This window comes from Melanerpes formicivorus, unplaced genomic scaffold, assembly GCF_026170545.1.
Source record: "Melanerpes formicivorus ecotype bairdi unplaced genomic scaffold, bMelFor1.0.p_v2 SCAF_7, whole genome shotgun sequence".
Classification (NCBI taxonomy): domain Eukaryota; kingdom Metazoa; phylum Chordata; class Aves; order Piciformes; family Picidae; genus Melanerpes; species Melanerpes formicivorus.
Genome location: NW_027142359.1, coordinates 17,964,140 through 18,215,781, shown reverse-complemented (window position 1 = coordinate 18,215,781; position 251,642 = coordinate 17,964,140). Strand labels below are relative to the sequence as shown.

Sequence of the window (251,642 nt, the reverse complement as noted above, 5' to 3'; positions counted from 1 at the left end):
TTTGTCCTATATTCAAATGGCATGTTTGTCACTGTGAACCTTTTACACTAAGATAACTTCTGGGAAAACAACCCTGGGCCTCCTTCCCAGTCTGGGGCAGCCCACCATGCCACAGGCCAGAGCCCTGGCTCTTTTCATGTAGGTTTGCATTTTGCTCTTCTAAAACCATGCCTGGCTGCCCAGCTGGGCAGGCCTCTCGTAGGGTAAGGGTCAGCTGGTGCAGCTGGGGACACTGAAGCTCCCAGGCAAGAGCGTGAGGCAGTCCAGAGTGCTGGGAGAGCTGGATTCCACAAAACCCTTATGCCAGATGGTTCCCAGTGTAGGCTTTAACTGGCCCTCTTAAAAACCTGGTAATACAATGAAATGAAGTTCCCGTGGCCTCACGGGGCAGTGAGGGATCTGGTGGTGGGCAAGGACCAACTACTCCACTCTTCCCGCCTTCTGGGTAGCCCTGACTGCCGTCCTGCCTCAGCGTCTCAGCCTTGCAGGTGGGCACAGAGGCCTCCAGCATCAAGTGGCACCGCAAGGCATGGGGCAGGCCTGTCCTCAGCAGGGCCAGTGGCTGAGCCTCTGTGGGGGTCTGTTCCCTTCCTGCAGCCATCAGGGCAACTGCAGTTCCTCCTTATCTGGGATGAGTGGCAGCTGAAACCAACCATGCCCCGCGGAGATGAGGAATTAAGACATGGCAAATTAGCAACAACCAAATGAAGTGCACATAACGCACTGCTAAGAAAGTATCTCAGGCCTGTGTGAGGAAGTAGGGAAGCTAGTTACCTTTCCTCCACTTGACCCTTATCTGCTGCTCTGCATTGCCTTGCAGAGCACAGCTCACTGGCTTCTACTGCTGAAAACCCTGCTATCTTCTAAGTGTCCCATAAAAGTCTTCCAGAAAATTGGCTGTTGGCCTGAGAAGTCGTTGCCATACAAGTGTAGATTGTGAGACATTTTTAGATGATAAAAAGGACTGGAAAGACAAAAATGTGCCAGGACATCAAGCAGAACAAGTGGGTGTTCTAAACAGCAATGGTAGTCTACTTGTGCATAGAAAACAATCTTGAGGGCACATTTCTAATGGACAGCTAATTCTGCAGCTGTTTCTAGAGAAGAATATTCTGAATTATTTTCTATGATACTCCAAATATAGAAGTAACACAGTACAAAAATGTGAAAGCACTGAACAGCATCATTTTCCGTTAAAGAGAAGTACTGAGATCATTTGAGCTTTTTTTTTTCCATCATGGAAAAGGAAACAGTACTTCTTTTACAGGGCAAAGAAGAGCTTGAGTGCAGTTATTGAATGTACTGAAAAAGAACAGATATCCATCTCTGCTCTTCCCCCAGTATGTGAATCCACACTTATGCTTATCTAGGGAAAATGGGAAAGCGTAGTAAAAGCTTTTCCATTTTAAACCCTTTTTAGCATTTAAAAATACAATGAAGTGACTTTATATATTAAAGTTGATACATTTTAATAGCAAATTGTTTGGCTTGCTTAGAAGGAATTAGACATCTTAGTGATTTAAAAATAGCCCTTCTTTCTGTTTCAGACAAGAAGTGGATTCACATCTGATTTCCTATTTTGCTACTCCACCACCTCATTGGACAGGCTGTTCCAATGCCCAACCACTCTTTCAGTAAATAATTTTCTCCCCAGTATCCAATCTAAACCTCCTTTGGTGCAATTAGAGGCCATTTCCTCTTATTATATCACCTGATGCTAGGGAGAAGAGACTGACACTCCCACCTCACTACAACCTCCTTACAGGTAGCTGGAGAGAGCAATGAGGTCTCCCCTCAGTCTCCTCCAGGCTACACAACTCCAGTTCCCTCAGCCATTTGTTGTAAGGCTTGTTCTATAGACCCTTCACCAACTTTGTTGCCCTTCTCCAGACATGCTCCAGCACCTCAATGTTGGTTTTGTAGCGAGGGGCCCAAAACTGAACATAGTATTCACGGTGCAGCCACATCACCTACCTGTCTTGTTCTCTGATGACGTGATCCAAAATAAAGTATGTTTTTCCTTTCAGAGTAGAAAAAGGAGTGAAAGTCTACTAAACAGAAGAGGAAAGAAACACGTTTGGGTTTTTTGCAATTCAGAGAACACAAATAAGAATTGATTGTAGCAGCCCACATGTTCAATGAAGTACAATGACTCAACATTTAAGTTACAGATAAGGTTTATTATTTTCTGTCATACAGAAGTCAACTAAGAACCTTCAGTATGGAGCATGGGGAAGAAAGCTTGTGGGACTATGCAATTGTACAGAGACTCTGGAAACAGAAGACTGTGTTCACAGGGATTCATTTAGAAATATGGCTAATCAGCCCCCAGCTAATTATCCAGGTTTGAAAAGCAAGCAGGTGGAAAACATGCAAGAATTCAGTTTGAGAGCTTAACACCTTCACCGCCCAAAGACTCAGTGGCTAAAATATTCTAGGATGATAAATCCATGGAGTACCGGTAGTCACTCAAACTATTCCCCAAATATGTCCCATTCTGGATAGATAGGATTAATCCTTGTGACCATGACAGTCCACCAAATAAAAGGAAGAAAGAAAAAAAAGAGACTGATGCTTCATTTTCTACCACAGAAATATGGAAGAACATAAGAATCACCAGATTCTATGAAGGTAACAAAAAGTTTTTATACTACCTATACTGAATTTGGCATGTCCATATGGCTTGTCCTATTTATTCTGATCTTAAGCACACTGATGTAATTCTACTGAGAGGCAGATGACTCAAAAGTGGATTATAAAAAGAAGTGAAAAACTAAACCAATTCCGTTAAACACAAGTATAAGAGTCACACAAATGAATAAATAAGGATTGCTTGAGCAAGGATGCTGTAGATTTAAGTAGTAACCTGGAGAGATGAGTCTCAAAACTGGCCTATACAGCTAAAAAAATAATATGCCAAAATTTTTATGTGTTTCTAGTCTTTTATAAACGTGGCTCTGATACCACTCACACTAATTTCAGTGGGAGCTGAGAAAAAGTCAGAGTCAATTCTACACATGTGCGTAAGTACAAAACCTGGTGGACTACCTGGGTAATTGAGCTCAAGTCCACATATTTGTATACTTGAGCTTCTTGTCAGGTTCCTCAGAATATCCACTCACTCTAATCCAGTTAAGAGTAATTTTCCATTAACACACAAAAACTCTTTTGATCATCAGTGTCCTTGTTAAATATAACTAGTTATGGAGTTGTAGTCAACTCCCCTCCAACTATTCAGTTATTGAAGATCTGATCAGTATTTTACTGTGCAATAGGGAAAGGTCTTTTGTTGCACTTAGTGTAAAAAGTTTAGGTTTTTATGACTTCGATTTCTCTATTGGAACAGTCTTCCAACCTGGGAACTTCAGCAATAAATTAAGGAGAACAGGGAAGCAACTTAATGACATTCCATTATTAATTCATACTTTGTGTCCAGAAGGTTCATCAGGATTAGAACCCCACTGAGTACTACATGAAAGTACACATATACACAGTGGCTGGCCCCAGTGCCAGTTCCATTTTCATTACCCTTTCTAAAAAGTGAATGTTAACCTGAAAGCCAAACTGCAAATGTTCTAAGTCAATTTGCTCCCAGGTGTGCAGAACTGTGGCCTAATTGACTAGACAGTGGTGACTGTAAAGCTAAGTAGAAAAGGAAGGCAGAATGCGAAAAATAAACAGGTGTGCATGCACCCATGTGCTGTATAGATTCTTATTAGTTACCAGAGGTAAAAAAAACCCAAAACAACCCCCAAACAACAACTCAAACCTAATCAAACTTGGTATCCCCCCCCCCAATTGATATCCACTTTTTGTATAAATCACTTTTCCCTGCTCAAGGTTTAGTTTCCTTAAACACATGTAGTAGTTTGTCAATAGTATTAAATTGGTAAAAGTATGAAATTGGCCAAGAATAGATTTAAACCTTGTTTTTCAAAACCAGCACATATAGATTGTGTTCAAGGGATAGAGCTAAAAAACAGTATGGATTTTGTGAAAGAGATGAAAGCTTCTAACTGTACTGGATTTAAACTCCAAAAGCCCATTTCCATGGAATCATCCATTGTAACAAAGCTGCTACTTTTCATTCTGTCTTTTGTCCTAAGTTCCTGTGTAGTCCTGGCAAGAATGCAATCTATCAATGTACAAATGTTAAATCACTTCAGTCATGAAACATTAACGGAATGCATACAATTATGACTCCTAAATTGAAGTCTTTCTAGCTGCAATTTGTCACATCTACAATCGTACAATGTTAACAGTAGAGTAAAACTAGAAAACTATGAACTAGATATATTGGAAAAATAGCAGTTTTAGTACATGCATTTAATATAGGCATGCCCTGAACCTGCTTCAGCTGAGGTCAACCAAATTTTCTGCTTTGACATTCATGAAAGCAAAATAATGACTTCTTAAACGTCTCAGTTCTGAGCAGCTGATGAACAACATAATAGCAGTTCTTAACTACTTCATGCAAAGGTTTAGAATTTCTGAAGCAAAGTAGAATAAGCATGCTACTAATTATTTTCCTGATGGCAGTAATGTCTATGCAAAGTTTTAAACTAGTCTCCTACAATCCGTATCTGTAACAGGTGCATTTTTTGTTGCTGTTAATTTCCTTGAAAGAAACCGAGAGGCAATGTTAGGGGAACAAATGCTATGGACAGTCTTTGTGATCAGCATGAGAAATTCTGTTGCCCACTAGTTCTTCCAAAATAATAACAAAATTTGCAAACTCTAAAGGTCTGTGTGATTTTGAAATAATTTAAAAATCTCAGAAAGTGTGGACTACAACTATTAAATGTTTACAGCTCAGTCACATATCTTTCAGAACTTAGAAATATTGGAAGCAAGCTGTAGTTCTTATACTTTATTACTAAGATTTTCCAACAATAACAAAAGTAATTTTATTGTAAAGAGAATACTTATACCTCACATAAATATTTCCTGTGAGCACCATGTTTGTGCTTGTTGATTTTATTACCATTTCACATGCTATGGACCTTGATAAGGCCATAGCAATTTAACCTGTAACTTACCCCTGCTTTTAGTGTATGGTTGGACTAAAGACCCTTTGAGATCCCTTCCGTCTTGCATTTTTCTGTAGTTCTATGATTTTTTCTGTAGTTCTATGATTCTACAGCATGTTTTTCTAATAGAAAGAAAAGAAGAATATAGGGACTGTCCTTTCCACTACCCCTACCACAAAGCAGATGTTGGTCTTATCTTATGCTCTTATCTGATCATTTGAAGTAGCAGTCCAGGCTGCCTGCTGATCTCATTTCAAGCACATTTATCTGCCCTCTTCCCTTTGGCTCAGTCTCCTAATTTTTCCCCCCTGATACACTCTATAAATATGGTATAATCTCATGTCTTTAAAAACACAAGCATATTAATAACCGATGTGCTTTTCCAACTCTTGCCTCTCTTTTAATTGTTAACCTCAGTTTCTTTCCTGTAGTTCTATCACACTCTACCAAACTGGCATCTGCCTTCCTTTCATTTTGAGGAAGCCAGTATTTAATTTTGATCACAGTCCTTAGTAACATGTTCTTAAATGGCCTCAAAACTGCTGTTTTATACTCATCTTGCGGGCCATCTTCAATGAAGCCAGCGGTGCACTATTCATTAGATCCCGTTATCCTCATTTCACTCCTATCACTGCCTTTTTAATTTCCTTTGCTTCCCCAATTGTTTTTTGCGTAGGCCATTTGGAAGAACGATCCACTTTCCTCAGTTTCCCATACTGTTCCAAGTGTTTGGCTCTCTAACACTTGGAGGCCAGGCCAAATATTCCATATTTCCTTTCCTTTTCCCTCCAGGATATGTCCGTTGGGGATTTATTCCACAAATAATATTTCAGCTAGCATCTATGTGTTGAAAGACTCACAGAGCTGCTTCTGCAGTCCAGTCTAGACACTAATGTTTCAAACAAAAAAGTAATTTTGGCTATTGACATCACCTTCCAGAGGTCTAGCCTATTTTAAATTTAATACACCCATACACATAAAACATCCTTCCCTATTTCCACTTTCATAATGTCATTTAAGCTAGGCAAAACCAGAGTCATCTTAAAATCTGATTTCTGAATTCTCTAAATTTCACTGATACTTCACTGAATTTCTTGTTACCAGCTGTAGGATGCAGACTTCTTTGTTCATTCACTTAATCTCTCATGAGCTGTCAGCATCACCTCAGGCTCTGACAATGCAATTTCACTGTCGATATTCATTCAAAATATTGCTGCAAAGGTAAATTCTTATATTTTGATTCTACCATCTCTGTTGTTAGTTTCTTCACTGGTGTCCCCTCAGTCTTTCATCAGCTGTACATACCTTGTCTTTGCTTTAGAGGTCACTCAGGACCCTTTAATCACTATTCAGTTGGAGCCCATAACACCAGCTTTGGTTCTCTGTGATGTTTTGAAACAAACTTTTGTCCATTTTCTCATTTGAGAGAGGAGATCAGTACAGTGGCAAAACCACTATCAGGAGGCATGAGCAGGACTCCAGAGAACTCAGGTGACTGATACTGTTAAACAGTTGGCCACCTACACCTGCTTAAAGCTTGAACATCTGACTGAGTGAGAAAAGACTACTAAGCAAGATCAAGGAACAGAGTTTAGATGGCACACAGAGCTGGTCAGGAATATAGATTCTTACAAGCTCCCTCATTAACAAGTCTCCAAATCTCACTCTCCATTCTCCCTTTCTCATAATGCATACAGAACAAAAAAATGGCAATATTTGAACTGATGGTGTGCTGAAACCATTGCTAATCAGCTAGACAAATATTGACACTCTCATTTTACTTTTCCATCCATGTTCTTTTTGTCTTTTGTCATAACTTGGATTATAACCACCCTGTGGGGAGTCTTTGTTTTTGTTCTGTGTTTGCACAGTGTCTAGCCAGTGGGATGCTGGTCTGATTAAGTCTCACAGGCACTCTGGTAACGCAAATTTAAAACAATACCACTTTCTGTTCCTGCTGCTTCTACAGCGTCTGTTTGGCTGTGGGAAGCTGAATTCTATGGCTGCATATGTACCAGCTGAACAATACACAAAATTCTAATCACTACTCTACTGCAAAACTGTTAAAGTAATTGCAACAACATTGTCAGGGACTTGAAGAGAGAAGTTAATTTAATTTTCATAGAACTGTAAAAGAAATAATAATAATAACCCCCCCCAACAATTAAAAAACTTCTATACATCATTGTATTTCCTGTAACATACATGGAACTTCATATGCCACTCCCCAGTGTTACTTTTTCAATTCAGAAGGATGTTCAAAATACGGCTGAAGCACTGCTGGAATTGTGTAAAAGCTTGCAAAACCGACTATATTATCAGTGGTTACAGTCGCTTTAAGTTGTGCACTTATCTTAAATAACTTTAATAAAAAGATGTTAGTAGCCTTTTACTGCCACAGGGTACCAAATTCTGAAGGCACTTCTGTTAATGATCAAGAGGAGGTAGAATGCTTCCTGTTCAGATTTTAAGCTGTGTGAAATACAAGCCCTGCTCTTTCCAAAATGCAGATATCTTAGAAGGCCTAACCTTTGCAGGGAAAAAACACTGTATATTTCAGAAGGAGTTCAGACTTGGTAAGAATTAAGAAATTAATTTTTTCCCTGTTAAATCAGAGAAGAAAACAACCAGTCCTATCCACACCAATATTAATACCCAAAACCAGCAGAACGAGCAGTACTGAGAAATATATTCTATTTCGTTCTTAGTCAGAATAATGGTTATGCTCACATTTAGTCTCAATATGAAAGCTACACTAGAGGTATTAATGAAGATGCAAAAATGATGTTATCCCTCTCTCTAAAAAACACAGCATCCACGAGAATAAACAAAACCAAATTTCTGAAAATCTTTCAATGCCTCGGAGTCAGAAGGGTGCAAGTGTAATAAACTGAAGGCTGAAGTAGTTCTAATCAATGTTAAACTTCTGATGTAACAACTTCAGACTTGAGATACACATTTGGAGATTCCAGATCTCCTGTTTTTTAGAACAGGAGCAGCATTCTACCAACTCCTCTGAATTCCATGCACTATGCTATTAAACATGTTTAAATATGTGCATTTCCAAGAAAGAAACAGTGCTCTTCCTATAGCACCGACCCTCATGAAGTCTTCTCTTTAAAGGAAAGACAATGTAAAACATTTATTGGAAACTTCTACACAAAATAAACCAAAAATACAGAAATCAAATCTGAAAGAAACAAATGAAGCAAACTCCTCATATTAATAAAGCCCAAGGCAGATTTGTGTTGAAACATTTTCAAGCAGTGCTGGCACACATCGCTTTTTGACATGACCACTCTGAATCTTTATTGTTGGAAAACAAAGTCACCATAAGTTGGGGGGGGGAGGGAAGGGGATAGGGGTAGCTCGACTAACTGTGCCATCATCTCTAAATTCTTGCTTGATATGGATAGCAAATGTCAGAAAGGAAGATGGAAGGGTGGGAACCAAGATTTCTTTTTCCTCTTATGTAATCTAATTTTTCTAACAATTCTAGAAAACACATGCTCAAATTTCATTTTTAGAAAAGACATACATTTAAGTCTTGAAAAAATTACTGTACCTGTGATTAACTCTAGATTATAAATTAACATAGTTACCTCATTGTATCAGAAAGATTGCCTCAGTACCAAGAATTGCTCGTTCTCGACTGACGCAGTATTTCATTATCGTACGGGGGGAAAAAAAAAATCATCAAAAATAGATTTGGGGAACAGGTTGGAGTTCAGTTGGAAACAATTTATCACCTTAATGATGGGTTTCAAGTTCAAGAATTGTCCATTCCCCTTGAGGGGACGAACAATCTTCAGATGAAAAGCTTGCCACTGTAATGCTTGCTGAAGAATCGTCAAGTGGAGATATTAGTTCAGTCCACCTACTGAATGTGTCAACTTGTGATGTACCCTGAGGATTTGAACCATCGCGTGCCAGAAACAGTGTCTGATTGATAAGACATTGTGCTAAGTTAAGGTCTTCAGGAACAGAGTTTTTGAAACCTATATTTGAGTCCTGCTCAGATAGTAATTGCCTGAGAAGTGTCCAGTCCTGTTCTGCAAACTGCTGATCTTCAAAATCCACATCTAGAACTGCTGTTTCTGAATCCATCCTCTGCTCAATTGCTTCTCCAACATCCATTTCATATATTGGAGAAAGGGTTTTTGAAGGCCGATGTTCATACATGCAGGTTTGTGCCATTGAGTCATAATCATCTATGTCTCCTGAAATAATTCACAATACTGTACAATGTAAAAATTGCACATGATCCTCCCCTCAGGGCTGTGTAGAGCAAAACTTAACTCATTCAGGACAGACAATCCAACCAGGTTAAAAAAAGGGGTAATGGAGTGTTATACAAAATTGACAAAATTTGAGGCATTTATTTCCTATATAAAAACCAAAGTATAATTTATAAATTAAGTTAAAGTAGCAATCACCACTGGTAATTAACAATAACCTCCATAATTAGGTTTCTGATACAGAAAATGACAATGTAAATATACACTTAATGCACATGAAAATTTTCATTTACTACAGGAATTAAAATTTAGACCGGGAGGTGCATGGAGGGAATGAATAGAGAACGATTACGGAATGGTGACTTAAGCTATGTCAGCTTAGGAGAGAATTAAAAACAAAATTGTTTATCCACAGGCTTATTTCTACACTGCACATGCAAGGGCAGCTGCAGGCAAGGGCAAGCAAACTTAAAAAGAAAAATAGTACAAATCTTAATGTCTTCTTGTTCTGTGATCTGGCAAACAGATATCATCATCAGCATTTCATTACTCTTGAATACACAATAGTTGTAATCAACACTATTGTATATTTTTGATGGGATAAACAGACTGAGTTATTGGTATAAAGAAGACAAAACACAAAACCAGACAAGTACTCATCTAGCTACGTGAAACAAGTAAGAACCTTTCTGCATATAAGCATTAGTTCTAAGTATAATATCTCTATTTTAGGAAATAGGCTTTTACTGGTAAAATTTAGGATTTTAAACATCTCATAAGCTCTAAATCAGAATTCAAACCTGCTCCCACTGATCTGTATGGCAAATATTCAGTTATATTCAGTGGGAGAAAGGTCCCAATTTGTGTATATTATATAAATAAATAAATTACAACAATAATTCATATAGCTGTTCGGGTAAACAGTTAAGTGCGCTTTAGTTAAGGTTATTACTATATTTATTGCACATCCCATTCAGACATACTATAGGTTGTTAAGCAGACAAAACAAATATTAAAATTCCATCAAATGCTGATGCTGTCAATGTTAGATTGGATTAAAAATAACTGAAATACAGACAACTGCATCCAATCTTTCTTTTAGCATTTCATAAAATCTCTTTTCTTGTAGTCAAGTTTCTCATTGAACAGCAGGGTACTGACGGGCATTTCAAACAGACAAGCAATCTCTACCTAAGTAAAATACTTTAAAATATTTAAACTTAGTATTGTTTCAGCCAAAATTACTTCAGTTCAGGATTCAATCCCAGAAAATTGCCACAGCTTTCCCTATTAATTTGTTTTTGAATGACTGAATGTTTCTATTTCTGTACATTACCTGGAAGTAAATCAGTATTAGCGCATTCAGTAGATGCTGGTTGACTGTCTCTCTCTTGACCTTCCTGAGTCAGTATCTGATTCTTACTGGCTTCTACAGGTTTTGCAGAGCTGCTCTTTTGCACATCAGAATTAGTTTCTCTCTGATGAAGATCCAAATGGCTTGGTCTCTCTTGAGATTTTGCATCATTGTCTAAGTATTTATTGCACTGGTGAAATTCGCTAGCCACCTCATTCTTCATATTTACTTTTTGGTTCTCTCCTGGACATGGACTGGTTGCTGAATCTACTTTCTCTGAGGTATGCTGTTTAGTCATTGAAGCACCTTGATTCTCCTTCCCTGGGATTTCAGTGCCATGGAGATGTAGGACAGAACTTCCACTTTTATCCGATATATTATCTCTGTCCTTATGCTGCTTGCAATCCAGGAATCCATCTTCACTTTCCACTGTGCACCTTGAATAAAATGTCTTTCTGTGGTTCTCTTGAGAAATACTGTCAAATACTTCTGAAGGAGTAAGAGACTCTATTGAATGCTGACGTGAAGTGTGAGTTTCCACTCTATCATCAGATCCCAGTTCTTCGCATTCATCTACTGAAAGTAAAACAGATCGTTTGAAACTTTTGGTTTTGGGAAACTCTTGACTTGCAGTATCATTTTCTGTTGCATCTTCAAAAGCTAAATTATCAATCCCTTGGAATTGCTGCGGAGGAACATTTGATGGAGGGGTGTTTTCTGCAACATTCTCTGCTTCAGATCTGTCATCTTCTGTTTCATCAGCAGAAGAAGAAACTTGGTCTGCTTCCTGACTAAACTGTGTATTACCAAAAGTAGAACTTTTGCTTTCTCTGCTATTGGTCCTTGTACTTCCTGGGTGGGACCAAATTTCAGGTCTTTTTCGTGGTATTTCATCATCACTTGTCGAATTAACACGGAAGAGATCAGAACTTTCTTTTTTCATTTTCACTTCTATTCGTAGGCTGCTGTCATAAATTTTTAATTCCTCAGGTGTACTTGTGTCACTGCTGCTTCTTCCAAGAAAATCGTGGCACAACATAGTGCTGCATTTAGAAATGCCTCTTTCATTAGATCCTTCATCATCCTGAGAGCCTCCAGCATCATAATCTTCTGATCTTGGTTTTATATCATCAGAGGATGTGGTTGCACTACCAGTATCTGATTCAGGACTCTCTTTTGGATCGAGTGCACCAGTACTCCAGTGGTCCATGAAGGGAATCTCTGCATTTTCATGGTTTTCTGGCATGTCTGTAGGATCTATAGGCTCTGTGTAACTAGGTGAACATTTTTCTGTTATTTGTTCTGTGGAACATTCTGAAGCATCATCTAAATCTGCAGTAACTGATTTATATTCAGAGAAGACTGATGTATCACACAGCTCATCAGCTGTAAGAAGCCCCTCCCTATGAATCTGAGGAGATGATGTCTCAGCCTCTTCACTGGTTATTGTACTGGAAGAGCTTGGTAAAGCATTTTCACCATTGTTAACACCTGTTTCAGAATTTAATTTATTGCTTTGTTCACTACAGAATTCTGTTGCTGTTGCCTGTTTTACCAGTTGTCCGGAAGCAGTAGTTTTTTGATTGGTTTCCATGGAAAAGTCTACGTATCCATTACTGGAAGACTGTGCATGACAGTTGAATTCATCATCTTTCTCTGTGTCTTCAATGCGTTTAGTTCCAGTCCGATCTCCACAGATTTGTCTTGCTTCTGTCTCATCTTGCAGAGAAATGGGCAGTTTAGAAACAGTTTCTTCTGTAACTAGAGAAGATGATTCCAACTGTATTTTGTATTCCACATTTTCAGAAGAATCTGGTAATTTTTGTTGACTGGGTTTACAGGACACCTGCATTTTCTCTTCACTGCTACCTTCCATCACAGGTTTTAAAGATTCACTTTGCTTTGCAGAACAGCATTCATTATTGTCATTGAGCTGACCTGCCACAGCATCAGCCATGGTTTTTTCAGGTTTCTGACCTGAACCTCTGTGCTCCGAGGTGTGTGCATTCTTCTGGACAACACGGGCTTCACTCTTTGAATGTTTTTGGGCAGAGGACTGAGATTTTAATACAGATTGCCCAACTGTTTTCACTTTTGTGTCTTTATTATTCATGATCTCAGCATGCTTTGATGGAGTCAAAGGTTTAGATGTTGTTTTTGTAGTGGCTTTTGCAGCAGGTGTTTGTGACTGCTTAACACTCTTCTTCTTGGCTGAAGGTTGTTTTTCTGGGAGTGTTGTCTGAACCAGATGTTGTACAACATTTTTTTCTTCATTATGTTTTGGAGACACTCCTGATTTCAGTGAATTTGGTGACTCCCCCTGAGGTCCTAACAAACAGTAGAAAAAGACTATGAAGATTGTATGTTAGTCAAAGTATATTCACCAAATTTATAGATTCATAGAATACCAAGTTGGAAGGGACCTCAAGGATCATCTAATCCAACCTTTCAGGGTAAGAATATAGTTGAAATGATATGGCCCAGCACCCTGTCAAGCTGAGCCTTGAAACTGTCTAATGCAGGGGAATCTACCACCTCCCCTGGGAGTTTATTCCCATGTCTAATAGTTTGAATGGTGAAAAAAATTTTTAAAAAATTTCTGGTATCCAGTCTGAATCTCCCCAGTAGCAACTTGTCCCCATTATCCTTGCCCTTTCCATGTGACTCTGTAAAAAGGGAGTCTCCCTCCTCATGATAGCCTCCCTTTATGTATGTGGTCATGAGATTTCCACTAAGCCTTCTCAAGGCCAAACAAACCCATTTCTCTCAGCCTTCCTTCATGAAAGGCTGCCAGTCCTCTGATCATTCTTGTGGCCCTTTCCTAGATCTTTACCAGCCTGTCCATAATCTTCTTGTATAGAATCTTATATTAGTGTTTATGTTGAGAAGCAAGTTACTTAACTTTTTATGTAACTAAGGGATTTAAGGCTTGTTAAAGAATTAAGAATTGAGATCGTAAGCAGTAGACAATGCCAGCAAAAATACTATCTTGCATTTACATGCCATCTTTAAAACTAAAGCACTTGTTAGAATATAAATATACAGGAATTACGTTCACTTGTAACAGAAGTAGTCATTTCTGGAGCAGAAGTGACCAGCTATCAGTGCACAGAAACACTGCACAGCAGCTCAGCATGGGAAGTGATGAGTACTCTATTCAATTTACATTGTAGAGGAAATGAAAACAGGCAGAAAATAATTACATTAGTTATAATGCGATTAGAATACCAGAATTAATGCCCCTGCTCAGTTAGAAAATACTGCAAGAGCTTTACTGACCACAAATTGACAGGAGCTACGTTTTCTATATCACAATGCATTTAAAATAAACTATCTTAATATATTAATTCCCCCACTCCAGTAAGAACTCCATCCTTAACACTTTGTATATTTATAAACTTGGGTTTTCTCTCTGGTCTACAATGCCATTTCCCACCCTTGATAAGAATAGCTGTTGATATCAAGTATTTGTTTGCGAGCTAAGCCAACAGCAGTAGTGCTACTGCTAGTGGGGAATCACTGGAAAAAAAGAAGGCATAAACTAACAGTTCATAGAAGAGTGTGCAGTCCAGATACTTGATGCATATTAAAAATGCTTGACCTACAGAATTTCTGTTGAACTCACTCATGGTTCCAAGTGCAGAAGTGCAAGGGATCAGCAAAAAAGACTCTGAAAAGCAGATTAAACAAGCAGAAGAAAACACCAATTGGCAGTGAATATTATCTTTTAAATATTTTGACATTGACGCATATTCGTTTGCATTTTACAATTCAGGGTTGCCATCAAAAGCAAGATGTGGAGAACAGAATTGTTTAGAAGATTCTGCCAAATTCTTGCACAGAAAAAACCAAAAAAAAACTATGCAGCAAAACTTTTCATAATAATGGCAGACAATTTAATTGCTGTACAAAACTTTACCTTGGGTCTTGGGAGAATTGATAGGTGTGTTTTGAGTCTTTTGGTGTGCTGCAGAATTGCTACTCACATTCCCTTTTTTCTTTATACCAGCTTGTACATTTTGTTCATTACACCCTTTTCCAGATGATTTTTTTGTCAGACTGCAAATAAATTATTATATCTGTTATTTCCATGTTTAAGATCTAGCAATGTTTACATTTAAGCAAGCAATAGATGTGTTTTAATATGCTCACATATATAAACATTTAAAATGCAACCTAAAAGGTACACTTCTTAAAAGTATTTATTTGTATATATATATGTAAAACCTATATGTGTATATATTTTATAGACAAATACATATATAATGACCCATTCCACAGTTTCACAGTGATTCAGTCTCCTTCCTGTTTACTTTAACCTAAGCTATCCCACAAATGGTAAGTTTACAACACCTTGTGTAGTCATTAATTGTTCCAGTATGCAGAATTCTGAATGACCTATAACAATTTAAAAATTATTAGCATGAAACAATCCAACAGAAAAGCCAAATCAATTTTATCTTCACAGCAATATCTCCAAGAACTAACTCAATTCTGCTAATAACATGCAAAGGGCAACCATTTCCAAATTAAAAAGCACATGCTGACTTATCAGCAAATGTAATAGTTCATCTATAACTTTTTTTCACTAACATACACAAAGACATGCATATGTATGTAGAGCAGCATAATGATTTGTACCATACCTGTTTGTTGTGACATTAGCCTCAAGCTCAGTCTTTTTTTTCGTGGTGACTCCATTTGATGTTTTCACAGATGGTTTAATTTTCACTACAGTAAAGTAAATTCAAAGTTAATTAGAGGGGGAAAGTCATTGCATATAAGTACTGAAAAAAAATCTAATGCATGAAGATCAGCTATTAAAAAAAAATACAGATGCTGAACTTGTAAAACTTTTACCATTTTATATGGCTACCAGTTGGTCATTAAATAAAGTCAGTTAATAAAGAAGAAACATAATATTCTTATCTCAAGTTAATACTCATTTACAGAGCAAGAAGTTGACTCTTATCAATCTATAGCAGTTTTTTTAAAGCTTCCTAGGCTAATTTTCAGCGTTTGACCAGTCTGGAACAAATCAGAAAGGGCCTTAAAAAATAACAACAACAACAAAAAATTACCAGTCTGTTTTGCCCCTTCCTCTACTAACTTATCCTCTTTGGGTTCTTCTGTTTGTTCACTGGCAGTCTGGGTAACTATGTTTGAGTTTGCTGACTTGGTGGAAGTTCCTGCCACAGTCACTAAGGAGGGAGAGTCCTTCTCTGTCGTTTTTTTCAATGGCTTTGTTTTGATCTGCACACTTGAAGTTACTGTCAGCACTTTAGGTCTGGCACCTGCAGTTTTTCCTTCATGGTTCTTTAGTCCTTTACCACTTCCTGAATTTTTTTGTCCACTTGCAGATGATGTCTTTTCTGTATCTTGCTTGGTAAGCATGCCTTCTGCCTTTGCATTTCCATTGTTTTCTAGTTTTGTCTTTATAACAGCTCTAGCCTTTGGTGAAGCAGCTTTTTCTCCAGGTTTTGAATCTTTAGTAATCTTGGAGACTATTTTTTTGCCATCTTTCCCTTTTACATCCTCATGTTTTGAAGCCTTATTAACAGTGTTTCTGTTGTTGCTGGATGAATGTCCAGATGCTCCTAATCCATCAGATTTCATTTTATCCTGATTAGTGGAAGAACCTCCCCAGCAATCTTTCTTGCCGTGTTCTTTCCAGGAAGTATTCTTTATGCCAGCAGATTCAGTAATAGATTTGTTTAGCTGGGGAAAAAAAAGAAAAAAAGGGCATCAAGAACAAAATCCAAACAACAGAAGACACATTATAACACCCAACTATTCACAATCTTTCATTTCTGAAACATAGCTACTTTTTAATTAGTACATAAACCCTAAAGCAACAAGATTCAGCATATTTTAAAACAAATTTCTATTTTTGCTCATATTGCTGACTTTCAAAGATATAAAAGTTAAAAAAACCCAAACCAACAACAGTACCTAGTAATTCTCAGGTGAAACACTGCTCTATATAGAGGACATAGAAATACCTAAGTGGAGTTGTTACTTTTACTTTGGACAAATTACTCTGTAATATATGTTTCTAGGTATTGGTGTCTGCTGAAGTAAAAAGAAAAGGCAACTTTTCTGAATTACATGTGCCTGTTTTCCAAAGAGTTATGAAGATCCAATTATTACAAACCTAAACCCAAAAATTAATTTATAATATATGTGGTTTATCAACAGTTTTTAACCATTACCAACAGTGTACCCATTAGATAAGTGACAATATTCATTCTCTCTCAGGTAAAAATAGAGACTGAAACATGGAGAATTAAATGCATGAAATGGCATTTTTGTGATACCAATGTCATTGCGATGTATCTGAGACCATCAAATCCCATATTGTTTTTCTAACAAATAGTAAAGTAGCTTTGAGTGGAAGACTCAAAGAAGAGTTGTTGAGGACACTACATCATTATTTTCTTTTTCTTTCAGGGCAGGGAGTGTAACAGACTCAGTGCAGTGATGACTTGTGGTAATAGCAGAGATTCATTAGCTCAGTAGCAAACCATTTGCTCTGGGAGACAGATCTGTTTCATTACATAGCAACGGGGGAATGTGAGATTCTGAACACAAATTCCTGTCTTTTATTTGAGCTTATCTGTTTGTAAGTGTAGCAGAGCATAGGCTGAGTCCTAACACGTTCCCAGTAATGGGCATTACTGATTCTGCAGAAATAACAGTTCACATAGAAAAAAAGTTTTCAAGAGCAAGTTATATTAAATAATACTACAAATTTTCTGGCTGAACTGAAAACACAAGATGAAAATAGTTCTCTTTGCAGGCTTGGATAGCATGTTTACCTGAGAACTAGTGAATATAGGTTTTTTGCCAAGTCTCCGGTCATCACCCTTGTCAAATGCAGCTGCAAAAGGAACAAGCAGTTTCTTTAGCAGGGAAGAAGGGAGACAGAAAATAAGCCAGCCTACCCAATTAACATCATCTGAAATCAGAAAGGAGTTCTTTGGGTCTTTCAATTATTCTAGGAAAGCTATTTTTGGTGACATGGCAAATGTTAAGTGGAAATTCATGGTTTCATGTTCAGAACAAAAAGTGTGGTGTCTGTAATGAGGTCACATGGCCATAAGCAAGTTGCTTAACTCTTCTGTTTCCCCACATCCATAGTGAGACACACTTTTGTTTATCAAAGTTCAGCTCACTTTAAGCTTGCAGTGCACTGAGACCTCTGAAAGGGTACACCAGCAAAAAAAGGAAGACAGCTTCAAATTTAGAGGACTAACGAGTCCTAAGTGATATACTGTAATTTACAGGGTATTTATTTATTCTGTTAAAAGAAGAGATTGGTTACATTAATTCTAAAAATGGAAAAGCCAAAATATCTAATTGTACACAGTAAGATTATAGGGCCTCTTTAAACAGCATGCAGCATAGTGTCATAATGTCATGAGAGTTATCCCTGTGATTGTCATGTGGAATTTTCAGGCAGTGGATGCCCTTTTTTTCTTTTTGTTGACTGGTCTACTCTGGGAGGGAAGCAGCTTTCAATAAAGCCTTTAAATCAATTGGACTTGTAGAATACAAAAAGGTTATTTATAGACACTGTACAGACCCAGAATCAATAAGGTTTCATTTTGTTTGTATTAATAGTTCAGCTGAAAATTGTATTTGGGAAAAAAAAAAGTAAGCATTCAGTGTCTCATGTTCTGACAGTCATTATACAGGAATACATTTTTAATGCACAATAAGAAAATTTTGCTGAATTCTTATTGAAGATACTAAAAATACTTTTTACATAAGTCTGTAAAAATCACACAAAAGGTACTCTGAAAATGGCACCCCAGGGACTAATCCTTTTTCTAGCAATGACTCTGCACATTAATGCATACCAATATATTAAGACAAAATACATATAAACTTGTGCCTGAGAAAACACATGACATGTTGTGAATGAATAACCCCACAATATCTTCTATCATCTTTTGGCATTTTTCCTTCTCTATTATAGCCTTCCAGTTCTATATAGGTTACATCTCTAGGAGATTAAACCACTACCAGAAGTCTTTAAGATAAAAGTTAAGTTATCCTAGATGTATTTTACCTGGACATTAAAATTCTCTCTACCAGTATTGTGTGATCTCTTTGCCTGTAATTAAACCCAGATAATTTATGCAAACATATCAGGCTGTTTATGCATAAAATACATGCTAGCTGTGAATTATAATCTAAAAGAGAACAAAACAGTTTCTGGCAAGATGGAGTTTGGACGACTAAGGAACACCCTGGTCCAAAATATTTTTTTTGATATTGAAAGCACCAGTGCAAAGCAGTCTAAACATTATTTATAATAAGGATACTATAAGCCTAAAAATAAAACAGCCCAAAACAAACAAAGAAAGAAAAAGAAATCCACCCTTATTTCTAAAGCCAGCTCTGCAGCTGCTGGATTTTATAAACCAGAAAGAAATCACTAACCTGTTTTATACAGTAGCAGTGAGACGTTATTTGACTACACCCCCTAAATCATGCTTAGAAAGACTGTAATTGCATTTTTCTCTCAGCATGTAATTTAGAATAAAATTTTCACCTACCTACAGGCATAAACAGTGTCATAACCAGCAAATACTATCAACTAATGTCTTTGACATAAGGGACACCAAAAATATGTAATTTTTCCTTTGAATCAAAGTGATTTAATTTTAGAGAAGTCTTCAACACAATTTTGGTCTTTTATAACACTGCACTGTCAAAGCTAATATTCAACTATAACCCAAACTCCATCAGCAGTTCTGCACCTTCAGAATACTTCTGTACTTCGAAACAAAGAAACGTTTGGAACAAAAACTCCTTTCCCTTGGAGCCTGTTAAAATTTGAGAACACTATGCAGCTCCTTCTCTGCAGTAGCACACACAATATCACAATACCAATCAACTGTGAAGTCAAGCTATCTGCATTTACTCACAGTGCACAAGATAAGCATTATGCAAGAGACAAGCAATATTTATACATTATGGAGGAAACTATAAAGGACAGAAGCTGAATTCATTGAACAGATAATCTGCTTTGTGCAAATTTAATTCATCCAGAGTGCTTATCTCCTTAAAAATGAGGCAGATAAGGTTTTTAATCCTACTGCAGTATTTTCAATAATTCAGAGTAGCTGTAAATAAGAACAGAATCAATCTACATGGGTTTGGCTCCTATTATATACACTCCCCAAAAGAAAAGCAAGGGAGGTTTTTCCACAGAAAATGACTTACTGATTTCCATGTTAGAAACTAGCAAAGCATGCTACCGTGCTCCTATTCTAAAACAGCACTTCAAAAACACAAGGCATCACAAATTTTTGCCCCCCCAATACCACCTATATTTAATGTACTAAACAGATTGCTAAAAATCCTAGCACCATTTGATGCCAGACATACCTGCTTGTATTTTATGTTGATGGTCTGGCCTCATCAGCTTCCAGCTTTCTGTGTGACGAACAGCATAAAAAGACTGAACCAGGAAGACCCACAGCTTATCACGCAGAGCCTGGATCTTGCACGTAAAACCCTGTGTTCAAGTAACAAATCAGCAGCTGGCGAGGGGCATATTGTCATAGCAACCAGTCATTATTCCTTTCAGAATCTACTTACTCCCTAAGCTAGATCAATGATGTCATCACTTATATTTTATAATGGTCTGGTAGATGGAGATGCTGTTTTTGAAGGATTATTGCCCATCACAGTAATTTTTACAATACTTCAAAAACCAAGGCATACTACAGCACTAGAAAACACCACATTGCTCTTTTCTCTTCCTTTTTTTTTTTCCTCCTTTCTTTTTAAATTAACCCCATAATAGCTCTTTACTGTCAGCTGTGTCACAACAAGGTCAAATACTCTAGGGAAAATTAATGTATCTGATTGAATTTTTATTGCTTTTACTAAGAAGATCTACAATAGCACCAGATTGCAGTAATTCATTTTGCATTTATTTTTCATTCTTTGCTCGTAGCTTCGTTCTGTATTTTAATCAGTATGTCATACTACTAATGAACTATCCCCAGCATTTCATTCAGCCACAGGTTAAATACCATTTATTTAGATTGTGTGGGTATACACAGCATTTTTACACACATGGAGACTGACACCTCCTTCCAGTCCAAAACACACACACACGCGCAATTAAGAGGCTGTCTTTCCTTCAGAGGACAGTTTTAAACAAAACCCAGCACAGATGAGATATTTACAAAAATGTGGGCAAAGATGCATAGAGAAAAAAGAATAAGCATCCTTCCACTGCAAGTTTAAGGTAATGCAAAATTTTGCTAAGTTTTTATTCTCATGACAAATTTAAAGTGACAGAATCACAGAATCATTGCATGCACTGGGTTGGAAGGGAGATAGTGATGATCAGCGAAACCCTGGTGCCCATGGGACTTACATTCTCAGTAATACACAAGGTCTTATCTTTTTTTTATTGCAGTGTATAGAGTTTCTCTTTGTAGGAAAAAAACCCACAACAACCCAGTGTTAATATCCAGTAAATAAATACCAACATTTCCTACACTTCCAACAGGACCTTGGATTCATGTAGATGTTCTTTTGTGCAACCCCCATTTCAAGACTCAGCCACCGGAGCTCAAACCACATCGTCTGATTTGAACCATGAGACAACACCAGAAGTTTTTCCCTACAAACACTGCACACTTAGAAACCTACCATGTCCTTCACATTTGTAGAGTCCAACAATGTATCCACAGCTACAAGAAGAAAGCAGCTATTCTCATTATTAATACTTTTTTCAATTGCATTAAGAATTAGTTCTAGAAGATCCGGTTTGCTGCTCATTGCCTGTGCCTAAGGAAGCAACAAAAGGCAGCCGTTGAACACAAACGAGTGAACTTTGTACGCAAAAGCATTACTGAGCAGAGGGGACCTGCTGTCACACTGTGCAGAAGGTATTCCAAAGCTAAGCATCTTCCTTGCATCTGTTCCATAACCCCACCCCTCTCCAGGACTCTAGCAAATCATTGTGAGGCCCTTTGCTAACCCAAATTTTAGGAACACGCACACCACAATGAATTTATAGCTGCATGCAACTCTAGATTCAAAGACAAAATGCTTTAACAGCTCCATTTTTTTTTACCTAGTCATCCAGCTGGGTTATGTTCTCACCAGTACCTGCAGCATTCCCACATTCTTGCAACTTTTTCAACAAAAATCAGAAGTTTGGGTATATTCATAATCACTGCAGTAAGTACATGCTGTTATTTAATGGGTCCAAAAGGTTTCTTGAAGGTTATATATATGCTCATCTCTTTCCAACACTGAAACTATCCCACTAAATCAACTGGAACTTTTGCTTAACTGAGGCAAGTAATCTGAATGCAGTATCAATCCTGCATATCAAAGTGCTAATGTGCTTTGAAAAAAACCAAAACCCTTAGTACTATTTAATTTCAGGTTTTTTGTAATTTTCCATAGAATTGTACCTTAAAGCAAAAGTTTAAACTGTTTTGATTGTTTAGCAGCCTGAGCTATCCAAAGGGTGGTATAACTCAATTCAAAAGTGTGAAATAATTCAACAACTTGAGGGCTTTTTTACCTGCAACAAAATAGAGAAGCCTTCACTTTGTACTACATGTAGGAAGTTTGTCACAATAAATGTTACACATTCTTCTTGTAGCTTAGATGCCAAGGCCACAGCTGCCTCTGTCCATTTCACTTGGGGAAGACTATTCATCAGCCGGTCACTCTCCATCAAAAGGAAAGCAGCATTCTTGTGGTTCTTAAAACATAAACAGAAATTAGCCTGCTGCCAAGAATTGATGCTTATAAATAGCTTCTGTTTGGTTATGTTTACAAAAGGATCCAATGATGTATTCATTTCCCTTCTTTAAATAAAGATGGATTTTGGTAACTCTGAACATTATTCCTACCTTTGAAACTAAAGCAGAAAAAAAGAAAAAAATCTACCCCTTCTGTTTTGCCTGCTTAAGTCAGGCACTAAAGTTTAAAGTGGCTTTTAATGCATTTTTGAACTGTGTATCATTACATACTGAAGTTCTAAACACAATAAGGCAAATGGTAACTGGAGAAAATGAGTACAGGAAAATGTTTGGGTCACTGAATGATATAATAAAATTCTCATATAAAATGGGTAAATAAAATTGTTAGGTGAGTGATAATGGCCTAGCATTCAGGATACATAATTCACAAGCATTTTCACAGCTATGATTACTTCTGCTTTATTTAGAGGAGTCAATCAAAAATTGAAAGGAAACATCAAATATTTGTCTTCTCAGGTGGAGTTTTAACTGAATTTACCCTCACTGTTGTCTAACTTCTCTCCTAAGAAACATAACTGTTATATTTATAGTTACATTTAAAACAAATAGATTTGCTAATATTTATTCCCCTAGTCTGTGTCTTTGGTTCTTTCATGCATTCCGTCAGCACGGTACCTGAGGGCAACTTCTACTGGCTAACATGTCATGTAAAATGAACTTGCAAGTTATTGTTACCCACATTAGAATGGATTGAAAGCACTGCTCAACATGACATAGCAGGTCACTGATAAATTATGCAGTAAGATCAGTAACACTGGAGAAAGCAACAATTCAGATAAATATTTGACCCAAACTTCCCTACCGTAAATTCATATTACAACCATGTTTATCCCATACAAAGTATAATGCAGGGAGGATTTTCTTTATACATATTATAGTTACAACATAAAATCTGTCCAGCCAATGTTCACACATTTTTAAATCATTTTACTCATCTGTGGGTGAAACCAGTTTGCTTCCATGCATATAAGGTGAATTAAGTATATGCCTATGGCTTGATCTTGCTCCCACTGGACTCAATTACGAGCTTTTTGAATTGTCCAGAATTCAGCCCCTGTTCACAAAGCAATAAGCATTTACTCCCACTAGACACTTCCAGTGAAATATAAAATGCCTTCATTGACTTTTAATTAAATAAGCACTTTGTAGGAGTGGCTGTGAGTTTTAGTTGTTTTATTTTTCTCCCCCTGACCATTCTATTTCAAAAAACAGTAGTTTTCTTGCATAGAGTAGAGACACCAGGGATAAGTACCTGAACAGTGTTCTAAACTGCACTCCCATTTCAGTGTACTTGTGTTCATCATTACAGCTTCCCAGAGACTTTCCAGTGAACAATCTCTTTTCCTTCCTCTCAAGGACCGTCCCACATTAACTAGGTTTTGCATTTCCAAAATTGGCAAATGCAAGTATCAGTGGAGTCATGCTGTTAACTGGGTGTAACTGTTAAAAGGTTTTACAGCACAGAAAAGAATCACACAGAATTACAGAATGTTAGGGGTTGGAAGGAAACTTGTATGATTGTAAAACACACAGTAGCCCTGGCAAAAATAATGTCAGACCTTTTCTTCTTTTGCCCCCAAGCAGCTTTAAGCATTTTTGCATATTGCGGAAAACTCCACTGGGAATTCCTCAAGTTTTCAGACTCAGAATTAAATGACTGCTCACCAGAAATGTTCTGTGGGCAGAAGAGGCTTATGCTTCTAAAAGCTTTCCAAGTTTCATGCCATAAAATACCAGTGAATCTTGCAAAGACACACCAACACAAATTTTAAAATGGGAACCAAAACACCCTTAGTCCAGAGTGCAAAAATCTTCTAGAGAAGCTGGGTGCACAGCTGGAGCAGTACCAAGTACTACAGTGCCATGACAGCTCTGCAAAAGACAGCTTAAAGATAGCTCATGTATTTCAACACAAACTGTAGCCACAGCATCTTGCTCTGGTTTAATAGGCACAGAGGGGAAGAAGGCCTGAAGTGGCTTAGGTTTGCCTGTTCGCTGTCCTTACAAAGTTGCACAAGGGTTCCTGGAGAGGAGCCCGTGTCAACATACATTCTTGGTACACACCTGAGCAACTTTGGAGATGGGTGGTGGTGTAACTATGAACACCTGTAGATCGGAATTAACTGATCTATAATCCTGAAAATACTGCTTAAAAATTTCTGAAATATTTATACCACACATGACACACAAAGGGGTGTGTGAGTGTGTGTATATATATATACGCACACACATATGCGTGTTCTAGGAATGACTGAGTATACCGATCTAACATAATGGCAGAACACCTAGAATATTAAGAGCTATAATTGCTGCCTTTATTCTGTCAGAAATTATGCATTCTGGTACAAGGAATGTTCAGATTTTATAACTGCGGGTACTCTCAAACTTCCTTTGAACAACTACACAGCTCTGTAATCTCTTGGTTTTCAGGTTTTCACCAGACTATGCAGTAGTAACTGCCACTAACTGCTGATCTGCTGGACCTAGCACTTCATACATTAAGTAAATTAAGGGGGGGGGAATAGTCCCAAGGCGACTTCACAGCCCTGTCAGCAAGAGGCAGTTCTTGGCCATATTGTCACTCTCAGTAGTCATATCTGAGTTCTTCAGCTTGGACAACAACAGTAACAGACACAAAGGGACAAAGACTTCAGCATGAGAAATACAAGAAATCACACACTTAGCTGTCTCCTGTGCTAGAACCAAAATCATCCTGTTAATGTCACCTGAGCTACCTAGATAAAGCTTTGTGTATGCCACACACATATACAGCCATGCTTGGCAGCAGCTGTCCTGAATACCTTCAGCTCCTCTGCTTATTCTTCCCATCTCTGTTCCAATTCAGTGCATTTACAAGCCAATTGCTGGACCAAATGCCTATTAACATATCCAGTTCAAATAATTACTTTTAAGTCAGCTCTGGGCCTAGTTTTACAAAGAAGCACAATTAGAAAGTACTTAAGGCAGATCTAAATTGAAGCAGTGAAAATATGTGCCACAAAACAAACGCTGAGCTTGGAGAAGGCCAAACTTCAGTATTGTTCTGTGAGAAGCACAGGATATGTATACTGTTTACTTTTGAAAAGTCAGCTTGCCTGTTAACAGAAGGCTTGTGATCACCTGCAGTCTGGGGAAAAAAAAGTACATTTCACTCAAATTCATACATGGGCAAAGGGAAAATGGCAAATGCAAACAACTTATGCTGCTGCCGATCACAGACATCAATACTGCAATTTGCTGCTCCTCAAGACCCAAACACATGCAGTGCTATGATGTCACAGCTGTGTTTCATAAACTTGTTTTGTATTATGCTGGACTTAGATGTGATTATCACTAGACTGTGCACCATGAATCATAATGATGACAGCTGCACATCAAAACCTGGTTTAAAAGCTTTTACACAGGTAGTGGAGTGAGTGCAGAGGAGGGAAACAAAGGTGGCGAAGGGCCTGGGGAATAAATCTTATGATGAGCAATTGAAGGAGCTGGGGCTGTTTAGTCTGAAAAAAAGGAGGCTGTTGGAGACCTCATCACTCTCTACCACTACCTGGTAGTGGTGCTGGTCTCTTCTCACAGATAATTAGTGATAGAACAAGAGGGAATGGCCTCAAGCTGTGACTGGGTGGGTTTATACTGGACATTAGGAAAAATTTTTTCAGGCTGGTCAGGCATTGGATGTGCTGCCCAGAGAGATGGTTGAGTCACCAGCCCTGGATGTGTTAAAAGGTCATTTGGGTGTGGTGTTTGAGGATATGATTTAAGGGTGAACCTTGCAGAGTAGGGTTATCAGTTGTACTTGGTGGTCCCAAGGGTCTTTTCCAACCTGAATGTCTCTGTGATAGTATAGGTCCACTACAGATTTAAAATATGGTATTTACCTCATACAGCTAATTAAGAAAAAAAAAAAAAGTTATTTTGCTTAATTTTAATATAAAGTACACTCTAGACTACTTACCAAGGAGTTAATCAACATAACAAGACAGTTGTTCTGAAGTTCAGTAGGTAAACTGGCAAAGCTTCTCTCTGACAAACACTTTGCAAAATGTTTTCCTACCCATCTGTTGAAAAGAGAGCCTCTCTTAGGTATGGAATATGGAAAACGTTCTAGCGTCAGTTGTTAGCATCAGTGCTACCACGACGTATTGTGAAGGAAAAAAACCCCAACGTGTTAAGTGTGATGATTTTATATGCCAAAACAAACCACATCTAGCAAAATAAAAGAATTTCAACAAAAAGCAGAGAACTGAAAAAGCACACACCATAATTTGTTTTATTTTACTTACTTCATGCAAGCAGCATATAAGTTTTCCACTCCCAGTGAATGAGCAATAGCCATGCATTCTAGTACAGGTTGCTGCTTTCCAGGAACAGGCTAGAGTTGTTAGCAAATTGTCACAATTATTGTACATTCTGACTTATAGAAATTGTACATTAGTACAAAACCTTCATTTCAAATAGAAATACTGTTAGCTACCATGGTATTTAAATTTGTTTGCTTTTACGTAGAATAGGGAAGTCATTTGCTTCCACAATCAGTAAGACAGTGTTCAGGCTTGTAAGAGTAATGTGTGAAGATACTCAACTCTAAGCAGTCCCATCTTTTTGAACTAATTTTAATTGAGCAGAAGTATTTTCTAAATATATGCTCTTGAAACCTGATATGCAAATACATATTACTTCCTTATTCCTATTAAGAGAAAGGGTATGTAACATGGAATCACATGGAATAGTTTTTCATCAGTTGTAGTTTTCAAGTTTCTCTAAGTAGGTGGCTGACACCACAGGTCTTACTCCCATCATCAATCACAGTGAATTCAGCAGATTTACAGGTAAGAATCTGTCAACTTAAGCTAACACCTTGACCATACAGTTACGACCATAAGTATGATGTGTAAATAATAGAATCAAAATTCTTCTTAGGCATTATGGCTCACAAAGTAGCATGAGAACTGACATACCTTTTGGAAAAAATTGCAGTAATCTCTTTTCAAAATGTAGATAGCTACTTCTTTCAGCCCATCTAGACCATACATATCTGCAATGGCCAACATGCGGCTAAAGAGAAAGCAGTAGCAACAGGAAGCAGAAATCATTTTGATGTATGCATTTTGCTTACAGGAAAACATACATGCTAATTTCACCTCTTTGTTCCACTTGAACTAGATTGATAACCAAGTGTGAAACTTGCAAAGAATAATCTTTATTGCTAAGTCAATACATGCTTCTGTTCAATCTCCCAACTACTGAGTCCAGTCTGTAATATAAAGTAAACTGTAGCCACTGCCCGAGAAACTGTTCAGAAGACTATTTCTCTGTTTTAAGGGTAGAAAGGGAAGATATTTGTGCTAGCAAAGTCTTGGCAATTTGTAGGTGTTTCCCAAGGATTACATAAAACGTTATTGGTGACACAGTATCTGAGATTTATGGCCCATCCAAATACTAAAAAGCACAGTGAGTAAGCTATTAATTTATACAGTAATAAATACCATAGTTTTATTGTCTGTACCAATTCATTACCTAAACATTGACACTGGGATGTATTATAAACAATTCCATGTTGTTACTTTAGATGGATAAGCTTTGAATGACAATTCTGCCAGGGGAGGTTTAGGTTGGGTGTTAGGAAGAAGTTCTATACAGAAAGAGTGATTGCCCATTGGAATGGGCTGCCCGGGGAGGTGGTGGAGTCACCATCATAGGAGGTGTTCAGGAGGAGACTTGATGGGGTGCTTGGTGCCATGGGTTAGTTGTTTAGGTGGGTTGGATTGGTTGATGGGTTGGACGCAATGATCTTGAAGGTCTCTTCCAACCTGGTTTATTATTCTGTTCTATTAAATTGTCATGCTTTAATGTTTAGTGGCAGAGTTCAATGGCTTATATAAAAAGAGTTTCAGGGAATAATTCACATTTCAGCATACACTTTGCTACTACCAGATGATGTATAAAACAGTAATTAGAAACCATCCTAGAAGAAAATGCAAGATTTACATTGGTTGCTATGTGTCATCTTTTATTGAGCTAATGCTACCTACTTAGACTTCCCATCACCTCAAATGATTGTTGAAACATAAATTGTGAGTATTAACTGTTAGAATAAACCTTTATTAGAATAAACCAAACCAGGTTGGAAGAGACCTTCAAGATCATCGTGTCCAACCCATCAACCAATCCAACCCACCCAAACAGCTAACCCATGGCACCAAGCACCCCATCAAGTCTCCTTCTGAACACCTTCAATGACGGCGACTCCACCACCTCCCCGGGCAACCCATTCCATAGCGCAATCACTCTTTCTGTATAGAACTTCTTCCTAACATCCAACCTGAACCTCCCCGGCGCAGCCTGAGACTGTGTCCTCTTGTTCTGGTACTGGCTGCCTGGGAGAAGAGACCATCATCCGCCTGTCTACAACCTCCCTTCAGGTAGTTGTAGAGAGTGATAAGGTCACCCCTGAGTCTCCTCTTCCCCAGGCTGAGCAACCCCAGCTCCCTCAGCCTCTCCTCATAGGGCTTGTGCACACTAAAAGGAAGATAGATGCAAACTGGGTGCTATTTTTCTATGCAACACCCTTCTGTTTTCACTCTCCCCATAACTTTCAAAAAATGGCTGGCACACCTTTTCCAGTAGCTGTCAAACAGACAAGATTTCTTTAGCAGCCTTACTTTTGGAATTTCCTGAGCTATGTTTAGGTGTAATGGTCATTATATGTGATATCTTTATCTTATTTGTATTACATGAAGAATTTTCCTTATGACTTTTAAATGAGAAGACACAAAACAAGCACAGCCTACAATTAAAAAAAGTAGCAAAAGATGACATATACCCAACATCAACTTGGTCTGGGAAGTCCAGAATACCTCCGTATATAAAATGCAAGATGACACTTATTTCTACATGGCTTATGCTGGAGAAAAAAAAGAAAAGAAAAAAAGAAAAAGATAAAGACATGTCTAGAATAAAACACACCACATTTCTTAGGCAAAGGAAGCTAAAGCATCCAGCTGGTTCTGTGAATGGAAGGTAGATGATCTGATCAAGTTCAAGCTATTTTCAAGATTAAGGCAATGTAAGAGCATCTTTATGTAAGAGCATCTTTATGCCTAGATTCACATTTAGAAATATGCAATTCCTGCCCAGAACAGTGTTTGCATCCTTGCATTGTCCCAGCACCATAATGCACAGATGTCTGTTATAAATGGTGGATGTGGTCTCCTGAATAAGACATTATTGTGTTTACATATGTGCATCCCTATGTGCAATCTGCAGAGCTTGAAAGCAGGCATTAGTATAAATGAAGTATCGTCACAAAGACTGAACTCAGACCCCTTCAAACATCAGGCATGTTTAAACAACAGACATAGATGACTAAAAACAAAAGGAAAAAAAAAAATTGCAACACGTTGAGAAGCAGAATCAGCACAGCTGTCTCTCTCTGTATTAGTACACATGACAGCCATGACATCAGCAAGACAGTTTCCCCACAGTCTTGACAGCTGTTATGCAGAATTTTCACTCTTTCATTATTTCAAACTAAGTCCTAAGTGTTTGAAAAGATAGCATGGAAGTCTGCATCAAGTAGAAAATTGAACTAGAAAAAGTAAAATTATGGATATGATTCTTAATAGCAGAAATTATGAGACCTTGGAATGAGAAGATACTCATACAAAAATGAAGTACTTCTCAGGGCAAGGCCACTACTGAAAAATAGGAAGGAAAATTTCTTAGCCATGCAGAAATCAATTACAGGAAGAGAAAGTATTTACTTTATAAATACCAGAGTAATGGTTGACTACCAGCCTCTAAAACATACTATGTATAGCATTAAAGCTAAGGAATCGATTAAAAGTGTATTGTTTCATGAACATCATCAGATATATGATCAACAAATCAAGAGAGAATATTCCTGATTTTGCAGCAGTATTACATTGACAGAAAACTACAATTACTACCTTTCTTCTGATAAAAATGATTTTTTTCCCCTGAACCATCTGACAATGTTAACAAATACACTACAGAGACAGTTTCATACTGAAGTCAAAACAGTACTCAGGAAATACATCAGGTTGAAAAAAAGTGTCAAGGCAGATTAATCTTCAGTGCTCTACACACAGCACAGTTGTTAGATATTTGCAGTGATTTTAAATTGCCTACCTTTGCTCCCACACGACTTGCAAAGACAACACTTACCCTTGAAGAGTGATGTGCTCTTGGGAGCTTTCAGCCCAACTTCCACTCAACATAGCAGCAAAGTAACTAGATCTGGCACATAAAATGGCCCTGAGAGAGAAAAAGTAAATGCTATTTCACTAGATACAAATATTTATTATGAGACTCTTTGACAACATTGACTTAAATCTTTGCCCTTTATGCATTAAGGTGTCATCTGTATACTGCATGCCTTTTCTTTCAGTCTGTTTGTAATTTCAGAATATGCTTGAGAAAAAAAAACAACAAACCACAAACAGTACTGTAAATTTCAGCTAAAGCTTGTTTCTAGTATGACTTTGACATTCACACAGAGGAAATCTATTATCCCAGCATTTTCCTTTTACATAACATAAAACTGGAAATTTATTTCTCCTGTTCTGTTAACTAAATAACAGTAACCCCCCTTGATTATACAGCCTAATTCCAGCCTGAATCCCTTAGATTCTTTTTATACCACAAAATGCATATTTATTAAAATGAAAAGACAAGTAAAAAAAAACATCTTTTATTTGAAATTGCCTGGTCATCTACAAGTGTATCCTAAAATTCAAGCAAACTTGGTATCAACAGATGGCACAACAATATGATGTGTGTTTCCAGCACTACTTAAAAAGATCTATCCATTATTTCTGTTTATATTTATTACTCCTGTATATTTAAAAGCCACATCTGGCCATAAAGGAGCTAATACAATTTAATGCTACTTTCATCAAAGACCAGTATCACCCTTCAAAAAAAACAAGATAAGAGGACCTTTGCAACTGGAGCTTCTTAAGGTGAAAGTGGAAGGTCAGAGAGGTAGAGAAAATAGTGGATAAAAACTGTTTCATAATTTCAGCCTTCCAGATTTTCACCAGTTATAGTGTTAGCCTTTATATACCTTGTCCGGGCCGCTGCAGCTGTGGATAACAGTCATACACCCAACTTTCCCCTGACACTTACTAAGCTTCCTATTATCTATAAAATTACTTTATATTCCGTATTTCCTGTGTCAGAAGCAGCAAAGTGTTCTGTTAGGCATAGGAATCCTTTCTTTTGGTGACTCTTAAGATGCTTCAGAGTGCTCTCATTTTGTATGGGAAGAAGCAAGAGGAACGCTCTATATGTTTTTCTAGTCATAATACACTCTGGAATCTCTCATCTCTCTTCCCTCCTGCCTCAGAAGTCTCAATATTTTAAATTAGGAACTTGCACATTCTTCCTGTGATTCACCCAGCAATAATAATGAAGTTTTTACAGAATGTTTCATATCTCAGTCAATTATGTCCACATCTAAATGTGTGAATGCAAATCACAACTCTGAGCATGTGAGACTTTCAATACATACACAATCTTTGTTTTTATAAGATCCAATAAACACAATATCATGGAGATATGAAATAGACTAGCTCAAATTTGGTCATCCTCTTCCAAATAATGTTTAGTAATGAATAGGGCTAGGCTAACTTCAAGGGCATGGTGGAAGTGGATATTTCACTTCACCCTAGCAGAATAGCAAGTGGTCTCTTCTTCCTAGTATCCAGTGATAGAACAAGAAGAAATGGCCTCGAACTGCACCATGGGAGGTTTAGATTGGATATTAGGAAAAATTTATTTACTGCAAGAGAGGTCAGGCATTGGAATAGGCTGCCCAGGGGTGTGGGTGGAGTCACCGTCCCTAGAGGTGTTCAAAAATCAGATGAACACGGCAGTTTGGAACAGGGTTTAACTTATTAAGTCTCCCTTCTCCTCTGGTCTGAGACATATGTTGGACTCAATGATCTCAGAGCTCTTTTCCAACTGAAGCAATTCTTTGGTTCTATGATTCACTCATTTTAAATAAGACAGCTACTCAGTAGAATATGGACAAATACATATCACCTAAACACACACTGGTGAATTTTAAACACAGAATACATGAAGGTACCAAATGAACTAAAAGTAAATTTATCTGTGCTTTCCTACAGCCATAATTTTTACCACAAGCTTGTTACTGAATAAGTTTTACTTGCCCACACATAGTTCTGCAAGAATGTAACACAGCCCTAGGTAGACATAACTTGGCAGCTCTCTTAGAACTCTGCTGCACACACTGTAAAGTCTGTTGGAAGTTCATAGGATTTCATGACAAAGTAAGGAGTCCTGAGACATAATTCAGTGGGAGAAAGTGGGGGATTAAATTGTCTCCTGTTTGAGAACTTAAAAAAACCCTTTGTAAGTAAATCACACTGGTGCTGTCACCACAATTATGCCCAAAGTTAGATTTCCCTTATGACTCCAGCTATTCACATGATGCAGTACTAAAGCAAGCGAGTTTTGTGCCTGTTTCAGAACACCCTTATTTTCCCTGTGATTTACTGCAATATTTTGTGATGCTGGTTAGACCAGATATGTTGCTGCAGGCAGTAAGGGGCCTACATTAAAGAAACCCTGCTGATGGAATCTCTTAAAATGTCTTTTTGCATTAAGGGATTTTTTTTCCTCAAAGTTATGGACCTAAGAACATGTTGTCTTATAGTGCTGATTAGAAGAAACAAACATGTCTAAAGACACATTATGGAAATTCAGTATTTATCCTAATTATGGTATTAAAAAAATAAATAACCCCCAACACACTACTGTGACAACTCTTCTGTAAATATATTTGTGATGTCAGTGATACAATCCCACACACCGGCTTTGTGTTCAGAGACTACTAAAAGTAATGGAGGTTTTTTATAATCTCTGTTATTTTTACACTCAAAGGGAACAAAATGCAGGCTGTCTAGTTTGCTATCTCAAAGGCAAACAGACTCATAACAAAGGAGTGGTACTGACACTGAAATTTTCTTTCCCAAGCTACAGAAGTCCAGTAAGTCCAAGTTCTTAAATGGTTTTGGACTTTAGACCTAATAAAGGCTGCTGACAATCTCTACACCTACATGACTGAAGTAATTTTAAGTAAAATCAGATTCTGTCTGCACATTCTGAAGAGTAGGGGGAAAAAAAATTACTACTCCAGAACTTTTCTACCTGTATGGTAATTTTGTTCAGCATTAGTAGCTGAAGAGGTTATTAATAGAGATTCCATTTTCTTCAAGAGAGCACAGATTATTTAAATAGAAGTTAGCAAAGAAAACCTATTAAGTATTTATACATGAGCAGATATTCATTTGACTTGACAACAGCAATTTTAAAAGTGCTAAAAACGCAACTGTTTTGACAATAATTGCTGTTAATGAGATAATATTCATTAGTATTAAATATGGCCACTTCTCACATTAAGGCTTAAAACTGTAATGGTTCACAGCTACATAACAGCATCAGCAATAACATACTACAGAGTACCAGCAGCATTTTATAATGGAAGGATTTTGGCTGAAAAACTTTACACTAGATACTTACAGAATCATAGAATTGTAGGATCATTTCAGTTTGAAAAGACCTTCGAGATCACTGAGTCTACCATTACCTCACTCTACCAGGTTTAGTGCTAAAATATGTCCCTTAGCAACCTATCTCATCTTTTAAACACCTCTAGCAATGGGAATTCAACCACCTCACCAGGGAGCCTCTTCCAGTGTTTGGTAGCCCTTTCAGTGAAGAATTTTCTTCTAATATCTCATCTAAACCTCCCATGGTGCAACTTGAGGCCATTTCCTCTTGCCTTTTCCCTTGTTACTAAGGAGAAGAAACTGACAACCACCACCTCATTACAATTTCCTTTCATCTAGTTGTAGAGACCAAGAAGGTCTCTTCTCAGCCTCCTTTTCTCCAGACTAAACCTCAGTTCCCTCAGCTACTCCTCATAAGACCTGTTCTCCAGACCTTTCACCCTTCCCTGGACCCACTCCAGCCCCTCAGTGTCTCTCTTGCAGAGAGGGCCCCCAAACTGACCACAGCACTCAAGGTGTGGCTTCACTAGTGGTGGCTACAAGGAGACAATCACTTCCCTGGTCCTGCTTGTCACACTACTCCTTATACAGACCAGCACGCTTTTGGCCTTCTTGGTCACCTGGGCACACTGCTGGCTCACGTCTACCAGCACCCCCAGGTCTTTCTCTACTGGGCAGCTTTCCAGGCACTCTTCCCCAAGCCTGTAGTGTTGCCCAGGCATGTTGTGACCCAAGTGCAGGACATAGCACTTTGCCTTGTTGAATCTCATATAATTAGCCTCAGCCTGTCCAGGTCCCTCTATAAACCATTCTTACTCTCAAGTAGAGAGTAAGAACCTAGTGTCATCTGGAAACTCACTGAGGGTACACTCAATCATCAATCAAGATATTAGAAAGAGCTGGCCCCAGAATTGAGTCCTGGAGAACACCACTTGTGACCAGCTGTCAAATAGATTGAATTTCATTCACCACCATTCTTCAGTCCCAGGCATCCAGCCAGTTTTTTACCCAGCAAAGCATCCATCCATCCAAACCTGCGAGTACCTGTGAGCTTGGAAAACTTTGCCTTCTATGCATATATTAATATCTGGACAACAGCACTTCTTGTAGAGCATCATTAAGTCTTCACCCAACGCAGATGCAGTTTCTAGCTTGGAATTACCTATAGCTGGAAAGAAACAGTTATTTTCACTGTCTGGTGTACACTATACTATTGACTGTACACAGGCAACTTACAATATTTTAAATTAAGAATCTGACACTATAAAGTATGTTAATATTGTATATTCAAGCTAGAATTTTCCTTGAAGAGTTTCCAGACCTTCCATTTTTCTTGCTTTGACTTACCAGAATATGACAAACACTTCATATTTGAGATCTACAGAAGTTATTTTTTCATAAGATCATGTAGCCAATTCATTTTTTTCCTACAGAAATCTGGTGTTTATGCATTAAAGTAGATTGAATTAATTCAGGGTCATAGTGTTGTGAGCTTCTTCCTGAACAGATTTATTGCTTGATCCTATCTTAGTTGACACAGCTGTAGCAGTCAACAACTCTGGTGTATATGCAGTTACACATTTCCTCATCTTACTTCATTCACAGGGGTAGTAAGGAAGATTGTGAAAGATTCCAAAAGCTTCATAGAACCGTAGAACTAGTGTAACTTGCTAGAAAAGGAAATGAGAGTTTCTACTCTATGAAGTCCCATGTGTTGAGGACTTGAGTTTGCAGCATTACAGAGAGAAGTTGGGACACAATGCTGATGAATGTGCCCAAAGCCTGGCAAATCATATCAGATATATTATGCTACATGCTGGCTGGGAACTATTCCTGCCATGTTTCTGCTGCAATTGATTTTTTTCCAGTGTGAGAGAATAGGTAGACCATAGCAAAGAATATCCACATGTTAAAACAACAGATGTAATCTTTGCCTGCATTTTTACATAAGTCTTTGGATAATTATTTAAAAGGAAAAAAAAAATACACAACAACACAAAAATAAGAGTGTAAGTCCAAACCTACCTGTGGTGGCTGTGTTGCTTTCTGCATCAATAGCTATCTCTGGGATTTCCTCTTCAATACAAGATGCACAAGTAACTTCCTGCACAGCTTCACTTACTGTATTCTGATCAATAGGTGTTCTTTTACCATCTCCAACACAATTTACGTTTGTTTGAGTGTTCTGAAGAGGAGCAGTGTTGTTTTCTTGTATTAATTTGGGCTCCAATACTTTTTTCATCATAGCCAGCTCCTCATCTTCTTTAAGATTTTTGTCAGATGCATATACAAGCCTAGAAGACGACACTACATTTAGTCCTGTAATTTTTCAGCTAATCAAAACAAAAACCAGTGTGGTTTTTTTTCTCCAACAAAGTTGAGGACTAGAAAAGAAAAGCTGGACTCTGCAGTGCTTAACAATACTCTCCTCCCCACCACAGCCTCTTTTAAAAACTCTCCCTAGAAAACTTATTTCTTGAATTAATGAAAAACTATAAATCATAGAACAGTTTGGGTTAGAAAAGACCTGAAAGATCATCTAGTTCCAACTCTCCTACTACAGGGAAGGAACATCTTTCTCTAGATGAGGTTGCTCAAAGCCCCATCCAACCTGTTCTTGAACACTTCCAGGTAAGGAGCACTCACAACCTTTCCGGGCAGCCTGTTCCAGTGCCTCACCACTCTCCGAATGAAGAATTTCTTTGTCTACCCTCTTTCACTTTAAAGCTGTTGCCCCTAGTTCTGTTACTACATGCCTTTGTAAAAAGTGCCTCTCTAGCTTTCCTGCAGGCTTCCCCTTTAGATACTGGGAGGCTGATATAAATCTCCCCAAAGACTTCTCTTTTCCAGTCCAAATAATCCCACAGAAGAAGTGCTCCAGCTCTCTGGTGATTTTCATGGTCCTCCTCTGGACCTCCTCTAACAGATCCACGTCCCTCTTATGTTGGAGGCCCCAGAGCTGAATGCAGTACTCCATGTGGGGTCTCACGAGAATGCAGTGGGGGAATCACCTTCCTTGACCTGCCAGGTGCACTTTTGATGCAACCCAGGGCATGATTGGCTTTCTGGGTTGCAAGTGCCCATTGCCAGGACGTGCTGAGTTTCTTGTCAACCAACAGCCCCATGTCCTCCTTTGTCCGTAGAAAACATTACAAATAGAATAAAATTTAATGTTAAAAGGAAAAAGATTTCTCTCCCTCTGTTTTTTTTTTTTTTTTTTTTTTTTTTTAATTACAGAAAGTTTTATGTGCTCTTTGTAGCTCATCTACTGGCAAAGGCAGAAGCAAGCTGTGTCAGCAATGACAGATTGATATACAAATTTGAGTAGAATCCAAATTTACAAACCCAGAAACATAAACAACCTTCCAATATTGAAGTTACAAGTGCAAGAGTCATAAAAACGGTATAGGGTTATAAACAAATGGTATAGGGTTATAGGAGAGATGTAAATTTTAACTTCAAAGGAAGCACTTGAAAACATAAAAATCTGCAGTTAAGATTACCCAGGAACTTTCACTTTGCCCATATAGTAATTCCAACTTCCCACTTCCCCATCTGTTTCACCACCTTATTTTTGGCTCAAGATCTGGAAAGGCTAACAAAGCCCACATTCTGTGACTGCAAAGATCTCTTATTTATAGAACGATACTGCACATCAACAACTTCATGGAGCCTTAAAAAGTCAATGCGAACAGATAGCATGATTTATCAGTAGTTTCATACCATAGAGATGAAGTTAGCAGCATTTACCAGAAGAGCTAAAGTTACTTTGATTTAGTAGACATGTACTTGCAGATCTTCCTTTATTCACTCATTCGAGGCCAGAGGCTTTATTGTTAATACTGGGAACACTGTAATTTAATTATGCTATTTAAGCACTATCCTTTAAAGAGGTAGAGAAAACATACAAAGAAGTCACCTTCCTTCTTAAATTCTGTATTTAAAGGATTGAGTTGGGCATAATTTTTTTTGGTCTTGGTTATTACCAAGAGAGAAAGAAAAAACATGAATGTAGAGAATGAGGATTTTAATATTTTCTTGGATTTTGAAAGCAAGGGTCAGGAAAAGGTGACAGGAATAATAAAATTTCACACTGAAACACCGAGACTGGTGGAGTGTCTTTACACAGATTCTGAGGTCATTCATCGTACCTGTATGTGCTTTCAGAACTTCTGAGGTGGGCACAAGCCAACCTCATGAAGTTCAATAAGAGCAAGTGCAGGGTCCTGCATCTGGGTCGAGGCAACCCCAGGCACAAATACAGGCTGGGCAGTGACTGGCTGGAAAGCAGCACTCAGAGAGACCTGGGGGTGCTGGTGGACAAGAAGCTCAACATGAGCTCTCAGTGTGCACCTGCAGCCCAGAAAGCCAATCAGATCCTGGGCTGCATCAGGAGAAGTGTGGCTAGCAGGTCGAGGGAGGTGATCCTCCCCTTCTACTCAGCCCTGGTGAGACCCCACCTGGAGTACTGTGTCCAGTTCTGGAGCCCCTATTACAAGAGGGATGTGGAGGTGCTGGAACGTGTCCAGAGAAGGGCCACAAGGATGATCAGAGGGCTGGAGCACCTCTCCTATGAGGACAGACTGAAGGAGTTGGGGCTGTTCAGTCTGGAGAAGAGAAGGCTCCGAGGTGACCTAATTGTGGCCTTCCAGTATCTGAAGGGGGCCTACAGGAAGGCTGGGGAAGGACATCTCAGGTAGTGATAGGACTAGGGGGAATGGAATGAAGCTGGAGGTGGGGAGATTCAGGCTAGATGTGAGGAGGAGGTTCTTCACCATGAGAGTGGTGAAACCCTGGAATGGGTTGTCCAGGGAGGTGGTCGAGGCCCCGTCCCTGGGGGTGTTTAAGACCAGGCTGGATGAGGCTCTGGCCAGCCTGATCTAGTGTGGGGTGTCCCTGCCCATGGCAGGGGGGTTGGAACTAGATGATCCTTGTGGTCCCTTCCAACCCTGAATGATACTATGATACTATGAACCTGTTAACTTGGCCTGATCACCAATTGCTTGTCATATTTACAGTACTTTTCAATCCAGCATAACAATAGCATGAGGGAAAGACAAGTAATATTATGCCATATTACCAAGAACAGGAATACTGGGAGCTGGGAGACTTTGCAATTATTCAGAAAATTTAAAACCATGACTTCCACACATTTTCCCTGTTCACTGTGTTTCTCAGTACTTAACATCCGTGTTTCACAGCTCTGCAGCAGTATGATCCAAGACCAGAATTCAAGAGTAGAAGCCCAGTTAAACTAGAGATTTCAAAATTCCACCAAGGTATTTTTAAGTTCTGCCTTCAAGTTATTTTTCCACATTAGATCCTCCAATACCACTTGAAGTCACATAGACAATGTGACTGCTAGACAAAATCCAATCATTTGTAATTTTATTTGCTTACAGCTGGTGAAAAAGCAAGGATAAAGCAGGAAAGTAAACCGGTAACACACCGAATATGGAAAAAATAAAGACCTCTAGTAAGGTTTTGCTGAAAGAAAATTCCCATTCATAACATGTTAGTTTAAATTTCCACTGGAACTATATTTATTCACCTTTCTGTTGCTGTGGAGCTATTACATGTTCAGCATGCAAAGGCAGTACAATTGACTTTGAGGAGGAAAGAAAATTAGCAGCAACAGATATACTGCTTTGATATAAATTCATTATTTTAATCCTCCTGCTTACTTTCTGCCAGTAACTGAAAAACATATCCATAGAGAATCTGAAAATCTAGGCAATGAGGCAACAATCTCCTGGGCATCCTCGGGGTATTTTCAGATAATCCATCAGAAACCTCAGGAATGCAATTCTGCTATCACTAAGCTTAAGCCAATACAAATGGCACTCCTACCGCAAGTAGGAACTCAGTAAATAGAACAAGTAGCATGTCGTTACACCAGAACTATCTGGTTTCTGGGTCTGAAAAAGTTATTCCTTTTGAAACAGTTTTGTTTTTTTCCCTCTAAAAAGTCAAGAATCAATGGATTGTTTCAGTTAGCATTTAAAATCCAGCCACAATCCTGGATTTATTACTTCCAGAAATTTAGAATATCTGCATATTAGAGACCTGCTTAATCCAGACTGTAAATGTACTACCTTGAAAGGCTCGTGGAGGCATCCATTACTCTGCTTGCTAGACAGCAACAAAGAATTTTCAAAATTTTTCTTTATCTTAATTAAATCCTGTTAGATGTTCTCTCCAGAATGGAAGACTATGCTGCTTTCTACAACCTGCTGCAGAGGACTGTGCTTGGCCACCCCCCGTATTTCATAGGCTCATTTCTAAAGGCAGAGTGAAGTTTTCCAGCCAACTTTCATAGTCATCTGAAGAATCAAAGAGAGCATAAAAATGTTTCAGTTCTTTCAGCATTCCTAATGTGATCTAGGAAGTACTAGATGTGTGTTACAGTAACAAAATGTCTCCCTAGAACATACAAGGAGTTACTTTAACACCACACAGAGGTCTCAAAGTGCATGTTGAAGAACGTATTTTGTGGGTAGATTACAGAGTACTACAAAAATACTAAGTAGCCCATTCAAACTCCCTTCTGTGCATCTAGAAAAGCCAATACTGACTAGAATCATCAAGATATTTCTATACTTACTAAAATTATCTTCAAAAAAATAAATCACACACAAAAATTTCCTAAGATAGTGCTTGGGTCAAAAAAATGATTCTTTGGTCCTTTGAATCAAGCAGTACATTTGCATACTGCAGGTCAGGCACACTGTCTACCAGACAGACAAAATCCCGAACTGAAATGCTGAATGCCACTAATGACCACAAAGACAACACAATTAAGAAGGAAAGGCAAGTTTTATTTTCCTAAAATACCATACTTAAAAGCATGAGGAACCGATTTTTGTTATTCTTCCCAACAGCACCGGAAGTCACTGGAATGAACACCATTATCATAATCATACTTCACTGAAAGCTGTTAGGACAGCCTCCCCTATTGTCCTAAAGTAGTTGTTAAGCAAGTAAATAAATGAAAAAAAATCTAAACTAATTAGACATTCACCTTCAAATGCTTCCACTTGTTCAATGAGAGACCGTCTGGAGAAGAGTGTTTACCTGCCACTCCTTAAACATACATGTCATTGATGTCACTAGTTAAGTGCTTTTTGTGTGCTTAGACACTAGCTGTTGAAACAGGATCTTGTACATATTGTTATGGATATGTTACACATACGCCCAGATTTGCAGAGCATTAGTAAAGAGATTACAAAGCAGGCTTGAACAACAGCCATTAAAGCCAGTAGAGAGGATTTTTTTTTCCTTATCCCAATGTATTGTTCTATTGGCTAGCAAGACAGAGTGGTTGTTAATGTTGGTATACACAGAAAATGATGAACTTCCACATAAATACTACAGATGGCAAGAACCTCTCAGCACAGAAGTCCAACATGCATGAAAAGGGGAAAAATCTGTTTCACAGATTATCACTTTAATTGTCCTGAAAAAAAGATACTATGGTAACTTTAGAATAGAGAGACAAGCACAGAAGCCCCAAACCGGATATTCATATGGTAGCATAGAGGAAAATACAATTCATGAAAACAGACCCAAAATATTGTTTTCCTTTTATTGACAAGTTGTACAGATGTTGAGTGTTGTTTCCAACAAGTTTTTGACACAACATACACATAACATCACATTGTAACTAGATTATATCTGAAACACCTTCTGTATCCATGTAAAATAGCACATTATACAGTTTCACTTAAAGCTATGTTTTATCATTACTAAATGCCAAAATAAAACCAAGATACATTAACTTTTGTTGATAAAACCCCCCACTGTGAATGTACAATGTCTCTGAACCACTCTCTGCCCACGATTTTAATGCACTGATGTCTTTAACAAAACCCAAATGCAGCCAATATTCTTATACATTGCATTTAATCTTAGTGGACTTTCAGCAAAACTATGTCAGCAGTACACTTATGGCAGTGAATCTTTGTTAGTGCAAGTCAGGGATGTCATATGCACAACTTCAACCTACCTTAATCACTGAAGTCTTCCATCTCCCTTTAGATTTGCTATAAGAACCATCTGCTTGATTTTTGCAGCTAAGATGATTATTTTAAACTTAATTGATTTCTTGAGATAATTATTTCAGTGAATTTCTTCTCATGAGATGCAACATCATCTGCCTTGCTGCCTCACACAGATGCTAATTAAATTCTGCATTTTCTTGTGAAAGCTGAGCATAGCAGGAGAATCTGACCCCTGAAGTAGTCATAGTCCCAGTGAAAGATTTCTACCCAATTCTCTCAAATGGACTGTTTTTGTTTGGTTTTTTGTTTGTTTTTTTTTTTCCCCTAAGGCCATAAATCCATGGCATTAAGATACTACGTTTTCCAAAGTAAGAGGTTAATATCAAATACACACTGAATATACTGTGACTTGACAGTTTGGCTTCTCAACTTCCTCTGGGAAACAGAAATTAAGTATAAACACAGATCAAAAAGCTTCAATCCCATCAGAAAAAAAAAGAGGCAAACTCATTGTTTCTATGTATGTGGAAAGGGGATAAGGTTGTCATTGTTTGGCATATGTTTAAAGCCTGCTTTCATCAAAAAACCCTAAATGATCATGGTTAAGGCTTTCTTCCCCCAACAGGACATAGTATAAAATCAAACTTACTAGCTTCATGCAGTACTTCATTTCCTTCCATCTCTTCTTCCTTGCTTAGTAAAGTCTGATTATTCTCAATGACTAGCTTAGCTCATATTTATAACCACGACAAAACAACTTGGTGCTGTAGTAACAAACTCAGAACAGAGAACACAGTTGTATGAATGAAAGCCATTAAGTTACAACTGTTTAGCTATTCAGATGAGCAAATTCCTTAATCCCTTACCTTGGGAAATAAACAGTTCACAATAATTTGTGTTCAACTTTCTCAGCTTTCACTGTTCACTGCAGGTATGTCTTTACAGAGCACTTAAGCCTCCACAATTCAGTATTTACCATTTCATGAAGTTTAAGACAGTAACAGTCAAATGAAATTTCCCCACACTGTCTGTCCCTGTTTGTAGGGCAGGGTCTGTTAATTCAATTCCTTTTCAGATGAATGATTTTTTTTTCAGCTGTATTGCTGATTCCTTTATGTCATAATGCAAGGAACTGGTTTTGAGCCAAAAAAAAAAGAACCTGCAAGCGCTACAGAAAGGCATTTTTGCAGTTAGCTTGTTTTGAAGCCTCATGAATAAGTCATCCAGAGACTACACTGCTTGCATGGTGGGGCACACCGCATCAACACACACAACTGATAACAGAAGAAAAGGGACCATATCAGAATAAATTGTATAACCTCAAAGATGGGAAGCAGAGAATAATATCTCTGTTTGCTTTTGCTTCCACACACAGCCTCTGCATTTCATTAAATTGCTTCTATCTTGACTCCTGTGCTATCTTCCCCTTTCCCGTGTCCATTTAAGAAAGGGAATGACAGAGCAAATTTGGTGGATATCTAGCCCATAGCTGGGAACAAACCACCACAGTAATGAGATTGCAAGAGGTGTGACTAAGTGACAGATGCTATAGGGTCTGTGTCATATTAATAGCACTTGCTACAGCCTACAATTTTTCTTTCCTACTAGGAAAGGTGTGCACAGAGTCCACAAAAAAAGTTATAGTCATCAGGCTGTCCAGAAGTTTACCTTCAAGAGTATTTTTGCTGGTGCTTAACCTACGTATAGCATCCTTCTAGTGTCTGATATGGAACTACACAAATATAATACAGCCACAGCCTTGGCTGCCTATTTTGCATCAACTGCTGGTACTGCAAGTTAACCCCCATGGCAATAAATGTCACAAGGACAATTGTATTCCTTTGTATTTGATCCATATTTATTGCTTTTTAACTGTATCTGACTGTCATGAGGTCTTTCTGTCCTTCCTTAAATTAGATCCACTTAATAAAAATATCAGGGAACAGCAAAAAATGTAATTTTATTTCCAAAGCTGAAAACACAAAAAGCAGTGGGCACGATATTCATGACTTAATTATCTGGGAGAGACTATTATCTTTCAGGGATGCTAAGTTTCTCTGTTATTGAGGCATACTACAGAACCTTCCTCAAGTAGACATCTGCCAGTGACGTATTTGCAATTGTTGACCCTTTTATGGTTGTGTTATGTAAAGTGACAGAAGGCTGTTGAAGGGCAGAGTCAATATGACATTTGCTTCATCGCAGGAGTTTCTTGCTGATGTCTCTCAGACAGTGCAAGTATAGGAAGGGGAAACAAAGCAATGTTCAGTTGCTCATCTGTTTCATACTAAGGTTATGCAGAAAGATCAGCATAAAATTCACCATATCCTCCATCCGGCTCAAAAATGCTCAGAAGTTTGGCAGGAGGAGCTGCACAGCCTTCAGCACACAAGTGATACATAGCCCACATCTCTCCTGATTAAGCTAGACAGAGGCACAAAGGAAGTAGGTCTCACTGAAAGGCATGCCGGATATATCTTATGAGAAAAAGTAATCCAAATCCCCAAGGGAAAACAATTTTTACTTGGAAAGAGAGAAAAGCTGAACACAAACAGGAAAAGTATTCTATTATACCAGTATTCCACTGAGCCTAGTCTATATGGAAATAGCATTTATAACCAGAAAACCTAGAACTTTTGCAGTAAACTACAACTTTCTCTCATAAGCAAAGCTGCAACTACAGGTCTTCGTTACAACTCATCACGGCGATTCATGTTCTCCAAGAACTATGCTAGCTTCCAGTAAACCTCAAGCTGCAGTGTGAGGCACCGTTTTGGATTTGTGAAGATCTAATTAACTGAGATTTCAACATTAAGAAACCACTGAGATTTAACAGCCACTGACACTAGCAGAATTCACCAGTGGAATAATGAAATTAGGCTCTTTTCAACCAAAGCTGCATCCTTTCCTCAGTTGAAAGCAGTTTACTGTGCTGGAACTCCAGTGCATTCAGTGACATCAATTTTCAGAAAGTGCCAGGTCAGAGGATTCAAAAGCTGCAGTACCAAACAACACTGAGAACTAACTTAAGGGGAAAAAAAAAACCACAACAAAAACGTCTGGCAAAACAAGCTTCATACAGAGCTTAGAACAGATGAAAATGTTCCTTTAAGAGTCCAAGCTCACAATGAAAAAAAGGTTTAGAGTTAGGTGAGCAGGTTGGAGTTTAAAGGTGGTTTTCAGTGCCATGCTTTATGGAAAATATGCAGGGCTCTAGAGACCATAACTTGGTTTCCAGCAAACACAGACTAAACTGAAAGCAAGTATCAGTGAACTGTAGACATATTAAAGTGCTTACCATTTAGGTAATAAAAAGGAAGGATGTAACAGTACACAGGTACTAAAAATAATTGTTTCCCAATTCCCAAATTAATTTGGATTGTTAAAGTGTTTGCATTATCACGCTCCTGCATTAAAGTCTTCTGCGCCACCACTTACTGAAGTGTCAAGCAAATTAATGAAACTGATGTAATAATGGAATTAAGAAAAACAGGAGAAAAAACTTCTGTGATTTTGGTTCTTGCTGCTCGTTTTGCAAACGCTCGAGCCAGACTTAGACATTAATCTAACAAATGCCAGTTCATCACCCTGTTCCACAACAGCAATTCTTTGGCTTTGAAATTACTATCAATTCAAAAAGTCCCTCTTCATACTTATTGTAACTTTAGTATTCCAAATATTTATCTTAAGCCATCTGCTGCTTTATCTACAAATTTAAGGAAAGAATGAGTGAAACCAATGGGGAGAAGTCAGCCTAGGTTTTATTTTAGGCATTAAACTTCAAATCTGCAATACCTTCCCCCTCCTGTTGGCAATTAAGTGCATACATTTTACAAGCACATCCTGAATTAATCTGAAATCCCAGAGTACCCACCTTTCTGCTTCTGTACATGGCCCAAACTGCTGATCAGTTCTAACATCAACAGTTTTATATAGAAGGTTAGTGGCACCATCACAGCTTTGTTAGAGAAAAGCAAACTCTGCTCAGTGCCTTGGAAAAAGGAGCATTGCAAAGACTGGTAGTAGCAACAGCCAACAACCCTGATGTACACACCTAAGATCTGGAGCGAGACGTCAGGTATGTGCCAATAGCTGGCAGTGGGAAAACACACTGGCCCTTGCACCAGTCCTTGGGGAGCAGCCAGCCCATATGGTGCTCTGACGGTGCAGCACAGTTTGCTGCAGGATACCAATTCACTGTTGAGCTGCGCTGTGTTGAGCCTAGACCATGAATGACTAGGACTTAAGTGGTGATCATGTAGTCACTTGATGCGTCCTCTCAATGCATCTTCATATAACTTGATGAAGTCTTGCTAGGTTTAAAGCTGTAACTTTTCATACTCTTTTTTATTTATTTATTTTAACCCCCCCCAACATGTTACTGAAGTGGCTTTTCTGTGGTGCTTTCATGAGATCATCTTGCTAACACGGGTATTAGTAGGCACAGACAATTTTAAAGGATACATTTCGGATTTTGGGGGCTCTTTCTCTTGCTGTGTTACAATTTTGCATATGGTAGACTACATGCTACAGTGGAGAGTATATACTGTCAGCAGAGAGGCGACGGCGGAGAAAAACAAGTAAATTACAGGAAAGTAATCTGTCAACGGTGCAGGAAGGCTGTGAAGATATTTCTTTGATTGGAAAAGCTTTCAAACAGGTGTTAACACTAGAGATAAGAGGAAGGGCATCACAGAGGCAGTGCCGAGGCCAGCTCACCGGCGCACTCACCGCAAGAAGCGCCGGGTCTCCGCGGGCTCCACGCCGTCCAGCCGCAGCACGTCCCGGGGCGATTGCCTCCCGCCCAGCGTGGCGAAGAGCCGCGGCGCCCGCGCCAGCAGCACCGCACGGTGCGCCCGCAGCTCCGAGTCGCCCGCACAGATGGTCACGTCGGAGCACGTCCCCTCTGCCAGCAACCTGCGGGAGCGCACCGTTACTGCCGTCTCCCTACCCGGCCAGGCCAGCTGCCTAGCCCGGAGCCGCCCCACAGCTCGGCTGCCGCCTCGCGTTTACCTGCTGAGGTCCTGCCGGAGCTGCTCGGCCAGCGCCTCCTTTAGCCGGTGCCGCTCCAGTGCCGCTGGACCGGGACCCTTCGGCGCCGCGCCCCCTCCGCACCGCGCCATGTGTAGGCGCCGCTCAGCGCCCAGCACGGCTGCAGGCACGCGGGGCGGGGACTGACGAACGGTCCCTTAGCGAGGCCGCCACCGCGGCGGCCCGCCGTATTCACGAAAACAACGGGAACAACGCTCGTCGCTGCGGGTGCCGCCTTGCCTACCTTCCCGCCAATGCCGACCCCGACCGAGAGAAGACACACCTCCAGAATAACTCGCAGCAGCCCCACGCTAGGGGCCGCACCGCCTTCCCCGCTCCCTCTCAGCGGGCGTAGCCAGCAGCCACCTCCCCCAATGAGGGCCAGAGGCGTCCCGCCTGACCCCGCCCTTCTCCGCGGGTCCCCTGGCAGCGGGAGGGAAGGCCGGGCCCGCCTCCCTTTCCCCCGGCCGGGGCGGGGCCTTCCTGCTGGGGCGGGGCCGGCAGGAGGGACCTTCGGGCTGCCGGGAGAGGGAGCCCTCTGCTGGCCGCGCGCCGCCTCGGCTTTCAGGGAGGGCCGTCTCTCTCGCCGCTCGTATACGGTCGGCACGGTCCGCGGCCGAACTCTTCTTTGAAACCAGAGTGTGGCTTTTAATTATTGTCTGTTACCTGATCACCTGCTCCACTTCGCAGAGAGCAGGAGCATCCTCCGCCTACAAAGCGGAGCTCCGGTGAGCAGCAGCTACTCGTGAGGAAAAGCCGTGCCCCTCAGCGCCGACTGAGGCTTGGCGAGAAATTAACCTGCTGCGTAGGAGATTAAAGTTGCTCTGAGACAAGGAAGAACCTTCCAACTTTGAGTAAAGCATGTAACCATTTAAGCTGATACATGTTGGAAACATTCAGGGGAAAATTATCCTTGAAAGGCAGGCACCAGCTGTGGATGGAACAAGCGAGATCAATAATCTTGCCGGTGATTATTGCAGTACTTCCTCAGATTTGGTGAGGTGCATGAAAGGAAGCAAATTGCCAGCCCGGAGCTAATACTTAGCTGACAGCACCCCTTGGTCCACCTTCTTGCAAGGATTATGCTGAACAAGGTGTCAGCAGGGGTTGTGCCAAGTACCAGTGTGGACACTGACTTGAAAGACATGACACATGATGGTGTGAAACTTGTGACACCTCAGTAACTATCATCTGGTTTATGGCCTAGTGTGGAGAATTGTTTCAGGCTCTGCTGGCTCTGCTGCCTTCCCTTATGAGTCCTTCATCTTTGTCTGCTTGGCTCTGCAGGTGGAGAGGCAGAAACTCTAGAATGACTTGCCTCTTCTGGGGAAATCGTTTTGTGCTTCTTGGAGAGAAGAACACTAGTTGTTAACATAGGATGGGTAATGCTAACAATGAGGGTTTTCTTCCAAAGGAACTACAACAATCATAGCAAGAGGAAGGCTGCACAGTGGACAATTCGGCTATTCAAACCTGGTTCTTAGCTTCAGTAAGAAATCTCTCCGTAAGAAGTCAGCAAAAGGGAGTATTGTAAGTTGCATTTTATTAGACAGAGGTGGATTTGATACATGTTATATCTTAATTTTCCATTCTTCTTGTTCAGATGTGTTGAGTGTACAGGTTTCCCATTTTTTAGTCAAGAAAGAACACATTGCACAAAGCAGCTGCATTCAACAATACAACAAGATAAGTATCATTATTCACTTGAGGACTAGAAATGTACCCATAAATTATTCAATCATTCAGAATGCTAAAATACAGATAATAAAAAGAGTTAGTTACTGTTTAATGGTAAAACACCTTAAAAATATTCAGGCGAGTCTAGGATGAAAACTCATTACTTCCTCCAGTATGGCACCACTCTATTGTTTCATTAAAATTTGTAAAAGGCACCACACATTAAAACTGTAAAGCAAGGGAGAAAACAAAACCAAGCAACTTTCCATGCTTTTCTTTCTGTACAAATACATGTATATCTTAAGGCAGGTGTTCTTATGTGCAAAATACAAGTATACGGGTAAAACCAATGTTGGTACCATATATTCCATACTTCTTTTTGTAGCAGTAACATTGGTGTCCAAAGGTACAGTACATTGAAAACACTTTTCTCTAACAGAACTCAGAATAGAAGGCAGGCTGGAAATATGGCCCTGATAACAAATAATTTTTTAAAATTGAAGAGCTTTTATGTAGACCCATTAAAACATACACAAGCAGTCATTCTCTTTTTCTTGTTGTCTCTTCCTTTAGAAAGGTCCATATCAACTTGTTCACTATGTCAGGTTGATCCTGCTGGAGCCAATGACTGGCTTCAGATAAAATAGTTAATCTGAAGTGATTTTTAACATAAATCCGTGTATTTTCTGCCATCTCAACTTCCATAAATGCATCTCTTTCTCCCCATAACAGCAGAGTTGGCATGACAACTTCATGGTGCTGCAGAGGTAGGCAGCTTTAAAAATAAACCACAGTTAGTTAGGTCTTATTTAATAAAAAAAAAAAAAATCACTAAGACACATTTCAGTCAACTTAGCTTTTGAAATCAACTGTGATTCTCACTGCAAGTTTCCAAGGTTACCAGATATTTTTTTAATGATACTCAGAAAACACTCCTGTGACCCAGAGTCCTTTACCTGTTAAGGATGGTGAAATTCTTACAAGATACCTTTCCTGTAACATGTTTGTAATCAGCAGTGAATTGCAACAGAGGTCTTATTTTTGGAACATGCTTCATCATGATACACAGCTCAGGAGCCACTTGATCTCTGCCAGAGGGAATGTGGAACAACACAGCTAGAATTTTGTAGGTCAGTGGCTTTCCCTTGGTTGTTGAATGCTATGGTAAATTTCTGAATCTGCATTATTTACTGTGAGTAGGTTTTAATGAAACACAATGCAGTTAACAGTATGGTGTTAAAGACGTGAGTAGCCAAACTGCCTTACCAATAAAGGGTTGTCCAGGAAATACCAAACTGCCATTTTTATACACTATGGAAGATACTAGCCAATGTGTTTCAGATCTACTGAAAATTAAATAAAATGTAATACACCTAAAAATATGTGTAGAAAAAGACCTTAGGTATAACACTGATGTCTGAAATGAAGAGAATTCAGTTACATTTAGACATCTACAAAATTCATGCTACCATTCAAAGTGCATCAGAGTTTCCTTTACAGAGAGCTACAGCATGTCTCTGAAGGCTTTAGACTTGCATACCTACATACAGTAAAAGAAAACTGTTCTTTAAAAAGTTGCCTTTCATGGGGGTCATAATCTCTTTAAGACTGCAACATCACAACCCAGAGCTTTACTAGACTAGAAAGCATTCAAAGATACTGTGATGGACTAGCTGTGAAAATCCAGAAGAGATTCTGTCCCATTGGATGCAAGTCTCCAATATTTTTTTCAATATTATGCTCAAATATTACTCTTTTAGACCAATAATATATAAAAAATAATTCCTGAACAAACTCTTATGACATACTTAAGTACTAGTTTGAAACTTTGGAGTTAGTTAAGAGACTGTGCTCCATAAAAAGGGAATGACAAACAGGATCACACATGTTAGTTTAAAATAAGACGAAAAAATGGATGCTTGGAAGACACTCTTCCTCTCCACTTATACAAAATTTCCAGAAATGTGCTAACAAAAGGTCACTTTAAAGAATAATTTCACTTCATTTTGATTGATGAATTAGAAGAGTTCTTAAAATGGCTTTGGTAGCAGTGGTTTTAAAGTCTCATTTTGCAAACAACCCAATGCTGCTTAATGGCTTATATGAGAGGTGAAAATTTAAATCCAGTTTTAGTATTTAATGATTCACATCTGACAAAGTGCAACCATCAGAATGGGTGGCAAGAACTGAATGAGGTGAAGACTAATCCTTTCATTCCAGTCCACAGCCTGTTGCATTGTGGCAGACAGCACTTAAAAAATAGCCGCTGAATTCAGTACAGAAAAATAAAGCAAACAATGCACAAACAGACACACGAATTAATAGCTGTGAAGATTCTTTCTGATTAATAACTAATACTAAAGTTTTTTTCTTTTTCTTTTTTCCTGAGCCTGAAAAGGCCTGAAACAATAATTTAATCATATGCAACTCTTACATTTCTCTTATATGAATCCCACAGCAATTTAGCTATCACAGATATTTCGGTGTTGCTGTCAGAGAAGCATCTGGTTAATGTGCACACTCACTGATGCGAGGTGCTGTGGAAAATTTAACAAACAAGGCTCAGGGTGCTCATGCCTCTCCAGATCCCCATTAGCCCTACCCTGGGGGTTTCTGCTATGCAGCTGCAGGGCTGGAAAGCTGCTGTGAAGCCACACAGCTCCCCATTGCCCTTGGACATCCTAGCTGATAGTGCAGAGGTTTGAATAAGTATACTGTCACCAAGCACAGCCATCTCATTTTTTCCCCATTGTTGTCTGTGCTTGGGGTTATATTGTTTAGAAGGAAATAAACCATCTCTCTATTTTCCCATTCCAGTTTTGCCTCTTACCCTGAAGAGGACAGCACTTAGCTCAGATCTCTGTTTTCCTCCCAGTATTTCCCTGCTCCCGGTATTTCCCTGCAGTATTTGACTGCTCTCCTGACAGTGATAGCATGGTAGGCACAGAAGGAACACTGAATTTGGACCAGGGAAAATGAAAAATTAATCTACTGTCTGATCTTAAACAAGGAATAAGATTGTAATTTAAACAGAATATTGGGAAGTTGATCTTGTGTTAGAGAGGCATGCAGGACATACAGCACTGTTGAAGACTGGAGGCAGTAAAGGAAAGGGTATAGTGTTAGGGATATAAATTGCAAGTAGAGTAAGTGTAGAGATAAAGACTTTCTGGCCCTGTTGAGTTTTTGGTAGATAAAAATGGGGTCTCAATCTCTAAAGCTGAACCAAGTCCTCCCAGGAAAGTTAAAACCATTAGAAAATGGATTGAAAAAATAAAACATATTTCTATTATGATACTATCTCTATGGTTTAGTCTGTGAATGCTTCCTGCTGTATGTGCTTACTGCTGCCAGTGAGTCTGATGAGACCAATGCAGGAACACAGAAATAAGAGAGTTAGGGTTAGTTTTAGACTTGATTAAAAACCCTACCCCACCTTTTAAAAACATCCAACCAAAACACAGTAAGATGGGAGTCAGACTTGGTTTTCTAAAGTTACAAGTGCAAATAACATACTTGGATGCCATATTACCCAGAATTATTATCTAATAATAAGCTCTTAATATATTTTATTATTAGCTAATATGACTGTAATGTTAACAAATAATTGATGGTATTTTTAAAAGTAGCATTGAGGGATGGATTTTTGTGATTTTCTTGGATTCTGTGAAGGATCTCTAGAAAATTTTGAAACAAAGACTTGCCTTGTCTGCACTCTGGTGGTTTTGTGGTGTTGTGTGGACACCTTATACAATTCAGTTTGTAGCACCCTGCTTGACACTGAATGCCTTTGTTACCCGATGAGACTTTAGAAACAGATTTGTGGCTTTTCCCTCTACTTTAGCAGCAGAAGATAACAATGACATTTGTGGCCTCCAGGGTCTCTAGATTATTTTACCTTGTTACACTGACCTGAAAATATTTCTGTAATGGTTAATGGGTCCAGTTAATGCTCCAGGTTGTGAAAAGACATAGAGATAAGCTTCAATATCCTCTGCTGTTAATCTGCAGCCTTTCCTTCCAATTCCAGTGGCCTGGCTGGTAAATAAACTTCTCAGAACCTGCAAAAGGAAGCATAAAAATCCACTACATAAGATAGCTAGAAAATGTGATTCCTCTCCTTCAACAGGACACAGTTTTATAATTTTTTTTTTTTTTTGAGAGCTATGTGTAAAACACATGGTAAACTTATTTCTGCTACAACTTACTGCAGAGTAATTAAGTTCAGGCACAAATCAGTATTACCAAGTTATGCAGTCCTGCACCCTGACCTGCCCCCTGTGACAGGCAGAGGCAAGTGCTGGCACATACTTTGGGATGGACCCCAGCATCTGACAAGGTGGGAGGGAGAATGATCCCCAGCTTGCTCTGCTCTGAGCATGTGCAGCACTGGGAGCTCTGCACTGGGCTGTATGCGTGGAGAAGGATGCATGCCTACAGCAGATTTTTCCCTTTCTATATGCTTGTACTTGTTTTTTAAGGTTATACAAACTGTTGGCCTTGTTGGTTCCTCAAGCAGAAGTAATCACCTGGATGAATTTGGTGCCCAGACTCCTAGGCTGCCTGCCTTGTAGCAGGCTCTGGGGGTTAAGAGGATGTTTCACTGCACACAACAGCTTCATATAAGTTAGCAGGAGTTCCCCAGGCACCAAATATATTCTAGTGGCACATGCACAAGTAAAACCAGCTGTCTAGGTGGAGTAATGCACTTAGTGCCAGAGGTTAAAATTATGTACCTGAATGCCTCTCAGAAATGCAAAAAGACTTAATCTCAGGGACTTATATATACTTATATCCTTATATGTACTTATATCCTACTTTACATAAATATATAAAGCTTAAGAAGAAAAATCAGAAAGTGCTGTGTTTTTTTTTCCCAATAATTCTAACTACATCAGAAAGGATCAACATAGGTGGCAATTCTTCCATCACTCACAGTTAAATATATAAACAAGAGCACTTATTTTGCTCACCTTGAAATCATTTACTGTAAACATGAATTCAGGAAACCATGGCATTTGGAAAAAGAAGTAGTAACCAGATTTAATCAATTGTGATGGATGTCGTAGAATGTATTCTGAAACAAAAATGCCCATGAATTAAAAATGAAAACTGATGACTCAAATAAAATTACTGTTAGTATTACTTTTTGGGTTTTTTTTAAACTTAAAGGAATGTTTTAAAAATATTACATTAGAGCATGCTGTGTGACAGAAGATGATTATTGTTTCAGGAGTAAGTGTGTGATGTGGCCATTATAACATACTTGTTTTATATGTGTTAATAGAACCAGCAAACCAGAAACCTGCCAAAGATTAGATGAGGGTAGGGACACTCAAGGGTTTAACCACATGATAGTTTTTCACTTAGAGATCTATTAATGCAGCACAACCAGATAATGTTTGGTTGGTTGTGTTGGGGTTTTTTGTTATTGTTGTTGTTCCCCCCCCCCCCCCCCCCCCCCCCAGCTGTGGAATAAGAGAATAGAACAGAATAAACCAGGTTGGAAGAGACCTTCAAGATCATCGCATCCAACCTATCATCCAACACCACCTAATCAACTAAACCATGCAACCAAGCACCCTATCAAGTCTCCTCCTGAACACCTCCAATGATGGTGACTCCACCACCTCCCCAGGCAGCCCATTCCAATGGGCAATCACTCTCTCGGTGTAGAACTTCTTCCTAACCTCCAGCCTAAACCTCCCCTGGCATGCGTAAATACTAGTCTTTAAGTATTCTCTCATCAATGATGTACAATGTGTAGATGTACATTCTAAAGGCATCATCAATTATGTTTACAAAAGTATAGAATTTCTCTAACAGCTGTCTTCTTGGCAATATTATGAACCAGAATCAAGGTTACATAGTGTCACTTTTTAAAGGTGTTTGTGCATACATTGCGAAAGAAAATCATATAGCCAAATTTGCAGTGTATCTCCTTTTTTCCCCAATTGTAATTTTGTTTCTCCAATGAGTTGCAAGAGACAACACTGACATTCAAATATCTAACTTCCTCGAAGCAAGCACAGACTGTATGAAGGTACTAGGGCATCTAGAACTTATTTTTTAAAGATGCAAATTCAGGAACACAAAATTGCACTCCCAAGATAGGAGATGCCTCTGAAAGACTGACAGTGAATTAAAATGGGTAAAACAAAGTAAATTGAACTGTCAGCTGTCTTCTAAGATTTCCTATCTTATACACTCTTAAACTGCATCACCTATTATATTTTTTCTTGATGAACCATCATCAGTACTGCTCACTTTATTTTTCTGCAGTGTTTATGAACTATGAATTTTCATTTAATCCACAGTAGAACAGATTTGACTCAAGGATGCTATATCGAGCTACAAAACTGGTTTTGCACTTCAATAAATATGGAAAGAGATACTATAATAAAATGTATTTGTCTTCTATACAGCCTGGCTCCTGCTGTCAGTGAAAAAAAAATCCAAAAAGGTCCTGTTTACTCTGGTGGTGGTGAACAGACATTTCCTTGGGTAAGTGTGTTGGGTGCCTAAGTGTGCCTAAAACTACCAAGTAAGTGAAGCTTAATTACTCAGTAAAATTTTCTTAAGTATCTTAGAAAGGTGCCCAAGAAGTCTGTGAGAACATGTGTGAATGGCTGTGATTCATCATGGTGTAGGGTCAGATTTACAATCAACTGAAATAAATATTAAAGCTACATTAAATATACTTAACTATTTCTGGGGAAATGGGGAGACTTTTTAATGGAACTAAGTAAGATCAGAAATTGAAGAAATTAAAATTAGTGAGACACTACTTTGATTTTAATTAATGAATGTTGATCTAATCCTTATGAAATGTTTCATAGCTCTGAGTAGTAGACAAGCTGAAAACCTATCATATAACAAATTCTTGAATCCTTGTTTCAGCTCAGTACTAGTACATTTCCAGGCCTCTAGTAAGTAGCTTGGAAAGGCTGTCTTGTTTCAGTGAGTATTGTACTAGACATAAATTGTCACTTATTACCTAAATGAGAATTAAATTCTAATGTCTGATTCACATCTATACAAATGCTGGTTTATGCAGATTTAAGGATGCATGAGGCCTTAACCTGGTGTAATGCAATATACACCCCTCTTCAGGGAATTCTGTCCTGCCAAAGTGGTACAAACTAGATTCATGCATATGAAAATTATATTTGTGGACCTTTGAGGATTAGGAAAAACACCAGTAAATTTGGTTACAAGCACTCCCACTTCCTAGAATACATTATTTAAAAAAAAAAAAATCAAATACTTGATACCTTTCTGCTTCATAAAATACAGTCCAGATTGAGAAGCAGTGAATACTGGCAACTAATCTACTGAACACCTAAAGGGGCAACTAGTTGATTCTTCTTTAGCACCCCAAAGCAAACACAAGCATGGTGACAACGTGAATACTCTGGATAAAAAAAGACTACTATAAAACTCACCTGTGAACACAGAAGGATGAGGGAAATTAACCACAATCAGCTTGGTCACCATTTCAGGGTAACATATTGCCACTAACCAAGCGATCATTCCTCCCCAGTCATGGCCAATCAACACACACTTGTTGTATCCTACCACACAAACACAGATTTGTGCTTTTATTTAGGTGAAATTTATATACATACAAATTACCATACACAATAAAATAATTATTGGGCAAAATATGTGGTCCAGCACATTGATTAATGTAACTATTTAATACTGCACTACTTCCATTACTAATGGTCAGAAAAAATGGTGCAAATAATTAAAATTGTTTACTTGGACTTCCATTGCACTTTAACTACACTACCTCAATGTCAAAATGAAGTCAGCCAGCATCAAAGTGACCACCCTGTTCACATCTTAGCCAATATAAGGTCAGATAAACAATTCAACTTGCATTTATAATGCACGTGTATTTGTTATGCTTGGAGTTTGGGGTTTGAAACTGCAGACAGAAAGACTGAGCAATCTCCAGAGACCCTCCTTATGAATCCTTATCCATTTCTTTGAATGTAGAAGGTTATCTAAACACTGAACATCACCATTATGAAAAAATTGGGCAGTATACTTAATAGCCATATATATATAGCATATATATATATACACATACAAATACACACATTTCCATATTTAGTAGGTCTGTAGCTTTTCTCCATATGCTGTTTTGATGACAATTTTTACAGTTCTCAGCAATCATGTACTTATTCTCCATCAATAAAAATGGTTATTTAACAGCAATAAAGTGGGGGAGAAAAATCATGATTGAATTTTTGAAAGCCCAACCATTCTCCCTTTACCACTGCTGGAGATACATACTATAGTGTGAGATACCATTGCCTTTTTCATTGAGAATGGTAATGCTGAGAACATACATTAGAAATGAAATGTATAAAAGCCAAAGTGTTTAGAATTCTGGCATAAATTTAGACATAGTTGTCAAAGCACCTTATAAACTCTCTTGAATAGAAATCTTCTAAAGCACCTTTGATATAGTCACGTTCTCCAAAATAATTTAACTTGTGGTAAAGATAACAAGCCTCAGATATGTTTCAAAAAATTTTTAATTCCCTGTGAAATTGAATTATGATGAGAGCACTTCTTAAGCATAACCATGGCATTACCATGGAGATAACACAACCAAAAAAGGTTGGAAAATGTAAACACAGTGTGGGGACTGCCTGCGCATCTTTTGACAGTCCTCGATCATCACAAGCAAAGTAAATCCTAAATTCAAGCCTTACAACTGAAATGACCACTTCACTATTTCTTGGTGGGAAACAAATCAAGTTGTTTCATTACCCCTAGAGCATCCAGGGAATTAAAAACATTGTAAAATATCAGTCTTATCCCTTGCCTGGCTGTTGATATAGAAAGGAAATACCCTTCACTAGGTGATACAATTTATCACCTTAACAGCTCTGCTTCAAAGTGAACTGGACAGGCAAATTCTGCAGACTTACTTCAGCTGTAGACCATTACATTGTGTATTTACCACAGGGAGCAACGTGTTGTCCCTTCTGTTCTTCTCGCTGTTGTGTAAGACACAGTGATTCAGCTCTTGAGAACTGACTACTGTGCAGGAGTGGTATTTTGGGATTTTTTTTTAATACAGCAGATGTACTGTCATCATCTTTATAAAGCCCACAATATTTATTCTGTCTTGTTTGAGCAAGAAAAATGTCACCTGATTTAAATTCTTTGGTCTTCAAGTGCTAGACTAATTCAGAACATTATCAGCTAAGTGCAATGGTTAGGAGTAAGTGCAGACATTCTTAGGGAGAAAGATCATAAGTTTGCACTGTTGAGTTTCACAGCACACAGGGATTATTTTTTAAACCCATGACAGAAAATAATTACATGCTGTTCATACTGACATACATACAATAATTAGAAAACAACTATTCTCATTGATAATCATAAAATATGAGCATCTTTAGAGCTATATCTATACATATCTGTAATGTGTATATATTAAAGAGAATGCAGGTTTGGGTTTTTTTTTAATCAAGTTATCTATGAGCAGAGCAGTTTGTCTTCTAACGTACCTAGAGATTCCAAAATGTCCTTGATATCCGTTATCAGGCAATCTAACTTGTAGTTTTCTTTGTGAAAAGGAGCATCTGTCTCTCCATAACCTCTCAAATCCAGGGCCACCACTCGATATTCACTTTTAAATTCCCGCAACTGATGGCGCCAAGAGTACCTGACAAAGGGGGGAAAAAATTGGAGTTACAAGGTCAAGCAGTATGATACCAAAATGCACTCAATGCTTTTGCTCCCAAGTAGCTGAGGGTTATTTAGTATGCCTTCATTTGCAATAAGATTCTTTTTCTTTCTGTGGTACGCTGATGGTCCTTTGTGGCTATAGTAGTTTTATGTTCCCTTCTTGAATTCTCCAGTAAGGAAGTGCAACTATCAGAAATGGGGCATGTCCAGAACTTGGATGTTTCAACAGTTCCTGGAGTCTGGTGTGGCCCCTTTGCTGTAAAGAAAGCAGGCATAAATCAAAGCACACAAGAGGACTATTCCGTTTTATCCTTGGAGCCATACTATTATCAAATTAAGGTCTGCAAATCTTTCTTTTCTCTTTGGCTAGCACACACACATATTTTGATAGAGTAGGGAAACATGCCTTAAGGCATGGTGGTTCGTTTTTTTTTGTCTTTTCAGAAAAGAGTAAATCATACACCAAATAAGCCAGAAAAAGGAAATAAAATTAATAAGAAATGACCTTGGTGAAGTTTCTATGATTTATGTTATGTATACTTTTGTCTGTGTCTCTGTGCCACCAGAACTGTTTCACTGCAATCTCTCAATGTGTAACTACACAAAGTGTAGTTTCTATGGCAACATTAGAGACATTAAAAGATACAAAATTAAGAACTCAAGCAAAGGGTGATTCCTCATTCTCTAATAGTATGTAGTGACTCCATGTGTGTTATGAAGCAAAATAATGAGAAAATGGTGGGTCTCATCCTGCAAGAACTACCTGCCCTTCAACTGCTAATGAAACCAAATATATTTCAGGGTAGCCAGTACCAAGATAGAGGTTGCTTAAAATCTAATAGAAATGCTGATGAAAAATATGATCCTTCTATGTATGTATAATAATGGCAGCATCCCTCTGTGTCAGGATCTAGCTTTTACTTCTGCGCTTGTTTCAATGGTCTCAGAGAAACAATATATAACATTTGGATCATCAGTGATCATAAGTGATGCAGAGAATTCTGCCCTAATTCAAACTGTCTATATCAGACCATTGGCTCTTCCACTTCAGCTTTGCCTGCAGCCTATTACTTTGAACATAAGTAATGTTACAGTAACACTCATTAATTACAGACATTTGTATTCATATAAACAGAACAATCAGGACATTTCCATTTCAGTGCCATATAATGCAAACAGAAGATCTAGTTGAGATCTCCAGGAATTAAATTTTTAAAAGCATTATACAATGACTTAGAAGCTGAATTTGCCATGGTAACCGTTGTAGCTATGCTATATACTTCAGCAAGAAGAAACAATGAGGCCCATAAATAAATAAATGAACTATTTCTATTTTCAGAAAATGTCTACTTGCTATCCTCATCTTCTGTTATCACAACAGTCCATCAGCCACTGAATCTCTGACTTGCCAAACAGGGAGGTTTTGTATTTAAAGAAGTCCTTTTACCACATATGAAATGTAACTATTGGACAACTGCTTTGCAAGCAGAATTTGGAAATGTTGGTAAATATTTCATGTTCAGAAGGTTGAGTCATGGAAACAATGTTGTGACTTTCTGATCACCTTGTTTCTGAAAGGCAGCTTGTAAAAAATGTAGCAGTAAGTCTTAAAGCTACCCAGCTGTCCCTCATTATGCCCAATTTAAAATGTTTTATTATTTTCATTCCATAACATTGGAATTGATTTTCAAGTTCATATGCATCTAAAGCACTTCATGGGTCTGGTGTTTTATATTCTTAAGTGGCCTTTCATCTTCAGACATGTACAATCACTCACTCACTCTTGTCTGGTTATAGCTGTCCTATTTAGAACCTTAAGACACTTGAAGGCAGAGGATTTGTTACAATTATAAACTGTAACTGTGAATCAGACCAGTTTGTCTAGTGTGGGGTTTGGTCTTATTTTAGTTGTTTGGTTTTGTGTTGGGTTTGTTTGTTTGTTTGTTTTGCTAGCCAAGCAACGCAAATTTGATACTTTATCTTGTGCTCTCAAAACAGTCTCTGTTCTTGAGTAAAAATTTGCTCACTGATTGAATTGGCAAAGCACCACCAGTACTGGTACAGTGACTATTATATAAACTATTAGCATGTAGTCTTCTTTTTGAAAACAGCTATATGAACTACGCTATTGGTGGTCCCAGTGACCTATATTCTTACTCCATTCAACTGGTCAGATAATGCAAAATATTAATTGTCATTTAAAGGCCAACTTTTTGAAAATAATATGCTGGATCTCAGTGGAATATGTATGTAAAATGATACATTTTCCATTATTCCCACTGTAGGGGAATTCAGCTGCAGTCTCAACTGCCTTACTGTGCTAGAATATATGTTATGGAAGGTATGCATAATGTTTGCATAGAATATGCACCTCCCATCTAGCTGTCTTTTTAATCAACATTTACAAATATAATCCTTTTAGATAGTAATTTATTGTAAGAACAATCTATTTTGAAAATTGATCTTAAAATAAATGTAACTTTCTACCATCATCCTCAAGGCCATTAATATCTATAGGAAATTGCTGAGGGAAGAGAACTGACCTCTGTTTTACCTGGGTCAATTTATCATGGTATGACCTGAGTCCAGCTTGAAAGATCACAGTTCCAACAGTGGACCCTAGCTCCATATCTGAGTTTAGAAAGGAAAAGGATCATTTAACTTACTGAATTACTGGCATTACCATTTCCCTATTCTCTCATTGTTTTTTTCAGTGCAAGTTCTGTAAGCCATGCTTCACTAGTTAAACCTGGCAATGACAGCCTGAGTAATTTGGTTAAATCATTAGACACATGACTGCTTTTCATTGTTATAAACAAACATTTAGGATTGGGTTAGATTCATCATTCATCTTGTGATGAACTATTAATAGAACCTTTTTCCCTAAGTAGTATTCTGAAATTAGGCTGCACAACAGCCTATAGGACTTGTAGTTCTTCTTTCCCTCCCCAGATAAAAATTAATGTATAGTATTTTTAATGCAGCAATCCATATTTCACTTCACATATAATGGGTCCTTATTGTAATGACCCCATAAGTTTAGTGATACAGTACAAACATTATCCAAACAGGAAATTCATTAAAAATGAGCAGTTCCTCTCCAAATTTTGAAAAAGAGAACTGTGTCAACTCAGTGAAAAATGGATTGACAATGCAAAGAAGATGCTTGGTTTGCATCAACCTGCAGGCATTTTCTGTGGATGCTGCAGTTAAAAAAAATATTTCAGTGGTTTGTTCCCTACTAAAACTTCATGCCAGTAGTTAGTACTGCTAGATACATAACATGGATCACACTGGGGATACTTAAGCTGAGATGATCACTCTTGGGTATCCTAAGCTGCTTCTTTTATGGAAGAAAAGCATATAGAGAGTTTTACCAGAATTCTGGAAAGCCATGAAGCAGCAGCATAAGTGGTTTACCCCTTTCTCCAGCAGCCACATAGTGGAATCTTAACCCAGAATCCTAAAACAAGAGAAAAAGAAGTGTGTTTTTATTGCTGTATAGAACTTCTATACTGGCATTTGAGAATTAATATGGTTTCAGACAATATTCTAAAACCCAATACATTACCCTGAAAAACAAAACAAAACAGAACCCAAACCAAAACCCAAATTGTCAAATTTTGAAGCTGCAGTCTTCTGCAGTTCTGAGATCAGAATTATCTGCTATACCTTGGCAATACTGTGTATCCCACACCCAGCTGCCACAGCTTCTTCCAGGGAGGACTATCTTTAATACATGCCAGACAACAGACAATGCTGACTATGTGCCAGTTCAGCCATGATCATGCTAACATTTCTGAAAGAGCACTGGCTGGCATGGTGACTAGGAAATGCAGATTACTATGGAAGGTAGTGCCTTGCTTTCACATAGACACTAGTCATGTGCTTTATGGAAAAAACTTTAAGACACAGTAGACTTTAAATGCACTTTAAATCTTCAGTTAGTTTGTAAGATTACACAACTATTTAAAACCATCAGATTGCACTTTGGCACAATAAAGGACTGCATGGATGCTTAAGAATCAACAGCAGCCAAAACTGAGTAACTAGAACAAAAGTGGGGTTTACTAATTTTCACTGTTCAAAGTTCCAGACTTGCTTCAGAAATTACAGCCTTAATGTTATAATCTTCTTTCTGCCCTGTCTATAGTCACTACTTCTGATGCACTTTTTAAGAAAATGAGTCCTACCAGAATAACCAGCAGGCAAGTTATTGTTTGCAGTGCAGAGACCGAACACTGAAATGCCATTGAAATGAATGGATGTATGCAAGCTTAAACTAACTCAAGGTCAAACCCAGCAGAATTTCAATAAGCTGAAGTTATGACCTAGAGGGTTTACTGAATTCCGGCACAGAAGCAGATACAGAAGCGGGGACAGTGTTAATTTACAAAATACAGCATGCTGTTTAGGAGTCATGTGAAGGAAACTGCAGAAAGAAAGATTGTACAACTCCTGAGCAAATGTCAGACCCTAGACTGTCTGCTATTTCAAAAAGGGAGGAAAAAAACCTCATGCATTTGCTGTACACTGCGAGCTTTTATCAGACTAAGGACCACAAATACACACAGGAAGTTTTTCTTGCCAGAGATCCTTCAAATTCTCTGAGCTACCTTGGCACTACTAAATCACTAATCATCTACAAAACCATTAGCTTATATTTTGATTCCTGAAAGGGCTCTGAAGAGGGAACATCTGGGGGTTCATCATCTTCACTATTCTCCATACCACTCTTGTCTTGGATCCTTTTGTATTTAGAAAACTAGAAGTTTCTCAGTTTCCTTACACAATTTCTCTTTTCAGTTTAGTGAGTAGTGGGTAAGCCCTTCTCCATCCTGCTTCTTTCAGTTAATGTCCTCTAGGGATTTAACCTCAATGTTTTTATTTCCATCTATCTGTTGCTTTTAAGCCATCCCCTTTACACATACAAATTCAGTTGCCACTTTTTACAGCAGCAGTTTAAATGTCACATGTCCCAAACTAAGCCCTCCCTTTTCAGTTGCTCCTTTCTGTTTCCTTTCTTTCTGCTCCCTAAAACAAACATAGGATGTTGCCATCTTTTCCAAAATATGTTTTGTTGAAATCTGTACAGCTCTCTGGGATACATGTGTTTGGGAAGTAACACATTAGCCTGCTGTTATCCAGCAGCAAGTGTCATATTGACAGCAATTCAATTTGCCCCCAAATGCCCTTTTATTACTCTCCTACCCCTCACTTCTACAGCAACCAATAATTTACTGCGTGATGCCACACAAAACAAAGACTGTGGCATATACATTAAAAACAATGTGGCATATGCATTAAAAAGCACACATGTTGGAACAAGGAAACAAGCAAATCATGAGAAACTGAGAAGCTCGCTTTATATTGGTAGTGCCCAGCACAAACCCACCTGCACAAGATCCCTGAGATATGTGTGCTTATCTTATTCAAAATAACACCTGACAAAATTTGCTATGCATTCTCTGCTTGCCTATATCTACAAAAGAAAACAAACTAATACAACTTCATGGAGAGCATTTGGCAGAGGATCAAATCATAGGTAGAGATCTGAAACAAATATAGAAAATGACTATTTGCTTTAGCTGAACAACCTTTAGGGACGGGGTTTATCTCTTTTAACGTTTTTCCTGTGAACCTGGTGCACGAAAGGGACTCTCAGGTGTAACGGGGCAAACCGTAAATAACAGGACAGAGTGGAGCAGAGGAGGGTGTGGGGAGCGGAGGGACACGTACCTGCCAGTGGGCTGCAGCGACCCGGGGCCAGGGAGAGCCTCTGCTGCCCCGCGTGTACCCGCCGAGGGCCTTGCATCCCGACCGGCCAGGTACAGCTTCCTCCCAGACAAACCGGGCCGGACCCGGCCTGCGGCCCCTCCCGACTTATCCCCCTGTCCCCGGCAAGCCCGGCCGGGCACGGCACCGCTTCCCAGGAGCAGCGGCAGCGGGCGCATGCAGGCGCACGTATGCGCGCAGGTGTGCAAGCGGCAGCGGAGAGCGAGCCGCGGCCGGAGCCCGCGCACACGCCCGCACGGGCGGGCAGGGGCCATGCAAGGGGAGGGATGCGCGCAGGGGTGTGAGAGCGCACGACGGGGTCCTTTCCCCCCGGCCTCGCCGTCTCCTACCGCCCTCACCTTGATCCGGACGTAGCAGTGGGTACCCAAAGAGGGGTCGTTGAGGCAGGCGGGGGGGTTCTCCCGCACAACCCAGCGGAACGTCTCGCCCGGCCGCCGGCCGATGCTCCAGAGCAGCCGCAGCCCGGCGATGCAGACGCACACCCCGCAATAGCTGTACACCAGCGCCCAAAAGAGCAGCGTCCGGGCAACCACCATCACCCGGCGACCGGGCGGCGGGCACGCAGCGCCGGGTCTCGCCATCGGGCCTCGTCGCCGCCGTCCCCGCCGGCCGGGAGAGGCTGGCAGCGCCGCCGCCGCCAGGAGCCGCCCGAGCGGAGGCACCGGTAGCGGCGGCGCGCCCGCCACGCGGCTCCCCGCGGCCCTCGCCCCGCGGAGCCGCCGGGCACGGCGCCGAGCCGGGTGCGCTAGGCCCCGGGCAGCACTTGGGCGCTGTGGCCGTGGGTGCGCCCCCCCGTTCGGCCACGGAAGTCTTCGACCCCCAGTATTTCGTAGTGAAATAAGGAGGAACCGTCCCTGCAGTGAAGGAGCGTGGCTCTCAGTTGCGCGTTCCCACAGAAGTGCCAAACGCAGCCAAACTCACTCGAAATGTCACTGCCAAGAGTGCGCCCGCTGCGCGGGACAGCCTCACCTCTGGTCCCTGCGGAGGTCCTGGCAGGCGACTGCCCTGCTTACTGCGATCACGTACTTTATGGCACTTGCCTTATTTACGCGTGAAAGGAGGTGTTGACCTACGTGGCTGTGCGGTTGCAATTTACTGTTTTTCAATGTTACATTCTTTTGCTGCTGCTTCACTATTACCCATTTAAAGATGAATTTGTAAATATATTAGAACTGTAGTCATTATGTGCAAAGTAATTTCTTTAAAAGATACGAATTTTGAGCTCCGGCACTAAAACATGTAATTTTTTGAACATAATATACTGTAAGAGAAGAATTTGCTACTAGCGCATGTTGGATCATCATTCCAACAGAGCTAATTTCTGAGATCTCAGCCACCCAAGGCTGAGGTTAGAAGCTGAACAATCTTGTCTCTGTCCTCTATTTGTAAATTGCTACATGCACAAGCCAAAGAGTCACAGTCACATAGGAGACCACAGATGCTGGCATAAAAAGAAAGGCTCCAGTAAGCACTTGTCTGGTATTAACCTACTGATATGCAGGGTAAAGGCTGATTTGGAATTGGAATGGTTCATGTAATCCAAAATGTCAAGAAAAAGCATAACTATATTAAGAAACTGATTTTACAGATTATAAAAATGGAGGTTATGAAAAATTATCATTTATTAGTTCCGGGAGACAGCAAAATATGGACATAGTAGTTACTGACTTGAAGAAAAGTAGAACTGAGCTTGCGTATCACATCCTGATAACTTTTACTCCTTGATCTAAACCCCTTGCTTCTCTGACTAGAGGGGAGAGGCAGTTTCAAGACTTGCAGAGGCCACATGGAAGTCACAGCTAACGATGTGGGCATATGTGTAACTGCTAGGCTTTGGGAGGGGGTGGGAGGGCAGTTTGCCAAATTTTACTTGAATTTGACAAATGCCAAAATTTGTGCTTGGTCTAGGTGAGTGTGTAGGTTAGAACTTCCAAGAAATTGTTTGCTCTGTTCAGCAGGACAAGTAGAAGCTAATACAAAAGACATCTGTTAGCTCTAAAAGATGTCATTTAATAAGCTGTTTCAAAAAACCAAACTGGATAAGCACGTATGCAGACAGAATATATTTCATTTTTCACTATGCTTGGAACACAGCTTGTAGACAATTTTTTGTCTGTAACATACCAAATGCTTTCTCCTACTTGTTCTAAATTCAGACCTACAAATATAGACACTGATGCTGAATCCTAGACCTGTTGAAGGCAGTGACAGAATTAACGCTGGTTTCAACGAGTTCAAATTTTTCCTCTTTTTTTGATCAAATAAAAAGCCAGCAGGAAGGAATGCTATAAAGAATTGCTCATTACTGCATTTTCACGCATTTAAACAAGATACAAAACCATTAACTGAATTTATGTTTTACTACTAAATGTAACGTCTTCAAGTAGCTGTAAAGAGCTGCCCAGCTTCTTCTTATCAATAACACAAATGAACTATCAGCAATCCACGTCAGCCAACAATGCTGTTTGTGATCTCTGCTCAGTCTCTGAATGGGAGCCCTATAAACTTATGGTCAGGAGCTTTACCAGGCTGCTCAGGGAAAAGGTGGTCTGTTGAAGACTCCTTCCTTCACTTGGGCAAGAAGTGAAGTGACAAACCTGATAGCCTTTTATGAGGATGTAACCAGGTGGATAGATGATGGTAGAGCAGAGGCTGTGGTTTATCTTGATTTCAGTAAAGTGTTTGACACCATCTGCCATCGCATTCTCACAGCTAAACTGAGGAAGTGTGATCTGGATTATAAGTAGTGAGGTGGATTGTGAACTGGTTAAAGGAAAGAAGTCAGAGAGTTGTGGTCAATGGGACGGAGTCTAGTTGGAGGCCTAGATCTCGTGGGGTCCCTCAGGGTTCAGTACCGGGACCAGTACTATTCAATGTATGCATCAACAACCGGGGTGAGGGAACAGAGTGCATTGTCAGTGAGTTTGCTGATGACACAAAACTGGGTGGAGTGGCTGACACGTTGGAGGCTTGTGCTGCCATTCAGCAAGACTTAGGCTGGAGAGTTGGGCCGGGAGAAATTGAAAGAAATTCAACAAGGGCAAGTGTGGAGTCTTGCACCTGGGAAAGAACACCACCATGTATCAGTATAGGTTGGGGACTGACCTGTGTGAAGAGCAGTGAAGGGGAAAAGGACCTGGGCCTTATAGTAGGTGGAAGGTTGATCATGAGCCAGCAATGTGCTCTTGTGGGCAGGAAGGCCAATACTATTCTTGGGTGTATTAGGAAGGGTGTGGTTAGAAGGTTGAGAGAGGTTCTTTTCCCCCTGGTGAAGCTGCATCTGGGATATTGTGTCCAATTCTGGGTGCCTCAGTTCAAGGAGGACAGCACAGAGCCACAAAAATGATTGAGTGGAGGGGGAGAGTAAGGGGTGACTTCATTAATGTTTATAAATACATAAAGGGTGAGTGCCAAGAGGCTTGAGTCAGGCTCTTGATGATGCTCAGTGACAGGACAAGGGGCAACAGGTGGAAGTTGAGGCATAGGAAGTTTCATAGAAACGTGAAGAAAAATCTTCCGCTGTGAGGGTGATGGAACACTGGAACAGGCTGCCCAGAGGGGTTGTGGAGTCCCCCTCTCTGGAGATATTCAAAACCTGCCTGGATGTGTTCCTGTGTGATCTGGTATAGGTGATCCTGCTCTGGCAGGGGGGTTGGATCTTTTGAGGTCCTTTCCAGCTCCTAACATTCTGTGATTCTGTGAAAAGAAGGGAGAACATCAGAAGCTGATGGCTGAACTAAGACTCTAACATCTGCAGACTCCAGTAGCATTATATGAATCATGCCTATCAAACCCTGAGGCTTCCGTTCATGCTCAGATTACTCACACTGCCAACCCTAGGATTAGCATATAGCTTTTTTTTTGGCACCAGATTGTGTGCTAATAACCTTTCTTGTAGAGAAGAAGCTTTTGCAGCTTCTAATTATCAGACTGGCTACAGTGGAATTTTCCCTGAAGTACACCTCAGTAAACCAGTGACCAAGTTAGAGAAATCAGAATGTTTGGCAAGCACAAAGCAATGAGTGGTGGTGTTTATATTGTAGTAGTCATCACATTTCTTAATAAGCCATTAATCAGAATGAACTAGTAGAAAACATGCCTTAAGAAAAAACCAACATTGGCAATTCTGGAGTTGATCACAAGCTTCAATTTACCTCTAAAGAAATGTTGATAAAACCTCGTGACAAGTTTGACACAGCATTCACAAAATGGCAGTAGCCAACTAGGATTAAAGATGGATCCATGATGTGCCTTATTATAAGCACATATTTGGCCAAGCTATGCTGTATTTCTTGTACAAACAGCAGGGATTTTTTTTTTCGTCAAGGATAGAACTAAGTAATTTTTTACAGAGTCACAGAATGGTCTGGGTTGGAAGGGCCCTCCAAAGGTCACCTGGTCCAACCCCCTCTGCAGTAAGCATCCTCAACAGGATCAGGTTGCCTGGAGCCCTGTCACTACCTGCCTAGGTAATTTTACATCAAACTTTGTAAATATTCAAACATTTTGCCTGTGAAGTTTATCTATGTCATCTTCAGATATTAGACACAGATTTGTTATCAGGGCTGGGAAGAAGATAGTGGTGGGGACCTAGCAGTTTTGAGTGGCTTTTACACAATGAAATTGCTGCACACCCTAGCTGAGCGTTTCTGGCCATCTCCAGCTGTGCTACCTCAGCTGTGCTGTTTGACAAAGCAGCAGCAGAATTCTTTTTATTGAGTAATGCTTTCTTTGTGCTTTAGGACCACGCTGCCTACATATGTGTGGCAAATTTGCTTGTACAAGGCTAATACCTTCCGTGCGTTTTCCAGCCTTTTACACAGGGGTAAGAGTTTTCTGTGTATCTCATGTGAATAATAAAAATGGGGAACCTCAATAATTATTTTTCTCTCTACATTATCTTTTGATTTTCTCATCCTCTACTCTGAACTGTTGTTCTAATGGGTGCCAAGCCAAAGCAACTCCAGGGCAGACTGTCAGTGTGCTTTGCCCTCCATAATGTGCCATCTGTCTGCTTATCTTTTGTCAGTTCAACTAATCCCATTTCTCAGAGATAAAAAGGATGACTTTGCACATCACTGACTGCCTCCAACCTGAACAACTCATAATCAATAGTTTAAAAAAAAACCACAACCAAACACTAAAAAATTCTGTTGATTTGTTGCAGAGGGACTTTTGAAAACTTAACAATTTCACTCTTCATTTGCATGTCAATACAATCTGCTAGCGTAGAAAAAAAGTACAAAACCGACACATTAGTGCAGCTGTTTTCACAAATCATCAAGGTAAATTAACAGCATAACAGAACTTAGTACCCCTGTTAACTGTTAGGTAGCTGACAATACTTACTCTGTTTAAGCAGCTTGCTGTTTGCAGGAGGTATCTAGAAAAGTGGAATTCATGCTTCCCTAACTGTGGTGACAGCTTTGGGCAAAACCAATCATTTTAGGCTTTCTACTCAGGTTTGGAGGCCATCTCCCTTTCCACCCAACTGAACTTTCTGTCTGGAGACAGGAACTGCCTATCTACTTGTCCTGGTTTGGGCTGCACTAAAGTTAAACCGCTTCTTTGTAGCTGCTATAGTGTTGGTAAAGAAGTTCCTCTGTCCTAGGTTTCCCATAGCAGAATCTCAGGCATCAAATCTTACAGTTTATTCAGAATATACAGTGGAAAACCAGCTCCAGATGGATATCTGCCGAGAGGGACCTCAAATGGAGAAATCTTTGGGCAATTATACCCTGACAATGTAAGTTCCTCACCTCTCATGTGACAGTTTGGTCCAATAATAATACTTCGGTCTGAGGTCTTCTTATTCCTCATTTGAGGAAAAAGATACAGCAGGGACTGGTCATTGCTCAGGGTCTAGTGGAGCTTTGATCAGCAGGTGACTGACAATTGCATAATATTTTATTGCAGGACAAATGACTATTAATGATGTATAAACTGCCAATGAAGGCAGGCCTAAATCACTTTTGGTGAGGATGTGAAACAAGACATCCTAATGGCACCACTTCACAATACAACCCATCTTTCACTCCAAATCCTCTTCCAGCCCAGTGCTCAACTCTCCCAAGCAGCATGTACTTGGGCAGGCATCCAGGCAAAGCTCTTGTAAGAAGACTTCCCTAGCTATTTCAAGGGCTGATACCCCAAATCTGAACATTTGTCAATACACATTTTCTGCTATTGAATGATATACTCTCAACCATTCCAGCAATAGCAGAAATAGAATCACAGAATGTTAGGGATTGGAAGGGATGTCCAGAGATCAGAGTCCACCCCCCGTGCCAAAGCAGGATCACTTAGGGCAGGCAGTGCAGGAACACATCCAGGTAGAGGAATGCATCCAAGAAGGTTTTGAAATTCTCCAGAGAAAGAGACTCCATAACCTGTCTGGGCAGCCTGTTTCAGTGCTCTGTCACCCTCACCATAAAGTGTCTGCTTGTGTTGTGCTGGAACCTTCATCTTGACACCCACCCCTCAGATATTTGTAGACATTGATAAGATCTTCTCTCAGCTTTCTCCTTTCAAGACTTCATAGGAGAGAAGTTCAAGTCCCATAATCATCCTCATAGCTCTTTGTTGGACTCTCTCCAGCAGATCCCTGTCTCTCTTCAACTGGGAAGCCCAAAATTTGACACAGCATTCCAGATGTAGAGATACAGAACAGTGTGCTATTGTAGAATAAGTATTCTGGAGCTAGTACTAACTCATCTGCCTCTACCTGAGAGATCAGACTACCATTTTCAGGTGTTCTTTAGCTGGCATTTATTAATGTCCATGTAATTTATTTCCTTCTTCTGGAAACTCAGTTACTTGTAGAAACTCTTGTCCATTTCACAGTATCAGTATCACAGTATCACTTAGGTTGGAAAGGACCTCGAGGATCATCGAGTCCAACCTGACACCGCAGACCCCATGACTAGACCATGGCACCAAGTGCCACGTCCAATCTCCCCTTGAACGCCTCCAGGGTCGATGACTCAACCACCTCCCTGGGCAACCCATTCCAATGCCGAATGACTCGCTCGGTGAAGAACTTCCTCCTCACCGCGAGTCTGAACCTCCCCTGGCGCAGCTTGAGACTGTGTCCTCTTGTTCTGGTGCTGGTTGCCTGGGAGAAGAGGCCAACTCCCTCCTGGCTACAACCACCCCTCAGGTAGTTGTAGAGGGCAATGAGGTCACCCCTGAGCCTCCTCTTCTCCAGGCTAAACAATCCCAGCTCCCTCAGCCTCTCCTCATAGGGCTTGTGTTCAAGGCCTCTCACCAGCCTTGTTGCCCTTCTCTGGACACGCTCAAGTGTCTCAATGTCCTTCTTAAACTGAGGAGCCCAGAACTGGACACAGTACTCAAGGTGCGGCCTAACCAGAGCAGAGTACAGGGGCACTATGACCTCCCTGCTCCTGCTGGCCACACTATTCCTAATGCAGGCCAGAATGCTATTGGCCCTCCTGGCCACCTGAGCACACTGCTGGCTCATATTCAGGTGGCTGTCGATCAGCACACCCAGGTCCCTCTCTGTCTGGGAGCTCTCCAGCCACTCCGACCCCAGCCTATAGCTCTGCATGGGATTGCCATAGCCAAAGTGCAGCACTCGGCACTTGGACTTGTTGAAAGCCATCCCATTGGACTCTGCCCATCTTTCCAGTCGGTCGAGGTCCCTCTGCAGAGCCTTTCTACCCTCTAATTGACTAACATCTGCCCCTAACTTTGTGTCATCTGCAAACTTGCTGATGACTGACTCTACCCCTTCATCCAGATCATCAACGAATATGTTGAAGAGGACAGGGCCCAGCACTGATCCCTGGGGGACACCACTGGTGACTGGCCTCCAGCTGGATGTGGCACCGTTCACGACCACTCTCTGGGCCCGGCCCTCCAGCCAGTTCCTAACCCAGCACAGAGTGTAGTGGTCCAATCCACAGGCTGACAGCTTAGTCAGCAGTTTGCTGTGGGGGACGGTGTCAAAGGCCTTGCTGAAGTCTAGGTAGACCACATCCACAGGCCTCCCCACATCCACCAGGCAGGTCACCTGATCATAGAAAGAGATCAGGTTGGAGAGGCAGGATCTGCCCTTCCTGAATCCATGTTGGCTGGACCTGAGCCCTTGGCCATCCTTCAGGTGCGCAGTTATTGCTGCCAGGATAATCTGCTCCATCATTTAGTTTACTTAGTTGGGTGGTCTGTAACAAACCCTCACCACAACACTGGCAGCATTACCTTCAATTCCAGTTTTGATCCAGGAACTCAACAGACCAGAGGTCTCCATAGGGAGAGAGAGTTTTGAGGTCTTTTGTCACAGCCTAGCTTCTGTGCAGGTGTGGCAGAGTAAAGTGACTGTTTTAATAGCAATCACAAAACTGACCAGGCCTTAGTTTAAAGTCATTTCTATAGGTGCATATTTAATATGCTATGAATTAATACATTCAAAGGAGAATTTGGCTATGCTCAGTATAACAGATTCTCAAATTTATCTGAAAAGAATTGATTTTAAAACAAATTAGAAAAATAGAAATCAAGAGACAGGTATTTTCTCACATATACATACAATATATGAAACTAATCAAAAGATAGCTATGTTCCAATGTGTAGGAGGCTAGATTACACATTATAAACAAGCAGCAAAAAGATCTTGTGAAGCTTCAGGTGCCAGTGGATAAACTTTTAATAATAAGCCTTTTGGAGGCACTTAGATGCTCTTTAAAGTGGTCATAACATTTCAGTTTGTAACTAGTACATTTTCAAAGTTGAACAGATAGTAGTAGTGTTGAAATTAATTTCTGTATTAACTACAGCTTTCATTCAATATATTCTTCGAATGATGTCATAATATCTCTCTGCAGATTTATATCAATTGTACAAGCCATCTACAAGAAAGCAAATTAGTGTATTTTCATGTAAGTTAGTAGTAAACACTAGGCATGTCAAATATTTAATAAAAATTAAGGAAAGAATCTATGAAGCTTCTTCCCCCAAGGTGTATACTTTCTCTGTCATTATAAGTTTGAATGTTCATGCTCTTGAAGCCTGCTCTGTAAAGAGCTGAACAGGACAAATGCTTCAGTAGGCCTGATCTGAGTCTAGCATGGCACCACACTGCAGTTCTTACATCATATTCTGCAACAGTATGGACTTTTTAAAAATTCATCTAAATCCCATAGCAATGGGACCAATAAAACCTTTTTGTTTTAGAAATGCTCCATTTGGGTATTTCAGACAAGAACAATATGATCAGTACTTCAGTTGACATGGAATAAGAAGATAGATGACTTGCAAGACTTGAGGTTTGAAATTATTCAAAGGGTAGAGTGTCCTCTTTAAAATTGTATTTTACCACACAGTTATTCCAAACTAATGGGATTAATAGGACCAAGCAGATTGTTTTTCATATTATGTCAGTCAAAACTGAGTTTCCTATTTCATTTTATGGACTAACACTTCAGGTTGTGCAATTCTGTTGTTTTAAACCATTCAGGTCCTTTAAGATAAGGATCTGGGGTAACATTTTCTATTCTGTACTAAAGCTGAAAACAAAATCAGCTAGCAAGAGTCAGGAACTTACTGCTTCTCTTCTCCTTCGTTCTTGTTCCATTTTTCTAGCTATGTTACGGGCTTGAACAAGATAATGGTGTTGAGGTTCAGACAGTTGTTTGTTCCTACACTCTTCTTTTTGGGGCTCACAGTCTGTCATCACCGTGGCATCCAGTCCTGTACCTTCATGGCCCCTTTAATGACAAAAGAGATCACTATAGTATAAAACTTGTTTCTTCTTTTTTCCATTGCAAGGCTTACTGCCTAAACAGAACTCTGCAAATAATTTGAATCAGTGCATACCACTGAAGCTGTGGTTCTGTTTTACATGTTGATTTGTAGTAATTTTCCTTCACAAGAGGTTTGTGCCTACAGTTGGCAGGATGTAGCAGGCTAAGGTTTACTGTGTTCCATTACCAATCTAACATGCACACAGGATTTAGATACATGCTACACAAAACTTAAATGTGTAGTCTTTTGAAAAAAAGTGCATGTAAGTTTCTGTTGCTGTCTTGGCCTATGATACTTTGTTTATGCCTTCTTCCCCTTCATCTAGTTACATGAGGTATATCTCACTAACTTCAAGCAAGTATCTGTATTGTCTTATTCCACACTTCTCTGGTTTTCTTTTCATGAAAACCTGTAGTAGCTAAAGATCTTTTTACTGTTTGCTGTATTTTCTGCAATCTCTCAAGTGTTCTGTTTATTAAAATAACACACTCCAAACAAGTCAAAAAGGGACAAACACAGGAAAAAAACCCAACCCAACCAACACAAAACAACAACAAAACCCCCTGAAACCAACCAACCAACAACAACAATCCCCCCCCCCAAACAACCAACCAAAAAAACCCAACTAACCAACCCACCCCCAAAAAATTCAACCAAAACCACCACCAAGAAAACAATGTATCAATGCAACTGAAGAGGGAAACGTTACAGAAAGTGGAGTTTCAAAAAGGTGACAAACATCAGCATAATTATAGATCTCAAACAGGGATAGATATACACTCATTAAAATGGTGGTAAACAACACGGGAAGAACACTACAGCAGTAGTTTACTGAATATAGCTCTCCACAGCAATGCAGAGAATTCTGCTGTCTGAAGTGGTGCATACTGAAACTCCTTTAGCTATGTGAACTCTTAAGTCCTTGAAGACTAAATTATCCTGCTTCCCTTTGTATAACAGTAAGATGAGGATTTTCCTGGCTATAGATATAGTAAAGTAAGATACCCAGGACTGGTGTGAATTCTGGTCATGAGCATAGAAACTGAATGGGGGGGGGGGGGGAGGGGGGGGGGAAGTACCTGAGCAGTTTCTTTAACTGCTGATTTGATACTGAGTTGCAAGAGAAAAAAGCCACTTTGCACATCTTGGTTATGCACTCCTGCTTAGGTTTGTTCTGCTCCCTCCCTTCATCTGACATGTAGCAATTACCTTATCCAAACCACCTGAATAAGTAAACCACCCAGTACTACACAAAGTGAAACGCAGAATAAGACTTCAACATATACAGTTACAAACCTCTCCTTTTTTTGAGAAGGGCTTTGCAGTTCCTTCTCAGCTTGCACCAGAGGCTTTTTTAACTCCTGCAGTTGGTTGCTCCTCTTCTTTAATGCTGCTTCCCTGAACTGTTTGAAGGTCTCAGCAGATGCTTTTATTGGAGGCGGAAGTGTCATTGTTTTACACAAGCTTACCCAGGAATCTGTATTCTTAAATCTTGTGTCCTGAAGTTATTAGAAAACAGAAAACATGGAAGAGGCAAAAATACTCTTCAATTACTAATTGACTTTCTGCTTAGTTTTTACATTTTTATTTTACATTACATTGTCATTTTGACTGGACCTGTTTGTGAATATCTACAAGAAAATACCCTTACTTTGGCAGAAGATTAGTGCAAATACAGTGGTCTAAGCAGACTTCAATATGTCTTCTTATCAACTTTGAGATTCTTTAGCAACATACTAAAATTATTAGCATTTGTAATTAGTTTGCCCAAACCTTTCCATCCACTTCTCCATTTTTTTAATTCCAGAAAACATGAATTCACAAGACTGAGCATATTCAAGGTCCTTTAACAATATTTTAGTACAAACCCCATCCATTTAATTTCTGTACATGACTCTTGCATAAAAATATTTTTGTGTTAGGCTTACAGATATTTGTTTTAAATACCTATGCTTTCAAAACACATTCCCCAGTGGCATTTTCCTCACAGCATAAACCAGCATAACCCCACTATTCTTATGTACTGCTTCTAGTGGAAGATCATGTGTTTTTGAAGGAAATACATGGTTTTGGAACTGAATTCAGTAACTTCATTAACAGGTTTCAGAAAGCTAAGTCTCCTCAGAAAAATCCTAGGAATATTTTAATTCAACAGACTACACAAACCTTTTGGGTCCAGAGTCTGACAGAATCAGTTATTTAGACTAGCAATTTTGATGCTTTCAAATACCTAATCACCACAGAAGAATTTAAGTAACAGCTAAGAAAATTCCTGTTACTCCATTTAAGATCATCTATTATAGAGTAGGAAATATTTTACTTAGCTTTCATAAAAACCTTCAGATTATTTCCTAGTTGTAATAATGTCCTCAAAAGCATAGTGTCCTGGTTCAGGATAGGTTTTTCAATAGCATCTAAGGTTTCCCCACCACTCTTATTTCTGTGACTGCACTGGCAAGGGAATCACAGCAAGAAGCACTAGTTTCTTGTTTAAATATTAAAACCAGATGAGGGAATTTCGTTCTTGTTTTGCCTTCTGTGGCAAGGTTCTTGTAGCACAAGGCTACAAGGGTGGCTTCTGTAAGAAGCTGCTAGACTCTATGTCCAGCAGAACCAATTCCAGCCAGCTCCAAGATGGACCTGCTGCTGGCCAAGGCTGAGCCCATCAGGTACCACCTCACAATAACATATTTAAAGAAGGGAAAAAACATCATGGTGCGACAGCAATGGCAGCTGGAAAAAGGAGTGAGAATATGGGAGAGAAACAGCCCTGCAAGCACTAAGGTCAGTGAATAAGGAAGTTGAGGTGCTCCAGATGCCAAAGCAGAGATTCCCCTGGAGCCTGTGGCAAAGACCATATGAGGCAGGCTGTCCCCCTGCAGCCTATGGAAGCTATCAGGGGAGCAGATATCCACCTGCAGCACATGGACCCTACACCAGAGCAGGGGGATTCCAAAAGGACCTATGACCCTGTGGGAAGTCTGTGCTGGAGCAGGCTTCCTGGCAGGGTTTGTGGACTCTAGAGTGAAAGGAGCTCACACTGGAGGTGGTTTGCTAGGAGGACTTTTAATGCAAGGGTGCACGTGCTGATCCTGGAGCAGCCTGAAATCCCTGAAGGACTACATGCCATGAAAGGACCCACACTAGAGCAGTTTGTGAAGAATTGTGTCCTGTAGGAAGGACTCCTTGAAAAAAGCTTGTAGAAAACTCTCTTCCCTGGAAGGGACCCCATGCTAGAGTAGGGGAAATGTGAGGAGTCCTCCCTTTCAGGAAGGAGGTGTGGCAGAAACAATGTGTGATCAACTAGCTGCAACCCCTGCTCTTTGTTGCCTTGCACTGCTGTGGACAGAGAGGGTAGAAAAACAGTAGTTGAAGTTAAGCCTAGGAAGAAGAAAGGAATAAGGGGAAGATGTTTTTAAAATTTGGCTTTATTTCTCTTTATCCTTCTTCTAATTTGACTGGTCATAAGTTACATTTCCCCCAGTCAGGTCCTCTTTGCCCATGATATAATTGGTGAATGACCTTGGCCCATGAGACTTCCATTGGATTTCCTCTTCCCTGTCCAGCTGAGGAGGAGGGAGTGATAGAGCAGCTGTGATGGGCAGGTAGCATCCAGCTGGAGTCAACCCACAACAATGAAATACAGGTTATTTTAAATGTCAATATGAATAGTTTTATCTTAATCTTGTATCCTTTATTTTCTGAAGTAATCAGAGACTGTCAATTTGTTGTTGAGTTCTTTAGCACTAGAAATAAATTTAGACTGGTTACAACAATGTCCATGACCTAACAGATACTAAATATTTGAATCATAACACCACCACCCCCCCCACCCCCCCCGGATTTTCAGAGATGATCTTAGGACAAGGAATTATTGATCCTTGTAAATATAATAAAGGCTCTTCACCTCAAAAAGGACTTCAGCATCACTTACCTTTACTGGTTTATCATTAGGTGTACAATGACCTGATGAAAAAATAAAAAAGATTTTTCACTAATGTTGATTTTCTGTATAGTGTTTCCTCAAATGTAAGTGCTAAGAGCTAGCTGGTAGGTAACAAAAGTGATAGAAAATGACTTACATATTTACACTGCTGATTTTTATTTTTAAGTTCAGAATAACAGAAATGCTCACAAATATTTTCTAAGCTTATGTAGGACTAGACCTCTTGGTCTCTCAGCTTGGGACAAGGACAGGAATGGTTAAACTGGTTAATTCTAGGAATGGTCCAAACACAATGCCCAAAAATTTGGTTGGAAAATCTCAACACAGCAGCTTGTCAGTTGCTCACCTCCTACCCCTCCCCATCCACTCCTCTTCCATTGTAGTTATATCACCATTTAGGAATATATTAATCATCCTGTAAGTTCCTTTTCCTTAAGGCTTTGCACCTTTTCTTAAAATTATTTTATTAAAAAACCCCAATAGGTCAGCCAGTAAAGGCTAGTCATTGTATTTCCAGTAGCCTACATGAAATATAAATACTCAATTCTGTTACCTCTTCAGTACTTGTGAGGGGGAAGAAAGCCACACACAGGCAAAGCAGAAGTGCTATTTTGAATACTAACTTCAGATAACAGCTCTGATATGTTGTGTTACTGTAGAAGAAAAACACCTCCCCTAAACCTTAAGACTTAAACTTTCCAAATGCAGGAACAGATACAATTTCCTATAGTTATTGTGGTAATCCTGAAATAAACTTCTGCAACACTATGGACTGGCCTGAATACCACATAGTTAACAAAAGCCATATACTGCAGGCTGGAGGCATTTTATCTTATGTATTACATTGTTATTTTCCCTTCTAAAGAGCTTCTGGAATTAAAATCCAGGTGTGCTCTGAAAAACCCCACTATTTTAGAACCAGATATGAACCACACAGGCCTCACAGCTTGAGAGATTGCATGATTGCAGGTGAGCAGGAGAACTTTTACTTATACAATGGAATAGAATATGATGAAAGACCTTGATGTCTCAAGTACTATTGAAAAGCATCCCAAATCCTGAGATCTTCATTCTCGTGGTTTCCAGTTAAGCAGTCCACCTAGATGAAATGCTGTCATTGCTCTCCTCCAGAGCAGAGAATTAGTGTATTAAAGTGTCCTTAATACAATAAGGGATCTTTCTTTCATCAATTACTTATCCTCATAGAAGCAGCCTGATTTTTTATCTAAAAAAAATGGACAGCCTTGAGCACTGAATACTTCAAAATAAAGCAAGAGCCTTGCAGACCAAACAATACCTAACTCCATTGTTAAGATGAACCTGTCGTACCCACACAGCAGATCTGCTTTGAGACAAACATAAGATGTATTTGAATTTATGGTCATGTCTGTCTTCAAGATCTTGATAAAACACAGACATATGAGGCTGTGACAAAATTTGCAGCCGTGGACTTTGAAACATGCATTTTTAGAGCTGCTTACAGCAATTCCAGCCTTCACAGAACCTCTCCCCAAAGCACTACTTATTAATCTGAAGGGAAGCTATTGGTTACTGCTTTTAAAAATTAAGCGTCCTAAACTACTGCTAAATTCAGTGTTACACCAAGCCTGCATCCTTACCACCAGAGATGTGACAAGTCTGAAGTCTAGTATTTGTTTCAGAGATGCAGGTAACTTCAGAGAAATACTCAAGAGTGGAATGCTCTACAGAACTCAACAAGTTGCTCTAAGCATCCAGTTCTAACATTACTTTCCCTTGCTTTAAGTAGAGGCATATATCCCTGAGCATGCTCTGCACTATCACTAGACAAGTCCTACAAGGGTTCCAGATTGGCAAAGCTTGTTGCTGCTGTTTAACCCCCCAAAAAGCTACAATCCTGTATTCCCCCCAACCCCTTTCCAGTTTTCTCCAGCAGTTTAGTGGAAAGGCTGAAGTAACACTGCGCACAGCTGGTGCACGTATCATTATGGGAACAAACATCACTGTATTTTGGATGAAGGCACATAACTACTTTCACACAATGTTAAAAGCTCTCCTACGCAACATAATGCTGAAGTTCAAGTGTACTCAGAGGCAGAGTCTATTATAGGAGCTATCCAGTAATGAAACACTGGGGTTCCTCTATGACTGTCCACACAACTGTCCCTTGAAAAAAGAGGAAAAGATAGAAAAGTAGAGGTTAAATACAGATCAAGAAATGTTAAGATGAGTAGAGATATACCAGTAAACAATTATATATGGAAGTGAGCAAGCATTCACAATATTTTGGGCTTTGTTTTTTTCCTATGGATTTTAAAAACAGAGAGCTTGATTTATTGCTGTATGTCTTCCCCAACCTTTAACATACTAAGATAACACCAGGATTTTGATTGTTATAGCTATGCAGTATACATGACAGGAGTTCAAAAGGGAGCTCAAATATCTGGAAGTGAAGAGCATTAGTTGAACCCATGTACCAGCCACAACCACTACAGCTCTAAACAGAGCAAGTCAAGTGTATGTATGGATAGGTATGTCAAGACCATGAAAACACTGACTAGATAACATCTTGGAGAATTAAGTGTCCATTTTAAAGGTTCCTTTAATACAACACAACATACCCATCATTATGCTTTGGCTACATGTCAGGAGTTGATCAGTGAGGGGGCTGTAACTTTTAATTTCATCAAGTTCTGAGAAGCTTGCTCCTTCCTCTGTTCAAGTGGGCTGAGGAAGCAGCAGGAACCAACAGAGTCATGCCTACTAACAGAAGGCTCTCTGCATGGATGTTCAGTGTAGAGCTCAGAAGCTGTTATTACCAAAAACTTATGAAGTCTGATGCATCTGTATATGGAATGCAGCTTTCAGGGAACTTGTGTCCTTGAAATAATTGCAAGTTTGTGCTGCAGTGAAAACTTGTTTGACATTGCTCTGCTATCAAATCCTTGTCAGCAGGAGGTGGAGACAGTAACTCAAAATACCCACAAAATATTGTGGGAAAACTGCTCCATGAAGCTTCAGCAGGAGACAGTTTAAAAGCTAGTGAAGTTTGTGTCTCTCAGACTTCATGGAAGACTGGGTTAGTTACTACATTCAGAAGAAGTTCTTAAAATGAATTTGCTTTATGTATTTTAAGCACAGAGCAAGAACCAAGCATCTGTTAAAAAAAAGGTCAAATTTTTTTTAAACAAAACCAAAACAAAGGAACAGAAAACAAGACCAAGGGCAAACTGCACCACTGCCCTTTTTCTGCAAACCACTTAATGTACAAGTTTTCAGCATTTTATTTCTTTAAACCAGGTTCACGTACATTTTTAACTCTGCACCCCTAGTATCAGTTATAGCTTTTATTATAACAATACATACTTTGTTCTTGACTTATGGGTATTGAATCAGCAGTTCTCTCACTGGCCTTGCTTTGAGGTTCATTTGATTTGTCTAGCTGCATTGTTTTCTCAGCTTGCTTCCTCCAATCAGCACCATCAACCTGGGAAGCTTTTTTGGATACCTAGAAGAGAAGTCAGACTTCAGAATAGGTTCCAGAGTGCTAAATATGGATTCCTACTATACAGCAGCAGCATTTAAATGCTTAGAGCAGTAAATTGTTGCAGCTCTGGCTTCTGTAAACACAGAGAAGAATTGATTTCATTCATATTACAGTAGTCTAAGCAAGTTCTTACATTAGCATTTTTAATTTAGAACATGAACTGTGCAGAGACCCCAAGTGATGGAGCAAGTAGAATATGGGAAAATGGTAGAAGTTCCTCCCTCCTTAACATTGTACAATTTAATAGAAGTAAGTTTTTACTGTTGTAAAGCCAGTCGCTAGACTCTGGTTCATGGGTTAGGGTGAGAGTAGTTGTATTACTTCAGTGGTAGTTTTTCTCTGTGCAAGATTGTATAGTAATCCTCTTGAACTAGGGAAGGTATTCCAAAACCCCAAGCCTCATAATACATACTTGCTGCCTTGGACAATGGATACAAATGGAAAAGGGCAAGTCACTTCCACTCTGTTCTTGCAGCACATGTTCTTGTGCTCATGGACTCATTTTCCGTTTTGGAAAGTAAAAGCTATTAAATCCTGTCTACAGCAGGTGTGTGTCTGAGACCATGTTGAGGAAGAAAGCTAAACACCTTCAAATAGAAGAGATCATGCTGCTGCAGTAGCATCAATAATTTCATTTGTAATATGGAGTGTCTTCTAACAAGGATACTACCCAAGAACATATTAAAGACAGAAACCAACTATGACTAAGTATTTCACAACCTCAACTATGAGCCTGAAAGCCACAGTTTCCATGGCCTTCGGAGCAGGAAAAGAGCAACATCTGTTTCTAGGAGAGCTCCTACAGTTTTCAGAGTACTACTGAGTTAGAAATTATATTTTATATTCCTGCTTTCTAGAAATATTAAGATGCACATCTCTTCTGTGGAAGTGTAGCTGTACTGGGTGGGCTCTTAAATGATGCCCAGAATACTTAAGTTTAAGCTCTAGCACTAAAAAAATAAGTTTTCTAACACATTATAGGCTTAATATGTTGATCAGCCAAACTCTTTACTGTTGTGATGCAGTCAACAGGAAATTAATTGGTGTCCTACTAACAGATAAGAACCATTTTGTTAGCGTAGTTTTAGATAACTGTTGCAAACCTTAATTCATCTTTATTGCATCATATTTGAGCCTAGAATACTTTATAAGGCCTTATTTAAAAGAGTAAAAATGTACTTTAAAGAAGTAATTTGAAATTAATGCATTGAAGAGAGAATGTGTATTCACCTCTGGAGGAGTATGTGTGCCCCAAGTGACAGAAGACTGATCTCTCCATGGAATACTCTGAGAGGTTGGCTGGGCTGGAACATCATGCAGAGAAGATTCAGCTGAGATTATACCTGAGAAAGAAGTAGTGTATGATTTCCCCTAACATACAATGTACAGTACAACATGTCAAAACTAGGTTACTTTTAAATGTGTGAATTAAATGGATATGAATGTATGTATGCCAGTTAAATTATTTGACACAGTTTTTAATCTATTTCTCAGCCAACTACCAGCTCAAACTGTCTTTTACTAATGATTCAGGTGTCTAAAGCTATTAGACCTTCTTAAGTGAGGGGAAAAAAATACTAACTCCCTGAAGTTTCTAAGCAACTTCATATTTGATATATCTAGACAATATCAATCAATTCATAAGGCTTTTAATACCAAGCCTTAAATTCAGATGTGAACCTGAGTGATGGTCATAGGTTTGATTAAGCATGGGTCCTTCTGAGGAAGGCATGAGCAACTCCACTTCTTAACACTATTCTGCCTCACTGAAACCCTATCCAATCCTCAGTGCTGCCGTATTTTAATTACACCATAATTTTTATAATCCATACCTCACAAGAACTTTTGTATTATCCACTTGATAACCTCCAAAACCCTCAAGATAAGCCTATTTGAGACTGCAAACATTAGTCCTGCCATCCCTTCTTTCATCAGCAGTCAAATATAGCTATGATTCTTACTGTAAGTATACTACCTGATAGAGACCGGGCATTTAGTTCTGATGGTTTAACTGATTTATTCTGCAAAGACTGAAGCATCTGTAGTGCACTGACAGGTGGCTGCTGCAATTCAGATGATCCATGATTTTGCAAGCTACTAGCTGATAAGGGCTGTACTTGCAGAACAGCATTGCAGGAAGTCCTCTGTAAAGAGAGTGGTGTTCTCTAGAACAAGATTGCAGTAGTTAATACAGCCATATCTTAAGTTTTTATAGCTGTTTGACCCTCTTCTCCCCCACTGCCCCTGCTTCCACTGTTTATAGCATTATGTAGTGCTCATATTGCAATAGTAGTATACCAATTTCAAGAAGAGTTTAGATTACATGAAGTAAAAATGAACTGTCTTGGTCCCACAGGTACAGAAAACCCATGAGAAGTATGGTGCTTGTGATTACTCAAAATGTTAGTTTGGGGCTGCTATAACTGAAGATGAAGTATAGTTCTGGAGTTCTGTTTTCTCAAGTTTATTGCTGTTACTCTATCACAGCAGAGGCTGCACTTTTTAAACAAACAACAAAATCAAACAGAACAGTGCTAACAGTTCTTCCCATCAGTCTTTGCTTATGAAGATGCAGAAGCAGCTACTAAACAATAGATTTGCAGCCTGGTTTCCTGTATCCAACTAAGCAGCTTAAATGAAAGCAAGCCTGTTGTAAGAAGAGTGAAGGTTTTGCTATAATCTTGCTTTGAAATCTAAGCTTTTCATTTCTCTTTGCTTCAAGGAAAATTGTGAAAGCAGCTATGGCCTAGGGGTCATGTAGGTGTTGGGTAGAGGTTGGACTTGATATTAGAGGTCTTTTCCAACCTTAATGATTCTGTGACATCTTCTGTAAGCCTGACAAGTATTAACACCCATGGTATATACAGGAACAGAGTGATTCAAACTGCTGTTGCTCATAATGATAACATAGCAGTAAGTAATAAAATGTATCCCAAAAATTACTAGTGTATTGTATTTCTCTTCAGTGTAGTATAGCATATTTCTTTCCAGGTGTAGAAGTGATGTTACACATTGATCAAGTACTTAAGTGGAGCCTGCACTGTTTATTAGGTACATGCTATACAGAAAGATCAAGTTGGAGAGGACTTCTGCTTTTAGGGAGTGGGTGAGGTGGAGGGGTGGCACATGTGGTACATTCTCCTCCTCTTCTTTTCCCTTCTCCTTTACGCAATATGGAATTATCACAATGATTGTAAGAGGGAAAAGCCTCAGTAGCTCTCCCAGTACATCAGCTTCTATAAAGCTAAATAAGCTACTTGTAAAATTTACAGTTTGTTAAATCTCTATGGAGGTCAGTCCTACAGAACAAATAGCATCCAGTCAGTTTACCTTAGGCTTTTTCACAGAAGTTGGATAATTCTGCTTGGCTCCAGTCTGTGTTGAGCAGGTCTCTGTAACTGTAAATACAGTGAGGTGGGCAGAGACAGGAGGATGGAACAGAATATAATCAGCCATTCACATATGTTTCATTATTCACACTTCCAAGATGCAAGTTGCAGCTGTACCTAGAGAGCCAAACCTCACAGTGAAAAGGAACACTCTTGTCTTGAGTACTTAGATTTTAGCTTGACATATTTAGAAAACTTCTCCCAGAAAAAAAGCCACAAAGATTATTGCATGATCAAGGTCTGTAGTGTTATCACAGTGACTTGACTGTTTGCTTCCCCATACTGCAAATGGTTGAGCATTCAGCTCAGTTTACACTGTTATCTCATACAGATACCTACATTGTAGACCTCCAGTTTGACCAGTCTACTCTGTCCTCAAAAACCCAAGAGAACTCTGTGTACAGAGAAACATTGTTCTGATACCTTGATGTTACCATTATAATGTCCCTTGATCAAGCTGAAGATAGCTTAAGAACCAGGATATCACCAACTTGGCTCTACAGTCACTGTTGGTACTTTTGTCCCTCAACTTAGAGGCTAAGCTTTACTCCAAGTAAAGCTTCAGACCAGAAGGTGAAAATAAAGTAAAAGGAATAATAATAGAAAGAATAATCACAAGAGTAAACTATGGCCTAATAATCAAATCTCCAGGTAAGATACACAGATCTCTTACTAGCTGATTTTGGTCTCTACTTTTTCACTGCTAAGTAGACTGGATAGCGTAGAAGGTTTTTTGTTTCTTTGTTTTAACCTACAAGTTTAATATTAAGACAGTCATTTAATAGCACTGCAATTGAACCTTCGACATGGTACAGGCCTACAAAAGTAACTGAAATTTTTGGCAAGCCTATGGAAGAGTAGGTGCTGAGTGAGAAGGCAGATGATTTTTGCCAACGTAAAAAAAGGAACCTTTCCGACCCAATTCATTGTCGCTGCTGTCTGAGGAGTTAGAACCACTGCTAGCACTGCTGACAGAGCCCAAGGAACCACTGCTGCTGTCGCTCAGTCTGCTCGGTCCAGTACTGGACTCAGTGTTGTTTTCAACTGCAGAAGAAAAAGAGTTCAGATTGACCTGCAGTGGAGCAGTCTTCATATACAAGACTAAAATCAATCTTGTTAGGTATATTCTCCCAAATAACAGTTAATCTGCTGCTGTTTCCTCATACACTGTCCCTTTAGCAGTAGACTGAAGACATTGTATAGGGAAGGAAGATTTACCAGCAGTAGACTAAATTAATCAAGTAATCAGAGGAGCTGTAATCACACATTTTACGATCCTAAAGTACATTCATACTGTACTGTCTTAAATAATTTTTCAAGTGATTTTCCCCTATAGGTTTTTCTGCTACTAAGAGCCTGTTTCTGTGCTTCTTGCTGCTGCTACACATGAATGCTGAGGTCTTTATAGCCAACTCCTCTCTTTCCTAAGCAATAAGTACTTGAGAATTGTCATCTTTTGCCACCTCCCCACCATCTGACTATTTTGCATCTGCAGGGCTGATTTAACTCAGTTCATAGTGATTTTGCAGTCAAAAAGCTCTTCCAAAGTGTGTTGCTTTAAAGGAAGCTTTGAAAGTGAGAAGTTATGGATACCTGTTTCCCTGGACACAAGTCTAACTGCCATCTTAAGCTTGTAAATAAGCCAGATGCAAATTGTAAAGATTTTACGGCTTCCCTCCTCTATCTCCCCACACCATATTCTCCATAATTGACTTCAGCTTCTTCTTCAAGCTTTTCTTTCTAGGATGTTTTCAATCATTTATACCTGATACTAGGTGCAAGTTTATGTCTTGCAGGGCTGTTTTCATCATTTCAGCTAACTGGGTTTATGAAAAACCTTAATGGATATCCAACAAATGCAACACACTCACTAATTTATTAAGGAACAACATCACCTGTAATAGTAGCATCAGTCTCATTTATGTCTTCTCAGTCCCTGATGAGAACCACCAGTAAGCATAGATATGCTTGAGTACATACTAAATGCCTGGATTTGATGTTGAAATGCATTATTGCCTGAAAAGCTGAGTTGTTTCTCCTAGGGTACTTCTTTAAGGCAACAGCACACCTGTCAGCCACAGACGTTTTGCTGGCATGACAGCATTAGCGAAGCTGCAATCTAACAAGTATGACTAGAGTTTGAATCTCTAAGCCCAGGAAAGTGAACTGTAAACAAAAACATGGACTGTGGGACATTGCCCCTTGAAGCGTTAAGTTTTCACATGTTAGCATAAGGAAGGTGGTGTTCAACATTCTATAAACTCTGAAGCTGTTATCTTTGTCAGTAATAAAGAATTGGGTGCAAGAATAAGATGTGGAGACAGGACAAATAACTGACCAAATTTGCTGCTGTGACTCTAGCTTATTCAAAATACTAGAAGTGGTAAATTTCAGATCTCAGTTCTGAGGAGAAAGTCCCCAGCTACACAACAATACATAAGCCCTAGGAGAGAATCCTATTTAATCTGTATCAGTGGCAAATAAATAAAGGTTGTGTTACACTTGAAATTCTCCTTTTTTGGGTTTAGTTGATCATTGACATCCAGTAGTCTCTTCTCTAGCTCTTGTTTCTTCTCAGAATTAAGTTGTTCTTTTGTCTTCATCATTTTTTTAGCTGCACATGAAACAAGAATTAATATTGCAGTGAAGCACAAACACTTCTTTTGTCTTTTAAAGCATTGTTTATGCTACATACCCTGTTGCTTTCTTGGCCTTTTCCTCAAACAGGTTGCCACATATTTCTGTAGTTCTCTAAGTGTTGAAGACTTCAAAGTTTCAAAGTCTATTTCCATCTCATCAGGGTCAGAGTTCCTCAGTGAAGGTTCTCCCGACCGTATTATATGGACTACTTTTCCAAGCTTATCTCCAGGGAGTTTATTTATGTCCAAACTCAACTGTCGTTTTTCATCATAATTCATAGGCTTGGCACCATCTTCATCATCTGACATATGTGGCAACAAGTCTTGCTGCATGGTTTTCTTTGACTGGCTGCAAAAAAAAAATAAATAAATATATTGCAGTAACAGCAGTTTAAAATGATCTGACAACCACACAAGTCCTCCAACACTTACATGTTTAAAGACAGCTCTGTCTTACATTTCTTCTTCTGCTTTAAATTTTTGTTCTTCTGAACCATGCTTTTTATTTGGGCTTTTTCCTTGCCCTTATTTTTCTCTTTTTTAGCCTTCCCTTTTTGCTTTTTCAGTCTAGGTAGGAATGTTCTGGTCAGAGCCCGCAACTGCTGGTGAACAGCTTTAAGCTATTAAAAACAAAAAATTAATACTTAATCTTAGACAATGCAGAAGGATCAATTAATTGGTCCTAAATATCACAGGACTTGTGAGGTGACTGGATGGCTGTTATTAGGATGTTTGCTTTCCAAATGAGGTTTATTAACCAAGTATCTTACTGTATTATAGTCAAGCTGCCAATATAGATGATGTAAAGGTACTTATTTCATGCAGATGTTTCTAACAGCATGTCTTCTAGCATCTTGTGAATAATTTTAAGAGGGCAGAAACAACTGTAGGACTATCAAAAGCAGCCTGTCTTCAATTTTGAGCATTTGGGAAGCATGCAAGTGCCTTATTAGGTTAGAACTCTACAGCATTACTGAATTAGGCTAGTGCAACTTCAGCCTATAAATATCTCAGGTATTTTGTGATATAGAATGACTAGTTGGAATACAGCTTCAGAGAAAAAACCCAAACAAACCCCCACAAGTTTATTTAAACCTCACTGGAATTAGAAGGAAGATGGACTGAGTATGAGAATCAGAATCTGAACACTAAATTTACTGTTTCAAAGGCCATATTGTAGTCTTTTGGTTGTCCTTATGCCCATATTAATAAATTGATGATGGTACTCGACAAATACTGAAAACTTCATTGCCTCTTGTTTGACTAGCAGAACAAATGCTAGTTTTCTGTATGGTTTATAAATACAGAAACAGGGTAAAGCATTATGATTGGACAAGAAAAAGCAAGACCCATTTCACTGTTAGTGAAGCAAAGCCATGCTTCACAGTAGCATGAACATAAGATTGTTTCTATTTAACTTCATACATAGCTTTTTGTAGTAGATTTTAATTACTTGCTTTTGTATGGCTGAAAAGAGACAACATAAGAACAGAACTCTTCAACCAAATGAAGGAAATGCCACTCTTAGAAGAAGAATACACTTCACACAGTTCAGTGGTATCTAGATGCTCTTATACAGAGCAACACAGTTTTTACTGTTTGAGAATAATCATAAGTGGCAAGCAAGAACACTAGAGCCATAATTCACTAAAACCAGTTTGTGTTTGCGGGGGCACCATTTGCTTAATACTTGGAGGTGCTTCTGAAGAGGCTTAAAGTTTGTGTTAAGGAAAATAAATGACTACAGAATTTTTTTAACACAGATTCTTGGTGCTAAGCCTAAGAACAGACAATTTCAAGTGCCACTGTCAGAGATGATAATCATTCACATCGAGTGCTAGTGCTTACTTGCTCCTGAAGCTTTGTAAGGTGCACTATTTTCTCCTGTTCAGACTCTTCTGATGCCTTTTCTTCTGAAGAGTCATCATCACTGATCTCACTGGAATAAGCTTCTGCAATTTCTCTGGTAGGTTGAGGCAGAAGAACACTCGCAACAGGTTCACGAAGAATTTTGGCAAAGCGCATCTCAAAAAAGTCCTAAAGAGTTATGTTTGGGAACAGCAGAGAGGTCAGCATGTTTTTCAGAATCCTAAATCCATTATGAAGCTGCTGCTTATTTGCTGGAACTACACAGCAACATGGTAACTGATAATATCAGTAGGTGCTACATCAGGGCATGAGATGACCACAAAGAAATTTTATATAGTCCTACTGTTTTTCAAGCCTGACTGAAGTGACAACTCACCTGAAGTTTTCTTGCCTTGGCAACTATATCATGATCTGGAGAATGATGTTTGTAGCAGGTCATGAACATTAGTCTAACATCTGTAGCAAATTCTTGTATATCACTATATTCAAAATTATCCATTTTCTTCTAGAGAAAGAAAAAATTAATATACATTTAGAGCTCAAAACCAGAGAGCATCTCCAAAAAGTGGCAGAAAGATAAAAAAATTGGCCACATATCTCAACCTAGCAAGGTTCCTTTTCACAGGAAAAGGGAAAAGTGTCACATGAATATCCAGTGTTCATGTTTCAGGGTACTTCACCAAGGATAATGAGATTCAGAGAGAAGCAGTTACAGAACTGAATTTTGGTTTATGGATCATTAGCAACAGTGTTGCAATATGCAGCCTACTTCGAAGTGCTGATAATTCTCTCAGTATTCGCTTGTTCAACAGATAGGGAGATTAGCCCCTGTGCAGAGGTGACAATAAGACTTTCTTGAGCAAGCTGTGGCTTAGTTTGTCAAGAGACATAAGTGTATATATTTTCTATGCCCATGATTTCTTTCAAAGCAGCAGCTTTCATGACACCTTTTTAGCTAACATTGTTAAACCCCAGTCATTAACACGAGTTACTCAAGCAAGCACACACCAATAGTCCAGTTCCCTCTGGAACATACTTACTTTGATAGCTCCCAAGTCTGTAGGATATTTGGTGATCCTTTGGTTCTCACCAGGCGAGAAAGACACATCTACAGATTTTAAGAAAGGCCACACATATGCTGCATGTTTCTTTGACAACATTTCTTTAAGTATTTCATTACAATGTTTGAGTTGTTCTAACAACTGAAACTTTTTCAGATTTTCAGGTGACTGTTGAGAATCTGGCAAGTGTGTCTTCAGAAGCTTATTTGGTATCATACATTCATCTTCACCTCTGCATGAATTAGGTTTTGTTTCATTAAATGTTTCAGAAGATTCACTGCTTGCTGGGAATGTTGAAGTACTAGGAGTTGTAGTGTCAGCCTTCCTTCTCACACCTTTTTTTGCCTAGGTAAAGAAAATTAGAGTAAGAATGGTCAGCTTTCAAAATACACTAGAAAAAAATTGCATTAGAAAGTCTGAACTCTTACAGCTATTGAGGTCAGAATGTGACACTTGCACAAGTTTAGACTGAATACCTACAAGATGAGCATGCCAAGGTCAACGTCAGATGTAAATGAGAACAAGACCTACTACAGATCATGTTGTGATCAGTTTTTAGCTATTTAAGAAGGCTTCAATAAATTTGTGGGTTATGAAATTATCACAAGATGAGCACCATGAGAATAGGAAAAATTACAGCAATTCATTTTAAGCCTTGTTTATGGCTTTATGTATAAAGTTTCTCTCTTGTACATGGGTGGTACTCTGGAAGGAATAAAATATGTGCTTTGTCATCATTGTTCAGACACTTGGAGAGTGTGGCACATGTGCCTGTTTCTCCTTAGAAGAGCAAAACCAAAACTAATGTAAGAGGAATGATGGAAATTTCCAGTGTTCACATACAATTCAGACTGCAGTTCAGAATTGGGTTTTGTGAGCTGCAAACACCAACCAGGCTATTTAGCATGTTTAAGCAGACATTGTTTTGGGGGAATCAAGCATTTGATTTACATTTAAAAAAATGTGAAGCTATTAAATAGAACTTAGAGCTTTATTTTAATACTAACTCCATTATCTGCACTCCAAGAATGACCATCTTAAAGTTTCTTTGAGAACAACATTTAAAACCCACATTTGTTAAAGATGTGCTAAGCAGCCATCCTAATTTCTGAATAGTTTCTAGAATTAGTACTGGCTCAGTTTTTAGCAGTGATCTAGAGGATTTTATAGAGATCTCTTACTATCTTCTACCACGATAGAAGCTGAGAAGATGCTGCAGTAAACATGGCACCTATGGTTTTGCTGTAAGTGACTAACGGAGCAATTTCAATATCTTTCTTTCTGAAAGTGACGTGAGGAAACTTACTTTTGTTATAGGGACTGCAGCTGGCATTAATGCAGTCACCTGAGCTGCAGACAAAGGGGCTAGTGTAACTTGCTGTAGCTCTTGAGTCGTTGCTGAAGACTGCTCACTACTTTTAGCTTGTTCCTGCATCGTGCTTTGTTCATTTGAAGTTCCAGAGCTGGGCTGCTGTGGTTCTGGCAATTGTAAAACAAAGTTTTAAAGTTAGGTCTTAAACGTTGCAGATAATTTCTTTCATGAGTTGTGACAGACAACAGACTAGATAGGATTTCCTGTTTCCAGCATTTGCATGTTTAATAGGTTAGGAATTACACATATAATAAGGGCCTTACCTTCCAACTTCTTTCCTTTTCTCTTTGCCTGGTTGAGAATCACTAGTCTTTCCTCTGTTGGCATTTGGGCTATTTTCTGCATAAACATTTTTTCCAGTTCTTGAGCCATCAACACAATGTCATGACCTGGCTGTAAAGAGTCAGTAACATTCAAAGTAAAGAAGGGGCTGCAGTAATGGAAGGCTACCTTGAAAAATAAACAGTCCACAGAATCCTACTCCAACAAACTGTAACAAGCTACCAGTACCAGAGAGGTCTATAAATCATTGGCATTCTTGCCCAACCACCCCCAGATACCTCTGCTACAAGTTGCTCCACCATTGAAACTCTCTCTCCCACTGCCCCACTACATAGACCTATACTTGCTTTTCCTCAAACTCCCCACTGCAAAGGGTAAAGGGGGGCAGATCTGTACCTCTTACTCCCATGTTATGAAGAAAGTTGTAACCTTAAAGATATAAGACAGTCAACAAACTTTGAAGTGCAGGGAGATGCTCACATACCAGGTTAGGTCAGTAAAAACTGAAAGGAGTGGAACACAGCTCATGATTGCTTTAAGCTTGTATGGCAATTACACAGTACAGAGATTTTGCAGGAAGAATCCTGGTGTAGGAAAGACTCATGCTCAGTTGTTTTAACAGCAGGCTAGACTTTTCTTACATGCCCTCAGTCAATCCTAGAGATAAAGTTTCCTTACTTTTCTGAGAAAATAGTTTGAAGAAATCATGAAGACATTGATGGATTTAGTGCAGCCTCTAAACCATTTGCTTGTTTTAGATTTGTATTGTTCAACAGAGTTGGTTGCTGGTAAGGCACTGTGTTTCACATACCTTGTTATATATATAGCAATTTGAGAACATAGTTTTAAAGTCTTCAATGCATTCCGCAGCTTTTGTGTAGTAATTATGTTCCAGACGCTTTTTAATGGTGCTCAAGTCCATCGGGTTTTTAATAATACTGTAATAATCCTGTGGATTTGAAAGTCACACAACAGATATCTTTAATATTAGGACATGAAGAGTCTTACATATTTAGTTATTAAATTGCAAGAGAGTAGTAGAGCAATGGAACAGGCTGCCTGGAGAGGTGATAGAATCTCCATTTCTAGAGTCATTCAAAACCTGCCTGGAAGCCATGCTGTGCAATCTGCCAAAGCCATTTACTTGAAGCAGAACTCTAGTTTGCAAAACAGGAGGAAAAGCCAAAAACAGACTGACAAAAACTGACAGAAAGCCATCACCAGGCTTTTGCAGTTGAAGTTAGTGAAGATGTGGCAATGACTGAAAGGCTGCCAGAATTTGAGCTATTGTGATTATTTTAGTAGCATGCCTAAAAGCTATTCAGAGCATGGAACTAATTCCCTGCTAGTGCATTCAAGAAATCAGAACAGGAGTATCGCCATTAAGTTCACATATACATCGTGATCGTGTGAAGCCACTGCTATTATATTTTCTAAAGGTGTCCTAGAAATCTATTTTGGTGAAATAAGACAAAACAAAAAATCACCCCAAACTTAAATACATCATAGTGCAGACCATTACAATTTCCCAAAACAAACCCAAGAAAAGTTCATGCAGTTAAGTATTGTCCATTCTTTTTCTACTAACACCTGGAAAGGAGAGGCAAAGGAGGCAAATATCTTCATTGTCCTTGCCATGGAGTCAGAGATTTGCTTGTTACTATTCAGTGGTTGAACTAACACATACTTTTAGAAGTCAACTGGCTGCCTTCGAAATCCAGAGAGGCAGAACTGCCCTGAGGCCAGCTGTAAATGTTGCTGCAACTCTGATTGAATGACCCTTCATATTAACCTTAAGTGACAGTTCCTTCCAAGGAGGAAAAAGGGTAAGAAAAGACACAGAAAGATAGTTACTTTGACTGTGCTTTTGGACAAATTGACTGAAAGAATTTGTCATGAGAAACAGCTGCAGATGAAGGCACAAAGGCTTTTGTCTGCACTAAACAGAACCAATGACTTTGTAGAATTAGTTCTGGAAATCTGGAAGAACTGAATATGATTGCTTAAGCCTGGGATTGGGGGTAAGGTGGGGGTGGAGTTGTGAAGAACACATACCATAATTTTATTTAACACCATTCTACTTATTTACCAAAAGCATTATCTTCCAGCTCATTAGAAATACCGTTGTGTGACTAAGTGTTTTCATCTGAGTGACAAAGCTGATGGGTGTGGTACAATGGGCAAAGGAAAGAGGCCTGCAGGATCATCTGGCCTTTTGATAAGATAAGGGATACCTGCAGGACTGCCTGGTGCCCTGCCAAGATAAGGAATGCCACAGAACATGATGGATGTAGCTGAATTATCACGAAGTGTCATAAGGGCACTGTAGTCATGTAATCGTGAGGGTCGTAAAACAAGTAGGGGGCTTACCCAAACAAGATGTGTGTGGCCTGCTGAAGTAGGATGTTAAAACTGCAAGAGGTGGGGTTGACATGTAATCTGTAACCAATAGTATGTTACCAAGTAGGCATAGTTATACTAAACTGTATATAAGATGTGTCTGATGCTCAATAAAGTTGGATTCCGCTGATCACATTGGTCGTTGTAGCGGCCCCTTCTTGCAACAAATGGTGGAGAAATGCGGGCAAGCTAATGAAGACAAAGGCTAGGATCTAAGAAGTTCTTTGGGACTTGGGAGATTCGGAGTAAGCCGGAGGCAAGAAGAAGGCCGGCCCGGGATAGCAGTACCGGAGGCTGCAAGAAAAGGGAAGACAGCCTTGAAGCCGAAGACGCTGTAGAGCCGGGAACTGCTTAAACGAGGACTGTGCGCACAGGTATTAACGTTTAAATACGGATATGGATAGGCAGGCAGCGTATGATTTATTTAAATGCTTTTTAGAAAAGCGACAGTGTAAGTTAAATTTTTTAAAGAAAAGGGAGTTAGTACCCATGTTAGAATATGCAGAGGAGGAATTTCCTCCATCGCCTCACTCTTCTGAATTGCCGAAGGGTGAAGAAGTTGTGGAGACAAAGGAAGTGAAAAGGGAAGAGGTTAACGATGATTTAGGACAAAGAAACAGAGATTATTGGAGAAGGGTTGCAGAGCATTTACACGAGGAGGGAGATGAAGAAGGAGAATGGCGTAAGTTAGGAGATAAGCTTTTTGACAAACTGTGGGACTGGGTTACCATCAAGCTGCAAAAGCCGTGGCGAGAATGCATGAACTGTGTTAAAACCTATGAACTGGAACAGCGAATGGCTGCTGCAGTTAGAGCAACTTTGTCAGGACGAGATGCAGCGCCAGGTGTATCTGAGTTGCAGCTGAAAGATGTGTTTGAGAACTATCGACCGATCGACCGGGGCCGCCCCCGATACATCTTGCGGCGACCACACCGTTTACCAGTCGTCACCACTGCCGTTTGCACACAGCGGGGAAAAAGCCGAAAAAAGGCAGCTCAGTGTGTTCGACCCCTTTTATCAACACCTTCCTCTGACATCGCCAGCGGGTGCTCGGATTCGGAAGACAACAACGGCAGCGAGGAATTCAAACAGCGCCGACTTTGCTTTACGGCCCCTCTTAGAAAAAATGGAGCGCTTGGAGGCTCGCAATTACGGCTTTCTTATGGCCGCACTCCTCCCGCAAGCCCTGACGACCCCCGCGGATACCGACGGCTCCGACCAAGGCCGTACCGGCTGACGCACCACCGACACCGACAGCACCGACAGGAGCAGCGACCCAGCCGCGGCCACGGCAGCAGCCCCCGCCCCTTTCCCCCGCAGCGGCTTTAGCCGCACTACTCTGCTCTGATTTAAAGCAACAGTACTCATTTTGTCATTTCTGATTGTAATGTCTTTCAGAGATTTGTTATTTACGAGTTTTGTTAGGTTTTTCTAATAAGCATAATGAATAAGTAAGCATTTGGTATTTACAGGTACTTGGTACATAGTAATTGCAGTAAGGTGTAAGTACTTTGTAATGAGTTTATATTGTATGATTTTCTTTTGGTTCGAACCTTTTTTCTAATTGTGTGCCTATAGGCTTTTCAAAGGAGCTCCATGTAATATAGTTAAGGACTGTGTAAACAGGTTTTAATTTTTGGAAAGTGTTTTTTAGTTAATGTAACAATTTCATTTCTTTTTAGACACTGATTTGATGGATTAATTTTAACATAGTTTTTTAAGGTTTTAAGGATTTTTGGTATTAGCATAAGTTAAGGGTTTGTTATAGGTATATTATGGAATGAGATTTTTGGTCTTATTTTGTATTTGTAATAGTTTTTTTTTTTTTTTAAGGATTATATATATATAATGGTATCAATAAGAGATTAGCATTATTAGGATGAGCAAAAAGGCTATTAGGCAAAGCAATGAAGCTCTTTTGCTCTTGCTGTTTGCCTGCAAGTTTTCTGTCTGTGAAGCTAGAGCCTGGCCAGATCTACCTTTACAGATTAAAGAAATCTTGCTACTATTAAACAATTTATGATTTTTGACTATCCTAGAGAAAATAAAAATGCAACATACCCCTAAAGCAGATTGTAAAACAGTGTTAAGGATTGCATTTACGTTTTAATCTTTGCAATGTGTTCAGGCATAATCAAGTATTTTTTGTTAATAAGAGGAGTGAAATGCAAAGATCGAAACTATTAAGATCTAAATTTCTTTTTTACAATGTCTGTTATCTTTGACCAGGTATTATGCCAGCTTTGTTATAACATTGTTATTAGTTCAACTTAAGCCTTGTACCTTGTTGGACAATAGACCACAAAAGATTTTAACTGATGTAAAAGGTCCCATTAAGATTAATGGACAACCGGTTGGAGCATGCTGTGACGCATGTTGAAATCAAGGCCATAGCTAGCAAAAGGGTTTATGTCCTATATTATTGTTTTAATTGTGTTGTATGAATCTGTTAGATCACTTAGTCTCAATGCATAAGCATGTTCAAGAACTGGAATAGAGAGTAACACATTTGCAGATTGATAATAATGATTAGTTTAAAGAATTGTTTAACACTTAGGGCTGTATATCATAATTGTTCAATGATTGTATGATTAGAGAATATGTTTATATGGATTTAAATGTTAACTCATCAGTTTGTTGTAATTTTAAATAGTTATAGGAAAAGTCAAAATCAATTATAGCACAAAATACATTTTAATGTTAGGTTATAAAAACAAAAGAGGGGAATTCAGGTATTATGTTATAAGAAAGAATAGTTAAAGCATACTATGTTCTCAAATTTTCATTTATATGTGATTTTAAATATGATTTAACAAAACTTAGAGAGGATGTAAGAATTATGGAAGTTTTAGCTAGGAGAAATTTGAAATAAAAAGAAACAGCATTAGGCCAACGGTGAGCATTAATAGGACCCAGTACCTTTCCTTAGCAGAAACAAAACACCTTACGGGGTCCTTGACTCAAGCTTTAAAGAAAACGGGGGAAAAGAGGTCAGGAGAGTGTACAGACCTGAGTATTGGAATGGGTCTTTCCATCCTTACAACCACAACATACCATTTTTCAAACAATTTTTGAAGGTGCTCTCATTAAGACTGCACCTTTGCAAGATAAGATTTTAGGCTGGATGTCGCAGCAATCGTGGATTGGTATACCAAAATATAAGGAGTAACCAATTGTGGGTGCTCTGACAGTATTTACAGATGCAGGGAAGCGTTCCCGAAAAGCTGCAGTGACTTGGCAAGACAAGAATATTAACCAGAGGAGACATGTGATGTTAGAGGCAGAAACACAGGACTCACTTCAAACTTTGGAATTGTTGGCAGTGTTGTGGGAATTACAGCATTGGATGAGCCAACCTCTTAATAATAGTGTCAGATTCCATGTATGTTACAGGGGTTGTACAACGGATAGAGGATGCCCTGATTAAAGATGTAACAAATAAGATTATATGAGTTGATGTTGAGGTTACAACAAGCCATAAGATGTGGGTCAGCATCATATTGTATTTTGCATATAGAAGTCATAAGTTTGATGTTGGCCTGGGAGAAGGAAACGTTCGAGCAGATAAATCGGTATCCTTATCTGTACCAGTCTCAGCCTCAGTAAAGGCCCGAGAAGCACATATGACCTTTCATCAAAATACGAAAGGGTTGGCCAAGGAAGCATTGCGCTTTTTGTTTATTATTATTATTATAGCTGCACGAATAATATTTAGATGTGTAATGAAACAGTTTGATCATTTTACTGAATCTTTTCTAGTTGTTAAAGAAAACAGGGGAATTGTGGTACAATGGGCAAAGGAAAGAGGCCTGCAGGATCATCTGGCCTTTTGATAAGATAAGGGATACCTGCAGGACTGCCTGGTGCCCTGCCAAGATAAGGAATGCCACAGAACATGATGGATGTAGCTGAATTATCACGAAGTGTCATAAGGGCACTGTAGTCATGTAATCGTGAGGGTCGTAAAACAAGTAGGGGGCTTACCCAAACAAGATGTGTGTGGCCTGCTGAAGTAGGATGTTAAAACTGCAAGAGGTGGGGTTGACATGTAATCTGTAACCAATAGTATGTTACCAAGTAGGCATAGTTATACTAAACTGTATATAAGATGTGTCTGATGCTCAATAAAGTTGGATTCCGCTGATCACATTGGTCGTTGTAGCGGCCCCTTCTTGCAACAGATGGGATCCAAAACTGGAGTCTAAAGATACCTGAATTAAGACGTTTTGCCACAAGGCATTATAGTCATTCACTTTGTTGCAATTAAATTGTAATATAAATAAACCCCACATGGCAATACAGAACAAGAATTTAAACATCAGACCTTGTGTTTCCTAAAATAATGTTCTACCACTCTGGCATGAGATTTCCACCCCCCAGCAACATTTAATTCCTCTAGAAACTTCAGAGTAAGATCCCAAAATGGATTTAAAATTAAGAGGTACTATAAGTGTTATCACTTCTACATATCAAACTAGACTCAGATTTTCCTATATGGGTCAGTCAGATCTGGTTTTCCTTGTAAAGTATTAGGCATTAAAAGAGGTTGGCTGCTTCCTCTCAAAAAGAAAAAGCTCAAAGACAAAAGAGAATACTCATAATATGCAGCATTAAGAGAATGGCTAAACCAGCAGGGAGATGGAAAGACAACATGACAGAATACCAACATCCAGAAACTCCAGGAGGCCTAAGCATTCTTATTATCCCTTAGAAATAATGATTTACTACAGTCTCAGACAGGAAAGCTAATGAGTAAAGACACAGTATGAACCAGAGAGAAGACAGTTTTCTTGCAGACTTGGACTAATGAAAGCAGTTTGTTTGCAAAAGTAGTCTTCCATGACCTGTTGCATCAGAAAAAGCTTTTAAACTAATATTCACAGGTCTTGTAAATACTCCAATTCCAAAACAGTTGTTACCGGAAGATTCAGTGCTGCTGCATCTACAGGCTGGTGAAACGGCCAGGAGAATTTGTGTCTCCATATGGCTTTCATGACCACCCTCTGTATGTATTGAAGTTGGTTGGTTTGACAACCAGTATTTTTCTTATTTATGTATTCTGGTGGAGAAGGGTTAATAATCATTGAATTGTGTTGGTTTGGAACAGACATCTCTAGCATGTTTGTATATCAGCTTGTTCCAAGATCTTCATTATACCTCTAACCTGGAGAGGGAAAAGAAAAAAAAGAAAAAGGCAGTATTGAGTGAAGGTACCAAGATTTAATGCTGTTTAGATGTTCACTTCTGTTTATAGAATGTCAATACAGTAGTCACAGGCATGACTTCATGTTTGGTTTACAGTGCATAGCTGGATGTGCTGGACCACTGTAATCTCCCCCTCCTGCCCCTCCACAGATGGATCCCAATAGAAGGAGTTTAACCTCAGAACTAGTTCTGCAGTACACCCTGCAGGTCTCACTTTGCACACAGCAATAGCTAGGTATTACCTTCCTCATACTTCTCAGCCAAGTCAGCACACAAGTCCTACAATGGCCAGTGAAATATTTTAGCACAAGTGTATTTCAAAGCAATACTTTTCAAGTTTGTGTATATTTACAACAGTATTTTCTTTTCTCTGTAGCAGAAGACTAGAAAAGGTTTGTTCCCCTCCTTAAACCCTGTAGGATTGTTTTAAGAATACTGCAAGGAGCAACCACGGTAGTTTGCATATAGCTGATGCAGCAGTGCTGTGCTGGATCAGAGCATGTCCAATACTTGGGCAGGACAGAGGCTGTATTTTGGGGTCCATAATACCAGCACTAAGCTGAACAAGATCTTTGTCACGCACAACTACAGAAGCTCCAGTCCTTGCCCTCCTTCTTAGCTTCTCACTGTCATGAGCACTCAGTCAAGAGTCTCACTTCCTTCCCTCTTTTTGTCCATTAAGGCAGAAAAGCACCATATTTTCTAATGCTAGTTCTTTGATTCAGCAGTGTAACAGGTACTTTGTGTGCATTCCTTTGGAATAAGTGAGGCTTGATCATTCTCAATTTGTCCTCCTTTCAGCTGAAAAAAATAAAATAAATCCAAGCTTGCATTTAATAATCAAACTTCATGGGTTTCAGAAAATGTCATAATACACTAGACAGCTACTGTTATCAGCACACTACTAAAATATCTATGCCCCATTCTTACAGCACCTAAAACACTCAGACATTACATATCACACATATTTTAATCTTTGTTCCTTAGTTCAGCATTCAAAAGCGTGCCTCATCTCAAACAGCTCTTGAAGCTAAAGAACTGTTGTGATTTCTCCCCCATGTGTTCAGTCTAGTCACTTACACAATGCAGAGGTCTTTCATGGCAGAGTTCTACCATCAGTGTAAAAAATTCTTCTTTTGTTATTTAAGAAAAACATCAAATCAGAATTGTTAACAGCAGGAGCAGTTCTGGGCTATGTGCCAGCATACCTATGAATACACTACATTAGTAATAAACATAGTTCAAAGGCAGATTGTTTTGAGTACCACAGTAAAGCAGGTGTGAAAACTACTGTTATTCTTCATAATGCTGATTTCACTTCAGGGCAAATGAAATAGTTTAGGCATGACTTTCTAGTTTTACATCATATAAATAATAAACAGGGTAATTTTGAATTGGAGAATAATCATCCTCTGTTATCTGTATCTTCTGATGAGACCAAATGAACTTACTCTAAAGCAAATTTCAAGAAAGCCAAAAGGAACCCAGTTTTCCTGGAATAAGATATTTAACTGCCAGAGTACAGTATGTGCAAAACAGCTTGCATTTTACAGAGAAGATAGTCTGCCTTGTGCTAATGCTAAAGTTAGGCATATCCCTGCTGCCTGCTTTTGCAAAGCTAGTTGGATACAGTGCTAGGTACTGGAATCTGCTTCAGGGAACATAGTCTTTAATTCAGAAGTGATTCCATGATTTCCACTCTCTTCCCCCCTGCCTCTGTTCTTGTTCTTTCCTTCCAGATGGGTCATAACTCATAATACCTCCCCTTAAAATACTTAAGTCCCAGTTGCCTCCTTACAGAAATATTAGCAGTTTTAACCTGTTACCTGTATATCATTTTGTCACAGGTGCTAATGGACTAACAAAATACGTTGCATTTTTGTGGTTGTCAGTCTTGAAGCAACTCCTTTTCTCCTAGGAAGAGGCTGGTATCAGATTAACATGCTCTTTTCGCCCACCTAGTGTGTAGTTTCAATTGGAGACATCCATAGGGATGTCCAGAGGGAACTGAAGCAGCTGAGCTATTGAGAACAACCTGAATGGTATTGTCCTTCCAGTCAGTGCATTCTGCCTACCTTCTGGCACAAGCTCACATCTTCTGCAAATGCTGTATCACAGTTAAGGCATCCATATTGCTTATTGCTCTCCTTCTATGTGAGCAACACCCATTTGTTTTCCAGAATTTGCTGCACACATTTAGACTTTACATGCCTTGGAAAAATAGCAAAAAGCGAGTGCAAACCTAGTTTTTATTACCAAGTACACCACTCTCAGGCTTTGCAGGTTTTTTTACTCAGACGGAGACACACCAGCAGGCAGTAGTATCCAAAACAAGACACTATCAGAACTTTAAATTTTATGCTGAACAGTGTACAAGGCCAAGTAAATGCCAAATATTGAGTTGTCTTGTGTGCTCTGATAAAAGAGTGGGGGAAAAGTAGCGAGCTGTTATTGTAGCTTCAGAAGCTGCTATTTCCTCGTCCTTTCCAGAATCACAAAGATGTTGTTACAAGAAGCACAAACAACTGTTAGCCTCAGTGCTCTCCATCCCAATATTTTTTTCCCCCTATTTAAAGGAATATGCACTCCCAAACAATGTATATCTGCATCCCATCCCAAGAACAACTCCTTCCAATATAAGTAATTTCTACTACTTTATGGCATTTCTTGCACTGGCAAGAACTTACAGGAGAAATTAAAACAAGCCAAGAAAAGCTGAAAATTTTAAGCTGCACTCCTTATATATTACACCTTAGATAGTAAGGGTGCACATGGTTTGCACCACCACACATCATGTTAAATGCTAACTTTTTCATCAATATATATATTTCAGAATGGAAAAATCCAAACACACATAGTGGGTACTGATCAATACTAGGAGAACCGAAACAGTTCAGCAATTTTGAGAACCTTATAACCCAGACAAGACTGTCATGTTCTGTGTGTTAGGCCACACTATCATTTCCCCCTAATTCTTTCTGCCAAAATCACATTGTGTGTTATAAAATGCAAATAAGTCACCTTCCCCAGCTGAAGAACAGAGCTAGAAACTGAAGACAGGAAGGGAAAGACTACAGTTTGAACTTAAAAAAATCCCATGATAAAAAGCAGATAAACATTTAATACTAAAATAAGAACATAAAATAGTATCTTGTTTTTTGAATATTTTCTAAATTAGCAGACTTTGAAGAAAGCTAAAACTTCACATCAAGAGTGCACAAGAGAGCCAGGAGACTGAAATTTTGTGCGTGTAACACAACATCTTGGGACTAGATGCCCAGCTTTTAAAAACTCAATTCATGATGCAGAAACTAACTTCCATCCTAAGAAGAGAGCTAAGATTGCATCTTCTTAAGAAGAGACAAGGGTTTATGTTTTGGTTAATCCCTGCTTTACTACCTCCTCCTTCCCTTCACCCTAGTCACATAGCACTCTTCTGTAGCTTAAAATAAAAACCAAATTTCTATACTAAAGCAAAAGCGATTCCAGCCAGCTAGATGGTTTGATATGTTTCAAAGTGCCCCTTCCCAGCCCCATGTGCCCCTGAGCTGCTGAGGCAGGTCCCAAAGTTCAAGCAGTCTCAAAAGAAAAGCCTTGAATGTTTCCTTAAAGCTCAGTTTAAAGTTTTTAGCTAATCTTATAAAGGCATAATTTTTTGTTCAAGAGTTAAAAACAAACAGCTTTGATGACTTATACTGCTGGAAGTCAAAGTTTTTGGCAAAATATGGTACCTTGAGAGAACTTTTATTTCTTTTTAAAGGATAGGTTATTTGCTATCACCAATAGCTCTGTAAAAACATACACAGCTTAGCCTACTGAAAAGGCGGCTATTTCCCCTTAGTTTTACTCAACATTATAGCTGGCAGCATAGTACCTGTGTCCATCCTACTAGCCAGGAACAACAACTCAGAGAAACACAACACATAATACAACCGAAGCATGCAGTCTACCAGACTTTACACACAAAGAACCTTTCACTCCTCAAGGCTTTTTAAACAAATTTAGGTTAGCTGATAGTTAATTATCATACTGAAATTTTATAAAGAATACTGAAATTCCCCTTAGGTTTGTGTATTGAGGCCACCCAGAACAGAGCACACCCTTCTTACTCCAAGTAGCGTAACATCTTCCTTCAGAAGGACAGCTATCCCCTTACAGAAAACCATAAAACAGCATCACATTATTTTTAGGACCTCTCCTGGGATACATCAAACAAATAAACATTGGCTGTAGAGACAAGCCATATAAATATTACATTTTGAGAATCCACTGCCTTACAGCAACTACCATAACCAACAATCCTTACTAGCCTTGAGCAATTCAAAACTGAACTACCACCCTCAGAGCAGATCAGACATCATTTTTACCTTAGTTTTAGGGAAAGCCACAACTCGCTTCCTCCCCTCCTGAGAGGTGAAGAAAAAACAGAGCTCTAAAAGAAAGCCAGAAGAGTCTTTATAATTTACTCACTCACTTGTTTTGTGTTCTAGAACTAGCTCAGTCACATGCCTGCAGCCCTAACTAAAACCTGCCCTATCAGTGGTTCTCATTGGGAAGTTATCAGTATGAAATAGGAACAGCTGCTAAGGGCTAAGACACACCAGATAGTTATTTATGCCACTACACACTGGCTAATCAATAAAACAAGGTGGAGGAGTGCAAATACATGAGTGATTCTGCTTAGGTAATTTTTAGTTTGATTTTCTTATCTTAGCTTTGAAGTATTAAGTTTAAAACAATGGAAATGCTTATGTTTTAGTGATCCTGGATCATGCTGTGTTTTGGTATTAGGAGGACGCATGTATCTGGTTAAGGGCTGTACAATATTCATACCTTCATTTGTTCTACCTATTACTTGAATTAAAAATCAAATATGGTTTAGTAAATGCATGGAAGCATAAAAAGGAGAACCAGGGTGTTTCCTGATAAATCTTGGTCATTATCACTAAAACTACAAAGACTTGGAATTTAGCTACTTTGTTTTGAGTTTTGGCTATTGACAAAGCTTTTGGTTCTCTCAGTACAGTTAAAAACTCCATCCCTAGCATACTGCAGTACAAGGTAGCTCTGCAAAATCAGACTTGTATTTAATATGCTGTTCCATTCAGATGAATGTGTCAACCTGAGACCCAAACCTGCTTAGATTCTTATCATGCAAGTGATCAATCCACATACTTTTTTTGCTCTCTGCCCCACTCCCTCTTCCCCCACCCCCCTATTTTTTTTTCCCCAGCAAGATGTCCTGGTGATTGCACCAGCTTCAATTCAATGACTGTTTCTCTGAGGAAAAACAAAACAAAACCCCCAAACGAATACTCTGTCCTTGTTTCAGCTGGGATAGAGATATTTTTTTCTTCTTAGTAGCTAGGATTGTGCTGTGTTTTGAAGTCAGTGTGGGATTTGGTATGAGAAAGATTCTGATAATACACAGATGTTTTCAGTTGTGGTTAAGAAATCAAGGATTTTTCAACTTCCCATGTCTTACTGTGCAGGTGACCCAGAAGTTAGAGGGGTGCACAGCCAGAGTAATGCACCCAAACTGGCCAGTGGAATATCCTGTATCATATAAAGTCTTGCCCAGTATATAGACGAATGTTAGATGAGAGGCAGGGTCTCTCTCTTCCAGTTTTGGGATTTTCTTTTCTAGGTTTGCTAGCCAGAAATGGTCTGGGCCTCAGTTGTTTCCCCAGGGTGAGGAAGGGGGAGTGAATGCCTGTGAAGCATTTGGCTGCTGGCCAGGTTCAAACCACTACAGATATTTTGGCACTCAACACGATGTTTGAAGGGTTGAGATAACAACAGACCTGACCAGACCATGCTAAAACAAATCTGTTATAAGCATTTTTTTGTCTTACTTTAACGGTTGCTGGTACTGATGTTGATTTATTTGTTCTTAAGTCTCGTGGTGCTCATCCTTAGAGTTGTGCTATGTAGCCTCTCATTTGCTGTGTATAGTCTCTGTGCTGCTGCTTATCATCCCTGCGAGAGGGACTAAGGTTTTCACTTTGGTGTGCCATATAACACTAGTTTATGATATGACCTATAGGTCACAGGACTAATAAGGTATTCTTACTCAGTGTTGTCTTCACCCATGTACATTTGAATCTATCTATTGGAGACTGTTACTAATTACATCCTTTCCCTTTTCTCCTTAGAGAGCAAATCTATGGGGGAGACACCTTCCCCTTCTCCTCCAGTCTAACTACAGTACTGCGTGAGAATTCTGAAAATGTAAAAGTTGTTTAATATCCTTGAGATGTTGAAACAAGCACAATCCTATTGCTAGCAACCCTGAATGTGATTCAGCCTTTTCAAGGGTTGAACAACTCTTTCAGTGTGCCATTCAGAGATCTGCCCTGAGGCTGGATTATCATGGGTGGGTGGCACAGCATATGGAAGAATACGAGCAGGTATCTAGAGGAACTCTCACTTCCAATAGGACTTCATTCCCAAACAACTGCAGGACACTGATAAAGTGGTAGAATCGTAGAATTGTTAGAGTTGGAAGGGACCTCAAGGATTATCTAGTTTCAACCTGCCTGCCATAGGCAAGGACCCCTCACACTAGATTAGGTTGCTCAGAGACAGACCCAGCCTGGCCTTAAACACTTCCAGGGATGGGGCTTCCACCACCTCCCTGGGCAACCTGTTCTAGTGTCTCACCACCCTCATGGTGAAGAACTTCTTCCTAACATCCAACCTGTATCTACCCATTTCTAGGTTTTTTTCCATTCCCCCTAGTCCTATAATTACCTAACACCCTAAAAAGCCCCTCACCAGCTTTCTTGTAGGCCCCCTTCAGATACTGGAAGACCACAATTAGGTCTCCTTGGAGCCTTCTCTTCTCCAAACTGAATAGCCCCAACTCCCTCAGGCTGTCCTCATAGGAGAGGTGCTCCAGCCCTCTGATCATCCTTGTGGCCCTTCTCTGGACATGTTCCAGCACCTCCAGATCCTTCCTGTAATAGGGGCTTTTAGAACTGCACACAGTACTCCAGGTGGGGTCTCACCAGTGTGGAGTAGAGGGGGAGAATCACCTCCCTTGACCTGCTGGCTATGCTTCTCTTGATGCAGCCCAGGATGTGATCGGCTTTCTGGGCTGCGAGTGCACACTGGTGGCTCATGTTGAGCTTCTCGTCCACCAGCACCCCCAAGTCCTTTTCTTCAGGGCTGCTTTCAAGCCAGTCCCTGCCCAGCCTATATTGGTGCCTGGGATTGCCTCAACCCAGATGCAGAACCTTGCACTTAGTCTTACTGAACCTCATGAGGTTGTCATGGGCCCACCTCTCCAGCCTGTCAACGTCCCTCTGGATGTCATCCCTTCCCTCCAGCGTGTCTGCTGCACCACACAGCTTGGTGTCATCAGCAAACTTGCTGAGGGTGCACTCAATGCCACTGTCCATGTCACCAACAAAGATGTTAAACAAGACCAGCCCCAGTACTGATTCCTGAGGGACTCCACTTGTCACTGGCCTCCACTTGGACATGGACCCGTTGACAGCCACTCTTTGGGTGCAGCTGTCAAGCCAGTTCTGTATCCATCAAACCCACACTGCACCAGCCTGGGCACCAGGATGTTGTGCAGGACAGTGTCGAAGGCTTTGCTCAGGTCCAGGTAAATTAAGTCAGTTACTTGTCCTTCATCTATTAATGTTGTGACCTTGTCATAGAAGGCCACCAGGTTTGTCAAGCAGGATTTGCCCTTGGTGAAGCTGAGTTGATTGTGCCCAATCACCTCTTCATTATTCTTTTGCCTCAGCAGTGTCTCCAGGAGGATCTGCTCCATTATCTTACCAGGCACAGAGGTGAGACTGACTGGCCATTCCTGGGTCATCCCTCTCTCCCTTCTTGAAAATGGGAGTTGTTTCCCCTTTCCCAGTCAGTGTGGACCTCACCAGACTGCCATGACTTTTGGAATATGATGGAGATTGGCCTAGCAACCTCATCTGCCAGTTCCCTCAGCACCTCTGGGTGTATCCCATCGGGTCCCATGGACTTGAACATTTTCAGTTTCTTCAGAATACTTGAAAACAAAATGTTGTGGCTGTTTCAAAGAAGCATGATTTACTGCACTGTGCTGGGTCCTAAGCCAGTATCTCCAAACACTGCTTGATGTTATGCAGTACCCTCAGGAGAAAAGGTGGGAAAACATTTACAGATACTGCAGCCACTCCAATTTCCTCAACAGACAATGCAGTTAATCAGACTCCAGCAACAGCTTCTGCAGCCATTCCAAACCTAGTGACAGGAGCTGTGGTTACTCCAACACCCATGACAGGCACTGCATCTGAACCAGAGAAAATAATCTAAATCCTTGTAACAATGGACACTTGTAACAATATCACACAGCTTGTTCATGAATGTGAAATGTGCTGCAAGCCAAAAAACCAAGCGGTTAAAACTTACTCTTTGGTATGCCAGGGCTGGATCACCTAGAGTAGGTGGCACAGAAAGGCATCTAGTCTCCAGAGGAGACCTCACAACCTCTCTGGGCAACCTGTTCCAGTGTTTTGTCACCCTCACAGTGAAAAGGTTTTTCCTTATTTTTCCTTATGTTCACGTGGAACCTCCTCTGCTCCAGCTTGCACCCATTGCCCTTTGTCCTATCATTGGACATCCCCTTATTAATTTAAGAACAACTCTTGAGGTGCTGCAGCACATATTACTGCATTTCGGCAACATTATCTCTGTGTCTGGAACAGAATGTTCAACAAAGGAAAACATTTTGCAGAATTGTGTTCTGCAAATACCATCTTAGGGAGACATGGGGATAAGTGAGGCAAGACCATTTATAAATCTGATTCTTGATACTTTTTTTCCTTCTCCCTCACCCTGCATTAACCTTTTAGCACTTTCTAGGTGTAATTATGCATGGAGAGAATTACCTTAGATAGTGGAATTCATTTGATGCATATGTGAATAATTCACAGTGATATATGCTTACTTTGTGACTTTGGCTGTTGCTTCAAGACTGCTGAATCAAGCTGGCAACATGTGAAATGTGAACAAGTGAAACCTTGTAAATGATGACTTTGGGGTTTAATTTTATTTATATTTTTTAAAATTTGAATTATTGAATGGTATTTCCCCAAATTATTTCTCCCACTGAGCATTTAAAATAATGCTTCACACCATGAATACTGCGTGACAACACACAGAACTATACAAATAAATATTTCAAACCCCATGAGAAACAGAGAAACACAAACAAAATGGGATTGCAGGAGTCAGGTCTGCATCACAGCAAGATGTAGAACTTTTAAGTTCATGACTACTGCTTTAAATTAGAGGCCAAATTGGGCTCTCAGATAGCACTGTGATTTTGAAATAACTCTACTTACTTCATCAGAGTTGATTCGGGTTTCCATCAGGGTAAATGATAAGAAGGTGTCATTGTCCTGTGCTATTCATTCAACTCATTGTATCATTTTCCCAGTTACTTATAACTATGTTAATCTAAGGCTTTATGGTAAAGTACTCATTAAAGTTTAACAGGCAAGTCTTTGGCACATACAGGAAACAACAGTGAAAAAATTCATCCATCCCAGAAAGTTGTGCTGCTCCTGCTTACTGCTGCCTTTCTCACCCATTAGAGTAGTCTGAGTTACTAGAGAAATCCCACACTCCATTAACTTGGCCTTTAGCTAATGTCCAACCAAGGGACTATTGCAGAATGATCCTGAATTTGGGCCATATGACATCATTAGCTGATGCAGCTGGCAACTACCTATTTCTCCCCCTGAAAATAAATTTCTAGACTCTTTCAATAAAATTGAGTCAATTATTGCTGACATTCAGACAGTGAGATGGTCCCTGTATCCTTGCTGCTGCTCTTCTGGTTCATGCCAGCCTGTGGACAATCAGTGTCCTCTGTCATGCTTTCACTTCTAGTGCTTCATCTCACCTTAAACATGTCTCTCTAGCTGCTTGCTTCTGCCTGACCATATTGCCCATTGGATTGGTAAGGGATGTCTGCTTACTCTTTGGATCTTCTACATTCTTTCTGTACTCATGTTCCCCCCTCAAAATGATTTCTGTTTGTTCAGGCCTCCAGTCATGTTGGCCAGCTTGCTTCTGCACTTCCAGAGATCACACCTGAATGTGGTTGTGGTGGGTGTTCTGCTTTGAAAGGGAGGGGTGTCCTGTGAATATTCCCCATTTCTCTGTACACTGAACATGAAAAGAACCCTTCAGTTACTGCAAGATTGGTTTGTGGTCTTCCCCATATAGAACTTTAATGCATTATTCTGAAGAGGTCAAATACTCATAATTTCTTTGTCCCCTTCCATGACTTTTAGACATACATAGAGAATGAAAAAAAAAAAAAAATTTTTGCTCTCTCCTCTGCCATGGAAAGGAGGCTTTTTCATGGTGTGTAAAGCCAGCAGAACCAAATTCTCAGCATGCTTTTCAGAACCAAAGACTTAAATAGGTTGCCAAGAGAAAACGTCTGGGTTGTTCAATATATCTTTGTATTCCCCAGGATGTTGATGCCAGCACTAAATATGTATAAAATTTGTGGTTACTAGAACCAACCAGAGTGCAAAGAACAGGAAAACCAAAACACTGTGTTGAATGTGATTTTCATGATTTTTCTTTTCCTTCATGGGATACCCTCTCTGAATATGTCAGGAAGAGACTTGATCTTTTCTAGCAGGTCCACTGATACACGTCTAAAGCAACTGTTCATTTTAAAGTCCTGTATGTTAAGTCATAAATTAGGGATCTCATTTCTGTTACATAAAATATGTTAAATAATATAATTTATAGCATTTTTGACAGAATTTGTGGCAGTAATTTTTGAGTACAGCTACAGTATGGCAGTGCTGCCATACTCCAGAGAATCTGGGTGCCACTTTCATGTATGTTGAAAGGCTTGGATGCTCCCTATGCTGACAATCTCTTCATTATGGTATGTGAGAAACTGAGGGTGGTAGATATGCATCCACAGACTTGCATGCATACTGAATTGATTTAGTTAAAGTTGTGTTCTTACTCTAGTTCAACTCCCTGAGAAAACAATATTTTTCTGATTTAGGGATGGTTTATGCCAGCATAATTTGAATTTCAAAATCCCCTTCAATGGTGATTTTGTGCAAGATGGATTGACTCTCCATTGCAGCTGGGTAAGAAGATGTGTATGCTATTAATTACTGTAACTCAGCTGAGACTTAAGAACTTTTTGAACTTCTCTAACACAGTTGCAAACTATTATGTGTTCATACCCTTCACGATCTAAGCTGACTTAAAGTAGATCTGACTGAAATGAATTTCAGCATTAATAAAATTGTCTTAAAGTTACGCTTGAAATGCCAGGCTTGAGGTGATGATTGAGGAATTCTATCCCTCAGCTATATGACTGATCCCTCTGAAAGAGATTATTACCCTCGCAGCAGAACTGCGTGAAATTCATACTTTTATGAGCTTTGAGCCTTTGCAATCCCAGATCATTCACCGATCATTCACCAGGTACCCTTCGGAGATTCTTACTATGTTTATCCTGATCGTGTTCAGTGTTTTACACTGTTGCAATCTTCTGCCACTAGATGTCAGCATAGAACTGATGAAAGCTCGCTGTGTTTGTTTCAAGGTAATTGAAAATACATCCGTTCTGTGGCTCTGGCCTTGACTTTGAGGATCAGATTGCTTGTTCAGAACATCAGAAAGCATGATGCCACTATTCAGACGTTCAGTGTATGACCAGTGTGACATTTTCACACTCTGTGACATTTATACGGACAGAGAATTCAAACTGACTAAAAATGTGTGATAGAACAAACCAGGCCAGTTCTGTTAGTTATTAAATTTTAAGGAAAGATTTTTAAAGATCAGATTGTAGTTCCAAATCAACATACTTCTAGGTTAAGCTAGTAAGCTAGGGCTAAGGAACCACTGTAGTGTGAGGGCAGTAGTAAATTGTGGCAGCTTCTGTGCTGCCATAAACAGAATTATTGGAGCATTCAGAGGAGCCTCAGCCCCAGTGAACCCCTGCCAGACAATATGAGAGGGGATACATTTGTTCTGTACTGCTTTGCTGGGATTTTGATGTTTATTTTGATTTTTTTTTTTTTTTTTTTTTATAATTATAGTTATTTGTAGGTTGTGTATGTTGCTGAGACACCTGAGAAGCAAAAATTTGACCCATGGTCTTTAGAGTAGTGTGGCAATGTACATTACAACCACAGGCTAGATTAGGAGGAAGCATATTTCTCTATATATTGTGGAGACCCCATAGTGCTGTATCTGCTTGCTTTATGGCATCTGCTCTCCAGGCAGATATAAAGGGGCACCAACATGTTCTTGCTTCAGTGTGTTCCCGTGTTTTGTGATGCAAGCCTGTATGGAACAGTCAGTCCGATGTTCAGAAATTCCTCCTTTGAGGATAGAAGCATTCTATTAGCATATTCCCACACTTTCCATACTGTTGTAGCTATTTCTCTTGAGAACTTCTGCAGGCTTAGCTCAGAGATCTTAATGCCTCATCCATGGAGCTATTCTGAGAGTCTGGGAGAGTTTGCTGTGCCCTGTGAGGCAGTGACTTTAGCCTGCTGTCACATCTAACCAAGGTTTTTCCTGCTTTATGTGTTCCTGAGCTTTACTTGCTCAAATCTGCATTTCAGAACTGGATTGGTTGCTTGGGTTTGGAGGTGAGTCGTTTATGTTGTGGAATAGATGTTTAGTGAAATCAGTGGCATTCAGAAGAGTGTTTTTTCCTTGAAATGCAGAAGGCATAGGGCATGGAAGTTAAGGGCAGGTGTATGAATGCTGCAGTCACTGTGCAATTCTGTGGAGAGACGGGAGCTTCAGTATGGACTAAAGCCACATTGTTCTACACATATGGGAGAGCAAAGAGTGGGGCATTCAGGAGATAGACCATGGAGCTTAATAATCATAGAACTGTTTCTGTCCTGAAAGACCTCTAAGATCATCAAGCCCAACATCCTTACTGCCAGGACCCTGAGTGCACCATATGCTGGGCAGCCACTTCTTCCCTGGAACTGGGTTTGGCTGCCTGTGTTCGAGGCCAGCCCTGACACAGTGCAGCTGTGTAGCCTTGGATAAGGCTGCTGTGGAAAGAGCAGTGTGAGAAGGGACTGTGAGGGGCCACCTCAGGATCTCTTCCTTTTGGCTAAGGTCTGGGTCCTTGCCTGAGCTTTGTGGTACTTGTGCCCATGCCTGGTCATATCCCTGCTAGTCCTGACTCCCAACTGGCTTCCTGACTAGGCCTAGGACCTGTCTCATCACCATGAACTTGTCTGATGATTACTGTACTATTGGCTGATGTTAGTTACTCTTTTCAGACCTGCTCTGCTCTGGGGTCCTTGCTGGCAAGGCCACTGTCCTGTTGGCTCCATGCTTACATTCCCTGGAGGATCAGCCAACTCCCACTGCTCCATGCTGCTAACCTGCTGCTATCACAGGCTTATTTGTGTTAGGGATGTTACAAATGATAATTTATAAATACATGTATAAATTTAAACTAGTGTTGGCAGTTGAGTTCTCTTTGCTAATACCATGGAGTCTGTAAAGTGATTAATGATGTGTTTCCTCAAAATCCATGAAGATAAGAAATAATAGGATAATTTTCAGAGATTAGGACTTTTGAACTGTAAATTGGCATACCTGCTCCCACTTGGTCCTCTAAACAGAAAAAACCCTGATACATCAGCTCCAAGGGAACGTTATTCCTTATTTTTTGCAGACTGTGGCCTAGCTCAATTCACAGTTATGAATGCCAGTATATTAAATCCAGGAAAGATGAGTTCCAGTGCCTTTAGAAGATTAGCTGCCTGTTTGCTTAAAAACTTGCCTCTGGTGTTACTGCTGATAACCATGTGTCACTATATGGATTTTGAGAGAGTCTTTCTTGCTGTTGCCATTGCTCAGCAAGTGGTACTTCTTTAACATCAGAGGGCCAGGCTGTAAATGTTTGACAATGCTGAGAGGGTGATTTTTCTTAGCTGAGTGAATGCTGGTGCAGGTGACAAAAATCCATTGGGATAACTGTGTGGTCAGGGCCATTAATTAGACTGAGCCAACAAAGCCAGCACCTGTAGACTCAGAGTTCTTTTCATATGGGATATTTCTGTGAGCCTGCTTGTTTACAGCACTAGTGTGGGCAGCCAGAGAGTCCCTTTGTTCCTGGACCTGGATCAAGGCAAGTGGGCAATTAAGAGACACTCTGCATACCCACATCCAAGTAACATAGAATGTGAGTTTCTGAGAGGGGAGTATAATGGACTGAACAATTTAAGTCAATTTGTAATTAGATTTTAATATACAACCATGAGTTAAGCTGTCACAGGCTTTACTGGATTCTAGGTTTAGTGAGACTTTAAAATGTTAACTGACCAGGTTAAGTTAGGTGGTTTTTACATTTTGCAACTTTTGTAAAGCTTAGTAATCTGTTCCTTGGCACTTTGGTGTGTGCAGAATTCATGTCACAACCTATTTTAAAACCAACCCAAGTCATTAACTATTCAAAGTCAAGCCATTTAAAGCCTACAAAGCTGCCTGCTCATATACAAAGAAAATAACTCACTTGTAGTGTAAATTGATCTGTATGTTTGTGTGCACAAAAATCTAAAATATACAGAATTATGAGAGTCACAAATAAGATTATTGAAGGTCAGTCTATTGGTAATGGCTATTGTGAAGAACCTTTCCACTTCTTGACCATTCCCAGACTTAAGCAGTTCCTATAACTGCTTGCATTAAGTGGCTGAGCATTTTAATGCTGGTGCTTCAAAGCAGTGGCACTGGTAGAGAAAGTGCTATGAAAGTGCGTGCAGACTCTTGGTTCCAGGCTACCGACTGATTTCATGAGCATGAGGTCTTGATTCTTAGTTTTGGTTCTTCTGCAAGGAGGCTGCCCTGCCATTTCTGCCTGTCTATTCTGCTTTTACTTCTGTGGAAAACTCATTCAAGGCCTGCTTGACTTTCCTCCATCACTGAACACTCCTCCCTACATGCGTGTCAGTAGCAGCTCTTGCTATTAGTATCTGCAGGCACACTATATTAAGAACAGTTTAATTATGTTAGAATTTAGCCTGCAAGAATCTCTGTTACCAGAGCTGGTTCTTAGTTTGTTGCAGGCCAGAGAAGTCCTGGAGAGTGTAGCAGTTGCTAAAGTATCATAATGGAAAACAGAGCTAACATTTGAGGCCAGTGGGAATATTCTACCTTTCTGTGCCGAGAAGCCAGTGAAGCAGTGTATCAGCAAATGGAGAGGCTTAGTAAGTGACCAGCACAATCCTTGGGAGTTTGCCCTGCCCAGAAATCTGATAGACTGTTACTACTCTTGCTGTAACAAAAATTGCTGGCCAGCATTATTTATTAGGGAGGAGAAATAAGAATGCTCTACTGGGAGGTAGATGCTTGCTATTGGAAGAATGGCTTCTCTCACTTTATCATCTTACACCAGCTATGTTTTGCAAATAAGGAAGGGTAAGTACTGTGGATGTACAGCTCTATACAGCTCTGTTCTTGCAGTAGAAGCAGTTCTTCACTAAGCTGGAAACATTTGTCACCGTATCAGTTGATGCTACGTGACTTTTGCACGGGGTGAGGTGTTGTGTTAACTAAAACTACAGCCCATAGTGTGGGAACGAGGAACCTCACATGGGAGATGAGAGGTCCTTGCTAATTCCCACTCTTGCAAATAAGACTGTCCCAGCTTCTGCATGTCTTTGGCCACTGCCTGGGGCTCAGCAATTGATACAGGGGCATCTTTGAAGGTGGCAAAGGAGCACAAACTACTCGAGTTGAAACTGCAGCCTGTGTGCTGATACTTCTGACCCAGCTCTGAGAGCTGCAATGTCTTTAGCTGGAATGGGCAGGTGAATCAATGGAGAGGGATGTCTCTGAGTGTGAGAGAGATATGGCTAAATTCCAAATTCTGGTACTCATGTACAATGAATAATGACCAGAGAGAAGGTAAAGGGTACACCTTTCTTTTAACTGATGTTAAATTGAATATCTGTTCAGTAAGATGATCTAATAATATTTAAATAAAACCAGAGCACTAATTTCTCCACAGGGTGTGTGCAGAATATTCTATGTCTGATTCTCTGAATCCTGCACTTGTTTCTCCATCAGTGAACTGCACTGTGCATATTTGGTGGGGTGGGTTTTTTTTGGTTGGTTGGTTTTGGTGAGGTTTGTTTGTTTGTTTGTTTTGGCTTAATAGAAGGCCTGAAATACAGTAAAATAATCTTTTAAAACAAAAAAAAAATAAAATGTTGAGGCTTTAAAGAGGAGAAAGAAGCTGAAGGCAAGTTGCAGATAGAAAACCTGTCTTTTGGTGGTGGGTTTTTTTGTTTGTTTGTTTTGAGATGGCTGGAGTCTGTGTTTTAGCTTAATCAAGGGTAATACAATTTCTGTAAGACTGCAACAGCAGAACATATTTATCTAACTTTTGTTTATTATTATCTTGTTTTCTGAATTTCTAACCCTCTGTTTCAACATACTTAGGATTCCTGTTTTATTTTCACAAGGCACTGCATTTTGTGTTATGCATTTGTCCATATTGTATGTGCAAGGGTTACAAAAAAGGCACTACATGTGCATTACTGCTGTACCTTTATATTTATCTACATGCCAAGATTAATCCAAGATGCAGTAATGTTTTGCCTTAGAGCAACTGTACCAATGAACCTTAACCCTGATCTTAAGAGACTTACTCTCTGTTCCTGTGACAGTTTGTTTATTCTTCACTTCAGGGCTTCTTTTGAGCTAAAACAGCCATTAAGAGCAAATTGTTCTGGACAGCTTTTCTGCCTCTGAGTAACAAAAACCGTGCAAGTTGTTTTCACTTCTTCCTATACCTTTTCCAGGTGATTCCTGCAGACATAAAGCCACTGTAATATTGGAACAGGAATATTCCAAACACGGAGAAATGATGCTACTGATTCACAGTGTGACCTTTCAGCATTCACTATTTGTAAAACTTCCTGCTTGCAGGGGACCAAATCCCACTGTAATTTGCATTCTTACCATTGTGAATACAATGTGTAAAATGTGTAAAAAAAGAGGTATGTTGCATGATTTTTAGTTATTTGTGTAGGTTCTTGTGCTGTGTGAGTGGTAGATAAAATTATGGCTGTATTGTAAAACTTACGTGTTGAAGGTTTAGACCTAAAATAGGAAATATAGCTCTGTAATTCAGTGGAAGGGTTCAATTATCTGTGTTTCTTGAAGTATTTGCTTAGTCCAATTAATAAATGTAAGTATCATTAAAAAAATCAATAATATCAAAAACTATATCCCTATGTGAAGCAGGAATTTATTTTTTCTTAACTTCATTATAAAAATATCTTTGAAAGGATAAAAGAACACCAAGAGGATTGTTTGCAGTACAGTAGGGATGTCAAGGGGAAAATGCAGTCCACTTCAGCTGCTGGTAAAGTTAAAAAGAGCTGGACCAAACCTAGGATTTCTTACAGCTCTCATGAGGCACCACAGCTCCTGGCTTCACTAATCAAGAATTAAAACTGAATAATTAAAAAGTATATATTTGTATCCACTAAAGAAGAAATAACTCCTGGGTAGATTTAACACAAGAAAACCTACATTATTAAACCTTTTTTAATTAACCAAACATCTTGCTTTATCTCAGATCCTGCTATATTGTTTCCTCTTCTAGGAGAACTACTGAAACAGAGAGAAATGTCAGTTTAGGAATATGAAACTATTTATTTTAGAATTATATCTAAAATGAAATTGTTAATCAGAGATGAAGGTATCAGTCTTCATCAAGCTAAAATCTTGGGCTGGCAGTTCAAATAGTTTTGTAGTAGAATAATACATAATTTACTGGCCTTTAAGAAATACATTTTGTTGAATTGCAGTTGCAACCTAATTTACAGATTGCTGGAAGGGAGGTAGATTTTTTTTTTGTTTGTTTGCATTTTTGCAAAGATTATTTTCTCTTCATGGCAGCCACAGAACAGAGACAGCTGTTATTTCTGTAGTATGGCAAGCATTCTTCCTTTCATTCTGTGTAACCCTAACATAACTGCTTAGATATAAATATTATACATGTGTAGATCCATACATATAATGTTTACACAATTACTGATTTTTTATTAGAACTATTGGTATTGTTAACTGTAGTGGAGGTTTCTATCTTGTTCCATCTATATTTATTAGAAATTATGGCCTAGGAAAATACAAACAAATCAAAATGTGATTTAGTGTTTCATATTGCATGTCATTAATTTTAAAGCTGTGTAAAATTCTACAGTAACAGCTCTGAACCTCTTTATTTATAGGCAATTGAATACTTAGATTGAGGAGCTGAAGAGGAGTCTCCCAGGATATTTAAGATATTCTGTGAACACTTCGTAGTACATGCATTAATGGTTACAAAACATAAGGATTAAGATATTCACAAACCTGAAATTCTTACACCACTGACTTACGGGGTCTGGAAGAATCTTTACCTGAGGCTGATGTGACCTAACTACCTTTTGCAAAACTCTTGAAGTTTTATGACACAGCTGTGGCCAAGGACAAAACTCTGCACCAGCTGAACCACAGGCCTGATCCAGCATGATTGTTATCTCTCCATCCTGATGGCAGTACTTTCCCCATGATGTCACAGTCCTCACAGTGCCCTGACATCTACTCGTCTTAGGGGGAATAGGTGTGTATGCAAAGAGAGTAGCTTCCTAGGTTGTACAAGATGGAAGAAGTCCAGCTCAACCTCTTACATTGCACAAGCTTAGAGAAGCACTGGTTGTTAAGATGTGCTGCTGCAGTTTTGGAGACATTCATGTAGCTTGCCCTGATGACTCCTGTATAGCTGCTGAGGAGCAGGAACTTCCACTCCTCCTGCCAGGATGCCCTCCACAGTGGCAGGGCACTGCCAGGTATATCTTGCCATAGTGACTGCTTAGGACTGTGATAAGGGAGCATCGGGCCACCTTCTACTAACCTCCACTATGGGGAGATGTGCCTTTTATTTCCTTGTGCATTCCCTTCTGACAGTCACAGTTGATGCTTCCAGGTAAACTCTAGGTAAAGAAAGCTGATTGACATCCTAACAAAAATCTGGCTGATGTGATCAAATTGTCTCTTGTTCATCCTGAAGTGCACGTGGTGATAAATCTCTCCTATGGTGACACACGCTGTATAACATTTTCTTGCATAAAAGACATATGTCATCTCCAATGTGCCCCTGCTTTATACCAAAGATATGTTAAGATCAAATGTTGATTTTAATTTATAGAAATAATTTCTATTAAACAGCATTTCTGAAATTGAAACCTCGAAAGTGCTTTACAGTAAGATACTTTACAGCATCTTAGTATTTACGGCTGCAAAATGATTAATCATGTGTTATGCTATTTACTGTGGAATCTGGATGCACTTCAACTCTCCTCTCTGTATATGAGCTGCCCAGCACGGATGCTTTTTTGTTCTCATTTTGGCAGTACTTTTCATACATTTAAAGTGAAAACTCCCATCTTTTCTCATTACTGTTGCATGTCTGAATTCAAATATCTCTCATATAATGCTGGGTTTACTTGCCTTATCACTGCCATTGTCCATAGTTTGTGGCAGTGATTTGGAATCTACAACAGCAGAGACATCCCATCTGTAAAGTAATGGCAAAATCATAATAAAACCTGGACATGATACTACAAAAATCCAGAGTGTGTTGCTACAAAATTAGGCCCCTTTTACCCCCTTTGCCCCTCCCTGCCCTCAGGGCTGAAGTTGGCAGAGCCACAACCAGTTCAGTCTAGAAGTTTGTTTGCAGTCTTATGCAAGGGGCTTTTATTCTGCATGTATTACAAATAATAGCTTTGGACTAATAGGAAGATCCTAGAACATTACTCTTGACATCTGTAAGGCATTATTGGAAGTTACATTCTTGGCTGAAGGATCTCTGTAATCCTTCCCTCCTCCCCTTCTCCCAGATCTCTGCTGGAAAAAAAAAGCCAGTCTCCATATGCTTAAAGAAACTGGTTCTGGTATCTCTTATAGTAGCTATGTGGATAATCCTTACAGCAGAAGTCCAGACTCTCTCCTCTGTACCAACAATGGCTTAACTACATGACAAGTACTGTGATAACAGAAATACCCCTAACTTTTGGGAGAGCAAATTATCTGGTGAACATATGTCTAAATGCTAAAGTTCAGAAGCTCTTTAATCTGAAGTGCCCTGACTCTGTCACTCTTACTTGTGTCAAATAATACATGAATTTTCTCAATAAGCAGACCATATAGAATGGGGCCCTGGCTAGGTAATGCAGTATTCTACAAGGAAAAAAATACAGCATCCTACAAAATCACATGTACTTTTTTCTTTATTTATTTTGGCCTGAGTCTCATCTTTGTCTGAATCTTGGTCTTTGGCTACTATTTGTTTACTAGCACCACTAGGAGATCTCAGCTCATCTAAACTGAAATAGTGAGGGGTTCCAACTTGCATCTCTCCAGGCAGATGACCTCATTGCAGCTTTAGTCATCACAACTTAGATACTCAAGCAATTTCATTAACTCTGAGAGAAACAACTTACAAACTTATTGGTAAACATATCAGTAAATGATTGAACTGGGGTTTGATGAAAATGTGCACTATGGATAAAGCTTCCTAAAAATTTCACTGGCAAAGATGAGAAGGGCAACAAGGCTGGTGGGAGGCCTTGAGCATAAGCCCTATGAGGAGAGGCTGAGGGTGCTGGGATTGTTTAGCCTGCAGAAGAGGAGGCTCAGGGTAGACGTCATTGCTCTTTACAACTACCTGAAGGGTGGTTGTAGCCAGGAAGGGGTTGGTCTCCTCTCTAGCAACCAGCACCAGAACAAGAGGACACAGTCTCCAGCTGCGCCAGGGGAAGTTTAGGCTCAAGGTGAGGAGAAAGTTCTTCACTGAGAGAGTCATTCGCCATTGGAATGTGCTGCCCAGGGAGGGGTGGAGTCGCTGTCCCTGGAGGTGTTCAAGAGGGCATTGGACATGGCAATTGGTGCCATGGTCTAGTCATGAGGTCTTGGGTGACAGGTTGGACTTGATGATCTTTGAGGTCTCTTCCAACCTTGGTGATACTGTGATACTATGAAACCATAAATTAAAGTACCACAATAATCTGTACACTCTTCTGGCACGAAGAACAAGCATAAGCTAATACTAAAAGTAGTAAAGTATAACCACTTTGTTTTTCATGTGTGTTTTTTTTTGTTTGTTTCTTTTTTTTAAATTTATTTTTAACATGGATCATACAGAAAAGGGAGAGAGCAATATAACTAGATACAGAGGAAGTGTTTTGTAACATTTCTCAAATTAGCTGACAATTTTTTAAGCTAGATCCATAAATTGGATTAAATTACTTTTAGCATTAAAAAAAAACCAAAATGAAAGGAAAAATACTTCAGTCTAGCCTGACCAGTTTTAGTGCATGCAGAAAACACACAGGGTAGGTAAGCCTGGAAGACCTGCAGCATACCTGCATGTGCGATTCATTGCTACTCTTTTCACACGTGCTACTCAAAGTGATACAGTTTAGAGTTGGCCAAAACATAATTAATGTATTACAAATAATTCTGAAAGTTATCAAAAGAATGATTATTCTTTTGAACATATTACAAGGACTATGAGAAAGCAGAAAAGGGGGTAAACTGAAGAAGGATTGGTCACATTTACATAGGCCAAGCTTGTATAATGCTTTCCTTTCTAGTGTGTGATATCTGTATTTGTTAGCTGATGGAAGAGCAGAGAGAGGTGTTCCTTATTTAAATGGATCTTCTTTCTTTTTAAAAACAATATCCAATAAATGAAATATCCTTAAATTGTGCTTGGCTATATGTAAATTTGTTGCTCAAACTGGCCTTAAGTGTATTAACAATATAGTACAGCATTCACATATCATCTGTGGTCAGTGTGGGAATGAAGACCTTGTAGTTGGGGAATATCTACCATGGGAAATCTCTTATGAAATAACTATTACTTCATGCAGTGTGGTCCATTCCAAATGCTAACCATTTACTCTTCAGATATTTTCCATGAGCCTTGCAGATAAGATATCTCTGTGGGGCTTGATTTAGCTGCATTCAGAAAACTAAGCTCTCACCAGAGATGGGGAAGTCACCCCACCTTTCTTTAATTTGGTGGTAGAATATTAACAAGGGGAGTGATAGTCTCTAGAGCTTCTTCCCACCCTTTAACACATCAGATTCTTATTAGCAATGTTTATTATCTAGAAGGGTGAGTCAGAGTCAGCTGTTTTCAGTTTTTGCTTATAGCACTCTAGAGAAAAATGTATATCTAAGTAACGATTTACATTTTTATTTCTATATTTTATAGCATCACAATACCATAGTAACAGTTGCTTTACAGAGTCACTTTTGACAGTATTTGATTCTTTGCCATAGTGGAGGTGATTAAAGGGCTTGCTCATGGTAAGAACTGCTAAATCTGCAATTTGGAATCATTACGTACTAGTATTTTGTTGAAATAATTTAAGCAGGAAACCTTTGTCTGTTTAAAAAAGGCCATATATTTGTGAAAATAAGTAAAAAACATTCAGTGCATTACTTTTCTTCAGGACTTGCTTCGTACATAATGTGTAAGCATATTAAAATCAACAGCATGTGCAGTGTGGAAAGACAGTTTTACAAGTTCTACAGCTGTTAACCACATGTGTGAGGCTGCATGGGGAAAACAGGTAAGAGCCAAGAGTGGTCTCCAGCTTATGTCCCTCTGAGAGATGTATCTAGGTACAATAAAAAAAGTACATATAAGCATTGTTAATAAAATGCTAATAGTTACCCAGGACTAAGTTTTAAGCAGTACAGCAAACCCATATTTCAAAATACACATGTAGAACAAGAACGTTCAACTAAGCTGCCGAATATGTTGGCTTTGACGTTTTCCTACCCACAGAAATTCAAAAAATATGCAAACCCCAACATGGGCTTTAGTTTTACTACTTAGGATAGGAATTATTCTCAAACATTAACTGCATTTCTTGTAGTTATAAAAGGGAACAGCCTAGTAATATATTTTGTCTGTCTTTTGCTGACATGACCCAAGAGATGTTAACTTAACCTTTCTGCTGGGTGGATGGTTTCCTTTGTTGCCATCACACTTTTTTTACAGAAAAGGTAAAAGTAAATATGTTGCAGCAGAGAAACCACTGTGGTCTTGGTTGAAAAAAAGAAGTCTGTTTTATCATTAATATCTGTGAGATTTATTATGTAGCTTTTAAGAAGTTACCTTTGTGGCCCCTTCTGCATTTTAAAGAGTTTGCTGCCTTTTATATTTCTAACACTGAAACTTTGGACCCAAAGAATACATCTCTTTCTCTTCAGGGATCTGAATTCCATCCCATACAATGAAATAGAATAGAATAGAATAGAATAGAATAAACCAGGTTGGAAGAGACCGTCAAGATCATCACGTCCAACCTATCACCCAACACCACCTAATCAACTAAACCATGCAACCAAGCACCCTGTCAAGTCTCCTCCTGAACACCTCCAGTGACAGCGACTCCACCACCTCCCCGGGCAGCCCATTCCAATGGGCAATCACTCTCTCTGTGTAAAACTTCCTCCTGACCTCCAGCCTGAACTTCCCCTGGCGCAGCCTGAGACTGTGTCCTCTTGTTCTGGTGCTGGCTGCCTGGGAGAAGAGACCAACCTCTGCCTGTTTACAACCCCCCTTCAGGTAGTTGTAGAGAGCAATAAGGTCACCCCTGAGTCTCCTCCTCTCCAGGCTAAGCAGCCCCAGGTCCCTCAGCCTCTCCTCATAGGGCTTGTGTTCCAAGCCCCTCACTAACTTCGTTGCCCTTCTCTGGACTCGTTCCAGCAAGTCAACATCCTTCCTAAACTGAGGGACCCAGAACTGGACACAGTACTCGAGGTGTGGCCTAACCAGTGCTGTGTACAGGGGCAGAATTACCTCCCTGCTCCTGCTGGCCACACTGTTCTTGATGCAGGCCAGGATGCCATTGGCCCTCTTGGCTGCCTGGGCACACTGCAGGCTCATGTTCATCCTACCATCAACCAGCACCCCCAGGTCCCTCTCTGCCTGGCTGCTCTCCAGCCACTCTGACCCCAGCCTGTAGCACTGCATGGGGTTGTTGTGGCCAATGTGCAGAACCCGGCACTTGGATGCGTAGACAGTGGTTGAATGTTTCTACCTTGAAGAAGTAAAAGCATTTAAGAAATAAAGGTAAGTACAATACAGTATCTCCTCTGGTGTATTTGCCTCACATATACACATACAGATATGTAAGGTTCCAAGTGTAATGGAATAATTACTTGTGTTTGTCTGAAAGGAGAAAGAGGGCTGGGGAGGGTTCTGCACCCCCTTTGCAGACATTCAGTAAAGTTCTTAGCAGAGCTGGTACAAAGCCTAGACACCACATGAAGTCAAAATAGGAATAAACAAGAGCAGAGCAGTGCATGATCTATGTTTCATTTTGTGAATTTGAATTCACTTGGAGTGTGAACATCTTAAGAGTAGTATCATAGTATCATAGTATCAGTCAGGGTTGGAAGGGACCACAAGGATCATCTAGTTCCAAACCCCCTGCCATGGGCAGGGACACCTCACACTAGATCAGGCTGGACAGAGCCTCATCCAGCCTAGTCTTAAACACCTCCAGGGACAGGGCCTCAACCACCTCTCTGGACAACCCATTCCAGTGCTTCACCACTCTCATGGGGAAGAACTTCTTCCTTACGTCCAGCCTGAATCTCCCCACCTGCAGCTTCATTCCATTCCCCCTAGTCCTATCACTATCTGATATCCTGAGAAGTCCCTCCCCAGCCTTCCTGTAGGCCCCCTTCAGATACTGGAAGGCCACAATTAGGTCACCTCGAAGCCTTCTCTTCTCCAGACTGAACAGCCCCAACTCCTTCAGTCTGTCCTCATAGGAGAGGTGCTCCAGCCCTCTGATCATCCTCATGGCCCAGATGCATCTACTTGTCAGGCAGCGTTAGTGCTGTCAGTGCCCTGCAGTATCTTGTCTGTATGTTTCTTTGGCTCATGTTGGCCCCTGTAGAACAGTTTGACTGAATGGTGTCCTGTGAGGTATTTGGGATATGCCTACTTAAACATTTTAGGTTGGATCAGGAGTGGGCTTTGGAAATGAACCTCCTGGTCATCCCCACATACAGGGCTTTGGTTCTCAAAAGTGTTTGCAATCTCAGAGTACAGAAATGAGATTCGTTATGAGAGGTATTAAATGGTGACCCAGGACCTGACATGCAGTCCAAACTGGAATAGGTAGACAGCAGGCAGTAGGTTTGGTCTTCTCCTGTAGACTCATTCCTATTTTACTGCATTAGTTGCTAATAGAGAGATACCTGCAGGTTGATCATTAAAACCTCTTGCTGTTTTAAAAAATGATTATGATAATCTGTTCTTGTATTCCCTATTCCCTTCTGGAATTAATTACTGTTCATTGACAAAGTGGTTTGTCTGTTTCATGGGAGAAACAGGATGAGACAGATGGAGGCCAGCCAATGTTCTTTAACACAAGGCCTTTCTCACCCTCATGGTGATAGTTTTGTGGCTCACACATTAGGAACAATTTTCAGTGTAGTTAACTATTCTGCTTCTGTTGCCTCTTGATATCAAAATATCTTCAAAATGTCTCTATATATAGATATCTAAGTAGCACAAAAAATGTTTTTTCTTTATATGTGAGATAGCAAAGAGCTCTGGCTTATAGATTTTCCTGTCTGTGTACTTGGATGCATCACTTTACTCTCTGGAGTAGGTAAATGTTATCCTTCCATGTTTTAAAAAGCGTGTATTATGTTGAAATGGTTTGTGGTTTCTTCCTTGCCTTGCCTTGCCCACCTCTTCCCCCAAAAGAGCAGTTGAACAAGTCAAAGTATTAAAAAGAAGATGCAAGCACATACTTATTTGTTTGTTAGTAATTTTTTTGTCTTTGTAAGTTGACTTTTTTAAAGTACATTTTAGCTAGTGTAGAAAACCCATGATTTTTCAGTATGAGCTTTGAAACTTCCTGCAGATCTACATTGCTATAGTAGACACCTAGTGTGCCAGCCTGCAGATACCTCAGAAAAAATATTTTGGCACAGATGGAACTCCCACTCCTTGAGATAAAATTAATCCTTAAGGCCAAAGCAAAATTAAAAAGACCTCAGTAACATATCTGCTGTGTACATAAATTTATGATCTCTCCTCAAAGTACAACTTGCCTTTGATTGTTTCTTTTTGTCCATGATTTTCAATAGCACTGAGTGTGGAATTTTGTTGTCTGATAAACTTTAGATGGTTCAACAGATGTACAACTCACACATGGTGAATTCAAGCAACCTATTTTGCACAAAAGGTTCTTGGCCCTGTGATATAGCAGGGCCTGGACTGTCCCTGCTTTGAAGCAATTTCCACATGATAACACTGGGGGCACTGGCTCTGACGTACTTAGTTTGCTGATGTCCTTCAGCTCATTATCGCCTTCATCTTAGATGCTGCCAGGTCTATGGAAAAAATAATTCAGAAAGAAAGAAAGTTCTTGCCAAGTTGTGCAAGGCAGGGAATGTTGGTAAGCTACAAGAAGCAGCTGTGAGAATTACCAGGGCTTGTGTTTAGGCCCTTAGTGAGGAAAATGAATGAAGATACAGCTCATGAAATATACTCCGGACTGCTTGTGAACTGATGCTTAACAGTTTTTGTCTTTGGATCTGTGCTATGATTGGTAGATTCAGTCAATTTGTTTCAAGGTGCTTTAAGCTGCTTTCAACTTAACTGTGTGGACTTCTGTCTTTCTTCAAAAGCTCCATTCTCACTAGGTAAATCAAGAGACCCAGGAATTGGACAGACCATATTTTTTTCTCTCAGGCTTTGGCAAAGGAACAGATGGGAGGTTGGATTGTTTTTTTTCCTCCTCTCTTTTCTCCAGACCTGTCACAATCTTTTGTGTATGCTCAAAAGGATGATTGCATCTGGCTTTTTTAATGTGTGAATGGCGACAAAGAATGGATTTTGATAGCAATTCACACACATCTACACTAAATAATTGATACTTTATGAATCAATGTATGCCATGCAAGTCTTTGAGCAAGAAAAAAAAATGGTGTCAAATTTAAGTGTAAACTGTTCAAATATTATATGGAATCATGGAATGCACTGGGTTGTAAGGGACCCTTAGAGTCTAACTCCCCACGCAGTAAGCAGGGACATCCCCAAATAGATCAGGTTGCTCAGAGCCCCGTCAAGCCTGACCTTGAATGTGTCCAGGGATGGGGCCTCCACCATTTCCCTGGGCAACCTATTCCAGTGTTCCATCATCCTCACACTGAAGCACTTCATCCTAATGTCCAATCTAAACCTGCACTTGTCTTATATCTCCACTCAGACTCACTGGAAGACATCTAAGATTGATAGGTCACATTCCCTAGCACAGGTTATCGTAATTCCAATATCTAGCCAATTATTTGGGACAGAAATATACCTTAAGCAGTCTTATTTTTGGCATTTTTTACTGTGCTGGGTGAATTTTACTTTAATAAATATAATGACTATCTAGCTGCTTGATTTTTGGCTCAGCTTCATGTGTGAATCACCTTTCATTTCTATATCATGACCCAGTGGATCCTGTCTTTGTCATCAAATCAGATTGGGAGAGCAAGTAATGGAGAAAACCAAATCAACAAAAGAACAAAATGGCTAAAAGAAAATATCTCAGCCACATAATTAATATATCATGTCAAACTTCAATACTTGATTGTTTTGTCTTGCATTCTTTTCACTTACCTGCACTAATTGCAGCAACTTGATGTTTTCCAGTAAAACATTTGGCATACAGTGAATGTAATATAAACAATAATAGTAAAGTTATTAGGGCATTGTAAACATGAGAAGATTTTAGCCTGTGATATTTTCATCTTGGCTGCAAAGAATTCCACCCGTAATATCATCTTGAAACCACAAACATGCAGTATAAAGTTCAAAACAGAACACAGCATTTTGGGATGTGATCCTGCAAACCATGTGTAATTTTAGTTATAATTCTATATTTTAAGTAATAGCAGAAGTGAATATGAGTTTTTTAATATGTGGGCTTGAATCTGAAAGTATGTATATATGTTCTTTATTAAACTTTTTCTATTTTACATTACTAAGTTCTAGGTGTGTTATGATCAAATGTAAAGGGAATTGTCCAGAACTGAGGAGCTTAAAGTCATCTATTGACTTTTGCCTATTTGATTAGATTTTTGATTGGTCTCTGAAAAGACAGCATTCAGTATGAGGAATGGGATCCAGCCAGAAAGAAGTGATTGAGCAGTGAAGGTATGCTAGTTTCACATTTTTCCTTTTTGATCTTTGTTGATTTTTTCCCTTCTCTCATACAATCTCTCTTTTTCCCCTCCCTCTTCTGGTCTGTTGTGTTTGCACTTGTTAGGTTGAGTGCCTATAAACATCTTATCAGAAAAATGTTGGAAGGAGGGTAAGGGGTATATCAGTCAGTAAAAGGAGTGCTGGGTATAGGGGAGCCTGCGCAAAGCATGCAATTGAGAACGGGAGGCACAAAGGGATCGTTTGTCATACCAGAGGGTTTTGTTAAAATCTGAAATAATTAAGAATCTGTTATTTGAACTGGCTATGTAGCATCAGTTTTGAGTTCATAGCCCATGGCACCTTCCAGGACTGGGCTGTATATGACTTGTCTGTGTTTGGAATTATTCCAGATTTGCTGCTGCACTTGAAAGTAATTCTTTGCCTTAATACAAAGTAACTTTCAAGTGTAGACAAGCTAACAGTTCAACACTAACATTTATTTATCTTTGGCAAAAGTTTTGGATGTTCAAGGAATGCAGGATCATTCGATAAGGGATGTAAAATTTTACCTCAATAGTTTGTATTAATGAAATATTTCCTAAGAAGCTTTTATGTGTTTTTAAAATTTTAGTAACTGAACCATCATATTAAAGTTGTATGGGTAGAGTCATAGAACTGCATTGATGGAGTTGCTGCAGCGGAACAACCCATTCCTAGTCTTAGCCTAAGGTTAAGGCTTTTAGACCTTTCCTTCAGCTGCACAACAAAACACTTCAGCATAAATTTCAAAGCTAATTTTAAGTAAGAGTTTTTTACCTCAGAAAGGGACAGAAGTACCTGAGAAGTAGCTGCACTCATCTGAGCATATTCCTTCTGCTTCATTCCAGTTCCAAACAGACCTATATATATGATATCATTTCATATTATTTTATAACTAAAAGTCAATGTCAAGCATGTCTTGGAAAGTCTTGAACATTTTCAAACACCAGGGTAAGCAGTGTAAAGCCTGAACCAAGGATGCTCAGTACCTAACAGAGTTGGTTCTAAGAACAAGAATTAGTTCTTAACCAATATCAGTGAAAATGGTGAAAATAATTAGGCTGAGATCAGACTTGTGTATTAATAATTGGATTTTGGCAAGACTTGTGCACACATTTGACTTCATATGCTGGCTGTTCATTTCAGTGAACCTAATCTGTTTAATTTAATTTTAGGATTGGGACCTAAATGAGTATGTAAAATAAAAATAATTGATATGCTTAAGTTTCAACTACATTTTTAATCAGCACTCTAGAATTTCAGCTAGTGGAAATAGATAGTATGTCTTGAAATATATATGTTGCATTTAGTGCTGTAGTATATTAATTTCCTTCTTTGTTGAAGGGACTTTTCCCACCCCCTCATCTCTTCTGCAAAGATTTTATCACTGAAAGTGATAAGAGAGGAGTATGTCATGCTCCAACATGCACAACTTTGCAAACACTAAAAATAAAGCAAAAACTGCGCAAGTGGGCTTAGGCTGCCAACAAGCAGACTGAACTTGTATTTTGCTTGTTCCTGCAGGGTTTATAAGCCTGTTCACTAAAGTATTTAATGTGAACTATATGCTTATTATAGCAGCTTTAGGTTGACTTGCTATAAGTTTCTTATTTACAGGTAATGTAGAAGTTTTGAGGCCTAGTCTTTGGGGTACTCAGCACTTCTCAGGACCCAGTTGTTGACTGATGTATGGTATGTGCAGCAGAACTAAACAGGTAGAGGTCAAAATCAAACCTAAGTGGTGATGGATTAGTCCAGGTTGCAAGCTGACATTTCAAGACTGGTTAAACTGTGTCTGAACTTTCTTAACACCCCTTCCCTAAAGGTAAGAACTCAGCACTGATGGTCCAGGGACAAATGACTTGGTTGTTAATGAAGTCAGACAACACTATAAAGAACCTTGACCACCTCCCCTGTAAGAAAGCAGCTTAATCTAGTAGTAAATTTAGTTGAAATGATCAGTTTAAATCTACTCTCTTTTGGTTTAAACCTATTACCCCTTGTCCTGTCATAACTGCCCCTGCTGAAAAGTTTGCATCTTTCTTACAGGCCCCCTTTAAGAACTGAACGACCTTGTATTCTCTAGGCTGCACAACCTCAACTCTCTCAGCTTTTCTTCATAGGAGAGGTGCTCCAGCCCTCTGGTCTTTTTTGCATCCCTCCTCTGGATCTGCTCCAATAGAGTAATGTAAACGTGACTCCAGGTGATCTCTCGAGAGTGGTGCAGGGTGAAATGATCTGGAGTTTTCCTCAGTGCATACGGTGTCGATGGTAAGATGTTGACTGAAGCCTATTTTGACTTAGGCTTTTCGGTGCTGTTGTACGCTGGGGTGACTGAGCTTAGAGGGCAGTCCCTGCTCCCGCGGTGGCAGCAGAGCCAGGCTCGGGATGTTTCAAGGGAACTGGACGCTTATCGAACTGCACCTCCGTGACACAGAACTGCCGAAGTTGTCGTTCGGACCGCGGTTTACAATGCGTTCGTACATCGTATCGGACTCTAAACCTAAGACAGCTAAGATGGTGTGCGAACCACTCATCCAGTTGATTAGCACGGATAATGCAACACTGTGGTTGACGGAAACCAATGGGAGGGTGGTAGAGTTGCTGTGTGTGGGGTCTGTCGCACAGATCCTCGGTGTCAGAGCCACCCGGCTCTCCGCAGGGTGCGGAGGGTCTGTTTTTGAACCGGGCCAACACTCCCGCTCCCCTTGCGGGAACTACCGCCCCCCAGGTGCGGGCCGCAAACGCCCAGCCCTCAGGCCGCGCGCACGGCGGCGCCGCGCCCCCCGCTCGTCACAGCGCTGTCCCCGCCCCGCGCCCAATGGCGACGCGGTCCCGCCCGCGCGCTCCGCCTCGCCGTGTGCGCGGCAGTGCCGCGCCATGGGGTTACTCGCGGGCTGGGGGGCGGGCGGCTGACTGCGCGCCTCCTCCTCCGCCTGCTCGCCGCCTCCACCCGCGCATCGCGGGCCGGGCAATAGTGGCCGGAGCTGGGCGGTCTCGGCGAAGGCTGTCGTCTTGTCTCCTCTGGTCCCCACCGGTGCTGAGCTGCCCATGGCGTAGCCGCGCTGCCCCCGCGGGCCACGGCGTGGACAGCCCTGCTGCCAGGTAGGTGCCGCGGCTGCTGCGATCCTTCACTTCGTCAGCGGGTGGCCCGGGCCGGGTGTAGGTGCCGGGCGCCCCGCGGAGATGTGCCGGCCAGTGGGACGGGCGCGGGGTGTGCGCCCCGCGACATGTCACCCTGCACGGGGCTGAGCCGGGGCAGCAGCGGGCGGTGGCGCTAGGCGGGGCGGGAAGGTACCGTCGTGGGACCACCGACTTGTACGGCGCTGCCAAGCAGAGGTGTGCGGGACCTGCGGTGGGATGGGTCGGGCCGGGCAGCGTCCACGCGTGGGTCTTGTGCGGTGATGGGCGCAGGAAGCGGCTCTCCCGTCCCGACCGTCCAAACCTGCAGGCATCATGTGAAAGTTAAGTGGAGAGCTGTGAGGTGGGCTTCTGTGAGTAACAGCTGCAGGTGCCCTAGAGATTTGTGTCAGGCTGGTTGGTACGTGCTGGGCGAGTTTCGTCCATGTACCAAGTGAAATCCTTTACAGATCCTAAAACTATTGTGCGTATCGGAGTCATCCTACCCTTAATGAGGCCAGCTGAGAACTCAGTGATGTGCTAGCGGAGTGTCAATTCAGTGCATGTGAGAATAGCACAAAGACCAGGATCATGTCTTTTCAGTAGTTTCCCTGAGCTGTTGACCTGTGGGATTTACCGTTGCGTTTTGCAGGGAACGTCCAGGAGTCGATTCACTGCAGCCTTCTGAGTACATCTGTGCTAGCAAAAACAATAATGTGCCATTGAAGTTAGACATAAATCAAATAACTTTGTCAGCTTTTCCCAGTTACAGATGGAACTGTAATTCCATTGAAGTCAAGCAGTACGGGAGATGATCCTTTTTGTCCTTTTCAGAAGAAAGGACTTCTGCGTGTGTGGTTACATCTTCTCCACTTGCTGTGGAGGTAACCAGGAAACATTTCTGTTAAGCTGTAGCTGTTAGAATTTAATTGCCATTGTTTATTATTCTCAAATGTACGATCATTGGCACAGTTCTGTTCTAACAGAAACCTCTTGGTGTAGTATTTATGGCTGATTAGAGAGAGACTTGGGTGCTCAAGTGATTGTTCTAAGAATGAAATTTTCCTGGGTCTTACTAAATGTAAGTTTTTTTGTTTTTTTTTTTTTTTTTTTAATATGAGGCCGAACAGGCTGGTATTAGACCCCATCTGGGGAGAAAACTCCAAGTAAGAGAGCCATCTGCTCTCTAATATGGGACCAGTTAGGTTTGCATTACAGTGACCTGGAACACTGTTGGTATCATGGTCTCACATGGGGAAAGCTTTAAAACTAGATATTAAACACAACTTCCTCCAAAGATAAAATCTATTTGTTTATCACTTCTTCACGGGAATACTTTATTTAGTTCATAACTTTTTTGATGAATGCCAAGGACAGCATGAGTTGGTAACTAGTAACAGGTGTGTCCAATCAAAGTATTTCCAACAGAATTTTAATGGCAGATCAGTGTTCATTTGTGGAACTCCAGTTTAACTTGTCAAAGCTTACAGAGTTTGAATTCTAGCTGAGGAGGAGCTGCTCTTAGTGTTGGCCCAGGTCTCTGTCCTAACAACTGCTGCAGCTGGTGCTCTGTGTTCCTGGCTAGCTGGGGGAGGAAGGGAGGGACGGGTATTGGAGGGGGGGCAAGTTGTTGGCTTCCTTCAGTGAAGAGTCCTTTACTCTGAAATGTGCTTCCCCCAATTGTTTGCTATAGTCCAACCTTGTTAAGTTTAAAGTGACACTTCAGATTTTTCTCTTCTACTATGCTTTCTCTGTCTGGGAAGATCTTGTTGAGTTATTGATTCTGATGCATGTTTTGTGTGTCCATCATCTAGTCAGATTATGTAAATGAGGTCTACCACGGATATGATTTCTTATAAAAAGTGAGTTTTGATTCTGGGTCTTAATCATGAAAAACATCTTTCAGTACATCTTTCAATACCCTAGCATGATGCCCACCTCTTGGAATGGTGTTTTGAAGTTAATTGCTGTACCAGCAGGGGGAACACAAAACTTTCTGTGTGAAGTCTCTCTTCCTACTGCAGTTGCAATTTATTAAAACTTCGGCCTATACTATTTCATTAGATGATGAATGTCAGTTTACTTAAAAAAACACTGCAAACTTACATTTGAATAAAGATGTTACTTCTGAATGCTTGCTTATGAGTTGCTCTAGGAGGCATGTCTCCCACTATTCTGAATGGAGTTTTTGCCACATTAGCCAGAATGGAACTTGAAAAACAAAATTAGAGGTTTAAGTGAAATTGCTCTTTGAAGACGCTTGATTTGAGTCAATTAAACCTGAGAAATTGTATTTTGAGCACTCTTGCAAAGTCCTAGATAATGAGCTAGGTAAAATATTTTCACAATAAAACTAATACTGTATCACATTTATGATTCTATATAGAAATCTTATGATCTAAGGCTGAGATGTAAAAAAGCTGTATTCTCACAAGAAACTATTCCTAGTATTTAGGGTTTCCATAGGAGAATATTTTTAGAACTTCTCTTGGGTTTTAAGGAGTCATTACTAGCTTGTTTTTGTAAAGATCAGCTGACACTTTCAACACAGATCAATAATAATTTTTCTTTTTGGTTTGTATTAGTGTAACAATTGATTGCATCTTTTGTGCCAGGCATTCTGAATGTAAAGGCCGAAGGTTGAGTGGATAAGTTGCATTGATCCATATTGCTTTTTTGTCTGTGAAGTCTTATATGGCCAAATAGCAAATACTTAAAGTATGGGTATAGAAACAGATTGCTGAATGCTAAGTGAAGAGTGGGAATTTTCAGCATGTTAGTTATTCCCCAATAAGAACCAGGGAATGGACTCTTGCCCTGCAGTAAATGTGAGATATCTTGCTGCCTATACTCAGGATTAAGCTGGCTTTCAATGGTGGGGTAAAAACATAGCTGTGAGCATTTACCACTGAACAGCCAATTTGCTGCTTTGCAATTGTATATTTTCCTAGCATAAGGTATTAGAGCCAGCAGGGACAAAATATGGGTTATCCGAAATTAACAATCCCAGGTCAGGTTTAAAGGAAGAGATGTAGGTTCCTCTGGTCCTGGAATGGCACCACCTACATAGCAACATATTAAAGGAATAAGAATTTTCTTCCTATTGTAAAAGTGACCAGATACATGAGTGTTTCTGTGACACACATCCTTCTATTAAGAGCATTATCTGATGTTTCCAAATACTGAAGCTGTAAAAAGATGCATGTTAAGTTCCTTGATGATCTCCTTCCATCATTTTTGTGGATCCATGGAACTTTCTTCCCTACATGGTTTTCGGAGATGCTGAAGTATGTAGTTTATAAAATCAAAGTCAGATTTCTGTGTAGTGTGATTTGAAAATGATGCGAAAGCTTTGCATAATCTGTCTGAAAATTGTTTTGTTTGATATCTCCAGTAATATTCTGCTGCTTTTTAAGACACAAATTAACAGGTCTTGGGCAATTTATGTAGATCTCAGAAAGTAGTGAGGGACACAGATTGCAAATATCTTTGCAATCACATTTTTTCTACTTCCACAACATATTTGTGTATTATAAATAGGCATTACTTCTATAGCAGCAATATTTGTGGTGATCGACAGTGGCATGCTAGTTTCTAGCCACTTCATGAATAGAAGCATGTTTTGCCCTAAAAAAAAAAAAAAATACTAGCAAAGAAGTAGTGCAGTTGGAATTGCTTTATCTGTAACTGGATTCACATTTTTATGTGCTGGCAGCTGTCCAATAGAGCAGTGTTTCTTGTACTATTACAGCAACAATTAACTCTATGATAACCAAAATGGAACAGATTTATGTGTTTCTGGAAATCACTTTAAAGCTGCTGCTTAGCTCACATTGTTTATTTCCACTTTGGCAAAGTAATTTTTATTTTAATAAGAACACCCTTTATGACCTTGAGTACGTAGTCACATTTGTCAAATTCAGCAATTTTTGTGTATTGCATCGTGTTACGCTGTTGATTTAAACTGCTTACTTCAAAATATGCTAGTTTATGATGTACTTAAAATGAAATAGCTTTATCAAGGTACATGAGTAAATAATTATTTCAGATTTGCTCTGTGGATAGTACTGTAAAATGAGTGATATGTGTTTATTGGTAATAATTTTAGTTCATTATCATAGTATCAGTCAGGGTTGGAAGGGACCACAAGGATCATCTAGTTCCACCCCCCCTGCCAAGGGCAGGGACACCCCACACTAGATCAGGCTGGCTAGAGCCTCATTCAGCCTGGTCTTAAACACCTCCAGGGACAGGGCCTCAACCACCTCTCTGGACAACCCATTCCAGTGCTTCACCACTCTCATGGGGAAGAACTTCTTCCTTACGTCCAGCCTGAATCTCCCCACCTGCAGCTTCATTCCATTCCCCCTAGTCCTATCACTACCTGAGATCCTGAGAAGTCCCTCCCCAGCCTTCCTGTAGGCCCCCTTCAGATACTGGAAGGCCACAATGAGGTCACCTCAGAGCCTTCTCTTCTGCAGACTGAACAGCCCCAACTCCTTCAGTAAGTCCTCACAGGAGAGGTGCTCCAGCCCTCTGATCATCCTCGTGGCCCTTCTCTGGACACGTTCCAGCACCTCCACATCCCTCTTGTAATAGGGGCTCCAGAACTGGACACAGTACTCCAGGTGGGGTCTCACCAGGGCTGAGTAGAGGGGGAGGATCACCTCCCTTGACCTCTAGTTTTGGTGCACTAGTTGGCCAAATTAAGATTTTAATTTATTTTCTAGATCTTTTTCTGTTGCAACATGTAAGATTTTAGCAGTTGTCAGCTAAAATGGGCTTCTTGGCCCCTCTTTTGGCTAAGCTTTTTTGTGGCCTTGGAAGAGACCTGTTTAGATTGCAGGAGAATAGCTCCTCTAGAAATCATGGGTCTGAAACAGGTTAATTATAGAGCTCACACATATATGTTATTTTTCAGCACGGAAGGCAGTAGGGACCATGATATTTAAGGTATCATTAATGATTGTGGAAAAGAATGGCAATTCACTTATGCTCTAGTTTCCTTTGTAAGTATCATTAATGATTCTGAAAAAGAATGGCAATTCACTTATACTCTAGTTTCCTTTGTAAGCATAGGTATTTTCTGGTGGAAATCAGTGTAGGTTTATTGTGTTAGTCAGGGGAAATAAATCCCTTGTATCCAGTGAGCTTATTGTGCAGTATAGATCTGCTGAATGCATGTGTTTCTTTGCCAAGAAGTTGGAGGTGGATTGAAGACCAATATGTCCTTTTTTGTCTTAGATTTATGGAAGTAATTTATTAGACTACACCTGCATTTGACATGGCATGTTTGAGAGCTATGTTAGTAGTTTATTGTCAACATCAATGATGATTTGAGTGAAGCAAAATTCTGTTGTGATTTACAGAGCAGCTATTGCAGTGCTTGGAAAAGATCAACCTTTATTCAGTCTATTACATTAATGGATCAAGCCCCTCCTCCACTAAGTACAGTCCATGTTATATGATGGGTTACTTCATCTGTCCAGTGTTTGAAGTGACCACTTGTAGATCCAATGGTTGGGTTCACCCCTGTGATAATATCTAGCAATTTACTTCTGGCATACAAGATGCACAAATTATTTATATGAATATAGGAATTTATTGTGGCCTTCCTCCCTAAACTTGTGGTCAAAGCTTATTAGAGTCTTCATGTATACATTTATTATAAAATGATGACAGGCAGAAAGTTCTATATGATGAAATTTATATGGGAGTGTATATTCATTCTGTGGCGCCATGTCACAGTATCACAGTATCCCAGTATCACTAATGTTGGAAGAGACCTTGAGGATCATGGAGTCCAACCTGTCATCACAGACCTCATGACTAGACCATGGCACCAAGTGCCACGTGCAGTCTCCTCTTGAACACCTCCAGGGATGGTGACTCCACCACCTCCCTGGGCAGCCCGTTGCAATGACCAATGATTCTCTCGGTGAAGAACTTTCTCCTCACCTCAAGCCTAAACATCCCCTGGTACAGCTTGAGACTGTGTCCCCTTGTTCTGGTGCTGGTTACCTGGGAGAAGAGACCAACCCCTTCCTGGCTACAACCACCTTTCAGGTAGTTGTAGAGGGCAATGAGGTCACCCCTGAGCCTCCTATTCTCCAGGCTAAACAATCCCAGCTCCCTCAGCCTCTCCTCATAGGGCTTGTGCTCAAGGCCTCTTCCCAGCCTTGTTGCCCTTCTCTGGACACGTTCAAGTGTTTTGATGTCCTTCTTAAACTGAGGGGCCCAGAACTGGACACAGTGCTCAAGGTGTGGCCTAACCAATGCAGAGCACAGGGGCACTATGACCTCCCTGCTCCTGCTGGCCACACTATTCCTAATGCAGGCCAGGATGCCATTGGCCCTCCTGGCCACCTGAGCACACTGCTGGCTCATGTCTAGGCAGCTGTCAATCAGCACCCCCAGTGATGCTTCCCTTGATTGAAGCAAATCCTCACTGCAGTGCTTTAAAATGATGACTTTTATGAAAAAAGTTTTGCCTCGACCTGATGGTGTTTCTCTTCCCAACAAATTAATTTACACTGGTTATTTGGCAGACAGTGAGGGAGAGGGTAGATTACTCCTACACAAAGGGAAGCTCCTTTTAACTCATTCTTTTGACTGTGTGGCACTTAAGGTCTTCCCTATTTGTGTGGGAGAAGTTTCCTGTCTTACAGATGTGCATCTGAAAATTTAGTGTCTGACAGCTAACTTCTGATAAACATGTTTATCTTGTGTTCTTGTTTAGCAGCCTGAAGAAACAATCTGTTGTTCTACCTGCTTTCTAGAGTATACCTCATTCTAGAGAGCAAAATTTAATATGGGCCTGTCTCACCCCTCTGACCCCCCCTTTTTTTTTTTTTTGCTTTCCTCAAATGTGATTTTATTTTATCTCTTGGCAGTTGGGAATGCTGTTTTTTACTGCTTTGTTCTGTTCCCCTGGAATGGGAAATACTGGTTTTAAATTTGCTGACTTCCCCCCCCCCCCCAGGAGGATTGCATCCCTTGTGGGTTTCTCACAATTAACCCAGGGAATTTTGAGTATTTATAGGCCATGGTCTCAAAATAAATTCTCTAAATCTATAGATGTTATTTCAAGATACTAGATCCAACAGAGATTGATTTAGCTTTTCTCCTGGTAAGAAGGTTCCAGCTAGAATATTTCTAGATAGATTTCTAAGGTTTTTGCAGTTCAGTCTTGAGAAACTAACAGAATTGAGCAGTCATTGACAGAATAATTTGCTAAAATCTTTTACCCTAACTGGAAGGAGCCTTGCTGAGTTGTTGGTAACTTTCCATCCTGCTGTGGCTCCTTCTCCGCAAGTAGATGCCTTCCCTAGGGTTATATCTGTCTTGATAGGTACATTAGAGCTCTTATCTGTTTAGTTTAGGTGTGCAATTAGAAACTGAGCCAATGAAAACTTAAGATAAATGAAATTTGTATGAGGCTGTTGGCTGCTACTGTGTTTGTGAAGAGTAAGATAGTCCAGTGCCAGGAAACCTATTCTGTTTCCAATTAGAAACCATAAAAAATAATTAAGCCAAAGAAATTTAACCATGAGGGGGAAACATTGTAGAGATTTATTTAATTCAATTTATGATCTTCTTGTTCAGCCTGAAGGTTTCTGTGCACTAGAAATGTTTTTGTTTCAGGGTAAACTTGGTTTCTGTTAATTGTAGTGAGGTGCTACCTGAGTTTTATTTAACTGTAGGTTTGAGACTGGTAGATCTCTTGGGCTGCCATGAAATCATAGTTTCATAGTTTCATAGTTTCATAGTTTCATTCAGGGTTGGAAGGGACCACAAGGATCATCTAGTTCCAACCCCCCTGCCATGGGCAGGGACACCCCACACTAGATCAGGCTGGACAGAGCCTCATCCAGCCTGCTCTTAAACACCCCCAGGGACGGGGCCTCGACCACCTCCCTGGACAACCCATTCCAGGGTTTCACCACTCTCATGGTGAAGAACCTCCTCCTCACATCCAGCCTGAATCTCCCCACCTCCAGCTTCATTCCATTCCCCCTAGTCCTATCACTACCTGAGATCCTCAGAAGTCCTTCCCCTGCCTTCCTGTAGGCCCCCTTCAGATACTGGAAGGCGACAATTAGGTCACCTCGGAGCCTTCTCTTCTGCAGACTGTACAGCCCCAACTCCTTCAGTCTGTCCTCATAGGAGAGGTGCTCCAGCCCTCTGATCATCCTCGTGGCCCTTCTCTGGACACGTTCCAGCACCTCCACATCCCTCTTGTAATAGGGGCTCCAGAACTGGACACAGTACTCCAGGTGGGGTCTCACCAGGGCTGAGTAGAGGGGGAGGATCACCTCCCTCGACCTGCTAGCCACACTTCTCCTGATGCAGCCCAGGATCTGATTGGCTTTGCGGGCTGCAAGTGCACACTGAGAGCTCATGTTGAGCTTTTTGTCCACCAGCACCCCCAAGTCTCTCTCCTCAGGGCTATCCTCCAGCCAGTCACTGCCCAGCCTGTATTTGTGCCTGGGATTGCCTCGACCCAGATGCAGGACCCTGCACTTGCTCTTATTGAACTTCATGAGGTTGGCCTGTGCCCACCTCTCCAGCCTGTCAAGGTCCCTCTGGATGGCCTCCCTTCCCTCCAGCGTGTCTGCTGCACCACACAGCTTGGTGTCATCAGCAAACTTGCTGAGGGTACACTCAATGCCACTGTCCATGTCCCCCACAAAGATGTTGAATAAGATAGGTCCCAGGACTGATCCCTGAGGGACTCCGCTTGTCACTGGCCTCCACTGGGACATGGAGCCATTGACAGCCACTCTTTGGGTGCGGCCATCAAGCCAGTTCCTTATCCATCTAGTGGTCCACCAATCAAACCCATGTGTCACCAGTTTGGAGACCAGGATGTGGTGCGGGACAGTGTCGAAGGCTTTGCTCAGGTCCAGGTAAACGACATCAGTTGTTTAGCCTCGTCTTCATGTGTGTATGCTCCTAGAAATCTCTGTTTTTTTTCTCCATTATCTGACTGTATATCAGGAAGGTGATGGCATGTGATTGTTCTGTATGACTTTTTTGCTTGTGGAGGAGTAGACTAGCTGCAAGTTGCACAGAAAATAAGATGGCTGAAGCTGGTACTAAATTACAGATTGCCTGAGCCATTATATTATGTGCAATATACGGAATGCCAACATCTTGTTTTCTCTGCTCCCTTTGGAGATATGCTCCTGATGCCCAGAAGGTCTACTTCGAAGTAGAAAAGTTCTGATTCCATATTAATACTACATGTAGGGTACTATTCTTGTTAAACTCTGCCTTTGGTACCATGTGCATTCCCTTCTGTAGAGATTTGGTAACCTCTAGGAACTTACGCTGCTGTCAAAAAAAGAATCTGTTCCATTACCCTTCTTGTGGAAGAGGCTTGTGTCCTCCTTCCACTAAAGGACTCCTGAATACACTTCCTTCCCTTCCACCTATCGAAACCCTCTTGCATCCTGATCCTGTAAGAGGCTATTCTTCTGTTTACATTTGGTAAGCAAAACCTTGCCCCTTGGCTTATGAAGGTTCAGCTTCATACCTCCCTGTGTTTGGGGGAAGGGAAGTCCTGGGAACACACAACAGAATGATTTTTATCCTGTTTCTGTAAACTGTCTCTTACTTCTGAGCTTTATTGTGCTGTGATTATTCAGCTGAAACTTCCACAGTCTGGTGCATGATTTAATTTTTCTGATCTAAATTCATGGCAGTTGAACTCAGATGATTAAAAAAAAATTAAAATAGTGGGAAGCTGAAATAAAGATCATTGTGGAACAATACTGAGAACAGATACCTTCATCCAGACTGGAGCATTGTGCCAGCTGTGGGCAAAATATGCACCAGGTAACAAAACCAATCTCGGTAAACTGTTACTAAAAACGTGGAATGGTTTCACATCTTTTATGGACTTGTTTGTATGTATTTTGTGGCTTCCTGTGATTTCACAGGCTACATTGTAATACATTAATAAGAAAATAAATAAAGAAAATGCTAAAACAAAAGTCACATGGAATAGAGGGACACAATTGCTAAATGGTATAAAACATCTTCCTTTGGCACTCGTCCAGTTCCCATAGCCTTTAACTGTGACTTGTTGAAATGTCCCATTACAAGCACAGCAGCATGTGAACTGCAGGACATCAGAATTACTTTTTCCCTGGGCTTTTGATATGCCAGGGTTTTTTTTGCTATTCATATATTCCTTGAAAACAAAACTGTTTTGTTGTTTCTAAAACAGAATCTGTCTTTTTAGTAGTTTATGAATAAGTTACTGGTTTGAGTTCTGAATGGTGGAACTTCATGTATATGCCTTGGACATGAGCATTAAAAAAAGTATGTAAAAAGGCTCAGTTCCACATTAATATTTGCTAACTCTCTTAGTCAGCTTTCTGACCTATACATGTGCAAATCATGCAGAATTGATGGAGGATAAATGTCATCTAATAAATCTGCAAAAAATGCATATTTAATAGGAGGGGGGTTATAAATAAACTCTTTCAAAAACTGTTCATGAGTTTATAGAACTGCTCATGTAGTTAACCATTTGTGATTCATTTATGTTTTAATTGAGCTTGCGTGCACTTGATTATGAATGATTGCTCTTTTTACTCATGCCTGGAATATGTGTATTCATTGCATTTGCATAGGAAACCAGCATGGACAGATGGCAGAAAAACTGGTTAAATAAGTTAAGTGGTTGCCATGCATAAAACAAACAAACAAAAAGTGAAAAAGCTTTGGCTGTGAAGGCCTTCTTGGATGGCCTAGAAACTTGGGTTCATGTTGCTATGGCAAAACAACACAAAGGGACTGATCCTGCTGGCTTTGCTGAAGTTCTCCTCATTCACTTCTGTGGGACTTGTGATGTAACTTAGAGGAGGATATTCTCAGCTTACTTTGGTGGAGAAGTGTTTGTTGTCATTGTTGTAGAGCTGTGCAGCCTCAGGAACCATGCATGGAAAGAGGAGGGAATTGCCAGAGTCCATGTTGATAAGGAGGAGAGGAAGTGGAAGTTATTCTTCAAGCAGTAAAGGAAAAGGTTAGTCAACGAAGAGGATAGAGTTAAGGCAAAGGAAGAACTTGTATGGGAAGGGTAGGTGGTGATTAAAGAAACAGATGGTGGCTATTGGGGAAAACGCTTAAGGGAGCAGAAATAAAAGGGGGAAATAAACCAGTAAGAACTCAATTCAGCAATAAATGCGGCAAATTCCTGTGCTGTAGAGGCTCTTAATGGGAAACAGAAACCCTCCCAAGTCTGTGGCCACCTGCAGGCATATGTATTGCTAGGTTGGACTGTGCAGAGAAGCTTTGGAAAACAAAAGAAAAATAAATTTACCAGGAGAAAAAAAAGGTGGGGAAGCAAAGGAGACTACTGATCTCAAGGCAAGTTATGTGTAATATGTATTGCTGATGATACCAAACTGGGAGGAGTGGCTGACAGGCCAGAAGCCTGTGATGCCATTCAGTGTGGCCTAGGCAGGTTAGAGAGCTGGGTGTGGGGAAATCTAATTAAAAAACAAGTGTAAAGTACTGCATCTGGGGAAGAACAACCCCATGTATCAGTGCAGGGTGGGTGCTGACCTGTTTGAAAGCAGCTTTAAGGAAAAGGACATGGGAGTCCTGGTAGACAACAGGATGACTGTGAGCCAGAAGTGTGCCCTTGTGGTCAAGACCAGTGGCATGAAGAGGAGTGCAGCCATTAGGTCAAGGGAGGTTCTCCTCCCCCTATACTCTGTGCTGGTGAGGCCTCACCTGGAGTACTGTGTCCAGTGCTGGGCACTCCAGCTCAAGAAGGATAAAAAACTACTGGAGAGAGTCCAGTGCAGGGCTACTAAGATGTTTAGGGGGCTGGAACATCTATGATAGGAGGAAAGGCTGAGAGAGCTGCGTCTGTTTAGCTTGGAGAAGAAGAGGCTGAGGTGGTATCTTACTAATACTTAGAAATATCTAAGGGGTGGGTGTCAGGAAGATGGGGCCAGACTCTTCTCAGTGATCACCAGTGACAGGACAAGAGCTAAGGGGCATAAACTTCAACACAGGAAGTTCCATCTAAACATGAGAATTTACTTTGAGGTTGGCAGGGCACTGAACAGGCTGCTCAGAGAGGTGGTAGAGTCTCTGTCGACTTTCAAGACCTGTGTGGGTATGTTCCTGTGTAATCTGCTTTAGGTGATCCTGCTCTGGCAGGGGGGTTGGACTCAATCATCTTCAGAGGTCCCTTCCAAACCCTAGCATTTTGTGATTCTGTAACAGGTACTCAAATATTCTGAAAGCAGAGCTTAATCCTAGATCTTACATGTGGTCATATAGTGAGCAGTGAGATCTGTCCTTCTGTGGCTGTCTGTGCTTACAGATGAGTCAGCACATCCCAGTGTCCTCCAAAAGCTCATCTTTTTCATGGTATCATAGCTAAACTTTATGTTATCATGAACATTAGAGGCTCCTGCTTTAAACCAAATTAAAACTTCATGCTTTCTCCTCTTCTTGTCCTCATGTACTTCAAAATGCATCTTCCTGCCTCTACTCTCTCAGCCTTCTTTCAAACCTAATAAAATCCAGCAATAGTAAGATTCTTCCTGATGTTCCCAGGAAAACTCATTCTTGATTGCATCTGTGAAATTATAATTGTCAATGAAACCAGGCTCTTTGGTGATTATAAACCCTCACTTTTATCAGGGCCAGTGGTCTTTGTAAACAGCAAACTTCAGTCAAAATGATCCCTGCAGACTCTGCCTTCAGTCAGTCTTCAGTGTCTCCAGCTGCAGATGCCCTCTTTTGCCAGCCTTTCTTGCAGCCTGCACTAGTACAGAGCATTGGCATGAAAACAGTATATTTAGTAAACCCAAAGCTCTCATGTCATCTTCTCTTCCCAGTTGGGATTTTTTGGTTATACTTTTAATACGACACTTTGTGACCTCCGTTGCAAAAATAGCTACTCAGATAATACCCAAAAGGAAAAGATGATTCTCTTGGAAATTTCTTTTGAATCTCAAGTTGACTAGCAGTCATGTTTACTCCAGATAAATAGTTCAGGTTCTCAATGTCTTTGCACAGATATTTTTCTCTTGCTTCAAAGGAAATGTGGACTGCCTTTGCCTGGTTTGCAGGTTTCACACTGAAGCAAAATTTGGGGTGTTTTGCACCACACCTGAACTTTCACATTTTCTTATTAATTTCTCTTTGGCCCTGTCATTAAATTTGCTGGCATTTTTTTACCTTTTCACATTGTTTTTCAAGGTTTGAAATTTGCCCTCCTTCTAAAGTTCATGAATGCATTTTTTCAAGCAAATTAAAATTAGGAAAAGCTTTCTAAAGAAAAGGCTCACTTAAGTCTCCATTATTCACCCTTCACAAGCTGGCAGAATAGGAGCAAGAAGCTTAGGGATTTTTGATTGTAATCTTACCTGCTCTGAGTTATACTTTGGAGTTTCAGTCTGTTCTATGTCAACAACAGATCGGGGTGGAGGGAAAGGGCAAATGTGCTTCTTACACAGGATGCTGAGCTTGAAAGCAAACTGTGAAGCCTGATGTTGTGATAGATACTATTTCATTGCCATATACATACATTTCTGTCCTGCAGAAGTGTGGTGTGTGGATGCTCCCAGCAGCCTGCCTTGGCCACTCCTGGGCTGCTTTCCTATGCAGGTAGTGTCTGGGGCACTGCTAAGACTGGTCAGAGGTGGTAGGAGCTGGGAGTTGAGTGAGGGATCTGTTAGAGGCTGTAGATCTGGCCTTGGACACACAGATGACCTTTTCTTGGGTGGGTGGCTGCAGCTTCGCTTGCACAGGGCAGTTCCATCTCTGTTGAATACCCAATGCATAGAGGAATTCTGCATGGGAGTTTCTGCCCTTCTCCTCATAGCTGCAGGAGTGTTGTCGGTAGGTATCTTGAATTGCTGGTCTAGGTGCAGGTCTCCTTTTGTAGACTTTTGATTATGCATAATATGGCACATGCCATATAACAGAGCCTAGCCTTTGTATTTGATTCCATTTTACTGTCAGCAAGAACCTTTTAAATCGTATTCAGTTACCACAGTTTAGATTTTGGTCCTGACTCACTGTTATGCTGTCACTTAGCCCCATGATGGTTGTTTGCAATTGTTTGCATTGCTTTGTAGTGAGTATGAGGGGTTGGTGAGGCTCCACTTGTCCTTTTGTGTTTCTGAAGGCTGGCAGTGAAGTAAATAAGATTTTATATGGCTGCATATGGTAACAGTGTTCTAGTTCCTTGCCTGCTTGGTCTGTAGTCTTGTTCTAGACATCTAGATGACTGACAGTAGATTAAAAGAAGATTATGTTGTGCATCTAATAAGTGTTCCCCCTCAAAAATAGGCAGCCTGCATTGTGGGCTCATAATTTTCAGTGTTTTTAATGCCTGGAGGCATCAGCTGTATTGTTGTTTATTAGTATAGCACATTTAAGTTGTTTAACTGACCTGGTATATCATGTCTTGAAATCTCTTAAAATAAAATTTCTGAGGAGCTTTGTATTTATATTTAGCATCAAGAGGTCAAGTAGCCTTGAAAAGTTTTCAGAACTTGTGACACTGAGAAATGATGAGTTAAATTTATCTTGCTACCCGTAAACCAGCTAGAGCACATATGAAACATTTCTTCATGGCGTAGTAAAGGTAGCAGGAAATAAACAAACAAATGTTTGTATCTCCCAGAGAAAGTCTGAATACTTAAAGTAAACATATCTGAAGCTATGGGTACTGTTGGCAGGCTTCAGTGGGACTTCAGTATTAGTTGACAGAAAGGGCTCTGGGATTTCTCTTCCAAGTAGCTCACAACTTGCACAGTGTGTAATATGAAAGAGCAACAGCTGCAAGGAAGTGCTGAAATAACAGGGTGGAAGAGTACTGAGCTATCTGTACCTAAAGTATCTGCCAATATAAAAAAGACTTCTCTAAGTTGTATTTGTATTAAAATGGTCTTTTACTTCTTTCTATAGGCACTTAGGAGCCTGGAAATCTGATTGCAAAACATACCATATATTTCAAAGGAAGAATATCTGCATGAAGGGCTACAAAGGGAGCTGATTTGAGAAGATAAAGCATTTGCAACAATGTCTTCAAGTTGTGTGACTTCAGTGTTTGCTTTGATGATTCTGTGCTTTGCAGCTGCAGGTAGGTGGCATGTAAATCTCAAATTCAGTTGTAACTTGTGTATATATTCAGAGTTATTAATAAAAAATACCTTCTTTATTATGCTGGAAAAATGTAGGCCAGCTGATGTTTGTGTTTACATCTGCTGGTATGGTGATGGAAGAAACAATGCTGTTCCTATATGAGCATGTTTTCTTGCACCAATGTTTCCCCCTTAAAGTAATTAAAGAACTGCAGTAGTAACATAAATTATTTTGCCAATTCACTATTAAAAAAGGGTAATTGCGTGATGCACATAGGTTATAAAGCAGAAGATTGCTGTGGAAGTAGGTTAGCTCTGCCAGTATGATACTGAGGCCAGACTATTAGCTCTGTCAAGAAGCTGGATTTATTACCCTGGCTGTGGGGTTGTGTAGATGAAGCTGAAACAGGGTGTCTGTACAAAGCTGGGCTGAAATGGTTTACCGGCTCATCTCAGTGTTGCCTCCAAAGTCAGTAACCTGGGATATAGCTGCAGTTATGTAGTTGATAAAAGCAAATTTCTGTCAAAATCCTAGAAAGGTTTGTAGCAGGTCACCAAGTCTGTCTAGCCTTCTTGCCTTGTCAAGTTTCAACTTCACCTTAGTCATTCCTGACAGTTTTCTAATCTGTTTTGAAGTTTGCTGTCAATGGTGATGGCAAAGACCTTTCAATAGCAGTTGTCAGTGTTACTGGAGGGCTCACAGGTTAGGAAGATGCATTACTATTTATGGGGATTGCTCCTGTTCCGTGTTTTGTCTTAGGTAGTTTTCAGTAGCTTGTAACAGAGAAAGGAAAGGTCTGTAGAGGTCAAGTACCTAGCTTCTATTGCAGCTTCTTCAAGCACTGAAGTGATTCTTCTTGATATGTTTGTCTGTCAAAGTTCTTGTAGTTTCAAGAGGAAGCTTCTTCTGCATCCAGCTTGCATACAGTGTGGGTCATTGCAGAGTGGGCCAAATGATACATGGTCAGTCCGAGTGAGGTAGTGGGAAAAGTGGACAGTGGGCAGATGACTTGATTAAATCTGACATGTCCTCACTGTGGAAAAGATGACCAGCTTTGGAAGAGACATGCCTGAGCAAATGAATGCTTTACAATTTGGCTTCTTTTTGTGCTCAGCACAGAAGATTCTTACAAGCCCTCAAGCCTTATGGGATTTTCTCTGGGGCTGGCCTCCTGAAGGCATCCATCCAACATTAGTAACTTCGATTGTTTAATAGTACGTGATGCTAACATTTTGCAATAGCTTCATCACAGATGAACTTTCAGCAGTACAGGGTGTGTCTGAGTGTGTCTGTGGCTTGAGCTGAGCATATGAGTGCTGGTCTTGGCTGAGAAGAGTGATTACGTGGAGCAAATCTGAATCACTACATATGCATAAATATTTGCCTTAAAAGAAATTGCTAGTGTAGAAAAAAACTGTTTTAATTAATCAGAACAGCAATTCTGTTTTGCTGCTGAGAAGATTGCTTGCCTAAGAAGTCAGCTTATCTCTTAATGCCAGCTTTAATTAAAACCCACTAATTTAAAAGTGCTACACGTTGTACTACTATTAAGAAGTTACTCAGCGTTCAGAAACATTAACATGACTGTGCTGAAGTGTACTGTGTTTTTTTTCTGTGGTTTAGTCCTCAATTCTGTGTTTTCCTCTGGCAGCTATTCTTGAAACAAACTCTTTAAAAAGCACATGGATTTGATCAGATACTTATTCATAAGTAGAGTCATAGAATGATTCTGGCTGGGAGGGGCCTCTGGAAGCATAGGCCAGTCCCCTGCTCAGAGCAAGGGTATTTCTTTCTTGAAGACTAATTCTTCCCACTATCTGCATAAGAAGAAGATGGCTGAAGGGAATAAAAGGGATCAGTTTGTTAGGTGAAGGTGAGGAAGCACTATCTTGTGCTTTCTAGCTGTGTCTGTCCTGTGGGTTGTGGGTTTTTTCCATGCTTTTTATTTTTGCAATGAATTCTTAATGAGAACAGTTAGTTTACATCCTTTATGAGTGCAGTAAGGAACTGGTGGACTTCTGTGGAGGTCAGAGAGAGAGATATTTCAGGCAGATACAATTACAGCTGAGGAAGGACAGCTCTGTGAAGATTGTTTAGATAGATCTTTGCAGCGTTTTTCTGTTAGTAGTTACTGAATCCTGTTAACACAAACAAGTACTCTTTAAATGCAAGGATTTTGTGGCTGCAGGTGAAATATATGTGAGAGCCAGCACGGTGTTCTGGCTGTGTGTAGCAAAAGCTGTGGTAGATGCCTATAAGCTACTGTCAGCATGATGGCCAGGGTACCAGAGGCTTGTCTCTTAATTGCCAGTGTACAGAACCTACACTTTTTCAGGCTTGAACCATTAACATACTAGTATAAATAAAGCTGAGAAGTATAAATAAAATTCCTGCATGCCTGTGGTGAGGCCTGGGGGAGGCAGGGGGCAGCATGCCACCTCCCTAGGGTGTCAATTTATAATATTGAGCCTTTTTCCAGCATGCTCTCTATTTCTGAAGTAGTGAGGCTGCTGCAGGAGAGCACACCTTTCTTCTGTTTGAGTTCTACACTCAGACTGCAGTTATTGGTCTAGGTTTTGTTGTGACTTTCCAATATCTTTGTCATTGTTATCCTTTCAGATAGAGGTGATCTAAGCAAAATCTGTATAGTGTTTCATGGTTTGGTTTTTTTCTTTCCATTCTTGCTGTTTGAAAAGCTGTTAGTGTATCTCAATATCTCAATAAAACCTCTGAGTTAGGTTATGCAGAGAGATGCATATTCAAACCAGAACCACAAACCTGTGTATTTTCATGTTCATAGCTTGAAGAATACACTTCACTAACTTTACATTGAAAATGGTCTGTACAGTGTCCAGATAGTATTTGTCTCTTTCTCAACCTCCTCCTGCTGCCTGGATGTAACTAAATGCTTATCTGAATCTGATATACTTTCTGCTTGTACACAGATTTCTTGTGAGCTTCTATTTATGCAGCCTTAATTGTACAGAAAAAGACTGCAAAGTAAACCTTGATTACTGTAGATTTTTTTTCTTCCCCATGGAAAATCCAAGGCAGGATGGAGAGAACTGTTGGCAAACTATCTGCCTGTCTGAAGGAATTACGTTTTTGAAGTGGGCTTAAGCTAAGGTCTGGCAACCTGCAGTAGGTACTTCACAGAAACACTCGGAACTTCACGCGCTGCAGCCTTGGATAACCTTATAAGCAAATCTGGCTTTGTAGTCTTGGGAGCAAAAATATTCTGTCCTAATGTGGCTTAAATCAAAGGCTGGAACATATTTATTTTACTTGCTGGCAAATTTGTACACTTGAGTGCATGATGTATGCCTTAGTAAAATGTCTTAGAAGACTGTTGAAACATACCTGCCCTAGACCCAGAGGGCCAAACCTGCAAGAAGATAAGTTCTTCCATGAAGGAATGGGAAATTTATTTTTTACTTATAACTCTCTCCCCCCACTTAGTTACTGTGCCCCTGGAAAGAAGAAAGAAGGGTGATACAGCCTGTGGATCTGTACTGGCCAAGGGTCTCATTCCAGCCTTGTGGGGTAGATCCTCTGGCAGTGCAAATAGTTCCTGTTGCTGGCAAAGCAGTGCTGCTGTGGTATCTGATACCAAACAGAATTTGCCCATCCAGTTATGTTCACTTTCCCTTACCCCCCTGACATTTGGTGTTGCCTCTGCAGCAGCTCTTGTGATGTGAGTTTCATGGCCGTGGTCAGGCTGATGGAGTGACTGTGAAAGCCGATATTGAAGATTTTACCTATTTTGTGTAATACTGAAGTTACTTATTTGTCTGCATACGTTGGCTTTGTCTCTATGGTTTCCTTTCAACAGCTTTTTATTCCCTGCTTCTCTACTGCATTGTTTTGCTAGCTTTTTGTCGAGGCAATCCCAGGCACAAATACAGGCTGGGCAGTGACTGGCTGGAAAGTAGCCCTGAAGAGAGAGACTTGGGGGTGCTGGTGGACAAAAAGCTCAACATGAGCTCTCAGTGTGCACTTGCAGCCCGCAAAGCCAATCAGATCCTGGGCTGCATTAGGAGAAGTGTGGCTAGCAGGTCGAGGGAGGTGATCCTCCCCCTCTACTCAGCCCTGGTGAGACCCCACCTGGAGTACTGTGTCCAGTTCTGGAGCCCCTATTACAAGAGGGATGTGGAGGTGCTGGAACGTGTCCAGAGAAGGGCCACGAGGATGATCAGAGGGCTGGAGCACCTCTCCTATGAGGGCAGACTGAAGGAGTTGGGGCTGTTCAGTCTGCAGAAGAGAAGGCTCTGAGGTGACCTAATTGTGGCCTTCCAGTATCTGAAGGGGGCCTACAGGAAGGCTGGGGAAGGACTTCTCAGGATGTCAGGTAGTGATAGGACTAGGGGGAATGGAATGAAGCTGGAGGTGGGGAGATTCAGGCTAGATGTGAGGAGGAGGTTCTTCACCATGAGAGTGGTGAAGCACTGGAATGTGTTGTCCAGGGAGGTGGTCGAGGCCCCGTCCCTGGGGGTATTTAAGACCAGGCTGGATGAGGCTCTGTCCAGCCTGATCTAGTGTGGGGTGTCCCTGCCCATGGCAGGGGGTTTGGAACTAGATGATCCTTGTGGTCCCTTCCAACCCTGAATGAAACTATGAAACTATAAACTTTTTATTATTTTCTACATACTTATTCATATAAGTAATCTTGCATTGTTCAAGGTGTGCTTACTTCATTTTCAGTAAAGCTGTTTGCTTGTAAACTAGCGTATCTTTTGGATCTGTGCCCCCCAGATATGGTGGTGATGGTGCCATAAGTGTAACAACAGGAAGAAGCAAGCCTTGTCAGGGCACCTTTTTTAAAGAGGAATTTCCTCTGACCTTGAACACACTGTTGCCAAAAGCAGTCTAAGATCCTTCAAAATGTAATAGAAAGTTCTTCCACTGAAAGGTGAAGGACATAATCTAAAAAACCCTTTCCTTTCATTTTAAACAGTGTTTGGGTATTCCCCAGATGTAATCAGTGGTAAGTTTTATTTGTCAACAAAATACTTGTTGCCAGAGGTGTGGGGGTTTTCTTTGTTTATTTTGTGGTTAGAGGATGAGAACCATGGAGATAGAGGGTTGACTCTTGAATTATTAGGACTGAAGTAAAGCAGACTGTTTGCAACTTTTGAATCAGTAGAGTCTCCAGCTGTCTTTTCCTTCAGTTCTTTCTCATAATCTGCCAACTTCTGCCTCTCTTGATAAACAACCCAATTATATCCCTTTATGGTCTGTATAGTTAGTCTTTTAGAGGATGACATTAACCAGTACTCAGAGCATTTAAAGACTTGCAAGCTCAGGGAAGAGTCAGAGGGACAGAAGGCAGGTTTGCATGCTGTGCCTTCCTTCTCTTCTGTCATACTTCTGGCACTGCCATACTTCTGGTTGGGAAAGCTGGGAGCCTTTCTGTAAGGGTTGCAAAGGAATGACTGTGTGCTTTCCATCAGAGCCTGTCACACTCTCTGTTCTGAGAGATATTATTAAGGAAGCTTTTGAAGGTATAATTTTGGGTTGTTCTTTTCCAAATCCTTTCAGCACCTGCCAGTGATTTGATGCATCTTTATGTCAGAGGTTCATTTAATAGGAAACCAAATGATGAATTTCTAGCTTTGTATCAGTGAGCTTCATGAAATAACTTTGAGAAGCCAAAACATGCATAAAAGATTGATAATTTCACCACCCCCAAAATTAATACCTTTCAAGCAGTAAATGATGTTTTGAAAAGACTAATTGAAACTGGGAAGCTAAACTAAATCTATGGGTCCTCTCAGCTCTGCTGTTTGGCATTCTATTCCTGTATAAATTAGTTTTTTAATCTGGTCTTCTTTCTCTCTCTCATTCGGCTCAATTGAGTCAGATCCTGTGCCATTTCCATGTGGTTTATGCATAAATAGTATTTTTATCTTCTAAAACCACACAAAAATTCTGAAAAACTTCTGAGTGTCAGATACATAACCTTTCTCTGTATCCTGAGAGGGAGTAATTGTATTCATGGGCTGGGAATGGCTTGAACTCAGCCAGCTGCTCCTATATCAGCAAGGCTCTGAACTAAAACCAGCTGAATATCGGCAGGGTTCTGCACCCATGTGGAGCAGCAGGGTATGGGGTTTTGGGTCCCGATTCAGCAAAACAACTGAGCATCTTATCGAAGTGCTTTGCTGAACCAAGGCAGTTACCAGTAAATGTGAAAGTCTGGGTTTTTGATTTAAACTGACTCTGGGCGATGCCAAGGGAATTCTAAGAAATATCAAGCCCATAATGAAGTACTCGAATTGTATAGAGGGGCAAATGGCAGCATTACAGAGTGTCTCTGGAGGGAGGAACTCAAGTGGTGAAAAGCTGTTTTGCTGAAAATTTTATGGCCTCCAATGGTGGATGGCATTAATCCTTGCCTTTCTAAGGAAATTAATTGAAGGGTTTTTTTTGAAAGAGAAACTTGTCTTTAATGAGAACTAAGCATCACATAATTATTTTATAAATACTGTGCTAAAAATAATTGTTTTGTTTTCTGAGGGGAATTGACATTTTTACTTGCAGATCTTTTAATATCCTTTCTGTACTGCAGGCCCTTTTTAACTCTTTCTTACCTTCTCCATTTGTCATTTAACAATAAAACAAACCTTTTTGCTTTGTTTTATTAAAGAGATCTAAGGACCTTATTAGCTAACTAGAGACAGTATTTCTGCTTTGTCTAATGTGCAGGGGACATACAGAAGTTTTCTGAACTCTGAAGGAGTTTCCAGAATGAAGTGGTAGGCACTCTGGGACAAATCTAAAAACATCTATCCTCCAGCTAATATGTGTTTGCCCTTTATTATTTTTTCTGTTAATGAATTCTCCTGTCCAAATAATCTCAGCTATTGACATGTCAAACCTGCCTACCGTGTCTCTACAGAACAGTAAATTTGCTTGCTTGTTTCTCTTGCTGCAAAATAATATCAATTCTGTCATTTGTACTACACAGGGTGTGTGCAAGATTCGAGTAGCACTGCATTATCTGTTGCCACAGGAAGAATTAGGCTCCAAGGACTCCAGCAACCTAAACCCAGCATTCCTGAAAGTGATCCTAGGGTGTCTCAACAAGAAATGGAGCTTCTGCTGTTAGAAAAACAGCTGTTACTTTTAGATGAAAAAATGTATTGAGTTTCTGTAGGTCTTTTATAAGTTCACTGAAAAGCTCTTTTCACATGAGTCAGTGCTGTTGTTTCACTACTATTTATGTTACAGTATAGAGAGAATGTGGGGACCAGGTATTGCTTCTTTGAACTGGAATATATAGTTTCACCCTCTTTAGCCAATGAAGATAAAAGGAACTGAAGTCTCAGGCCATAAGTCATAAGAAAGATGAATTTTGAGTGGAAAAATAGTATGTTTGGCACAAGGACTCTGTGCCATGCTCCATTACCTGAAGACATTGGGTTGGATTCCTCTTTGGTGTAAACTTGTTTTAAGTCAATGGAATTCACCATGGATAAATTTTGACCCCAGGTGACAAAAGCAACGGTTTCTAATAATTCCAAGCAGTGCAGCTGCTTCAAGCACAGTGTGATTTTCTTCAGATTTGTAAGTGCACTTCATAAAATATGGAGCTATTGTTCCCTTATTTGGCAGCTACTATGCTGTGAGACTTACTAATAAAATGGGGATTTTACCTGTCAGGGATGGAATGAACTAAACTGAAAATGTCATTACACTCATTGGAAGCAGTGCAGAAAAGTAACAAATAAAGGAATTCAGGGTTAGGCAGTGGAAATATTTGTAGGGTTTGTTGCTGTTTTACACTTTCAGCAAAAGGTTTGATTTCCAATGGATTTGGTGTTTTGATGTTGTTTGTTGGGTTTTTTTTGGTTGTGACTTTGCATTTTTAATGAGTTTGCTTCAAGACTTGAAGTCAAGAGTAGCTGAAGAGTTTATTTTGTGGTTATTTTTGCTTCTTATCCTCTTTTCCTTTACTTCCTAGATTACCACATTTGCTTTGTGTCTGGAAAGAATGGTTGATGCAATGTATTTTGAAATATGTAAAATTTTCCTTTTTATTATTAGTTTCCCCTTAAATGGAGCAGTAAAACATAAGTTTTATTACAGTTTCACCTCAAGATAGTTTGATTCAAGCTACTAAATTGAGCTGACACTTTTCCTTCACAAGACTATGTGCCTTTCATTTATGTGTAGAAACTGCTGGGGGTGAATGATCACTTAGCATCTTTATGTCATGGAATTGTTTCAGTTGGAAAAGACCTCCAAGATCATAGAGATAAACTATTGACCTAACACCACCATGGCCATTTAAATCATGTCTTCAAATGCTGTGTCTACATGTTTTTTGAACACCTCAAAGGACAATGACTCCACCACCTCCCTAGGAAACCTATTCAAATGTCTGTTTGAGTAAAGAAATTGTCCCTAATATCCAATAGACAGACTCCTGGCACAATTTGAGGCCATTTCCTCTTGTTCTATCACTTGGTACTAGGATGAAGAGAACAACACCCATCTTGCTACAACCTCCTTTAAGGTAACTGTAGAGAACAATGAGGTCTCCGTCTTCCTCTCCAGACTAAACATTCCCAGTTTCTTTGGGCTTCTGCAACGGTATGAAAGTGACTGAAGGTGAAAAGGGTTTTTGAATATGTAGCTATTGCTAAAGTTTGCACATTTGTGGTTGCTTTGAGGAAATCTGTAGAAGATGAGAGACCTTCACATCAGTGGCTATACACTATTTATTTGTTTGTGGTGTGTATATTTAGCCCAAATGGTCAATTTTTGGGTACTCTTGGTAAACATTTCTGTGCTGGGCAGGTATGTGATGCCTGCTCTACTATGTCTGACTGTGGTGGAGTCTTCTCCTCCCTTTGACTGATACACACTTTTCCTACAGCCAACACACTTTTCCTGCAGTCAACACAGAGCTGTGCTGTGTGACTTAATGTGTGCATGTTCATTCTGTGTGTTGACTAACTGTAAATGCCTGCGTCTGGAGGAGCCTTGGGAAAAGGGTGGAGTGAATTAACAAGCTGTCAAGGCAATTCATCCCAGCTGTGGCCTGTCCTTGGTCATGCACAGAGATTCCTGGAGAAGGGTACAGCAGTGAGTGGGCTGCAGGCTGGATCAGTTCTTGTGGAGTCCCTGTGACTTGGTGGCCATTAATTTATTAAATGTGTAAGACTAACACTTGGCTTTTGACAAAGATGAAAAGCTTGTATCTGAATTAATGACTTTCTCTGGGATCTCGCAAAAGTTATTTCATCTCTCAGTGTCTGTCTCTTCATATGTAGAACAGATGAGTTCTGCCCTGTTGTCTTCTTTTATGTACTTGGATCACATTGGTGCCAACTATTGTTATCTCATTCTTTCTTCAAAACCTCCCCCCTGCTGTTTTTTGAAGGCATGAAAATGGCAAAAGGTTTTATTTAAAGGTCCATCAGACTTTTTGCCTGCCTTGCTTGTGTTTAGACTCATGGATGCTGGACTGCTGAAGTTCCTTGTGATCTCAATAAGAAACAAGCCAGCTGAAGTTCTGGCAAGTTATTAATTAGGTATGATGTCCTGGGGTGTGTCTTAACTGATGGAGCTGTATGTCTTTGCTTTCTTTTCCTGCCATGCCAACCTTTATTTAAAATGAATTAAAAAACAACAACAACAAACCTCACTGTTTTTACAGGAAGCACAATTGGTCATACACAAAGCAAGGGGGTGGGGATTACGAGGCACTCTTAGGTTGCTGCAGGGAGAAGAATTTTCAGATGAAATGTGACTCTTTCCTGGCATCGTTAGAAGAAAACTTCAAACAGCAGATAGGACTACTTTGTATCTCATGCATAGTTTGAGTGATGTGTTCAAAATTTAATGTGTGGCTTCATGTTCCTACATGAGGGCAGACTTCATCTTTGGAGATGATTTGTTAAACTGTGTGATTTTCAAAAGTTGCAAGTTTTCTGCATTTGCTGCTTTGAAAGGCCTTCTATAATGCTTATCAATTTAAAGCAGTAATTAGTTGTTCTAAGGGATATTTTCACTTTTAAGGTAAAAAGTAATCAGTATTTGAGAAAATTGGCAAGAAAACTGTTCAGACATTACCATGGTTATTATTTGTCTCAGTTGCTTTTTGGATCTAGGCCAGTAGTAATTTTTCTTGCAAAAATACGGCTCATGGTCACGTCATTCACTGTATTTGCTTTGATTCTCCCAGCATTAATGTTTGATCTCTGTGATAGCATCACAGATGGAAGTAAGAGAGTTGAAATATGCACCATAGGAAAGACTCTCTGAGGTTTTTTTAAAAGATTGCAATTGTCTAAACTTAGGCAAATGCTTCTCCAGGGGCTCTTGTTAAGGGGCCTGCTAACTGAATTTAGTAGTTTCTATAACAAGAAAATCTCCAGTCATCTAACTGAAATATTCTGCATTCTGTATTCTGAATGCCTCAGCAGCAGAAAAATTGGAGCAATCCTGAAAAAGGCCTGAAAAAGGCCACCTTCTGTTGCTTGTGAATTTTCTTGAAATCTCTATTTGATTTGTATTTTTAAATTTAAAAAGCTGGGGTTTGGGTGTTGTGGGGTAGGTTTTTTTGTTGTTGTTTGTTTTAAGCAATTTCAGTGTTTAAGTCTCTCTGTGATGATTGATTTTTGAATAAAAGAATTTTTAAAACTGAAGTTACTTAATTCTAGGACTCTGTTAACATTTACTGGATCTCAAGAACACATTTGCAGCAAAAAGCCTGTAAATCTGCTCTTACAAATACCAGACTGAACTTCAGCTTTAATGAATGATTCACAGTTCTGACTATTGAGCTGCTCAATAACAGTGTTAAAACCTTCCTGCATATGGAGAAGGCCTAATCACCTAATTGTGGTTTTTTTTTTTTATTCAATGTCACACAAACACTACACAAATATTTGGAGGGGGGGAGGAGGAAGTGAGAGCAATCTCAAGTAAAGGTTTCTAACAAAGAACTTTTCTTTTTTGTCCTGCCTCGAGGAGTCCTGGAATGTAGCTTCCCTCTTTCTCCAGAGAAATAATAATGCACTTAAGATGGTTTTGTAGGTCAAGCATTCATGTATCTATGATTTGACAAGACTGCTCCAAGTAGGGTGAAATCAAGATCTATTAGGAAGAATTTCTGAGCAATGAATCAACGTTTTCTATTGCCTGGTGGACTGGATTAGTTTAATTGGAGCAATAAGGTTTTTTTGTTCTAGTTGGCTGAGCTAATGAAGTTAGTTCAGTTCTGATACCTATGTTCTTTGGGTTGCTTTCATGACATTTTTGGAAGAAGCAGTACTCTGTTCCAGTAGAAGGGATACGATTTTTCTCTAGTGCTCCTCACCTTCAGCTTGTACTTTGGTGTCCCAGTGCTCCCTGGTGAGGTTTCTTGCTGGAATGCTTCACAGACTACAGGCCCCCACAACTGGAAAAGCTTCATGTTTAGACAAATTACTTTATTTATTACTTCTGCCCTTTGATTTCATTCTAAACCAGTTAGTAAATGTCTGATCCTGTTTACAGCTCTAGGACAATTTCACAGCAGAAATTTTAGAGCACTGTAGCACAGCTACTTCTTCCTTCATGAAATTAATTGTAGGGTTCATGTCCTGAAGTGGTAACAATGCAGTTGTTCTGGTCTGAAGTCTTTTGATATTCCTCCTCTATTTGTGATATATAGATTTATTTGCTTTTTGTCCCTGTCCACTACTTGTCAGGTTCTCCATACCCTTTTGTTAAATAGGCCCTGAGAGAGATTAGAGTGGGAATCTGCTGTGCACAGGCTGTAGTGCCCATGAAGGAACTCATGCTGTTGTGCTGCACTGCAATGAGTGTGATGCTCTCTGCTCTCCTCTTGCCTTGGAGGGTATGCTCTTCTATGTCTCATACCTTACTGTAACTGCCTGTATCCAAGAGGTCTATTGGTATGTTTTCTTAGGGTGATCTCATCACTAATGAATATTCAATAGTTTTGTAATGCTCCTCATACACACATAGAGCAGTTGGCACAGATTTTTTTTTAAACAACCATCTTTATAATATGGATAATCTCAACAAGATTGTGGTGTGCTCAACAAGAAATTTCTTCTTTTCCAGTCAAGTTTGTGGCACTGGTACTGGGGCTGAGAGTAGTAAAACTGCTGGGCCTGGGTTTTCTATTACGAGTCAGTTTTGTGCTGACTTTGGGGTGGTGATGGTATCTGTTTACTCAGTTGTTTGCATCTCATTAGAAAATGTTGGTACTGTTCTTCAGATGATTGATAGGTGACTTTTTTTAAAGCAGTGTTACAGTCAGGCTTGCAATGTAATAAGAGTACCTCTGTATTGTATGGCCAGGAAGTTATCAAGGATCTCAGGAGACATTAATAAAATAATGAGTGTTAAATTCATCGAAGGGAATGGAAGTTTAACCACAGGTCCTCTGACAGGAAGAATAACTTTGAGCCTGGCTCATGTGTGCTTATGTGAGAGCTTTTGAAGTCCTAGAAGAGTGGTTGGTACCTTCATGATTGCTAGGGCAAACAAAGAGACCCCTGAAGTGGGAGGCAGGAGTAGTGGAGCCTTCCTTTTTTGCATCAGCTGATATTTGAACTGCATCAGAACTGAGTTTCCTCTTACACAAGTAGAGTGTTGAAGTATTGTTCAAGTGTAGCAGTTGCTCTACTGCCCAATGACCTCTCCTCAGCAGAGAAGGGGGGGTAGAAAAGGAAACTTACAGGTTGAAATGAAATTGCATTAAACAAAATAGCCGAGCCGATACCAATGCCAACATAAAGTATATAAAGTTATACTCAGCCTACTGAAGATATGGCAGTCACACTCAATGGGAAGCAGGAGGAAGGTCAGGAGCCCAAGGAGGAGGCAGGCCTCCCCATTTACAGTAAGCATGACATTTATGGTCTGGTGTATGCCTGTGAGCCAACTCAGGTCTGCTGCCTTGCTGACTCAAAACTGTGGCCTGCAACCCATGGCTAGGACACATAGACATCCACCACCAAGTTAAATGTATCCTGTCAAAATTGGAGCATATGGCAACGAAATGATTTAATGACATAGCTGCACCTCCTTACCCAAAAGCACCTGACAGAAATACTTTTACATTCATGTAGCTGATGTAACTTTACCTATAAGAAGTGTTTACCAACTTGCAGTTTCCAACAGTGGTAATACAGTACATTATGGAAAGGAAATGCACCATCATACAATACAGTGTTGAAACTCCTCTTCTGTATGCTTAGCTGCAACTCTTCACACTCACTGCATTTTGCTACAGTGCTAGCAAGTGAAAGCCTTTTTAGCTTTAGATAAGCTTTCTTGGCTTATCTAAATGCTGTGTAACTATATATATATATATATCTATCTCATAGTAACTTAACTGGGTGCTGTATTTATTTAATTTCCAGTTTTTGTCAGCTGAGAAATACAATCCCTAGCTCTTGGGTTTTTCCCTCAAAATCAAACCCTGATGTTACACCCTAGTTACGGATATGTTGAAATGGGTCATTTGGATGTGAGGTGTTTTGGTTCTTTTCCTACAAAAATAATTCATTAAATAATAATAATAAAAAAAAGGTATGTGAGATGCATAGCAGTGGTCACCTGCAGGCTGTTAACAAATTCCAGCAAACCAGAGTTTTACTGTACAAGTTGCCACTACCAAGTGCTGACTCAGTAGCTTTTACATACACCTCTAAAGTTAAGCAGGAAGAGATGTTACTGACGTAATGCCCTTTCTGAGGGACTGTTTCAAAGCTTACAAAGTGTCTATGAGGCCCCACAAACTGCTGACTGCACTGCAAAGTTATTTTACATCTAGTAAGTTCCAGGATATTGTGACTGTTTTCATAACAGTGCTATCCTTTACTGGTTGTACTTGAAAACGAAGTTACACTGTTCTAAGTGTTGCCAAGTCACTTTGAAAGTCTCAGTCCTTACCCCACATGCAGGGCTAAGCTGCTGGTTTGCCATTTCATTGGGAAGGAAAGGTCACTGAGGTATCTGCCTCCTTTTTCTTCTGTTAAGGAAACTTCTGTGGTCTTACAGCATGAACATCCACAGGCTTTCACACTTACTTTGTGGTTAGTTTTTACAGAATCTACCTGCAATCTTTTTCCTTCCGAAGTTGTGTGTGTTTGTTCAAGAAGGAGCGTCCAGAGGTTTTGTGCTCTTGCCTTCTTCAGGCAAGCCCTTAAACAGGAGTTGAACCCTTGCCATAAAGGGAGGTGGACACCTGTGGGGTCTCCACAAGGGAAATGCTTGATGTGTGTATGATGTGAACATTTTGTGGAACCTGAATTGGCTCTGAGGTTCCCCGAGACCTTTTGGTTTTTTCCAGGCAGCAGTGATACCATAATATATGCCTTTTAAATGTAGCATTGGGCACAAATGACTTATTTCCTGAGTTAAAACTCCTTTCCCAAACTTGCCCCCCCCGCCCAAAAAAAAAAAAGAAGTCAACAGATGATTGAGGAAAAGAGCCATTGTGATTTCATAGGGAGGCCATCTCAATTCTCCTTTTATATCTAATGCCTGGGAGTATATGCTGTGCACTTACCCAAGATTTGAATTGTTTTCAACTTAATGTTCTTGAAAATGCATTTAACAGTTAACTGCTGATGTGCTTGCTCTTTTTGGTAACAGCTAGCAAGCAGCTGGTCAGTATATTAACAAAATGTGGGCTTAGTTAACTCTTGCAGAACTCTTGTCAGAACTGCATCAGGGAATATAGAATAGGATTAAAGAATGGGCTTGTGCTTAGTAAAGGAAGAAGTGAGCAGAAGGATATGCAAGAGGAAAAAAACATTTTGATTTTGGAGAGGGAGAAGAGGTACAGCAAGCAGGGAGTGACTGGAGGTGTTTAAGACCAGGCTGGATGAGGCTCTGGCCAGCCTGATCTAGTGTGGGGTGTCCCCGCCCATGGCAGGGGGGTTGGAACTAGATGATCCTTGTGGTGCCTTCCAACCCTGACTGATACTATGATACTTGTTTCTTAGACAGAAAGATGAGTGAGTGGTAGCATTTAGTAAGAAACTCCTAAAACAAAGCTTTACCTCAATGGAAATGGAAAGAGAGACATTAGTTAGTAAATAATGTAAGAGTTCTGGATGAAATTGCAGATAGTCTTTTAGAAATATTTCTGAAATGAGTAATTTTACTAGTTCATTGATAATGAGTATGTTTTGGTGTGGGATTTGCTTAATTTGTGGTGGAGGTCTGGATGGTGGAGAAGAACCTCAAGGGTATTAGTTAGTAAGTGTTTTATTTTACAGCTGAATTTTTATTCTTTTATGGTTACTTTAAGAGTTCTGAAAATCTCATTACTGAACTCCTTCTGTCAAAGTTATATTTGAGGTAATTGAAATCACGTCTGTGCAGTGATGAGCCTTTCTCTTTTCAGTGAAGAGGAGGCACAAGTATAGGGTATATACGGTCACATCTTGTTACATGTGGCTGCCATCTGCATGAGCTAAATTATTCCCTATGAATCAGGCGTACAATATGCATGCTCTCTGGTCTGTATAAAAATTTGCTCCCAAGTTGTTTAGAGTCATCCTTTCTCACTCTCCATTTAGTCTATTCTCTGGCAAATCTCCCATGGACCTCATCTGGATTTTGGCCTGATTAAGGACTAAGAGCTTGACCTTATGAGATAATAAAAAAAACCCCAGCATCCCCACAAGAATCTACAGATTTCCATGGGAGCTGAAGGTGGTATGTGCTGCTAAAGTGTTCAGCATGTGTGCTGGGTTTAAGGTAATGATTTTGGGACTTGGCTGTTGTTACAGTACGCATACTTGCTGGCCCTAACTTGATTAAGCTGCAAGTATATTACCATGATTTGTATCCTCTGTGGAAAGGGCAGCACATGGTCTCTCTGTGGATTTTGTGGCTTTAGAATGCATTTTCATTTTCTGAATGTGTACATTGAGATATTCCTCACCGGAATATTACAGTTTCTTGGTACTCATACTCTTTTAGAGCTGTTTTCTTAAAAGCGGGGATCCAAGAGCAGATTCCTTTGGGAAGTGGAGATCATGAAATTGTCAGATCTCGGATTGTAACTCTGGCTCTTCCTGCACACAGCCTTCCAAAGTGATTCGCCATTTCCTAAACAGATTGCAGTATCTCCAAGCTTGCTAATAACAAAGAAGCACCAAGCTAATTATCACATCCCAAAAGAAAACACATTACAGAGTTAGGCCATATCATGAGAAAATGAGCATGGTTGGGTAGTGACCTTCAGTCTTTAGACTTCATTTTAACAGAGCAGACAACTAAAACCCAAGGTTTCTCATTTTTAAAAAGGAAAAATGGAACTCCCACAGAATCTCCCTGCTTAGAAGAATGAAAGAAGTATTGACATTCTCACACAGTCTCCAGTTAGCTTTTCATTAAAAGATCTGCACTGTACACTTACCTGTTAACTTGCAAATAATTTTGGTTATAAGAAAAGAGGAAGTTCTTTGGCGTTGTAATGCTGCTTACAGGTTTCTCTCCGAGTGCTGTTGTGCCTAGGCATGAGGGGCCTGAAACTTAATTTTAGGTTGTAAGGGTAACTTGCAGAAGACAAAAGTTTCTTGAGTTGAAGCCTACAGTAGAAGGCAAAGACTGTGAAGGAAAGAAACAATCTTCCTAGGATCAATTTTCCTTAAATAATTCTGAGATTTTGGGTTTAAATTAATTTTCTGTAGAGTTTGTGAATCGCTGATCTGTTTGTGGCTGCTACTGTGTTTCATGGCTGGACTACTGTTCAGCGGGGTAGAAGATCAAGCAGGGCATATGGTACAGTGATACTCTGGCCAGATGTTGTGTGACGGCTTACTCCCAGCATCAGTTTCTCTTCCATTTAAGTGTGTTTAACTACTGTAGCAGTTTCGATTCAGATCCGGATAATACACCCGGCGGGCTGGGGGGGAGGGAGAGGCTTCCCTCGCAGGGAAGCAAGCTAAGGGGCTTGGCCAGGCATCGATCTTTATCTCGCTTCTGGTACCTCCTTTTGTCGGCTTGAATGCCCGCTAATGACCACGACCACAAGTTCAACCTTGAATTTGGGTGGAAAACCAGGGTGCTGATAAGAGTTACCCGCTAGGTTTCCTGTGTGTTCTCTCACTCCACGTGGAAAGCAGCTACTAGCAGTCAGGAGAATCTCTCTGCTAAAAAGGGTACTTAAAGGAATGTCACCCTTTCTGTAAACCAGCATTTGTGAGTATATTTCTGGCCCCCCCTGGGAGATCTTTCTTTTATAAGTGAGGGTGCAGTGAGTTTTGATTCATCTTTCCAAATTACTGTAAAACTCAAGTAATTTATGAAAGTCAAGTAATTTATGATCTGACCACTTGTAACACAAATTCTCAACCGAAGACCAAGCCTATAAATTTTATTCTATTGGAAGGAGAACAAATCTAGTTGTAAATAAATCAGAGTTTGTTTTTATAACTCTCCTGGTCTGATTCTGTCTCCTTTGTAACAACTATGTGATTACTTCCCCCCCCCCCAAGTTAACTGTGATGATGACAAGACCAAGCTGTGGTGGAATGGCCTGTAGACTAATGGAGGGTTGGTTGGTTGTTTTTCCACACTTCAGTATTGAATTATCAACTAAGTTTAATGTGTAACATCGCACTCTAAACAGAGCCTGTTTTCAGAGTGTGGTGTAACCAGTGATCTTGTTAATGTTCAGGTCCTGTTTCTGTTGCTTTTGGTCAGCCTTTTTGTGTGGAGGTTCAAAACAGGGGTTTCTTGGGCCACTTAACCTCTGCACTTACATTCCACTAATCCTGTTGAGTCAGCCCTATTAAGAGGACAGAGTTCAATTCTTACAATTTTGGGAGGAAAAAACAAACGACAGTTTCTGTTTCTCATAGCTATAATCCAAAGTTAGTTGGCTTGAATAGCAGATCTTGTCATTTAATTGTCTGAATATTGACAGTTTTATAGAAGCAGCAGCAGAAGCTGAGGAAAAAACCATGTGCTTGATCTCAACAGATATTAGGCCCAGCAAACAAATCTCTTGATGGTATTGATACAATGCTTTGGTGGGGGGTTTTGTGGCTTTTTGTTGTTGTTTTTTTGATTGTGACAAATTTTTTTTGTGTTTATTTTAATTTTATTTTTTAAAAGTGTTTTTATGGTTAAAGACTATAGATACAATTGTTCAACATTAGGTGGTTTCATAGCAGGTCTGAATTAGAGGTGCTTTTCCTCCTACAGAAAGCTTCTCCTCTTTTGAGACAACAAGCTGCATAAAAAATCATCCTGCATAATGAAAACTGGTAATGGAAAAGGATTTGAATTTTGTCATTCAAATTCCATGTTGATGATTCAGAGTTTCTGGTTCCCAGCTGTGTGTCATGGGTATGACTGATCATCTCTCATTACTGAAGAGGCTGGTGTTTTTAATACAAGTACCTGGCAGCACATGGCCATTTTGGCATGACCCAAACAATCAGCTGGGCAGAATGGATGCAGACTTTGAAATATGTGCAAGTCTTAGAAACAACATGTTTTGATCCCACTTTGAACTACATTTGGCCACTTGGGCCTTCTGTAAGATTCAGTCTCTGAAAGTGACATCTTGAGTTAGATCACAGTATCAGTCAGGGTTGGAAGGGACCACAAGGATCATCTAGTTTCAACACCCCTGCCATGGGCAGGGACACCCCACACTGGATCAGGCTGGCCAGAGCCTCATCCAGCCTAGTCTTAAACACCTCCAGGGACAGGGCCTCAACCACCTCCCTGGACAACCCATTCCAGGGCTTCACCACTCTCACGGTGAAGAACTTCTTCCTCACATCCAGCCTGAATCTCCCCACCTCCAGCTTCATTCCATTCCCCCTAGTCCTATCACTACCTGAGATCCTGAGAAGTCCCTCCCCAGCCTTCTTGTAGGGGCCCCCTTCAGATAATGGAAGGACACAATTAGGTTACCTTGAAGCTTTCTCTTCTGCAGACTGAACAGCCCCAACTCCTTCAGTCTGTCCTCATAGGATAGGTGCTCCAGCCCTCTGATCATCCTTGTGGCCCTTCTCTGGACCCGTTCCAGCACCTCCACATCCCTCTTGTAATAGGGGCTCCAGAGCTGGACACAGGCTACCCAAGACTATCAGAAAATAGTCTGCTCTGTCCTTTTTCAACATCTTCTTTTACAGCTAGAAGATGATCTAGATGTTTAACACAGAGAGTGAAGATGAGGAGGAGTGTACTGGAATATGGCTGGTTACCATTTAAAAAGGAATTGCCCCAGGCATGCTTTCCTTCTGAAGTATTAATAGTGGATGTTTGGGAATGCTAATTAGAGAAGCAATCAGAGAAGCAATCTTAAGAGACCTTGTGTCATGACTGCAGTGTTCTGTCACTATAAATGCTGACTTAAGTAATGCTGAGGAAAGTAAATGAAATTGCTTCAGGAAAAGCTCTTATCTTAAAATCCCAATTTTCTGCATGCTCTTCAAATGTGGAACAAACACATTTATGTGACTTAAGTGTGATTGTTCTCATTTCCACAGAATTTTTTGTCAGCATAAGGTCAAATAGCTTTGAAGAATAGGTGTATGTGGAATTTAGGTATTGCATGAAGCCTTTTTTGTTGATAAACTGTGATTGTCTGTGTTCTCTACTATGGAGAGATTTAATCAAAATGAAAATGCACAAGGGGCTTTGGAAAGTGGTAGTTTGTGTCACTGTTATGCTGATCATGGACTAGAAGAGAAATGTATTTGCACAGTCAGCATATTTTCTAAAATCAACAATATCTCTTTCTAGGAAGGTCTTTGCACATTCAGTCTCTGGCTTCATGAGCATAATGAAGTCTCACGGCTCAGTGCTGTCCACAGGGGGGATGAGGGTGCAGGTTACTGCTTTGACGGAAGCCAGCCTAGGTGTTCTTCAAGCCTTCCTCTGTGCCATTCAGTAGATCAAAGACCAGTGGAAACGTGCTTAGTGTCTTTATTGATAGTTCAGTTTCCTGTCAACAGTGAATTGAACCAGTTCCTGAGGAAGGCAGGTTTGATGAGCATCAAAATAGGCATAAGTTAGCTGGGAAGTGTTGGTGGGAAGAAGAGACATGGAGGGAGTCAAACACCCTGTTTTTGGGTGTGATATGTTGTATGATTCATCCTGCCATGTAAACTTGCAGCTTTAAGGTTCAGTATTTAGAATTAGCTGTGTATGTGTAGATTTGTCAGATCTGCCATCCCATGAGAGAAGTGTTCATCTGACCCCGTCCCCATAGTCACATGTGGATGGTGCGACACCCCATGTGCTTAAGGTGCAGATTCGTGCCCTAGGTGCTAGCTAGACATCTGGTGCCTGGGGGCCTGTCCTGCACTTGAGCTGATACTTTCTAGCAAGATTCAAATAATCTGGGTACCAAGGCACAGTGTCTAGCTGCTGCCTGGTCTTGGGGCTTCACCCCAGTGCATGGCTGAAGTGCTGCATGTTCTCACTGAACGACCTGTGCCATTCCCTGGCATAAGGGCTCCTATCTTCTGGTATGAAGCAGTGTTGCCTTTCTGCAGAATGAGTTTAATTTTGTAGCTGGCTTTGTCACGTAGCAAGGAACCAAATATTTAGTAATAAGTATTTTAAATAGTGTTTAAAAAATCCTGGCATGTGAATTTTAGAAAACTCAATAGGTCTAGGACCACTGCCCTATTATGTTTATAGCCCTCAATGGAGATTTGGCTGTGGCTTGAATTCTCTCCAGCACCAGCCTGATCCAGCCAACTTGTCTGAGGTACCTTGATGAACTTGGAAAAACATTGGCCAGCATTTAGTTTCATTGCTTTCAAATAGGGAAGTGTGGACATAGTTCCTCTGTCCAAGGAGATACCATCCTAGAGTTCAGGACAGAGCAAGGACTTTACCATTCCTCAGCAATGGGGACAACCTGCTGTTTTCTTCTGTGCTTTAGGTACAGAGCCTTGAAAAATTTTGGGCACAACACCCTTCCCAGTTAAAACCAACCCAGATAACAAGATTCACAAGTCTGAAGAGAAAACCTATACCAGAGCATATTCCAGAAGTCATTTCCTTGCTGATCCAACAACAGAAGCTGAGCAGAGTTGGTTAACTGAGTTGGGTCTGGGGAAGAGAATAGTAGGTTTTGCCATGTTTTCATTTTTTTAAAAACACTTTTCAAGGCAAGATTGAACTCTTAAGTGGTTTGAGGAGGGAAGATTTATTGTGCTTAAGCACTTGACATGGATCAGTTTTCAAGGTTTGTGCAGTGAGTCGTTTAGTGATAGCGAACTCATCCTTAAAGGGTCAGTTACAGGAATTCAGCCTTCAACTGAACTTGTAATCTTGTTTTTAATTAGGAAAGGGCTGGTGCTCTTTCAGTTATGGAACCATCTCCCCCCAAGATTGCTTCCTTCTTTTGGCTTTTGCTGCTTCTGAAGTCCTCTGCATTTGTTGGGACTGAAACAAGTCGACAACTGCCACAGCTGGAAGTCTGAGTAGCAGAGCAACATTTCTTCATTTTATTAAGAAGCCTGTCCACTGATGAGCATTTTTCAATCTGTTTGTAAAGGTGGGAAAGGCAGCCCCAGCATGTCTTGGGCTGGCTGGCTGACAGCATTCAAATCTCATGTTTCAAAGCTGCTGCTCTTGTTCCAGCTCTGTGGCCAGCGGCATCTTTATCAGATCTTCCTCAAATTCAGCACTAAGCAGATGTTCCCTATTTTAGTATAAAATCATGTTCCTGACGTGCTAGCTGAGATTAGGGAGAGGAAGGCTTATTAAGTTTCATGCTGGACTGAAGCACCTATAAGTGATCACAGAAGGGCTTTAGACAGTTACAACCAAAGGGGAAGAAAACCCTAATCAGGAAAGAAAAAAAAAAAAAAAAAAGAAAAAAAAAAAAGGAAAAAAGGCAAGAAATAAACAAACAAAAAAATCCCACACCAAAAAATTCCCACCCCTGCCCCCATCTAGTGAGTACGGTCTATGGTCTTACTATCACTGTGTGTTTTGGTGCCTTTTGCTATACCTATTGATGCTGCCTGAGATGGGATACCAACACTTCTTCCTGTGTTGGTTTGAAAGCTTTAGAGCTTACACCAGCACTTTCAAACAGTACCCATAAGCATGCGGTGGGGGTGGATTTAGATGACCTCTGAAGGTCCCTTCCAACCCATACCACTCTGTGATTCTGTTTGCAGATTAAATGGTAATATTTTGCTGAAAGAGACTGAAAAGACTTGTTTTCTTAGATAGACCAGACCTCAGTTGTCTATGCTTATGTTTACATGTGTATTTTTGTGCATGCTTTGTGGTGATGCATGAATTCTGTGTGGCTGATTGTGACAGTAAGTGCGATTCTCTCCCTTTGCCTCCTGAAACTGATTTTGTCAAGTCTGGAATTTCCTTCTCTGTCATCTTTCCATACTGATTTATTAAAAATACAATGGTTTTGAAACTTGTTTTAGTTATTTTTACTCTAATGAGGCATTTAAGTTTTATAGACTTTTTTTTTCCTTTCTGGCTCCAATACAGAGCTTTCATGTAAACCAAGCAGAATGCTTCCTGTCGTTGTCTGATAAAAAGTGCACTTCCATTCATTGTTTCCATGCAACTTCCCATCCTTTCTACAGTAAAGAGGGATAAATTTGAGACAATTTGTAGGCTATCTCTGGGGAAAAGAGACTTTAACAACAAAATATTTGAATGTTTTTAGAATTAGTTTGTTTGTTCATTTCTTCCTCTTTGTACAATCATGGTGCTGAAGGATTCATTTGTTTCATCCATTAAGGTCGTTAAGGTGCAATGATTTACTTGAGAAAAAGTCAGCAGCTGTTTCTTCAACATCAGTGGACTAATTTGTTTTCAGTTCTTTGACATGGAAAACAGAAATGGTGCTTTCTGAGTTTATTTAAATGAAAGTCAACACATTTGTGCTGTTCTGGCCTTCCACTATCTTAAGGGGGTCTACAGGAAAGCTGGTGAGGGGCATTTTAGGTTGTCAGGTGTGACAGGACTAGGGGGAATGATGCAAAACTAGGAATGGGTAGATTTAGGTTGGATGTTAGGAAGAAGTTCTTCCCCATGAGGGTGGCGAGACCCTGGAACAGGTTGCCCAAGGAGGTGGCAGAAGCCCCACGCCTGGAGGTTTTTAAGGCCAGCCTGGCTGGGGCTCTGAGCAACCTGATCTAGTGTGAGGTGTCCCCACCCATGGCAGGAGGGCTGGAACTAGATGATCCTTGAGCTCCCTTCCAACCTTGACAATTTTATGATTCTGTTTGGGATTTCCTGCTTGCCAGTATGAATGTTTAATGTACAAATCTTCCTTCCAATATCTTTGTTCTTTCCCCTGCATCTTTCTTATGGTGATCACTTAGTAAGAGAGGAAAATCACATAATCCAGGAAGAACTTTGGAGAGTCCAGCTTCTTATTATTGTTGATCATGGTGGAAATGCTTCAGTTTTACATGTCTGTCATCACAAAGCAACTGTGGTACTTCTATCATCTCTTTTTGTCTTTTCCATCTCCCAGGACTTAAGGCTGCTTGCCAGAATTGACTGATCCTGAGCAGGGATGTCTTACACAAGTGCTTGCTTAGGAGTGCAAAGCTGGTTTTTCATGCTCATCTGTAGTAAAAGCTGCCACTTGTATTAATGGTAGAGGTTGTCCATTATCTTCTACATCATTTGAATCACCAGGAATTTGGCTTCCTGGATGATATTGTCTGAAGGGTGTGCAAGAAGGAATCTAATTGTTGTTACCAAGCCTTATAATTTTCCTTGTCTTGTATTTTCTTTTTTGGTGACAAGCATCACTTCTCTCTGTAGGTTCTTATTTGCCTCAATCTTTTAGTATAATTTTTATGGTATTAATGCTTACCTTAATGAGAAACTCTCTATGAGAAGAAAGTTGTGTAGGTGGTAACAGTTACTCCATGTGGAACAACAGCTCTTCACCCTTGCATCTGTATCTTTAGAAATGAGTGGTGAAGCATATAGGAAGAAGTTATTACTAAGTCTGCTCAAGTGCTTTGCAGTGAATCATAAGGTTTTCAGTTCAAGAGAAAAAGGCTCTCGCTTTCTGATTTTACAGAATGCTGTTGTCATTTTAAAGTAGGTTTGAGGTCCCTGTCTCTTTACTTCTGTTTTGTTCCAGTCATCATTGTCACTAGCAAAAGCCTTAAATTAAACAAAGTTGCTTTGGAGAAGGTTAAAGTCTGTCACTTGGGCATACTGTGATAGTTGGATAGTTAATTTCCTCTAAGACATACTTTTTTGGTGTATTAAGTGATGAATTCTTGTAGGATCTGCAGTAATTTATATTACTTTGTACCTGACAGCACAGAGATCCCAGGTGTTTCTCAAGTCTGGATTTTGAATTTTTTGTCTTCATCTATAATGATCAGACTTGTGTAATTTGCTCATTCAAAAATCAATTGGAACAAATCTGTCTTCCTAAGGAGTGTTGTATCCCATTGGTGTGCCTTGCGTCCTGGGGTGTGGTGTATGAGAACCATGCTAACGTGCTTTGAAACCCCCAGCACGGATTCACACAATTTGCAGGAGCTAGTCACACTCTTCAGCTGGCAACACTATAGAAATCTCCATGGAAATACAACAGAAAGTGTATTAGTCTTTACTATTTGAATAAGATCCATCAAAGTTATGAATTGATATCAAGTTGTTGTATTATTGCCTTTAGTGTCTTACTCCCATTTCTGCTACTTTCTTACAGCAAAACACGTTACTCATTAGTAGTGTAGATGGAATGGGAAACAAGAATGGTGAAATTGCATTGAATATGTTCCAGATGTTAGTATCAGTAAGGGTTGGGTCTGCATTAAGGTTTCCATTATAATATTCCTATTAATGGGAAGTGGAAAATAATTGAATACTAAACAATTCTCTAGATATACAAAGCAACTAGAATTTGATTATGGTATGAGCCAGGATTTACACAGTATCACAGTATCACCAAGGTTGGAAGAGACCTCGAGGGTCATGGAGTCCAACCTATCAACACAGACCCCATGACTAGACCGTGTCACAAAGTGCCACGTCCAATCCCCTCTTGAACACCTCCAGGGATGGTGACTCCACCACCTCCCTGGGCAGCACATTCCAATGATGAATGACTCGCTCAGTGAAGAACTTTCTCCTCACCTCAAGCCTAAACATCCCCTGGCGCAGCTGGAGACTGTGTCCCCTTGTTCTAGTGCTGGTTGCCTGGGAGAAGAGACCAACCCCTTCCTGGCTACAACCACCTTTCAGGTAGCTGTAGAGGGCAATGAGGTCATCCCTGAGCCTCCTCTTCTCCAGGCTAAACAATCCCAGCTCCCTCAGCCTCTCCTCATAGGGCTTGTGCTCAAGGCCTCTCACCAGCCTTGTTGCCCTTCTCTGGACACGTTCAAGTGTCTCAATGTCCTTCTTAAACTGAGGGGCCCAGAACTGGACGCAGTACTCAAGGTGCAGCCTAACCAATGCAATTTAATAACAAATTTAAATGGATGAGTGCTTCAAATACATTCTCAGCTGAAATGGCACTAAAAGCTTGTAGCCGTGCTAGGATGTATGAAATGGAAGATACTTTTGGCTCTTAAAGTGCCAGTTTGCTGGGGATGAGGTACAAGAGTGTCTGTACATATTTGGAGCTTTTGAGGCGGTCTGTGTTAATTGGATGACCTGTGCCTTAAGCAGTAATGATAGTGAACTTTGGCAGGATGTCAGTGTTGCTGATTCAGGTGAGGTCAACAGGAGTGCCCTGTGGGCCTGGAGTGGGCAGCTGGCAGAGACCAGTGTTGGTGTTTGGTGAGAGTAGGGCAGTAGAACAGTAAAGCCCAGGCAGGGTGAAGCTGTGGTTTCATGTTGTCTTTCAAATATAAACAGTTGGTGTGTAGGTGACAGTCAGATTAGTGGCATTATGGAGCTTTCTGTTTGTTTGTTGTCAGAGTGGTAAATATGCATTTTATAGGACTTAAGCTACCTAAGGCAAGTAACTAGCTTTCCAATCAGAGAAAGGTGGCAGGAAGGAAGGAAGCTAAAGAAAGAGGGGTCTGTGAGAGCACAAAGAAGAGTGAGAAAAGCTCATTTGGACAGAGGAAAGCTCTCATTACTCCCACTGGATTGACAGTGCCTCAGAGTGGCACCTCCCTGCCTTTGACTGAGACAAATCTGCAGGTGCAGTAGGAAGTGCTGGAAAGAAATGTTGTTAATCAATGTTTAGCAAATAGTCTGGCAGTGCTGGGATGTGTGCACTGTAAGAGTAAACCAGAATACAGCATAAATGGAGAGAAGGTGGCAGAAAGAACTGTCTTGTGCCATGTACAGGCTGAGCATCAGTGGATTTTGTGACCTAGAAATAAGTTTTCTCTTTTCTTGTTTCTCCAGGTGAGCAAACATATGCTGGGAATGGCACTACACCAAATTTAGTGGTTGGGCAATATGCAAATTTCTGTTCATGAAGTTTGCTGCTTGGTAGTAGCAGCACATTTAAGAGAAATAATGACCACAAAGTCTTGGGTTCCTAGGAAGGGGAGTATGGTCCTAGGACACAGCTACACCTATGTGAAACTAAAAATTCAGCATCCAGAATATCTCTTCTGTTGTTTACCCCACTGTCATTCCTTGTATGGGGGCAGTCATAGAATCATAGGTTGGAAAAGACCTCAGAGATCATCAACCTATCACCAACACCTCATGACTAACTAAACCACGGCTTCAAGTGCCACGTCCAGTCCCCTCTTGAACACCTCCAGAGATGGTGACTCTACCACCTCCCTGGGCAGCACATTCCAATGGCCAATATGTGGTCTGAATGCAGTGTAGCCAGACTACACCCTGATCTTCACTTCAGATTTCAAGAGTTTATCATAGTCAACTTGAGAGACTGGTCTGAAAGCTGCTCTGCCAAATGCAGTAGCCCCCCGAAACATTGACTTCTAATACTAAGTGGCTTAAAGCAGGTCTCTGCACAAAGACAGATCTCAAAACAGATCTGACAGAAGTGGTGTGCCACAGGTTGGCAGGGTGCAAGCCAGTGTGTATTTTGATGCCATGCAGCTCAACTGTGGGCCTATGCCAGTAATTTCTGCTTAAAATTAGTACAGCCTGTTGCCAGTAGGGTGATGAGGTTTCCTCAGGAGATTGGGGACGTGGTGCAGGCAGAGTGGGCATGCTTTGGCCTTTCCTTTGCTGTGCAGGTAAGCTCAGTTGTACATGGTTATCCAGGATGTGTACTTGTGCTCCCTCTGGGAGCATTTCCATCCTGCTCCTCAAGCAGAACAGGTGGCCTTGAAAGAAGGGCTTTCTTAGTGCATGCTTGAGGTGCTGTTGAGGGAGGCAGTTACAGACAGCCTGAATGAACCAATCACTATATTCTTCATTGAATGAGTCCTTGTAGGAAGTGAGTGGAAAATCCAGATGTGTTTTACTATAATGTGGCAAATTTGTACAGAATAAAGACCAGATGAAGGCTGGAGGGGAAAACTGGTAGATGTACTGCACAGAAGTAGATATTCACAAGGGAATTCATCTCCTGAGAGGGAAGTATTAGCTTTCTCCTGAAACTTTGGTAAGGAAAGCACACATTTATGTAACTCACTCAGTTTCCATCTGAAGAGTCTTGCACCTTGTTCTTGTTTATGTGTGCTTATGATAGAAGCATCATGATAAATGGCAGCACCATTCTGTTCTTCAAGAAGCAATGTAATGACCAAGGGCTTCATGGCTTTCATTTTGTACCAAAGCCCAAGAAGTGCTTGTGGAGTTAGAAATGCATTTTTGTGCAGGTTGTATAACATGGCTTACTGCAGCACTTGCACATGAGTGGCTGACCTGATTGATTGGTAGGTTATCTGATCTGCATTTCAATATCAGGAAAGTGAGGTCTTTCTGCTGGTTACATTTTTGTTACAAATTCTAAATATTTCTTCACCCGTGAAATAGGGCAACTCTATCATAGCAGCATAGATTGGTTTGGGTTGCATGGGTCATCTAGCACAACCCCCACTGCAGTAAGCAGGGGCATCCTCACTAGATCAAGTTGCCCAGAGCCATGACAAGCCTTGTTGATTTCCTCCTCCTCCCCCTCCCCCCCCCTTCTTTGCTTGGACTGGTTCAATTTTGCGTGCCTGTTCTTTAAAACAGATTACAAAAAGAGACAAATAACTCTCTCAAATCCCCTAAACAGGTGATCAGTGCTTGCTACCAAGTTCCTCATATAGAGAGCAGAAAGTTTGTTTGTACCCCAAGCACAGGCATGCATAATTTATGCCTTGAGCATTGCCTTTAACAAATACTCCTGTTCTATTGGAGCTGGTAGGACATGTACTGTGCACCAGTGGGTTTCAGGAATGGCCCCTCTGGCAGGACGAGGCATGCACAGCTAGAGGCACTGCGGAAATCTGCCTGTGCATAGGGGCTTTGCTTTTTCCAGGTAAAATTTGTTTTAAGTTAGCCTTTCTAGAGGACTTCTAAATGTCCAGCTGCTAAGAGTATTTTGAATGAATTGTCTTTTAAACCAACAAAATGTATGTCAGTGCTAATATAATTAAAGGTATATGCTGCAGTCAAGTGAGCTATAGTGCTACCATAGCTGGGGATTAACTTCACTAAACCAAACATAGCTCTGCCATTCGACCAGTTGAGGATTTTCTTTCATTTTGAACTTTTTCCAAAAGAAGCACTTTACTTCAGTTGCAGATGTACAGTCTCGGGGGAGAAGGGAAAAGAAAATAAATCATGCTTCTAGCTTATTTCTTTCTTATTTTTTTTATGCTTTGCAGCATCTGCACTGACTGATTGGTGTGAGTCTAACTCTTATCTGAGTGACTATGGTGCAAATCAGGGGTTAAATCAATTACATTCTCCTGTGAGACTCTGAATTAAAAACTATACTGTATCTGTTACTGTCGGGTGGGGTTGAGCTGTTTAGGAACGGCAGGGCTGCTTTTGATAAATATTTGTCTTGCTTTAGTTTCCTGAGATACAGTTTAAATGTAAACTGCTCCATATGTTTCAGCTTTTGTGCTATCTTGCTGTATCACACACTATCTCATGCGCTATATAAGAGTATGGCACTACGTCATGCTGTGGTGATTATTTGAAAGGGTGTACACTCGGTTTTGGACTAGATATCTGTTATCAGTGTAGATAATTGCTGTCAGACACAAAATAGACTCAGTAAACAAACATTTCATTTTATCGTGTGACAGATGTCTGCTGTTCTGCACCACGTATTTGAATGATGATCACTATAAATCAGTGCTGCTTCAAAAGCAACAAATTCAATTTGCCCAAATCCTTTTCATTGTTCCATATACGTGATTGTATTTTTCAGTGCTTGGACATAATGTTTGACTTAATTCACATCTAAGACACACCACTATCACTGCTTTGTTTTTCTCACTTTGAGTCCTTTTTGGCTTTACTTCTCTTTTTTTCTCACTGCTAAAGACAAGACTAGCCTCAATTTTGGAATTCATACTTTAAATTGAGACTTTTGGAGAGAACTGAACTGAAAAGATTTTGTGACTAAAAGGGTGTTCATTATTTGACAAGTGTGATCTATGTATTGCTTTTTTTTTTTTTCTCCAAATGATGTGCATCTCTGTCTACCTCTGCAGGTCCTGTGCCTTGGAGTGAATGTGTCTTATCACCCGTCAACAATTCGCACCCAGTCCATGCCTTATTGGAGAGTTTTACAGTCTTATCTGGCTGTGCAAGCCGAGGCACAACAGGCCTGCCACAAGAAGTCCATGTCCTCAATCTCAGAAATCCTGATGAGGGTCTTGGTCATCACGAAAGAGAGGTAAAGGGAAAATTAGTTTTCCTTCAGATCCCTGGCTACAAGTGTATCTATAAATGTTCTACATTCATTTGCTGAATAAAGTTTTATTTCTGAATTGTGACCAGAAAGACTACAAAGAGACGTGCAGCTTGCATGGATTCTGTCCACCCATGCTTTGCCTGTCGTATGAGTAAACTGCTTCCATCCCCAGCCACTCGCTCTACCACCTTTCACAACCATGAAGTATACTTTAAAAAAGGTGATGGTGTGGGCAAAGGAAATAAGAAACAGATTGAAACCTGCAAGAGGGCTACAGAATTGGCTGTCTTCAAAAGCAGATCGTTTACCTAAATGTGTTGTAAATTAACATGAATACCTTTGAATCCCTGCCATGGCCACTATAAACAAATAGTTAACTTCAGATTCCTTTAGCACTGTAATATATCCTTAATGCTTCACTGAGGGGGGCTGCAGTACAGAAAGCAAGTCTTGCAGACTATGGTAGTACTTAAGTACAATCTAATTACTTATTTATATATACTGCTTTTGGAGGGAGTGGCAAGAACTTTAACTGCTCCAAAAGCAACAGCACAGGAAGAAAATTTTTTGATACTAAGTTGTGTGCTATTGTTGTTTACTTCCAAATTACACCCAAACAAAGTGCCAAAGTAAAAAGAAACCATGACATGCCATGAAAATGGAGTCTCTTGGTTCATGTTCTTGAAGTATTACACACACAAATCCTTAGTACTGCATCCTGTGAGAGCAATGTATGTGTACACAATTAGCAGAATTTTTAATGACAGAACAAAGATGATGATCTAGCAGGCAGAAGTTTAGAGGGTCTAAATCTGTGCTGAAAGAACAGTTTGTGGGGTCTTTCATAGTGATTTAAATAAAGACATATACTCTAGGCCATAATCAAAGTCCTTCTATTAACCTCATTAACAGCCTTGCTGGGTTTGTAGTGTCCAGCTCAATATGTATTGTATGGATCTGTGAAACTACAGCTGTTGTGTTCATTTTCAGTATATACACCATCTGAATTGTCTAGTGTACAATGAAAAAGTTATTTTACTGTTTTTCCAACAGGCATCTCATTGGCTGCCTGTATTCAAAAAATGTCAGGCCATCTTCAGTTTTTTTTGTTGTTTTTTGGGGGGGAGCTGGGAGCGAGGAACACATTTTATGTTTGGTTTGGGTTTCTGTTTGCTTTTAAAAGCATTTTTACTTTGTTAGGCATTGGGTAATCAGATTGAGGAGTGCGTTGTGAATACCTCATTCTGCTATGTATTTGTCACCCCTCTCGTCACCCAAGAACCTTTAATTCCATTGCAGTAAGGGCATGGTGTAGTGGAAACTTGTAACCTCTTACTAAACGGTGCCTGGGGATGGAATGAAGCTACAGCTGGAGCTTGTACCTCCTGAGACACCAAAATGAATGTACTAAGTTTGCATTTGCGTAAAACCAAATTTCCCTCTGGTTTGATGCTCTGAGGGCTGTTTGTGTAACAGTGCAGTTTCTGCAGTTCTGTGCTCACTCAGCATGTGCTAGAGCCGTGCATGTGTGAGGTTGCAGGCTGTGCCACTGTCTGATCATGTTGACAGAACAATAGAATTAAATATTTGGCTTTGAATAAAAATAGTTGTTGTCTAGTAGGAATAGGCTGTTTGTGCCTTCTCTAACATACAAATGGCAAGAAAGCAGTTTGCCCCAAGCTATTGTTTCTGCTTACTTCCGTGGTATACCAAAGTATAGGGCACAGAATATATTTCACAATTGGTAGCCCTCAGCCTCCTTCTCCCATCTCCCAACCAGTTTTCCACAGATCTTGGAAATGGCTGGTCTAAAAAATGCACAGGAAGCTGGAGCAAGGCTTGCTGGTGACAGTGTTGTACAAAAGAGTGTAAACAACTTGGAAAGATCAGATTTTACTTATAGGACCAGACTTGGAAAACAAAGCAGAGCAAATGTTATCTTTTCCATTATTGTGAAACCCAAGTTGAAGTGGCCTTTAAGACAAAAGTAGAATGTACCCATCACTTCAAGTTACATTAGTTTGATTTACCAGCAGAGGTATTTCCTGTTGCCTGCAAATGCTGATAGCAAAGGTAGGGATTTGTTTGTCATAAATTATTTCCAGCATACTCCAGAATAAAATGAGTATTTATTTTCTTTGACAGTACATTAGTTAAACTCAGCAGCATCGAAAGTATGTTTAAAATAAATCACACATTCATTCAGAGGTTGGCTGAACTTCTAATAATGTGGAATGCAAGATCTGAAAAAAAAAAAATCTTTAAGTGAAGACTTGCTCTGGGGGAGGAGGTGGAATTTTGTTTTGTTTTTAACCTGCCCTGTGCTAGATGCCACTAAATTACACGTTCCTGACTTGCAGGGAGAAGAGTAAACTTCCTTTAGCAAATTCCTCGGACGGCTCATGCATTAAACATACTTGTGCAGTTATCGTGGTTCTCATAAATATGAAACATACATTTATACATTAATTTAAGTCACTTGGACACTCGTGTAGAATACACAAACAACAAGCATTCACTGCTTTTAAACAAAGGAGGGGAGGCTGATGTGGGGGGAGGGCATGGCAGGGGCATGTGTTCCTCCTGTAACATATGCAGGCTTTTCTGCAAAGATTACTAAGGTTCGAGTGCTCTTTTCTTCCTTGTAAACTGGGGGGGGGGGGGCAGGAGGAGGTGGACTGGAAGTGCTTGAGATTATGTTTTCTGAACAAACTTGAAGGTTAAGGTTGAAATCTGGTAAGTATAAGAACATCCCGTAAAATGCTGCAATCATATCTGGGATCTTCAAGGAATGTCTTTGTATTTCATTTTATTAATCCCTGTTGGGGTGACATCTCATTTGTTGAGACTGTGAAGAGCCCTTCTTAAGTAAGAACCCCAAAAGTTTCAGTCTTTTGAAGGTACTTCTAAGAAGTGTCTTTATCACAATTCATATTGGCCGTGCTTTATCGTAGGAAATAGAATAAGGGTGCATGTAATAGCCACAAGTGTTTATATTGAACTTGGCATGAAAAATGCAAGCCTTTTTTGTTTGTTTTATTTGATCAAATATTCCTGGGGAAGTGAGTGCATGTGTGCATTTCTGTACTGATCTGGGTCTCAGCTGAAAGCCACGAACTACTGAACTCTTACACTTTCTCTTTGGGTATCTTCACTGCTTCATTTTCCCAGTTTTTAGAAAGGAGATATTTGCTTGTTCTCATGGAGCTGCTTATTCTGAGAAACAGTTGGTTTTTGTGGAGCCATGTGGAAACTCTGGAGTTTTGCACCAAGAAAACGTGCATAGAAAAACGTAAAAATTATTTTCAGATGAAAGACACTCCTCTAGGTCTATTTTCAAGTCCTAAATTAATGGAGGATTCTTTTATTATACCTGTTGTTTGAATTTCTCTGAGCTGCATCAGGCATGCAGCCACAATTGAAACAGCGAAACGGGGAGCATGGGCATATAGAATTAGTCTCATGTGAATACTTAGGATTGAATACATATGAATACATGGAATCAAGAGTTCCTGGCAGTGGACTCACTATTGTTTGCATTGACATCCTCATCCTCAATAGCTTTAAGATGTTATGCCTGATACAGATGTTCAACATGTGTTCTGTGAAATGAAGGCAAGAAAATCAAGGACTCCTTTATAATTTTGAGTAACGTCACTGAGGCTGTAATAATTGGACAGACTTTTCCCCCTCTGTTTCATCAGTGTTACTTGGCAACAATTCCATAATAAAAAATATTTTCCTTTGAGAGAAAACCTGATACTAAAATGCCTGTTAGTTCCTGTGGAACAGTCTAATAGCCAGATATTTACTAGTGATGCAGCTCAGGCTCCTGAGCCAACCCGCCTGAAAGTGATAAAATGATGGGCAAAATTATTTAAGTCCAATCTTTATGTACTTTCTGAAGAAAATTCTCTACATTGTAAATATGGGACAGGAAGGCTGGAAGAGTCAGATGATAATGTATTTCTCCATCCTGACATTTGCAGTGCATCCTGAAGTCAGGATAATTCTTGTGTGGCAGAATATTTTTCTATTTTAGGACAGTCATTATCTATGCAGTCCTAAACTCGTACTAAAATAAGAGGCTCAAGAATGAAGAGTTTGCTACTTCTGTGAGATTAAACTTTTGGGTAAGACCACAGAATTAACTAACATTAATACTAAGTCTGCACTGCTAGATTGCTTGGCTGTACAAATTTGATGATTCTGGTGAGCTGACCAGAATATGTGGTGCAGAATTAGGCTGGGCAATAAAGGATATGTTGCTTGATTTGCCAGACTGCATTATGTCTGCCCTTTGCTCGTTTACTGTGGCACAGTGGAAAGCCTGTGCTGCAGCAGGCTATCTTTGGTACTTCTGGTAGGCCAAAGGCCTCTGTTTTGAAGAAAAATGGTTGCTGCTTTAGAATAAGCTTTCACAACTAGAATAAAATAAAACATTGTCCCTGTGCCTCTGCATGGTGCAGATGGTATTTGAGCATTGCAAAGGTATTTTTCTGTTCTTTCTTTCTACTTTCTGACCACTTTTGCCAAGCAGCAGTAATGACTATGTAGCAGTAGAGTTGCAAGTGGCAAAGCAAGTATATGCAGGGGTTTTGAACCAAAAGTGGCATGAACTAACACAATGAGATGGCTTGAGAGAAGAGTGGTGCAGGTTGCTGTGGAACACTGTGGACTTTTTTTAAGATACCATGTGGGTGGGTATGTACAATATTCTACAATGCTTGGTTGGCTTCAATCTTACATGCAGGCCAGCTCTCTAGTTATGTTGAGCCCATCAAGATCAACTGTGTTACCGTGCCTTCATGATCTGTGGCTCATGAATTCATGCAGAGACAACTTCACTATTTCAAGGAGGACCTTTGCAGTAGCAGTGGAAAATTAGTTTGGTGACCTGCAAAACTCTGTTGGCTACAGCTTTTTGTCATAGTTTCCTTTCATCATGTTTTGCATATAATTTGTAAGAGCCAGGGAAGGATCCCACATCAGAAGATCAATGTTTCCACCAGTGCTCTGTGAGGTTTCAGAGTCAAGTTGTAAGTGGCATTGTGGTGGATGTACTCCAGGAATGCCTTCTATTTGTTGCTTGGAAAGCTGTAATCCCTCATCAGGTGCATGTCTTTGTCCTGGGTGTTTTCCAAAGCTTGCCCACACCCAGTTGTTGTTGCACTGGCTCACCAGGGTCATTTCACAGGCTGCTGTTACTTCCTTTCCCCACTGCCTTGCCCAAGAGCCCTTTCCGGGATGCTGGAGTATCAGAAATGAAGCACAATAGACCTTTTTAAGCCTTCAAGAAACTGTCAGTGTGCTCCACAGAAATTGCTATTGTTCAATGTATACTAAAATGACCCTCAATGTCTTAATGACTAGACTGATGGACACTACATTGCCACATATGTAAAAATCAAGCCAACAGCCACTTCAGCCTCCATTTCTTAAAGAGCCTCTACAGCTCTGTTCTCCCTCTTCTTGTTGTTAGTGCTTTGAAGCATCTGTGCTTTCATAAAATCCAGCCTTTTCTAATGTGTTGGATTTTTTTTTTCATCTTGTTTACTCTGGACTGCAGTCTTTGGGTTGTTTTTAGCCAGCTCAGGATTTGCTGGTCATTGAATTTGGCAACTGTTTCAAGTTCTGCCTACCAGAACTGTCAGAGGAAGTCATGTGTCAGCCAGAGGAGCCTGTTTGTGCAGAGCCTGTTGGCTTGCAGGAGCATGGCTTGATGCATGTCTACCCTTAGAGGCAGCAGTGACTTCTCATGACTTGGAAAGTGCTGTGCAAACCTTCACTATTTGCTGGTTTTAGAAACAGGTTTGTTTGCTGTGTGCAGGAAGTCAGAGCAGCTCTCAGTTTGAGAGCTCTGTGGAATGATGTTTGAAGCTGTGCCAAGGCCCACCACAAAAGGCTCAAGGGTTCAAAAGGGAATATGTCAAAATGACTTTTCTGATCACTCAAAAGTTTTTTGTTTTGCTGACTGCTATTTAAAATTGAAGCTGAAAATTGGACTCTTGTTTGCATCTGCTACAAGTGCCCATAGGACAGTAGAGAGAAACTGAGTTGCTGCTGCTGTCTTCACAAGATGGAGTCTTCTTCCTCCCATCCTGCTCATGTGTGTGTAAGCACACTGTGCACATGTGCTCATGGTTTTTTTTTAGGTAGATAATGTGTTTGGATTTGATCATAAACTCTGTTTCTCATTCTTGGTCTCCAGTTACTTCCTCAAAACTGCTGTCTGACCTGGCTTGGAGTATTTATAAATTGCTACTTCATCTATAGTAACTTTCCTCAAGAAAAGACATTTCCAGGAGTTTGTTACATCACAAACTGCATAGGCAGGTTACAGTCTGTCTTTGCACTCATACATGCAGTGGAGCAGTACTTGTAATGAGTGGTCACGTTCATGGTTGAACCAAAAAGCTGGAATTGATGAAGTCTTTCTCCTTCATCCTCCTAGCATTGGGGACAATTTCCAACATAAACTGTGTGGAGGTTGCAATGCCTGACAGTCATGCTTCTGTATCAGCTGAATAAGTAAAGCCTTGCAGTGGCAAGACAGAAGAAAAGGAACAAATCACACACACAGAATCACAGAGTATGGTAGGGGTTGGAAGAGACGTCTGAAGATCTTCTAGTCCAACCTTCCTTCTAGAGCAGGATCACATAGAGTAAATCACCAAGTGACATACCAGGTGGGTTCTGAATGCCTCCAGAGATGGAGACTTCACAACTTCTCTGGGTTTTTTATGTAGATCATAGACACATACTCAAGTTTGTGTTTTTCTGGAAGAATCTCTTATTTTCCCTTTGAAACAAACAGAGTACTTCTACAACAGTAAAACTTACTTAAATCGAAAATAAACTATTTTTGCACAGTGTTGCAAAAATAGCACCTCTGTGAGATACAAACATCTGAAATTTAAATGGCTTGAGAACATTTGAAGGAATTATAGGCAATTTATAGCTGATAGTCTGTGTAACAGCTGCCGTGGCAGTTTATAATGCAGAGGTAATATTGGTGATGACCTAAATCTCATTGTAGAATTACACAGGTTTAGGTTAAAATCTATCACTTTCTTGGAGATAATGGACATTCTGTAACCCTGAAGACTAGTTGAAGTCTACTGTTTGACAGTTGAGATGAATGATGATCTTGCTTTGTCTTCTGTCAGAACCTGGTAGAGATGAGATATTTCTAACACAAAGTCTCTGAAACCGTGCTTGGATTCATAGTGAGCTACGACTAATGAGACCCGTTGAGGGGCAAGATGTATCAATGCTGTAGTGGTACATTAATGCAGCAGGCAGTGGAAACCTGTGTTTACCTGGAAAAGCATGTGTAGACTTGCTTAGAATGCTCCAGATACGTTTAGGCAAAATGGTCCTAGCAGAAGTTTGTCATCTGTCTTTTATCTCTCAGTTTAAGAAGCATTTTCTTTGGGACAGGACCTACTTTTCTACATGTACTTGTATATCCTCCAGCATAATAGCAATCTTGCCCTGCATTTGTTTTTTCAAGGTGTTGAGCAGTATGTTGGCACATCTGGTAATAGTTCAGGGATGGAAGAAGGGAAGAGGAGTGTGGATGTGGCACTGGAGCCATGGTTTAGTTGTCAGGTGGTGTTGGGTAATAGGTTGGACTTAATGATCTCTGAGGTCTTCTCCAACCTGATTCTGTGTGATAAAACTTTGCAGTCCATCTGATTCATCAAAGAAAAGCTTACATCTGCAATATGTACATGTAAGGACACAAGAGAATATTTGTCTGGAAAAATGTTTTTGCATGAGTCTTGTGCATTAATTGTTAAACTAAAACTCAGTCTGATGTGGTACCTTTTGTGAATACGCCACTTAAATAATAGTGGGGCAGCTTACAGGAATGGATCCTGGGGCCTTAAACAGATCTAAAAGCAACAAGAAATTTTCCCACAAAATGTATAAAAGGAGGACTTTCCCCTAAGGATTCATTATACAGCACATCAACAGTATTGACATCATCTGACAAATGCAGAACTGAGCAAAACATCGTGTTTCTTGTTCTCTAGTGCTGGGAAGCATGACTACTTTGTGGAGGGGTGGACGGCACAAATGGTTTCACTTAATCTTTGGGAGCCCAAGTGTCTAGTTCAGGTCACAGGAGAAATTAGCAAAGTAGTCTCAGCCTTGGACTGGTGGGCATGGGCTTTCCATTGAGTGAATTGTAGGGCTGGTTGCTGTGGGCAACTCTTGTTCAGGAGGTGCCCAAAGTGGGAACAGCACTTAAAGGTTACATTTGTTTTCAGAGCTGAGCAGAGGGGCTTGTGCAGAGACTTTGCTTTCTTTATTGCAGACAAATCTTATTTTTCAGGAGAACTATGTTTCCTCAAACCATGCATGAGATAACGCTAAAAATCTAAAACCTGGATTGTAGTACTTACATAGGGAACACTGGATCTTGTACTACTCAGATAAAGCTAAAGTAGACAGTTTACATTGTGTGTATGATCTGTATGTAAAATTTATCAGTAAACTCTTCGGGTTGTAATTTTTAAGATGATTGACACAGAGCTAACTCTATCAGTGTGAGTATGGCTTACACTAATATAATTATTACTCTTTGTGTTCTGAAATAGTTGTCCTTGAATAAAACCTGCTTTTCTTTTCACTTTCACTGCAAAAGTAATCCACTTTCTAGACTTCATTAACTGTCTTGCTCATTTGACAAGTTATTTCTGTTGGGAAGAGCTTTGGTCCTAAATTTTTGATTACTTAGGTATTTGCACAAAGGATTAACATCTAGCATAACATGATTATGTTTGACAGCTCCAGCTTAAAATGACAAGTTTGAAACACTAAAAGTTAATTTGCTGCATTTTGGTCTGAAAATAACTTATGTGACTAAGGTGTGGGCAGAAATAGTCCAATGTTTTTGTGAAGTTAGAAGCAGTATTTTGTAGTGTCAGAACGTTCTGACTCTGTGGGAGCTATGGGACAATTCAGTCACTGCATTTCCAGTAAAAGCATACCAACACAGTTGCCTGCTCTTACACTTTTGAGGAGAAAGTATCACTGGTGTGCAGTCAAACAGAAGTTATGAACCACATACAAACCAGGCACAAACTGCCAGATACTGAGAACCATGTTTAGTGTCCTACAGTTTGCCACTGTACTATATGGTATTTATCTCACACATGATGTATGTGATAACATTACAGTACTGAATTTAACCTGAAAATTGTCTGGAGCAGCTGGATTACTAATATATATGAGGAGATTGAACTGTGCTGGAATCCCATCCTTTTTTACACAGATCTACACCTTATCTTGGCCATTTCATATTTAGAGCTAGGAAGGTACCAGGTCTTATACTGGCGGGAGAATTACAGGCAATACTTGCCTAAAAGCTTGCAGCATATTCATTTGTTCTAATGGAGTCTTTCATTAAGCTGTCGGGTACAACTGCTGTGGATGGGCAAGTCAGTTTTCAAACTGGTTCTGTGGGTAGACCTTTAGATGTTGTTAAAGAAGGTGTGTCCATTTGGGTGCGTTGCTTTGCCCTGAGTGTAGCAGGCACCAAACGCAGGAGTGATGCTGCAACCCCAATAAAGGCAAAGGGAGCTTTGCTTAGTTCTCCCCTTGAACACGTGTCGACGCTGCCATTTCTTCTCCAAATCATGACTAATGCATCTTCATGTTCAAGTGGCTTTCTGGGAACATGAATATTACAAAATAGTATGTTACTGGATGTTGGCAGACACATCCATGTGGTGAAGGATTCAAATCTCTTGATTTGCAAGTTCTTTGGGGAGGGAACTGCCTGTGTCTAGCATAGCCCACCCTGACCTTTAGCCCCTGATGCAAGAGAAATGTAGAGAAGGAAGGTGGAGGGGAGGAGGGAAATGTCAAATGCCTTTCAGTCGAAGGTTTCCAACAGTACTTTTTAATGAAGAGTGTGCAATGAGCTGTAGATCATAGCTGGGTAGTCCTTATCAGCATGTCTGTTCTCTTGTCTTCTTGATGGAGCCCAGTTTTTCAGTCTGGGTGGTAGAGCATAAGGGTCAGCAGATTGTGCAATAGTATTCCTTTTTTATAAGGTAACATATGGGACCACATCAGTCTCTGGCTTATAGCCAGTAGCTTCAGTGGAATTATGCCAGGGATGAATCTTTCCCATGATTTGCATTACTGAGCTGTAACTACTGTTTAGCCAGTCTCGTGAGTGTGGGCGAGAAGGCCCAGGCAATGCCAATCCATTTGCAAATGTGTATTTAGGATAAAGTGAGCCAAGGACTGATTTTTAGAATTAGAGTGTTACCTGAGCCTTGCAAATAAACTTCATTCCTCCACATGCCTGGTAAAAGCTACCAGGGATTCAGACCAGTTCCCTGAGGACTGAGTTGTGCCTCGTTCTGACAGTAATGCAAAAAAGAAAAGGCTTTCCCTCCCCATGTCTGCCTTACGGGTTGTAGCCCTCCTGCCCTCTCCCATCGAGATAAATCCCTGTCCCATCAGCATCCTTTAGTGCTGGGTATGGCAGAGAGAAGGAAGCATGGTGTGTGTCTGACAAGGGCTGTGACGATGACTGAGCTTCAAGTTCTGCTGGCAAAGAAAAAATACCTGTGTGAGTGCTTGTTTTTAATGGTATTGTAATTTTCCTGGGAGTGTTCATTTCTGTGGTGCTGTGCTGAAGATCTTTTGTCTCATTGTTGTCATGAGTTTTCAAAAAGTAGCTGGTTACCCTGTATGATTGAGAGTCTTCATTGGAGAGCCTTCCCAGAGAGGAAGTGATGGCATTTTACGTGCCTTATAGGAACTTGCTTATACAATTGTTTAAGAGTGCAAATATGTAACTCTTCCAGCAAAATTACCTTCAAGCAGTAACAGCATGTGAACATATTTTGCTTTCTTGGAAAAATCAGCAAAATCTCTCAGAACCTCTTGGCTTCTGAAAGCTGGACACTGTGATCTACTGTGGCTGTCTTGCTATCAAATCTGTAATTCAATATTCAGTGAGCACAGCAGAAATACGGAGGGGAACCTTCAAGTGTTCCATTTTGAATTTACAGTCCCTGCCTAAAGAATACACTTGTTCTTTGCTCTCGTCTCCAAAATAAAAAAATTGGACTGGAGATATTTCCTAAAGCAACTGATAAATACTCTTGAAAAGCAGTGCAGCAGTAGAGTGCACCACTTAAAGTGGATTAATGAATTAATCCATGGATTAATCCTCAATGGTTTTCTTTTATAGCGAATGTATCAGCATCATATTTTTCATGTTTCTTCATACCAATTTCTTGGTTATGATACCAGAATAACCTATATCCTATAACTATCATATTAACAAAAAGAGTGCAAACACTTAGTGAATGCAGTGGTGGGTTTAACTTTTCAAATCTCTGCTCTAAATTTTGCCTGCTTTGTGCTACATAATCTTCACAGCCGGATGATTGTAAGATGTCATAAATCCATCTTTTTGCATCCCTTGTAAGTCAAAAAGTATTCTTATGGTCTGAGAGTTAAATTTAATTTTTCTCTTCTCTTTTAGAGAACAGCTGTCCTAGCCTGGGCAGTGTAATCCAATATAGCACAGCATATTCTGTCCTGGTTTATTAGCACAAATTCGTAATGGCTGGTTTTGGAAAATGTGCTATGAATTTATCGAAGCCTTTCACACTGGAATGGTTAAGTCAGCCTTACAAATCCTTGGCACTTGACTTTCATCTGTTTAGAACAAAACACAGAGTCTGTGATGTGATGCCTTGAAGTCAGCAAAACAAAATGGTACTTTAACAGCAGTGTTTACTTTGATCAGTTTTCAGCATTTGTGCCCTTGCCTTTCACGTAGTACAAATTGCTTTACCAGAGTAACGGTGCAGGAGCCTGTAGACTGTTTTTGTAGTTGGTTTCTGTGGTGATACTCAGCCTTCCATGAAACTGATCTCCAGGGACAGAGAAGCCTTTGCAGTCGTCTTAATCTTGCTGCTGCTAGAGACCTTAAAGGAACTCTTTGCAGACTGTAGAGGAGTAGTGACCAGTGTGAATATATGCAAATACAGCTAGCTAGGTCATGCCAGTGTAAATTTGATAGACGTGGCACCAGTGAAATATGGCATATTTTTTTAGTCTGTATTTTATTGTTGTACAGTTTTTATAACATGCCAACAAATGCATTCAAGTAAAAATGACAGAACTTCTGTGGTTCATGTGCTACTCACTTATATGCTTTGTTGGGATGCATTTTAAAAATGAATTCATAGGTTGTGTTGTAAAACTTTTAGAATACCTTTAATTTTCACCTATAACCAAGTTGATCCCTCACAAGTTATGTATACATGTATACTTGGTGCAGTGTGTGCCACAGGGCCAGCACAAGTCTGTTGAGAGAAGTTTGCTCAGCTGCTAAAGCTGAAGCTTTGCTGAGAGGACCATTACTGACACGCATGTCCAGAAGGTCTGGCCCAATGAAATTGCTGGCTATGCAACAACTCAGTGATCAAATGAGCCCTTCACTAGGAGTGAAGGATGTGTTGGACCACACTGACTTATTTTCCTGTACTGTTGTTATGCTTGGAAATCCACTTGGTTAATGTGCTGTGTCTTAATATGTTTTTAAAATAACATGGGCAGAGCAATAGTAGCTGCTTGTTAAATGGACTAGGTGACTTAAAAGTCCTTTAGTCTATTTAATTTATTTCTGGTTTAGTTTTCTTTTGGTATTGTTTGACCAAATTGCTCATACAGCTGTGTGAGATGCAGAAGACTGACTGAGGTACAGAGAGAAGTACAGAGAGGTGTTGCAGAGAAGTACAAAATATGTATACTTTATTAGCTTGTTTGAATCTATAAGAATAGATGGAGAGCATCTCTTTTTACATACCTCTTTAAGAAAACAAAACAAGAAACAGCAACTTGTGTGAGAAACAATTGATGTTAGCACAGAGTTCAGAATTTCATACCATTTCTTCATATCTAGCTTTACAGCTTTCTGATGGAGTTTCTGGGCAATGTTTCACATAAATGTTTTATAATATGGATTCTACCAGTGAAAATACAAAAAGGAAGGGAAGATTCTAGTTATCTCAGAATCACAGAATGTTAGGGATTGGAAGCAACTTCCAGAGATCATTGGATCCAAACTCCCCTGTCAAAGCAGGATCATCTAGGGTTTGAAGGTCCCCAGAGAGATTCTCTTGTTCCGGAGCTTGTTCCAATGCTCTGTCACCCTCACATTAAAGTTTCTTCTCGTGTCAAGGTGGAACTTTCTGTGTTCTATCTTCTACTATTAATTAGAAACATGCTGTTAGGTGGTGGTTTGAAGTGATCCAGTAATTTTCTGTTAATTTGTCGAGTGTTTAGAAGGTGCTATGACTGTCTAAATATTTGAGAAAGGGTATGCTGTGAAGACCTTGTGAGCTAAGATAGGACAGAAAGGTGACAAGGGGAAGAGGAGCATGACTTGAGATTCAGCCTTAACTAGAGCCACAGAAGTGACATTTTGGTGAGAGAGAATTCTGTGAGTGGAGGCAGCCAAGCTAGAAGTTAGCAAAGAGACAAGAAGGTGGGAGAATGAGCGTAGCAGCAGGAAACTTAATAAGACAGAGCTAAAGAGAGGGATAGTGTCATGCTGGTGGTGCCAGTACGGCTGAAGTGTGGAACTGTTTCATGTGTCAGCATCATAAACTTGTAGCACTTCAGAGTACTACTCAGCCTTTCAGTCTCTAAAGCAGTAGTGGAAGAGGCATTTAGGTACCTCTGGTGCATGATTTTATTGCCTTGTAAGAAAACATAACTCCGGAACAACCTCATTATATGTAAGAGGTTAGGCAGCTTATACTACCTCACTGCTCCTCATCAGCACTAGCTATGAAAAAGATGATGACCAAATATGATGACCAAGATGGTCCTAAGCAGGTTTTGAGAAGCTCTGTGGAGTTTCTTTCAGCCTGGAAAACCAAGTTGGTGCTGCAAGGGCTCCTTTAAGCCAAGAAATGTAAATGACAAGGAATATGTATGCCATGGAATGTAGTGACAGAGGCCACTGCAAAAACACGCTCATGTTTACTGTTTTCTTTTCCAAGTTTAGCACTAGAAATATAAATTCCACGTTATGTGTTTTGTTGCTGCCTTACTCATGAGCAGACTAAGGAGTGCAGTGATGCAAAATTACATTTATTCTGAACATTTTCACAGGAACACTTCCTTTAGTTATGAAAAGTGAATTGATTTTGCGTTGAAGTCCTGTAGCTTTTCTTAGTAATCGGCCTGTGCTTTTAAGGCCGAAATGGGGAAATTCCATTATGTGATTAACTTCTCCTCCAGTGCCACCAAAGGCATGGATAGGTAAATCACCATTTCTGAATACAGCCTAAACTTGGTTGACTGTTTCCATGTATGTATGGAACCCACCTCAACCCACCACAGTATTCTATACATGTTTAATTTACAAACCCTGGAGCAATAGAAATGATAAAATCTATTAGAAGATCCAGTTGCAAAGAGCCTCTGATTTTTTCACTAAGGTAGTATGATTGCTTTGTATGCCCTCTCATGTGACCAAACCAACAGGCAGAAATCTTCATGAAGACTAAAACATCTGTCTTGTCTGATAGATGTTGGCTTTGAATAAACTTGTCTGAGATCAGTTGAAACAGATACTTCTCCATTTCTTTATTACCCAAAGGACTTGGCCTAGGTGTTTCTGAGATTGTTTTCAGAGTGTGTTTTCTCTCTTGCATGATTTCTGGTATTTTTTAAAACCAGGAGTTTTAAATAGCATTAAAAAAAAAAAAATGTCTTATAAGAGCTGCTTCTTTGAGTTGATTTGACATCCTGATAAAAACACAACCAGGATGCAAATCCAGGATGAGTGCCCCCATTAGCCAGCATGAGAAGATTGTTACAGTTTTTCTATTCTTGGTTATTTGAGTGCACAAACCTGTATTATAGTTCAGTTCATTAATATATACATCAGCCTTTACTTCCTTCAGGATCAGAAGAAACCAGTTAGCATTTGGTATGAAAACATGCTGCGCATGATAGAGTGGATGTGTTTAATATTTTAGTGTAGTAGATTTTCTCTTTGACACTTTGAAGTTTAGAGAGTTTAAAATTGAATGCACTTTATGACATTTGGAGCTAAAAAAAATCAGAATAAAATTTGAAATCATATTTGCCAGATCAAGGCTGAGAAAAGATGCAATAGCTACTTTGGTAAACTTAGATTACAGTATTTTTATTGCTTTTTAAGAAAAAAGCCAGAACTAAGTAATTATATATAATAGTTTAGACAGCTTATTACTAATTAGCTGTGATTATGGCTGTAAACCCATAAGAATTAGTGAAAGCTGTTTAATTGCCATGAATTTAATAGCAGTTCTAAACACCTTTTTCTTTCCACTCTCACTTCTCCATTCCTAGGCAGAATAACAATATGGGTGCCTTGCAAAACAAGTAACTTTATCTTTTATTTTAGTTTAATAGAACTCATAGAATGGTTCAGGTTAAAAAGGACCATAAAGTCATCTAGTTCCAACCTCCCTGCCATGGGCAAGGACACCTTCCACTAGACCAAGTTGCTCAAGGTCTCATCCAACCTGGCCTTGAACACCTCCAGGTAGGGGTCATTTATGACCTCCCTGGGCAACCTGTTCCAGTTTCTCACCACCTTCACTGTAAAGAATTTCTTCTTCATACCTTGGCTAAATTTCCCCTCATTAAGCTTAAAGCCATTCCCTTTAATCTTATTTCTACACTTGTACAAAGTCCCTTCACAGCTTTCTTATAGGCTCCCTTAAGGTACCAGAAGGCTGCTATAAGGTCTCCCTGGTGCCTTCTTTGTGCTGAACAGCCCTGACTCTTGTCGCCTGTCCCTGTAGGTGAGATTTTCCAGTCCTCTGATCATCTTTCTGGCCCTCCTGTGGACCCAGTCCAGCAGTTTGTCCCTTTTATGCTGGGGGCACCAGACCTGCACAAGTCTCACAAGAGTGCTAACACCCTGCAGTTTCTTAAACGATGTGTTTTATTCTTTGGAGGCAGAACATGGAGACAGACATAGTCCCCAGAAGATATGGTAATCTATGGTGCTTAATATTTCCTTTTGGAAAAGTGTAAATACAGGAAAGCCTGCTGCCAGGAGAGGCCAGGCGGTTGGAGGTGGTAGTCTCTGCCAGGCAGAGGCAGCACTGCCCTGGCCTGCTGGTTGTTGGTGTGCTTGTTCTTTAGACTGCTTTGGGTTTAGCACAAATATGGAATTTTTCTTTCAATATCAGTTTTTAAGCAAGCTTTAATCAAGCATATCAGACATGAAGATAGAACTGTCCTCGGTTCCCCTAGACATGTGTTCATGGAATTTGACATCTGTTTCACTGTGGGGACCTGAGATGTGCTTATTCAAGTGACTTGAGAATCTAATAAATTCTGCATATAAGCACCTGTGTACCAGTTAGTGTGGTAACACAGCTGGCTCTGATGGCTCTTTCATGAGTTCTTAAGTAGCAGGAAAAAAGATGTTTCTGCTATCTTCCACGTGTCTTTCAGACCTTTGGAAAGATTTTCAACAGTAAGAGGCACCCCATATTCATTTTGGTCTCTAGCTTTCATCTAGTTAGCTTGTCAGATGGATCTGCATTTACTTGAACTGATACCAGCATATAAGAATAATGCACTAAAATAGATGTAGTGGCTTCTGTGTCAGATTTTCTTTCAGATTTCCTAGCAGGACAAAACACATTTTGTATGCTCATTCCTGTGTGCCACCGCTCAAACTGGTGGTTGTATTCATCTTTTGCTCCCTCTATACAGAAAGAACTGTGATTGTCAGGGAATCCACCTGCTACCCACTGTTGTGAGACATCAGCTTCTCTGCCTAGTCTGTGTAATAAATCTCTTCATCGTACACTAAATCTTTTTTCCTATGAAGCAGGATGAAAAATCAAGCCAAATGCTGTGCTTTAAAACGTTTACTAGATACTGCAAAACCACTGTGATTCCAATTGCAGGTTGTTATATACTAAAACCTGGCAGGCTGTTTGTCTTTGTCATGCATTTGGGTAGGGTTTTGCTCTATGTTTAGCCCCTTACTAGATGAGCAGCACTGGGATATGGGCATCTGGGCAGGAGGGGCTTCCAGCAACCACAAACTGGTTGCTTAAAAATCACCTCTAACAGCTTACCCCTCACCTTGGTGATGTCTGCTTTCCTGGAATCATTTTCCTCCTTTTAGTCTCTAAAGACAGGCATTTTCTTTCCAGAGTGTATGTTAAAATTTCTATGGGAATTCTTTCCATAAACTAGGGTAGTGTTCTCTTGTGTTTCTGAATTTGTTCCTTCTGGGTTTGTTTGTTTTATTTGTTTTGCAGGTTAGATTTATAACCTAATAGCATCAGCAGATGAGGTTTGTAGTCTTAGCCAGCTTTGTAGCCTAATATCTGGAAACCAGAAATAGGAGTTTGATTTGCAGTTCTTTTTATCTCCTTGTTCTCCAACTTTCAGCTTAGTAGTTTGACCTTTTGCATAAGCTATTTTTCATCAGTATTTGCCAAAGTTTTCTTGAACACTTTAGCAGGGCTTTGCAAGCATAGAGTACAAATGTTAACTGTTTCTTTCTCTATATTATCTGTGTTCCTTTGACTTTTATTTAATTACTATTTTTAGCCTATATAATTTTTGAGTCAAGAGGCCTGAATGCCAAAATCCATACTGTATGTATAAAAATGACCTTTGATTGTTTCAAATTCTACTTTAGTTTGAAACTTAAAAGGAAGTAGTAATATATTTCTGTGTTTCTCTGTAGGTGACACTACATTTGAATCCAATTTCATCAGTGCATATTCACCAGAAGCCTCTCGTGTTTATTCTCAACTCTCCTTTGCCTTTGGTCTGGAAGCTAAAAACAGAAAGACTGGCACCTGGAATCCGGAGAGTTTTCTTTGTAAGTATACATAGTCCTCTGGCCTGCTTTATGTCACAGCTACTGGTTGCACAGGGTATAGAGGTAATGGCATTCATGCTGAAGCTTTTCAAACATACATTTTAAAGAAACAAATTAGCAAAAAGTCAGGTTTCAGTCTAGGACTCTGGGGAACAGTTAGGTGGTAGGGCAAAGCGGTTTGAAAAAAGTACTGAATTACTCAGTAGGTAAATTCAAGGAAAAGAAAGTAAACCTGTGTTTTCAGAATCTGTGTGTCATGTAGTTATCACGACCAGCAGCCATTAAAGCTCAAAAAGCTGTGAAGTTATAGCACATTGCCAGTCCTGATTAGAAGTATAGTGTATGAGAATGGCAAAAGCCTCAAAATAAAGGGGAAATGCGGGTGAACACTAGTTGTGTGGTCTGTGACCAAAACAAAAGTCTTCATATATTGAGCTCAATATATACAATTACAGTTTATGTCTCTGATGTCTATTGAAATGACTGAGCTAAGCCTGGAATGAAGTCATTTTTATTTCTCAGACTGGAGCACTGCTTATAATGTAGGATCCAAATATTGCCTCGTATTTGTAAATCATGTCCTTGGAGTTTGCCAGGACATTCAAGTTTGCTATTTGCAGTGAAACAGACTACTTGTTTGGATTAAATTTTTAATGTGTGACATCATGTCTAATCATGAGTTGTCTCTATTGAAGTTGCAGGTTTTACTATATTCAACTTTAATTGCAGAACTAATCTTAATTATTTTTAGCTGTATCCTCATAGGGTTTAGTTTTGCCCCTCTAGCAGAAGTGACACTGTTAGGCAAAACTGTTTCTGCAGTGCCCAACAGGAATTTAATGGCATCACAATACGTGAGCAGGAGGGGAAGGTAGTGCTGCAGCATTAGCACACAGGGAAGGAGCACTGCTCTCTCAGTTGGTGGTGACACCGTTAAGTGCACCAAGGTTTCTATCACTTGTTGAACACCAAAAGCTTTGTGGGATTGTTTTTCTTGTTGTGAGAATACAGAAGTGTCCTTGATATTTTGAACTGTGAAGGACTCCATCCTGTTTCCAGTACAGTGTATTAGTGTCTGGTGCAAAGAAGATGGTCTTTTTTTGTTTCCTAAGGTGTTCACAATCTTTGATTTTTCTCATTACTGTGCCAGAGACTCTTGACTACTGTCTTCTCATTAACTGTTCATGTTACATGTCCCTAATACAACCAGTGCACTTCTGGTCTGCTTAGAAAATGACTAGGAACAAAATGATAAATGATAGTGTGATATGAGTCCTTACTCTTGGCCAAAACAAACAGCACCTTTCTTCAGTTAATGAAGTCTTGGGCCCATTACCAGTTTAGTTTTGATCTCTTCTTACAATTACTACATGTTTACTCCTGTTTAGTTTTGATCTCTTCTTACAATTACTACATGTTTACTCCTGTTTCATTATCTGCTAGCTTGTGTTCAGCTATCTCTTCCCCTCTCTCCTCCACCAGGATTCTCCTCTCACCTTGCCTCTGGGAGGAGAGAGGTGCTTTGCTGGGAACCATCCATTTGAATAAACCTTTATTTAGAATAAACCAAACCAGGTTGGAAGAGACCTTCAAGATCATTGCATCCAACCCATCAACCAATCCAACCCACCCAAACAGCTAACCCATGGCAGCAAACTGCACTGTTGTGCAGACTGTGATCATGCTGGGCTGGCTTGGTTTGGCTCAGCAGGGCTTCTTTATTGGCTACGTTAAGGCATAGGAACAATAGGAATGTGCCAGGCGTTGGCTGTCTAAACTGTGCCATTAACTAAGCATTTGCTTCAGAAAACTGCTTCAAGCTGTTCTGGTTACAAAACCAGGCTTGAAAATATGAGCAGTAGTACTCATGATTTGTGCTGAACAAGTTGTCTGGCCTCAGGAAGTGCTACAGTAAACCTGTTCACTGATGCATCAGGAAGGAAAGGATGAACTGTCTCAAGTTCAGCTGGAATACCTGGTAGACTGTGCAGGTTCAGTTCTCTGTTGGTGGGACTAAAAATACCTCCTCTTAGTACTCCTGCTTCATAGGTTTTGCTGATCGTGGTAAGGACTGAAAATTGTGATGCCTCAGACAATTGTCCCGGCACACACCTATTGTAGTGGGATACCACTGCTCCTCGTAAGCTGTGCAGATACGGGAGCTTGACTTTGTGTTGTGAGGAATTAACTGGTTCTCAGTGTTGACCCATCACTAATCATGTTTAAACATCTCAGTAGCTCACCATAACAACTTTGGATCTCTTCAGCTGCCATATCATGTATGTATTCATCCTTCCACCACCTTTTATATTAAAGAACTTGAAAAATGAGGTTGCAGAACAGAAAATGCCAAGATACCAATCCAGGATTATCTCTCCCAGTTTAATCCCTGCAGCTTCTCTCATTCCAGAACTTTATTCCCTGCATTCTCTCTCTCTAAGACAGCTTTTTTTGCTGCAAACATAAGTTATGTATCAGGGGCTCATCAGCCTTTCCACTTTCCATGAACCAATTTTTCAGTAGCTAGGGTTTATAGGCCATGAGGTTACAGACTCAGCAGCTTCAACTGAGGTAATCATCCATTACTTTTCCACTCTGCACAGAAGGATAAATGCATTGTTTTCTCGAAAGCGTTCTGAAAAAATGAGAGCAGAACCACACAGGAAGTCTTAGCAGCACCTGAGGGCAAATGCAGTACCAAAGAGAAAAGAAGTCAAGGGTTCTGCAGCAGAGCTGTTTGCCTGCTTTGGGCCATGCTAGTTTTCAATCCATGGGACTGCCTTTATCCTAGAAGAGCCTGTCATGTGGCAGAATCAAGGCTTCTTGTTTAAGAGGAATTGAGGGGCAGATGGACATACTACTTCTACTCTAGGAGAGATTCTCTTCTTTCTTTTCCAGAGTAAGGCTCAGAGAATTGTACCTGGGAGCGTAAAAAGCAGCTCCAAGAGCTGAGGAGTGTGAAGCTTGCTTCCTTGGCACTTGTTTGAAAATAGTTGGCTTATCTGTGTACTTCTGCAGCTCTGTCTTGTTCCTTCTCCTTAAATATGCATCTAAGTAGAGTATTTTGAATCATAAGTTATTTAGAATTAAAAAAAACCCTTTTTTTACTGTCCATTAGTTCTATGGTCATAACAGAAATGTCATGCATACCATAGGAGTGTCATAACTATTGTGTCTGTCTCTATGGAAGCCTTGGGCAGGATGATCATCGACTTCCCACCTTCTCCTTCAGACTTTTCATACAATGCATTAATACACAATTTTATTAATATATTGTATGTAAAGTATTAATTACACTGTTTGATTGGTTGATCTCTAGTTAGGAAAGGTAAGCATTGTGAAGAAATGTAAATGGCAAACTCTGGGTCTTACTGCTGATAAAGACAGCACCCATAGAGCCAGGTCAAAGTTTGTAGTTAAAAGGTCATGGCACTATTAGTGAAGTGCTAGCTGTCAGTTTATTTTTATTCCTAGCTATTATTTTTTACCCTGTAAAGCATCATAGTAAAGTTCTTGAACTGTTTCAGGGAGATGTGTTCTGAATAAATAAAAAAGTAGATGAATTATATTAGAAGATCTGAGTTTATTTCTAGCAAAGAAGATAACTTAAGGAGATGAGCAGATAATGAATCGGAGCACTCTGTAAAGTGCTGTTAGTACCTTTGTACAGGGGAAGAAACTAAGGCAGACTGAGCTTAAATGATTACTATATTGGAGCAGAGTGTGGAGGTAGCACTGTGTGTTCTCAGTGTCCTCATTAGAAAGATGGTCTACTACCCTTGCTCTCTGAATCCATTGTTTGAGTTTCCACTAAATCTATGCCACCTCAAACTGCTTTATTTAAAGGAAAGGATAAAAAGATTTAAAGCTTGTGTCAGCATGTATCCAAAAGACCATGAAAATACAGCAGTACTGAGTTGAACTGGAGTTTGACTTACCAGGTAGTTCAAGCTTGGATTTTTGCTTTGGACCTGCTTCTGCATTAGGCAGAAGTCTAAAATGAATGTGTGAGAAAATCCAGCCTTTGAATGTATGGTTATAGTACAGAGGGAAGCACAAAATACCTTCATGGTAAACTTGTCAGTATCATGTGATGCTCTCAGCACTTACCTTCACTCAGCACTGTGACTTTTTACATGCTTTGTATTCACGGAGTCAGCTCACAATTTTGTTTTCACAAAATATCTACTGAGGCTAAATCTCACAGTGGAATAAATTATTGTTAAAATTAAGTACAATGCCCCAGCCAACCCAAAGATTGTGTTTTGTAGCATCAGATTTTTTTTTTTAAGTCATGTTTTTCCCAAATCAAATGATGATTCTTACAAATGGGCATTACTTTGGAAGAAGTCATCTAAGACAGGGCACAGGTGCTAAAGTGAGTTATTCTTTACTGGTCTTATTGTATTGTCACTTTGCTTCTCAGGGCATCTTTCCCCATCTATAAGCCAGGAAAAAAACCACTAGTGAATAGTCTTTAAGTAAATAATTTGTCATCTTGATTAAAAAACCTGGCATAAATTTCTCTCTGCATGTGTGTGTGTGTTTTAAAGAAAAGTGAGTATATGGCCACTACGCAGTGTGATGTTAGCAATATGCTTGGCATAGACAGAGTTATTTTCTGACTCTGCATGAGTTTTTTATATATATATATATATATATGGATAGGTTAAGTAGGTAGTACTGAGAACATTATTTTGATTTTCATAGAGTAAGTCTTGAGTTTATTTTCTTTGTGTTAAAAATAAATATATCTAAGTACTGTGGCATTTCAACCCAAAAATACCTGAAATGGGTTAGTGCATGAACTCCACCTGACCTAAATAATTGAAACTCACCACTTTCCTTAACTGCTCTGTCTAATCATACTACTGTGGATATTTTTACTTGTCACAAAAAACAAGTTTGGGAATAGGCATTTTTTGTTCTGGTGTTCCTGGACCATCAGCCCTCTCATCATGCACAAGAGCAGTGCATTGGTGGGAAGGTCTGCTCAGTTCAGCAAGGAAAATACCTAGCATCTGTGGGTTTTTGGGTTTTGTTGTGTGGTGGTTTTTTCCCTCATCAGGAAATAAATGCCAAAAGTGTATGATAAAGGTGGAGTGGGAGAGGAAGTTGAACATGTTCACTGGACCTCAGGCTGGTTAGATTATGATAGATCATGGTTTTTCATAAGCTACGCAATACCTGTAGAAATTGTTTTAACCTCTAATCTTCTTGTAGGTCAGTCTTGCAGAAAAAGCTCACCAGACCTCTCCCACCACCCCACTTTTAAGTTTTCATGGAGCAAAATAATTTCCTCCCTTCCCATCAAGTGATTCCTCTTCATCCCTACAAGCAGTTTATGTCTTGGCAGAAAACCAAAAGTTTTGTGAAACTATCCAGCAAAAGGATTTTATAGGTGCTACTCTGCAAGTTAATTTTTTCTTTAGATTTGGTAGCTTTCTCAATTACTTTTATAGCCTAGGAATGTATTTACTGGGTAAATGAGTGAGAATTAAATTAATAGCAGAAGGGACCCAATCCTTTGTGATTTTGTGACAGGAATCACTGTTAGAATAGATCCTTAAACAGCTACATATGTGATTGTACATAGTATTTGATTTAAAATGTGACGCGTTAGCTCTTTCTTTGAGTTATTCAGGCAATTGAATGGATGAGACAGCATTTAGGCAAGCAAATAACCTTTCCTCACAAGAACCCCTTTAATAGGAATGAATGTGTGTGTGTTAAGTTAGTAACATGAAGGAAGCAACAGCAGTAATGATAAATACAAAACCAGGACATGTGGTCTTCACTTGAAAAGAAGAAGAAAAAAATGCTTTAAAGAATAAGTGAAAGAATGAGGAGTTATAATTATTAGTCACTTCTGTATTTCTAAGAAGCAAAAAACCCCATGTTCTTATTATTTTAGCCAATAGCTAGTTTATTGCTTTCACTTCATGAAAATATGGCTCACATATTTTGGGCCTTTGCCACTAAACCACAGGCTCTACTATGGTTTGCACTAGATTTTGGATGACTGACAAAAATCACTGAAAAACAAGTGCTATTTGTTTTCCTGTGCCTAGTATTTAACGGGAAATCAGGAGGCTAAGTTTCCAATCACTGGTTAAACAGACCCAGATGTGAACAGAGTTCTTTGCTAGGAGAAGAGTGAGGAAAGATAGGAAATGTGTGATGAGTGATAAATTTTGTATAGTGACCTTTCTGTATTCAAAGTAGTAGTGGATTTTCAGTGTTGTGTAACAGTGTGAAGAGGAATTTAAAAGGAAGATTGCATTTCTACATTTCTTGCAGAATCCTGGGTTTGTTTTCTTTGTAGGTAGATCTTCATCACTCTTCTACTCAGGGGCTGGAAATAATCCTGCAGTTGCCCTTTTCTGCTTGGCAGAGTTCACATTCCCCCTTCCTATCTTCTCCTATTTCCTTGCCTTTTGAAAGAATGAAAATAACATTGTCTAATTAAAAGCAGTGTTTAGGAAACGGTAACTCTTCTTACGCTTTTTACAATACTAAAATTCCCTGGAGATTTCGTCTCCTGGCCTGATTCAACACCCCCCCCACCCCCCCCACCCCAAATCCTGCTTTTCTGAAGTCTGTATAAATGGCTTACTCCCAGAAGTATCAAGAGGACCTCAGGTTATGTATAGTGGTTGTTCTTATATTCTTGGCAATAGAGTGGAAGGATTTTGGTCAGAAGCAGGGATGGTAGAAAATGACAGGGTGGTAAATACAGGTTTGAAAGTCATGCATTGTCTGCATTCAGTAAAAGAGCACAATAGGCCAAGTGAGGCATCTTTAAATATCTAGGGTTTGGGCTTTTTGATTAGGTAGTGTTTTTTTGGGGGGTTGTTGTTGTCTTTGGGTTTGGTGGGTTTTTTTAAGGCACTAGAGGAGAGAAGTGATATTTCTGTCTTAGGAAGCAAGGTACAGTACGTGCAGCAAATACACAGCATATGGTAAAAAGTGTCTATATGTGATAGTGTAATGTCCCAAAATAAGAAAGTTTTATGATGTGTAGTTGTCCTCTGCTTTTAATGTAAGCACCTTGGTTTGGGCAGAAATACTTCAGAACTACCAGCTTGCCATTAAATTTCAGAGGAAGCAAGGCAGATGTGTGTGCTTTAGTTTTTCCTTTCCTGGGACTTTCAAGTCTTGCACTTTTTTTTGAGTCTGCTTTGCTAAGAGTGTCGTATAATTCATATTAGATCTTCTCCTGTCCTCTTTCAAAACTCAGGTTTTACTGTATGTTTCTTTTAGCTTTCAGAGGAAGCTATCTTCTTCGGTCGCTGCTCCAACCATAATTTTGTTAGGAGTGTAGTTAGGCCAGATCTGGATGATGCTGCTGGATCTTGTGATGATCCTTCTTGTTTCTGCCACTGACTAATCTTGAACACCCCTTATTGTCACAGTCCTTTCAGAAGCCCAGACCCATCACTTTCAGAGAAAAGAAGGCTGTTAGTTGAGAAGACTTGGACTTTAAGTTAAATCAGGCTGCAAGAGCAAGGAAAGAAACATTCTTTGATTTAGTGATTGAGTTCAGTGGTTTAGTGGTGTTCCCAGATGCATCTTGTAGGAGGCCGAAAGGCCTGGGACAGGCATCTGTGATGGTCTTTTCGGTCACAGTGCCTTCCCTACTTTGCTTGCTTTGGTAAACAGGGGGTTTAAGCTAGTGGAAGTTTACAGAAGGCGGCAGTGGATTTTGGCAGACTGCTGGTGCTAGTGACGTGGAGATTAAAAAATCACAACAGGTTGTGTTACTGAGTCATTGATTCCAGTGGAAACTATAGCTGCAGTTGCATAGATATGCTTTAATTCTCCCCTGCTCTTCTTCCACTAAGTTGAATCCAACTTGAAACAGAATCCCTGGAAAAGCTTCTGCTACCTTACTTTGTTCAGATCAAATAAGTATTATTAGTTGAGCCTGTTAAGATGTTGTTACTGTGAGATATGTGACTGATTACCTGTGTGCGATTAATAAACTTCTGCTAAGCCCTGAACTTTGTGAAAAAATACTCCCTTTGCATGGATTGTTTGCTTGTTTTTTTCCTTGTTATTCTAGTAACTGATCCATGAGGGTTTTGCAAGGTGCACTTGCTTTGGCATAGTTTCAGCTTTATGGACAAATCCTAAGATCTTCTTTAGAGATGCATAAAGATGTGCAAGAGTATGATCCCATGAGGTTCTGCTTTCATTCCAAGAAAGTGTTGAGTAGCCTTAATTCCTCTCCAGATCCCTGGTAGCTGCCAAACTGAACATTTCTGGTGAACTGCACATCTCCAAGGAAGGAGAGTTAAAATCTAAAATGTAATTAATGCTGCTCATTTTATTTGTTTTCAAAAATGTGAAAATTGTTAGGTGGTCTTGAGAATACTTAACTGAAAGTGAAAATGTTACTACTGCTGGAAAGCATTGCACTCCCGTGGCTGGTAAGGACTGTGTAAACCTGATAGGTGATTCACAAACCTTGCATGTCATTTCAAAAGCAGTGTGTTTTTTAGTCACTAACCAGAATACTGTTTTCTTAGCAATTATTCTATGTTGTGTGAGGATTTATGAGCAGTAAAGGATGTATCTTTTGAGTTTCCAGTTACCTGATATTTCTTCATCTGTGGCTTGGCTTTTTCTCTGTAAGAATAGAATAGAATAAACCAGGTTGGAAGAGACCTTCAAGATCAAGAGGACCAAAGCACATCAAAATACAGTGTCAGAAAACACTCAGCTGAGTCTGAACCTCATGTGGACTGCTCTGAAAGTCGATTCAAGTTTTTGAATATCATTCTTAGCAGATTTACTGTTCTCTTGCGTGTTCCACCACAGGTCTGATACTGTATAACTCTAATAAAAATACGAAGAATGCTGAGTTACTTCTGCTAGTATATTTGCCTCAGTCTTGGCTTTATTGGGGATTTTGGTTGCTTGTGCTGGAGGGCCCTTGATAGGTAGTAGTATAGCTGTTGCTTTGAGGGGAGGGATTAGTTCATGCTGTGTAACTGTGGACAATAAACTTTGTGTTCTGAGTTACCTCCCAAAGGTGATTACCTCTGTCTCAAGGCTAGATTATGAACTTGCTTGCTGCTTGGGAGTTCTGAATTATAACTATGATAAATGCTTAAAATGTCACAAAGCAAACAAAGTCAATAACCTGCTTGAATTAGGTTCAAAGGGGGAAAAAGGACAATGAACATTTGAAAGGAGAGAATGAAATAGGTAAACCAGGAAACATAAGATGCTATTTTCAGTGTGTGCAATGCTCATGCTCATTAGTGTATATATATTTGGAATGATGCAGGTTTGGTTCTGAGAGTTGTTCCTTCTGGAGAACAGTAACTTATGCCATTTAGCACCTCTGCCCAGTAGCTGAAGTCCTGAACTACCGTGGCAGACTTGGAAGGGCAGTTTTTCTAAGACTGGAAAGTTTGGGTTTTTTTAAGAGATATGTAAAGGGTTTGGTTTTCTTCCAGCATGAGTAGTATGCTTCCTTGCCTCTGTACAGTGCAAAGAAAATTACAGTCCCTATTTTCCCCAGTGGTCAGCAGGAGGGTAATGTGTGCAATCAAAATATGTTCCTAAAAATGTTGTATTTTTTGATACAAAACTCAGGGTTTGGTAGTAAATTTTCAAAATAGTGTGCTAGATTCTTGTTTCTTTTGCCTGCCGAAGAGCCCTTTGAGCTGCAGTCCTTGCTGTGATTAGTGACCATGGCCAGTGGCTTGCAGACTGATTTTCCATGTCAGGCTTGGAAATTTCCTCATTTAACCTTAGAAATGTGACAGGGCATTTAGGTGAACTCAGCAGCAAAGGATGTTTCTGTTGCAATCACTTTTCATGTCCTCACAACAACAGGAAGAAAGGCAGCTGGGATCTTTTTCCATTCTGCAACCTCTGAAAGTAACCACTGAAGGAGATGAAGTGAGGAGATAAAAGTGTATGTGGCAGCCGTTTCTTAATCACTCTGTGTAATGAGTGCTCAGATCAAATTTTTGTATATATTCAAAACATTTTTTTACTTTAATGCTCTGGCTTATCGTAAGTGTGTTAGAGCTGCTTTTGGTTTGTTCTGAAGACTAAGTAGTTAATGTTCAGTGCAGGTGTTGAAACAGTGATGGTTGCCTTTTTTGGAAGAGTTTGTTGAATTCTTTCCAGAAAAAATAACGTGCTTGGTTCACTTAACCTGCCTTGGCTCTGTGCAGCAAAGATCCCAATGTTGGCAGGCACAGCAGAACTCTCTGCTTCTTTCTAAAACCTGATGGTGGAACCAGCATTTCAAAGAGACCTCAGCATGTGATTTAAAAAAAAATAAATTATTATAAGCTTTGTGTTTATTTAAAGATGTTTACTGCATGATCATTTAGTAAGGATGCTTGTGCCAGACTTTTTCATTGCTCTGCTTTCTGTCAGTTCCTGTCTGGTAGGACTCAGTAAGTTTGGGGTTCATGGATAAAATCTGCTTCACAGGAAGGTATTTGTCATGCCACAGGATGATGCAGAAAGTTTTCAGGTTTTAATTAGTAAAATATGGAGAACCAAAGTGTATTCTGACAAAGAAAACTGTTGTGTTAGCAGGCATTTCTTTATCTCAAATGAAAAATATAGGGAAACATGCATTGTTGCAAGCTAATGCATTTTTTTTGGTCAATATTTAGAAAGAACTATATTTTTTCTCATGCTTTTCTCAGTGTCTTAAAAGGTTACACTGATATTTCTTTACTGTGACATGGTAAATAAAAAAATCCCACACTCATATGTGTTAGACTAATGAATTTCCTCCCTTCCTGTATATAAAGGAACAGTAAATATCTTCCCTTTCTTCTAGCTTTTCTACTTCCTTACTTTTTGTTTCTCCGTTGGCATTTATCTGTAACTGAGCTCTGATATGTTCTTTCTGACCTGGGAGTTACTTGAATAGTTGCCAGTTTTATTGAGCTTCACATCCTTCTCTCTCTTCAGTTCCTCCAAGCATAATCATCTTACTTTCTCCTTAGTTTTCCTCTTGTCTTCTAGCCTTCCCTTCATCCCCACAGTTCAACTCCCCTTGAAGCATCATCATACCACTTCTGCAGCAGTATGACTTTGGAAAGTGGCCCAGAGCCCTCTTATGCAGCTGCCATCAATACCCTAGCTGCTCTGGTGGGTGCTTCATTAAAAACAAAACAAAACAAACAAAACCAACTCTGAAAAAGGAATCATTATGCAGATGGTAAGCCATGAGAAATTTAGGCCATATTGGAAATTCGCTGTAATCATCTTCAGTGAATGTGTTTATGTGTGACAGATTACATTGCTGAAACATATTACCTGTCTGTGTGGATAAATGTAGCACATTAAAGATACGGTTTTATTCCCATTAGGTGTCTCTAAACATGCTTTTATTCCCATCAGGTGTCTTTAGGTTCCGTCGTTCAGTTTGAGAAGGGAAATTTCTCCTTGTCAGCTGAAACAGAAGAAAAGCTTTTTCCTGAGAGAAATGAACACCTGCTACAGTGGGCCCAGAAGGAATATGGAGCAGTAACGTCTTTCACTGAACTCAAAATATCAAGAAACATCTATATTAAAGTAGGAGAAGGTAAAAAACCCAACAGAACTGATAGGCATTTATAGATGCTGAGAGTATGTATTCATGTAGTACTCTTTTACATTTTTCATTTTATTGTTTAAATATGCCTCTCATTTTCCAAGAGATGTGTTATGAAAGGGTAAGACAGTGAAATAAGAACAAGTCTAAAGACCAGACCTTTTATTTAGCCAACTTTTAATGGATACCAGTGCCATCATTTTATGCTTATAAATGTGGATGCAGTTGGCCAGAATCTTACACTGGTCAAACATTTACCTTTTGAAAGAAATTCAATTACTCATGGTGATTGTTTAGGTGTCTTTGACTAAAAGACCCAAGTGGGGAACCTGAGGTAGAGGTAGTTTCTAGAAAAACAGTGACTACTCTGGGCAAAGAATTACTGCTTTCCTCAACAAGATAAGTTGCTTCGATCTGAGGTCCTTGTGTATTTTCATCCCAAGGAGAAAGATTTCCCATCCCTGTGACCCACATGCCAATCTCATAAGGTGCCTAGGGCTCCAACTCTTCAGGGATTTCACAGGACTGTAATAGGGTAGGGTTTGCGCCATAGCTCTGTAGCTGAGCGTTGTTGGAATAGTTCAACATTATAAGCCTCTACAGCACCTTCTGGCTTGTGCTTTCCATCAGCCGGCTGCTTGTCACATAACATGACTTTTTCAGGGGAGTTCCACCTGAGTTGGTCATAAACCATGGATAGCACAAGAACCATGACTCTTCACATTCATGGAGCAAGGCAGTTGGTTCAGGAGGCTTTATGCTCTATGTATCTCTATTCAAGTTAGTTTTCTGGAAAATAGTTAGAGTAACTTTGTAAGGAGTGCAGGACGAAGGGGAGTGAAATTTTCTTTTAACAGTTATAGGATGTTTTATGATGTCAGTATTCTTTACTTCATGGCCTGCAATTCACTGTTCTTTTAATTTTCTGAACATGGCATGTGAGTTCAGGCTAAAGCAAACATCCAGCATTAGGCTGAAGCAAAGGCAGCAGGAATACAGGCTGGTAGGAATGAACTGGAACCGATTGCATTACAGCTCCTGATCCAGATGTTTTGAAACTAATTGTTCTGTCAAGGAATACAGTGATGGGGAAAGGAGGAATCAAACATATTATCAACATCAATAAGTACTGGTGGGCTTGGCATTTACTAGCATTAGCGGCCTAATTTAATAGTACTTCAGCAGTATTTCCAGAGAAACTCCTGAACAGCTGAACTAGTTGGCTAAAAAATACCCAACATACACACAAACCAAAACCAAATCCCACACAGAAAAGAAAAAAAAAAAAGGAAATAAAAAAGAACTACCCAGAAAACCTCCTGTGGAGAAAACATTCTTTCCTAACCACCTGTATCTGGTCATTTGGTTTCCTGAAGCATGAGGCTTGCCCCCCAAAATCAGAACACACCTGCATTGATTTTATCCAAATCCTGCCAAATTTGTAAAGGATTCCCCTGCATGGTTTTTGTTCTGCTTGGCATTAGTCTTGGATTTTAGTGCCAGAAAATCATTCAGAAATATATTTATTAGCTTATTAAAGTGCTTTTGGAATGCATACATGGGAGTAGTGGTCTCTGTGTTGCAGAGATTAACATTTAATTAGATATATCAAAAAACAGGCAAAACCTTGATTTGCATGTCTTCAGTCAAACTAGGCAGCTAAATAGGAGAGCTTTGCATCATCTTTAGAATGTGTTAAAACACAATTTTGTTAGGAGTAAGCACACAAAATGGAACTTGGCAGGCAACCAAAACAGACAGTTTCTGAGAAAGCTCCCACAAACTAGCTCAGCTGTAACCATATTTGATTTTTATTTAAATTCTTGGCAGGAAAAATGAGTATGTGTGCATGTGGGGGTTATGCATGTGTTTGGGGTGGGAAAAGGGGCGGCTCTTGATCTGCAGCAGTCATGCAGGGATTTCTGTGGAAACCACATGGGACATGAACCTGGTCTGCTTCCCTGCAGAGCAAATGACAGAATCAATGGATTCCACAAGCCTCTGCACACGCTGATGGATGTTTCAGGCTTTTCATACAATACTCACACTCCTCAAGTGCTTTACTCTCAGCTGTCAGTCTGTTAATCACATCCAGTATTACCACAAATCTGTAGGCCTTATAGGAAGTAGATCCTTGCTACGTAATATATACAGACTTTAATGACAATATTGATGTAACTGTCTGTATTGCAGCTTCACTCAGGTTAGAAAATCTCAAATGAGAGGATGTAACATCTTGGAAGGAAGACTGTGTCTGAATACAGCAAATACAAAATGCAAGCCAGCGGACAAAAAGATCAAAAGAAGGGTCATCTTTCATAGAATAAAAACTGCTTCTGACAGCATGGGTCTCTGAAATCACTTTTGAAGCTGCAAATGAAAGGCAGCTGAGTGAACTAGCAAACTGGGTCAGGGCCAAGTGCATCTGAATACTGTCAGTTTTAAAGAGTGGCTGATCAAATACTGTAGGGATGGTGAGCAGCACAGTGAGAACTTAAGGGGAGCAGAATGAGAGCTTGGAGGAAAGAGGCACAAGAAGTGGGCTTCTTGTTCTTGATTCAAGTAGTGAAGGAGGTAGCAAAGTTTCCACACTCCCTCCAGAGACTGCTGCATCCCCTTCCCCACTCCCATTTATATTCTACCATTAAATATCAGTTGAGGTTCTGGTCACATTGTGCTGAAGGCTATTAAACTGCAAAGCATGTATGAAAAAGCCCTGCCATCAGAGTAACTTAGGAAAGTTCCAAACCCCAGCTCAGACTTTGCTGAATCAAATTGCTGCTGCCCCGGGTGCCAGTCTTGTAGAGTGACACCTGACTAACAGCGCTAATTTTCACAAAAGCTTTCTCATTATATTTATCTGGGATATTCAACTTGTATCCAATTTAGCCAAGGATCTGCAGATGGCACCTAATTTGTGCAGTGTAGAGCAGATGGTGTCTGTCCTGGTCTGTAAAATGTAAGTGCTGCCCACGGAAACTACAGATCCCACTGTGCAATTCTCCATCCTCAGCCAAGCAGCCTGGCATACGCAGGAGGGGGAGGCAGCTGCTAGCTGCTGCACACTCCTCCACCACGTGCTTCTGGCAAGCAGGGCCCCATGACACCTGGGTGTGCAGGCCAGAGAGCCTCCCTTGAGGGTTTGGCAGGCAAACCTCATTTCTGATTCCATATTGGGTGTCTGTGGAGATTAGAGAGGCACAAGGCCCACAAACTGACTGCTAGCTTGTTTGGCAAGATTTTCAATTGATTGCAGACACCTGCAGTCCCTTTCCAAACTTAAATAGACAGCCCTGAAATTAAAAAGAAAAAGATAAGTAGTAAGCAAGGAAAGATAAAATGGATCCCCTTTTCTGTTCCACCCCAGTTTGTGGTAAGCAGTAAGAGTAATGTTTTGGTGAAGGGGGGAAGTAAATGTGTACATCAAGTAGCCAGTGACAGGGTTAAAATTTCCTGCAGCAGAAATGTGTGCTGTCAAGCAGAGGCCCAGGCTGGGGAGCCCCTGCAGTAGTGGCAGCAAGAGCAGCGATTCTGGAGAGCTCCAGAAGTGCCAGGAACAGGAATCAGGTTCTTTGCAAAGGCAAGCAATAGCATGTGGGGTAGTTATCCACAAACTACTCCGGGGCTGTTCCTTTATGGCTTGAGTTGTGTTGTATAGCAGCTGAGAAGCAAATACCTCGTATCTCCATGTGTTTGTATATATGTGTATATGTAACTTCAGGCTCATTGGAAAATGATCTCAAATGATCTACATTCTGTACTGTTGTGGGAGGAGCTAGCAGAACCGCAGCTGCATTCAAGGCTAATCTGGCAGTGCACATACCAGATGTTAGAGAAGTGCTTTGCTTGGCCAGTATGAATAGTTAGAGCCTCATACAGCTTTCACAGATTCTGTAGGGAGGACAGTAAGGTTGATATTCAAAGGCCACTTTGTCTAAGATCAGGAGAAGAAACTCCCCTAATTGTTTCCACCCTGCCCAGGGTCACAGGAGTCTCTGGTTTCCCTGCAAAGTTGTATACCACACACAAATGCTCTTCAGGGTTGACATTTCAGCTCATTTATGGAGAAATTACTAACAGTAGTCTCAGCTCAGCTCTTAAGAGTTCACCCACAGTTTTGCACACATAATGCATTGTAGTTGATTTCTAATATTTTTTTCTGTCTTGCTAATGCCCTTAATAGGAAAATCATCTTTGTAAAGTGAAGGTCAAAGAGCCTTGCATTTGCAATTGTAGTCTTACAGGACTTTGCATCTTTGAACTTCTTTGTACTTTGGCAATTCTTGTGTAAAGCTGTCTCGGAAATAAAAATATGCCACCAAAAGTATTCCTGTTTTTTAAATGGAAATACTTCCAGGGATGCAGCAATGTAGGCTGTGCGCGACAACTTCATACCAAGTGACTATTTTTTATGTTTTGCATTGTGCACTAGTTAGTGCTTGTGATCAGATAGGCAGCTAACACCAAAAGAGAGATTGATTACCTACTCTAGAATTTATTTATTTCGGTTACAGATATTATGGTCAGACTTCCTTAATATAAAATACTGATTTCATTCTTTTCTTGCCATATTCAATTTCCCATGCACAAGAGAACTTCAGTATTTCTAGAGAACACTGACTCTGACTACTCAACACATATCAAGTAAAGAAATAGAAAAATAATTTCTGTGATCCTTTAAATGCCATAAGTTTATAATAACAAGAACGAAACATATTCTAATAGGAGAAGGAATTAAGCCCAAAAGTTTTCCAGGAGTTAATTTCAAAAGAAAGAGGTTTTTTTTCTGCAGGTTCAAGGAACTAATTAGATGTATTTTATTTACTTTGGAAAATGTTCATTTGTTTTGCTTCAGTGTTGTTTTCTGATTTCTCTTTCAAGATACTTTCTTTCATTAAATACTGAAGTCCATAAATAGAAACTGTTCATTTTGGAAGTATATATTTTACATCAGCAGTGTGTTGTGTTGTTGCAATATTGATCTTTCTTTCAATATCATGTTGATTTGTCTTAATTGCTTATAATAAATAATAGATATGCCTTTAAGCCAAAAATGTACATCATAAAATACAATGCTGCACTGAAGTCAATGAGGTATATCCATGCATCTAAGCTGATACCTATCTATAAAAGTGAATATGCTTTCTTCTTCTTTTTTCTTCCTCCAGATCAAGTTTTTCCCCCCTTGTGCAACATAGAAAAGAATTTTCTTTCTTTAAATTACCTTGCGGGGTACCTACAACCAAAAACAGCAGAAGGATGCCTTATGTCTAACTTAGTGCAAGAAAGAGAAGTTCATATCATTGAGCTAATCACTCCAAATTCCAATCCATACAGGTAAAGTATCATCTAAATATAATAAATCTGTTTGAAATCACAGCTAAATATTCCACCTGTCTATCAAAAAAAATCAACTGCAAGTAGCCCTTTCATCCATAGAAGAAGAGCTCAAGCATTAGTACTTTGCCTTAAATAGAAATGAATTCTTCAATATATAAAGATTTTGGATTTTGCTTCACGATCCCAGGACTTTTCTGGACAAGACTGGAAAGCATGGTTTTTATGGACTGTATCCTACCCCTATTCCTGCTCAGTCAATTAATTTTTTCCAAGATTAAAGCGAATAAGGGAATATGAATTAGGGTAGCATTTGACAGGGTTTAAGATGGGACCACTGCACGATTTTGGTGAGAGAGAGGTTAAAAGTAATCTTGACTTGTCACAGGTAGGAATGTCTGTCATACAGTGCCTGGGGCAATGGCTCCCAAACACTGGTCCTGAGGCCACAAGTGATCTGTGGTCCGTGGTAATTGGTCCACAGTTGGTCTGCAGAATCAAATGGTATTTTCCATTAAGTGTCCAGTTGAGTTTAAGGGATAGTTGCCTACTGCAGACACTGGGTATCCAACATTATCCAGTTGTGCTCCTCATGGAGTTACATTTGAGTAACTTCCTAATAAGGAAGCACACAGGGAAACAGAGGTGGGAGGGTAATTATCTCATTGCAAGATGAACCTAGAGCCTGATAATATTCTTGCATGGCAACCTTGTGAGAGTAAGAAATCACTGAGATACAGAGGAAATGGAGTAGGTGAGCCCCAATGATCTGCCTTTGTGGCATGAACTGTAGACCCATCCTGAGCAGAGCTGTTCTTTGGCATCACCATCATTTTAAGACTCTTGCAGTGTTACGCAATGCCAGCCTTGTCTCTGAGCCCCCTGGGCTTTTGGCTTTGGCTAATAGAATGATAGGAATTTGGTTTTTAGATGACAACACTGGAAAATGTTTGAATGCTTTATTGTTGAAAGTAAAAAGCTGAATTCCTCTTGCTTTGTTTTTAGTTCTGTGTATTATCTACAGCTATCTTTACAAAGTTTATATCCACAAAGAAACATGCAGAAGCTGAACTATGCATGTTTAAAAACTCTGGGAGGTGAAGCAAAAGTTCCAAGATACACTAAGTCTCTGTGCAAAATACTGATTGAAACCTGTGCTTGGAGGTGAGCGCATTCTTGTGACACATGGCCCCATAAGAGGGTCTGGAAGTAAAGATTTTTCTGTTGAATTAGTATTTTGCACAAAGAGATGTTATTGATGGGTGCAAATTCATTTGCTCTTCTTATTTTACTGATGTCTTGAAAATCTGGATAGTGTTCATCTATTTTCCATCAAGCAGTGGGCTGCACATCTGCTTTCTTTTCTTTTTTCAAGTAAGTATATATCCAGAAGTCTTGGAAACTCGATACACGGCTTGATTCCTCAACACACACAAGATCCTAAGCAAGGCAATTTCCACAACTGAGCTGGCTAGGTGGAGATGCCCCCAAATGTGTAGTGTTTGTGCATTTTCTTCTTATTATTTTTTCCACTTTAATTTCTATTAACCTGCTTAATTTATCTTTTTCCTTTTTTTGAGTTATTTTAGTTTGAGCTTTAATAATCATAGCCAGAGGAAACTGAAACAGCTATCCTTAGGCACTGTCGCAGTGCAATAAGTAAACAATATGTACTTTATAAAGCAGACTACTAGGTATATAAGTAACCTGCTCTAAATAATAGTTGAAATGAATAGCACACCTCTTGAAAACAAAAGGCAGAAATCTTATTTGTCTGAAAAATATTTGTTTCTATTGTTATGCAAAATCTTTTAAGCATATGGAGAATAACAATCTGTTTTGCACATGTTATGTTGCCTGGGATAATCTCCAGCATTTTAATCAGCTGGCCAGACAGTGGGATCATGATGGATTGGAAGAAGTTTGATAGCTGAAAATTTCTAGCATTCTGGTCTAACTTGTTCTTTATTTTCCACGTACAGTGCTTTCCAGGTGGATATAATCATTGACATTAAACCGTCACAACCAGGTGCCAAACTTGTCAGAGACGTTGCACTTATCCTCAAGTGTAAGAAGTCTGTCAATTGGGTTATCAAGTCGCATGATGTCCAGGGAAAACTGGAAGTGATTGTAAGTTAAGACACCTTTATTTTCTGAGAGATATACTGCAGCAGTATAGAATCCTTTGAAATGTGATGCAATACTAAACCATACCGATTTATGAATTTTCTCTCACTTAGCTGCTTTTTAAAATTACTGCATTTCAAGGAGTGAATAAACAATGTATTTTTTTCACATTAACTTTTAATATATGGGTTATTAAAATGGCCAGCAAATCACAGAAGCCAAGGGTTTACCCTGAACACGGAGCCAGGTGTTCATCACCCTTTTGGCTATTACCATGGTGAGTGCACCTACAGGTTCATCTCAGAAGTTGGAAAGATGTTTCTGAGTAAAGAGCAGATAGTCTTGGATATGCGCTGCACACCCACATCCCTTTAGAAGTGGAAACTTTTTTACTCCTTCCACTTGTGGTTGTAGTAGTCTCTAGTTCTCTTCCCTGCCAGTACTTCTGCCCCAGCAAGTGTTTGGTCAAATTGACCGCACATCGCCTCCTCCACAGAGAAGTTTTAAATAAAGATTAATCCCAGGATCTCTAGAGCTAAACCTCTGAAATTATACTTACACAAAATTGAAGGGTTTGGTTCAGTGATTTTTGGTTCAGGCTTTGTGTCAACACCATTTCTACTATGAAAATGTATTTTCCCTTGCTCTGAAATAAATAAAATTGGACTTATCTTGCAGCCTATAAATCTGTGGCCTATTTCCATCTTAAGTGATCAGTTAGGAGCTGAATGTTTGCTCAGGACCACCCACTGCCCTCCTGATTAACAGTTTAGCTATAGCTAAGATCCATTTTGAAAATCCAGCTACCTGTGTTTTTGTGTACTTTACTTTGCTTATTATCTTTCTTCTTTAAATGTGTGCAAGGGTAATTCTGACAGGATCCAAAGGCTGCTTGGTCTAAATCTTTGAAGAGGACAGATTGACAGGCAGGATTTCACGCTAGATTTTGCAAGTGAGGGAAATCAATGTCATAATTTCTCAGAAAATTAAATGGAAGAATTACCTGAAGTCAGTGGTGAAATTCCATTTTGATCTCTGACATGTTTTTATCTTATGGACTTCTTATGATCTTCTAGTTGTTCTGTAGGTCGTAAAGAAGAAAGGTCAAGTTTAGTTGCCTGGGATTACTATACGTGTAAGCAGAAGGGCAAAAACCCATGCTTAACTAGAAAGTTTCATTCTGGTTATTACATAAAATTCACTACTAACTATATATTTAGTCCTTTCACAGTCCACGTTCACAGGCTAGAAAATTGTGCATTGTTTCACGTCACGCTTGGAGAACATATTCATAAAGCTACCTTTTTACAGATTATGAGTGTTCAGGGAGAGGAATTCGAGGATTTTTAAATGTCTCAAGTGCTGCACTTGAGCATAGAAAAGAAAGGCTGCTGTTCTTTTTGAAGTTGTTCTTCATTGAAAGTACAAGTAATAAGTATAATTGAAAATTCCTTCCATAATGAGTTGCAGAAGGTAATTAGGTTAACAAAAAGAAAGTAATACTATATATGGACATGTCAGTATATAAAAGACTTTGTATGTTTATGTAAGGGTTTGTGAGTAACTGTTTGCTGTACTGCCTCGTTTATATAGATGCTGAATTTTTGGAACATGTTTGTTCTTTCTTTAGAGGGGGATGTAGGAGGGAATTAAAACACCCCCCTGTCATTCAAAAGCCTGTACATCCAGCATTTAGGATCTGTTCATATCTCTATTAAGCTGAAGGCATTTCCAAGCCCAAATTTAGACAATGCATAAAAACATTACTAAACAATTAGGTAATGTTTCACAATGTTCTTTTTATTAGTTGAAGCAGTTCCATGCACTTCAATTTTCCTAACTTTTTGCCCTCAGTACAAATAAGAGCTGTCTTGAGGGGATTGGCAAACCAAGAGGGAAAGGTTAGTGCTAAGCTGCCTCAAACCCAGGACTATGAGTTAAGGTCTAAGTTCACAGACAAAAAATAAAACAGACTCTTTAGTTCATCTAGCTCATCTCCCAGATTGCTGTGTTTTTTGAAAATCTGAAAGAAGATGGACACAAACCCAAAAAAACCAACCACAGTAAAATGCAACTAGTTTAGATAAAGTAATTGCACTTAATTGACATGCAGTGCTTCCTCCCAGGCTATGGAACTCCTCTTTGCAGTCTGTCCTTGCATCAACTCTCTGTGCTTGTGGACTCGTTCACGTTACTTCCTTTGGATTCAGTGCCCTGTTACAAAACCAGGGGTTGCACAGTGGACAAAGAAGTGACAGTAAGCGTGTTGAGCAAAGAGGGAGAGGTGAAATGCACAGAACCACGTCTCTGAGGGTTTCAAAAGTGTGGAGGGACTGTTCTTTCGAAGAGAACAGCGGCCCACCAGTTTCTGAAATGATCTCCCTCTAATCTGAGTAGGTTAGTAGGTGTCTCTGAATGCCTGGTTTCATAAATTCTGTGTGAAGGTCTTGGCAGGGAAGGCAAATGGAAGAAGATATAGATATTCCTGCACGCGTTGTGCTCAGTTTTCTTCATTGGGGTGATGCAGGACTGAATGTGTACAAGCTCAGTGTGTAATGGAAACATGAAAACACACCCTGGAAATGGTCAGTTGCCATCTAGGACAGTAAAATTCTGAGATAATATTTGTTCAGCTGTCTCCTCATGACACCAAAAATAAAGAGGAGGAAAGCAGAGGGGGACATTCAGCAAAGTTAGGGTAGCCTCATAGTAGGTCTATATGACCATTAAAGTGATTTGGACAAGAGATCAAGGCAGTCAATCTTTTAGTGTTGTAGAATGGAAAATAATTAACATTTGGTCTCGCTGAGGAAAACCAGTGGGGATTTTAAAGAAAAATAAATGCAGCCTGTATTGTGGAGAAAGTAATCAGGAATGGAAATGAAAGTGTTTGTGGTAGAGTGTTCAATAGTATCATCTGCATATAGAAAGTGCAATTCAATTGCATTGATAAGTAGATTCTCATGCTTTTTTTGCTCTGTTGTGTTCAGCTTGTTCTTTAGTCATTGATGTGATTGCTATAACAGTAATGTTGTGAATGTAACAATAAATACGTATGGATTTAGCTTTGTATGAGTACATGTTTAAGATGCCAAGCACTTAAAAGCAAGTTAAAGTGTAATACTGTGAACAGTTTCTAACTGCCCCTTTAACAGCTAGAGATGACTGTTATATTCCTTTGACTAGCCTTTTTGGACAAGAAAATTTGGCACTTAGCAAAGCACTAACAGTAAACCACCAGCTAAGCAATTGTGTGACTCGTGTGTATTCCACGGTCATCTTTGACTAGCTGTTACTTGTAATTATTTAATGATAAACCTAAGAGGTCGTTGAGTGCATTTATGAGTATCAACGTCTAAAACTTATATTGTTTATTAAATTTTAAAATTTATATACATGCAGGAAGTATATTTTTTCTTATAAGTAGTTTGGTCTTGCACAAACGTGCATGGTGTCACTTACCCTTCTATTAAGCATTTAATTCATTCCTGTTTAGCCTACTCATCATTTTGCAGGAAGTATGAAGCTCATTCAGAGAGGCACAAAGTGTCCTCAGTGGCAGCTGAATTTAAAGCATTAGCTGGTATCAGCACTACTTCACAAACATGCTACGTTTTGCCTTTTTTTAGTAATGCTCATTTGAACAAATGTTTTCCCATATGTAGCTTATGTAATGTTCTAAATCAAACAAAGGGGACATTTCAAAAATCAGTTGTCATCTTCAGGTGTCAGAGTTCACTTCCCCTCAGAAGTCAGTTTTGAAGAATATACAGCATTATATAAAAGGCTGTAGTCTTTCTGACTACTTAGGTTATTGTACTCCGGGCAGAGTCTGGCTGGAAGGAGTGCATCTTTTCTCACAGTATCACAGTGTCACTAAGGTTGGAAGAGACCTCAAAGATCATCAAGTCCAACCTGTCACCACACACCTCAGGACTAGACCATGGCACCAAGTGCCACATCCAATCCCCTCTTGAACACCTCCAGGGATGGTGACTCTACCACCTCCCTGGGCAGCCCCATTCCAATGACGAATGACTCTCTCGGTGAAGAACTTCCTCCTCACCTCAAGCCTAAACTTCCCCTGGCGCAGCTGGAGACTGTGTCCCCTTGTTCTGGTGCTGGTTGCCTGGGAGAAGAGACCAACCCCTTCCTGGCTACAACCACCTTTCAGGTAGATGTAGAGAGCAATGAGGTCACCCCTGAGCCTTCTCTTCTCCAGGCTAAACAATGCCAGCTCCCTCAGCCTCTCCTCATAGTGCTTGTGCTCAAGGCCTCTCCCCAGCCTTGTTGCCCTTCTCTGGACACGTTCAAGTGTCTCAATGTCCTTCTTAAACTGTGGGGCCCAGAACTGGACACAGTACTCAAGGTGCAGCCTAACCATGCATCCAGCAGTTCTGTGACAAAGGTGGCAAAGTTTGGTTTATTTCCCAGGTGTTCTCAGTTTACTGTTATTTAATAAAGAAGCATGTTAGTTAGTCATAATTAGATTTTAAGTGTCCTGGAATGGTAAATAATATACCAACTTGTTGGTTGGGGTTTTTTTTCTGCTGTTGTTGTTTACAGACATCAAATAGTGTTGGTTTTGGAAAAGAAACAGAACGATCCATGACTATGAGTAAATCAATAATACCTGATATTCCCTCATCGTATGAGAGTTTGATCAAGTGGGCTTATGAGCATAACTATAGTCCAGTTACTTCTTACACAAAAGCCCCTGTCGCTAACAGATTTCATCTGCAACTTGAAGACACAGGTAAGCTTGAAGATAGAGTTTATCTTGTATTTCCAGGAATTCAATGATTTGAAAGGTGCTTTCTTAGTTGTGAAGCTCTGTTGTTGGAGGAGGTTGCATCCCTTTCACTGCTTGTCATCGAGACTGCTGGTAATATTGAGGAGTGTTGGTTAAAAAAATGAATAAAAAGAAGTAGAATCTGTGGGGTTTTGATTAGTAAAGTCCAGGCAAATTGTGTTATTTCCTGATGCTGGTGGAATTAAATGGTTGTAGTTTATCCAACTCACAAGCTGGTTGTAGCTGACCACGCTCAGTGTTCACTGGAACAGACTTCAGCAACTGAATATCACATTAGTTAATAAACCCAGCTTTGAAATTTTTTATTATTTTTTCCTTCCAAAGTATGAGCACAGTGTTTCCTTGACAATTAAATAGACTTCTTAATTGTTTTAGAGACAAAGCTGGCCTACCATAGACATCTGAGCTAGTGGAATAAATGCAACCATTAAAAACTCCACCAATTAGTTATTTGGCTGATGTGAAGGTGTAAAGGAGTTGCATCTGTTTTTTTACTAATTCTGAATTTCAACCACTAAAAGTACTATTTGTGATGGGGCAGATAAAGGAAGAATTTCACACAATGATTTGCATTTAGGTTATTTCAGCAGCTCTAAAACAGTGTATTTGCTGAATATGTGAAAAGGCCCACACCTCAAAGTTTATTTTCAGCTCTTAGAGAGGCAGATGACTAAAGGAAACTAAATATACTATGATTTGATGCCTCAGTAACAATAAACAGTGAAGGAATTGTGGCCAGTAACCTGAAAAGTACAAAGATGCTGCTCAGGATGTCCTTCCAGAGCTTCATTTCTGCATAGGAAAAATACCTAATGTTCTCTTTTTGCCCTTCTTTGTTTTGTTTGGTCCTTTTTCTTTAATCTTTTTTTTTTCTTTTTTTTTTTTCCCTTCCCATTCCTTCCAGAAGAGATGAATGATGAAGAAGACCATTCTATTCCTCCAGAGCTGACAGAATTGCTGGGTGCTAACCCACTGCCTGCCCCAAAGAATCCTGCATTAAGTGATGGCCTGACATTTCCTTTTCACATTAACAGAGGAAGACATGACACAGTGGGAGAAGGAATCTTCCCATCCAAGGATTCAGTGGATACATTAATAAATCATGACTTTGAGCATTCCCTCTCAAAACAAAAAGAACCTGAAGAGGTTCAGGGCAGTGCTGATGTGGCCCTGTCAATAAAGTGTGATGACAAAGTCATGAGAGTAGCTGTAGAAAAAGACTCTCTGCAGGTTGGTGTCATCTCTTATTCTCATGTTTCAGCAGACTTTTTGTTGCAGATCATTTTATTTTATTTTGATTGAAAACCAAAACATTTTAAGCTCTACAGCCATCACCACCCAACCCCACCAAAAATCACTTTGATGAGGGAGCTAGACCTTAGATACTCTTTGCCGTAATTCAGGGTCATGTTTCCTCTTTGAAACAGTCCAGTATTTTGTAAAGGGATTTCTGATTAAAGCTTTGCAGGGTTGATTCTGTGAAAAAATCACTGTACTCAAGCATCAGTCAGAATTTTTAATCTCCAAAGCACAAAGAAGCTGCTTTTGATAGCTGTGTGAGACCAGAATAGATCAGCCTTTACCATCCACCAGCTGACAGGTTGCTTGTGTCCATGTGCATTGTGGAAAAGAGCCTGATACAGACAGCTGTTTTAGCTCATTTCAGACCAAACAGAGTCAGCATTATTAATCAGCAGATTAATAATGAACCTGTTGTTTTCTTTGTTCCATGTTACATTTATTCCATCTGTCATGTATAACAGCATTTAGAGAGTGACCTTCCCTGGATGTCAGTACAATGAATTTCACTTCCTCCTGTCAGCAGTCATGAACAGTATTCTGAGCTGCACTTTAAGCAAGAGCAACACAATTGTGTTTCAGCCACTCACAAAGCGCCTTTGTTTCAGGCTAGCGGCTACACAAGGACAGAGCTCTCGCTGCTGGATCACTCCTGCAAAGCCAGGATGAATGGCACCCATTTCATTCTGGAGTCTTTGCTGAACGAATGTGGGACTCGGACAGCATACATTCTGAACAAGATTGTTTATTTTAACTCTGTGAGTATTTTACAAAGTGGAATCACCTTCTGCACTGCATATCATAGTAGTACAAGGAAGCTATTGTAGTTAGCTTTAGTCTTAGCAAAAAAGAGGCATCCTGACCTTTTCCTGTCTAGCTCAAACCTGGTTGCAGCTATAGTCTTTATTTGTATGCAGGGAGGTGTGAAGGCTGCACGTTTGGTGTGCTGCTGATAGTATCACAAAGGAAAAACGAAGGAGTTTCAGCTAAATGCTTTTTAAAAACTGCGCTTTGAGGACCATCTGAGAGGTTCCACCACCTTTCCCTGTGCAACTTCGATCTATCCATACAATATTACATACCTGCAAGGAATCATAGAATGGCTTGAGCTGGGAGGGACCTTAAAGTTCAAGGAGAAATAGGAATGAAGCTTTATTTGCACAAAGCAATACCATTTACTTCTTACATTGAATTATTTTAAGGGAGTTTTTTTATTCCAAAATGGTGTATGAAAAAAAGGCCTTCAAAATGTGAGGAAAGAGATCTGTGAAGGCTTCTCTCTTCTAATTTGGATCTGTATTTTGTATCAGTTGATGTACCTGATGAGGAGACTCCAGTACTTCTGTATGAGTGATGATGCTAAGGAGCCTAATTGGGTTTGGAGAGACTGCCTCCAAACTGGCTCAGTTTATGATCTTGAGTATAGTGCAGCTAATCTGGGTTGGAAAGTAATGACACATTTCTCATTCTGAGCTTTCCAGTACATAGAAGTAACCTTGGCAAATGATGGAAAGTCTCTGGTCCAATCCAAACACAGCTAAGGCAATCTAATCTGACCTTGCCTGGTTAAAATCATTCAATACTGGCAACTCTGTAGCACCTAACTGTAGGAAAAAATCCCAAAACAAGACTGTGGATAGAAACATTTCCAAACTACAGACTAGCACGTGTCTGGAGCTAAATACTGCCTATTATGACCCAAACTAAAATGGATATTTGCCACCTCTCCTTTCTTCATCACGTCTTTTGATAGTCTTGGATACTCAGTGGAATTCTGAGTCATGTATGGTATCTTTAAGTATTTGGGATCATTTCTCCTAAAAAATAAACACCACATGTGGAGTCTCAGCAAATGTATGTCACTTCTTAAGAGTTGCTCTATGTACAAGAAAACAAAGATGAAGTCCTGGAAGGGAGGGGACTAGCTGAAGAGCGGCAGGGCATACAGAAGCAGAGTGTGGAACACTGGAAAACTGGGAATTTTCAGGTGAAGAAATTGACAAGTTGAAAAGGAGAAGTGGGGGAAGGGGGAATTTCAGTAGAAATTCAGAGAAAAAGAAGGGGGAAAATAAGAAATGGATAGCATGTTTTTAGTTGTACAGCTCTGAAAAAAACAAATGCAAATGACATAAGAGAAAATCCTTTAACGACCTGAACACTTTCAGTGATTTTTCTGTGAGTGCATTAAGGAAATTGTAAGTTGCAAAAAACCACTTTAGAAAGCCATTTCTTTTTTTTCCAGTGTTGGTTATAGAAATACCAGAAATAGAATGGAAATGCTAGGCTGCTCATTCAGACACCAGCACCCAGAATGGTATCTTTGCTGGCTCTGAATTCTGGAAGGAAAACTAAGGAGCATTCTCTAAATATAGCCTACATGTCTTACATGCTCAGCACAAGGTTGTTTAAGATGTGCTTTCACCATCTGCTTAGCTGGTGCACTTCTTTTGCCCTGTGCATTGTTGTGAAGAGAGAGGAAAATAATAACCCCAAAGAGAGAGTGCTCAGTTATCAACTAATTTTATGCATTCGCAATACCTTTTGTGCAGATTGTCATTCAGCTGTCATCACCAGCTGAAAGCAGCGGCTTTGATGATGATGACATGGAATCAGGTGATAATGGATTTCCAGGGGATGCTGATGAGGGAGATGTTGCTTTCTCGAGCTGGCCTGAAATAGCGGTACGTTACTCTCAGGTTTGCACCTGACAATAGAGAGATGCCTGTTGTAATAGGCACTTCACATCTCACATTATTTTGCATTATTGCATTAATTGTATAGCAATTAATCTGTCTTCTAACACGTTTCTTCTCACTTCTATTTCTTGTGACCCCATTGAAGATTTGCACTAAGGAGGTAGGGCATGGATGGGCCTCTATTTTATGCTCCAAATTTCTCCTTATGCAGCTACCACTCCTGACTCAGGGTGTTATTGTATTGTTTTTTTCATTTCAGTTTAATTGCACACTGCACCAGCCAGAGGATGACAGAGGCATGTTCTGGCCTCCTGAACCACACATCACCAATGTGACCTTCAACATGGAGCTGTATAAAACAGACCTGTTTCTTGCTCCCTCCCAAGGACTCTTCTCTGTTGATGAGAATGGACCAATATATGTAGAGGTAAGAAACTGAGAAGCAAATTAATGGAAATGCTTTGCCAAGGCCACATAACTGAACCAGATATGTTCTTGTCAGTTGAAAGGTTTCATTGTGCCGTTGCCTTAGGCAGACAGGTAGGTATTTTAATGACTGCAGAGAACAGGAACTGTGGGGTAAGAAGCAGGACAATGTCTTGGGTCAAGACCAAAGGATTTCTGCAAAACAGATGAATTTAACTGTGAAGTAAATTAGTCATTCTTGCCAAATCTGCTTTTCACTTCAGAACTTAAAGGTAGTCTCTGAGCTTTTGCTCTCAACTGGCATTTCCTGATGAAGACTTCAGGGTTTATTTTATTGGGCAATATGGATTAATTGCATCTGAAAGATGTATACATGCAGAAAATTATGACAAGTCTGTGTCTTCCCCATGCTAGTGTACTGGGGTTACAAAGTTAACACAGATTGTGATCTCTCTCTCTGATCCACTTACAAACATGTTACAATATTTTTGAATGCTGTCACACAAGATCTAGCAGCTGTAGGTAAATAAGGCCAGCAAAGTTAACAGCCAGGTCCCCATGTCTTACGGTGCAGTTTGGACCTGACAATATTTCCATGAGTTGCTAAGTTGCTTATGAAAGTTGCTTGTGGAGTTTCAAACCAATGCAGTCACTTCTAAAGATAGTCATGTGAAAAGAATTCTGCATTTTTCAAATGACAGTAGGCATTAATAAATACAAGAGCTGACATGGCAGCAAAAACTGGAAACCAGTTTATAGACAAGTAAATCACAAGTGGTGCGCTTAGAAGACCTGGAAGATGAGTATATTGACCAAAGCATTGCTGTGCCATGTTTCTCTTGCACAGGGTAGTTGCTCTGTGAGCCCATGTTGCACATGGTAAGCACAGTGGCCCGTTTGATACCAGTGTGGTTTTTTGCATTGTTTCAGCGCGTTGCCTCTTTCGCACTCTCTACACAGTGAAAAGTACTTAAGGCAGTTGAAGCAAAAAGAAAGCACGTCACGCTCAGTTATAAATGTGTTTATAAAAGACATTATTTTTCATTTGGATAAAACTGGCTGCATCCTTCAGTGATCTGGGATGGATTCCACTGGCTCTGAGCCCTCTGGATTTATCTGGTTCTGGAGCTGTTTATTTAGACAGATGTTCTGATTTCTTCATCACCTGTCCTGGCAGTAGCCATATTTTTTCTCTTTTCCCTCCTGTTTGTTCTTTTTGCAGTGGAAAATCTATCAGTTCAGCTTCTGTGACTCCACTTTTAGATTACTCTTTTATTATTTTTTTCTTTTATTTTGTTATTAGCAAATATATTTTGGGTTTTGATTTGGGTCATAATCTGCAAGAACTCTCTGTTTTCCTTAGATACACATGCAGCACATTTGGATTTAAGTACACATTCTAAGAAGGAAATGATTTCTTATGGAACTGTTTTTCATTGGGCAGCATTAATGGTTAGACACAGCACTTCTGTTGTTAAGAGCAATGCTTCCCCCCCATATTTTTCCTGTAGCATTTGTTACCTGCATTTCAATCCAGCTGAATATCAGTACTCCGGAAGATTTAATTTTCATAAAAGAACATGAATTTCAGACTGGCAATAAACTAAAACAATTATTTCACAAGAAATTATGGCTTTTCAGGAGGCTCCCCCACCTCCCCAGTACAGGAATGCCACCCACCAGTCAGACCATGACCTCCTCTCTGCTTTGGCATTCCTCTCATGGCTGGGGGTAGTTTCTCTGTTCTGTCTGTTGCTGGGATTTTATGTTACATGATTTGGGTTCTTTTCGTTGTTTGGGGTTTTGTGGCTTGTTTTGTTGTTGGGGTTGTTTTGTTTTGTTTGTTTTGTTGGTGTTTGGTTTGGTTTGTTTTTGTTGCATGGGGGGTTGTTGGGTTTTTTGCTTACCTTCCTTCCTTTTTTGTGTGGTGTTTTTGTTTTCCTTTTTCATTGAAGTTTCAAACAGATACAGAGACATGGAATTAGTAATTGACATCCATGCAGCTCTTACTATAGTCTGTGTGCCTAAGGGAAGCAGTGCCATCTCAGGTGGCAGTTGCAGTCTTTACCAGCTTGTCTGGTCTGCACTGGATTTGTCATCTGCTTTCAGAAAGATGCAGGATTGCTGTATTTATGCCTGTTTATGCTGATAAACAGCTGCTGGATTTGAAGTCACAGATTTTCTGCCTCTCAGTTCAACAGTCTACCCTTAACATTTAGTTCATATTGGAAGTAGCACTGGAAAATTGCTTTGCAAAGTTGTTGAAAATGTTAATGAAATGTGAACTAAAAATGTCATTTCTGCTATCTCACTGTCTCTTTCTTTTCAATGCAGGTGTCTGTGACTAAAGCTGACAGATCCTTGGGCTTTGCCATTCAAACGTGCTTTGTTTCCCCATTTTCAAATCCAGATAGAATGTCTGACTACACCATTATAGAAAACATTTGTCCTAAAGATGAATCTGTTAAGTTCTACAGCATTGAGAAGGTGAACTTTCCGATACCATATGCGCAGAAGGACAAAAAAAGATTTAGCTTCATGTTTAAACCAATGTTCAACATCTCACTGCTCTTTCTTCACTGCGAGTTGACTTTGTGTACACACAAAGACAAAGATATTGAAGGGCTGCCAAAGGTCAGTAATTTATTAAAGTCTTAACTTGTCATTTAGGTGAAAATAAGGTTGGGTTTTTGTTTTTACTTTTTCTTTTTTAATTTGTGCATTGAATAAACTATTTTCCATGGAATTGATGTAATCGATGTGCTGTCTTTGGGCTCAAGATCTTTAAGAATTATCAGGTTGTGTATTTTGACTGCACAATTTACAGTTTCTGCTTAAATTTCATTAGATGCTTATGTAGGATAAATAGAAATTGCTTTTTATTGCACAAGTGGTTCGGATATATCTTTGCTATTCATATCACGTGCACACCCAAGGCACAAAAAATAGTAGATTTAATTTCCCGAGACATGAAGAATATCATGTAATATTGCAGCCTGATTGCTACAAAGAGGAATTACCAAATTTTTCTTCATGTTTAACAGAAATGGTTGCAATTTAGTTGTTCAAGAATGTTTTCTGAGAATTTGGAATTTATTTTTACTGTCCTTTTCTTAAAGGCACAGCCTCAAACGGTCCCAGGGGTTTATGCACATCCCCCTTCAAATGTATTTTTTAGAGATGATTTGTCGTTGTTGATCAACATACGTGTTGGTGGCTACAGTTTTGACTACCAGTTTTTTATCCTGAAATAAAATAATTACTACCATTTAAGTTCAGTAGTAACACTATCATAAAGGCTAGAGGATTCTTAATGCAGGTAAAAGTCATGCCCTGAAGCACATCTAAGAATTTGCACAGAAAAATTGGAGAACCTCAAAACAACCCCTGTGTAACAAACTGGCAAAGGTAATTATTTAGGACAAAACTGATAATGAGGCAGCTGAGCAGCTGACACAGTTCTCCTGGCAGACAGGTGATTTCCTGACTTCACACTGTTTTTTTCCACTTGCAGTGTATTCCCCCTGATGAAGCTTGCACCTCTCTCAATGTCGATATGATCTTGGCCATGATGCACAACAAGAAAACCTTCACCAAGCCCCTTGTTGTAATAACACATGAAGGAAAACCAGAAGGTATGAAAATGAGCTTGAACCATTTAATAATTGTGTAACATGCAGCTGCTTGAAATGAAGGAGTACTCCAAGTATGTGGCATTGTACAATCTTGTGCTGATACTGTGTTTTTAAAGATGTTCCTTGTTTAAACATTTCCCTGGCAGCAATCATCAAGGTAGTTCATTGCTGCTTTTCAGTTTTTGTTACTGATCTCTGGACATGTGATTTTGTCAGGCATTGAGAGAGAAATACTGTTTTACACAGCAACACGGGTGTCAGAAGTATGACTATAGCAGTGTGCTTCCAGCAACTGTAGTCCAAAGGCAGTACTCTGTTCTTTGCTGTATCATTTATCATTGTGGTTGTAAATAGATATTTAGGGATAACAAAGTATTGCATAGAATGGGATGGAATGGAATAGAATTAACCAGGTTGGACTTTGAGATCATCAAGTCCAATCTATCACCCAAAACCATCTAATCAACTAAACCATGGCACTAAGTGCCTCATCCAGTCTCTTCTTAAACACCTCCAGTGATGGTGGCTCCACCACCTCCCTGGGCAGCCCATTCCAATGGCCAATCACTCTTTCTATGAAGAACTTCTTCCTAACATCCAGCCTAAACCTCCCCTGGTGCAGCTTGAGACTCTATCCTCTTGTTCTGGTGCTGGCTGCCTGGGAGAAGAGACCAACCCCCACCTGGCTACAACTTCCCTTCAGGTAGTTGTAGACAGCAATAAGGTCTCCTCTGAGCCTCCTCTTCTCCAGGCTAAGCAACCCCAGCTCCCTCAGTCTCTCCTCATAGGGCTTGTGCTCCAAACCCCTAACCAGCTTCGCTGCCCTTCTCTGGATACGTTCCAGCAGCTTAACATCTTTCCTAAACTGAGGGGCCCAGAACTGGACACAGGACTCAAGGTGTGGCCTAACCAGTGCTGCATACAGGTGCAGAATGACCTCCTTGCTCCTTCTGACCACACTATTCTTGATATAGGCCAGGATGCCCTTGGTCTTCTTGGCCACCTGGGCATACTGCTGGCTCATGTTCAGCCTACTATCAACCAGTACCCCCAGGTCCCTTTCTGCCTGGCTGCACCCCAGCCACTCTGACCCCAGCCTGTAGCACTGCATGGGGTTGTTGTGGCCAATGTGTAGAACCGGGCACTTAGATGTGTTAAATCTCATGCCCTTGGACACTGCCCATCTGTCCAGTCTGTCAAGGTCCCTCTGCAGAGCTCTCCTACCCTGCCCCCAGCTTGGTGTCATCTGCAAATTTACTGATGATTGACTCAATCCCTTCGTCCAGATCATCAATAAAGAGATTGAACAGGATGGGGCCCAACAATGATCTCTCGGGGACACCACTAGTGACTGGCTGCCAGCTGGATGTGGCACCATTCACCACCACTCTCTGGGCTGAGCCCTGCAGCCAATTCCTAACCCAGCACAGTGCTGCTGTCCAAGCCACGAGCTGACAGCTTGGCCAGGAGTTTGCTGTGGGGGATGGTATGAAAGGCCTTGCTAAAGCCTGATAAGATTGTAAAGTAAAGGATGGACACTGAGGAGAGAATCATTAGACTTAAAGAGCAAAAGATGAGATGTGTAAAGCTATTTTAGCTCCACTTTGGGGCTTGTTTGATTTTGTAGTCTTTATGATTACATAAACATGACTGTGGCTAGTAACTGGTTGAAGGACTTGGAAAGGCTGAGGAGCATTATGAGATAATGCTAAATGGCATGGTGAAAGTGTACTACAGCTTACAGATATTCCCTGAGAGTGACAAGAACTATGAACTGTTTTCACAGTTTCATTTAATTTGGAAGTTTTTGTTAGTGAATCACTCTGACAACAGCATCAGTCACATTTTGATGCATTCATACAAGAAAATAAATGTGTTTTCCTTTCTTTTAGTCTTAGCATGAGATTTTAATGAGAAGCTTCAATGGCTTCTTGTGCACATCAAAATCTTCCAATTGTGTCCAAAGGCTGTTTGACCTTTGGAATGCTTTCTAGGGAGTGTCAAAAGGATGGCGATCGGAAGCCTTTTAAACTCCATTGTACAGTATGTGCTTCGTAGTCTTTGAACAATTTAAAGTACCACACACCATTGCTAGGGAACATAAGAATAAACTATTTCTGTTACTAGTCTTCAAACCAGCCTGTGTTTAGGTTTTGGGATGGTTCTTGTGGGTTTTTTATACAAATTTCTTAATACAGATCAGATCCACTATGAATTAAAGTCATCTCGGTAAATTAAAGCCATGCTTTGGGCCTAATTCTGCACTCTCTGGAAGCTCTCTCTGCTTACTGGGAATGAGTAAATCCTGCAACTGAAATTCAGCTTTCAATGAAGAGACTTGTACTCTGAGCTCCCTTGCCCTTCTGATGTGTGGAGCATTGTGCTCCTGTCTCGGGCTTCACTCAGAATGTTGTCTTTGTCAGAGGCACAAGGTCTTAGTGTGCAAAGACAAGCTAAATTTATAGAGATTAGTTATAAGACAACAGTGTGATAGAGCATTTTGTTGCATTGTGGGTGATTTAGTCTAATTGTGGGATGTTTGGTGGAAATCTTACCAACATATCGTTGCTTTCAGACATAATACAAAGTGGCACATTAACTACATAGCTTTGTTGGTATGCAGTTGTTCCACAGTGAATCAAGAAACCCTTTTCTAAAAGCCAAATGCCATCATTGGCCAGTAAGTGAACCTAAGAATTGGAAAAGAAATTGTATTGTGCCATTGAACAAGAAAATATACATCTTGGTCTTCATTTTCTTTCATGTGATGAAAGCCAGCTTTCATTGTTGTAAACCACATTATATGAGTTACTGTCATTGGATCTTCTTTCCAAGCCAAATGTAGGAGCCGTCCACTTTGACATCTCAAGTCAGAACAACCTGGCCATTGCAAAGGTGTTGTCTTTTTCTCTTCAGACATAAGCTTATGGTTGTCATTGACTGTAAAAGAAGTCAAAACTGTATATTTATATAAAAATAACTTCCTACTAATTTTGTTAGTAATTTGCTAGCTCAGTTACTTACACATTGTTGATTCCAGTTGAAGTGTCTAAAACCTAACTCCATGCCGCATTCTTTTTCCTTTGCATTCCTACATTTCACACACATGCTCTCTCACTTCAATGAAAGGTGTGTGGATGACCATTTAAGTGCTAGGAAATGCATGTTCTCCTGTTGAAAGAACCTGCCAGTGTCATTGGTCAGATTTTTGCAAAGCGTGGGACCTTCAGATTATAATTTCAGCAGCAAAAGAAGACAGGTCATAGAAAGTGTTTCTATCCTACAAAGGTACAGAAAAATCATGGTCATTTCTAAGGGCTGGCTGTTAATGTTTTTTTAATTAGATGCTCTTCCTTGTCCTCAAGGATTCTTATTGCTCTCTGTTGCTCTGAACCAACCACATTGAAATACATGTAAGAACTGAATGACTGGGGAGAATTGGTAAAGGGTTGTACAGCCTGTGATTCTCTGTCGAGAGGCCAATGACAAAATGGGCATGGAAAATTCATTTTTCCCTCATCTCAGAAGGCATTTTCTTGGCACTTGGGATACGCTAGCAGTGTGTTTAGACAATCTGATAGTGCCCTTACCCATGTTTGTACTGTTCAGTACTCCTTGGTTTCAGTCCAGCCTTCATCACAAATCCTACATTCAGTTAGGCTGTTGCTGTTATGTGTGCTTAACGCTTCCAGCGAACTCATGCGTGCACACACCCCCTTTTAAGTTCTCACCTGTTTCCTGCTACTGTTCCACCTGTTTCCTACCAGCCTGAGAAGAGTGATCTGGAAGAGATACTTGTGTATTAGAACAAGTGACAATAATGCAGGCAGATTGCATCTCAGAGTCTAAGGATTTTATAGCATATTGCTGGCAGTTCAATACTGATATGTAGGTTTTAGAAGTTAGGATTATAGTCTTGGTTTAAGAATACTTCAGATATATTTATTTTCAGTATTTTTGAGTGGCTGTGTTTACACAGCAATGAAGTTATTTTCCAGTTGCTAAAGATACAAAACCAAGTACTGGGATGCTATCTTATCAAATCCTTTTATGGCTGTTGCACTGCACATAGTCAGATAAGTCAGAATTCAAATGAGATCCCTAGGTTACTGGGCAATCTAGAAGCAAACTGCAGCTAACCAAACAGGTCCTTGGATCTGAAGCCAGAATCTCTGGCTCTTGTGCTTCAGATGGCATTCTTGGAGAAAGATGAGAGAAGCCATATAAGCTAAAGTCTTAATTTTTTAAACACATGTTTACTTGTCTCTTTCTGTTACATGCTGATAGTAATGATAATATTTATATCCTTGCCAAGAATAATAGCTTTGTTTTCTTTATGCAATTAAAAACCAAAACAAAACCAAAAAGCCACCCACAAAACACCCAACTTTCAAGGGAAAATGTGTGAATCAACACTCATTCACGCAGTTTGGACAAAGCAGTATGTACCGTGCCACAACACTGACTCCTCTGTATAAGTGACTGACAATGTTTGGTTTTAATTTTTTTGTTTGTAATTTAGAATGCTGCTATCTCCTGTTTGTGATTAGTGTGTAGTCAGCTGACTGTAATCACCTCAAAAGAGCCTTTGTGATCATTGCTCTTTAAGAGCTCCATGTAGGGGTAACCGCTCTGGGTCAGACTCAGTGACATCTGGGTGGGAAAGGCTGCAGTGTACTTGCCAGCAAAATATATGATGCATGAAGAGTACTGTAGATCTGTTCCCCCCAAGGAGTGATCAATATCCAAATAGAATTTTTCTGAGCTGAGAAAGATTATTGAGTTCAGGCCAGTTTTCCTGAAGTTCCGGGTGTGTAAAAAGCATAGTTCATGTCTTAATCCTGAAAGTTGCTTGCACAGTTCACAGAATGTATGTAGAACTCTGATTAATGGTTTCTGCTTTGTTTTGTTGTTGTTTTTAAATTAGATCCTGCCCTTCCAAAGCCAAATGTGAGACAGCCACGTAAGTAACTCTTAAACCAATCTCTTTTAATCTAGAAAGTATTAGGTAAATGGAGAAAATTATTTTCAAGCTTCGTGTGTGTGTGTGTGTGTGTGTGTGTGTTAAATTCTGGGACAGAACAGAATTCTGACTGTGTTACTGATTGAGAGATTCCAGGCAGCATTGAGAGAGAAGGTCTGTGACCTTTTGTGTAGGTGAAAATCAAATTTGGGAAAACACCATTGAGAGCTTCACCCTTAGCAAGTTTGTTTGCTGATTGTGTGTGTATTTCCCCCTTCTTTGCTGAGGCTGCTGCTTCCCAATACTAGGATTTCAGCAGCAATGCCATCTTGCAGAGCTCCTGTGTCCTACTCAGTGCTTCATTTGCCTTATACTGCGTCTGGCCACATGCCCATTTACTCTGACACCAGCACTTGCCGGTCATCCTGTAGGTGAGATCACTGACCTCATGGATTTATCTCTTCACGTATTCTGTTGACCTAGTGTCATGAATTAACCAGGGGCAATCACTGCCCCAGAAAGGGAAGAAAAGGAGAGAAGCAACGTTAGATAACAATAATAAACAGGAAAGTGAAGGTGATTTGTAGCTAAAACCAGGAACAAATGGAGAAAAGGGAAGATTAGAAGAGGAAGTGCAAAGAACAGGGTTTTTTTTTCTGCTTTTGTCCCTGTCTTTGGGACTAAATTAGCTCAAAATAGCAAGGGGAATGACAAGTTATGGTTCTGCCACTTCAACCTCCATGTGACTTTCTCCTCTTCACTAAGTTTTGTCTTAAGAGGAGAGGACATCTAGTGACTTCTGGAAAACGAAAACAAAACAGTTGAGTCTAGGAGTGGCTTTTCTGTTTGCATTTAAAATGAACAAATGTGGCCCTAAAGAATCAGAAAAAGCATCCTAGAAGAAATGGGAGAAAAACCTTTTAAGCCACTATCTGTCGGGTGATGTATATGAAATCTTACTCACAGGCACCCAGAAGTGAGTCCTGAAGGCCCTTGCCAAAAGGAGCTGCTGGAGAATACATTTGTCGAAAGTGGAAAAGGGGAATGGCCCTGAGGATTTCAGAAGCTGTTGGGCTGGGGGATGTCCATATGGACATCTGGTGGATGGAAGAACATGTGAAGTGAGAGTGTTGGTTGTGTTTTGTGGACTGAGAAGATCCAGTCAGCTTGTTTCCTGGCCAGCTTAGTCAGTAAAATGGTATTCACTGGTTGAAGCCATTCTGTGCACTCTAAAACATTAAAAGCACTGAGCCTAGAGATCAGTTCTCTAAGAATAATTTCCTCCATGTGATTGTTAGAAGAGTGATTATAAATTTTTTTAAGTACTGCTAATCACCAAAAAGAAAAGCTGAAAGTTTTTCTGTGTGAGTGGTTAATATTGGGGGGCAATGCATCTAGGAATCAGATGCTGTTCCCCTTGAAATGTACTGCAAAGGGCCTCTCCCCTAGAAAGTGATTTGTGTGTGGTTCTATTTTTGTGTTCTGGAATTAATTTCGGTTATTGAAAGCGTTGCCAAATGTGAAAAACAATTGTTTCTATTTATGTTTTTGCTGACTTTTTGCTGGCCTCTCTTCCTTCATAATAGCAGTTCCGTTCTCCACCTAGATTTCAGACCAAGCTTGCAGGAGATGCAGGGGAAAGTGTGCTTGAAGGTTGGGGCATTTAAACGGAAAGCATCTTTTGCCAAAAGCCTTAGCCCTTTTAAAACACATTTGTAAGATAAATGGGAATTTAATTGAAAACAAGTTATTAACATCCAGCTGAAAATGCTTTAATTTTGCAACATTTTCCAGATTTGGGTGTGCTGAGCTGGGGTTTTGCTTTGTGATGTGGAACATTTGGTTGGACTGAAGCCAGTCTCTGAAAGCATCACTTCTATTTCCTTGATGCAAATCCTCTACTCTGTTCTTCAAAATAAAGCTTAATTAACTATGAAATTTTTTAAAACCCTTTTCCATGGAAGGGTTACAGGGTGAATTCTGTAAAGTCGTACTGCCACTGGAAATAAAAAGTCCTTATTCTTTGTGTTTACCTTTGTAGCTGTGTTCTACGGTCTGGACACGCTGACTGTCGTGGGCATTGCCTTTGCAGCATTTGTAATTGGAGCCCTGCTCACAGGAGCACTCTGGTTCATCTATTCACACACAGGTAAGCAGCAGGGCTCTTACAAGCTTCTGTGCACATCACACCCCAGGAAACACAGTGTGGCCTGAATTCTTGCAGGGTGGGACGAGAAGGGAGGTGTGGCCAGCCGTGGCTGTCCTGGACTTTTTTCCTTGCTCTCTGTTCTTACTAGAGTGTTTTGCAGCAACTCCTCCTGTGAACCTCTTGGTGTGTATCAGCAGATTGAAAGTTGATCTTCCCTAAAGGAAGGTGTAATAACACTATGAACATGATTTAAAAGTTGCTAAAATAATTTTAAACATGAATCTTAAGAACTCCTATGGGGCATGAAGTAAAACTGCGTATTCCTGGCTTGTGAATTATCATTATTAACATCTCTGCATTTCAAATTTAGTTATCATTTCAGTTAATGGATCTCTTTTGGTTCCCATACTCCTTTTTAATAGTATTTTTCAGTTACTAAGTTGGGCTGATGATAACAGGGGTTATGATGTGACCAGTACAAAGACTGGGCCAAGCGGATAAGGGAGTGCTTTATTTAGACATATTCTGACGTATACATATTCTGAACATAAGTAGACTTGAAAGAGTTTCTTGGGCCTTCATTTACATAAAATTTTCCCCCCAATTAATTATTCCTCCATTCTTCAACTGTTAAATTGGTGGAAGTTGTATGTAATCTCACACAGTTCTGTGCAACTGGATAAGCAGCAATGTGCCTGAACTGGTGCAGCCCTTATGCATAGATAATTTTTCAGTAACTCCTCAGGTACTTGTTTTCCATACTAAACTAAATTAGCAGAAATACAGTGCTGTACTGGGAGAGGAGGAAGCTTCAGGAGCATTCTGTTGGTGGTACAGACAAATGAATGCTGGGGGTCTTGATTTGCAGCACCTCACCTGGGGTGGTTGTGGATCGCAGGGTCTCTTACAATCCCTACAGCATGCTGGACTCCCAGATAATTCCACTTTTGACCTTGGAAGTTATTGCCAAGATCTCTGGGAGATGGAGAGAATGTGAGGTCAATTATTCCAAACCTGTGCAGCTCTGTAGCACTGAAATTCTCCCGTGGCCCACTGCAGGGACTTTTTCAGCATCTAATACCTCACACAAGTTATTTAGGAGTGAAAATCCATCCCTGTCAGGTCAGAGCTTGTGTAAATATTGTGACCCAAGAGCTTATGTTAATTTGGAAAAAAAAAGTACAAATGAACCCTGTGGGATTTTTTTTCCAGTTGGCAGTACAACTTTGTATAAGCAGTGTAATACTTCTAAATGCATCAGCTGTGCATGAAACTTCCTTGTTTGGAATTGAGGCAAATGTGGAAAATTTAAAGGGGGTGATAATATGGATAAATGGTTTAATTATGCCTCGTGTACCACTGAAACATTGTGAGAGAAAATTAAGTGCTATTTCAATAAATAGATGTGTAAGTTAGGAAAGTAATTTCCAAATAGGTGGCCTTTATTAACAAGCAATTTAAACAGTTGTGAAATTAACATCATTAGTCCTGCATTTGTTGAAGTTCAATCTCTACTTGTATACAGAACTATGTCTGGACACATGTTGTGTATCAGAGTCAAGAAACACTTTGAGGCCAACACTAGGACTTGGACCAATCCCATTAAAAGAGTTACATTAACAATGTATATCAATCACAGTGACTATGTACAAGCAGTGGAGAGGGCAGCTGCTAAGGTTTTGTGTTTGAGAGATGAAAATAAGTGGAGAAAAAGGCCAGATAAAATGCAGTAAATGAGAAGAAAAGAAAGGAAGGAGACATTGTAACTCAGATCAAAGAATCTCAGAAATGATTAAAAAATATCTAGGAAGTTAATCTGATTCCAATTTTCAAAGGGTTGTGAAAGTGAACCTATGCTCCTCTGCAATTTTTTTTTTTTCTGTGCCTAATTTCTTATATCTACCAAGCACAGTTTGGAGCAGAGTGCAGTGAAGGCTCTGGCAGGGACAGTCTCCTCAAGGATGACTATTGCGGTAGACAAGATAATCCAACTGTAGTGGAAACATTTTAGAGCTGGCTTCAGACTTATATTAAAATTAGTAGGAGAAAAAAGCTGAATTTCATCTACAGAGTGGCCATCTTTTGCCACAAGAGTTCCTGCATTGCTGAATTGTGTTCAGGGATCTCATCTATTGTTGCAAGTAGACTGGGTTTCTAATGCATGATTTAGGCTAAAGATTGGAAAATGAGTTAATTCCCAAAATGTGTTTTGGTGATACACAGAGCATGAACAAAACTGCTGCTGCTGGAGAATGGCAGCTTGGGATGTGTGAAGTAAGTTTGTTGCTGCAGTGCTATGCGCAGTAGAGCAAAAGAGCACATTTTGGGAGTAGTAAGAAAGTTTGCCAATATACTCTTATCGATCTGTCTCTACTGGCAGACACATTCTAGCATGGAGAAAGCTTTATATGAATGAGTTCTTTTGTTCATCTTGATAGGCTGTTAACATGAAAACCTCAAACAATTGATAACAGAGAAGAACTAAGTGGAATTTCATTCCCAAATATTGAACAAGGATTGTTGTGTTGAGTTTCTTTCATGTGGGGCTTTTGCTGATTTCAGTCACGAAAAATTCCTGCCAGAGCATCAAAATTGTGCTTTGGAATATTCTAGATTCTCTGATACAATTCAACATGGAGTACAGTTGTCCTCAAATACACCAGTAGCAAGGGAAGAGAAAGGTGAAGCTAGGATTATAGCAACAGAGAAAGAATTGTAGCTGACTTTTCTGCAAAAGGACCCTCTACTTCTGATCTTTTTTTCCAGTCAGTTAAAGGACATGAAATGTGGTTGAAAGCTTTACACAGCAGTGCTGGTCCTGCCCAGAGAGAACCCAAGACTAAAGGGAAAGCAGCAGAGCTTTGCCACAACCCAATGTACAAAAAAAGAAACAAAAAATTACCATGTGCATGGATGCAGAAATTTAAGTATCTGCCAATATAATACCTGTCCTAATAGCAATCATTCACTGTGTTTAGGAAGGCACAAGCACAAGTCTTACTAAATGAGTCTGCTAAAGCAAGTAAAGTGTGTAACAGAGAACATCAGTCACTTCATTCTCTTGGAAAGCGTGCTTTCCTTCTCCAGGCAGTCTTGCAAGTTAAAAGGATAAAATGTTCCAAAATCTGAGAAGTTAAAAGCATCCCTCCTCCCCCACTTCTCTCCCTCTCTTTTTTTTTTTATGGGATCTGATTTAAAATAAACTGACATAGCAACCAATTATATTTGGCAAATGGAGATAGAAAAGCAAACATTCAGACTTCCTGGACAGGGAGTACAACTGGCAGCTTTCCTAAGTGTGAATAATAAAGTGCATGTTGTCGCATTCAGATGGGTAAAAGCTTGTTTACTGTCAATAGATGAGACATGTCCATTTCGAGCAGTTCTGGTTCGGTAACATGAGATACATGAAGCTGTTTACACAAAAAACAGATGGGGAATGCCTCTTCTGTGATAGTTTACATTTCTTTACATCCTTTTAATGAACATTCTTTGAAAAAACGTCACTGCAGATTAGCTAGGCGTTGAGGAAGCACAATGCAGGGAAAATCAGACCAGATGTAGTTGCTAGACTGTGTTGATAGCGTCAGTGTGATTTGGGGTTATTTTTTGCCTTGAGGACATTGAGAGTTGGTTATAATTCAGCAAGTGATTGTGGTATAACAGCACTGCTGATCGTGCTCTAGAAATGGAGTGCTGCAGAGGCAACTGAACTGCAGCGGAGGGGCCGGGGCTGCTGTCCAAAAGGAGGGGAAGGTGCCTCCTAAGATGTTTGCCTGAGGAGCCAGCAGGAGTAGAGTGAGCTCTTGGGCTCGCCTGGGGACTCCAGTACCGTGCTTGTCACTTTGCCATAAAATAAAACTAGCATATGTTTAGCTTGTAAATGGATTTCTGGTTAAAAGCATATAGAATGTATGGCCGTGCCGAGGCTGATGCAAAGCTGTGTGTAATCATGTGGTCTGTAAAACGGGTGACAGCGGAGCTGCAAGGAGAGCAAGAGGGAGGGCGCAGGGGCTGGGGGCCCCATCAGGGGAGTGGAGCAGCTATAGCAGCTTCTCCTCTGCCTCCAGCGGTTGGGGCTCACCCATTTGTTGTTTTCTGATGTTTGTGTTCTCTTGTTTTGTTTTAATAAAAGGGAGTTTGCTCTCACTGCCTTTATAAAGATATCCTGTAGTAGAAAAGGAAGGAAGACTTGTACACAAACAAATGGAGGAGAAGGGAGCAAGTTGGGAGGGGAAGGCTTCCAAACAAGGCTTATGAGAGCTTTTACAGCATGATGACACAGACTTTGATTTGATACCATTTACTCTGGTGGCTTTCAAAGCCTTTTCTAGTGCAAGTTAAAGTGGAAACTTGGCCTATTTGCAGATGACTGGAGGTAGATTCTGACCCTGCTTGTGTGTGAGCAGAAATCTGCTTGCAGACAAGCTCCATACCAATTTCTTACACGGGCAAAAAAAAAGAATAAAAACCTCTTACAAGGGTAAATTCTGGATTGAGTGCTGGATTAAAAAATGAGGTACTCACTCTCTTTTTAAACATTTAATTTGCCTCCTGGATCACAGAGTCACAGAACGTTAGAGGTTGGAAGGGACCACCAGGGATCATGTCCAACCCCCCTGACAAAAGTCAGATCACCTAGGGTAGTCTGCACAGGAATGCATCCAGGCAGGTTTTGAAAGTCTCCAGAGAAGGATGATGTGGTTTAGTTAGTTGGGTTTTTGTCCTGTCCAGTCCCTCCTTTCCTCCCCGTTTCTAGACCAGTGGGGCGTAAGGCAAGAGCTTTGTGTTGTGGGGCCTTTCATGCGCTTACAGCTGTGGCTGCAGCATGATCTAGCAGCAGGCCTGCCGGTTGCCATTGCAAAGAGCAGTTGCAAGCCTCTGCTGCGAGAAATCCCCAGATCTCCCTTGTTTATATCAGACTTCTGAATACTGAGCAGCCTGCAGAAGATTTTCTGGCCTGAGCCACAAAGTGTTAAAGGCACACTTCCTCCATGGCCACATTCCTGAGGAGCTCAGAACTCTGGCAGCTGGGCAGCAGCACACAGGGCATGGGGATGTGCCAGAGCGGCTCCCGTGGGAGGAAGCTGGCTCATCCCTGCCCTGTAATAACCCTCTGGATGCAGGCTGTGCCTCCTGCCTTCACCCTGTCACTGAAGCATGAGAGCTCTACCAAATCCTGAGCAGGGAAGAAAAATTCGACTCTACAGACCTTGGGCAATGTGAAGCAGGAGATCTGCATCACTACAACTGTATGAGGCAGGAGATGTACCAGCCTTTGGTTTATTTCTTTTTCTTTTTCCCCAGTAGTTCTTGCCCATGATCCTGCAAAATGTTTGTGTCTTGCTCCTTTGCTAGGAAAGCAGCCATGCTGGTGCTGGCTGCCACGGTTGGGCTGGAGCTCAAGCAGCAGCAGTGTGTCCCTTTTACTGTACTGAGGTCACAGGTTCACATCCTGACAGATGAGCTCAAGGGAGGGGGCAGCAGCAGTGCACTATTTTGCTAAGGTTGCAGATTTGAGTGCTGTCATTTAAAAATGCCAGAGTTAGGGTTTCTGACATGGTCTTGTGATCTTTTGGGCATTTACATAATGGTGTAATTTTTTTACTTCTATGCTAGTTGAGAGAGATTTATTTATTTTTTTCACCAGGGGATCCCAGCCACAAGTGCAGAAAGAGGTGTAAAAAGAGCAGGGTAAAATCTAGGTTTTATCAGAAACCATAAATCTGGCTTTAATGCCTGGTGTTTAATTTGGCAATCCAAACAACAAAGGGCTTTTAATTAACTGTCAGTAAGCAATTAACAGAAATGGAGAGACTTGTTTTCACTATAGGTTATAAGCCTTACCTACCAGGATGATTAAGGAACTGGAGCATGTGCCCTATGTGCTGGGTTCTGCACATTGGCCACAACAACCCCATGCAGTGCTACAGGCTGGGGTCAGAGTGGCTGGAGAGCAGCCAGGCAGAGAGGGACCTGAGGGTGCTGGTTGATGGTAGGATGAACATGAGTCTGCAGTGTGCCCAGGCAGCCAAGAGGGCCAATGGCATCCTGGCTTGCATTAAGAACAGTGTGGCCAGCAGGAGCAGGGAGGTCATTCTGCCCCTGTACACTGCACTGGTTAGGCCACACCTTGAGTACTGTGTCCAGTTCTGGGTCCCTCAGTTTAGGAAGGATGTTGACTTGCTGGAACGAGTCCAGAGAAGGGCAACGAAGTTAGTGAGGGGCTTGGAACACAAGCCCTATGAGGAGAGGCTGAGGGAGCTGGGGCTGCTTAGCCTGGAGAGGAGGAGACTCAGGGGTGACCTTATTGCTCTCTACAACTACCTGAAGGGAGGTTGTAAACAGGCAGCGGTTGGTCTCTTCTGCCAGGCAGCCAGCACCAGAACAAGAGGACACAGTCTCAGGCTGCGCCAGGGGAAGTTCAGGCTGGAGGTCAGGAGGAAGTTTTACACGGAGAGAGTGATTGCCCATTGGAATGGACTGCCCGGGGAGGTGGTGGAGTCGCTGTCACTGGAGGTGTTCAAGAGGAGACTTGACAGGGTGCTTGGTTACATGGGTTAGTTGATTGGGTGGTGTTGGGTGATAGGTTGGACGTGATGATCTTGAAGGTCTCTTCCTACCTGGTTTATTCTATTCTATGAGGAGAGACTGAGCCCTGGGGCTTTTTAGTCCAGAGAAGACTGAGAGGGGATTTAATAAATGTTTATAAATATCTGAAGGCTGGGTGTCAAGAGGGAGGGGACAGGCTCTTCTTCATTGCACCCTGTGATAGAACAAGGGGTAATGGATATAAACTACAGCACAGGAGGTTCTACTTCAACATGAGGAGGAACTTCTTCACTGTGAGAGTCAGAGAGCAGTGGAACAGGCTGCCCAGGGAGGTTGTGGAGTTTCCTTCTCTGGAGATTTTCCAGACCCATCTGGTTGCATTCCTGCGCAACCAGCACTAGATTCTATGGTCCTGCTCTTGGGGTGGGGGGTTGTAAGGGGTGGACTCAATGATCTTTGGAGGTCCCTTTCAATCCCTAACATCCTGTGATCCTGTGAGTCTGGTCACATTTTCAACAGTACTCGGAGGTCTGTCACCCAAGATAGGCATTGCATGGAAATACAAATCACTGGAAGGGGAAGACTGGGAACGAACGTGTTGCTGTTTCCTAAGACAACCAGCATTTTCGGTTTCCCTTCTCTTGACCCCACTTTTTCTCTCCCCTTTCCCTCAGGGGAAGCAGTGGCAAGACAGCAGGTCCCAAGGTCACCACCAGCCTCTGAGAACAGCAGCGCCGCGCACAGCATCGGCAGCACGCAGAGCACCCCCTGTTCCAGCAGCAGTGCAGCCTAACTCCAGAGGGAGCATAGTCGAGGAGCAACATAGCAGTGCATAGGTTCAAAGGACTGTGTGTGGAGATCAGCTTTTTAAAGTTAAAAGGATTGGTTTGGTTGCCTTTGGGAAAAAGGAAAAGAAAAAAAAAAAAGTGGAGGAATTTTTTTACAGGGAAAAACAAAAAAAAAGACTGATTTTCTTTGGGGGAAGCCACTGTTTGTGTGAGTGTGTCTGCGTGCACACAGTGCATGGGTAAACACAGCCTGTTGGATCTACTAGAGCATCTTATGCTACATGTGACAAAGCTACTAATCGTTCAGTACTGCAACCTTCTTCTAGGGGTCCGTGGGCCCTCAATGTGAAATCTATGCCAGTTTGGAAAAATGCTGCTTTGTCTGTATGACTTTCTTATTACCCTAAACTGTCTCATTGACACAAGGTATTCATTAAGGGAATTCAAGAAGATAAGCAGAAAAAAGATGAACACAGGTCAAAGGGTTTCTGTTTGTCTAAGCAAGAAAGCCTCAAGGTCAGACCCCTTTGGTTAATAACATTTTATTACTTCAGCTATGTTTAGCCAGTTTTGAGTAACCTTTGTTTTGTTAAGCTTCTGGCTACAGCATCTCATTTGCTTTCCTGTTGTGTTTGCAGCTTCAGGTTTGTTGCAGGTATTTTTGTTTTAATATGCATTGGTTTGCTAATTGGAGAAGAACACACTCTGACATTCCCTTTCTTGTTCTCTGGGCCAAAGCTCTTTAATAAGAGATTTTTTTTTCCACACCTACTCTACCAAATACAGGCATACACACATATTAAGGCAAATAATGCTTTTATGCACTAACATAGATGTGTGTATACCTTCAATGGCAAGGTTTTTGTGCAAATAGATGTATACCTAAGCACAGAGAGCCTAACTTACCACTTTAACAATTGGGAAGTTAGCTCAGTGTGCCTTTCATAGAGAAAATATATAATGCATACATATACTAAAAAATAAAACCCAAACAAAACAAAACCAAAAATTACCAACCCCAAAACCAACGAACAAAACTGTCTCTTCAGTTTATAATAGGTAGATAAAGGAGATTAAAAAAGTGATTTGGTTCTAATCTTTGAGCTAGCACAAATTCTCTTTGAAAGGAGAGATAGTTTTGAGGGCAGAAAGAGTGTGCAGCAGAGCCTGCTGTTTGGGCAGAATACTGCCTATCAAAATGAAGCTATTCTCTTAAGACAGTAGTGCAGTTCTTTGTGTCTAACTGTTGTATGAGCGTTGCAATTGGATAGTCCCAAAGTAGTGTGGGAATGTGAGATGGCAGAAAGATACTAATTGTCACAGTATTCTCTTGGTGTCAGTGCCACATCTCGACAGTCAAATCGATGCCAAATGAAAGGACGCTTCTGACGTGTCATTTGTTTGACTGTTTTATTGCCACTTTGTGATTGTAATGTGTTCTACTGATTCTTCTCCTTTGAGAGCTGAGTGTCTTTCATTAATTTTAGTGAAGGCTACCCATGTTCTGCAAGAGGAGAGGGGGATTTATTACACTAGAGTTGTAGTCTGCTCTGAATTCTGAGCTGCAGATTTCTTTTGCTGATTCTACACTTGTGCCTTACTTATGCCAGGTTGGTCAAAGTGCAAGATACGCAATAGATGTAGGTGCCCAGGATCAGGTGGAATATTACTCACTTTAAATCAAATCTGTTACTAATCCTGCAGACATTTATGCAGGTGAATAACTACTCGCTCATCCTTGCTAGCACAAGCACATACTCACTCTACACATGATGGCTATTCTCAGAGCCGTGTATAGAGTTACTCCTATGAAGAGTGTTTCATGTTACCAGGCCCATGAGTAGTCCTGGTGGCAGTGACAGGATCCTCGTGTAAGCGTAGTTATCCCCGTGCGTAAGGGTGTGCAGGATTGGCTCTGTGACGAGGTGTTGGGAGGATGAATGTGCTACCTGTGTGGTTGAAAAGAAAGTGCTTTGCCTAACCTTCAGCAGAATGTATTGTATAAGCATATTCTATGTATAAAATCTTTAAAGATGTCTTCAGAGAAGACTAGAGTCTTTAAGTTCAATCATAGCTATATTTTACTACATTAAATTTCTGTATAAAGATATATTTAAATGTTTTAGTTCAACGTTAAGTTACTCTATATGAAATGTTTAATTCCAATTACTGTGAAATTTATGTATTGTAAATGTTCCCCCTGTTTTAACCCCTTCCTTCCTCAAGATATTTTATGAAGTAGATTCTTATAGGAAGTATTAGATTGGGTTGTTGGGATGGACAGGTCGAAATCTTTTATGTAAAATAGATAATTGTATATTTTTGAGAGACATGCTGCATTATAAACAAATTTTGTTGTTTTTTTAAATCAAAAATTTAATTTTAAAATAACTTAGATTTCTATTTACTGTTGGATAAACCAAAAATATATAAAAGATCAAAGATTCCATTTGTTGGCTTGTATTTTAAATACCTTTTAAATTAACTCGGTGTACTCAGAAATTGTAATCAATCTGAAACAATTGTCTGCTGGACATTACCAAAACTACACGTGATCACTCAGCAGCTGGGACAGGTATTTCTGTTTCAGTAAAGAGAGGGAAAGAGCGAACCAAACTTGGGCATTCCCAGTTAACAGCTTTAAGAAAGAAATGCACACTACTTTCCAGCAGCTGTTCAGCTGCCTGCAGCTCAGAGCGCTGACACGCCTGTAAGCTCTACTCTCAGAGCTGCCATTCTTCTCTAGAGTGAGTTTCTCAGCGTGGTGTGGCAAGCTCCTGAACTGCAAAGCCCACTGGTTCCCACCTGTATCAGACCTGGTCTTGCCATGCTGGACTTGCCATGGCAGATACCTGTGGACTGTGGAAGGCCAGCAAGATGCTTCTGTTGCAGTGGATTGCTTTCAAGCAGGGCTTCAGAGGGACGGACTTCGTGGTAAATTTCAGCATGATGGAATCCACTGCAAAGGAGTTTCTTACATAAGAACAGGAGGGTTTGGCTTAAAAGGGACACAGTCTGTCCTTTAAAAGCTATTAATAATGTACTTAAACTCCAGAGTAGACTGCTCATTGTGTCCTGTCGTCTAATAACTAACTAAACCTTTTACAGCATTTGATTTTGGACATCACTATATTCATGTTTCAAGAAGCCAGATCTGTGTTATGCTATTTTTGTAGCATTTTCCACATGGAAATGAATTTTGCAATATGTCTGTAAATGCTGATGATTGTAACCTTCCCCCTGCCCTTTTCTAACCCTTTCTCTCCTGTATGTACCATTCTGTCTGTTATGTATCTACCTCATGCCCCACAAGAAGACTGTACTGTTGGTTGTGCTGCCAGTCCTTCATGTTGAGGGGACTGTTCTGCCCTGTTGTTGTTTGTCATTTGTGGGGGTGTTCACAGATGTTCACACATCTTCACTGCCATGTGCCTAACAGTTCCAAACACAGTATTCTTGCCTTCAAATAAATAAGTGCCCTTCTTGAAGATCCAAATGCCTAGATTTGTTTTAAATCAAAGGAAGGGAAAAATGTGCTTGCTAATACCTGTGGCCAGTCTGAACACCCCCACTTGTATTTCGTGTTAAATTCTGTATTTTAGTCTTGTTGGAAATGCATAGCTGTACAGTTTTTGATAACCACAGTGTCATGTCATCTTGGTCTCTTGTGCATAATAAAGTATATATCAATTTATTAAAAATTGATGCCGTGATTCATTTATTGGAACTTGTACAGAGCCAGCAACAGTAGATGAAGTTCTGTCTCACTGCCATGTCCTCATGTCCCCTAAGCTTCAGTGGGATTTGGGTTTTGTATCACTGCCTCCATTTTATCCTTTCTTTTTTCTTCTATCCATTAGCTTTGATTGGCTCCTTGCAGAATCCAGCAGGTATGTTTAGTTAAATCTGCTGTTCTTCACTCTAATTTGAAGCTCAAAGCTCTGATCCTGCAGTAGTTTAATTGTTGCATGTCAAGACACAGACTCCCTTCTATCCTGCACAAAGCCTGGCTTGAGCAGAGTCAAGCCTGCTGATCTGCTTTTAGTCCTCTGGGCAGAGCTCCTCTGAGCTGTTGTAGCCATAACTATGTGTACACTGCAGACCCATGAGCAAGGCTGGGATGTGTTTACATTACTGAAGGGTCTTCCTGTGCTGGAGTAGATAAAGTTTGACCATGTATTGGTGGGGCAAGGATTTGGGTGTTTACTATCCTGTTTATTGCTTTCTTTCCTGTATTTCATGTACAGAATATTCTTTATGGACACTCTGGGGGAGCCTGCCTCAGCAGTATTTCCCTGGGTAATTCAAGGATTGTGGTTATTAACTCACACAAGAATTCCCTAGTGAAGGGATCTGAAATGCTTAATAAGCACTTTTAAATAGCAAGATTCCTTCAGTACTGAGAAAGTTACTAATCAGAAGCAATCATAAGCTTGCATGTTGCCTATGACTTAAAACTCACAAAGGTGCAAGATTTGTTGCTTCATAACAATCACGTTTCAGTTTCTGCATTAAAACTTCCCCCACCCTTTTAAAGTGAACTCCATAGAGCTGACTCTTAGTGTAAAGGTACTAGAGCTGGACTTCACTTGCACCTCTGAGGTTTGTGTATTGACTGGTTTGAAAGCATGGTCAGTGTCTTATATAAGGAATTAATTTCAAAATGCAATGGATAGCCATCAAATTGTGATATATTTGCATTATTATTTTTAGACAATAAGAAATAAGAGTCTTACCATATTACAGTGTAAGCATCAATGTTCTGTGTGTAACTTATGTTTGCCAAGCATTTGTGAGTGAAGCATGTGTTTTTGGAGTCAAAAAGTACCAAGTGCCAGTTTCATGACAAACATAGTCCAGAACCTTTCTAATTGAAATAGGATTAAATGCATCAAAGCATTCTCTCCATGGCAGTATAAAATAAAAAGGAGCCAATATTTTGATACAATTACAAAGTGACAGTTGTGAAAATGTGAAGTAGATATTTATGAGCCTGGAAGTCTGTTTGCAGCTGGGGTTTTGTACCATATTCCCAGATCTCCAGCCCTAGACCTGTCCTCGAGAACCTGTGTGCATTTACAGTGTTTGAATTCTTTGCATAAGAAAGATCAAATTACATCACTTCACCTACCCAAAGAAGGTTATGGCTTAAATTACATTTTTACAGTCTCTAATTTGCTGGAAGCCTTCAGGGACTCTCTGTAACATGTCCGGAAGATGATGTGTGCTGTGGTGGCTGCAGGCCTGCTGTGCAGCCAGTTTCGCCTGCCTGGTGTTTAGTTCTGTGCTGTGCTGCAGTTTTACCACGTTCAGGAAAAGCATAAAGAGGAGTTGGTTTGCAGATAGCTGAGGAAGGAAAGCAGCACGAAATTATTACTCTTGCACTTTTTGAAAGCGACATTTTTTTTCCCCTGTCCAATTATTTTGGCATGTGTATCTAAAAAAATGGTTTAAAAACACTTTGGTGGTGTCTCTTTTTCACTCTGCTGTACCTGCTGCTTGTAAACTGCCAGCTCTAGTGAAGAACATACTGTACTGACCAAAAAAAAAATTAAATCAGTTTTAAAAGACAGAATATTGAGTGTCAAGCAGAGAAATATGATGGTATTTAAAGATGCTTTAAGTGGCTCAGCAAGCTCTCTGTTTTGTCAGCCATGTAAATTTTTTTAATGGTATGCCTGCTAAAATCAAAGCAACTATGGTGTTCCCAGCTCTCTGAGTGTTTAAATTTCCAGATTTGCTGTGTAAATAGGGTGAAAGGATCAAAAAGTTCTCAATCTGGCCTTTGGTGCAAGGAGGTATATCCCATGAGGTCGTAAGAGCTTGAGTTGTAGGGAAACTCTTTGCTCTACGCAGTGTTTTTATTAGTCCGTGATCCTAGAAGTGATTAGTAACATTAGCTGTTAAAGAACAGAAAATGAAATAAACAGGAAGGTTTAAGAGGATCACACACAGAGCATTTGCAGCAGGAATATTTAGGTTTTCATAAAATTTGTGCGTGCCAAAACATGTCATAGAAAATTTAAGTCACTGAAAGGAAACCATAAAATAACATGAAGGAAGCAGTTAGAAAGTGTCTGGAAATAGGAGGCTGAAGAGTCCTGCCACACTTCAGCATGAATGGTGCTGGAGCTGGCAGGCTTCCAGGGCCTCCGTGCACCAGCTGTGACCTGATCCCAGTGCAAGAGGGCACTCAGGGTAGGACGTTACCTTGTCACCAGGAAATCATGCTTACACATTGGGCATCAGCAAACTGAGCAGGGATATTATTGATGAAAGTTGCAATACTAACTTCAGGGTATCACAGAATCGTGGAGTTTGGAAGGGACCTCTGGAGATGAAGTCCAATTCCCTTGCCAAGGTAGGTCCATCTAAAGAGGGTGACTCAGGAACGTATCCAGGCAGGTTTTGAATGTCTTCAGAGATGGAGACTCTAGCATCTCTCTGGGCAGCCTCTTCCAGTGTCCTGTCATCCTTTCATTAAAGTTCCATCTCCTGTTTAGATGCAAATCCTTATGTTCAGGTTTGTGCCCATGACCCCTTGTCCCGTCACCGAGCACCACTAAAAAGGCCTGGTCCCATCCTCCTGACACCCACCTTTTAAGTATGTCTCTCCTTGTGATATGTCCTTTATTAACAGACTTTTTAGGACAAGTAAGGGGTTTATATAAGCTAAGCAGCTGTCTCTGGGTTTTGCTTCAGGAAGAAGTTAAATACAAAAGGCTTCTGTTAGGAGCCACTAAAGCAAATGACAAAGTGCAGTGCTGATACAAGATGGTTGAATAGTGCACGTCCAAGCTGCAAGGAGAACAGGTAAAGTGCTAGTCCTGCCTTCTGGGGAACTCCTCTGTGGCTAAAGACCATGTTCAGGAGTTCAAAATAATAGTATCTATTTTGAATAGGAGTAAATTTCAGCCTTTATCTGTCCAGCTCAGACAGGAGCAGGGTGGGGAACAGGTGGGTGGAGAGGCAGCCCCACTGTGGGTCACCATGAGGCCTGCTGCTCCTCTGTCGGGTGCAAAATGACAGAGTGGCACTCAGTGCTGTCCCAAGAGAGCTGGAACTCAGAGGTGTAGAGAGGAGGTAGCTGCTGGTACAGAAGAGCCAAGGGGACAGCTGAGGGGTGCATAAGCAGCATATAGCAGTAGCTCCTCAGGGGAAGTGGTGTTCAGGCATAGAACTGAAAGAGGAGCTGTGACAGAGCTGTCATGAACCTGCTTTGGCAAAATTAAATATTGCTATTGCTGAGAGATGCACTTGGTTAGGTGGGGAGAAAGGGTGGCCCATGATTTTGTGCTGGTAGTGACACCTAACTGAACCCCTGGCATGTGGAGTGCTACGAAAGCCTCTGTTCCCTCTGTGACAACCAACAGCTCTGTGCAGTCTCTGTGTGCTGGTGGCACCAGCACAGCGTGGAGATCTGGTCACAAAAAAGACCTGGCCTTGCTTTTTTAACTGAAAAGAGACCCAAGGGTGGAGGGTGGGTCCCAGTTCTCTGAAGAAATATTTCAAATCTTCTCTGAGAGTGACAAAACATGCTTACCAGGCAGCCTTGGTGTACAGCGGAAAGCAGACTACTGCACGTGCAAAAAGATGAAGGGTGCTGGAGATGTGGAAGGTGGTCAGCTGAGAGAGAGACAGGAGGAGGTATAGGATGGCAAACACCTACATAGAGGTGAGGCTGTAGTTGTGTTTAAAATAGACTAAACTGTCAGTGCCCTCCATCTGATGGGGTGGGGAGAGTTGGCAATTAAAGATGAGAAAACAATGATAACGAGGTTATTGTCAAGTTGTTTGACAGAGAAAGTTGGATCAATGCTGTAGCAAGGAGTATAACAGTACAAGAAGCAGAATTTGCTGGTTTTGTCTGGGGGTTTGAGAGATGATTACACAAGGAAAGTGTGTACCCTGCTGACACCCTTTGTATCATCGCAAAGCTAGAGCAAATACACCCATGTTTTTACTGGCAGTGCTTGGTTAAGTTTTCTGTGACTTCTCTCAAATGTGTGTCCCTGAAGTGAGTCATGTTTTACTCAATGTTAAACAAGAGTCTGTCACAAACCAAGAGGCTTTTGCTAGGCTGGCTGCCTGGCCCTTCCTTCTCCTGTCCCTGTGGGCTGTGGGATTCACAGGATGATCTGCTCTGAGAACAAGGAGTGATTTCTCCTGGTTCAGTTGTGCCCACCACCTACATCATGGAATAACCTACCAAGGAGGCCAAAGTTATATCACGAACTTCAGAAATCTGTATCTGGCAAGGATTTGTGTATGGTTAATTTTGTTTTCTGGTTTAATGGTCGGAGTAGGGTTGTGTCAAGCTAATCCCAGAAGATTTCTCTATTGCTTGCTTGTGCAATCTTTCCTATATGGCACTGCTTTCTCATTCAAAGGTAAAAAAGATAAAAGAAAAAAAGAAAAAGCTTAAAAGTTACATCACAGGCTAAGACTACAAGATGTTGGAAATCAAACCTCACAGAGTGCACCCTTCTTAGTCAGTATCTGGTTAAACAACTGTGAACTAAGAACAAATTGGCTATTCTCTGTTTTAGAAGCTGTAAGAAATCTTAATTACTGTGTTTGTTTGAGTAATAACAAATATTGTGGTTGCATGGCTCCCAGCTACTCTTTGACAGCTTTCCTGTGCTTTTATTGAGAAACAACAAAACTGTGATACCAGAACGTTAAATAGTCATGCATTTATGTTTTTAAATATAAATGCAGGCTTGTACACGAAGAAACATGATTCCATTTAGTAGTGGGAGAACTCAAGAAGGGAAAATGCCAAAGTGTATGTTAAAGGGCAAATGCAGGTGGAGATGAGTAGTACGGAAAGCATCTAGAGCGTGCAAGGAAGGCAGTGCTCCTGCAAACAAGTGTTTTACATCTGGAAAATATGATTGAATTGTGCTGTCTTTCAAAGTCTTAAAAGGTTTGGATTCTCTTTGCTTGGTTCAGGCAGTTAGAGGAGCCATCAGCCTGTGCTTCCTGTGTAATCACTGGAGGCAGGCAGCCCCTGAAGCTAACTCAGCACACCCTGCCTATATCCTCCACAGGTGCTGGGGAGATCCTAGAGCACTTCCATTCCTAACTGAACATCTGCAGTTTTCTGACATGAATCTGGATGTCCATCTTCTCCAGATGGCATTGCTTGGGCTAGGGGCAGTATTTAGAAAGATAATGTACCTGAATGGGAATGAACTCATAAGTTCTCAGCGTTTATGTGTGCTGGTAATGCCAGTGTAGAAGTACGACTATAGAAACTTATTTTGACCCAATCAAGGAAGGTTACAGACACATGGAAGGAAACTAGAGCAGATTAGGGTCACTGCCATGCAGGTATGAAACTTCACTCTCTGGGTGGAATAACTCAAGTGTTGCTTCCTGCTTACAAAGCTTCAAGAAGCTTTTTCACAGCATTGAAAGAAACCAATGTGTGTAAAACTGGGGGCACTTGCCAACATCCAGGCTCGGTGCCACATTAAAGAAAAAAAGAGTTTGTTGTTATTCCGAGACCATATTTCATTTTTAGAATAAACTAAGGGCCAGATTCGGAACAAGTATAAACCTGCTCCTTGACTTAAGTCAAGTTCTGTCTGTTTATGTCAGCAGAGCATCTCTCAAGTGTTTAAGCTGTTCTTTAGCATGGAATAACAGAACTATAATCTGGCAAGCAGCCAGTTTGAACAGCTGCCAGTGTACTTCAGATCCAAAGATGATCCCTTGAACCCCAGCTTTTCCCTCCTTCTTTAGACTTTTATTGAAAACAGGACCTATTCCCTAGTCTCTCAAGTCATACTTCTTGCATCTTTACTTCAGCACACTACCCACTTTCCCCAAACATCTGAATTTTGCTCTGTGGCCATAAAGCCTTTTCCCTGAACTCTAATCAGCATTAAAAGCTCTTATTTCCAGCTGAGGTTCTGACAACTGTGGTGCTGCTTGCATTTCAGTCAAAAGGATCATGTTTCAAATCAGCCAGTCATACTACTTTTTTGTTTTACTTTATATATATATATGTAATTTAGTTATTCTAAGCAGGGTATACAAAGTAGCAATGCACTGGAGCTATTCTGGCTTCAATGATTTGTGTGGCTTTACTGTAAAAACCCTCAGAGAAGGCTGAAATACATATTCTGGGCAATGCACACACATTTAAAAATGGATTAGCAAGCCACAGTCACTCTACAGCAAAGCCCACAGGCTCTATCTGGCACTGCAAAGCCCTTGGTGGTTCTGTACCTGATCAAAGAACACAGAGGATGACACTTGAAATCTCCTCAGTCACAGAATGGTTGTGGGCTTGCTCAGTCAAGTACACTATGACATATTTGACATCTTGCCCTTCTGGGGAATGGTCAGTCTCTAAATAGAGAGAAATGCTGCTGGTGTGCACAACACTGGGCTGTTTCACAGGTGCTGTCACTTCTGAACTTGTGAAACCAACCAACTTCCAGCAGCTGATGAGCTTGCTGCTTACAAGGTCAACAGCCATTAATGAGTCGATGTTCTTGTGCCTGTTTTCTAAGCAACACTTGGTTAGGCTTCCAAGGAAAACACTAGCATTAGTCATATGTGAATCAGCTGTAACTATCCCACCCATTACAAACCTTATTCATACTGCCTGTTTCCAGATGTTTCTAACTGGCAACTACTTTAAAGCATGTCCATGCTCTGTCTGGGACTTAGAAATAGTTAGCACTGCATGTGATGAAGCCCACTTACCAGTGAGGCTTAAGAACAGTTTCACTGAAGCCATTTTTCAGAACGGTTTCTTTCTCATCTTCATTTGAGCTCATTGCCATTCCTGCATCAAGTGCTGTCTGTTCACACTTCAGAGCTTCTTGGACAAAGCAAGCACATGTCTAGCTTAACACTTTTTGTCTTCTGGAAGTAAGTTTGTAAGTTAGATGACGTGAGTGGTAGTAGCCTGTGGTGTTTGAGTGCTTCACTATTAAAGAAATATTTCCAGAAAACAGTCTGCAAACAACTGAGATGCAGGAACTTCCATGCAGAACTCATCAAATGTCTTGGAATAGCAACCAAACCAGTAAAATCACTCCTACTTAGACAAGGAGGAGATAGGGGAAAAAAAAAAGGAAGGAAAAAAAGAAAAAGCAGCTGTATGGGCTAATTATGTCAGTTGTGTTGAACTCTTTAGGGAAGATCTTAAGTTTATGGAAAGAAATTACTAGCCAGCTCTGTAAATGCAGACACTTGAAGCTGTTGCACAGTGCAAAAATAATTTTTTAAGGAATTAGAGTAGTGCTTTCACCAGTCATCAGATTTAAGGAAACCACTCTTCATGTGTCCTGTGCTATGCTTTCAACATACGCTGTGATTCATCGTCCAGGATAGATGGATCTGTCCGTGAGCTTCTCATCTTTCCTGGG

At 40.2% G+C, this 251,642-nt stretch overlaps 4 protein-coding genes across 6 annotated transcripts; 1 reads left to right on the top strand and 3 right to left on the bottom strand.

Moving 5' to 3' along the window:
• Positions 1–2,159: 2,159 nt before the first annotated feature.
• BTBD8 (BTB domain containing 8) lies at positions 2,160–47,281 on the bottom strand. Its single transcript, XM_068141250.1, has 18 exons — positions 47,007–47,281; positions 46,725–46,910; positions 36,019–36,287; positions 35,038–35,161; positions 30,620–30,709; positions 29,256–29,336; positions 27,391–27,487; positions 26,716–26,804; positions 26,388–26,490; positions 22,189–22,371; positions 21,303–21,440; positions 20,022–20,151; positions 17,441–17,502; positions 15,704–16,340; positions 15,269–15,353; positions 14,542–14,681; positions 10,605–12,950; positions 2,160–9,250 (listed from the first exon to the last, which is right to left on the bottom strand). The coding sequence occupies exons 1-18, from the start codon at positions 47,114–47,116 to the stop codon at positions 8,781–8,783; spliced, it is 5,340 nt and encodes a 1,779-aa protein (XP_067997351.1). The 5' UTR covers positions 47,117–47,281; the 3' UTR covers positions 2,160–8,780.
• Positions 47,282–48,553: 1,272 nt separating this feature from the next.
• EPHX4 (epoxide hydrolase 4) lies at positions 48,554–64,842 on the bottom strand. The gene is made up of 7 exons (XM_068141249.1): positions 64,550–64,842; positions 61,793–61,878; positions 58,235–58,392; positions 56,147–56,275; positions 53,675–53,778; positions 52,614–52,762; positions 48,554–49,476 (listed from the first exon to the last, which is right to left on the bottom strand). The coding sequence occupies exons 1-7, from the start codon at positions 64,790–64,792 to the stop codon at positions 49,242–49,244; spliced, it is 1,104 nt and encodes a 367-aa protein (XP_067997350.1). The 5' UTR covers positions 64,793–64,842; the 3' UTR covers positions 48,554–49,241.
• Positions 64,843–72,743: 7,901 nt separating this feature from the next.
• BRDT (bromodomain testis associated) lies at positions 72,744–104,119 on the bottom strand. 2 transcript variants are annotated; one of them, XM_068140501.1, is made up of 20 exons: positions 104,030–104,119; positions 99,377–99,621; positions 92,869–93,006; positions 92,039–92,168; positions 91,710–91,882; positions 90,383–90,748; positions 89,719–89,847; positions 89,322–89,510; positions 87,906–88,093; positions 87,530–87,822; positions 87,335–87,448; positions 85,753–85,878; positions 84,776–84,843; positions 83,421–83,589; positions 82,676–82,788; positions 81,265–81,406; positions 77,908–77,939; positions 75,270–75,472; positions 73,774–73,936; positions 72,744–73,078 (listed from the first exon to the last, which is right to left on the bottom strand). In XM_068140501.1, the coding sequence occupies exons 2-20, from the start codon at positions 99,575–99,577 to the stop codon at positions 73,010–73,012; spliced, it is 3,006 nt and encodes a 1,001-aa protein (XP_067996602.1). In that variant the 5' UTR covers positions 99,578–99,621; positions 104,030–104,119; the 3' UTR covers positions 72,744–73,009. The 2 variants fall into 2 exon arrangements, with proteins under 2 accessions (XP_067996602.1, XP_067996603.1); XM_068140502.1 differs by lacking the exons at positions 72,744–73,078; positions 73,774–73,936; positions 75,270–75,472 and adding an exon at positions 77,422–77,719.
• Positions 104,120–130,887: 26,768 nt separating this feature from the next.
• TGFBR3 (transforming growth factor beta receptor 3) lies at positions 130,888–243,953 on the top strand. Of its 2 annotated transcripts, none has more exons than XM_068141247.1 (17): positions 130,888–131,070; positions 146,035–146,209; positions 175,782–175,966; positions 193,752–193,889; positions 205,275–205,458; positions 210,636–210,804; positions 212,787–212,934; positions 217,498–217,687; positions 218,649–218,974; positions 219,652–219,801; positions 221,593–221,724; positions 221,999–222,166; positions 224,500–224,799; positions 225,680–225,800; positions 230,728–230,763; positions 232,805–232,912; positions 240,139–243,953. In XM_068141247.1, exons 2-17 carry the CDS (start codon positions 146,149–146,151, stop codon positions 240,255–240,257), a joined length of 2,535 nt encoding a protein of 844 aa, XP_067997348.1. In that variant the 5' UTR covers positions 130,888–131,070; positions 146,035–146,148; the 3' UTR covers positions 240,258–243,953. The 2 variants fall into 2 exon arrangements, with proteins under 2 accessions (XP_067997348.1, XP_067997349.1); XM_068141248.1 differs by having other exon boundaries at positions 130,889–131,070; positions 218,652–218,974.
• Positions 243,954–251,642: the final 7,689 nt, after the last annotated feature.

Coding starts and splice junctions, on each gene's coding strand:
- EPHX4 (XM_068141249.1), bottom strand. CDS start 64,792: ATGGCGAGACCCGGCGCTGCGTGCCCGCCGCCCGGTCGCCGGGTGATG. Junction 61,879..64,549: donor ACTGCTACGTCCGGATCAAG/GTGAGGGCGGTA, acceptor CTCTTGTTTTAG/GATTCTGGGTTAAGATTCCA. Junction 56,276..58,234: donor GGACATTTTGGAATCTCTAG/GTACGTTAGAAG, acceptor TTTGTGTGGTAG/GATACAACAAGTGTGTGTTG.
- BRDT (XM_068140501.1), bottom strand. CDS start 99,577: ATGCTAGAGATGTCTGTTCCAAACCAACACAATTCAATGATTATTAAC. Junction 87,449..87,529: donor AAGGCCAAGAAAGCAACAGG/GTATGTAGCATA, acceptor TTTCATGTGCAG/CTAAAAAAATGATGAAGACA. Junction 75,473..77,907: donor CTAATGATAAACCAGTAAAG/GTAAGTGATGCT, acceptor TAATAACTTCAG/GACACAAGATTTAAGAATAC.
- BTBD8 (XM_068141250.1), bottom strand. CDS start 47,116: ATGGCGCGGTGCGGAGGGGGCGCGGCGCCGAAGGGTCCCGGTCCAGCG. Junction 29,337..30,619: donor GAGCACATCACTCTTCAAGG/GTAAGTGTTGTC, acceptor TTTTTTCTCCAG/CATAAGCCATGTAGAAATAA. Junction 9,251..10,604: donor TAATACTGATTTACTTCCAG/GTAATGTACAGA, acceptor GAATTATTTCAG/GAGACATAGATGATTATGAC.
- TGFBR3 (XM_068141247.1), top strand. CDS start 146,149: ATGTCTTCAAGTTGTGTGACTTCAGTGTTTGCTTTGATGATTCTGTGC. Junction 193,890..205,274: donor GAATCCGGAGAGTTTTCTTT/GTAAGTATACAT, acceptor TATTCCCATCAG/GTGTCTTTAGGTTCCGTCGT. Junction 219,802..221,592: donor AGATTGTTTATTTTAACTCT/GTGAGTATTTTA, acceptor CCTTTTGTGCAG/ATTGTCATTCAGCTGTCATC.